General features: G+C 38.6%; 23 protein-coding genes, 3 long non-coding RNA genes and 2 pseudogenes across 36 annotated transcripts in view; 19 read left to right on the top strand and 9 right to left on the bottom strand.

Moving 5' to 3' along the window:
• The window catches only part of LOC144646486 (retinol dehydrogenase 7-like), a 5,774-nt gene extending 3,244 nt beyond the window's left edge, over window positions 1–2,530 (top strand). Inside the window, exons 3-4 of the mRNA XM_078506086.1 lie at window positions 102–344; window positions 2,220–2,530. Coding sequence (XP_078362212.1) covers window positions 102–344; window positions 2,220–2,401 — 425 coding nt within the window. The 3' untranslated portion in view covers window positions 2,402–2,530. The remainder of the gene's footprint in view (window positions 1–101; window positions 345–2,219) is intronic.
• Window positions 2,531–7,383: 4,853 nt separating this feature from the next.
• LOC144646523 (retinol dehydrogenase 7-like) lies at window positions 7,384–14,876 on the top strand. Its single transcript, XM_078506144.1, has 4 exons — window positions 7,384–7,755; window positions 11,020–11,202; window positions 12,600–12,839; window positions 14,161–14,876. Exons 1-4 carry the CDS (start codon window positions 7,422–7,424, stop codon window positions 14,358–14,360), a joined length of 957 nt encoding a protein of 318 aa, XP_078362270.1. The 5' UTR covers window positions 7,384–7,421; the 3' UTR covers window positions 14,361–14,876.
• A 2,293-nt stretch (window positions 14,877–17,169) lies between these two features.
• LOC144646560 (uncharacterized) lies at window positions 17,170–20,216 on the bottom strand. The gene is made up of 3 exons (XR_013569450.1): window positions 20,037–20,216; window positions 19,633–19,778; window positions 17,170–18,717 (listed from the first exon to the last, which is right to left on the bottom strand). It is a non-coding gene; the product is annotated as an uncharacterized LOC144646560 (long non-coding RNA).
• An 88-nt stretch (window positions 20,217–20,304) lies between these two features.
• Window positions 20,305–24,401, top strand: LOC144646526 (retinol dehydrogenase 7-like). Its single transcript, XM_078506149.1, has 4 exons — window positions 20,305–20,933; window positions 22,100–22,282; window positions 22,755–22,988; window positions 23,374–24,401. The coding sequence occupies exons 1-4, from the start codon at window positions 20,603–20,605 to the stop codon at window positions 23,559–23,561; spliced, it is 936 nt and encodes a 311-aa protein (XP_078362275.1). The 5' UTR covers window positions 20,305–20,602; the 3' UTR covers window positions 23,562–24,401.
• A 328-nt stretch (window positions 24,402–24,729) lies between these two features.
• Window positions 24,730–37,992, top strand: LOC144646525 (retinol dehydrogenase 7-like). Its single transcript, XM_078506148.1, has 4 exons — window positions 24,730–25,164; window positions 33,190–33,372; window positions 35,950–36,183; window positions 36,901–37,992. The coding sequence occupies exons 1-4, from the start codon at window positions 24,834–24,836 to the stop codon at window positions 37,095–37,097; spliced, it is 945 nt and encodes a 314-aa protein (XP_078362274.1). The 5' UTR covers window positions 24,730–24,833; the 3' UTR covers window positions 37,098–37,992.
• Window positions 37,993–38,265: 273 nt separating this feature from the next.
• On the bottom strand, window positions 38,266–42,444 carry LOC144645639 (complement factor B-like). The gene is made up of 3 exons (XM_078505199.1): window positions 42,054–42,444; window positions 39,500–39,902; window positions 38,266–38,958 (listed from the first exon to the last, which is right to left on the bottom strand). Exons 1-3 carry the CDS (start codon window positions 42,157–42,159, stop codon window positions 38,697–38,699), a joined length of 771 nt encoding a protein of 256 aa, XP_078361325.1. The 5' UTR covers window positions 42,160–42,444; the 3' UTR covers window positions 38,266–38,696.
• A 1,040-nt stretch (window positions 42,445–43,484) lies between these two features.
• LOC144645638 (histamine H2 receptor-like) lies at window positions 43,485–47,320 on the top strand. The gene has a single exon (XM_078505198.1). The coding sequence runs from the start codon at window positions 45,732–45,734 to the stop codon at window positions 46,641–46,643; it is 912 nt and encodes a 303-aa protein (XP_078361324.1). The 5' UTR covers window positions 43,485–45,731; the 3' UTR covers window positions 46,644–47,320.
• A 4,108-nt stretch (window positions 47,321–51,428) lies between these two features.
• Window positions 51,429–53,391, top strand: LOC144645637 (adenosine receptor A2a-like). The gene has a single exon (XM_078505197.1). It carries the CDS (start codon window positions 51,966–51,968, stop codon window positions 52,863–52,865), a length of 900 nt encoding a protein of 299 aa, XP_078361323.1. The 5' UTR covers window positions 51,429–51,965; the 3' UTR covers window positions 52,866–53,391.
• A 5,763-nt stretch (window positions 53,392–59,154) lies between these two features.
• LOC144646507 (AP-1 complex subunit beta-1-like) lies at window positions 59,155–78,951 on the top strand. The gene is made up of 28 exons (XM_078506119.1): window positions 59,155–59,224; window positions 59,767–59,808; window positions 61,444–61,549; window positions 61,724–61,859; window positions 62,655–62,900; window positions 63,463–63,587; window positions 63,693–63,761; window positions 64,145–64,211; window positions 65,857–65,938; window positions 66,316–66,388; window positions 67,039–67,179; window positions 67,676–67,751; window positions 68,026–68,115; window positions 68,511–68,599; window positions 68,754–68,856; window positions 69,342–69,518; window positions 70,204–70,393; window positions 70,907–71,086; window positions 71,904–71,956; window positions 72,505–72,624; window positions 73,160–73,202; window positions 73,997–74,099; window positions 74,591–74,679; window positions 76,121–76,246; window positions 76,719–76,805; window positions 76,896–76,963; window positions 78,113–78,199; window positions 78,760–78,951. Exons 2-28 carry the CDS (start codon window positions 59,772–59,774, stop codon window positions 78,832–78,834), a joined length of 2,838 nt encoding a protein of 945 aa, XP_078362245.1. The 5' UTR covers window positions 59,155–59,224; window positions 59,767–59,771; the 3' UTR covers window positions 78,835–78,951.
• Window positions 78,941–91,014, bottom strand: LOC144646514 (follistatin-related protein 5-like). The gene is made up of 5 exons (XM_078506136.1): window positions 90,860–91,014; window positions 83,270–83,438; window positions 82,597–82,702; window positions 81,770–81,935; window positions 78,941–80,406 (listed from the first exon to the last, which is right to left on the bottom strand). Exons 1-5 carry the CDS (start codon window positions 90,915–90,917, stop codon window positions 79,565–79,567), a joined length of 1,341 nt encoding a protein of 446 aa, XP_078362262.1. The 5' UTR covers window positions 90,918–91,014; the 3' UTR covers window positions 78,941–79,564.
• A 1,483-nt stretch (window positions 91,015–92,497) lies between these two features.
• LOC144646555 (uncharacterized) lies at window positions 92,498–99,866 on the bottom strand. 3 transcript variants are annotated; one of them, XR_013569445.1, is made up of 3 exons: window positions 99,792–99,866; window positions 94,232–94,306; window positions 92,498–93,126 (listed from the first exon to the last, which is right to left on the bottom strand). It is a non-coding gene; the product is annotated as an uncharacterized LOC144646555 (long non-coding RNA). The 3 variants fall into 3 exon arrangements; XR_013569444.1 differs by lacking the exon at window positions 99,792–99,866 and adding an exon at window positions 94,903–95,037; XR_013569443.1 differs by lacking the exon at window positions 99,792–99,866 and adding an exon at window positions 94,903–95,013 and having other exon boundaries at window positions 94,232–94,389.
• Window positions 95,652–101,682, bottom strand: LOC144646517 (dapdiamide synthesis protein DdaC-like). Of its 2 annotated transcripts, none has more exons than XM_078506139.1 (4): window positions 101,566–101,682; window positions 98,510–99,077; window positions 97,380–97,586; window positions 95,652–97,156 (listed from the first exon to the last, which is right to left on the bottom strand). In XM_078506139.1, exons 2-4 carry the CDS (start codon window positions 99,074–99,076, stop codon window positions 96,746–96,748), a joined length of 1,185 nt encoding a protein of 394 aa, XP_078362265.1. In that variant the 5' UTR covers window position 99,077; window positions 101,566–101,682; the 3' UTR covers window positions 95,652–96,745. The 2 variants fall into 2 exon arrangements, with proteins under 2 accessions (XP_078362265.1, XP_078362266.1); XM_078506140.1 differs by having other exon boundaries at window positions 98,510–99,099; window positions 101,566–101,668.
• Window positions 101,683–105,555: 3,873 nt separating this feature from the next.
• On the top strand, window positions 105,556–116,585 carry LOC144646531 (uncharacterized). Of its 3 annotated transcripts, none has more exons than XM_078506162.1 (12): window positions 105,556–105,612; window positions 106,511–106,593; window positions 108,317–108,387; window positions 109,280–109,332; window positions 109,872–109,924; window positions 110,728–110,765; window positions 111,472–111,565; window positions 112,508–112,570; window positions 113,099–113,186; window positions 113,859–113,944; window positions 114,451–114,566; window positions 116,201–116,585. In XM_078506162.1, exons 1-12 carry the CDS (start codon window positions 105,588–105,590, stop codon window positions 116,286–116,288), a joined length of 858 nt encoding a protein of 285 aa, XP_078362288.1. In that variant the 5' UTR covers window positions 105,556–105,587; the 3' UTR covers window positions 116,289–116,585. The 3 variants fall into 3 exon arrangements, with proteins under 3 accessions (XP_078362288.1, XP_078362289.1, XP_078362287.1); XM_078506163.1 differs by having other exon boundaries at window positions 111,469–111,565; window positions 113,862–113,944; XM_078506161.1 differs by having other exon boundaries at window positions 111,469–111,565.
• A 570-nt stretch (window positions 116,586–117,155) lies between these two features.
• On the top strand, window positions 117,156–118,533 carry LOC144645635 (uncharacterized). The gene has a single exon (XM_078505196.1). The coding sequence runs from the start codon at window positions 117,254–117,256 to the stop codon at window positions 117,905–117,907; it is 654 nt and encodes a 217-aa protein (XP_078361322.1). The 5' UTR covers window positions 117,156–117,253; the 3' UTR covers window positions 117,908–118,533.
• Window positions 118,534–120,901: 2,368 nt separating this feature from the next.
• LOC144645634 (uncharacterized) lies at window positions 120,902–122,080 on the top strand. The gene has a single exon (XM_078505195.1). It carries the CDS (start codon window positions 121,013–121,015, stop codon window positions 121,751–121,753), a length of 741 nt encoding a protein of 246 aa, XP_078361321.1. The 5' UTR covers window positions 120,902–121,012; the 3' UTR covers window positions 121,754–122,080.
• Window positions 122,081–122,905: 825 nt separating this feature from the next.
• Window positions 122,906–140,813, bottom strand: LOC144646506 (pre-rRNA 2'-O-ribose RNA methyltransferase FTSJ3-like). Its single transcript, XM_078506118.1, has 23 exons — window positions 140,677–140,813; window positions 140,413–140,518; window positions 139,780–139,826; window positions 138,692–138,771; window positions 136,667–136,766; window positions 136,423–136,493; window positions 136,206–136,328; window positions 135,431–135,538; window positions 134,753–134,872; window positions 133,838–133,938; window positions 133,621–133,686; window positions 132,732–132,774; window positions 132,338–132,396; window positions 131,548–131,683; window positions 130,880–131,088; window positions 129,752–129,827; window positions 129,384–129,477; window positions 127,619–127,870; window positions 127,204–127,306; window positions 126,061–126,238; window positions 124,693–124,787; window positions 124,493–124,563; window positions 122,906–123,673 (listed from the first exon to the last, which is right to left on the bottom strand). The coding sequence occupies exons 1-23, from the start codon at window positions 140,741–140,743 to the stop codon at window positions 123,540–123,542; spliced, it is 2,439 nt and encodes an 812-aa protein (XP_078362244.1). The 5' UTR covers window positions 140,744–140,813; the 3' UTR covers window positions 122,906–123,539.
• A 59-nt stretch (window positions 140,814–140,872) lies between these two features.
• Window positions 140,873–162,910, top strand: LOC144646505 (eukaryotic translation initiation factor 3 subunit C-like). The gene is made up of 29 exons (XM_078506117.1): window positions 140,873–141,012; window positions 141,749–141,814; window positions 142,101–142,177; window positions 142,630–142,742; window positions 143,505–143,555; window positions 144,408–144,482; window positions 144,862–144,901; window positions 145,522–145,622; window positions 146,931–147,070; window positions 147,978–148,110; window positions 148,667–148,762; window positions 149,028–149,097; window positions 149,494–149,593; window positions 150,228–150,327; window positions 153,440–153,558; window positions 153,737–153,860; window positions 154,337–154,379; window positions 155,534–155,796; window positions 157,127–157,252; window positions 157,642–157,707; window positions 158,051–158,138; window positions 158,530–158,613; window positions 159,598–159,695; window positions 159,945–159,994; window positions 160,256–160,321; window positions 160,501–160,588; window positions 161,443–161,535; window positions 161,969–162,047; window positions 162,497–162,910. Exons 1-29 carry the CDS (start codon window positions 140,909–140,911, stop codon window positions 162,643–162,645), a joined length of 2,802 nt encoding a protein of 933 aa, XP_078362243.1. The 5' UTR covers window positions 140,873–140,908; the 3' UTR covers window positions 162,646–162,910.
• On the bottom strand, window positions 162,820–178,270 carry LOC144647497 (nucleotide-binding oligomerization domain-containing protein 1-like). Its single transcript, XM_078507298.1, has 2 exons — window positions 178,186–178,270; window positions 162,820–165,643 (listed from the first exon to the last, which is right to left on the bottom strand). Exon 2 carries the CDS (start codon window positions 165,607–165,609, stop codon window positions 162,820–162,822), a length of 2,790 nt encoding a protein of 929 aa, XP_078363424.1. The 5' UTR covers window positions 165,610–165,643; window positions 178,186–178,270.
• A 1,115-nt stretch (window positions 178,271–179,385) lies between these two features.
• LOC144646549 (serine/threonine/tyrosine-interacting-like protein 1) lies at window positions 179,386–184,285 on the top strand. Its single transcript, XM_078506188.1, has 6 exons — window positions 179,386–179,565; window positions 180,889–180,937; window positions 182,045–182,106; window positions 182,678–182,777; window positions 183,371–183,439; window positions 184,156–184,285. Exons 1-5 carry the CDS (start codon window positions 179,506–179,508, stop codon window positions 183,436–183,438), a joined length of 339 nt encoding a protein of 112 aa, XP_078362314.1. The 5' UTR covers window positions 179,386–179,505; the 3' UTR covers window position 183,439; window positions 184,156–184,285.
• LOC144645846 (eukaryotic translation initiation factor 3 subunit C-like) lies at window positions 183,507–190,092 on the top strand (annotated as a pseudogene). The gene is made up of 10 exons (XR_013569341.1): window positions 183,507–183,627; window positions 184,099–184,358; window positions 184,816–184,858; window positions 185,681–185,943; window positions 187,273–187,398; window positions 187,810–187,875; window positions 188,217–188,304; window positions 188,696–188,779; window positions 189,444–189,541; window positions 189,840–190,092. The product of XR_013569341.1 is annotated as a eukaryotic translation initiation factor 3 subunit C-like (transcript).
• Window positions 190,093–191,537: 1,445 nt separating this feature from the next.
• Window positions 191,538–192,461, top strand: LOC144646553 (uncharacterized). The gene is made up of 2 exons (XR_013569441.1): window positions 191,538–191,618; window positions 192,063–192,461. It is a non-coding gene; the product is annotated as an uncharacterized LOC144646553 (long non-coding RNA).
• Window positions 192,462–194,240: 1,779 nt separating this feature from the next.
• On the bottom strand, window positions 194,241–203,381 carry LOC144646500 (protein NLRC5-like). Its single transcript, XM_078506111.1, has 2 exons — window positions 203,310–203,381; window positions 194,241–198,786 (listed from the first exon to the last, which is right to left on the bottom strand). Exon 2 carries the CDS (start codon window positions 198,753–198,755, stop codon window positions 195,585–195,587), a length of 3,171 nt encoding a protein of 1,056 aa, XP_078362237.1. The 5' UTR covers window positions 198,756–198,786; window positions 203,310–203,381; the 3' UTR covers window positions 194,241–195,584.
• An 11,144-nt stretch (window positions 203,382–214,525) lies between these two features.
• Window positions 214,526–277,724, top strand: LOC144646512 (eukaryotic translation initiation factor 3 subunit C-like). Of its 2 annotated transcripts, XM_078506131.1 has the most exons (20): window positions 214,527–214,870; window positions 215,952–216,055; window positions 218,635–218,705; window positions 219,436–219,575; window positions 220,655–220,787; window positions 221,320–221,415; window positions 223,056–223,125; window positions 223,650–223,749; window positions 224,321–224,420; window positions 225,917–226,035; window positions 226,700–226,823; window positions 227,299–227,341; window positions 228,448–228,710; window positions 230,873–230,998; window positions 231,335–231,400; window positions 231,744–231,831; window positions 232,223–232,306; window positions 232,939–233,036; window positions 233,340–233,389; window positions 233,654–233,726. In XM_078506131.1, the coding sequence occupies exons 4-20, from the start codon at window positions 219,562–219,564 to the stop codon at window positions 233,709–233,711; spliced, it is 1,632 nt and encodes a 543-aa protein (XP_078362257.1). In that variant the 5' UTR covers window positions 214,527–214,870; window positions 215,952–216,055; window positions 218,635–218,705; window positions 219,436–219,561; the 3' UTR covers window positions 233,712–233,726. The 2 variants fall into 2 exon arrangements, with proteins under 2 accessions (XP_078362258.1, XP_078362257.1); XM_078506132.1 differs by lacking the exons at window positions 230,873–230,998; window positions 231,335–231,400; window positions 231,744–231,831; ... (2 more) ...; window positions 233,340–233,389; window positions 233,654–233,726 and adding exons at window positions 276,267–276,392; window positions 276,800–276,865; window positions 277,215–277,302; window positions 277,678–277,724 and having other exon boundaries at window positions 214,526–214,870.
• On the top strand, window positions 234,487–237,630 carry LOC144646546 (eukaryotic translation initiation factor 3 subunit C-like). The gene is made up of 5 exons (XM_078506186.1): window positions 234,487–234,514; window positions 235,594–235,681; window positions 236,171–236,263; window positions 236,691–236,769; window positions 237,216–237,630. The coding sequence occupies exons 2-5, from the start codon at window positions 235,613–235,615 to the stop codon at window positions 237,362–237,364; spliced, it is 390 nt and encodes a 129-aa protein (XP_078362312.1). The 5' UTR covers window positions 234,487–234,514; window positions 235,594–235,612; the 3' UTR covers window positions 237,365–237,630.
• LOC144646502 (nucleotide-binding oligomerization domain-containing protein 1-like) lies at window positions 239,530–251,832 on the bottom strand. 3 transcript variants are annotated; one of them, XM_078506113.1, is made up of 2 exons: window positions 251,746–251,832; window positions 239,530–243,641 (listed from the first exon to the last, which is right to left on the bottom strand). In XM_078506113.1, exon 2 carries the CDS (start codon window positions 243,605–243,607, stop codon window positions 240,560–240,562), a length of 3,048 nt encoding a protein of 1,015 aa, XP_078362239.1. In that variant the 5' UTR covers window positions 243,608–243,641; window positions 251,746–251,832; the 3' UTR covers window positions 239,530–240,559. The 3 variants fall into 3 exon arrangements, with proteins under 3 accessions (XP_078362239.1, XP_078362241.1, XP_078362240.1); XM_078506115.1 differs by lacking the exon at window positions 251,746–251,832 and adding an exon at window positions 248,912–248,928; XM_078506114.1 differs by lacking the exon at window positions 251,746–251,832 and adding an exon at window positions 246,208–246,333.
• On the top strand, window positions 253,441–275,488 carry LOC144646559 (serine/threonine/tyrosine-interacting-like protein 1; annotated as a pseudogene). The gene is made up of 8 exons (XR_013569448.1): window positions 253,441–253,604; window positions 255,152–255,200; window positions 257,066–257,127; window positions 257,831–257,948; window positions 262,516–262,572; window positions 263,391–263,458; window positions 264,017–264,165; window positions 275,324–275,488. The product of XR_013569448.1 is annotated as a serine/threonine/tyrosine-interacting-like protein 1 (transcript).
• On the top strand, window positions 267,513–274,168 carry LOC144645845 (uncharacterized). The gene is made up of 2 exons (XM_078505383.1): window positions 267,513–273,820; window positions 274,090–274,168. Exon 1 carries the CDS (start codon window positions 267,513–267,515, stop codon window positions 273,546–273,548), a length of 6,036 nt encoding a protein of 2,011 aa, XP_078361509.1. The 3' UTR covers window positions 273,549–273,820; window positions 274,090–274,168.
• Window positions 277,725–279,794: 2,070 nt separating the features above from the next.
• On the top strand, window positions 279,795–282,644 carry LOC144646552 (eukaryotic translation initiation factor 3 subunit C-like). Its single transcript, XM_078506193.1, has 3 exons — window positions 279,795–280,046; window positions 280,856–280,934; window positions 281,364–282,644. The coding sequence occupies exons 1-3, from the start codon at window positions 279,987–279,989 to the stop codon at window positions 281,510–281,512; spliced, it is 288 nt and encodes a 95-aa protein (XP_078362319.1). The 5' UTR covers window positions 279,795–279,986; the 3' UTR covers window positions 281,513–282,644.
• The last annotated feature ends 637 nt before the right edge of the window (window positions 282,645–283,281 follow it).

Raw genomic sequence — 283,281 nt, 5'->3', positions numbered from 1 at the left:
CACGGCCTTATGTGCCTACTGGCGCGACGAGACGTGATGATGATGATGATGATGACAAGGAAGCACTCAAAAACTGAACGTTATCTTTTGCTTTCTCACAGGTCGCCTGTCGTATCCCAGCTTGTGTGCATATAGTATCACCAAATATGGAGTTGAAGCATTTTCTGATGCCCTTAGACGTGAAATGAGCCCGTGGGGAGTGCTGGTCAGCATGCTTGAACCTGGAGCGTTTAAGACTGGTATTTTAGCACCCACTGGCATTGTTGAATCAACAAAGCTCTTATGGAATGACCTGAGTCCGGAAGTGAAGAAAGAGTATGGAGATAATAATTCTTTTGATAAATGTAAGTCTCCAATATTTGTTGTAGAACCGTGTGCTTTCTTGGGGAAAAGGTACAGCCACATGACATGTCACATGCTAGCCTGCAGTGTAGTCGACCGCGGTCAAACGACAGAAAAATGCACAAAAACAAGAAAAGTACTTCAAAGATAAGGTTTTAACTTTCACAGTTCAAAGTTCGATACATTACCGGTATCCTGAGTGTTTACTAAGTTTTTTTGGGCTTTACTAAAAAAGTTCTGCGTGGTTAAAAATAACGATATGCAGACTTGTTGGCGCCATTTGTCAAAGCACTTTGGTTCGGATGTGGAACATTTAAAAGTATCAACACTCGTTTACATAGGGAAATGGGACTATGTTTACACTCAGCAACTATTTTATCTATCCTTGCTCATACTAACTTTTCAATGTAAACGAAATTCGCAAAAATAGAAAGAAAAGCTGCCTAAGACGTTTGACCGCGGTGAAGCAGTGTAAGCGTTTATTATGGGCGAGCGGTGGATGATATTGTTCGCGTATTTGACCTTGGAGTCGCTGAGACCTACAGAGGGCTGAGATGAGAGAGCGAGGTTCTTCATTCAGCCTCGCTCCTACTCTCTGGGACGCGTTTTCTCATCTCCCCAATCCTACCGAGTACAAATCCAAGATGGCGCTCGCCTGTTCAAAATGCACTCGTGGCAATAAAATACACGTGCATTGCAGGCTAGTCACGTGCGAGTTAAACCTGACTGGCCCTCGACCGCGGTCAAACGACAGAAATATGCAAAAAATAAGAAAAGTACTTCAAAGATAAGGTTTTAATTTTGACAGTTCAAAGTTCGATACATTACCGGTATCCCGAGGATTTACTAAGTATTTTGGAACTTTACTAAAAAAGTTCTGCGTGTTTGAAAATAGCGAGATGCGGACTAGTCGGCGCCATTTGTCAAAGCACACTGGCTTGTCTACCTTAAATGGAATATCTTTACACTCAGCCGACTATTTTATCTATCCTTGCTCATACTAACACTTCAATATGAACGAATTCGCCGAAATAGAAAAAAAAAAGCTGCCTGAGACGTTTGACCGCGGTGAAACTGGCCCACATGTCCGAAGCTTGTCACGGATTCCACGACATCAAGCGACTAGGAGTTTTTTTAGCTCCTCTGGGAGAAATGCTTGCCTGACGCCAGGTTTCGGGTTAAAACGTAAGCCAGACCCTTTACTCTGTGACCCTGTTTATGACAAGACTCCTCATTTTGTGGACCCGTGGTTATCACATTCTGTTTTCAAAACTTTAAAAACAACATTAATCATAAAACAACATATCAACCTAGTAAATGGGCCAGCTCACAACGAGTCTCTCGTAGCTCAGTTGTTTAGAGCGCCCAACCGGTATCTGGGAGGCCATGGGTTCGATTCCCGTCGGGGACTCAGAATTTTTCTTTGTCCCATGCTCGTGTCATGTTGAACATCTTATATTAATTATTTATTACCGAGCTTAAAATTTACCATCTTTATTATCAACTCATTTCATTTCGTTTATCAAAACGCTATCATCTAGTCTAAAGCATTAAACAAATTCAAAGAACTATTAACAAACTCTCACCACTGATAGGCAAAAGTAAAGGGAATTTTTTTTCGAAAATGACTGCATCGTTACCTTATTCACAGTTTCCGACAAAAAAACTCCAAATAAATAAATAGTGAAAATATTATAACTTTTTGCACGAAAGATCCTGAAAAGAATTCTCTCCCCAGCGACACGCCCTCGTTCACACATAGCCATGGTGCCCCCTACCACTCCTCCCCCAAATCACAATCATGTGAGCTGCGCGATTGCTTGCGATTCAGTTTTGCGACATTGATAAGAAAGTCTCTGTTTTCCTTTACTTTGCAGTCCTTAACGGAATCCTCAAGCTTGCGAAGGATGCCTCCCCTGACATTTACAAAGTTGTGGACGCCATCGTTGATGGGCTGACGTCACAGCGACCTCAAACACGTTATGTGGTTGGCCTGGATGCAAAACAGATCGTGTTCATGTCATACTTGCCAACATTTATTACTGATCGCTTATGCTGATCGCTTAAGTAATTTGACTCATTAGAGATTTAATTTACCTATTCTGGATACCATACCATCCGAGTGTCTTTCTCGGATGTGCACTATGGGCTGATAATGTCTCTCCGCGAATCAACACTATCTCGTTTAATTTTTGTGCCTAGGGCCTAGGCCGCCTAGCCCCTAGGCAATATGTGATCGAACCACTTTGTGATGGAAGATATTCTTGTTAACAATAGAATTGTCAATCGATCCAATCAGAACAGAGCATTTCGTCATTGCGTCAGCGATACGTCGACCCGCTCGTTCGATCTGGTAAAACTTGTAGAGGTGTATTGCTGTATTCTTCGAAAGGTGCTGTATTTTCGTTGAAGATAATTTCAGTTCGGGAAAAAGAAAGACGAAGGTTCGTGGAAGATCACCGCGAAATTCCTCTCAACTACTCATGAAGATTGGGGATAAGATGGTTACGTACACTGCTTTCAACGATGCTATTCAGAGCTTCTTAACCAATATCAAGTGTGACACCGCCGTAATCGTGGACTTTGTGCGGATTCTGAACACTTTACAAAGCAAAATGGTAATGTACAGTGTTGCTTCGAATTTTGATGGAATTTTTGGAAGAATCGGTTATTAAAAGCCGCCGCGAGCAGCCAAAATTCAAAACATTTGCTTGTGTAGCGGAATCTCACGTCTTTCAAGTTTTCGCTATTTTGTCGGTTTTAAATACATTCCTTATCTTGATATGAATGAAAATAAATCTGAAACAGAATTTCTTTCAAGTTTCTTTGATTTTTCTATATCTCTTAAACTTAAAAGTTCGAAATTTTAGGCAACATATATAAACTTATTAATAAGATTTAAGACAAAAGTTATAGCCGATAAGCATCTTTACGGCGAGCCGTACGTCTTGTGTTATTTACTTTCAGGTAAGCCGCTTTTTGTTTTGAATTGAGAATTATTACAGTGCTTCAAAAAGGAAATTGAGTTTTTTTTTATTGAAGGTTAAATGGAAGCAATTGAAAGTATCGTGAGTCGAGTTCAAGGGACGATTTTAAGCCAATTTTACGCTGCTTCACGCTGCTCAAACACACTGCTGTGTTTCGTAAATAATTTCATCTCGAATTACCTGAGTTACTGACTTTCTCCATCAAGGCCACAAAAGTCAGAAATTAACACTATTCGCGGTCAGAATGTCATTTTTAATAGGGTACATAAATAGATTGCATTCGCCATGTTGAATTTAATAAAATCGCGAAGTTTCGGGAGAACTGATTCAAATTCGATAAAATACAGCAATTCATTTTGAGATATTTGTAGGTGAAGAAATTTTGTTAACTGAGGGTGGGTGCGCTAAAAGTTTTGAGTTTTTTGTACCACGGTCTTCTGATCGTTTCTGTCACTGCTTTAAAATATCTTTATACCACTACCAGCATCCTCACGCAGTCTTCGACTGCCTGTTATTGTTACATGTACCATAGTTTTTATGTGTCTTGATTCACTGTTGTTTCGGCAGCATTAATTTACTTTGTTTGGTTACTGTTATTTTTGTTGTGTTCTTTAAGAAACATTCCTGTTATGATCATAATTTCTCAGTATCATACTCGTATTTTATTATTTTTATTGCCTAATTCTCAGTTTTTGCCATCAAAGACGTACATTATTTCAGCAGCATGTACTTATTTCATGCTGTTCCTGTCATTCTGTTCTGTTCTCGACTACATTTACATATACCATTGCTGTTATATGATCATTTATTTCATAAATAATCATTTGTTACCATTATACTAGGTTTATCATTCTTATTGCCTAATAAAGATATGGCACAACGTTGGGAAACAGTCTACTTTATTGAAATATTTGTTATTACAAATTACATATAATCATTACACTCAGTTCCACACTCCAGATACTTTAAGCTGACTGAGCAATTTTGTAGGATTGTTTAGGTAACAACCAAGGGCAATCATTAACCAATCATTTGTTATGCTTCTTAACCAAGCAATCCTGTACACGAACAAATATCCGCGCATATTTTAAAGCAAATTAGAGGTACGAGGGAGACTTCCAATTTCTACAATCACAAGTGGCTTTCAGCCCTAGGCACACGTACGCATTGCGGACCTATTTTTAAAAGTTAGTGGTGAACTATAAACTCTCGTGGACCATAACTTTCGACCAATGAGCGCGCGAGAATGTTCTTAGTTATGGAATAAAAAGAAATGTCTAAAAATATGGAACGGGTGTTATTGTTGTAAAAAAAATTGCGTGTAATCAACATTAAACTCAAAAAACGTAAATTTACCTCATTTGTTTATTTCATCAAAATGGCAAATTTGAACGATTTGAAGGGTTTTTGTATACAAAAGCATTTCCACGATTCGATAGCAAAAGATCAAGACACACGAGAATTCATTAAAAAGCTTCGGTAAAGAGACTGAAGAAATACACGAGTCTTCGAAAAACCAAGTCATAATTCATGTCCCGTGTTTTAGTCGTGTACTGAGTTTGCTTTTTGAGTTATTTTTTCAAAAATAGCTCTTAGTCGTCGTGTCCCTGTAATCAGTCAGTGGGTCAGTGAAGTATGTGTGCTTGTCACACCAATCAGATTTCAGGTACTATCAGAACCAATCAAATTGCAGTTTATAAAGGCGAAGCAATCTGACACAGTTGTTGTGAGCGATTTCGTTCGAAGATTTTAGATAATTAGAAGGAGGCGGAATCGGTGAGTTGTGAATTAACCCTGGATTAAAAACATTTTTCTTAACGCTCGCCTGCTTACAACGCACACGCCGTGAGCAAAAGGCCCAACACTAACTTGTTTTTCGTCTTATTCGAGCGTACGTTTGGGGAGGCTAGCTTTCCTGACCGTAGTAAAAATTACATAAAACATTTGCTCAAAGCAGATTTCAAGAATAATGCTGTCATTTCTTTTGCCGCCCGCTTTGCGAAGTTCGTTGGGAAATTGGATTAACATTTGAGCAAATTTCTACATGCATAAAATTTATTTATCGGCAAATCACTTGCGTGATCGCTGATGCAAAACGTCTTGCACTTCAAGCTACTTCAACTTTCCTTGACAAGTTCTAAAATCTTCGAGTTCAGGAATCGCCATGACTTTCGAGCAACATGTCTTGTTTCTCCTCAACTACCAAACTTGGAAAGTTCAGTTGAGCCGAAGTTCGAAACAAAGTTTCCAATTTCCCAACAAACTTCGCAAAGCGGGCGGCCAAAGTAAACTGAAATCAACTGTAAAACATCTCGTTCAAACATTTAATGAACCGGTACAAGTATGTACTTTGCTGTTCAAAGCAACTTCGATCGATAGCTAAAACAGAATAAGAGCTAGCGTACCATTCCGTGACAACTTGAAAACTCAATTAGTTCTTGTTTATTGAATAAAATTTACGTTGTGAATGAACCAAAATCTTTGTTGAACAGTTCTGACAGGAAACAAATTCTCTAGGTGTACTGCCCTTTAAAGAACTTTCCCGAAGAGATTGTTTTTTATTTGATTCGAATTACTTCGCTTTTTACAGTACTTTTCGTTCAATGACTTTATGGAGACGTGGCTTTTTCGAGAAAAACAAGGGTATCGTGTTACGTTCGTTTAAAAAAACAAAGGTATCATGTTACAAAAGTGAGAAAAACAACGGTATCATGTTACAGTGTTTGGCAAAAAGCCAAAAGTATTCCCTAACAAACAAAAGTAACACGTTACGGTTTCTACAAAGCTAGCAACAAAATGACCGCTTTAAACAGAATAAGAACGTGCCATTTTGTGACATTTTGATAATTGAATTAGTTTTTTGTTTTTCAATAAATAACGAAGAAATTTTTGTATTGAATAAAACAGTTCTGATGTATCAAAATGCACGTATTTTTTTTGTGCAAAAAAGTGACTCCGTGGGCCGCCATACACAAATAGCCCAACCCATGGCATCCCAACAGAACAATCACCCAATTTAACCCCAAACTACCCCATAAATCGAAAAAATAACTCCTGAACGCTTAGCGTGCCTATGTTTCATTCAAGTGCTTGCATGCTCGGTTTTGTTAGTGGAGAACTGGAGGTAGCTTTTTAAAAAGTGCTCGTTAATCGCAAGGCTAACTTTTGTCAATGCGGCGTGCTTGCATGAAAAAACACTGTGCTCGCATGCTCGCAAAGGCCATTCGATATCCCTCAATCTCGTGCCAATAGCTCTCTCTCCTCCGCGCAGAGGCTTCTTTAGTGGGGGGAAAGCGAAAAACACGAAAAATGAAAAATAGGGGGAGCGCGGGTCTACCGCGCGTTTTTGTTTCGATTTTCTCTAGGCTCCGCGCGCTTACTTTTCACCTCTCCCCATTTCCCAGCCCATACGGAACACGAAAGAGGCCTCTGCGGAGGAGAGAGTGCCAATAGTCTTCTTTTCAATTGGTAAGTTACAAGCCCGGGGGGGCGGGGCTACCCAAAATGTATGGGGTAGCGGACCCCCGGGTAGCAAGAGGGCGCCGGGAACATAACTGAGCTTTTTTTAAAAATTCGAAAGTCGTACAGTGGTACTCATACTTGATCTTGTATTCGTACTCTGATGCGATCTGAATGCCCGAAAAAAAGGAAGAGGCATGCTCCGCTTCTTCTTAGACCTCTTCTTAACCTAGAGCCGCCACTGGACTGGCTATTAACTATGGACTGGCGATTAGATCGAGCGTTACAACCCTTTGTCAGAATAATGATAACCGAATTCCAGGCTCGTGTGTGTTCTGATGTTGGTAGGTAGAAGACCTTTTGGATCCGGAAATTTCAGTGCTGTGGATGGACAGACGGCTGATTTCTTTTGACTCCTTTACCGTTGAGATTGCGCAATAACGATCGTCAAGACTCGAGGTACGAGATTGATTCTCGACAGTTTCTTTTGTGTCTACTCTTGTGCAAGACAAACGTCAGAGAAAGGTCAATTTTAAGATAGTATTATTTTCGTACAAAGTTCTGCGTGACCTTATGTCACGCATTTGTTCACAACTCGAACAGGCTACTGAGGTCCGAACCCGGAGTCCAAAGATGTATGACCCAACTTTATTTCTTGCCGGGGCAGTAACGCTCATCGTCTTATGGATAACTGTGATGAAGTTTATTGCAAGCCGAAAGGTGCAAAACTTGCACACGAAATATATTTTCATCACTGGTTGTGACTCGGGCTTCGGTCGTAAAACCGCCATTCGTTTGGACAAGATGGGAGTTAATGTATTAGCTACCTGTTTGACAAAACAAGGAGAACAGGAATTGAAATCGATGACGAGCGACAAACTGAAAACATTTCAGATGGATGTTACAGACTCACAGCAAATTAAGGATGTATTTGAACAAGTGAAGAATGTGCTACCCGCTGGACAAGGTAAGACATGTTTATCCCGGGGAACGTGACGGGGGCATTTTATGCTTGTTGCATATTTCAATAGAACTACAAGCCTGAAGTATCCCTAAATGACATTAGACTCTCCCTCAGTCATTTTTAATTCCAAGGGGTGATTACCCACCTTATACGCAGGTAGATTTCGAAATGCTTTTAATTTATTTCATTTTTAGGTTTCTTTTGAAGCTTTTAATAAACCGAATAGGAACGGGAAAAGGTACGGTAGGTGCGGGAATCTCCCACAAAGAGATACAAGTGACAAAGTCTCACCCTCGGGGGATTTATCTCGCTTTATGCAGTTGAACCCTTCCTAATTTAAACGGCGTTATAGTTATCAAAATTGTGAGGCAGGTATATGCTACTTTGTGTCACCCCGCCTCCTGTAACCCAACACTCAAAGGTGGATTCAACAACAACAACAACAACAAGCTTTATTTGCATGACTGTAAATTTGTTACAATATTGCAAAAGCGTAAACTTATTTAGTAGTAATAATAATAATAATAATAAAATGATAACATATAGTAAAAAACAAAAATGATTCATATAAAATAAATTACATTGATAGTATTTTGTTACGTAAATCAAAACAAGATGATATAAATTTAATGTGGATTTAATGTGGATTAGTTAAGGGCCAAGCTTGGGAGGATCCCGAATATTTTATTCACAATTATTCCGCTGGCGGTAATCCCTAGACATGGCAAGAACTTAGAAATAATGCTTGCAAAACCAGCTTTTGTTTTCTCTCCATTCTCTGATTTTGCTCGAAAAGAAAAAAAATACAGTAAACAGATCAAATTAAAATTTTTGAGTCACTTAGCAGACATCTGGATGATTTTTACCGAATGGTAATGAGGTTCTGTTATGGGCCGCATTTTCTCACTCGAACACTCACTCACTCAGTCACTCACTGGATTCTGATATCAAACCGCAATTAATTCATCATTAAACGAGAAACGTGCTGACAGAAAGGTCCTTTAAACGCATTCAGCACATGTCAATCAGAAACAAATTATTCTTCAACCTCGTTCCAGGGTCTCTCTCTTTCAGGCAACTGAATTGAATTTCACAAAACAAATCGAAAGAGGATCACTTACACTTATCCTCTGGTGATAAAAGAGAATAAAATTCGCTCAACGAAGCCTCAAAGCATAGGCTATCAATGACCCATTCACGTAAGAAAACATTCAAAGACGCGTTTTAGTAAACACAACATTCATGCACGTTTTTGTTTTGCGTCACATCATCTTCGTGTCACGTCATCCGTTCTTTATCTTTTTGAGTCGTGCAGAAACGTGCATCTTTCTCTCAAATTTTATTCGCTGCTAAAAATAACGCTATACGTGCTGGCAGAAAAGTAAACATATTCACAAAACAAATTTGCTTAATGCTAAAAAGGATCAAAGGTTACACTTAATTTGTGTGATGAAATAGAATTCGCGCTACAAAGCCTGAGAGCACGAACCATTAATGACGCAATTCCCATGGAAAAATAAAACATTCACAGGAAATAAAGTGAGATTGTGTTACATTATTAAACGCTTATTTGAAGAAAAAACTATCAATGATCCATTCACGCAAGAAAACATTCGAAGGCAAATTAAGTGAGATTGTGACATTACTGATAGCACCTATAAACTACATATAGTTACGCTTGAACCGTTATAAAAAATTATTACGCTCGTCATGTGACGTGTTTTAGTTAATACCACATCCACGGCACGTTTTTGTCTCGCGTCACGTCACCTCGTGTCACGTCATCCGTTTTTCATCTTTTTCAAGTCAAGCAGATACACGAAATGCTCGGGCGTATCTTTTCTCTCAAATTTTTCCGCTCTCAAAAATAACGCTATACGTGCTAACAGAAAAGTAAACATCAGGGGCGGATCCAGGGGGGTGGATTGGGTGGCTAGCCACCCCCCCTTGATCCACCAGAAAAATGAAAATAAACATACTAAAATCGAAAATAAGGACAATGTACATCCACCTTTCATAGTCAGACGGCCGTTCAAAGTTAAGAAAGGCCATTTTTCTAAAATAGGAGATTTTCGACAGCCTGTTTTACGAACTTCTGGCTTAATGTAACAAAACACGTGTGTATAATTTGAAAAAATTAGATTCCTCTTAAATTTCGAGAGTTGTTTTAGCCTTGCTGGAATGATTTTCTTCTCCATTTACATCTTTTTTAGCGAGTGTTCGTACCGTTTTTTCGCATTGAAGCGATTTCACAAACAAGCAAAGTCGCCAAAGTTGTCTCCAGGCCACTTTGCCAAGGGCTAAAATTTTTCACGCATGTGGGTAAGCAAAAAACGCATATCTGTTCTTTGCTGTAAGTTCGTGGCCTGTCAACTTAAAATTTCAATCACTATTCATTTCATAAGAACTAGACTTTTTCTCCGAAATATAACTCAAGGTAAGTTGAAGCTAACTATGGTTGAAGAAAGAATATTTTGCCAAATTATCAAGGAAAAACAGTGGTTTAATAACTTAATTGACAGCTGTATAAAGCTGCTCAGAATCGCGGAAATCACGTCTAAGAGGCTTCAACTTTTCAAAATTTTCTCGAGGGGGCATGCCCCCAAACCCCCCTAGGTGAATGGAGCCTTCGGCTCCATTAAATATGGGCCTCACATCCAAACTCATTTGCACTTCCACTTTCAAAAAAAGGCCTTAAAGCCCACCACCCCCCCCCCCCGAAAAAAATATTGGTAAACAGCCACCCCCCTTTGAAAAATCCTGGATCCGCCGCTGAACATATTCACAAAACAGATTTACTTAATGCTTAAAAGGATCAAAGGTAATACACTAACCGGTAAATATTTTGGTTGTGAAAACTAAATAGCGCTACGACCCCTGAGAGCACGAGCCATCAATGACGCAACTCACGTGGAAAAATAAAGCAAAGTGAGATTGCTTTACTTTATTGGACACTTATTTAGAAAAAAATGCGGAGGTCGGCACTTCATTCATCGAATTAGCATGAGGTTGCTCGAAGAGCCTTTGATTTGACTCGTCACGCAATCTTTGCGCAAAACGACTACATAACCCTAGTTGCCCTACCCGTTGTCCTCCAGCATCCCTCACCACTCCCCCTCTTATGCTCGCAGGCCTTACTTTTCTTGTTTCTCTTTGGTTCATTCACGAGTAAAGAGCCTTTTAATACACCACAACTGCTTCAAGTTAACAAAATTCAAATTTATTAACAAATTCTGAAAATGACTCAGTTCCTTCACTGAATTTCAGGCCTATGGGGACTGGTGAACAACGCCGGTATTGCCTTTTTTGCACCAATAGAATGGACACCGCTGGACCAAATGAAACGCATGGCAGACGTCAACTTGTGGGGAATGATTGACGTCACCAAGACCTTTCTGCCGTTGATTAAAAAGTCCCAGGGAAGAGTTGTTAACTTGGCAAGTATGGCAGGTAAGGTACAGAACACGAGGCCATGTATTTCATATAAAAAATATTGCAGTCGATGTATCACGAAGGTCCACTAATAGCGGCATCATTCCTTGAGCCAGCCTCGTTTCCAGGCCAATCTGCGCTATGCGAGTGAGCGGAGGAGGCCTGGAAGCGATCGCGAACTCTCCTGACCATTCTCGTCCCCATAGCCCTTTGGTTTCTATTAGCCGGCTTGGCACGAGAAAACGAAGGGCTCTGGGGACATAGGAGTTTTGAATTAATTCGAATTTTTTTTTGATTGGCTTTTTGGAACAAAGAATTCATTAACGGAAGTCGAAAACGTAACGACTCTCTCATACATTCTTTTGAAACGTCATATATATGGCTGCATACATGAAGACCGGAAGTCCTAGAATCTAGGACTGGAAATCCTGTGTCCCCAGAGCTCTTCGTTTTCTAGTGCCAAGGCCCAGCCGGCTAAGAGAAACGAAAGGGCTATGGGGACGAGAATGTCTCCTGACAAGCTTGGCGAGTGACATCACATCCCAACTCGCCGGGGACGACTGGGGATTAGGCTCTCTTTGAGCATTTTCCTTTCCTCCTGTTTTCATTCGACTACAAAATCTAAAGAATTTAGTCTGCACCCCTAGGCATTTGACTATATTGTTCATTAGTCACTTCATTCAGTGCTTACAAGCTAAAACCGTTTTGTAGCCCGTGAGATATTGTTCCGTGCGCTCTTTAACTTGTTTATATTTTAGTTTTTATTTTCCCTACGAACTGTAAGCTGACTGGATGTGTTTCTCGGAGAAACGCTGTATGTATCTGACTTCTGTATGTCTCGTACAAAGCCAGATAAAGTGATGACCGCTCCGACGTGTAAGTGGAGAATTTAAAACTCTACGGTGCATTTTTCGAACTTCTCTGAAGATTAACGAAGTTTTAGCTTACCAAAGATTTCCGAGAAAGTTCACAAGATTCTCGGATCATTCAGCATCAACCTCGTCAGCAAACATGACGCCATCGGTATCTTCAAGATTGTTGTAATTCAACAAATTTTGGCCTTAAAATGTTATTTTAAATAAATACTTCTGTTGCAGTTAAATTGCATGAAAATGCTTAGAAATCGTTCCGTCAAAGGGAAATTAGCATATATCTGAAGATTTTTATTTTTCAAAAGCAACGTTTTGGATCTTTTCGAGCAACTTTCGAGCAACTTTTTGGATTTTGGAGTAACTTTTGAGCAACTTTTTAAGAAATTTCAAGAACCTTTTTTGGAAATTTCGAGTATCTTTCAGACAGCCCTATCTAAGGTACGATTGCTTTTCTACCACATCGCACTTGATGTGCCACCAACTCAAATTAATTTTTTTAAACGAGTATTTGATATATCTTTTTTTTAATGTAATTTTTTATAGGTCGTTTGTCGTTTTCCAGTGGGTCTGCTTATTGTATTTCCAAATATGGTGTTGAAGCCTTCTCAGATGCTCTCAGACGTGAAATGAGCCCGTGGGGAGTGCTGGTCAGCATGATTGAGCCTGGAGCGTTTCAAACTGGCCTTTTAGCTCGCAACATAACTGAAACAATAAAGCGATTTTGGAATGATCTGAGTCCTAAGATAAAGAAAGATTATGGAGATAATGAATTCCTTGAAAAATGTAAGTCTTTAATTTTGCTGTAGAACCGCGTATTTCCTCAAGGTAAAGATGGACTATGAGTATTACTACCCCCCCCCCCCCAGGTGAAATACTAGTCTGACGCCAGGTTGCCCCAACCCCCACCCTACACCTCCCACATCCCCTCTCCAACATTATGGCCAATTTTTAATCCATGGGTGGAGAGAAAAAAAGGCTGACACAGTAACCCCAGCCAGCACTGGGACCCAGACTACCTGATCCGCGCTGTCCATTACTCCACCGCGTCTCCTGTGCCATGTTTGAATCCCTCCCCACCCCACCTTATTCATATAAAATAAGATAAGAATATAACCTGTGTGACTATGGTGAACATACACTTAGCTTTAAGGTTGCTGAGTTAAAGACACTGACTAGCTTTCAGTGCGGCTCCTTTCCACATGTTCCAGGCACGCCACTAATAAATAAGAAACCGTTCGAGAAACAAATAATTAAAATTGACCTAGCATGTAAAAATAATCCTAATTAGCAGCTTGTAGGCTAACGAGTTTACAGAGCGTAGTCGAGGAGTTAAAAACAAGACAACTAAGAACAAATCCAGTTGCGTTACTAACAGGACGGAAGGCTTGAATCCGGTATATTAGAAGAACACATTCCTCGACAATTCGGGATGAGGCACCTAACGGAAATCTGGGCAAGATGGTATACCTGAGGTAAAATCCGTTCGTTTCGCTTCCCCCTTAAACAATAAACTTCATTCTCTGACACTGTTTATGACGAACACACTCGTCAACAATCTGGTGTGAGGCATTAAACTGAAATTTGGGCTAGGTAGTATTAAAAACTGAGGCAAAATCCGTTCGTTTTGCTTCCCCCTTGACACCTTATTCTCTGACACTGTTTGAGCCAAGACCTATCATTTTGTGACCCAGTTTAAGACCGGACAATCCAGATATCACAATCAATTTTCAAGACATTTAAAATAGTGATATTTATTTCCTTTCCTTTCCTTTCGTTTCGCTTCATTTCGTTGTCTTCCTTTAAAAGCTTATATTACTGAAACGTCGAATGCCTTGTTACTGACGGTCCTTTATTAAAAGTGCAAAAAAAAAAACATTTAACAAGTTCAAAAGACTCTTGAATAAATATAACAAATTATACACGAATTCTAACCACTTTATGCAGAAGTAAAGGGAAACCGTTTTTCCGACAATTTCCAGGAGATCATGAAAACAAACCATTCCCTGTCAAGCGGCCCCTACCCTTCCAATGGTGATCTGTGTGACTGCTGTATGTTCGCGGTTGCAATAATGCGAAAACCCCTATGTCTTCGTTTATTTTTCAGATATCAAAAGAATCCTCAAGTTCGACAAAACTGCGTCCCCAGACACTTACAAAGTCGTGGACGCGATTGTAGATGGGCTGACGTCACAGCGACCTCAGACACGTTACTTGGTTGGCCTGGATGCAAAATGGGTCGTGTTCATGTCATATTTACCAACCTTCATTGCTGATCGCTTCTTCCGCATAAAATTAAACAAGTGATTTAACTTAACTGCGAAGTTATAAATGCACCTCTTCTTGAGGGCTGGAATGTGAAATAGGTTTAAATGACACAACGGCCAAATTTAAGCAGTCAAATCTGTTCTCTGAATTTTTGCTCAACGATAAACAACCAACGAACATTTTAGTCATAACTTAGAATCAGCGCATTTTTTTAAATAGCTTCAAACGATGATTACTCTCCCCTCCCCCCGTCCACATCTCTCCTTCTTGTCGACGACTAAATATATTAGCCAGTCATTTTGAATCCAAATGAAAATCACCGTGACGTGTAACATTGGAAAACTGACGGATTTTGTATCCTGTTTTCCAAACTAAACGTTTAGAAAGTCTGTGCTAACAGGGTACCCACTGTTAATTTCCGCCGCAGGCCGATGTCGGTTTTCTTTTGTTTGTTTTCATTGTTGATTGTTGTTAAAGTTCAACGGTGGCCATAGCTTACCCAAACTGTCCGTTAATGTAGTCAAATTAGAAGGGACAACAGTGATCAATTAAAGTGGTCTTAAAAACCTCATTAATAATTCATAAAGAAAATACAAAAGAAATGAATGTTTAATGAGTGTCTTTATATCTGATAAAGACACGGCTAAACTTTACGTCCAATTTTCTAGGCCAAAATAACCCCAAATCTAAATATTAGTGCAAAAATGAGTTGATCTACATCAGAAGATTTTTAAGCCGTTCAATAAAATTCGCAGTTCGTGTTTTATCAAGTCTAAAACACTCGGCTGCGCCTCGTGTTTTAAACTTGATAAAACACTGCTGCTCATTTATTAAACATTACCTCGTCCACTGTTGTACGATCTTATACAGTTGACTCTTGGTATAAAGCAGTCAGCAGTTTGAAGAGAATTTTTAAGACTATAATACTGTTTAGAGAATTGCTCAATTCAATCAAAAGAAAATTCATTTTTATCATTATTTGTAATAGTAGTAGATTTAAATTACATTTCAAGAAAAATAACGATAAAAGAGTTACTTGACGTTTTGATGACTTGATGTCATCATTATGAAGATTTATATACAAAAATAGAAGTGTGAAAAAGAAATTTATACATAATATAATGAGCTTCGAAACGTTCTAAACCTGTTTGTAAAAGGCCTTTATTTTTTCCCGTGAATAGTGAAATCCCTAATGTTTTTCTCGTGAAACGTGATTTCGTCGGATAGCCCTGAACCGAGAATCGACTTCTTTCCATGAGAATTACGAAATGTCTGTTGTTTCTTCTCGTGAAATGTGACCGTAAACCGTGATTTTTTTCTTCTTTTCCAAAAAAATTATTCAGTAATTGTTTGAAAACAAGACTACGTGTAATTTTTCGTGAAACGTGATCTAGACCCCCTAGCCCCTCCCCCCCCCCCCCTTACCACCCTCGTTTCTAAAATTTATGTTTTTAATACAAGGCAGTATTAGAGTGCTTTAAGTAGAACTCGAGCAGAAACGAGTGAAGAAAATAAAAATGTTCTTAGGTAATGTAGTGAATATGTTCTTAGCCTTTTTTATGGGGTCACGTTAAGATGTTAGTTAATTTTTGATTTAACGTTCTTATACTGAGGTTCTTAATATGGAGAGAGTGTACGCCACAAAATAATAAAGGCAAAAATTGAAAATTAAAATTAAAACTACATTGAAAATGCATAAAACTAGGTAATTACGTAATTCTACTCTAGGGTAAAAGTCTTTTATTGGCAAAATCACGGCTACATAACAAACAAGGATGACTTACGAGCACACGGTGGGCACAGAATGACTCAAAATCGCTCACGTTCGCCATTCATTTTGTTCAGCGGTTACGCGCGGTATTGGCGCCTTATTTCAAAATGGCGGCTCTCTCTGTGGATGAAGTTCGTGAAATGGATGATATTCCAAAAGTTTTTTCCCGTGATAATAAGAGTGGCTAAAGCTAAAAATGGGTTTTCTGTCCCTAGTTGTGTCCTTTGGTAAAACTCAAAAGGCAGAAACAATTTCTTTCACTACATTACGGCCAGTTTAGCAGCTTTTTTCTCTCCTTTCTGGTGTAACAGAGCGTTTATATGTTGTCAACAAATACCTCAAGCGGACTTTGACAGGAAAAAAAATCGGGCAGTAGAGTATCCGTCCTGGCATCCGAAAAGAAGAACTGGAATTTTCTGTACAAATTAAGCAAAGGCAAACTATCCCTAACTTTTCACTTTGGAGAGTATGTACTTAAGCTTAAGCTTATGCTGTGGACAACATTTTTTTTATGAGTTGCAGTTGTGCATAACCCCTTATCATCACGGTGTTCACCAAATCTTGTGTAAATAGCGGCATTTTGTTCGCATGGTTTTACTTTGTAGTGTTTTTCTGCAAACAAATAAATAATTACGAGTACGGAAGTGGGTAGTTTAGCTGAGATGACAATTATTAAAGTTATGAAAATACCATACTGTTTTGACAACTGTGGGAGTGAGGGGTCTCCCAAATGAAGGGGTCAAGAATGCTTGTCAGTTAAACAACATATATACCATAGTCAGAGAAATGAAAGCTCTGCCTTTAAATTCTAAAACGATGGCTAGAATAATTCTAACCATAGTTGTTATTGCAGTATCCCTAACAAATACCATAATCTAAAAATGTTTACACCCACATTTAGGGTTAACAAAATCAGAATAAAGAATTTTTTTGTATCTTTTTAATGTTTTTAGGGGGCTTTTGAGAACCCTTAAGCCTTCAGAAGCACTTCGTAATAGACATTGTGGGCCGGGGTATAACAAAATAGTCATACCCCATTTGGAACCCCATAATTATAAATAATCAATACAAGACAGATAAAATTCAATATATATTTGTTAACCATTTTTTCTTCAAGTGCTGAAACAGCTTTTAACCTTAAATATTATCTTTCACATACATCAATATGTTGTTGAGACATATATATATAACAAGCTCAAAATATCTGACCTGTGTTCATATTCACTGTATGTCATAAGAAATACTAAGCAATGGGCCACTTGGCTAGGACACAGACTTTACCTTTTTTACCATAAGAAATACTAAGCAAAAATTGAATTCAAAAAATCAAAAAAATAAATAGAGCCAAAAATGTCTAACTGGTCTTCAACAGAGTACCCATTCACTGTAGTTTGATGCTAATAAATTATGCTAAGTTAAAAAAATGGGAAAGAGCTGTTGTGTTAATAAATATATTGAGCTTAAATGACCGACCTGTGATCAACTGTATTAATACACAACCTCTGTATTCTAGAATGCTAAGTTGTTTAGTTGTTTTAAAATAATTCAAAGTTAAAAAGACATAAAAAACAGCTATAGTAAATTACAAATAGAGCTTTGCATTTATATCTTAAGCAAATGACTGACATGTGTTAAACAGTAGACACTGCATTCAATGTATTCTGTTATTAATTAAATTCTGCATGCTCAGTTAAAATATTTACAAAATATATATTCAATCAGCTTAAATTTTTTAAATAGAGCTGTTGCCTTAATAAATATGAAATCTACAGTACACACATCAACTGTATTCTATACTGCTAAGCTAAAAAAAATATTCAAAGTACATCAACGATTAAAAATAGAGTTGATGTCTTAATAATATCTTGAGCTAAACTAAGATTAAAATAATACAACTGTCTAAATAAATATCCTGAGCTAGGCTAAGATCCAAAAAGAACTTCTGTCTTAATAAATATCTTGAGCTTATTCAGCTAAGATTCAAATAGAGCTTCTGTCTAAACTAATATCTTGAGCTTATTAAGCTAAGATGCAAATAGAGCTGCTGTCTCGTTAACTATTTTGAGTTTATTAAGCTAAGATTCAACAGCCCCATTCCTGAGCCAAAAATATATGCCCTAGCTTGTTCTATACCATACACATTCACTGTAATCTATTTTTGTGCTAAGTGATTACCGGTAACAGCTTATATTTTTAACACAGCTGTTGTCTAATAAACCAAACCAAAAATATCTGATATGTTGACAGCTTAAACATTCACTATGTTGCTGTTAAAAAATACTTGCTCACTTGAAAGATAAGTGATGAGCCTCTTTATGGGTATTTCTGAAGAAATCAAAGATCTCAAGATTGAAGCGAAGAGCTGAAACTGACCAAAATTTGCTTGATCAAATTGAAAACTCTGATATAAAACCATCAAAGCTTGTAAACACTACAGAAAATATTTGCAATTTCTGAATTTTGGCATTTGACCACATTTCACGAGAAAAGCAAAGGGAAATATCATGGGTACCCATAGAGTGGCTCGTCAGTTAAATTATTTAAAAAAATATGCCGTTGCATGCTATTTGTATAAATAACAAGCTTCCAGTAGATGTAACCCTGGCTTGGTTCCCCAGTCAATTCCTAGATGCAGAAAAGTAAAAAAAAAGTAAGAATCAAAATGGCACATTTCTAATGTAGTGGGGTTAATCATACATGTATATCATCATATGCATGTGTTAAGCAATCACAATGGTGTAATTATAGAAGGCTATCAGTTAAGAGCAAAACATAACCTTTAAAAACTGATTAGGCCATATCTAGCTAACATAGAAGAGGTGCAACAATATGACAATCTATTGTTATTGATTGCCAACAGAAATCTAAACAATCAGTCTATGCCTGTTATTGAAAATGATTTATGGAATTTTGATTAACACAACTGAATGTTCTTTTGGTCCCTTTTGATATACTTAAGAGTATTAGTACTGACATAGTGAATATACGAAAGACATATATGTGAACTGTGGATAATGATGAAATAAATGATGTGATTCTCAGTGTGTGAGCAATTTAAGCAATTGCATTTTTTTAGCCTGCCGGAAAGAAATTTCAAGGCTACTACAGTACTATAGCCTTTATTGATTATTCTTAAACAGGAATTTACGGTATCGTGTGTGTACTGTTGTACTTGTGCTTATAAAAACAAAATTTCATAAACACAGCAAACAAGATATATTTAAAAAAAAATATTCACTATAACATGGCTGTGCGAAGATACAAAATTTATCTTTGAGTGCTGAAAAATATTTCACGAGTTAATTAGGGAAGCAAACAAGTGGAATATTTTTCAACACTCAACTCAAAGAGAAATTTCATATCTCTAAGCAGCCAAGTAATATTCTATTTATTATATAAACTTGGAAAGCGATTTATTATGTAACCATAGTAACGGTTATCTCCGCATGTTCACCTGTGAAGATATCAATTTTTTGCGCGAAAGCTCACCTGGTATTTCACTGGTGTTTATATAGTAAATAGACATTAGATTGAGCTTACCTGATAAACAAAATCAAGTTAAATTGTAGTAACGTACTGCCTTCGAACTTTGGATACTTGTCGTGTCATTTTCTCACTAGCAGAAACACCCAGAAAGCTGGAGGTAGGTAAGCGCCAGGCCAGTTGCTCTCTAGAACAGTTGATATCTGTTCGAAGGTAATCGCAAAATTACACCGTTAAACACGAGTAACCCTGAAGGCGCACGCTTCTTTCTTAAAAAACTAAAAACATACGATCGAAATTTAACCTACTCTTAATGCTATGATGGCAAAATCAAAAGGTTTTAGCAGAAACTGACGGAAATGAATGGAGCCGAAAAAAGGCACTTTTCATTTCATAAGCACTGGAACACGAAGCGGCTAAAATATCAAAGCCGTGATGTCTACAAAAACAGAGAAACCTACCTTAATTTGGTACCAAATAAAAGCTCTTTCCTTCTACTTCAAAGATGGCTTCCTTGCATTGAGCTTCCGACCTCATAGGGCCCTCTGGGAAGGGCTAAAAAACGTCATTTCCTGCTCCGCTAAATTCGTACCCAGTCTGCCGAAAATAGACCTCGTCCAATATGGCGACCAGTCACACGAATGGGTAGCGATTTTGAGTCATTCTGTGCCCACCGTGGCATTGTAAATAATGACACTTTCATACAAATTGAGGTAAACTTGAAAAAAGTCGAGCCGACGTTAAGGTTACCCGAACGCAATCAGTTTTAATCTTCTCGAATTTTGCCCATTCATGCCCCTTTTGGCCTTTCTGAGTTTCTTTTGAGATCTTCTACAGTTTTAAGCCGTCATTGTGATATCTCAGTGAATTCTAAAATTGCGTGACATAGCCCCTTCAACAAGGGAACACTAACGTGACTCCTTCTCATGAGCGGTATTGTGTTACTAGTAACGCGATCGGCTTATGAGCCTAAGATCACGCGTTCGTGTTCTTGCACGCAACCAACGCAACCAACTTCAGTGTAAACATGTCTCTAACTTTAGTTCTTGCCGGGGCCGTGACACTTATCGTCTTATGGATAACTGTGATGAAGTTTATTGCAAGCCGAAAGGTGCAAAACTTGCACACGAAATACGTCTTCATCACTGGTTGCGACTCGGGCTTCGGTCGTGAAACCGCCATTCGTTTGGACAAGATGGGAGTTAATGTATTAGCTGCCTGTTTGACAAAACAAGGTGAAGAAGATCTAAAATCGATGACGAGCAACAAACTGAAAACATTTCAGATGGATGTTACAGACTCACAGCAAATTAAGGATGTATTTGAACAAGTGAAGAATGTGCTACCCGCTGGACAAGGTAAGAACATATATCTAATAGTACAGCATAATCATTACGTTGAAGGTTCAAAGCAACTGCTTTTCCAATCGAAGGTAAGTGGGTTAATGCCTTTAAGGGCAGCCGTTGCATGCCAAAAAGAGGCAGGCTCAAGTTAAAATGGTAGAGTAGCTTTTGATTTCAAGTATAACTTTGCTAGACAACATCAAATTTATGTTAATGAGCAATGAGTACCAAAGCGATTATTCGATCGATCACGCGATCATTATAATCGCATGCTTGACAGTCCAGAGGGTTCTTGGAAGACGGGCCTGAAAGGGTAAAATGGGAACTGGGAATTACCTTTTTTTCACTTGGATAATAGGATTTGGGTCACTGGGACTGGAAATCACAAACAAAAAATTGGGAATGGGACTAGGAATTGGACAAAACATGGGTTGGGAAATGGGATTTATACCCTTCCCCCCCCCCCCCCCCGCCCAGTAATCAAAACTCCCTGACATATATGATTGAGTTGAGCCTTAGTTTGATTTCTTAAACTCTTTTTATCATCTAGCTTTATCTTAAACTCCTGTTGGCTGGATCTGTGATTCAGTAGCACTGCGGATATTGAACATTTTCTGAAGACATAGTGATATTAAATGAAACGCAAATAGTGTTTTCAGTTTTCTTACACAAAAAAAAAACGGATCAAAAAACGGATGATTGGTCAGCTGGCTTACCTTTAGGAGAACTTGAGTCCCTAAGCAGATTTTAGCTGCTGTCAATCAAATGGTTGGATGTGTAAAGTAAATCCCAAGGTGTGATAAAGTTAACAGTAGGGCTCCAATTAAAGGCAGACTGCACTGTTTGCAAAGTATAGCCCAAAGCGTTTTTTTCAATGAATTCCGTGTGCAGCAATGTATCTGAAATAATCCCGATGGTCAAAATGTTATCTAAAGAAGGTGTTTACAGAATGCCCTCAACCTAACCCCCATGTGAGTGACGGGAGATGACTAATGGACTCCTGCTGGTATTTCAGGTTACATGTTCAGCAGAGAATTTGATCAAATCTTAAATGTTTCTGGAGTGTGGGAATTGAAAAATTTTAAAGCATTTGAAGAAAGAAATATGTACTTAGGCTTCATACGCAATACATTAAACCTCCATTTGACTTGAGTTTTATGCACTGATAAATTAAACAACAGGCATGTGGGGACTGGTGAACAATGCTGGAATTGCCATTGTAGGACCAATAGAATGGGTACCGCTGAATCAGGTGAAACGAACTGCAGACGTCAACTTGTGGGGAATGATTGACGTCACCAAGACGTTTCTGCCGTTGATTAAAAAGTCCCGGGGAAGAGTTGTTAACTTGTCAAGTGCAGCAGGTAATCCTGTATGTTAATGAGCAAAATATTGAGAAAACAAGTTGATTGCACTCTTTTTCAGCCTGAAAACTCTCTTAACAGTCAAAGAAAACTGGCAGATGATATTTAGACAGGGTTGTCACAGGTCAGGGAAAAATAAAATTCTTTGAGGTCAGGGAAAGTCAAGGATTTTTATTTTTAGTCGAGGAAAATTTATGTGTAAATGTCAGGGAATTTTTAAAATTAACTTGATTTCTGTGACAACCATGGTAGATTATGATTGCTTACTGACTATTATAACATAGCAAGCAGAGCCGTGCAATCAAATTTGGTATATGAATGCATAGTTAGTAGAGGGTCCCCTCTACTAACTATGATGAATGCATGCACCATTAAGATGATGAATGCATACTGACTTTAAGCAGATCGCTCTTCATATTCCAAGCAACATAATGTATAATATTTGAAAACCAATTACTGTTTTCTCTATCAGGTCTAGTATCACCCGTTCAAAAGACTGCATATTCTATTTCCAAATACGGTGTTGAAGCCTTTTCAGATGCCCTAAGACGTGAAATGAGCCCGTGGGGAGTGCTGGTCAGCATAATTGAACCTGGACGATTTAAGACAAATGTATCAGACTCAATCATTGAATCGGTAAAGCGGTTATGGGATGACTTGAGCCCAGAGATGAAGAAAGATTATGGAGAAAAATATTTCCATAAATGTAAGTCTATTTACCGTTTGTCCCACTATCTAACCCAATTCGAGGAGGGGTGGGGATAAGTATTGTCTCTTTTATCCGTGTATTAAAACTGCAGATTTTTTATTACTTAAAATCGTTTCCAGGATCATCATGCCATGTCCTCAGCCTAACCCTGGGGCGTTTTCCCGCAAAGAACTTTGTATTCCTGAAATGTACTGCATTAAGGTAGTTTACTTGTTTATTTACTATAGCTATTGCTTAAAAATATTTTTCCTTCAAGTTCTTTTTGGTTAAAATCTCCATGTGAAGCATAAATTGACTATTGCAATCAATTTTACAATCAACTCAGTTTTACGACACATGCAGTCGTTACAAAAGTGCTCCTTATTTTACTTTTTTTTAACAGATCTTGACATACTGATTAAGCGCCGGAGTATTGCCTCTCCGGACACTTACAAAGTCGTGGACGCCATCGTAGATGGGGTGACGTCACAGCGACCTCAAACACGTTATGTGGTTGGCACGGATGCTAAAGTTGCCCCGTTCATGGTATATTTACCAACGTTTATTGCTGATCTCCTCTCGAGAGAGTGATGTGCCTATTCTACCTTAAGTTTATTAATTGGAGGAATAATACATACAGCTTATTTGGCATTTTAGTGTGTTGTATTGCTGTATATTTTCGCCTTATGTCATGAGGCGGTCGGCGGGATCTGTATAAAATTCTGTTGCGCTCGATCGACCGATCAATACTGAATGGGACTGGGAACTTGTCACAGGAAGAAATGTTACGCAAACAGAGACCATACTGCGAAAAACACGAAGCAAAATACTCCTGGAAAGTTAGAAAGGACTGATACAAAGTATAAACGAAAGAGACAAGTTATGTATTTGGTGCGTTCTATTGAATTAAGTGGACAGACATGATCGCATCTCTACATTTTCTAATACAAAAAATCTGTGTGGTTGCTCTGTTTAAACAATTACGAGTCGCTTGACCTTGCATGTCTCTCGCGAGAAGTATCGTATATCGGATATCGGATGTTACGCTACAAGATAACGAAACTTTTTGTTGATAATTCAACACAGAAGTTGTCAGCTACTTTAATTTAGTAAACGTTAGGTTTTTGACAAATTTCCTGAAATCCACCTTGGGAAACGTCATCGCCTCTGCATGCAATACATGCTGTTTATTTACTTACACAATGTATCTGTTAGAGTAGTCAAAATTCATTCTCTTGCCCAGCTCCTGTCGTCAACCAATTTGACTGGTAACGCCGCCCTTGATTGTCAATAACATACGTATATATTATTATTTTTTGTGTGGAAAGTAAAGTAACATTAGGTAGGTACTCGACCGCTATGTACCAAATATTAAGAAAGGGCAGTAACAAAAGTAGAAGAGAATAAACTCAATATTAATCAGAACAAGTTAACTAAGGCCCGAGAACTCCTCCACTTTATACACTAGAGTAACCAAAGAAAACGGATCTACTGGTGGATGCCATACGTTGTTGCTATGGTCGCACTACTAGCTACCAGTGATAAAGATATATTTCGTGGGCAAGGTTTGCAACTTTTGGTTTGCCAGAAAAGTTATCACAGTTTAACTCGCAAGATGATGAGTGTTACGGCCCCAAAAAGGAAGTAAACCTCTCGCACATGGTGTTTAGACTTGTCCAAAATTTTGCTTCCATGATCTAGATTTTAAGGCAGAAAGAAAAAATTCACGCTTCATTTACGAATTAAAAATATCAAAATATTCAGTCTTGCTCATTAGCATTTATGTTTTAATTTAACCTGCGATGCTTTGCACACGACAAAATAAACACGTCAACAGTTTCAAGGTCAAAACGTCGTGTAAACATGTGCGTAACTTTATTTCTTGCCGGGGCAGTAACTCTCGTCGTCTTGTGGATAACTGTGATAAAGTTTCTTGCAAGCCGAAAGGTGCAAAACTTGCACACGAAATATGTCTTCATTACTGGTTGCGACTCGGGTTTCGGTCGTGAAACCGCCATTCGTTTGGACAAGATGGGAGTTAATGTATTAGCTGCCTGTTTAACAAAACAAGGAGCACAAGAATTGAAATCGATGACGAGCGACAAACTGAAAACATTTCAGATGGACGTCACAGACTCACAGCAAATTAAGGATGTATTTAAGCAAGTGAAGAATGTGTTACCCTCGGAACAAGGTAAGATTTTTATACGCATAATGATTCTGTTAAACGAAACAACCTTTCCCGATACCGATGGCATGGGTCGGGGGTGGAAGCGGAATCATTGGACTTTAGATATTCATGATTCCTGTCTTATTTTACCTCAATAATCCACAATTCATTTATAATTTTTTTTTCGATATTCATGATTCTTATTTCATTGTTTGCATCCAGTTTTCAAAATAACTTCTTGCCAGTTTCCTTGTGCATTCTCTGCAGTGTTTGTGCTGGTTCCCTGCTAGCAAAGTCTACTTTTCCAAACTTGGAAAACTCTGCTAGCACGAATAATGACTATGCCACAAAACCGATATAAATATTTTCTTTGATTTTCTGTCGTCAATTATTTTAAAATATTCACGGTGTGAAACATACTTAATTTCACAGTCAAATTTGTAAGGGATGAAGATGTGAAGCCAAGGGTGTCGAGTGCATTCGCGTTTACAGTGTTTTTCTGTAGGGGGGTCTGGGGACATGCTCCGCCAGAAAATTTCGAAAATTAGATGCTCAGAAATGCTATTTCCAGCCATTTCTGTAATATATTTGTTAAGAAGTTTAGTAAAAATGACTCATGTAACGTTTTCTTGTTATATAATTTCAATATTCACACGCCCCAATATCAATGATAGCATTCATGTGTTTATGCATGATTCACGATTCCACTCCCGATAATGGGTGAAATGCTCGAAAATCTAGTCGTGGTAGGTCAAAATAATAATACTTATTGGCTCAATCACTCGATTGTATCGCGTCTAATTTCCGTCAGCTTTATGGAAATAAGACGAGGTAAATATTGAAGAGATAAAAGAACGTCGCCACAAATAAAGTCACGCAATCGTCATAAACTCTTGGATTTGCTTCTATTCGTATGCGTGACAGTGCAGGGGAATCTTGGAAATCGGCTCCAAAACGGCTTTTCCTTTATGTGGTACTCAGTGCTCTTTCATGGACTCAATAACGATTGGCTGGGCCTGCTGTCTTCGTGGCAGCGAATGTTTGATATTGTGGCATGCGCAAGTGCAGTTTCTATCACGTTCTCTTTGAAAAACAATCTCGAGCCCAGAGTGACCCCCGGCTCCGCGATCCGTCAGCGGTTGGTCAGCGGTAGGGTCGCCGGGACTCACTCTGGGAAACTGAATAATAATTCAGTGTCTTACTGGTCCTCACAGAACAATAGAAATCAACACGGAAGTCTGAAAATCTGCCCCGGAAGTAAACCAAACCGGAAACCCTGGAAACACATTTTTTGTTTTCCATGGTCAAATGTTCAGGTGTATCACCTCAATTATGTAAAACACCTAAGAACTCGTCATATGGCGCTACATAAATGAAGTATTTTCTAATTCTACCGTTCTTTTTGAACTCAAAAGATACCTTGAATAATCAAAGGCTCTTCGAGCAACCTTATGGTAATTTGGCAATTCGATGAAGTGCCGACCTTCGCATTTTTTTTCTACATAAGTGTCCAATAAAGTAATTCAATCTCATTTTATTTGCGTTTGAATGTTTTATTTTTCCACATGAGTTGCGTCATTGATGGTTCGTGCTCTCAGGTTTCGTAAATATTTACCGGTTAGTGTATTACCTTTGATCCTTTATAGCGTTAAGTAAATTTGTTTTGTGAATATCTATACTTTTCTGTCAGCACGTATAGCGTTATCTTTGAGCAGCGGATAAAATTCGAGAGAAAGATACGCCCGAGCACTTCGTGTTTCTGCTCGACTCAAAAAGATGAAAAACAGATGACGTGACACGAGGTGACGTCACGCGAAACAGAAACGTGCTGTGGATTCAAGCTGTGGATTTGGTGTTAACTACAACACGTCACATGGCGAGCGTAATAATTTTTTAACCGTAACTACGTGTAACTCACAGCTGCTATCAGTAATGTCACAATTTCACTTAATTTGCCTTTCAATGTTTTCTTGCGTGAATGGGTCATTGATAGTTTTTTTTCTTCAAATAAGCGTTCAATAATGTGCCTTTGAATGTTTTATTTTTCCATGGGAATTGTGTCATTGATGGTTCGTGCTCTCAGGCTTCGTAGTGCGAATTCTATTTCATCACAAAAGTGTAACCTTTGATCCATTTAGCATTAGGTAAATTTGATTTGTGGATATGTTTACTTTTCTGTCAGCACGTATAGCGTTATTTTGAGCAGCGAATAAAACTTGAGAAAGATGCGCGTTTCTGCACGACTCAAAAAGATGAAAAACGGATGACGTGACACGAAGATAATGTGACGCGAAACAAAATCGTGCAGCATGAATGTTGTGTTTACAATAAAGACGCGGTAACTGCATGTAGCTTATAGCTGCTATCAGTTATGTCACAATCTCACTTCGTTTGCGTTTGAATGTTTTCTTAGGTGAATGGGTCATTGATAGAGTATGCTCTACGGCTTCGTAGAGCGAATTCTATTCTCTTTTATCACCAGAGGATAAGTGTAATTATCCTCTTTCGATTTGTTTTGTAAAAATTCAACCTTGTTCCCTGAAAGAGAGAGACCCTGCGGAATGAGGTTATAGGATAATTTGTTTTTGATTGACATGTGCTGAATGGCGTTTTAAACAACCTTTCTGTCAGCACGTTAATGCATGAATTAATTGCGGTTTAATATCAGAATGGAGTGACGGAAACACGTCACTTCAAGTTCGCGAATCATCACTACACCTCATTACCATTCGGTAAAAAAGGACTTCCTTTAAGCGTCGATTCTGAGCGGAGTTTTATACCAACAACCACGGCGTCACCAAGGACAAGGTCGATTGAAAACTCAATTTATAGTTGACTTACAAATCTCGCTAGAACTACTGTTTTCTTTTACGGTTGAAAAACGGAATATCGCAGACAGTTCTCGATTCAAAATAATAACTAATAAAGCAGAATTTGAACATTACGCGTTGTTGTTTTGCTGAAAAAAGGAATTGTACAATTTTGTGCACGTGAATTGCGTGAATGTGTGCACGAGCTGAGTCGCCGAAATGCTAATTACACCTTTTGAATAGAGTTGACCGATGTGGCCTTTAACGTCCTTATTAATATTACCACTATTTGACGAGGAAAAAATTATTTGCTCGAAAACATGCAATCTATCATGAAAAGATGCGCTGTCAGCGAGAAGCCTTTGAAATATATGAAAGTCGCCAAACAAAAATTTTTATCAACAGAACAATAGCTTGTCTGTGCAAATTTATGTAAATTTATTCACTGTCGTCCGCAAAACAACAACGAACACATGCACACAGTCAGGCGAAATCTTGGAAGGCAAACAAGATCTTTGATTTAAAACCAATATAGCAGTATGCTCAAGAAAGAGTCTAACGGAAATCAAAACACCAGACGCTCTTTTGTTAACTCTCTCTTTTGTTAACTGCAGAACGTTTTTGTTACTTTTGTTGCTTCGATAATCACCAGTTGTGTCGATACTGTGTTAGAAATAGTTCAACTTTCTCGATTTACTTCCGTTCTGGGAAATTTACTTCCGCTTAGACCTGAGAGCATGCGCAATAAAACCGGAAGACCAGGGTTCTACCTGAAATCGACCTGAAATTGATCTGATCGATTCCAGTTTTCCAGAGTCCGTCCCGTACCGCTGACCGACTGGACGGACTCTGGGCTCGAGATTGTTTGAAAAAAGACCTTTGCACTCTCGCACTAGCAATTTATTCTTAGCTTTCAGGATGCAATTAGACCTAATAACAGCTGACAACAGCTCTACGGAGATTCATGTGGTATCTCTAATTGCAATCTCGTCCCCAGAGGCCGCGATCCTTCTGGTCTGCGCCAGGGATCGGGACCTCTGGGCTATTCTAATAACAGGTCCGCAATGCGAACATGTGTCTAGTGCAAGGTGGATACTGGTACTCGCGATCACACCTGTAACTATGGTTGATTTCCGTTGATCTCTCGAGTCCAGATGTGTTTGGTTTTTCCGGAGGATTAGGATCTTCGTTTTGGGGATGAGCGTGGGCTGATTTCCTGGCTGCTAATTGAGCCTAAGATGTATGCTTTAGCTCTTTTCCTTCACGCTCTTTTTTTATGGGTCGATTTGTACCCTTAAAAATAAATAATTTTGCAAAAATTTGTGTTACTCCCCCCTCCCAATTCAAAGTTGTTTTCTGGATTTTGGAAATATAATTGGGTGTCAGGAGTCGAATGCGTGTCATAAATCTTAATAAGGTATTTAATTAGTTCACCGCAAAAATAGCTCTTAAAATCGACGTGTTTGGCGATAATATCTCATATTCAGTAATCTTTCCCAAAAATTATTTCTCACAATGTGGATGTGCCTTCTAATGGCGAGCAATATAATAAACGGGACGCAGTCCATGCAGAGGGATGACGTTTCCTAACGGGATATTAAATAAGGAAATTTGTCAAAAAACTAACATACTAAATAAAACAAGAAGCTACTTAGTAGCTCGAAACCGGGTGGTTAATGTTTAACCACTCTTTTAGCCATAGTTAGTAGTCACCTCTACTAACTATGTTTTAGCTAACAAGAAAGCCTAAGGCTTTTAGACGTATACCCAGTAGCGTTTTTTTTCCTTTTGTTGCTGTTCAACAAGAAGTGCGTTATGTTGAAGCGTGACATGCGATATACGATACTCGGCCATCAGTGTTAAAGGTCAAAGGCACTTTGATCGCTTTTGAAGACTTTGAAGGTAGAGATATCAGAGTTGTTTTCGTTCTACTTTTAAAACGCATAATATATAACTTGACTCTTTCAATTATATGTCGTACTGGTCATTTCTAACTGAGCAGCAATTCTATTTTGCTCTGTGGTCTAAGCGATGATTTGTTGTTGAGTTAAACACACGGAAAACGCGTATAACGCACGTAATTTTAATCCCTCAAGTGGCAAGTAATTTAAAACATTTCCTCCGTCCCATTCTCCTTCCTCCACTGAGGCAATTTCAAGTGGGTGATGAAAGATGACCTGTTTTAAGCCAATCAACATGCGTGACCTTCAATGCCCTACCGACAAAAAAACTAAAAAAAAAAAAAAACCGAAGGTAGATTATGAACCGGGGGGGCACCAGACCCCCACCCGGTTAAATAGCTAGCAACTTCTGTATTGAATGACTGTTCAACAAGATCTAAACAAAAGTTGCGTTATCTTGTAGCGTGACATTTGGTAATACATGCGACAGAGGTCAAACGTGGTCTCGTAATTGTATTACACAGGCCAATTGTAGAAGTTGTCTTTTTACTGAATCTAATAGAAGTCATCAAATATAATTTGTCTCATCCGTTTACATTTTGTATAAGTCCTTTCTAACTTTCCAGAAGAATTTTACTCTGTGCTCTTCGTGGCGATTTCTTGTTGTGCTAAACTTAATCTCCATTCGACGTTCACGTGTAGTTAGTTCGCAGTCCTATTTGGTCGGTCGAATAGCTACAAAACCATTACTTAAGACGAAAGACTTCACATCATCGCCTAAAATACTGTGTGTTTTTATACATTGCAAATTAAGGCGACAACCTTATCGCCACGATCTTTTTTTTTTTTTTTTTTTTTTATCGCCACGATCTTGCCCTGTCGTCTTTTGAAAATGTTTGACGCACAAGCAACAGTGATAGTTTGACGCTTATTTTCAGTTCACACTGAAGGATCGCACTTCTTAGGCCTGTTTATACTTAAAACCCTGTTTTTCAATTGCTTCTTTAGACGTTAAAGCGGGTTTGCGAAATGCTTGTAAAACAGTAACGACCCTGATGTTAATTTTAAACAGCGTAAACACCAACAGCTTATCGCCTGGCCAACAAGGGATAACAAAAACTAACACTTTCGTGCCAATCGCGATCAAAAGGAGATAATGAAATTACTTCATTTATCTCGGAAGCACGTTTTTTCGCAATTCCGAAACAATACGTGCACGAACAAACTTTGCAAAACCTAAAACGTTTAAATTGACAGTAAATTGGAACAGGGCAAACATTAGCGAAGTCTAAATTTATAAAGCGTGAGTTAAGTCAGCGCGCGTGCATTCATGCGGCGAATCATTGATAATCACAGATAATCATCTTAAGCGGCTTTATCTATTAAAGGAAACGAATGACAGAAGCTAACCTAACCCCAGTTGGCGCATTTCGCACGTAGTAGCGGGAGCAATAGAGGCGGCTGTATTCGCTGAGTAATTAGAGTTTTGAGTGTCAAAAAATTTTGGGGAATTTGGAGGGCATTTGCACGCTTAATAAAGGCCATTGTTACCCCGAAATTGTGTGATTTTTTAAGTGGTAGATAAACTGAGTTTTTAAAAGTGTCTGCAATTTCTCGTGCTCTTAAAGGCAACAATCCCGTAAATATGGAAGCTCTCACTTTATATGCCGTAATCATTAGACGTGAAATGGTGAAATTGACCAACGCTTACATGATTTGCAAGTAGTTTACTACTTCTATTATTACTTTGTCCACATAAATACTCAGCAGCTTTTGCAGATGTTTGGTCAGTCACAGCTGTTTTCAGTCGGGCAGCTTCAGCTTTTTCTTGCTCTACAAAATACACTTCACAATAACTTCTCTGGGCTAGCTAGTTCCGCTGCAGTTCGCTACTAGAAGCAAATGCATTATCACTGACACAGAGCATCGCAAACGTCGCGGAATATTCGTTCTCAAATTCAATTGGTCCCGAATATCCCTTTTGTGATCATTCTCGAATTCAATTGGCTCCGAATATCCTCTTTGTGCTCGTACTTGATTTCAATTGGGTTCCGAATATCTCCTTGTACTCGAGTGATTGCGAAATCGTCACGATGATATATCGATAGTTACACTTTTCCTGAATGCGTTCTTATCCTCATGTAAATGGTCACGGAACGGGAAACCCAGTGAAACTCTATGCGCATTACTTGATATCTTAGCTTACATGAAGTATTTATCTGAGATTTTTACCCCTTCTGCATAGTGTCTAGATACACTAGACACAAAAAGCCGCCGAAACAATAAAAACACTTCTGATTGGTCGATCTGTAACGCGCCAAAATTTGAACGTGCGTCGGGATGGTTGTCCTGGCCCCTGGGGAGTTGAAAGTCTGTGCTTTATGCAAATCACAGATTGTGCACGCAATCGAAATATGTGCAGTTTTTGGATGTATTTCTGTTTGGAGACGACATCAACAGTCTCAGAGCAATTCGTTTTCACTTAAATAAGCATGTTTAATGTATAACGATGTTTAACAGTAGAGAATGATCCCAAAACAGCATTTATTACAATTACGTGACACGACCTGAATTTGCATAAAACCGCAGACATGTCTAGTCTCCTGTGAATGAATTAACGGTCGAATGACTTTTTAATTATTCAGTGGAACGTGGAGCGTGCGCAAAAGAGTCTTGTAATCTCTGGCGCACGCGCACAATCAAACCGGAACCAGGATTTCCTGGTTCCGGTTTGGATTCGTCCAGAGCCGTTGAGTTTCCCGACCGCTGGTCAAGGGGAACACAGGCTCTGGGGACGAGATTGCTCTAATTGGGTTGCTCAGTTTTCAATTTTCGCGCGCAAATTCTCAACCTCATCCCCAGGGCGCTTTTCCCTTCAGAGCAGGAGGGGCGGGCCTCTCTACATTTCAGATTTTGGGTCTCGCCTAGGATGTTCTGGGCAAAATGGCGATATTTTAAGCCATCAGGGTCTCGTTTTGGAGTTGCATATGAAGAAATATACAAATATAAATTCTATTTTTATAATTTTGGTACCTTTGAGTGGTCTAAAAAAGCTTGAGCCACGCCAAGATTGGTCTTTTTTAGGGTCCTTTCCAAAATTTCTGACGAGCATCCCCGCCCCATTTATATGAGAGTCCCCCCGGGGTTATGGTCACGCGTGCAAGCCTCTCGCCAAGTTTTTATTTTTTCAAAAAGCGTGTAATAACGACCTCGCTTTTGTTTCTAGTAAACAATAAAAATGTAAATATGACAACTCCTGACTACCCGTATTTGATTTTTAAAAGCTGTTCATATTCCAAGCAATTGAGTTGATATATACGTTAATCGATAAATTTCAGGCCTGTGGGGACTGGTGAACAATGCTGGAATTGCCATTGTAGGACCAATAGAATGGACACCGCTGGGCCATGTAAAACGCATCGCAGACGTCAACTTGTGGGGAATGATTGACGTCACCAAGACATTTCTGCCGTTGATTAAAAAGTCCCAGGGAAGAGTTGTTAACTTGTCAAGTGCAGCAGGTAATCCTGTATGTTTGTGAGCAAAATATTGAAAAAAAAGTTGATTGCACTCTTTTTAAGCCTGACTGAAAACTCTCTTAACAGCTCTCTCTCTCTCTCTCTCTCTCTCTCCTCTGCAGAGGCTTCTTAAGTGGGGGAAGGCAGAAAAACACGAAAAATGAAAAATAGGGGAAGTGCGATTCTCTCCAGGCTCTGCATGCCCCAGGGGGGTACTCGCATAAATTTCGGATAGGGGTGTGCCGCCAAGGTTCTTAAACCCTTGCCCTATTTTAAGATAAAAAAAGCGAAAATTGATACCCTTTTTAAGGCCCCAAACCGAAAAATGACACCCTATTCAAGGGAAGGAGAAGCGTTCCGTGACGACCCAAATAGCGGCTAACCTTGCACGGCCAAACACAAATCTTTACAAAATCGCTTTACTAATACTTGAACGGGTATTTCAGTTTTAAGATACCTTTTTTTGTTTATCTGGGCGTTTATTAAAGCTGATAGAATATAGGTACCCTATCTAAGGATCACACCAGGAACAAAATGTCAAAAGGACCAAAAATGATACCCTATTTAAGGACCGAGAACCTCAAAAACCATACCCTAACGGGCGGCACATACCTATATAGCCCATATATGGGATCCCCCCCCCAGGCTGCATGCTTACTTTTCACCTCTCTCCAGCCCGTACGAAACGCGAAAGAGGCCTCTTCGGAGGAAAGAGCTCTAAACTGCAGTAAAAAAAACTGGCAGATGATATTTAGACATGGTTGATAAATGTCAGGGGAAAATAAAATTCTTGAAGGTCAGGGAGTCAAGGATTTTAATTTTTAGTCAAGGAAAACTTATGTGGAAATGTGAAAATAAACCTGATTTCTGTGGCAACCATGATATGGTAGATTATGATTACTCACTGACTATTATTGCGTTCGACGAAGGAGAGCGCAAGCCTAATTCTGTTTTGCGTCCTGTGTCTTTTGAGTTGGTAGGCCTGTGCACTGTTATGCGGAATAAATCGAGCCGTAATGCGCGCGCAGGTAGGCCTTTCTCGATTATGCTAGTAAAACTGGCATTTAATGCTACTAGAAATTCTCGAATAAAGCCAAAAAAATGCTAAAAAAAATGCCTAATTTCCTTAAAAATGCCACTTAAATTCCAAAAAATGCTTTATTTTATTTCAAACAAAACGTACAAACTTTCACATTATATGCTCATATCAACAACAGGTGATACTTAATAATTGTTTGTTTATAAAAAAAATAAAAATATATATTTATTTTTTTTAAAAGAAATAAAAAATAAAAAACTGAAAAACACACACAAGTAACACAACTACACAAGTAACACAACGCACAAACAGTCGAAACAGACAGAAAACAATCAAATTATGTAATCAAAATTGTGAAACTTTAGGATTATTTATCCTTCTGAGTTCTGAGTGCTGAAAATCTGGATCACAGTCATGAAAAGTGACAGAAAATGCTAGCAATTCTTTTTTGAAGAAAAAACGAAAAAAATGCTCGTTTTCCCAAAAAATGCCGAAAAAAATGCTAGCATAATCGAGAAAGGCCTACGCGCAGGTGTATGGACTCCAAATTGGCCGCCCCGATTGATTTTTGCAGGGGCAAATCTCGGCCGGGAAACTGATAGCCACAGATGGCCTCGATTTCATGTAAAACAAGATGGCGTCCCAAACGCAGCTTAGAAACATTATTTTGCTTGAAAAAAAGGGTTAAAAACGTGTTTCCAAAATTGTAATTTTGGCAAAAATGTCATGGAGAACATTAGAAGGTTTATCATCCAAGGTAGCAGAGTTGTCTTCAGCCACCGAACGTCGTAAAAAGAGTGGAAATCGAGTAAGTCGATGCGTAGTTTCGTACGGAGTTCGTTCGTAGGTAAACCAGCGTATTTTTCTCCAATTATATGTTGCACAAAACTACAAATTGTTAGAATTGAATGCATCGAGAGTGGGTATAATACGGATCGAAATTGTTTTATCACTTCTTTGAATTTGTGATATACCGTTCTTCCTAGAAACACTAGACGTTTTGACGAGGAAATCGTTGTGTGAATGTAATATGCGTGTAGTGGATTACTGTGTGAATTGTCTGTATTTTTAAGTACTTTGTGGAATTTTAAATCAAAGTAAAACTATTTTCAGAATTCGAAGTTTGTGGAAGTTTAAATCTCGTTAGTGCCAAACGATAACAGGTCAAGTGAAATAAATAATTATTTTTGTGTAAATAATATTTCATTCATTTTGGCTCGTCGCACAATCTTTCTCACACTTATCCTCCTCGCGTTTAGTGAGGTATAAGCATGGAAACTAACTTTGACATAAGGCATACTACTAGTAGGCCGACCATGTCGGTTTTTTGCCACTGCCTGCTTACCTTACCTTACAGATACGTCGAACGCACTCCCCTAATCTCTGATTACTACTAGTATATAACATAACAAGCAGAGTATATGAATGCATTCACCATTAAGATGATGAATGCATACTGACTATTAGCAGATCGTTCTTCACGTTTCAAGCAACTTAATTTAATATTTAATTTGAAAACCAAGCACTGTTTTCTCTAACAGGTCTAGTATCACTTGTTCGGATGTCTGCATATTCTATCTCCAAATATGGTATTGAAGCCTTTTCAGATGCCCTCAGACGCGAAATGAGCCCGTGGGGAGTGCTGGTCAGCATGATTGAGCCTGGTTTTTTTAAGACAAACTTATTAATGCAACCTCTAGAATCACTTAAGCGGTTGTGGCATGAATTGGATCCAGTGATGAAAAAGCATTATGGAGAAAAATATTTCCAAAAAGGTATGTCAATGTTCAGGACATGTATTTGATGCTGGCTTTCAGGCCAGGGATATGAAATCGAAATTCACCAAACATCAGGCCTGGTTTTCAATTCTTATGCACCTATCAATGGTTTGCCCCCATTGGTATGATGTGATGTCTTTGTCTTTAATAAACATCGATACTACGTTATTTAAAGATTGTCAAGGAATAACGAACGAAAAGACAACGTTTTCGAGTTGATTCTGTAATAAGGCTTTCTTACTGAACAGCCCGGCCTTTTCTGGAATCCAGAACCCTTCAAGTGTTCATTTTTTTTTTTTTTTGCCCGACCGACCGACCCACCATCAAGGTGGGAAACGAAACATTTTTTGGGATGACCTTAGCCATCTTCTTATGTTTCTTGGTTGTCATTTTGCATACCTTTGGGTTCATTTTAATTTATTTCTCTTTTTACAAGCGTAGACACTGACTCTAAGCGCCGTTACTATCCTTGAGTTTCACGTCACGGTCTTTATAAAAAGACAGAGACAAGAAAAGCAAGGCTGACACTACGTAGAAATGAAAAAACCATTTCTACGTAGTGTCAGCCTTGCTTTTCTTGTCTCTGTATTTTTATTTTTGGCTGATTAGAGCTGTCGCCAGCTCCTACGTACACAGCAGCATTTTCGTCCGCGGTCCCTTGCTTTCTATTGTCACTTTTATAAAAAGTGCTCTGTATTCCTCTTTTCTTTACAGCTTTTGACGATTTAGTCAAGGTTCTGGGCGCTGCCTCCCCAGACACTTACAAAGTCGTGGACGCGATCGTAGATGGGCTGACGTCACAGCGACCTCGAACACGTTATGTGGTTGGCCGGGATGCTAAATTAGTCGAATTCATATCATATTTACCGACGTTCATTGCTGATCGCCTCTTTACCATTTTATATCCGTGACTTGAATGAAAAATAAGTAGATTACAAATGCTACGTTTATTATTTAACGGAGGGGAAATGGCAACCCGGTTCTGAATTTTTACAGTTTTTTTTTTACACCTTTGCCGGATGACGCTGTACAACTACTTTTGAAAGAATGCATTTTTAAAAAACATTACATTTTATTGTTACAGTGGTAAAAAAATGTTTCCCTGGTAGAGTGGGGGGGGGGGGGTGTCCTAAACAGCTGTACCTCCTACAAATAATAAATAATAGGCAGTCCCTTACAGTATCTCGAGATACTGCAAGGCAAAAAGCATGTTTAAATTGAATACATTTATACGATATCATGTATTAGTTTATACTCAAACAGTGGATAGTGTTGTTGGCGCGCGCACATTGGCTACCGTCTCAAACTCCGTATATCCTTTGCTAATCACCTCCGAGAAACTCGCGCTCGAAAACTGTACTCGTTGACAGGAATAAACAAGTCAAAAATGATCATCCTTTCGGGCTATATTATCTTCGCGGCTCGGTAAATATCCACCACTATCCACCTCCACATCGGCGAATTGTTGTTTAATATTCGTGTATATTTTGTGTATATTTTTTAATAATTATGTAAAATAAAGTTGTTGTATTTTTAAAAAAAATACAAGGCTAAATGCCTGGCCATGGCCCACTCTCGCGACTGATTTTATTTGTCATAAATGATATTTGTAATTAGAAGTAGTAAACAAATCATTTGTATTTAAAATCAATTATTGTAATTTTAGGGTTTTTAAATTTTTGTAATTAGATTATTTAGATTAATTAATTAGTTTTATATTTCTAGAAATTGTAATTTTTTTAAAAATAGAGGGCCACAGGTTTTTCAGAATTTCTGTTACGTGCTACCCTCTTTAAATAAAGTTGTCTATCTTGTCTATCTATCTATTCAAAAAACAATGGACCTGGGATTGGGATTTGAGCAAAATTTGGGCTGAGAAATGGGATTTATACGACACACAAAAAAATGACAGACTGGTCAGGAATTCTGCAGAAAGAAGTTGTGGAAAATATTGCAGCTTTTCTACGCCAAGTTCAGCCACACCTGTGGCCAAATTGCTAATAATGGTCCCAAATGGGAATGTTAGTGATTTCATATCCAACAAGCACAGCTCACTCAAAGAAACACACTCGCATATATTTTTTCAATGCTTTTTATTTATAAATGTTGTTATTGCTTAGTTCCGAGAGTTTTAAGAAAACAGAACATGCTCACTGAGCACTCGTAATTTCAAAATTCTGGATGTCCAAAGCAGTAACAGGACAATTAAAACTGGTGATATAAAATGACGTACTCGTAAACGAGCAACGTTTACCTTGCTGTATTTCCGAAACAAAGATGCGAATAGACATCAAACTTTGTTAGAAGATTGAAGTCGCTGATATAACTTGACGGACATTTAAAAATAACAAGCTTGTACGATTTTAATATACTTTACAATTCCGAAGGCGTAGATTCTCGCGCTAAAAATATCTTGGGGATAATTATCGGAAACAAAACTGCTTCTTTTGGGTAATATTCTCTTATGGAATGCTCTGTTGTGTAAGAATTATTTTGTGTCCTGTGTGCCTTTAGTGCCAGCCAGGGATAAGATTAGTAACTTCTATTAATCCTTCAAAATCTCGCACGCGATAAAGATGCCTGTCAGTTGATGAGGCCAGACCAATGATCTCTTGAATGCCAAACGCAAATCCCCCGACAGCCACAACAAATATCTCCACACCATCGTTCTTCAAACCAAATGCCTTGAACAGTGTCATATCTTTTCCCATGTTTGATAAACCATCCGTGACAAGCAGAACGTTTTTATAGCCATCTGGGTCAAAACCTGAACTGCGCACACAAATAAAAAGAAAATACGGTAGTCTATTTTAAAATAACATAAATAGGCGCGAGTGCTTAGTGCGGCTCCCAATTCTTTAGGGCTTCCGCCCAAGGTACCCTACACTTATAAAGGAGTTTAAATGCAACCTAATTTTAACCTTTTGAGGCAAATGACTTTGAAACTACGGTACCCGATAATGTTTGTGATTTTGACTTTATTTTTGCTAAGTTGACTAAAAGTTCATTTCTTCCAATGTCTAAAAAAATGGCGAAGGGGTCAAGACCCATAAGGGGGAGCTCAATGTCAAATACCGAGGATCTCGCAAGGGGTTTATGTTCCCTTTGTTCCCAAAAACATTTCCCCTGTTGTCTTGTTCCCTAAAAGTATTTTGTCAATTTTTATGATCCCTGTTCTCTAAAATATAAGAATCACAGCTTTTGTTTTCCAGCTTATCTCTATTTTTGTACCCTTGTTCCCTGTTTATACCCATGTTCTCTTGTTCCCTAAATCCCCTGGGGGAGCCTCAATCAATACTTAAACTGTGCATACCGTGAATTCTCAAACAGCCTATCCCTGCACACCTGCAGTGCCTCCTGGGTATTGGTGAGCCCAGCCTTTCGTTTTACAGTAGGCAGCAGAGCTATGGTCTCGTTATACGATATGAACTTGGGTGTTAGAAGAGTGGCCTCTGTGGCGAAATTAACGACAGCGTAAAGCGTTTTCGGGCTGGCTCTCTCGGTGAGATACACCAACGCCTCCAATCCCTTTCTGAAGTTTTCCGCGCGGATCGAGTTGGACGAGTCGATGACATAGATGACGTTGTTAGTGCGATTGTCCGGCACGCTGGAAGCCTGTCGCTTGGACCTTGTATTGATAAGGCTGTCGTCACGGCGAAGGAAGTATTTCATAATCTTCTCTGCTGTTACCTTAGGGGCTGGGATCTTGAGAGCTTCTGTAAGGAAACAATATGATTAGGAGACTTAACGGCTATACCAGTAGGAATAGGGAATTGCCAAGTAGGGAAACAAATGTTGGGTCGTTTTCGTTTCATGTCTTGTGTTTGTTTTTGTATCTTTTCTTTTCCTTAAGAGAGGAAAATCGTTTCACTTTGTTTGGTTTGGTTTGGTTTGGCAAGCTCCACCCATCCTTAGTAGACAATCTCCCAGGGGGATAATCTCTGGGTTGGGGTAAAGTTTATGACTGGGCAATGAATATCTGAGATGGTTTTACCGAGATAATAGGCTGCTTAGTTAACAAATCGATCTGCTCGCCACTGACAAATCACAATGTTTTGCTCAACCTCGTCCAAATTGTTGTCTTTCCATTGCATTATGTTGAAAGTCTTGTCTTAGAATCATACTAGGTGCCTCTCGTACAGATCATGTTACCAACGACGAAGTTTACGATAGAACAGGAACAGTCTCTCTTTCGCTTTCAGTTAAAACCCGCCAGCTTAGAATCCTGAGCAACTGTCTACGGCGCCCCCAAGAAGACCTTATTGCCAAATAGGCTCTGTACCAGCCGATCGCGACGCACGACAAACCAAAACGTGGTGGACGTAAAACTCTATTCCACGAGTATGCTGCCAAATTAATCAGCCCAGAAAATCCCCCTCTCCCTCACGAAATTCGCGCTCTGGCGCAGCACCGCACATTCTCGTCACGACAGACCAGAAGACCAGAAGGCTCTGTGGACGACAATTAGCCATGTTAAAAACGAGCAGGGGACTGGGTACGAATATTCAATATCGATTGGATTGAAAAATTGGGCCTGTCATCTGAAAGGGCATCCAAAAATTAGTAACTCCACCAAATTTGAACATGGCTAATGAGGACCGCAAAGCTTGGAAGCGCATGGAGGTCGACTGTTGGCAAAGCTGGGAACACCCAATAAGCGCCTCAGCCGAGCAAAGAGATTATGTTGAATAGGAACAGCTCTTTTTTACCGATGACCCGGAAGGTCGGGTAAGGTTCTTGTTTTACCAGACTGGCAGGTCTATAAACCGAGAGAGCTATAAGCGAGTGGCACCCGCATCATTCTCGTTCGTGTCCGGGAACGCGGGCTCTGGGAACGAGAGCGCAAGAATGGGCTGTTCTGCGCAGATTAGTTAGTAGGAATATTCTTGAAGGTCGAACTTTTATCTATCGGTCTTATCTAGTGTTGAACGAATTATTGTTGTCTATCACAACAAACTAAAAACCAATCATTTTTACTCTACTGGTGAATTAAAGCACAAAAGATGATGGACTGGTATCGTTTCCGCGTGAATTTCAGAACTTGTCAAAGTCATGTTTTTTACAAGGAAAACGACGCGGGAAAATTTTGAAAAGGATTTCAGCTTCTACTAAATATCTGAAGGCTGTCTGGTTATGATATAACCTGAGATCATGCCTTCCCTTCCTTACAGATACAGACAACAATCATTTGTTCATTATGTTCAAAAGGCTAATGGTTCGCTACAGGGTGTCTCGGATACCTTTGCACAAAAACGCCGTGAAAACGATCGCCTTGTCTGCCAAAATGCTAAGGTGTTAATTGAAGCCGTGAAAAGGACTAAACTAATTACCGTAACTCACGCAAAGGTTAGGATTTTCCAATGTTTCATTTTTGTTTTCATAACACCACGCCGTCAGGGCTTTTAAATCACCATCAGGTAACACGGTGGCACAATAGTGCCTTTATTAAAATACGCTGACCAAGACTACAAACAGCAAAATCTCCTTCTTGCTGCAATACAACTTGTATGATCGCATCCCAGCTTAATTCAACAGGATTAGCTGTTGTTATTAATTTGAACCGATTTGCTCCGTATAAAAAGAGCATTTTGTGACCGAGTATGTCTGGTCTTAGGCAATATCCTCTCACGAAAGCATCGAGAATGAAAACAAAACTCTCCAGTTAGTTCTCAAATTTATCGTTCAATTTTCTTCGGTACCTGAAAATTTGTGGATTTTTCAAAATCACAAAGGTCAAATAAATTAGATTGCGAAAGGATCTTATAGAAAATTAGCCACGCGACTGTTTTAAACTGGGTTTACTCCCAGGATTCGCGCGCTAGGCGCAAATCAATCTAAGCTGCATTTCAATGGCAACACTTACTTACCTGTCGTAATAGCCGAACGATATCGGCCTGAAGACCTTGCTACGGCCAAAACAGAACAAGTCAACCCAGCAAGCAGCAAAAAGCTGAGAAGCGCTTTTGAACACATTGTCGTAATGTACTATCAGCACGGTCGAAATTGCGACAAAGCTTCTCTTGTTATCACCCGGCAAAAATGACAAGGTCTCCAGCTTGAATTGTGGATATCACAATTTACAAGACAATATCGTATGTCATATCTATGCAATCGCCCGCAAACGAGCGATGATTGAGATCTTGAGGTTGGAGTACTAACTTATCAGTTTTTAAGCACATTGCTGCATAAATCCAACAGATAACGAATTAATTTATTTAAAATGAAGCTAAAACTATTTGACGTTGACGGGACGATCCTGATGATTGACAGCTAAATTTTAGCGCTCCTTTTCGAGATCCTTCTGTAGCCCGTGCTAGTGCATCACTCTCATTTCGCTGGTTGACGCCTTTATTTTTTATTCAATTGGCTCTTGACATTATAAAAGCTCATTATTTTTAGACCTGCCGTGACGGGAGAGAAATAAATTCCCTTAATTTTTCGGCCAAGGGACGCACCATTTAATATTTTACGGCGGGGGACGGGGGGGGGGGGGAAATTACGAAAAAAATTCTTGTACAAGAAACGTAGGTAGGACAAAAAAAAATCGTGCACAAGAAAGCATGGGAAAAAATTTAATGAAGCCCCCGCCTGCTAAACGTGGATGGTGCAAAAAAAATCTTGCAGAGGGTTATATATATGTTAGTAAATGCTGAAAAAAATCAATTCTTACTTAGAGAAAGTTGTCCAACCCCTTCCAACTCCCCCCTCCCCCTCCCCGCTCAAAATTTATATGGTCCAGTCCGAAAAATGTTTCCCCAACAGCGCGCGCTCTTATTGGCTAATTCAAGGTCACATGACATCAAACAATAAAACTGTTTCCCGCCAAAAGTCACTGAGCGGGCAACATTGCAAAATCTCTGACGTCAGAGGGTAACATTGCAGTGTTGCCCGCGAATGTTGACCGACGAGCGCCATTTTTCTAAGTCTTCGTCGTGCTGTAATACAAAACACTTAACGACTGATCCCTCTGGAAACCAGTTAATTTTGTTTCCCTCGAGTCTCAATGTTTCCCTCGGCTTCCCCTAGGGAAACATTGAGATTCTCAGGAAACAAAATTAAATTACTGTTCAGACTGTTTCCCTCGGGAACAGTCATTAAGTGTATAATACTTGTCGCCCTTCTCATGCGTCAATAGCTTTCAAATTCCATGGGCGAACATCACGTCGCATAATTAATGGAAAGACCTGGCGTGGCCATGCGCCACTGAGTTTTTCTCTAAGGAGAGACACGAGGCGCTTGGAGATTTTGAATTCAGTTGGCTTGGAGATTTCCTTCTTTAACATTTTGCTTGTCAAAACAGTAAATATGTCGAATTGTTGATCATTGTTCATGTGTTGTTATCGGTCCATAAACACTCAAAATAAACTTGAAAATTGAAGATCCATCCTTATTATCCAACTCTACCATGTCTACTCCGTGGAGTACAGGTCAGTACATAGCCTACAAATAACGTCTTGAATAACTCTACAAGACCGGTTTAACAGGTTCCGTTGAGGTCTCTCATTCCGTTCTGACCGCTTGAAAGATGAAAAAATACGATGGCAAGTCAGCTTTTCAGGAAAAGAAAACGTCGAATAAATCTTTTATTAGACATTTTAGTGTGTGGTATCGCTAAGGTAAGGTAAAGTAACTTAATTTAGAGTCGTAAACGAAGGGAGGCAATTTACATTTTCACTTGTCATTTAAATTTGGTCTCGCCAAAATAGACCAAACTACTGCAAGAATGGTAAAACTATACACTCGCGGCGATATTACTAAAATGTCAAATAAGATATAGATCTTGACTTTTGCCTGGTTAATAACCCATATATACATTTTCCCTTGCAACAGTAGATAACATTCTCTTGTAGATAACTTTTTTTTATTTAATGAGGGTAGGAGAAAGTAAAAAAATGATGAAAAAAATAATCCTGTGGCCTTCCAACACTGTTTAAAATATTATAAAAAAGGATATTAAAAGCTATGGTTTTTAATCAAGCAGTTTAATTTCCTAATGAACGGACGGGCACCATATAGCCGGTTGCAGGCTGTTTCCGCAAAGGACAAGATCAAAATTGAACAGAGTCTAATGCAGGTAGGGGATGATCACAGTCTTCCCACTAAATTGCCTTCAAACAGTCAAATGAAATAAATTAAAACAGCCGCAAGGTTACAGAATATTTTTGGCGATCACTACCTTTTCAGTGGAATCTTGATTTCACAGCTTTGAAGGAGCTACTATGTCACGGCATTTTAAGTCGTTTTTCCGATTAGTTTAAAATTGAAGAAAGTCTCAAAATAATAGTATTGTTACGTAGAACTGAACATCAACGAAGTAGTCAAAACCCGAAAATGAACAAAGATGGTTTCGACTGACAAAGAATAAGATGGAGTACGAGCGACAAACTTGAAAAATTTGCCAATTATTTCAAGCTGTGTTGTTCGTGATGTAGCCACTTTAAATGAAACGAAAATTGTTTCGATAAATGAGAGAGTTCGAGAAATCAGCCGTGGCAAAGTTAATTAAATGTAGTAGTGAAGGCCCTTCACTCAGCCAAGCACTGCAAATTAATCCCCGATTCCTTATATCCACGGGAAACGATCGCGACTTATTGTTCAATTATCATGAAATCGAGATTCCACTATAGTTTGCTATTTTGTTTATGAGCACTTAAGCGCTCTTCAAAGCTTTAACGCTCGTCAGCCAATTTCCCGAACAGAGCTAGGTGATAAATTGGATCCGGTGCGGTGCATACTGAGTCAATATTGCTTGCACAGGAAGGAGATAAGTAGGTCAAATAAACGAAAATCAATACGATGAAAAAAAGAGTTTTGAATTATCTTTCACCCAGCTTGAGAGGCAGCAAGAGACTTAGGGTGACTACAAATAACAAAAAAAACCGTTTCACCGAAAAGAAAGATTGGAGTAAAATTGTAAAAAAAAAATTAATATCGCTATTTTCCCAGTATTTTTTTAATTTCTAATTGAAATCAAATTTACATATTCAAGAGACCCTGAAGCACCTTGTTTTACACAGGAACTGAAACAAGCCAAAGAAAAAAATTCCTTCTAACGAAATATCTTGGATAAATACTTATTCAGTACATTTTTGTCTCTTAACGATTCTGCTGTCTCGTTACTTTTCCCTAGGCTGATCAACGCGTTTTTAAAATCGTCTTTTAAATGACAGCTGAGAATTGTCGGATGATTGGAGGCAAACAAAAACAGTAAACAAGTCTGCGAAACTTTGCTATTGCCTTATCATTCATTTGACTTTTTAAAACGAAGTTTAGCTGCTTGCAAACGGTGCCCTGTTGTTATGATCAAAGGAAAACAATTTTCACTGTAGTGACCAAAAACATTATTGAAAAAAAAAAAACACAAAAGCTAAAAAAGTAACAAAAAGAGGCAGCTGGATCATAATATTAGCAACAAAGCTGTTGAATTTTTAATTGGAGACAAGAAGGCTAATTGGTCTTGCCGGAATAAATTAAAACTAAATGCTGCAACTTGAACACGTTAAGGCGCCTCGTTTTTACGCGTTAGAAAAATTGACGTGTTTAAAATGGGAGTTACATTCGACCTGTGTCTGGAGGTTCTGAAGTTTTACGCCAAAGCCGAAGACGTGGACCCGCTCTATGTCATCATGTGTTTTCTGAACGGTTTACTGTCTTTAACGGCGATCGTGGGAAATGTGGCGATGATTTACGCACTTCAAAAAGCTTCATCTATTCCACCGACGTCAAGAATTCTGATGCAAAGTTTGGCTGCTACGGATCTAAGCGTTGGGGTACTTGGACACCCATTGTACATTGCAGTCATCGCCGGAATTCGGCAAAGTTATGGCTGCGAAAATATCCATGAGATTTTAATGGCGTTTTTTATATTGTCAGCTTCACTAGTTGTCGTTTCGTTCCAGATGGTGATATTTATCGGTGTGGATCGATTTCTCGCTATAACTCTACATCTTCGATACAATGAACTGGTTACTCCAAAGCGAGTTGTTATAATGGTTATTGCTGTGTGGGTGGTCACGCTGTCCACTGTGTTCATAGGAGTCTTCTATTACTTTCAAGCTGGAGAGATAGTTATGGTTGTTTGTGGTTACGTTTCTATGCTTTTACTCAGCATCGTTTACATGAAAGTTTATTTCGTGGCTCGTCGTCACCAGGCTAGTATAAACAGCCAAGCTCAGGTGTCAAGCAACCTTAATTTGGCTCGTAACAAGAACTTGGCATTCAAAACTTTGTACGTTTTCGTCGTATTTGAACTGTGTTATCTTCCGTACCTTATTGCCTTCACTGCGTTGCTAGTTTCAGGTCCGAGTGTCGTTTTACAAGGGACGGTACAATTTACCACCGTTTTAGTGATGCTAAATTCTTCGTTAAACCCGATAGTCTTTGGTTGGAAAATGACGGAAATCCGTCAAATTGTTAAAAATAAATTCAAAACGCTTTTTTGCTGCACAGAAAGTTAAAATTGAATTTGAAAGGTAAGCCTAAGTACGCCCAATATAATTTTTTAGTCTACGCCTGAAGGACGTATTTGAACAGAAATTCTAGAGATGCTGTATTCACTTCAGAAAGCTATTGATTAAAACTGCGTCTGATTTAGACGAGAACGCATTTTGGATTTCACATGGATTTGTACTGAGTGGTCCCTTTCATTATAAACTTCTTAACAGTAAGATCTGTTTAAGTAACGTTTATTTTAAGGTAGACATTAACCAAACCTTGGCCATGAATTCTTGAATAATATTGTTCATAAGTAGATACGGAGATTATTGCTGTCGAGCACCTGACAGACTTTTAGGGGCTGGCTTTACTCCAAACTGGCAGTTTAATTATGACATGATGTGCTTATGTCAAGAAATAAAGGACTAACAGTCGAACCCTTTTAAGCGGCCAGCTGTCCAAAGAATGATGGAGAACCATCCATAAGGGAGCCTATTTTAACGGACATAATTGATTTATCCGGGGGAGGCTCCCACATGAAGGGGACCTGGATGCTCGTCAGAAATTTTGAATTTAAATCATGAACTGGGCGTTGCTCGAGCTTTTTCTTTCACTCCTAAAAGATACCGTTTTCATGCCTGATCGTTTTAGACCATCGTGTGACGGCGTTTTTATTTCTTTATGTGCAACCCTAAATGAGAGTGACGCAAATCCCTAATTTACACCCTTAAGTTAAGCGAAACGACGAGCCACCCGTCCCCTCCATACGGGAGCCCCCCCCCCGGGTAGTTTGTCCCTCACTTGTTCAATAAAAGTGTCCTGCCCCATGCACAATACCAGTTCTGTATTGTAAGCGTGCACAATTCTGAAGATTTTTCACCATTCTCTTGGGTATACTTAAATATTTATGTCCGGTTGTTGAAGATCGAATTCTCCTTACTAGTTTTGACCTATTTTCTATACTTCTCCCCGGGAGAATTTAGCCGTGTTTTGAATCAAGTCGTCTTTCCGTGGATGATCAATTCTTTCTGAACCTTCGTTTTAAAACGATATGTGACCGATGCTGTTTTTGCGGTCTTACTAACTTTTTTTCCTAGGATAGAACTTATTTAGCATTTTATGCTAGTTATGCCATTATTGATCCTTACAGCTAGGAAAAAAATAGCGCACTTTAATTTTTTGCATTTATGATTGGTACGGCGAGGTAATATTCACAGGAAACTGACATATCTATCACTTTTCAACACAAACGTGCCTACATATGTTCAAAATAATGGACAAATGGCGAAATTTAAAAGTCTAATGCAATAAACACCGGGCCCAATTAATATACAGTCAAATAAACGCTGAAAAGGTATTAAGCGTATGGACGTGTTGTAAACGGCATAAAAGAACTTCAGTCCACTAATAAAGCTGCTAGCTGATTGGTTTTCTTTTCCTTACGCAGTAAGCTCACTACTAGCAGCATAGCATAGCATAATTCAGAGTAAATAAAAATACTGTTTTACTGTTCGGATCAAGTTAATGGACAATCGACGAATGAACAATGGACGACTGGCGTCTTTGGCCACATTTTTTTTAAAATAACCAAAAAGACCTTTCGACAACTTGCAGGCCTAGGGCTTATAATCGGGATAATAAACACAAATGGATTGTTAGGTATTACTATAAAAGATTTTAAAAATGGCAGAACCGAAATTCCTCCACTAGGTAGCCTGCGTAGCAGGCGCCGTAGTTTCGAGCGCGCGTATGGGAAACGCGAAAGGAGCGAGGGGGCCACGCGAGGAAAAATCGAGGAGTCTCCTTGATTTTTCCTCGCGCGGCCTTCTCGCGATCGCGCACTCTTTTCGTGCGCTAAAAACACAGACGCCTGTTACGCAGGCTATCCACTAGGACAAGGTCTTACTGCTCGCCAGGGTACTGGCACGTATGAATCGGTTCCAATGAAATCCAAGACCGAGCGATCAAAACTATAATTGTCACTTGAGATCGAGAAAGGAGAGTTTTTCTTTCCCACCTGAGAAATCTAAATGGCCTGGATCGCGATATTTTGGTTGAATTTGTAAACTGTTTTTAATAGACAATAAAGAATTACTCTTTGAGCTTTGAAATCTTTGAGCTTGCGAGAAGTACTCGTTTTTCGTGTACTATTCCAACCTCTTCCCAGGGCTATGAGAACGAAATCCCACCAGCGTCGCAGGCTAAGACGGAGACCTCCTAATGTTTGTTTGTTCTAATGTCCTCCTAATGTTTGGTATGATTGTTTTGATGCAGATTCAAAATATATTTGCTTTGACTCTCGGTTTCGTTCAAAAAGTCAATTTATTAAGATTATCAACAATCTCATTCCCGTTCCGCTGGATAAGGTTAACGCGGGCTCTGAGGCTCATACAACGTTGTCAATAAACCGGTTGATGTCAGTTTGCTATGGTTTATTAACTTTATATTCATTTTTCAGCTTGCAACTAACCAGTTTAATTTCCTAACCAACTGAAAGCATCCATAGCCGGCTGTCTCCGCAAAGGTAAATATCGAAAATAGAGTCTGGTCACAGGTTACCGGGACCAATTACACGTAATTACAGTTGTATGCTGAGATAAGATCCAGTAGGGCCATATGCTTCTGGTAGGGTACTTTTTCTTTTCAATAAGTAGTATTTTATAAACCACTTTGTATTTATGGTACTTTTAGATTGCATGTTTTTAGCTCCAAGTGTAACAAATTTTGTAATCCGCCTGTATCGCTTTTTATTCTACGTTTTTTTTTTGTTACTGAATTTCCAAGTTTTTACATGATATTAGATTAATGAATTCTATTCTAATTCTTAGTGTATATCAATTTATTAGATGGAGAAGATTAGATTCAGAGGACGCTCCTGAAAACCACTTCAAGTGATTGGAGGCTTCCTAGTTAAATATTTATTATTATTATTATTATTATTATTATTATTATTATTATTATTATTATTATTATTATTATTATTATTATTATTATTAATATTATTTTTAGTAGTAGTAGTAGTATTAAAGATTCACACAGCTATTGATTATTATTATTATTATTATTATTATCATTATTATTATTATATTTTTCACTATTATTATTATTGTTATTATATCAACTGAAAATATGTGAATAAGTTTTTTAAATCAGAATGTGTTTTAATTATTTTTATTTTGTGTTTAGAGATTGATTGTATTTTAGAGATTACGAAATAAAGATTATTCCATTATTTATTTGAAAATATTATTATTATTATTATTATTATTATTATTATTATTATTGTATTTTAGAGGTTACGAAATAAAAATTATATTTATTATTTATAATAATCATAACTTTATTTCACAATAATCATTAAAAAAATGTACACACATCAATTAAAAGATACAAATTTTAAAAGTCAGCTGTTAAAAAAGTCAATATTATTCCATTAATTATTTAAAACTATCATCATTATCATTATTATAATAATTATTAATATTATTATTTTTATTTTTATTATTATTACTATACAAATGTGTTACTTATCATTATAGTCGTCAGTATCATCATCATTGTCATTAACATCATTTAGCGACTACCTCGCCTGGCTGTTTTAAATTTGTGAGTTTTTAATAATTTTTCGTTCCTCAAAGCTTCAACGCTCTCTTCAGTCTCTTGAGCCAATAAGCTGGTAAGCGAGTGATGTGACTCCAATAAATACTATCGTTAAGTTAAAACACACTCCTAGTTCCTTTCAATTCGTTTAATTACTGATCACAAAGACACCGATAATTGATCACGAGGTAAAAATGTCAATCAAACGTTCAATCAATTGTCTCTCTTTCAAATGTCTTTCTCACGTGTGTAAATATTCGACATCGACAACGCGGATAAACAAAACTTTCGTGTCTGTTTTTTTTTTTTCTACTTGGAGTCACATTTACATATTTAAGAGACTCTCCAGCAAATTATTTCCCCCAAAAGAATTAATAAGAATCTTGAATTACCTTAGATTATTATCTGACATCGTATTAACAGTAATCGAACATTTTACCTCTTTACACGTGAGGTGGCCTAATGGTTAGCGCGCTCGCCTCCGAGTCGAACGGCCCGGGTTCGAGGCCTGGCCGGGGCGCTGCGTTGTGTTCTTGGGCAAGACACTTAACTCTCACAGTGCCTCTCTCCACCCAGGTATATAAATGGGTACCGGCGAATTTACTGCTGGGGGGTAACCCTGCGATGGACTAGCATCCCATCCAGGGGGGAGTAGCAATACTCCTAGTCGCTTAATGCTACGGAAACCGAGATAAGCTCCGGCCTGTATGGGCCACTAGGCTCGAAGCAGACTTTACACGTGAGGCGCTTTTTTCATGGCGCACTTTTAAAGACGTCACATTAATGTATTCACAGTTACGAACAGTTGCCAGATGAATGAAGGCAAACAAAGACTGAAACAAGTTATAATTAGCAGAACTTTTCAATCAATCATTTCAGTATTTATCCACGTAACGTCTAGTGAGCTAGAAGCTGAGGCCGCTGCCTGCAATATATCCAATAATATTGCTGTGAGCCGAAGTAATTATCTATTAATAGATAATTACTTCGGCTAATAATATATCCAATAATGCTGTGAGCCGAGGTATTAATTATCTATTAATAGATAATTACTTCGGCTAATAATATATCCAATAATGCTGTGAGCCGAGGTATTAATCATCTATTAATAGATAATTACTTCGGCTAATAATATATCCAATAATGCTGTGAGCCGAAGAAATTATCTATTAATAGATAATTACTTCGAGGCCGCTGCCTGCAATATATCCAATAATGCTGTGAGCAGAAGTAATTATCTATTATAATTATTGGCCCTCCTAAAACCCTATTTTTCTCTTTCTGCATCACATCGGCGATTTCAGTCGCTTTCACACTGATGTTTCGGTTCATGGCTGCAATATTCGATATATTGCAGAGAGAGAACAATAGGGTTTTTGTGGGTCAGTAATTATTAAGATAAATTATTTTCAGTTAAACTGCTATATCGTTCATGTGATTTCAACCATGAGTCTGCGAATTTTAGCCGTATGTGGATTCGACTTATTGCTGTTGCAAAAAAAAAGTAAGACGAATACAATGGGTTAATAATTGTAGTGACCAAATCATTTTTAAAAATTAGACGCAAAAAGCTGAAAAAATAAGATCCGGAGCAGGTGGGCTGCAATATTTACAACAGCCCTGTCGGAATACATTAAACACTAAATTCAATTATTTATCGGAAGTACTGCAGCTTAGCACGAAACGGTATCAACACGTCAAATCTAGACTGTTTTACCAATCCAGAGGCTGAACACGAGTTGAAAATGGGAGTAACAGTCGAGCTGTGTCTCGAAGCACTGAGGTTTTACGCCAAAGCGGAAGACGTGGACCCACTCTATGTCATCATGTGTGTTCTGAATGGTTTACTGTCTTTAACGGCGATCGTGGGAAATGTGATGATGATTTACGCACTTCAGAAAGCTTCTTCTATTCCAAAGACATCAAGAATTCTGATGCAAAGTTTGGCTGCTACGGATCTAAGCGTTGGGGTACTTGGACACCCATTGTACATTGCAGTCATCGCCGGAATTCGGCAAAGTTATGGCTGCGAAAATATCCATGAGATTTTAACGGTGTTTTTCATACTGTCAGTGTCACTGGTGATGGTCTCCTTCCATACGGTTATATTTATCGGTGTGGATCGACTTCTCGCTATAACTGTGCATCTTCGATACAATGAACTAGTTACTCCAAAACGAGTTGTTATATTGGTGGTTGCCGTGTGGGTTTTTACGCTTTCAACTGTGTTCATAGGAGTCATACGTTATTTCCAAGTTGGAGAAATACTTGCCCTGGTTCTTGGTTATACTTTTCTGCTTTTACTTAGCATCATTTACATGAAAGTTTATTTTGTGGCTCGTCGACACCAGGCGAGTATAAACAGCCAAGCTCAGGTGGCGAGCAACCTTCATTTGGCTCGTAACAAGAACTTGGCCATGAAAACTTTGTACGTTTTTGTCGTATTTGAACTGTGTTATCTTCCGTACTTTATTACCTTGACCGTATTTCTGGTTTCAGGTCCAAGTGTCGCTTTACAAGAGATTGTGCAATTTGCCACCGTTTTAATGATGCTAAACTCTTCGTTAAACCCGATAGTCTTCGGTTGGAAAATGACAGAAATCCGTCAAATTGTTAAAAGTAAAATCAGATCGCTTTTTTGCTAAACCGTTAGCTAAGTATGAGCAAACATAACTGTGTTTCTTTTTCTCTTTCCAAACCTGAAATTATGTGAACAAAAAATTCAATGTTGAATGCCGAGTATTTGCTGGAGAAAACTACCGATCAAAAACTGAATCTGATTCAGACTTGAATTGCGTGACAGTAGTGACATTTTACAAAGATTTATACTGCGAGTCCCTCTCTTCACTTCTTATCGGCAAAGTTTACTTTTATTAACATCTTTTTCTTTGGACCAAACGGGAGATTATTATTCGGGGGTTATTACTTGGCTTCACACTAGAGCTTAAAGTATAGTCTAAGTGCACTTGGAACCTACTTTGAGTGTGAAGGGGTAAAACGTACTTACTTGAACTTTTCTTGGTGACCATAGAAACTTTCATAGTTCAAAGAAGCCGAAGTACGCCGCCAAGAATGGTCTACACCACACTTGAGAACGCACTTGACCAATAGGAAATGGAAGCCAACTGAAAGCGCGGGCGTGCAGCGTTGTCACGATTCTGAAAAACAACTTGCCAGCTGAAATCAGAAGAAATTCAAAAAGGACGGCTGGTGTTCGGAGGAGCAAGAGTCTCTTATGTAAGTTAACAAAGAAAGAAAAGAAAAGTCGATGCATATGGTTAAACTTATAATAAACTTATAATCCTATTTTAACTTCCTTTTTTTCAGAGACGGCTTTAACCATCGGTTTTCATTTCTACCACGAAATGCGGTTCTTCAAAACCAGCCACACGTGCAGCCACTATTTCAACCTGGCCACTTCTTTGCGCCGCAACAAATACACTTTACCAACCGACTCCTCATGATTTCACAAGCGTACAATCGTGTTTGTGATAATTATGGGTGACTGATTTTACCCCGCGAAAGATGATTGACAGCTTGTACCTCAAGTAATATACTTAGTCATCAAGTGTGAAGCCAGATTTTGTAAAATACGACTTAAGATTTTTAAGTGTACTTGATTCAAGTGCTGACTTAAAACTTACTTAGCTTCTAGTGTGAAGCCAAGTATTATATTGTGACCAGCACTTGCAAGCTTAAGGAGGCTCGCTTTATATTCTAACAGCTTAATCATGACGTGCGTGCTTACGTCAAGATATCAAAAGGGCTAATACCAGCAGGCCAAGAACACGTTAGAAGTTTCTTTTATAAAAAAGTAGAGTATCACTCCATCAAAGCACAAGAACTGTCAGCTGTTGTGAGCCACCTTAATTGCTAAAATGACAAACCGTTTACAGTCATACAGTAAAAAGACTCTAAGAACGTTTAGAAAAGAAGCCTATTCTTTTGAAAAAAAATTAAAAACATTTGTGATGAACTTGCATTTAATGCTCGGATAGAATAGTCTCGTATCTCTAAATTAACTAAAGCCATCCTTTTTCGGTTTTTATCATTTTTTATATTTTTCTTGTACTTTCGTACCTATAATATTGTCGTTGTCTTCAGCTTTTTGTACATATTCACTTTCATATGCCTGGCTTTGCATATGTGCAAAAACTCTGCACGAAATTTTTTCTTTTTTCCTGCCTCGTCCCCAGGCGCCGATTAGCCGGACGTTGAGGCGGTAAGGCGGGAAAACAGGGAGCGCGGGGATTGATGGTTAGGGAGCGAGCCGCGTCCGCTTCCCCGTCCGCATCAGGCCCAGAACGCCAAGCGAACCGTGCACGTCAGTCCCACAACACCAAGCGAACCGTGCACGACCAAGGACGAGGACGCCTGCGGACGAGGCAGTCTTTTTTCCATAAGACATTTCAAATGAAAGCTACATTTAATTGAAGGCGAGGGTCTATTGTTTGTTTGTTTGATCTTTACCAAAAAGAACCCGAGCGTGCATTTTTCGTGTCAGAAGGCGCTCGTACCTCAACACGCTCGTCACATTTTGTCACGAGGACAGGGAAAACGCGCATGTCTTCATATGAAATGTGAGGTCGTCTTTTGAAATGTGCTTTACAATAAATTGTCACTTTCATCCATAGTTTTATATAATTTTATTTATTATTTTATTGTTATTGTAATTTTACGCAATTTTTAGAATTTTGTAAATTTTAACATTTTGTCACTAAAAAGCCTGTTTATAGGGTTACCCTCTCCCCCGAGCTATCTTTAAACGAGCGTTTATATGAAAAAGTTGTCCCTGTTGACCGAGCCAAATCTTGGCCCTCTCGGTTCAAAAGACTGGCGAGAGTTGTTTTGAAACATCTATTATGGTAGCTTTTTCTAAATCAGGAACGCTGAATCGTCGACCAAGACCATTTTTTGACTAATTTACCACCGACTTCGATTTTAATTTATCTGCAATTTTGTTTTTGCTGATTTTAGCGTTTGCGCATGCTCCGTATGTGTCAACTTGTCCCTGGTAGGCGAGGCAAAAATAACCAAACTGTTTATATGGAAAAAAGTTGGCTCGCTCCCCAGGGTCACCCTGCCTTCAAAGCGAGTGACCCTCCACCCAGGGTCACCCTGCCCCCCGAGCCAACTTTGCAATTTCTCATACAAACAGTTCGAAGCTATTTATAAAGAAACGTATGAAAAGCTCTCTCACCCGGGTTGGCTCGGTATGGAGGGTAACCCTCCTACCAGGGACAACTCTCCTCCATATAAACAGGCCCTAAAAAGCCCTTTTTTAGGGAGATGTCAATAAAGTTTGCATTGTTGTATAATAAGCCAATGTGAATATCGTCTGTTAATCAAAGCTGCACATGCGCATCGATGTTACACGCTTATTTGAAATCATCGACTGCCAGGATATTACAGTCGAAGCTCTCTTAACGGACACTCTCGTAAGCGGACAGCTCTACTTACGGCCGCTTTGTTTGAAACTCCGTTTTAACTCCCATACAAACTCTGTATTTTTACATTCTCGTAAGCGGACATTCCCGTAAGCGGCCGCGGACACCTTCAGAGATTACAACTTAGAATTTTCTTTGATTTTAAGCTCCCGTAAGCGGACATCCCAAAGAAAATCCTGTTAACAACCGTTGTATCTTGTTTTTATCAATCAACTTCACATCGCCGTTCGTCACAATGATTTCACACTAATTACAGTACCACATTTCAGCTGTTTCAGCGCTTGTTTTGTCGCCATCCACGTCCGTCTGGTTATTGTTAGCGGGACAAGCTCCCGTAAGCGGCCATATATCCCTTACACCTCTAGTGGCCGCTTACTAGAACCATTCTCGTAAGCGGCTAGCTCCAGTTACGGACACTTTTTTCGCGTCCCGAGGGTGTCCGCTTACGAGAGCTTCGACCGGCTGTATATGGGGAGGCTAAAGCTTCTGTTTCTCGGTTCTTTGCTACGATTCTTAGTCTTTCACATATGCTACATGGTCGTGAATGTTTTCATTTGCACTTGCAGTACGGGCACTCGTGGAGTCCACGCTGCTCACAGCAGGTACTATTGAACGAATTTCCCCCGTTGACAACATCAGGCGTTTGTTCGGGCTGCGTTGTTCTTCCCATTATTTTTGCGATCTGTTAGTAAAGAAAAAACAGAACAGTGTTTCCGTGATCGACGTCTAATTTCGCCTTAAAATACAAGGGCCAGGCATGCAGCCGGGGGAAGACACCACTTGAGATAACATGTGAGAGATATGTCCAGAAATGCACGTTAATGAGATTCATATTCGGATTCATAATAGGCATTACATAGTGTCTTCACTAATGAACTTACACCAAAACACACAGAATTATATCATATTTAACAATTATTCCACGAGCGCGCGTTGGATATGAGATGGTTGATAGCCAACGAGGCACGTAGAGCCGAGTTGGCTATAGCTATCTCATAGCTTCTCATATCCAACAAGCGAGAGTGGAATAATTGTTTTATTAAAAACACCCAAAGAATTGCAAAATTTGAGCTCCCCGTCTGTTTTCTCCGACGCGTACACCTACCAAATTTGTGGTCCATGTTATATGAGCTCATGTACCATTGCCTGTAAACTAATAAAAAATCAGGAATTGCAATAAACCATGGCTAGTTTTTAATAAATGAAGTATATGAAAATGTCTAAAAGCCCATTAGGAAATGAAGTACTCTGTAAACAAAATTTGCAATTGCGTGCATTTCTAAACATAAGTATCGGTGAGTTCCGGATATATTATAAATTACCAAAATATTAAGCCCCATATTCTCCAGCAGTACCTCATGTTACTCTCAATTTTCCGCCGCCCCCTCTTCTCCCGCTCCCCGCTCCTTTTCTCCCGGTCTCCCGCCCCCCTGTCCCCCTCCGCTAGACCATTTCACGTATCACATATTTTGTATACATTAAACTGATTCAGTAGTTAATTTGCGTAGCATTTACTTTTCAATAGCCTAGTAGCAACAGAGTTGATCTGTCAGGCAAGTTCACAGTACGAGACATATCCTAAAATGCACAAAATGAGCCGAAAGAACACGTCCTTCGGTTTTCACGAACGTGTTTTGTCGGAATGACGTATCACGGTCCGTCTTGCTAGACCCCTTGCTAGACTGGTAATTTCAGGACAACTCGGATTAATATTAATCCGCGGATTATAATAATAATAGATTATAATAGGATTATTATAATCCAGTAATAGATTATTATAATCCAGTAATAGATTATTATAATCCAGTAATATATTATTATAATCCAGTAATAGATTAAGGCACGGCAAAAAATTGGAAGGATTAGATTATTATTAATATTATAATCCGGATTAATATTAATCTCTATTATAATCCCAATAAAATTCCTTGAATGTTCGGATAACAGATATGTCTATTTGACTATCTGACAGATATGTATATGACAAACACACTGCAGACTTACAACACAGGACTGACAGAACATAAGTCACTTATTACATCCGTCAATTGTAAGTAAAGGTGACGGGCCTACACGACTCCTACGTTCGTGACATTTGTACCTTTGCCGTTTTATGTCAAGTTAGGTCTTTCGACCTTATTTGCTTCTGACTTCTTTCTGAGGGTACTGTTTTTATTTGGAGGCATTATGTATTGAATAGAGCCGTAAGATTGTGGCCAAGGAAGTGTCTAGAGGTCATTAGTCCGCGCTGCGTGGTTTCCGTTTACAAGTAGAGTTGAATGACACCTCTAAATCTGTACTTTGCCACATGTTGTGCGAGTTCAGTTTGTTTTGGCTCAATTCTATTTGCAAGATATGCTTTAGGCTCTCAAAATGTTCGCCCTTGAAGGACAAGATATGAAATGTTACGTGAAAATGTAAACTACTTGCATTTTATTGACGCCGGGCCCGGTATTTTAATCAATATTGTTGCAAGATTATCTTGGTCCGGCTTCGCCAGAGACTGTTTCAGCTTTACTATGAAAAAGCTGAAAGTTGGTTTCAGAGAGACACTCTGTGTTGTAAAGGCTATGCTTCTTGCATTATTTTGATCGAGCGCTCTGTCTTTTTAGCTCGTTGTTTAGGATTTTTTACCTCCCTTGTTGTTGCGTTGCGTTGGCACCACATGATTCAAATATAGATTTGAAATCTTTCACGCGCAAGTCTGTTGACTATTTTGCGTTTTGTATATGCCAGTATATGGTTCAGTTCGGAAGCTTTGGACTAGGATTGAGTTGTTGAGATTTATTATTAAGATTAATATTAATCCGATTAATATTAATCTTACATAAGATTAATATTAATCCTAATGGATTAAGGCACGGCTCAAACCTCAGTAATAGATTATAATAATCTATTACTGGATTATAATAATCTATAACTGGATTATAATAATCTATTACTGGATTATAATAATCATTAGGATTAATATTAATCCGATTAATATTAATCCGAGTTGTCCTGTAATTTACGAGTCATGGCAAGTTTCGAGTTGTTTTCGCATAAACCCTTAACCACCTTGACGCCACACTCAAAGAAACTCACTGCTGAACACTCTTTAGCTTGTTTTCTAGAGCTAAACTGCGTAGCTTTATGGAGAAATTCGGAGGAAAATCAACCGCGCTTCTTAGGGGTGGTGAATGGTCCTTCAAAAACTGCGTGTCTCGCAACATTTTAGCCAAATTTCAGGGGTCTCGTCGTCTCGAATTTTTCTTTGACGCCTTCTCGCAGTCTCGATTTCTTTTGCAAGGCTAAAAACGTCTCGGGCTCGTAGAAAAGATATCAGTCTCGCCGTCTCGCAAAGTCTCGCATTTACCATTCGACACCCCTCTTCTTGGTCGTTTGTAAGAAAGTGCAGTTGATGGGAGGTTGGTCACGCGTTGCGTTGTGTGACGAGGGAACAAGAAGAAGAGCAGAGATTGGGCCGAGCAACAATATCTGTAGAAGACGCCATCTTGGATTTTTGTCTTTCAGGATCAACTTCTTGACAGTAATCTGTTTCCATCGGGATCATCTAGGTGAGTTTTGCCTTGTTTTTAAGAGAATAAGGCCGATCGACAGTCATTTAAACTTTTGATCTCTTTTTTGTGTTTGCATGAGCCACGAAGGCGTTCAAATTCATGAAGCTCTCGTTCAAATTCATGAAGCTGTCGTGATTTAAAATCTAAAAAGCTACTTTTATGTTCTTCCACCCTTCTGGTGCAATAATTGTTTGCTTCATGTGCAGGTGGACTAAATAGTAAACTAACTGTTGGTCCCAACCTCATGCTGGTCGGCATATCGATAGTACATTCCCTCATGAAGCCGGGAACGAAGTTATGCCGACGTGCACTAAACTTGCGTTAACACCCCCTTTTGCTAATATGCAGCATATTTTTCGTTGTAGACGTATTGAGCACCTAACTAGACAGACGTACCAGATAGAAACAAAGTTTCAGTGAATCTTTAACTGATCTGCGATCTTGTTTCAACTGCAATCAGTGCAATCTAAAAGCTTTCATAATTTATTACAAATCATAAAGTAAATTACATTAGATTGAATCTTATATTTTTGTTACAGGCATCATGACTGATTCCAAATATTTTACCACAACCAAGAAAGGTAAGTAATTATTGAGTGCAATATAATCCAGTGAATTTTTTCATGGTAGGCCATTTTATATACCAAATAAATAGGAGAGGTGTTTATTTGACTTTTGTAACATCAAACTCCCGGCGTATCCAATCGAACAAAATCGAACCAAAAATCAATCGAACCTAATCGAACATCAATCGTTCAATTGGGTTTGGTAATTGAACAAAATCGAACATCTATTTTGCTATGAGTTCGATTTTCGAACCAATCGCACACAATCAAACTCAATCCGATTCGATTTTGTTCAGAGTCCGTCTCTTTATAAGTAAATCACGCAGGACTAATCAGGGGGACGGTGCACCGTACAAAATGTCCACAATATAAACAAACAGGAGTTCGGTAATCAAATGTTCGACTGAGTACGATTGTCGACTGTTTGGTAATCGGACGTTCAATTTGGTTTGATTGTCGACTTTTCGGTAATTGAACGTTCGATTTTGTTCGATTGACCAAATTTTATTGTGAGTTCGATTATGTTCGACTACCGAACCCAATCGAACGATTGGTGTTCGATTGGGTTTGATTACCGAACGTTCGATTGGATACGCCGGGTAAACTTCAACTGAAACGATACATATATATGTAACGTGTATGAAACATCAAAAGAGCACAAACAGGAGTGTACTCCATTAGTTTTTTCGATGTGTTCAAATGGTTGTCAATCTGGGGACCCAGTTGCTTCATCGATCAACGTCTGAATCTGTGATGTCCAAAACGGGTCAGGCAAGTGGACTGATCTTGCACAGAGAGCTGTGATTTTAATTGCTCTGGTCCTACAGTAGAATCCCAATTCCTTGAAACCCTGGGTTTCTCAAAACTCCCAATTTCTTTTCATCTTCTTTGGATATTACTTCTTTGTAATTTTACCCCTCGATTTCTTGAACCTGCTGATTTTTCTCGGAGCCATTTTTGTTTCCCCTGGAGGTTCAAGAAATCAGGATTCTACTGTATTACTTCCTGCTTTCTCAGAAATCCTGTTTCCCACTCTTTTCTCTTGCACTACCAGAAACCCATAAGGGTTTGAAACGTGTAACTCCCTATGATTCGCATTGTACAAAGCGTTTGCACATTCGTTTTGCACTAAGTACCATATTTGGAAAATCACGAGAAACATTTAACCAATCAAAATTGCAACATTTGGATTAAATTCACAGCGCACGCTAGCTCACGCTCGATGGCGTAATCTTGTTTTTGAACAAGCTGGGTTGAATAAAGTTAAATTTGATTAAATTCTCATGTTTCATCTTCTTGAAGTAATCCGGAGAACTTTGCTTCGATACACTTTATGTATTTCTTTAGTTTCTGTAAGAAATTTATGGCGTTTAGGTCGAAATTCAAGCAACTTACCGCAAAACCAAAAATGAGGTTGCGTGTGCCATTACGTGTATAAGGCATTCGCGAACAAATTCTTTGTGTTTCCAAATATGGTACTTAGCAAAATGAATATTCAAACGCTGTACGCGCGCGTTACACGTTTCAACCCTTATGGGTTTCTGGCACTACCCATAGCCTGAGTCCCATTCCACTTTATTGTGGTTTCTACCCCCTTTTACTCCCATCCTCCTTTCCATGGCAAGTTTTCAATATACTCTAATTTTTCAGGGGAGATCTTTGAGCTCAAGGCAGAGCTAAACAGCGATAAAAAGGATCGCAAGAAGGAAGCAGTGAAGAAAGTCATTGCCAGTATGACTGTTGGAAAGGATGTGAGGTGAGAAAGGCGTGGTCAAAGGTTTGCATTACAGCCGATTCTAGTGCAGCTCTGGCCTGATTGGCACACTAGGCTTGTATGCAGACTTTACCTTTTTCCTTTACCTTGCATGTACATTGTAAACATGGAAACACTTGACCACTACCTTAATGTTATATTTTTTCTTGTTTTCAGCTCATTGTTTCCAGATGTGGTAAACTGTATGCAAACTGACAACTTGGAGTTAAAGAAGTTGGTGTATTTGTACCTTATGAACTACGCTAAGTCGCAGCCAGACATGGCTATCATGGCAGTTAATACATTTGTGAAGGTATTATAGCTATGTAAAAAATTTTTACATCTTACCTAATTTTATGCAAAGCACTGTGCATGTACATACCAGTCCCTTGTTACAGTGCTTTTAGTATTATTTTGTTACAGGTAAGCTAAATCTTGTGATTATTATTTTTATCATTCTAATACACCTATCAGCGTCAAATCCCAGAGTGGGAGGCCAGCTACACACTATGTGCGGCATTTGAATTTTACATGTATTGACATCCCCACCCCCCATCCCTCAGTTATAGTGTGTACATATCTTTGACAATGAGGCAATAACATGACCAGGACTAGTACTAAAACCTGGAACGCCAGAACACCGGAATACTTAAACCCGGAATGCACAACCTTACAAATATAAAAAGCTAAACGTAAACAGGCCAACTGGAATAAGTAGTACAGCTAAGCGGAGTGAATAGTAAGCCTACTATGCACTGCGGTTAGCCTACTATTCACCTTGGTTAGCCTACTATGTACTTCGGTTAGCCTGTTCACGGTTAGCTCTTTATATTTGTAAGGATTACACAATATATTTTATGCATTCTGAGTTTTAGTATTCCGGCATTCCAGCTTTTTGTACTAGCCCATGACAAGGGCGGGGGATGTGTTCTGATTTGACCCAATTTTTGTGGACTCCAGGGTCAGGATTTTGATAAAAATTGTTCTGAAAATTCAAATGCCCCACTGTACATAAATTATGCCTGATATCTCCATCCCTTGGGCTAATCACTGAAAGGTGAACAATATTCCTCAAAAAGCAATTTAAGGTTTTGGTTTCACCACACAGGACTGTGAAGATCCCAACCCACTCATTCGTGCCTTAGCTGTACGAACCATGGGCTGTATCCGTGTTGACAAGATCACAGAATACTTGTGCGAGCCGCTCCGCAAGTGCCTGAAGGACGAGGATCCTTATGTGCGTAAGACAGCAGCAGTCTGTGTAGCCAAGCTCCATGACATCAACTCTCAACTGGTTGAAGATCAAGGTTTTCTTGACTCTTTAAAAGATCTTCTGTCTGATTCTAATCCCATGGTAAGTTTAAAACAATTAAATTCAACCAATTAGCCATGTTCAAAACGAGCAGGGGACTGGGTACGAATATTCAATATCGATTGCACTGAAAAACTGGGCCCGTCATCTGAAAGAGCATCCAAAAATTAGTAACTCAACCAAATTTGAGAGTTATTGGTTTAAACGCAAAGGCATGGAACTCTTTTAAAAATCGTTAAAATGAGAGAGCTCAGTATGGCTGGATGGACAGCTGTCCCTCCAATCCATACTAAGCTCTCTTATTTTAGCAATTTCTAAAAGTAAACCATACCTATGCGTTTAAACCAATAACTCTTAAATTTGGTTGAGTTACTAATTTTTTGATGCTCTTTAAGATGACCGGCCCAGTTTTTCAGTGCAATCGATATTGAATATTCGTACCCAGTCCCCTGCTCGTTTTGAACATGGCTAATTAATCGGTTTTGAGTAGATGTTCTTGCATGCCAAATAAACCTTTGTGTCTGTCCATTTTTCTCTTTTAACAAGGTTGGCAAGTCAGTTGTTGTTTATGTTTTGTTGTTTTTGTTTGTTTGTTGTTGTTCAGGTTGTAGCAAATGCTGTGGCTGCACTGTCTGAGATTGGTGATGTATCCCCAACTGCTGCTGCCATGATGGAAATCAACTCACAAACAATAAACAAACTACTGACAGCACTCAATGAATGCACCGAGTGAGTAGTACTTACTATTGTTCTTGATTTTGGTGTCAGTCACAGACGGAAGGAAGTTTGAAGTCAGTTTCAAATCAAATTTTGCTTTGTTTTGTTGTTTTGTAGGTGGGGACAGATCTTTATTCTTGATTCCCTGGCACAGTACACCCCCAAAGATGATCGAGAGGCTCAGAGGTACTGAACTTTTATAAGTAGGGATCAAGGGACCAGGGAGGGGGTCAAGTCACAAGGCGACGACTCTGAACCAATTGTAGAGTGCAATACTTTGTAAGCACATGTTTATTCAGAATGGAAACCTAAATTTATACATCACGTTCTGTAGAAAAGATTTTTTCTTTCATTGTCTTACATGTGGTGTTTTTCCTATTGTTACTAATGACTTATACAACAAGTTGTTCAAATATTGATCATTTGGTTTTGGTTTTACAACACTTAGTAGCTGCTCTTTTAAAAATCTTGTCCCTGTTCCACCATTTTAGATTTGCACTGTATCTGCATTTAGTGATGTGTAAGGTTCTCAGTTACAACTTTCTTTCTCTTCATTTGATATTTATTAGTATCTGTGAACGAGTCACTCCCAGGTTATCTCATGCCAATGCCGCTGTCGTTCTCTCAGCTGTTAAGGTAAGCTTACAGTACTAGTCAGGTACATGTACAGTTAAATGTAAATTCGCCTTCCTTGTTTGAGCAAAATAATGTCTTACAGTGTTGGTTGGGAGAATTTGGTCGTGTGTCAGGACAACCCCTGAGACTAGAAGGGATTGTTGATCAGTGGTTTTTAATCAGTGTATTGTTGTTTTACTTTGTTTTCATCTCCTTGATGTATGCCCTAACAAATACACTTATTGTTCCTCCCAGGGCTCTTTCCCTGTAATTTTACAATGCTTTGAAGTGGTATACCTTGAAAAAAAGTCTTGTGTCTTCATTATCTACTCTATATGTGGAATGCAATCAAATATTCAGTATCTTTAATTTCCAGCCGTACACATTCTCGTTCCCAGAGCCTCCGTTTCTTTTGGTCACGTGGTCGGCGAAACGAAGGGCTCTGGTAACACTGACTACCGGATGTCGTAAAATCCACGACATCCGGTAGCGCATGCCCTCTGCATAAATGTTCGTCTGCGCCTGCTCAGTAAAAGAAAGGGGAAGGCTGGGGCTGACTGAGACGAGAAGAAAGCGAATTTTGAAAGCTGGTTTTGGCAATTCAAGTTGTTGATATTTTAACTTACACAATTCGATTCGTTTGGAACTCATTGAATTGCATGGCTGATAGATGTGTTGATGATGTTGTGTCGTCTCTACACGCAATATTATCTGACGGCAGATAGAAAAGTTAGAATCCAGAGGAATTGGAGTTATAGTGTACATGGAGTCGTGGATATCATCAGCTGATAACATTCCGACGGTTGATGATACTGTGAAATTTATTTATGGCCATGCGGAGGTATTGTAGAAAATTCAGAACCAAAAAAGCCGCTGATCGACGAGGTATCATTCTATTGAGCAGCGGTAAGAAATATCACATTGAATTTCTAAGTCTTCATGTATTCATGAACTCCATTTAGTGTGTATATCTTGTATAAGCTAAGTTGATGGTGCAAATGTTAGCAATATTTTTAATGCAATAAAAAGTACAACTGAGTTACACCTTGCAAGAGATGTACTTGTCATTCGTTCATAAACGAAGGTCTGCTTCGTGAATACGTTATTCCAACAAACTCCCAGTGTTATTGGGTCTTTTTCCGGTAACATTTTCAAACTTTCCGCTGCATCTTCAATTGTTTCGATGACCGGAAGTATAGCCAAAATTGCGTAGAAGCGTTTCGTTTTTTTACCTAATTACGCATGCAGTTTTTATCAGCCAATCAAAAAAATCATATTTTTTACCGTTACCAGGGCCACTACGTCATGTCATTTTAAAAAAATACGCGTGGCCCTGGGGAAGAGGATGAGCCGTACATGGCATGCTCTAAATCCTTGTATCTTGACCAATTACAAAAATGTTTCATGTACATAGCGAGCAAAGAAGTTAGTGTCTGCTAGCCTGGGGCTGGTGGATTTTGCAGTTGGGCTTGTGGACTTAATCCTTTACTTGCCTGATGGGCCAGGACTTAATGCTTCACTTGCCTAATGGGCAAGTAAAGCATCATAATCATTATGCTTATGAGACTTTTTTCTTTGCATCCTGTGTCCATTGTGATAGAGACTGCATGATCAGTGTTATTTAAACTGCAAAGTACATAAATAAAAATATTCTCTGAAATTTCAGGTTCTTATGAAGTACATGGAAATTATGACTCCATCTTCACCGTATGTTCAAAATCTCATCAAGAAGCTATCACCTCCACTTGGTGAGTGAAACCTTTATAATGCCAGAGAAAGGACTTTGATCAAGAAGATACTACAGCTGTATTAGTAAAATCATAGTGCTCTTTATTATAAGACAGCATGAGTTCTGTGCACACACTGATTTTCTATGGTTTTTTGGACATAAACAGACATAAACCAGGTTTAGATGGTTTGGATAGGTTAAGTCTACAGTTATATCACAAAGTACATGTACATGTATCTAAAGAAGCCGAAGGGACATGCCATACTGTTGTAAAAGACTTCAGTTATTTGAGAACATTTGGAATGTAGCAAACCTTATGGCTTTGGCTTGTTAATAATTTGAAAAACTCACGTGCTGTTAACAGTACACTGTACCTTGCAATGTATTATTTTTTAGTGACCTTGTTGTCAAGTGAACCAGAAGTTCAGTATGTTGCTCTAAGGAACATAAACTTGATTGTACAAAAGAGGTATGTTTTGTACATGTAATATTCATGTATTGTAAAGATATTTGGGAAACACTCTACAAGAATGTACTATAACCCCAATTAGTAGAAACTCAGCTGTGTTCTATTGGAAATCCGTGAATCTGATTGGTTCTCCCACTGATTTCTATTCGCCGATAGAAAACAGTCGCGCGCGCGTAGCTCTTTAAGCGGTAAATTTTCTTGATTTTTGCCTTCAAAGTGCACAATATTGTAGATTTTGGACTGCAATCCTTAAGAGTTTCTACTAAAACAATTAGACTACTCGCCCTCGTTTTCTATGAGCGATAGTCAACTCAGCTGCGTCTCGTTGACTATTTACTCATAGAAAACTCGGGCTCGTAGTCTAATTGTTAAATAGAAACATGGAAGTGTTATAACACTGTTAAGGTTAAAATTAATGCAATTCTCATTATCGATTTGTCTTTCAATATTGGTTCTGATGAGCACATCTAAACAATGTTTTTCATTACTGTTTGAGACCAAAATTCATTTAAACCCATCTCTGTAATACAAACACCTCTAAAATACAAAAAGCCTTCCCTGTCCCATTGGCGTATTGAAGGGGTTCGACTGTATAGTGGATAATTATATATAGATATTCACTGTTGATTGATGTTGTTTGATCCTTATAGGGCTGACATTCTGAAGAATGAGATGAAAGTGTTCTTTGTCAAGTATAATGATCCGATTTATGTGAAACTTGAGAAGCTGGATATCATGATCAGACTGGCAAATCAACAGAACATTGCTCAAGTGCTGGCAGAGTTGAAAGAGTAAGAAGTTACATGTATTTTGCATATCTCTTTAGAACTTGAAGATGCGATTTTTTTCCCTGCTCGGAGTGTTTCTCTCTGGGTTGTCTGGTTTTCCTCCCACCCCAAAATCGAATACAGCTAAATTCCAATTGAATCGAGATCTGAAGGCAACAGTTTGTTACTCACAAGTAGGCCATTAGCCAGGTGGGAGTCCAGGAGTCCTATGGACGGCCACTTTTCAGAGAAAGTTAATTAATATGAATAACTGTATACAGAGGATTGCTTCATCAAATTTGGAAATCTTTAGATACCTTTGCACTCATAACTGCAGAAAAACACCTTGCATACTTCTCAGGCCCTCCTATGGGGACACAGTCAGGCCTTATAAAACATTTTGGACTCCCACTTTTTAAATCCTGGCTAAAAGCCTGCTCACATATCAAACAGGCAGGCAGCAGGCAGTTGATTTATTATTTAATGGCTTTTATAATGGATTAAAATTCTACAATGCTAGGTATGCTACTGAAGTTGATGTTGATTTTGTGAGAAAATCAGTGCGTGCTATTGGACGTTGTGCCATTAAAGTTGAGGTAAGTGGAGCGTTCCCTAGTTTTCCAAACTAATGTTGTCTGATGTACATTGAAAAATGGTATTATCCACTCAGAGCTTACAGTAGTCCAGGCAGGAATATTGCAACTACTGTCAATGACTCGACCAAGTTTTGCATGTGAGAAAAAAGTTTTCTGGCAAAGCGATTTGCTCACACCACCAGCGTGCTCTATTTGATTTTGTGTACGCTCATGTTTACTGAATTCGATTAAGCGGCTCTGCTAGCTATGTTATGATGTTGTCTTCTTTCACTAGCAATCCGCTGAACGCTGTGTAAGCACTCTCCTGGACTTGATTCAGACCAAAGTGAACTATGTGGTGCAAGAAGCTATTGTGGTGATCAAGGTAAGAAGCTTGTTTCTACTGGTGGTCCACAACAACAACAACAACACAAGCTATATCACCATACTGTATATCCGCAAAGACTACACTGTATACCTAATAATCATCTGAATCCTTAGTTCTCCTCTGGGAGAATATGGCCTTGTATACCCAATAAACAATTAGATTATTCACTACTGTAACTGCAGAGGATCCTTAAATCGTGCATGATGTTAGTGATTCCTCAAAATCAGGAATTTGTTGGAAGATTCAAAAAAGCTGCATCTAGTTTTGGAATCTTTACAGCATTCAGAACAATTCTCAGGGTTTTCTGGATGGAAACTTGTCACTCTAGGTTTACGTCCACATGAGAGACCACTAAGTTGAATTTGTTAAACAAAGGTATTTTTTTTGTTTAGGATATCTTCAGGAAGTACCCAAACAAGTATGAGAGCATCATCTCTACACTGTGTGAAAATCTGGATTCATTAGATGAACCAGAAGCAAGGTGAGAGTAAATTAAGTGTTGAAGGACATATGGTTACTAGGTTTTTGTTTCATAACAGAACAGTAACTCTTGACAATCATCGTTGAAAATGGTACTGTTTAACGTTTTAAACTCTGGAGCTACTTAGTAAAATAATATTTTTGTTTATTGTCAGAGCATCAATGATTTGGATCATTGGTGAATATGCTGAACGAATCGACAATGCAGCAGAACTGTTGGAGTCTTTCCTGGAGGGGTTCCAAGATGAGAATTCTCAGGTACACCTTTTGCTAAAAGTGTAAGATGGATGATATGCTTTGCATTCCACCTAACTTTCCCAGGTTGTGAAGATCGCATAGATTTTCATTTGTCAAAGACTAACAATGTTATCATATCTGCAGGCCATTTTCTATTTTCCATTTTCTATTCCAAGAACACTGTAATTTTCATGAAGTTTTTTAATAGTTTTCCCGCCTACCCTGTCTGGCCTTGTAGTTGAATTGTGCAATATAGCAGTGAAAAAAGGTTTTTCATTTAATGAGGGTAACATAAAACATAGGAAACTGTGCAATTGACTATTTCAAACATGTTATTGGACAGCACACCCTTGAGAAATAGAAAAGAAAACTTGCCTGCAGCTTATTTTCTAGATTACTGTGATGTCAAATTCAAATCGTACTTAGCTTTGACTGTTTTATTTGCTAACTACATAACAGGCAGGTGTAGTGATTACTAAGAACATTTCTGTGCTGCTTCAATTTAGGTTCAGCTACAGCTGCTAACATCCATTGTGAAGCTGTTCTTGAAGCGTCCAACAGACACACAAGAGCTGGTTCAACAGGTTTTAAGTCTAGCGACGCAGGATAGTGACAATCCAGATCTGAGAGACAGGGGGTACATCTACTGGCGATTGCTTTCAACTGACCCTGTCGCTGCAAAGGTGTGATGATCAAACTTTCAAGCTGCTTTAGTTTGTGCTGGTATATTTATGTACAATGTATTAATTTACTATTCTCACTGGTACGCGAGTGAACAAACAGCCTTATTTTCCATGGGCCTGACGGCTTTGGCAGCAACCATCAATCTCTCTAATATCGAGCTTCCCAGTTCATGGGTTGTCACAAATGTTTGGGATTCACAGCAGCAGTGTTAAGCAATGCTAAACATTATATCTGGCTACCCCCCAAAAAATATTGGCTATCTGAAGGTGGTGACCCCTTTGTACAGCTAAATCCAAACCCATCCATTTTCAATCCATTTTTGCAAAATATTAAGGGCTATTTTTGCTGGATAAGGGCATGACATTCTTGATTATTATTTTTGCACAGTGACTTTAGGCAATGGGTTATCATTATGGTGAATGAAACCAACCTCTTAACATACAGTGTAGGTGCAAGCACTTGCGAGCACAAGGTCAACTCCTGAAATCCGTAGCATAATACAGCCAACTCTCGCCTTGCGTACACTCGCTATAACGGACAAAATTCAGATTCCCGGCAAAAGAGGTTTGACTGGAAATGACTCCTGCTATTACGCACTCTCGCTATAACGGACTCTAAACGACGCACCGAGCGTGTCCGCTATAACGAGAGTTGACTGTAAGTTATTTCTGTTTGACTTATCAGGAAGTGGTGCTGGCTGAAAAACCTTTGATTTCGGAAGAAACAGACCTTCTGGAGCCCACCCTGCTAGATGAGCTGATCTGTAACATCTCCACACTGGCGTCTGTCTACCACAAGCCACCCAGTTCATTTGTAGAGGGACGCACAGCAGCAAGGAGGTTCACACTGCCGCCGAGAGCTGAGCCTTCCCCAGGTACAGGGTACATTGTTGTGTGTAAAAAAGACAGAAGGGAATATAAACATGTGTCTTTACATACTCATACTTGATACAAACAGGAAGGTGTAATTGGTACAAACCTTTCCGGTTGGTTGTTTCCCTTTAGGAAAGTTAAATTATGAAATAAAAAGGGGGGTCACCTTATTCGTTTAGGAGCAGGATGACTTTGTATTTACCACATAATTCCTTAATAATTCCTTTTCGAGTACTGGCAAAGTACATGTTTTCGTTGATTATGTATTATTCTGACATAGAAATTGATCTGTATTCATTTTACAGAAAGAATTTGATCGAAAATGATAGGTCACTGTATTTGTTTACGAGAAAACAATGATTTATCCCTCTCGCGAGCCATGCTGCATAGAAAAAAGTCGCCATTTTGTTTTTGTCTGCGCGCTAATTACGTGTAAAATTCTGTGCAGTAAGGATGCGCAATGCAATACTAGGGAATCACCTTAAGGATTCATTGACTGTGCACATCTTATTTAGGTGCAGAGACTGAGGAAGCTGCCCCGGCTTCTCAACCAGTGGCAGCACCAGTCGCAGCCCCGGTTGTGGCTCCTGTGACAGCCCACGCCCCACCCCAGCCAGCAGCTGATTCCCTTCTAGGTGATCTGTTGATGGACATGGGACCCGCTCAGCCTGCTCCTCCCCCTGTTCAACCAGCAGGTATGTGGTAATAATTTGATTTAGCACGGTAGACACTAATATTTTCAGAGCAGAATTTGCACATTTATATTATTTTGGAATGAGCACATGTTGGAATAGGCATTTAAAAGAGTGGGGACATTTTTGTAAAAAGGACACTTCCATGTATTGGGATACCGAAAACATTCTGTTATAAGCCCCCCCCCCCCCCTGCTTATAAGCTCCTATGGTTATAGGCCCATCTACCTGAAACAAAAAATACACCTGGTTAGAAGCTATGTTTCAGCAAAGTGTCCGAAATTTTTGTCCGAAATGAGATAAAAACTCAAGTGTCCGAAAAATAAGCGTCCAAATCTTTTTTGCAAATACAGTAGGAGTTCTACTTACGGCCGCCTTGTTAGAAACCCCGTTTTAACTTCCATACAAACTCTGTATTTTTACATTCTGGTAAGCGGACATTCCCGTTAGTGGCCGCAGACACTTTCACGGATTGTGAACACTTTCTTTGTTTTTAAGCTCCTGTAAGCGGACAACCTAAAGAAAATCCAATAAAAAACCTCTCTTGTTTTTATCAATCAACTTCACATCGCCGTTCGTCACAATGACTTTACGTTCTATATTTCAGTGTTTGTTTTGTCGTCACCCACATCCCTCCGATTACTGTTAGCTTGACAAGCTCAAGCGGCCATCTCTCCCCCACACCTCTACTGATCGCGTGCGAGAACCATTCTCGTAAGCGGCCAGCTCCAGTTACGGACACTTTTTTCTCGTCCCGAGGGTGTCCCCTTACGAGAGCTTTAACTGTAATGTTAACAGACATTTGTGTTGCTTTCTACAGCAACAGGTGGTGGCGTCATGGATCTCCTGGGAGAAGACCTCAGTGGTTTACAGGTAAAGGATTACATTTAACTCAATGGCAATGTTTTTGGAGGGGTTTTTCTTTTGTGATATCCAGAATAATTTAGGTCAGGGTAAGGCTGAGGCTGATAACACTTGCCTCAACATTATTCCAGATATCACAAAACTGAATCTAATTATTTATTGTTTTGTAGAAAATTCAAACTATTGTACTTTATGGAACAGTGATAATTATGTTGTTGTTGTGTAGCTCTGAAACATTAATTACTTTCAAAACCACGCAGGTGGGTGAAAGCTTTCTGCAGGTTGTAAAATTTTACAATTAAACACTTATTTGTTGTTGTGATGTTACGGACATTGAACACAAGAGCAGGTATTACAGTTGTGGCCAATGAACTATTTAAAGCATTAACTAGGCAAAACATTCTTATTTTCTATGTTTGATTTTCTTTGTTTTTCAACAGTGAAAGCTTGAAAACAAACAATACTCAAACATTGTATTTTTCCGCTCACAGACTACAATGGATAATAAGATTATAAATTACTTATTTTTTTCAATGTCACTCCTTCAACTTTTTCAGCTTGGTGGAGGGGGCCCAGGTCCTGCTCAGCCTGTAGGTCCCATGGGAGGACTGGGTGATCTTTTCAGCTTATCAGGAGGACCTGGTATTCCAGGAGGGATGTACTGCGCACCTAAGCAGGTCTGACAGGTCTTTCTTGTTTAGTTATTATACAGTCGACTCTATCTTAACGGACACCTCTATAAAAAAGACTCCTCTATAAGATGGACACCTTGTGTTGGTCCCGTCCCTGCCGTTTTTCAGTCATTTTACTGTAACTAAACTCCCAATAAGACGGACACCTCTCTAAGACGGATAGTTGGAGCCGGTCCGGAAGGTGTCCGTGTTAGAGAGAGTTGACTGTAATGGACTTTGTAGATTGTTTTTATCTCAAAAGCAGTTTAGTAGCAAGTTGCCTAATGCAGTCACGGTTACCATGCCTTAGAAGTGTGGTAAAATGATAATCAGTTTGCACCTTTCAAACTTTCAGTGTTCAAAATGAAGCATAACAAGGATCCCTTCTTAGTTTTTTCATGTTGTCAATCAGTATCCTAGTGAACTGTCAGTTGAGGAAATAAGCTGGTCTTCTTAGCTACACATGTTAAGTTCAGCCTGGCCAAATAGATTGACTGTGATTTTACTTGTGAAGTGATTTCTCTCTGGCTTCTGTTTTTAGATGTGGCTCACTGCTGCTAAAGGGAAAGGCCTTGAAATTTCAGGTATGGCAATTACAAATAATGGTTTACTTCACATTCTATCTGCAGTGAGTCACTATCTCTACTGAGTGTTGTACTGAGCACTGAATTCTGCAATACGGACTGCTAAGGTTCTCCTTAAAGAGGCCCTGCCAGTGGTGGGGGCCAGATCCCGTGTCGCTTGTCTAAATTTAAAAATGTCGCACTTCATGTCGCTGTCGTTAGTTAAATTGAAGGAAAATTGCTTGTCTTTGTTGGAATTTAAGTTTTTCAAAAGGGTTGTCGTTTATCGTGATTTTATTTTTTTGTGCTGTCGCCACTTTCTGGGCCGTGTTCCTTGTCGGAATTTACCCTTGCAGGGCCTCCTTAAAGGAGCAATTCCCTTACTTAATATTGTTCCTTTTAAAAATTATGTTATTTCTAAGAATTTGGAAAGTACAGTTGTCCGATAGTTAGTGTGCTGGATTGCACAGTCTGGGTTGTGTTCTTGTTGCTATTGTTTGTGATGCATGAAAGCAGTATAATCCTCCTGTTGATGTTTTTCTTTATTCTCCTCACCTTCCAGTTTGACATTGTCTTGATATTGTGAAGAGAAACTAGATCTTGATCAGCCGTAACAGACCATATTCATATTCTCCTTATTGGACTGGAACTAGCTTGCAATGGAGGCTAATGTGGGGAATCTTTTCAAATGCGAATGACATGAAGCTCATTTTAATGACATCCCCCAGCATTAGTCTCCATTGCAAGCTAGTTCCAGTTTAATACCGAGAATATGATTATGGTCTATTAACTGCGAAGTCACTTGTGTTTTGTAGGGACATTTTGTCGTCGTCAAGGACAACTTTACATGGACATGACATTCACTAACAAAGCCATGCAAGGCATGGGATCGTTTGCCGTTCAGTTTAACAAGAACAGGTGATCAATGGATTCATTTGTAGAAAGCGAAATTGTTATGGTGTGAATCATGATTAGCCTTGTATTACTTGGGCAGGCATACTTCATGTTGCACTGACCATAAGTTAGTGAACACTGGTAATTGCTTCACACTACAGGAATTGTAGTTAACGATGGCATTGTTGTGCCACCTGGTTATGCTATGATAAAACAACACACTGATGGTGGAGCCCCACACCTAAGAGACTTTGGTAAACCCCAAAGTTTAGCTCCATACCCTTGAAAAATCACGGGTAGATTAGAGTAGGGTATGGTTAAGTAAAGATACCTATAAACAAGGTGCTGTTGCTCCTAAACAAGCATTTTTTCAAAATTTAAGTTCCTATAACAGAAACATTCAATAGGCAAAGTTTGACAAAAATCTCAGTGCAGGTTCTATTTCAGTGGAATAACCTTACTCGATCTTTGGATCTGTTTTGGATGACAATGGTTTGTTTATTGTTTTGTTTTAGTTTTGGCCTGGCACCAGGTTCACAGTTGAACATTCCATCACCATTACTCGCGAACCAATCGGCTGAAACTTCACTTCCTGTCAACACAAGTACGTACCAACTTAGTTACTATACAATAACCTCGGAAGAGATACTTAATTCTGATTGGCTGACAGGGCTTGGGCCAGGAATACAGTGGACTTTCACTAAAATGGACCCTATCGGGACCAGCCCCAACTGTCGATCTTAGAGGTCCATCTTAGAGAGTTGTCCGTCATATTGAGAGTTTAATTAAATAAAAAAAAACTGTACAGTTCTTGTGTCTTACAGTAAAAAAAAAACTGAAAAATTGACAGAGACAGAACCAACACCAGGTTTCTGTTAAGACAGAGTTCACTGTAGGAGACTTTCCCTGTTTCCATAGCAACATCACATGCTTCTAGACAAGTGTGGGGAATTCAGTTGGGTTTTCCTTTTGTGTACAACAAGTCTTACCTTATAGTAACTCATAGGTCAGTAAGTAACTGTATTGAGTTTGACACAAAGAAAAATTTTTGAGTCCCCAACGGAAGTCGAACATGTGACCTTCCACAACATTGGTCAGATGCTCTAAGGGACGGACCATTAGAAATAAATTTTTTTTGGCATAACCGCTTCGGCTTGCAGGAATTTTTTTTGACACGTTTACCTTGCAGGATATTTTTTTTTTTTTTTTTGGGGGGGGGGGCAATCCCCTCCCCCCCACTGGCAATTTCTAATGGTCCATCCCCAACCATATTGCTACAAAATGCGGTCGAACCTTTAAGAAACAGACACCAAAGGGACGGAGCTGAGAGTCCCTATTATGGAGTATCATAGAAGTTGAGATGATGCGATTTCTGGATTCTCTGGGACCAGTTCAACTGCTTGTAATACAGAGGTTTACGTATAGTCAACTCTCGTTCTAGCGGACTCGCTCGGGGCGTCGTCTAGTGTCCATATTCCAGGAATCTTTTGAAGTGTATTTTGACAAATAACAAACAACAGACAACGATTTTACGTAATTATGCTATATGAGAAGTTCGTGGTGTCCGCTTTTATCGAGAGTCAATACAATACCACCACGATAGTGTCCGTAATTCCGTAATATCGGGAGTCATTTCGCCGGAGATCTGGATTTTGTCCGTAATAGCGGGGTGTCCGCAGGGCGAGAGTTGACTGTATTATGGAAGTGTCTGTTAGAGGATCGACTACCGTAAACTTGCGGTTATAAGCCCCCGGTAATAGGCCCATCTACCTGGAAACAAAAAAAATACATCCGAATATAAGCCCCCCTCTGCCGGATGACAGCACTGAACAGGGCTAAATATGGCTTATTACGCGTTTTTAACTTCAAAACGTATTTCGATCAACACTCCCGAGGCTCAATTCGAAACGGTTTTTTATTCCGCTTATGAGCCCTCCCGGATATAAGCCCCTCCACTTATAAGCCCACCCAAAACCCCTTACGAAGTTGTATAAGCCCAGGGCTTATAACCGGAATTTTACGGATTTACATTTGTGTGATTTCAGCTGGCCCTGTACAGAGGATGGATCCACTAACCAACCTTCAAGTGGCAGTCAAGAACAACGTGGATATATTCTACTTCAGTTGCTCAGTCCCTTATAACGTGCTGTTTTCAGAAGAGGGCCAGATGGGTAAACACTTATTCTCTTACTTGTTTGTGGCGCTTATCAGAAGCGCTGCAGCTCTACAGTGGGTATTATTCAAAGTGGCTTACGCCCAGATGCAGAAACTCGAATCCGAACGGTAAAAAGAGCGTGACATCAACCGTCCTCGAATAAGCGCCGCATAAAAAAGGTGTGGCAAATTTCAATAAGCACTACAGTGCTTTTTCGGGTAAACGGGGTAATTGGACCTCTTCTCTCAGAAAGGAAAAAATTCAAAGGCAGTTAACGTCCTTGTAAGATATTCTTTGCACACACAAACGAATGTCATTCGATGGCATTAGTTTGTGTGCGCAAAGAATATCTTATAAGGACGGCCTTTGAAATGTCCTGGATGCCTAATTACTTTTGACAAAAAGGTAACTGCTGTTCTCTCACTTACATCGATTTGCTTCGTTCTCTTTGTTGGCTGATTATGACTGTCTCTCTTTCTTTCATTCAGACCGCAAAGTGTTTCTAGCGACGTGGAAGGACATTCCTGCCGCGAATGAAGTTCAGAATCAAATCGCCAATGTGTCCCTCTCGTCAGGTATTGAGATTTTTCTTTGCCGGTGACCAGCCTAGTCGGTGTTGTTGGCGAGTGCTAAACTAATCCTGTTGTTAATTTTTTTCTTTTAAGACGGTGCGCAGCAAAAACTTTCTGCCAACAATATCTTCACTATCGCCAAACGAACTGTGGAAGGTCAGGTTAGTGCTGTGTGTAATTGCAGAGACGGCTCATAGAGGCTTAAAGGGGCTATGTCACGCAATTTTAGGCAATTTCGGCACTGACCAACTGTTCATAGAATTAACTGAAATATCACAATAACGGCTTAAAACTGTAGAAGAACTCAAAGGAAACACAAAAAGGCCAAAAAGGGCCATGGATGGGCAAAATTCGAGAAGATTAAAATGGATTGCGTTCGGGTAAACTTGAAAAAAGTCGGCCCGACTATTTTCAAGTTTATCTCAATGTGTATGAAAGTGTTATTTACAATGCTCGAAAACCATCCTTGTTTGTCACGTGGCCGTGATTTTGCCAATTTAAAGTTTAGAGCTCTAATTTAAGAAAATAAATAGAATTACCTAAAATACCGTGACATAGCCCCTTTAATCACTAGCATTACTTTTAAAATGGTTTTCACCTGGGCATCAAAGGTAATTCGCGTTTGCTTTGGTTTTGCATTACTACGTTTAGTAATTGGTTTTTAAACACTCGCGCCACTTTCTCGATCAACCAAAACCAATCGCGATTCACTCACGCACATTTTCTCTCGCTTCGTGCCGGCTACATGTATCTTCGAGTTTTTATTGGAACGCTGGATTGTTTGCGTCCTTTGTGGTTGGCCAGAGTGACTTTGATTTTGGTGTTAAGAGATTGAACTGGACTGGACTGCAAGTGTAGCCAAGAGAGATAGTTACATCAATGTTGAGCTAAAAACAAAAATCAAACAAAATGAACATACCAGCTACTGCACTGAAGCTATATGAGAGGTGTTCACATAATTTATGCATGCACCATGTATGGATCTCAAATCGAAAACAAAGGACAGACTTTTTCAAATTTTGCCCTCGTGTCTTGGAAAAATCACTTAAAACTAAGTACGATTGTTTTTTCCATACGCAAGTTTCCACTCAAAGCCTTCTTATAGTGCCTATGTATGGTAACCCTTTAAACCGTTCCTGGTGGCTTGTATGTTTACAACTTGTGATTCGCTAAAGATACATGTATGTATTGCAGACCTATTTTCTTTCTTTCTTTCTTTCTTTCTTTTTTTACCTAACACCTCACTATTTATCTCGCCGATTTCTCTCTTCAGTTGTTAATTAGTTTAGCACTGTTTTATTTTTTGCCAGGACATGCTGTATCAGTCAGTGAAGTTCACGAATAACATCTGGGTTCTAGCTGAGCTGAAAATGCAGCCTGGTAATCCTGTGGTACAGGTTAGTATCTTGTGATCAATAAAATTACCTTTTTATTTTTTAAACCAATTACCGTACGACCCAGCTGCATCCCAAGCTATCGTGAGCTGGTTGGGAAAAAGTCCGCCAGCCTACCAGAAAACCAGTCGGTCAGTAGTCAGTCAGTCAGTCAGTCAGACAGACAGGCAGCCAGCCAGCTAGCCAGTTAGGAAGGCAGCCAGCCAGTTAGGCAGGCAGCCAGCCAGCAAGCCAGTCAGTCAACCATCTAGCCAGCCTACCTGAAAACTAGTCGGGCCGTCTTTCAGCCAGCCAGCTAGCCAGTTAGCCAGCCAGTTAGTCAGTCAGTTAGTCAGACAGCTAGCCTGTCAGTCAGTCAGTCAGTCAGCTTTCAGCTAGCCGGTCAGTCGGACAGTCAGACAGTTAGCCTGTCAGTCAGTCAGTCAGTCAGTCAGACAGTCAGTCAGCTAGCCAATCAGTCAGCCAGGTAGGCAGTCGGTCAAGTAGACAGGCAGTCCGTTCGTCCCTTTGTCCGTCTGGCAGTCACTATAATAGCTAACATGGTGTATTCTCTGTTTCCCCAGTTGTCGCTGAAGACACGAGCGATGGATGTTGTGATGGGCGTACAAGCAATGTACGAGACCATTTTACACAACTGAGGTCCCACAACTGGTCCATCCGCGGAGAATTTGGAGATTGTTCATTACCAGAACAGAGGGCTTACAATAGAATTGTAGAATATAGAGTAAATTGAAGTAAAATAACTTTAGCTGCAATGTTGTTTATTATGCTTGGTTACACGAATACTCCACGCTTTACTACAAACAAACAGAGTCTAGTTATGGATTCAAATGCTACAGGCCTTTTCCAATCTCTCATGTTGTGATGGAACAGTCAGCAACGCGTGAACGAGAAAAATAAACTAACAAAGGAGTCTTCTTGCTGTGCGTGACTGGTGGTAAGATTGCGTGACAAGCGGATTGTTATCTCCCCCAGTCCTTACTGTCCTGGTATCTTTTCTCGTTCACAGGGTTATTTCGGCTGTTCCCCCACAATGTGAAAACCTAGAAAATTCTACACTCCTTCTAACTGATTTTCAAATCAAGCAAAGCGGAGGTTGCTACAGGTCAGTAAAAAAAAAGAAAAAAACTTGTTCCAAGGTCTGGAAATATCCGGCGGATATAATATACTATAAAAGGTGTTTTATCCAAAAGAACTAAAATTCAATGCGTAAAATGGCTCCTTTTCATTTGATCAGTCTTACTACGGTCAGGGAATTTTCGATTTTCTTCAAAATGGCAGCCATCGATGGCATTGTCAGACTACTTTATCAAACATCGCAGTCCTATACCTATCTGTAGATCATGAAGCACTTCTAAAGGTCGTTATCTACGCAGCGATCACACACAGAGCAGACAGCAAGGTTAAGACCAACATCTCCCTTGAATGATAGTGGTTTCCTGGGGCGGCTGAAGGTGGAGAGAGGGCTTTTGGATGCACTGCGACCAAGCCCCTGCCACCGGGGACGTCTGACACCATGCCATGCAACTCACGTGTGGCGGCGTCGATTATGGCAACTGAGTTGGTAGCTGTGGCTGGTGTTACAATCCAAGACCCTGCCATAATAAGAGGACGGCTGACGGCATGCATGCCAGGCTTGAACAACACAGTTCCGACGCCCTTGATGTAGGTGACTTGAAGGAGTTTGAGATCCAACACCGCAATCTTGTCGCTGTAAATGAGGCTGATGTAAGCAACCGCGCTGTTTTTCGGGTCGAACACCAAATCGCTGACACCTCCAGGGATATCAATTGGGGATTTTAGAACTGGAGCGCTCACCTTATCAGAAACGACAAGGACATACACTTTGCTGGCCAGCAGCACGTTTATGGATTCGTTGATGGATTTGTAAATTGACACGATGAAGCGACCGTCAGGAGAGGTGTACGGTACACCTGTAAAATTCCACTTTCGGACAATCTGATCCTTTGTGACATCTAGCTCTAACACTGCGTTTTGACCACGGCAATCAAAGAACGCGTGTTCGTTCACAGAGCTGTAAGCGAAATAAAAAGTTCCCGTACAGCCGTAGCTTGAAACGTTTACAAAGCCTTTGTAAGTTTTCGATGATAGGTCTAGTTGATGGAGGCCTGGGTTAAACATGTGAGTCACGTAGCCAACTTTGCCATCTTTCACTTTCTTGTTAGCGAACATGTAACCATGTGTCCAGCCTAAACGTGAAAATTGTACGTGTTATGTATTGTATCAGCGTCAAGCAATCATATCGTACGGGTTCTTATCAGAGCATAACCGTTTCTTGCAGAAGGTCAGACCCCCTTTAAACTCAATGCAAAATATAGAAAATAGCCTCGTGTTCTTGTTTCTTCCCCCATAAATCTCGTCCCCATAGGCCGCGATTCTTTTGTCGGCACCAAGAATCGAAACCTCTGGGCTAGTCTGAAAGCCCGCCAAATCTGAATGGCTGTTGAAGACTTGATAATTTCATCCACCATCTCCGGCGCACGCGCAGAATCAAACCGAAGCTAGGAGGCTTTTGTACATTATGCTTTTGTTTCCCCACTAAAATGCTCCACCTTAATGCTCCATTTTTCCCACTAAAATGCTCGGTCTCCCCCATAAAAGTCACTAAAATGCTCGGATAATGCTCATTATACAAACATTTTTTTAATTAATTTCAAAGTTTTAACATGGTGTTAACTGTTAACACTTACAAAAACGTTCAAGTGTTGTTAGTAACAACAACAACGTATACAAGCTCATAAATACAGCCAAAAAAAAAACATAATCCACGAAATCATCTACGAAGCTAAGTTAAGAAAGTAGGTGACTATCTCTAGAAAGTTATTTGTTGCTGAATTTTGAGTTTTAGTCTTCATTTTCTCTAAAAAAAATTAATTTATTTTTAATTTTCTCGGAAAAAAATAAATTTCCCGGGAATATGCCACTAAAATGCTCGAATAATACTCAATGCTTTTGCCTCACTAAAATGCTCGAATAATGCTCAATGCTTTTGCCTCACTATTAAAATGCTCGAAAAAATGCTAGCATAATGTACAAAAGCCTAGCTAGGACTTCCTGCGTTTCCGACCACTGGTCAAGGGGGACGCAGGCTCTAGTAACGAGATTGCATCCCCACTAACATTGTATGGCTGTGCCGTGTTTCCGTGCGAAAGGTACTGGCAGGTCGTGGGTAATCCGCGGGTTTGTGTCCGGGTGTGTCACTTAATTTAAGTGTTTCTCTTATCTTTAACTCATTCACAGCTTTGATTTCCGATTCTTAGTTTATCCAATCAAAAGCTTGCGCATTCTAGCGTGACGCATTAGGATTTTTGTTGCTTAGTATCACTTCTTCTAGCCTGCGCAGCGGGCGCCTTTGAAGTTTCGAGTGCGCGTTTGGGAATTGCGAAACGCGCGAGACTGCCACGCAAGGAAAAATAGTAAAAATGCGATCTTTCGTCCTTATAAAACGTGCGCTAAAAAAAACTACGCAGGCTACTTGTTTAAACTCGCTTCTGGATTAACGGGGCGGGGGGGGGGGGGGGATTCGTACTCAGATCTCTTTGGAGTGCTCACCTGGTTGCACATGCGCCTTGATAGCCTTGTGAGTCTTTTTCAGGTCCCCCGCGGTACTGATGACGTCAAAGGTAGAGTTGGTCCATGTGTGAACCCAGACCTCCTCCAGCCAGGGCAGGTAGTACAGATCAACTGGATATCCCTCTGTGGCAATTGTCTCAGTAACCTTGGAAACCGGGACACGAATATTATTGTTGCACACTCCCTTCGAATAGTTTATGCCAGGCCAAGCTAGTTTGAAATTAACTATTATAAGCACTAAGGGTGGAATGTAGTACCGGTAGGTTTGCTAATCAGCTATGGCGTAATAAAGACCTTTTTTGTTTCGAGAGCCTGTTACAGTGAACGTACCAAACACAATGAACGAAGAAGAAATAGAAGTTAATACTGCCTCGTACCCAGGCCGTGCTTCTTCTACGCAGGAACTTTCGGGGTATTTTGCGGGCTGGAATTCTTGGAGCCGCAAGGGAACTTGGGAAGAGTAAAAACTTGGACACTGTGCTTTTGGTAAAGAGGCAGAAACAAATAAGCATCTGATTCGTTGAGATGAGTAAGTGGTTGGCAGGGTCTTCGTTTTTCTTCAAATAATTCATAGGGTATAGTAAAGCAAAACTAAAGCAGTTCGGGGTTACTTTCGACACTCGATTGAAAACTGCTCTAATTTAAAAAATATAATATATCAATTTTTAATGGTTTTATTGTGTACTGTTTCTGTGCCAGAATCAAGTTTTTTCAAACCAGAGCGACTTTACTCAGTGCAATGCTGCTAAAAGCCCGTGGACTTGTTTATTTTACTAGCCTTGTGTCTTCCTTCGTGAAGAGCTTACCTTTTGTTCGTGCACATCGATTACATGAACTCTGTTCCCAGGCATGTCGCTGAAGAAGACGAGCTCATCTTTAACTGCTATCTCGCCTCCGAAGGAACATTTATCCCTATAAAAATATGTTTAGATGAAAATATTAGAGATAAAACGTCATTTCTGCAGACTATATATGCAGTAAATATCCCCTCCCGGCGGGTAACTACCCCCCCCCCCTGAGAGGGAGTAATCTATTTACGGCGCTGTCAGCCAGGGATGTAACTCATGTAGTTTTATAGAGGATGACAATCGCGTTTTGGTGTTGCTTGTTTCATTTTAAATGTTCACAGTTGCTACATAAGGTATGTTTTAAAGTCGCAAATAAATAGAAACAAGATGTCAATAAATATATTTTGTCCCTTACTCATCAAGAAAAGGGTCTCTTTTGGTACCCCTCAAAAATGAACTTGATATCACGACAACCCCCCTCCTTCCCCTCCCCCCTCCAAATAAGAGATCCCAGTGGGCAAGTCATGGTGACGCTGCAATGCAGTAAGCGTGCAGTACGCGTGCAAGACACGTGCAATAACGTGTGCAGTACGCGTACAAAACGCGTGCAATAACACGTGCAATAGGCTTGCAATTCGCAGGAAATACGCATGCAAAACACGTGCAATACGCAAGTTGCCCCAAAGATTACCTGGAAAACCGATTGTTTGACTTGGTACAAATACCATCGGCGGCAGTGATCTTTGACACAATCTTTTTGCTCTTTGGTTCTATAATGTAAACACCTTCAGACCCAAAGACGTAAACCAGAGTTTCTTGATCATTTGTAGCGTGCGCGGCTTCAGCGACTCTGAAAGAAACTGGAAAAAACAAGAAAGATGAGTTGATGAGCAAAACAAGAAGGCGGCAATGAAACGTGCCAATCAAGTCTTGGGAGTCGCCCATAATCTGCGATCAGTCGTTCTTTTTTTTTTGCGCCACGAAAAAAAGGACGCCTGATTGCAGTTTAGGTCGCCCACTACCAACCTCGTTCCCAGGGGCCTCTCCCCTCCCCACCCAGGGGGTGCGGGGAAAGAGAGAGACCCTGGGAACGAGGTTGGGCCACTACTTTCCGGAACGAGTTACTTCATTGTTTCTTAAAGAAATTGATAACAAGTCATAACAATACCCCTAGCCTTAGGAAACAGTGGAGGTAGTTTTTACAACGGGCGAATGAAAATAGAGGTTCCAGAGAAGTTAAGCGTGTAACGAAAGTTTTCATTAAATGTCGTCTCTTGTTAGGGTGAAGACCCCATAGGGCACTAAAATAAAGATATAATAGGATACTGGATAATCTCTGTTTACCTTGTACTAAAATAATATTTTCATTCCATTTTTGCGTTCGTTCGTTCCGTGCTTCACTTCTCTGACAGTGATTGCCTTTTTTCTTTTTTAAAATCACTTATTTTTCTAGTAATTGAATGTGCCCTTTTTGAGTTGTATCAGCCCCGCATGCCATGTATTTTTTCTTCACTCTATTATTATTTATATTGCTGATTTTGGTTTTGATTAGTTCCTACATTTCTCACATCCCATTTTATAAATAGTGTAAAACATCAAAAAACTGAGCTGAAGCTAAAAGAGACGGAGAGGACATGCAGCAGGCTTAATTTGGGGGAGGGGGGAGGGACAGACCAGGGTACGAATTTTTTCACAGGCATTTTGTGTAATTGCCAACGAGTCAGGCCTTCTGGAAGACCAGAAGGCCTGACGAGGCGGCAGATCATAGAGCCGCGAGAAGATTTGTATGTGCGAAAAAAATCTCACAAACGCTCCAAAATGAAAAGGTAATGTAAGTAATGTGTAGGGTGTTTACCATTTACAAAAAAATTTCGGAAAATTTCCGTTGGGAATTTCCGTTGGGAAGAGTGCGTTCCATTTAGACGGGTCTCATTCGTTCACAGGCTCCTCTCTGTTCAGTTTCTGTTGCTCCCTCGAATCGTCCGCGAAAGATGTTTATACTCAAATGCCGTGATGAATGAAATCATAAAGTTCGTAGTTGACAAGGAAAATCTGATAAATTCAAAAGATTATGGGGAAAAGTATCCTTGCCGCGGCTGCAACTTTCATGAGACGCTACCTGTGCCACAATAGTAACGCTATTTTGAATGTTTTTTGTCAGCATATTCGATCGATGAATTTAATATACTTGCTTTGCCCAAAGAAAGCTTGGCTTCAGGCACAAATTTTACCTACCATTTATCGTGATGCAGTATATTTTGTAGAACTGATGCAAATACTTGAGTAGAGCAATCGTTTACACCCTGAAAACTCAACCATGAAGAACTTTATTTATACATAAGACTGACCCGCCATTTTAGTTGAGGAGCCGTGAGACCCGGCTGTGAAAAAGGCTTGGGACTGGTGAGAAAGACGAGAAATCTGTAAATGGAACACGAATTTCCATTGGGAAGTTTCCACCGGGAAAACGGGACTACCTTTTCAGGTTGTCCGTTTTTTTCGGGAACTTTCCAGTGGAACGAACCGAAAAGTCGTGTTCCATTTACATTCCGCCCGGAATTTCCGGAAATTTTTTGTACACCCGGGGTGCTTACCATTTAGCCAAAAAATCCGGAAATTTCGGTTTGAAGTCAAATGGTAAGGTCATTTTCCGGAAATTCCATTCGGAAATTGTGGACTACCTCTAGAGGTACTCCACTTTTTCCGTTCGGAACGGAACATCGGAAATTTCCTTACCATTTGAACGAATCTTCCGTTTCCAGGCCCTTTTTAGCACTTTCGCGCGGTTTTAGAACGTGTATGTTCACCTCGACCATAGAAATGTCAGCACTTTTTTTATAACAGGAGATAAAAGCTGCCTGCCTCTGGTATTCCACGTTGGAATTGTTCATGTGTTCATATTTTTTCTCGGGACAGGATCTAGCTCGGCCGTGCCAATTTTCACTCGACTGCGAAATTCACTCGGTGCGTAGGTGGGAACAGTTACCTCTAAATAACCTTGTATTCTGTTTAAATCGCGTCTCATGGAACAGCTGACGGCAGTAAACAGCATCAGCCCATCTTATTCGTCGAAAAGTTTGTTTTCTACCTCAAAATATTCAGCTATATCGACAGAAAACAACACTGAATTTGGCGCTTGATCGAGTGAGCGGGATGGAACGCCTGGTAGAATAATGGTAAGCGAAATCTCATCCGGTTGGTCGGCATATTCGGAAAATCGCTTACCATTATGCAACGGTCGCACCAACCGGATTTTTTCGACTTTGTTTGCTTGTTTACAAGCAAAAAGAAGGAGAATAGCGTTTACTGGGCTAAAATCTGAACCGGAAGGGATTGCATTCTTGTTAACTCTCAAGGGACTGTTTTAATTTCTCAAGGGAATACTTTCCGCTGTGGGTGATCTAAGCGCGTGACTTGTAAAGTGTCACTCCATAGTTGTGCTTCAGCACTTCCGTTCTTGTAGAAAAAACGTGACTTGTCAAATTTACAAACATTATATAAGAATCAAAAACGTGAGTAGCCCAAATCTTGCGTCACATAACCAATTAAGAATGTAAGGGGTTCAGCGCTCGAAGGCAGCGAAGTTTAAAACGATTAAGAACGCAATTTTTACTAGTACAAGTCTTTAGGCGCTAATATTAATTTAACCTAAAATCACATAGCGAAAACACTGAAAGACCGCTTGGACATGTCCAAGCTATTTAAAACTACCACTACGTCAGACCCATGTCACGCGATCTCTCGCTTGTAGCTATAAATAATCATTCACCTATTTTCAGTTTGAATACTCTGCGCTCTGTTTGTGTGAAATATTTATTGTTGTGTTACTCAAGCGTTTGGCTCGGAGCGAGTACAAGTCGTACAATTTACCCGGAACGTGTTAAATATTGCAAAACAACGACTTATTTTCTGGATATCCCAATTTTTGTTTTAAGTTTACGGTATTTTGAGAATCGAAACGTTATCGAAACGTAAGTTGCAAGCTCAGCAAGAATGTGTCAAAGCACGGGATACACGTCATCGCGCCAGGGGAATTACCAAAAGCTTGTCGGAAGACGCTAAACGGAGAAACACAATGGGATAGCCTTTATAGTCTACTCTTTATTTTGGCGTGATTTGGCTTTCTTTTAAAAGAACTGGTTTGGGTTATTTTATTGAACATTCGGAACAAAATAAATATTTGCATGCGTAAGCAGGCATTTTTCCGGCTAGGCATGTGGTTTTAAAAAGCAAAAGATGATGTGGTAAAGGAAATTCATGTCACGTTCACTCCGTGACTAACGCAAACAACACTTGTGTGTTTCTAAAGTGACTGCTTTTCTAAAGATTTTACTGTGCGGCGCCGTGCCTTTAATTTAGCCAAAGCACTGAAAGAGGTCAGGAGGTCAAACATTACCCGCACGAACATACTAAAACGTTGCTAATAGTTAACCAAAGGGAACTCATTCCGTGACAATTGATTATTTCTGCTGAGTTGCACAATTTAGAATTGCAACATCATCTAGCAAAGCGCACTATTACTAAAAATAGATTTCGCCACATGATACCCCCCTGCGTGAGTCGGACAACAATTTTAGTTTTGGCAAAGGCTTTGTATGGAGGGGACGCATTCTTGACAAGAAAAAAAGGGCGAGAAAGGCACAATTTGAGGCCGAGATTCTCGAAAGGCTCGAAAAATGATAGATTTCAAACATTTTTGCTTTAGTAAGTGAAAAACAGATTGAAGGTATCCAAAAAATGGCCCAAAATTGAATTTATTAGTCGAAGATCCGGTAATGACACCTTGATTTCCACGGCGGATAGCGAATTACTATCGAATTATATAATTGCGAAGGATAGCACTTGTATGTTTGCTTCATTTAGGCACCGGAAAGATCGTCGGTTGCAAGAAGTTCAGAATTCTTTCCGAATTTGACGGCACTGATCGCCGGCCATCCGATCTGTTTCGACACATGATAGATAGAGGGCGAAAATATTATGCTATTCAAACGCCTTTCTAATGGAATTGACGGCGGGTTTGATTTAAATAAAGCTATTATTTATCCTCATTACTATTACAGACTGAAGCTACAGCTGCAGAGCTCGAACAGTGTATATTAAATAGTATCTGCCGTAACCTGCGATCAGGCGCCCTCCGCCGCGAAAAAAAGAAAGCCTGATCGCAGGTTATATCTGCCGCGACAATTGTGTAACGAAATTGACCTCTTTAAATATTCGGGTCAGGCAAGGGGACCGATCGGACGAGCGTTTCTTTGTGTAATTTTGTGGTGGCATAAATCTGAGGTTAGCTCTGTTGTGTTGCAAAATGTGCCACTAAGAACAGTGTAAACGTTTTGCATTTCTCATAACAATAAATGTTTTCTTTCAGCAAATCCCGGCAGCAAATCGGGCCTTTATAATCCATTCAATAACTGAGAGTAAAACATTTTACACATTTATTGAATAATCGCTCTGTTTGACAAACCTTTTGTTTCAAACCACGATTTGAGCTTTCTACGTTGCACAGGTAAGGCTTTCCGAATTCCGAGCCAATCTGGCCATGGTTTTGTGAAGCAATCGCTAAATATGCCTCCAAAGTGCCCGCCAACCATACATTGCTCTTACAGAGCGGTTTGTTTGTCCGAATTTTGACTCACACCGGGGGTCAAATTCTGTGACGTCATTAGTGCGCTTCGCTAATTGCAACATCATTAAATGTGTTAAGTGATATTTATAAGCGTTTTTGTGGCCTGTTGTGAAATTACTTCCGGTGGAAGCAGTAAACGTTAAACGTTTCTTCCGTTCAGCAGTTAATGCATCGCCATTAGAAAAATAAACAGCAACTGTTTTGCTGGAAATGTAGTCGTTAGAAATGGGATGTGTAGCCGTAAGGTAAAGAATAACGAGGAGAAGCGGCTTTTGGTAATATCCAAACGAAAATTTACTTTTCAATGTCGGGTTAAGATAGCGTGACGAGACAAAAGGTAACTCTGTCGTGCGTAACCTAACCTGCGATCAGGCGTTATTTTTCTGCATTAAGCCGAGTAGAAATCTTTCTAACTCGAAAGGAAACAACTATTTCGATTAAACATGTTGAAGGCAAACGTCAAAGTTTACCTTTTTTAACCAAGCCAAAGTATATGAGTCGCAAAGCACCCAGCCGTCGCGACTGACAAATACAGCATTTACTCCGCGAAAATAAAAAAATGCTTGAACTGAAAGACGTTTGAATTCTTCCATGATATGTTCGAACAACAATGCCCAGGATAAACCTTCTACTCATACTAACTTCATGCAAAAAAAGTCGATATCTCTAAGAGATCTTTGATTCTTACAAATGGTAAGCACCCCCGTAATCTAATGTAAGGTAGATCGTGACGACACAATGTCTGATGTTTTTAGCCAATCTGTTCAGCAGAATCTGTTCAGCACGTGCACACTTTGTTGTAGTTTGCCCAATCAGCGCGCTACTAATTTGTTCAGCGCGTGCATGATGCATTGGCTAAAATTCCCAGACCAGATGCGTCTCAGATAACAAAGAGATTTCAAATCTGTTCGATTGTAAAAGCCAAAATTACCGAACTAGACATTGAAATACGAAAGAAACTTGAATAAAACTTTGTTTAGAATTTAATTTCATTTAAGATAAATGAAAGAAATGCATTACAAAGCTTCAAAATTGCCAAAGCTTCGAAAATTTCGAAGTCATACAAATTTGCATGCGTAATTAAGTTAGGTCTGGCTAAGAAAACAACACGGATTTGGTTTCGTGGTGATTTTATGGATCAGAAGAGAGCTATTTAGAGTTTTTTTTTTCGTTTCTCGAATTTAGAAAATAAATGGCTTATACTTCATGTTTTTCCTGGATTGTCCGGCGTTTTTTTCTCGGGCAACCGGGCGTTTAATTTTCCAAAAAGCTGCAACAAAACAACGTGACATTAGAAACGTCACGCATTGTGCGTGATGAATTATTCTCGGAACGGTGGTAGTATAATAAAATAAACTTGTTCCATCTTTGGCCACGCAACTTGTCCGATCAGGGATTTACCTTTTAAAACCTCAAATTTTTTGGATACTTATGTGTTGAGTGGATTTTACTGCAGTGTGGGAAGTTTGAATTGATTTGTTTTGACAAATTTTGTAAATGTTTGCTTTTTGTTCGTAATTTATTTTCCGAGTTCAGTGGCTCATAGCCACTTCCAAAATAGCGGCATCGAACAACAGTGGCTTGAAAACTCTCAAATAACATGGATTTTACAAACTTTCTCACTAAATCTTCACTACTTTGGTATCATGTAGAACTCCTTTCTCATTTTATTTATAGCCTTCACAAAATCGCATTTTATTCCAGAAACATTCAAGGTTTTCAAAGAAAACGCGAAATGTTTATTGATCGAACCAAAATCATAAAGCGTACTTTCAGCCAAACATTTACAATTATCCTCCCTTCTTCTCTCCCATTGTACTCGTTGGCATTTCTACCGATAGGTACCACTAGTTTATAATACGATTACGTTTTCCATAATGTTATTTATGAGTTTTATGACATAGTGTGACTTTGTTTACCCACCAAACTGTCAAAGTTAGGATCGCGGTACGCGTATGCGTGAAGGAATGTGTGTGCATGTTTGTGGCCATTGTATGAGTGCATCTTGATCTGTCAAAAAAGCTCATCCTGGCTAGCAAAATGTTGTAAAACTACGATATTTGTTCATGCATGAAGTACGTCAGAGAATAGAGTAATATTTTAAATTTGGGTATTTCTCGTGTTTCCCCACGCGCAAAACTCTTTTGCGTGTGTGCTTCTCACGCGCTCTACGCGCTCGCCACGCGTACGCTTTATCAGCGCCGTATAAAACCGCGTATAGGCCCAGCGTGTTCGCGAGTAAGCAGAATTGTTTTCATGTGTAACCTTGATCTGTGTCAGTGTCGGGTTTTTGGAGAAGCGCTTCACGTGAGTGAGAGCGGAACGTGGCCAATGGGAATCGGATATTTTAGGTGGGTGTAACAAGACATTGAAACAAGAAAAGACATGTTCATTTATAAATTGCTTCGTATCCATAATCACGACTTGTTTGCTATTGAAACTATTTACTGGAGAGTTAGAAGTTAGATCAGTACTATTATGTTTTTTTCTCAGACAATTCTTGAATTTTTGGTGCCAGTAGACGGCAAAGAATACCTTAGTCCTGTTTAAACAACAGCGATTAAACGCACCCGATATACTTCCGAAATTGGCTAAGTATAATTAATAGTCTTCCGTACCTCTATTCAGTGTCATTAGATTAATATGGCGACCTACCTGTGGCGATCAATGTAAAACCAAGAACAGAAGCCAAAGAGGCTGAGAATGAACGCATTGTTCAACTTGTATCTCGATTAAGACACAGAGTTACGACTTGCTCCGTCTTTGAATATCGAATATTGCGACTACGTAATTTAGCTAAAGGTCAAGCTATATAAACATTTCTCTGTACCCCCAAGTATTGCAATATCTCAAGGTTGTACGCAGTCACGTCTGTGTCATATACTTGCAGATTGCGTGACAGTGGAACAAAACTAATTACTTCTTATTTATTTTCGCGGGTACCTAATTTCGCAAGATTTAATTTTCGCGATTTATAAGGAAAATTCGACCCAATTGCCATTAAATTCCCGAAATGATCGTCATTGCTGTAGTTACCATGAAATGAATACCGCACTAAAGCAACATAAAACTCTCAATGACCTCAATCAAGCAAGTTTATTTAGCCGCACTCGTTTATGATTTTACACCGCTCGTTCTAGAAAAACTGTCCCGAAAACTACCGACCGTTTGCTTGTTTCTATTTTAAGTAATTAAAATTAGCGCCTTTAATTTTTGCGGCACCTTTTATGTCCTTATTTTCGCGATTTCTCTCTAGTCGTAAAAATATTAAAGACTCGCGAAAATACGCAACAATGAAGGGGTAATATTGGAGAAACCACAAACGTCAGTCACCAGAGTGACGCGTGATTCAGTATGATAGCTCTCCTTGAAATGTAAGGAGTGAAGTATTAGTAAACGAGATATCGTATCCAAGTTCTGCGGATAACAACTCGCCAATCTTTACTGGAAACCATATCGTTCGAGTATCGTGGAGGTAAAACTCTAAGCCAATTAGGGACGGACCACTATTTTCCTGGAGGGGGATATGAAAAATTTTCCTCTGAAATTTTTTTTTTTTTAAATTTATGCACCTCTTCAAACCTTTTTTTTTTTCGAAATCCAAACTATTATTTTCTACATATCGTGTTTGCAAGCATTTTTTTTTGTCTTTTTAGGCCCTGCGTGCAAACAATTTTGCAATATTTTTCATACCCCCCCCCCCCCTCAGAAAAATAATGGTCCGTCCCTTAGCGTATTAGAGGGAAGAGGCCGTAAGGTACGGTAGAGGGTGGCAACAAACTCCTCAGCAGCAAGTAGGTCACCATGGCAACAGAGCCACAGCCCACCTCCTGGCACCTGTCCTGAGAATCCAGTGCGTGGAATGAATACTTGCCGAAGAATGTGGGAAGAAGGGATAGAGGGAGGGGAGGGAAGGGATAGAAGGATAGAGGGAGGGAGGGGAAAGAGGGAAGAAACGAGGGAAACGAAGCGAGCGAGTCAAGCTAAAGCACATGGTTGTACCCCTGCTAACTACACAAGAAAATGGTGAAACCGCTGTACTGGCTTGGTTTTAATTTTGCCTAAATTCCTCGCCTGCGTAGCAGGCACCTGTGTAGTTTTTTGGGCACGCATTTGGTAAACGCAAGACGGCAGCAAAAGAGTGAAGGCGTCGACGTCTCGCAACTTTGCATTTCCCAGATGCGCGCTCAAAAACTACAAGGCGCCTGCTACGCAGACTTATAAATTTCATGTGTGTAGCCTCGTCATATTTCTGAAGGTTAAAGTTGTAGCTGAAATCACGTTATTCGCGAGTTTTTTACCTCAGTGAAGGTCAAGGATTTTATTTCCACCTTCAATCGGTGGGCATTATCAATATCTAAACAAACTGTTAAAATACTAGTACCCAGTCACTGGCAGGCACGAAACCCAGTGAATATGGGACGGACCATTATTTTCTTGGAGGGGGGTATGAGAAATTTGCCTCTGTAAACTTTTTTTTAGTTTATGCACCCTTTGCAAACATTTTTTTTCGAAATTCAAACTATTTTTGTTATACATATCGTGTTTGCAAACAATTTATTTTGTCTTCCTAGGCCCTGCAAACAATTTTTTTGAATATTTTCATACTTGCCCCCCTCCCTTCCTCCAAAAAAATAATGGTCCGTCCCTAACGCCTAGCCTGGTTCCCTCTTGCGAATGGACATGAATAAAACATTTACAAACATTTCATTTCAAATAAAACATTTCGTTCTGTGATAAAAAAAGCAGCATCTTATGTCTTCTTTGTCGATTCGTTCATGGAAGCCTGCTTATTGTCAGCGGTCTTGCTTCTTTTTTCCTGCGCTGTCTGTTCCGCTTTGATGACGTCACCTTGTTCTCGATCGAGCCACCAGTCCCAGGCCCACGGAGACCAATTATTATACGCAGACGGAAGAGCAGACCTGGAATTTCAAAATGTTAACATAATGGTCCTTTATTTCTACCGTATGTGGCCTATTGTTATAGTACGTTGGACTCCGGAGCAAGCGGTCCGGGTTCGAGCCCTACCAACCTTAGTCAGTGTTGTATTCTAGAGCAAGACCCTTTTAAAACTCACATCGGTCCCTCCACCCGGTATGAGTTGTTACTGGCGAATTGTTCAAGAATTGTTGGGGCAACCTGGGGGGGGGGGGGGGGGAGGGGTGGGGACAACCTATGAGGGACTTGCATCCCATCCAGGGGGAGTATCAATACTCCTAGCCGTCGATTCCAAGCCCCGGGACTAAGCCTATGATAATATTTTCTCAAAAAGTGAAAATCTATTGTGTGGGAAATTATCAAAAACTATTTCACGTAAGGGGTTCCACAAAATCACTGTAAAGGATGCTGTTGAAACAGATATACTATTCTGACCATTATTTTAGGATAAAAAATCAAAAATTGATACACTTTTTAAGGTTCAAACCAAAAAATGGCACCCTATATTTCAGGAAAAACGCTAACTTAGAATTGTATGAACGGGTCGTTTTTATTTTTTTTTTTTTTGAAACATGGAAGGTTTAAACGTGTGGTTGCTTTCATCAGACCATATCTTTTTCGTTATCTGGACATTTACGCATTTTAATTTTAGCTGATGCGATTTAATGGAACCCTACCTAAGGATCCAGGGGCACCCAACGAGAAAATTTTACTATAGGTGTTGGAACACCGTTTTTACGTTATAAGTGTCCTTTTTGTGTGATTTAAAGCCTTATTCTTAAACGCTAAGAAAAGTGTATCTTTTCGGATACGCTAGCTGGACTTTCAAACTTCAGAAAATTTTAGGGAACGAAATATTATTACCCGAGTTTATGAACCGCTGTTGCCTTCTCGAAAATCGTAGCTGGCCTTTTTTCATACCCAAAACGACTAGCACCGGGCTAGCAATGCCAAAAAGGGTAAACTGAAAGGATGCCTTTTTTAATTACTGAAAAACTCAAAAACCATACCCTATCCCGCGACACATACCATATATATATATATAGCTCATATATAGGAGTACCCTCCCAGCCCCGCCCCCAGTCTTACCTGTGAGGTGCTGTCGTATTTGTTGATGTTAAAGTAGCCATGGCATCCATGAAAGTCGATTTCTTTCGAGTAATTCTAAAGAATTGGGCGAGAAAACTTCATAGTCAAAATAATGACCCATGCAAGTGCGGCAGTAAGATTGTTAAATAGTGTCGCCTCTGAGAAAACAATATTTGTTTCATTCATGAATTCTCGATATCTGAATAGTACTGATTTACTCACAACAAACCTTATTGAGTTCCTTGTCAAAGAGGAAAACTGTCTATGATAAATCTAAAAAACGAAAGCTCTTTTAACAAAACGCAATTTTACTAGAGGCGATCTATCTATCAGAGGAGAATAATTCTTCTCCAGTATAAATTGGGAAAAACCCTGACAAAGCGTTCAAGTCTGTAAAGGAGAAGCAGATTAAATATACAGAAATAAAGTGAAAAGGCAGACGGACGGCAGAGGCGAAAGTATAAGAGACGCGAAAAAAAAATAATTCGGCTAAAGCTAAACGAGACCAAAAAAAATACGATTTTATTTTGTCTTGACTAGACTAAAACATGAAGAGCAAATGTAATTTCGTTGAAATTACCTGTACAGGTTTTAAATATTTTTTTAAAGAGACATGTGTTTTACAGATTTTATCGTCATTATTTAGAGTTGCGACTTAATAAATTCCTTACCTTTTCTTTCTTGGGCTCTTGAATTGACTTGAATTGAATTGATCGAATCAAAAAAGATAATAGCAACTACAGTTAAATTGTTTCAGCTTCACTCTTCACAAACAGTGTGTTCGCGTTGTTTACAGACGCTGATTTATATCAGGGTAATTCCACCTGCTTGAAAAACCTCTTTGGAGGTAAACAATTTTCATATCAACCTGTGAATTCTCAAAAGCAATCAAAATCTATTTTCTCCAGTAAAATATCAAGACAGGTGAGGAGAATACACAGAATCGTCAGTTAGGAGTGTTACGTTGTCAGTTGATGTAACAGGAAATTCTCGGAACTAGCATTGAAGGAAGGTATGTTGATAAGTAAGGAGAATTAACATTTTCATCTTAGGGATCATAAAAGAGTAAAGATATTTCGTACGTGGTTTTTCATGTAACTGGGCCAAACTAGCTCAAGTTAAAATTGTAAGCTGTAAGTTTTAAACAAGAGATATTGTGATAGAAACTCGGGGAAAAGACTATCTAAAGACTATCTAAAAGGGCGGACTGAAGTATTCGTTATTCTTCAGTTTGAGGAATTTCAACAGGCTAGGAAATGCAGAACAACTGAGTAAAGGAGTAAGTCATTTTATATTCCCAAGAAAGCAGCTTTGAACAATAAGCGCGGGGTTTATATGTTCAGGATTTATGTATGGTATAAGTAAAACCACAAGTTCTAGAGTGATGTTGGAGTATTAAAGTTACCATAACAGAAGCGGGTGAAATTACAAATTTATTGCAAAAAATAGGAAGCGTTATCTTAGACTATCTTACAGTTCCTCTCGCAGTTATCTAGCCTGAGTTCTTTGTACGCTTAATTATACTACTGAGTTACAATTACTCGCCTCCATGGAACTACAAACGTCTACTTTCGTAGGAGCCTTTACTTCCTGAAACCTGTAGGCATATTGGAAAATATCGTGGCGCTCATTATAAAAGATGCGGACAGAATTGTTCGATCGTTCGCCGGCCAGCTTAGTTAGTTAGTTGCACATACACTGTAGTCACAAAGAAATGCTAGAATTGTTGGCGATAAATTGGCTGTGTATTTGGTCATACAAAAGCTTGGTTAAAACTTTGAATTCGATTTAATGTTTTTTTCTTTAAAATATGTACATCTTTTGACGAATATGTGTTTCCGAGTACTCTGAAAACAGCAGGACATTTCTTACATGCGCGATTCGTAAAGGCGACCAAATTGACTGGAGAAAAAGCACTCGCAAAAACGAAAATGCAAATTATGTACAACATGCAAACACATTTCATTTTTCAGCTTCACGAGCTAAAGCAAAGACGCACGAGGAAGAGGGCGTAGTGCAAAGCAAACTGTGAACGCAATCTAATTGTCGTGCACAGCGGTTGCCGACCTGGGTCACGGCACTGCCGCTACTAAGTACTAGATTGCCGCACTGAGCCGAACTAAAACCTAGTACCTAGAGTCAACGATTGATCTCCTCGGCCAAAAGTTAGTTGAACTCTGGAAAATTCAACTATTTCTTCGACTTACAATATAGTGGAACAACAAATCAAAATTGACCTGCAGATACTCCCAAGTGGAAGGGGTGAGGATGCTCGTTGTCTCGCTGTAATTACGGATTTTGGTATTTCTTGAGACAATAAAGCTTGAGCCACGCCCAGATTGGACTGCATTAAAAAATTGGTACCTCCTCCCCCTCCCTGGGAAAATTGGCACTTATCGTGTCAACATGCTGTGTGAGTGTGTTTTTGCCAAGAAATTAAACACTGATTGTCATTATATTCCGAGTCATCAAATGTTCGTATTTACAAGTCTCACATGCAGCTAAACACTGAACTTATTCAGCCGTCAAGTACGCCAAAATCAGCCTGTCTCCTTTAAAGCTCAGTCGGCCATGTTGAACAGCTAAGTTGTCCATTACCAACACATCTCGTTTCCGCCAAGGAAATCCAACTGCATTCCGCCAGCCGGTTGCCCGGATGTGCTCAATCACTTCCGGGTCGATCTCACTTCCGTCGCCGTACTGTGTGTGCGTTGGGTACATGTGGTCCGGAAGTGTAACGCCATCAAACATGGGTGATTCCTTGTAGTATGTGTTGTGATGTACGTTTGGTTGCGTGAACCAAATTTTGCGACCTGTGATTGGATGAGTCGCTAACGGCGGAAGTGTGTACCAGTAATAAAGATTTCCGGTGTCCGTCTCCCATTCATAATTGAATTTCTGTCGTTGTAAGAACTCTTCTACTTTCTACAAAACGATAAAAAATCATTCAGTATATCGACAGCAAAACAATGCTTATGCAAAATTTTGGAGGGACAACAAAGAGTATTTAGTATTTTTGAAAACGGCCTATTGAGCCCCGAATTCCTTACATATCGAGGCACGCGAACCTACAAAGTAAACAAGAGCGCACCGAAAAAAAATGAGGCTGATTGCGGGTTAAAAGCGAAGCCATAGAGCACTGCCATACCTTTCGGTCGTTGGTCATGAACGACTGTTGCCAGGATGCATAAGGTTTGTTTTTCTCGTCAGGTAAATACCGCGTGTAACGAATCTGTCTTTCCTCGAGTTTCTTTACAACCTCAGGATCAAGTTGAGCGAAAACTTCGCTATTTCTGACCAGTGGAGTAACACCTCCCCATTCTTCATTTGGTTCAGTCAGGCAAAAGAACATTATCTGTAAAAAGGAAACACACAACAACATTATGAAGAAGAACATGGAGTTATTACCATAGATTCGATTTGGCGCCCCCCGGGATTTGGCGCCCTTCTTCTAATTATAAATAAGCACCCCTTTACTGACAAGCGCTTTATGCACTTGTTTGCTTCTATTCTAATAAGCGCCACTAGGCCAATAAGGGCTCCTATTACATGGCTGAAAAATTGATATACAGAAAAAACCCGCGAGTAAGAACCTGCATTTTCTCAAGTTAGCCTAAGCAGGTTCTTACATAAATGGTAACTGGTACAAATTTAGGCTATTTAAGTTCTTAATTTGTTCTTCAGTTCCGAAGAAAAATTTACATTGTTGTTAATATAGTTTTTAGTGGTGTTCAGCCTTTTTCTTATGTGAAATTTGCATACTATTTTATTTATATTTTTGTGACTGTATCAATAATAATATTTTATGATTTTCAACATTGGCATTTACATTGCATCTGGAGTGATAAAACTTCTAGGAGTCTCCAAAAGGATCCAGAATGTCGACTTACCTTATTTCTCTAAAAGCAAACATTTTTAATCGATTTTTGAGATTAAGAACACATTTCCGAAATTTAGGCTAAGGTTCTTAGAAAGAGGGTGTCTAACTAGCAATATTAGGCCTAGCAGGTTCTTAAAAATTAGGTTCCTACTCACATGTACAGGTTTTTTACTGTATGTTTTAAGCTTTCTCGCGCATGTTCGACGAATTTAATTTAATTTATCTATCAGCAAAGTTTAAAAAGAGCAGTTAAAACAAAAACACGACATTCCTAGGTTGATCCGTTGGTACCCTAGTATTTTGCCTATGGCACGACGAGGAAGAGTGAGTGAGTGTAAACTTTAAAATAATAAAAACTATAACTCGAATGATATTTCGTGCATCTACTAAAACATCACCTTCTTAGGATGGACTGGCGAACAGGCCATCTCATTATGCAGCTCAATGTTGAAATCCGGGGGATCACTCGTAGATAAATACACTTCCGTTTCTCCTTCGGCCAGGTATCTATTTCCGGTTCCACCTTCGTACGTCGTTGGTTTGTACCCAAGTCTGGACGTGAACTTTGCAAAATCTCCCGCTTCAAACAAGGGTAAATTGCGAAAAAGGACCGCGTTGTATTCCGGGAGAGCCTTGTCGAGCTGTTCGCGGCAGAGCTGAGCCCATTTCTCAACGCTCACATGACTAACAGAGTCGGCGCGCAAGGCGTATGGAAACCCCTGTCGAGCGGATGCAAGGAACTCTGGGAAGCCTTTTCCTTGGGAGCCGGGCAAATATTTCCTCCCAGCCAAGCGATGTTTAAATTGTAATGCTATGTCTTCGGGAGGAATAGGCGTAAAATAGGAATGATTTTCAGCAACTTGGGGCTTTGAGGCAAGGGATCTTGTTTGCGTGACCCAACCTAAGATCCCACGTACTTCTCGGCGGGAGAGATTTCTCAGAAGAAACAAATTGCGCGTCGACATCCTGTAGAGATGTAAAATAAGAGCTGTAGTTAGGTCAATGCCCGGGGGGGGGGGGTACTCCCCTATATCAGGTATATAGGTATGGGCCGCCCCAAAGGGTATGGTTTTTCAGTCGTTTTGGTCTTAAAACGGGTATAGGTTTTGAGCATTTTGGTCTGAAATTGGGTATGGTTATCGGGGGAACGTTCACAAAAGCTTATAAATTTATTTTTCTTCCCAGCAACCGGGGCGAGTAACTGGTGAGAGAGAAAGAGAAATAGATAAAATATATCATTCCAGCTAAATTTTACCTATTCATCTTTGTTACATTGACTATCGTTCAGCACTGATGCATAAGGTCAGGTCTGAAAACGGGTGTGGAAAATGGCATTTTTTGGTCTGAAATTGGGTCTGGATTTGGAGATGCGAGCGGCACACCCCCACCAAAAATTCCAAGGAGTACCCCCCTTCGGGGTCGATGTCAGTAATTAACCTCAAAAGACCGAGATTGTCATTTCTGAGATATTATATTAATTACAAATTTGTCAGTGATGACCGATTTCTGTGATCTCTAAATATATTTGAACATCACGATGCTAAAAAATTGTGGACTCCTCATTACATTCCTGCACGAACCTATTAAATGTGTTTTCCTATTGTTTTCAATACAGCTTTTTCGAAGAGTAATTTGACAAAACAGCCATAACTGTTTTCGTTTGTTAAACGGTTAGCTTACCAGTTACTTTTTGGATTCTTGACTTAATAAACTTGAAGCAAAACGCTGATCAATTTAGAGTGGTTGCTTGAAAAACTAAGCAGGAAGAAATACATGGTAAAATGGTAAATTTGTCATAACAAGACTGAAAAGAGCTCTCCTGCTGTTTTGCTAAAATCTAACAAACAAAAACCTTGCAGGGACACCAGCGAAATTAGTAATAAATTTTCATTTAAAAAAATAAAAAAAATATTCAAGATAAGATAAAATACAAACAAACAGAGAAGGTGGGTATGTAACCGAACTGTTAGTCAAAAGTGCCGGTAAAATGCAAGCAGGTTCTTATTTTTTTTCCAAATCGGCTAAATAGAAAAGCACTGTTAAGCAGGCGTGGCTAAGCCGAAAGTCGTTTTAGAACTTGGCAGATTTCATGTGTGCTTTCATGCTTGCTGTTTTCCACGCATTAGTATTATAGTTCGCCTCGAAAAACATAAAGTGCGTTATTTTATAACGTTTGTTTGTTCAAAGTTTAAAAGGCGTCTCCTTATCTAATTTATCAAAAATGCAGGAAATGGTGTTATACCTAGAGGGTCTGATATCCGAGCAAGTACTCTTTCTGGCGCCCCTGATTGAAAACCGTCGCATATCTTTCTGGACTTGCATCATGTTTTGTTCGATAGAGGTATATCTAAATTTTTGAAAGGCTTCAGAAAAAAAATAGCGAGCTGAATGGCACGATTTTAGCTGACAGTCTTCAAACGTTCAGTGACAACAGTTACGGCCACTTTATTAGCTTTTGGCAAAAACAAACATACGTGTATAATAACACTTTTCTTCACTTTTGCCAAAGTGTAAGCGCTTGAAAGGTCATCTTGTTTAGTATTTTTTACCTTATCAAAGTTTGTTACGGTAGTTAATAACGGATCATTAACTAAACGAGAAGTTCGATTTAATTGGGAAATAAATCAACCGTAGCTTTTTAATAGCTCCTCAATCCTATTGGCATGCGTTTTTAATCAAGCAGATCTTGTAGCTACTCCGTTTGATCTTTGGTTTTCTCGCCAAGACAGATATTGAGATTAAGCTGTGATTGTGATTTATGCAAAAAAATCAGTGCGTTAGAAGTGTGAATTGCATTGTATTTTGCATATTCGTTGCATGTAGACAGTGTGTGGAGTTATTACAATAAGCTTCGCTAATTTTCTCATGATTTTTTTTCTGCATGTTTTCTGTTTTGATCTTAGTTTTATTTTCGCTGGGAAAATCTCTAAGTAGATCGGGAAACAAGAATTTCTTGGACGGAAACCACCCGAAAGTTAAAAAAAAAACACTTTATATTGGAAGACTATGGATGCTATGAAAATCGACATTTTAAGAGACAAAATACAAACATAGCGTTGCGAAGGTTAGCACTTGGAACAATTTGACTTCACACTCTGACGCTAAAAAAATTTTTCGCCCATAAAATTCTCAACAAGAGGTGAAAATTAGCGACCTGAAACTATGATTAAAAGCATACGCCCTTTCAAGTTCTTGCAATGCTCGTGTAATTTTTAAACGATATAATGTTTTTAAAAATTCATCTCTCTTGCGTGTCCAGTACTCGAGTCTTAAGTAAACCATTTTAAATCAAGTTTTGATAAGTTTGTATAATTGTAGTGAAGCCCTTTAAGTGCAACATATAAAGTACGAGAGATCGACTTAACAAATAGGAGGTACCGAAGCGTTTTTCATTTGTATAAATTCCAGTTACTCTAATAACTGACTGAATAGAAGTAAAAAAATTCGTAATTACCTTAGCTAGAAGATTTTTCCATGTAATTCTTGAAATGTTGTTGGATTCCGGGAAGAGACAGCCGAAACTTCGCAGCCGTTGAAGTGATTTGTAAACCAGTCAAGGCCTCGTTAACACTGTATTGTCATAAAAACTGTCGAAAGTACAAATATTTTCACTTTTACACTTAATTATATTAGACTCTGCGTAATTTCTTTTGATTTTGCTGATGAGAATGATTGCTTAAGCAAATGCACTTTTATGATGTCAGTATTCCGGAAACAAAGACTTAAGGTAAATATGAAGAAATTGAGATAATATAGTTATTCGCGTAGCTCGGTTTGTAATTAGCGATAGGAATTCACGTATTGTGCAAAAATGAACAAAAGCTGTTTTTCGAGACGTTTCCGGCATTTTTGAATCAATATCAAAAACACTTTCTTTGACATTTATAAGGTTCATTTTAAGTAAGTCATTTTTGATATAGGCTCACAGCATCTTTTATTTTTCTACCGACAGGAATTTTTCAAATATCTAAGAAGCAATAACACATCCTTCTTTATTATGTAGTACACACTTAATTAGCTTCAAAGTAGGCCTCAGGGAAAACACAAATTAGAATAATTCTTGCAATTTCACAGGAAAGGCACGGAAGCCAGCTGACCTGTAAGCGGCGTATTTTTCAATCTCTCTTCTCAACTGTTATTTCAAATCTGGCCAGTATTAAAGGAATTATAATATTACTCGATGGACACAATAAAAAGCACTGATTTTTACTTAGTCCATATTGTCGCCAAGATTAGTAAATATTATCTAGTGATTTTAATATGAGTGGTATACACATTCGGCATTTCCGAAGCCAACAATAGACTCAGAACCCTGGTATTCTAATCTGTGCATCAGACGTTGTCATGTTACACTGTAAAACAATTTAAGTGTTCTTTTTTTCTCTCTGAAGTTCGTGTGCCTTGGAATGCGAGCCACGGGCGAGGCAAGCTATTCCCAGGCTCCTTCAGGGCAGAACCGTCCCTTTCAGTTTAGTTTATCCTTCGCTAGCGAGTAATTCATATTTAACTACGATTTCATGATTGGTGCTGTTCTTCTGTAGTTCAGACTTTTATGAAAGGTCAAAATCTTCAGACAAGTTCGCTTTGGAACAGCCCTGACAGCCACCAACCGAAATTTGAATGTTAAGAAAAGCGTCAATTTTATCATTATCGAAGAACTGAGAAAACGGCAAGTCGCTGGATTCGGTGTCGCAGTGATCTTGGCATCCCCCAATTTTAGGCACCCCCGTCCCAAGATCCCTAGTGATCTTGGCATCCCCTCAGGGGATGCCAGGGGATGCCAAGATCCCTAACAGCGTTGAATGCAGCAGACTGGGGCAAGTGAAGCAAACAACAATTCCACTCAAAAACCATTTTGCTTTATCACAAAGCTTTGTTCATAAATTTAATCGTCCTTAGCAAACAATATTAGCGTCTTTGCAGATATTGGCAAAGGAAAACAAACCGTTTGTCGGTTTGATTCAAGTCCGCGCAATTATTCTTAAAGCCGAATAACGCGCCGGAATCCCTTATACTAGCACGCACATGGTGCTTATCGATAAACTTTTCAAGGCAGGTTAATATTTCAAACATAAAAAACGATTGTAAGAGATTCTAATTTGCTCGGTGGATGAAAATTTCACATGCGAACATGCTTGATCAAGAAACCGACAAAGGACTGTCACGCAATAGAAACTCGATATGAATGCAATCACCAGGCTGTGGAAATTGACCTCTCGAGTCTTAGACCAAAGATTTTGGGCTTTTTTTTATTAAATGCTCATTTATTCCATGTGAACTAATCCCTTTTATTTGTATCGTTATTAACAATATAGTTAAGTGACAAATAAAACAGGTATGTGTAAACAAAGAAGACGTAGTTTATTGGGATAACGTAATGACCTTTACTCCTGCACATAGTGATTTATAGGTATTTGATCATCGTCCCAAGAGTACAACGAACAGCTTAGGCACAAAGATGAAGAAAAAAAATCTCGAACGTTGAAAACGTGGTAAGGACAAGACATAATGATACATTATACATTATCTAATATCATAAGGACAAGACATATTAAAACGTCAGGAGAGAGAGATATATTGGGGATCAGGGGATACCGAAATCCCTAGGGGACTCCCTAGTGATATGGGTATCCCGTCCTACTACAATGTCTCTGATGAGTATGATGATTGTTGGAGGTGTCGTGTGTATTTTTTTACTCTCAGTTCTTGTTAACGTTTGCAGCCCTTTCGGCGTTTGAATGCTTTTAATCTACGTCCTGTTCCTTTTTGTTTTACGTCTTGTTATTTCTCATGATTTCTATATATAATTAAGTTAAGGGGGTACGCATATCGCTAGGGATTTTGGTATCCCCCTAAATTCCTCTCTCCTTACCTTTTCTACAGGTTAGAAAGCTTTTCGTCTAGGTAACACACATTTTTATCTTAAGTGTTGGTTACTTTTCTATTCAGAATTCTAACCACAGCAAATATTAGGATGGGATACGGAAATCACTAGGGATTTCGGTATCCCCCAAAATTCCTCGTCCTCACTTTTGTACCCGTTTGCAAGTCTTTCGTCTACGTAACTGCTTTTTATAGGTCAATTCTCAGAATACTCATCGGAGATAATATAGTAGGAAGGGATACCCATATCACTAGGGATTTCGGTATCCCCAATAAATCACTCTCCTTAGATGTCTTGTCCTTTCCACGTTTTCAACGTTTTTAAGTTTTTTTTTCTGTTTGTAAATGTTCTAACCTTGGGTCGATGCTCGAATACCTATATAGACTAAACCGAAATCACAAGGTAAAAGTCATTAAGTTAACCCAGTATTTACTAACTCTAACCTGCAATAAAACCTTTTGCTGATAACAATACAAACAAAAGAGATAAGTTCACAGACTCGAGAAGTCAGTTTTCACGCCTGGCGATTGCATTCATATCGAGTTGCAATATTGCGTGACAGTCCTTTGTCAGTTTCTTGATCATGTTCGCATTTTTTTAAATGTTCATTCACTGAGCAAATTGGAAGCTCTTACAATGCGCTTTTTATGTTTGAAATATTAAAGGTTTAGCGATAAGCACCATGTGCGTGTTAGTATAAGGGATTTCGGCGCGTGGTTCGGTGTTAACAGGTTTTAAGAATAATTACGCGGACTTGAATCAAACGGTTGTTTAGCTTTGCGAATATTTGCGAAGTCGTCAATACTGTTTGCTAAGAACGATTAAATTTATGAACAAAGCTTTGTGATAAAGCAAAATGGTTTTTGAGTGGAATTGTTGTTTGCTTCACTTGCCCCAGTCTGCTGCATTCAACGCTGTTAGGGATCTTGGCATCCCCTGAGGGGATGCCAAGATCACTAGGGATCTTGGGACGGGGGTGCCTAAAATTGGGGGATGCCAAGATCACTGCGACATCGGACTTGCCGCCAGCAACGATATGTCGCAGCAAGTCTGTTGTTCTATAGCGCAAGGAAACAAATAAACCAAAAATCTCGAAAATTTTAGCTGTCAGAGATTTTAAAAGGAACTAAAAATCTACAATCCTAGACAAATGTCTTGGGACACTTAACCAATTCGACGAAAAATTGACATTGCATTGACCTCCCCCGGCCTCCCCGCCCCCAATTCAATGTTGGTTTCTATCCATCATATCGTGGGACAATTGTTTGGGGGGGGGGGGAAGGGGGGCTCGGATAATTAAACAATGAGTTCTTCATGCAAAGGGAATGGTCACTGCGCACTATTTCTTTAAGTATCCCAAGGATTTTTGTCTAGGATTGTAGGTAGAACGGGTAAGAACGGGTTTTCTTTTTTTTTTTTTTAATATTAATTAATCTTCCAGTTTATGAGTTTTTGCCCCGGGCGCGCGACGATAGCTGTACACACCACCCCGTAAGGGATATTTCGTCACTACCACTACCACGTGGGGGTGAGGAAGGGTGAGGCAGTGAAAATGTATTCGTTCCCAGTTTCCCTCAATTCACAGTATTTTGATGGCGGCCATGATGCCTGTTCCAGGTAATTTGTATTTGTGATGTTTTGTTCTTATTTTGTCTTCGAAAACAACCTTATATAACGATATGTTTAAACAAATGTGTTAATTACGTCTTGCATGATATTGCTGATTCTGTTTTGCTTTGAAAATTAATGTTTTTTCGCTTCTCGTGCCAACAAACCGATGTAGCATCGAAAACGATTTTTAATATGACAGCGAAAATAATTCATTTTTATCAATAGAAAATAGTCAGTTGAAAGTATTTACAATTAGCCATGTATCTGTAGGAGAAAAAAATGTTGAATACATTTGTACACCATGAAAGCCAGATAACTTTTAGACATATAAGAGTTATATATACAGTAGACATGCACACACTGTGTAAATAAAATTGAATTGAATACTCACTTTTGTCTACACGCAATTATCAGAAATATCAGATTGTGCTATGTGTATTTAGTGAGTAAACCCGTTTGTGCGGTTGGTATATTGGAATATAATGAGAGGCTGAAAGATTATCTGAAAAATAAACATTTGGTTGAGAAGCAAAGTTTTGAGGGCAATCATGAATTTTTGAGGACAATCTTTCTGCCAAGGGCAAATGTTATCCTCCAATATACCAGCAAGCCAGAAAGGGCTTAATTTATTTTATTACCCACCAGTTAATTTCTTCAGTGCACTTTGTCTGGCTGTTGATTGGTTCACGTTGATTCATGCGTTTTTAACATGAGCCCCTGGCTTGGGAGATTGGGCAACCACTCCCAACTTTAACGATTTTAAATAATATACCTATACCTGTAACAGTTTTTTATACTGATTTGATTTGAACCTGCTGAGGCCCTGATTTTTTTCATGCTTGCGGCTTCTTTAAGGCAAGTTCCACAAGGGTCATTTCTTCACTTTGTATGTTTTATTTTTCAGAAACTAACAGTCACTGCACCGACAGCCCAAACTACAGAGACAAATACAAGACTCTAAAGAGAAAGCTAAAGTTTCTGCTTTATGTAAGTACACAGTTGAAATCTGCTGTTACAACCACAATGTTCACATGACTCTCTTGTAATTATAATATTTTAATTTTGGAGACAGCAGAACATTCTTCCAGGTGGGGGGCTGACTAGTGACTTGAAGTGGGGGGCTTAAGAGACTCTTCTCTAAGTAAGTCTTACTTTTTTCAGAAAAAGTGGGGGGGGGGGGGGCTTGTGTTTGTTTGTTGTTGTTTTTTTTTTTTTTTTTGCTGTTTTACAAGAACTGTACTTGGATCTATTCTATGATAAGTAACCTAAAGCTGATGTAAAATAACAGCTTTCCATTATAATGCCAATTTTAAGCACCCTCCCCTACCACCTTCTTATAAGCCCTCCTGGTAATAGGCTGATACTTCTGCTTGCAGTGCTTGGTAAAAAGTATTTGGATTAAAACTATAAATAAATCCCCATGGATGTAAGACCTCCCCAATCAAACTTTATCTAAAATAAGGTTAAAAATTAGCAATTCCCACTACACTACCGTAAAAACCCGCAGTTAAGCCGCACCTTTTTTCCAAAAATTTTCGCTCGAAAGCGTGGGTGCGGCTTATCTGCGGGAACATTCGGAAAAGGTGCCGTAAATTTTCGTTAACTGATGCTAATTTATGGACAATTATGTAAATTAAAAAACATAAAACTACAAGAGAGTACCGGTCATTGCTTTTGCAAGTTTGACAGCTCCTATAATACTGTTTGCAGTGTCGACAATGGCCTATAACTTTAACAGTAATATTGATACTTTTACGAGCGAGAAAATACCACAAGTATTCACGAGTAAGATGGCCAATTGTTTCTTTTTCATTTTGCACTTTGATGAAAAATTTGTCAAACTGATTACGAAATTCTCTTTATGCAACAAGTTTATCTCCAATAGATGGCTCCCAAATCTCTTTAATTAGTCAATATGATAGCCACGAAACCCGAACGCCTCCATCGCCATCTTGTTTTGCTTTACGTTCTCGCCCTAGTCTCATATTCGCGTCCGATTAAATGCCTGGTTACTAAGCTACGAACGTTCTTCAAACGCAAGTTCTTGTTGTTGTCACACAAAAATCTATGGAAAAACTGCGTTGAATGAAGAAATACCTGTCAACAAATGACAGAAAAAAATCACCCATAATATGTCAAAGTTGGTTTTCATTATATTAGAGAGTTCAAATTGTGGGTAAGACTGAAGTATTTTCTGTTTCAATGTTCATTGATTTTACGTTCGATGAAAAAGACTTCCTAAAGACTCAACTTTGGATTTTTGACTCGACTTTGGATTTTCTTTGATTTACTTTCAAAAAACTTTTTTTTCCAACATTTGAGTTGTTAAACTCAGGGTGCGGCTTATCTGCGGGTGCGGCTTATACGCGGGTGTTTACGGTAATTGTAATTAGTATCAACCAACTAGTGGACCAATGCAAATCCTGCATTTTGATTGGCTACGCCACTAGTCGGACTACTATTAATAGTCGTCAAATAGCGAAATTCAAAGTGTGACACTTTCATTTTATTCCCAAATAAATATTTTTTCAACTTGCATTTGCTAACTTTATTATTGCTTTTTCTGTCCGACTAGTTGGGTGATACTAAAACAATTAGACCCTTCACTCTTGCGGGCTACGGGTCTAATTGTCAATTATAGCATTTGTTATGCATGGTAAGATATTGGTTTAAAGTTGGTATTTTTTCATTGTATGGCTGATAACATCAGGAACAAGAATATTTCCAAGAGGAGCTCAGAAGAGTGCAGAAGAAACTTCTTCGGGTCTCCAGAGACAAAAGGTACACTTTTACATGCTATGCAATGCAAAATGATATGTTTATTATATAGTAAAACCTTTTTTTTAAACTTAACACAACACTTTTAACTTTTACAGACGTGTTTCGGCAAAAACCGATCTGCCATTGTTAGTGTGATTTGAACATAGTTACAAAAACATATAAATAGTAAGAAAAATTACAATAATAATAGTGATAATTAACACAGTAACGATAAGAAAAAAAATTAAACAGCAAGTTTTAAATTAATGTGATGAACTTGTGCGTTAAGTGTTGGTTTTTCCAAGTGGACACTTATTCATTATCCCAGCCATATACAAACACTGCATTGCATTACTCTGTAATGCATCATGACATTGAGAAAGATAACATTCACCATGTCATGAGTGTGGGACGAAGAAAAAGTCTGAGACCCTGATGGGAATCAAACCCATGACCTACCAAACACTAAGCAAGCATTCTATCCATTGGGCTATGAAGAGACTTGTGGCGTGCAAGGCCATTTACTAGGTCTATATTTGACAGGGTCCTGCATACCACCAGCTAGGATCAGCATTATTGACAGCGTACTATATGGTGATAAATAAAGAAAGATGTCGGATTTTACAAATTTAAGCATTGTTTATTTTAATAATTAAGGTCAAACCTCAGCTAACAGACAACTCTCACCAGTGGACACCCGGCATAAGCAGGCACTTAGCCACTTAGACCATAGCCAGACAATCACACCACCACAGTGGTGGAGAAAGGTTACCTACTGAGCTGTCCACACCCCACCACCCCACAGATCATGCCAGAAACCCATGCAGCTTAATTGCCACTTCTTTAGCAGCCATAATCCTGGTTGAAGAATTGACTACCAATTTTTTCTTTTTTTTTTCTTTCTTTTTTGTAGTTTTCTTCTTGACAGACTTCTCCAATATGAAAGTGTGGATCATTCATCATCTGGTACGACATGCACAGCTTCCATAACTAAATACAAATCATGTATTACGTAGTGAAATCCGGCATTGCTTCTCTTGAGATACCTGAACAGTTACTTGCTTATGTGCTAATGCCAAAAATTCTTTAGTGGTTGATGAGGCATACATGGGAGATTACAGCATGGTAAATTGAGAGCCTGTTGTTGGATTGCTTTTCTTAACATCAAAGCCATCTTTGAATGTCAATTCCAGTTTTGCCTAAATTCTAAAACATAAATGAATTGCTAAATATTATTAATATAAAATTCTTTTTGTTATCTTGTGGTTCCAAGCATTTTTCCCCATGATTAAATCTGTTTTGATTTGTTTTTAGTGCTCTGACCATTTTGTTGCTTTGCAAATTAGTGAAACAAATCACAACAAAAGAACCATTATTCAATGCAAATTAAGAAAAATAATACAATGTTTAATGAAAAAAAGTAAAAAGGGGGAAAAGCATCTGCTACATTCAGTTAATTTTCTGGATTAAGTCAACATTTACCAATATTTGTTGATTGTCTGTAGATGATGACGGTACAGCTTCATCCTCAGGAGTAAGCGATAGTGAAGGACCAAAGGTAACGAATAGTTTGTTGTTCAGTTAACAATAAATTAAATTATTATTGGAGCAAGATAGCCAGAGTTATCAAGGCTGATGTTTGTGTTACATGTATCTGCCGAAGCCAAAGGCTGACTGAGGTGGATAACACTCAACAAATTTGCTGTTATGTGAAAACCTAATCCAATGATGTTTTAATGATAATTTTAATAGTATATTTTATTTTTCAAATTTAATTGCTGATACTAGACTTGATGTTAGATGTCGACCCTTTTCATTGCTCATCGCAGTGTTCAAACCTGCCGGGGATGATAGTTATTGCACTAGCCAGCACACCTGCAAATTTAGCCAATCACTTCAACAATCTTTTAGAGTGATTGTCCTTCAACCATGAAACTGTTACTACTCAAATCTCCATAGATACTATTCCCATTGTCTTCTTTTTCTTAGTTTGATCATTTAGCACCAATATTATTATATATTGTTTCACAGGTTAAATAAAATGACTCTAACTGAATCACCTAGTGTGTTACTAGCTTAACTAAAAAACAAGCCCAGTGGCCCCCATTTTTTATTGAATAATGATCAGCATGTAAAGATGCATCTTTTTGCAAAGTTAAAAAATTTCTCCAGAGCAGTTTCAGAGACACCTTAAATTTCCAAAAAATTAAGGTGGCTCTGAAACCACTCTGGAGAAATTTTTTAACTTTACAAGAAGTTGTGTCTACTGACCCGTCAAAGTATGAGAGCTGGAAAGTTCTAGAAACCATTGTGAGCCTCCTTAACAAAAGTGATTTTAAAATTCTAAAATATATATTTTAGGTACTTATTGGAGAAACTCCTTTGCCACCCAGTAACAGGTGAGAAGCTTTGCTATTTTACATTAATTTATTTTGATTTAATATTTTCCTGCATTGGACTCCAGATCAAGTAGTCTGAGTTTAAGCCAACGTCAGGATCATATCATGTTGTTTTCTTAAACCACAAGACACCTTACTCCTCTTACAGTGCTTTTCTTCACCCCCAGGCGGGGGGGGGGGGGGGGGGGGGGTACTCAAAGTACACATGATGGGGGGGAGGGGGAGTCTGAAATTTTAGACCCAAAAAAATACCTGGCATCAAAATTTCCAACCCAGACATTCTAAAGTTCACTGGAGATAAGATCCAAAAAAATATGCATATTTTTTTAAGACCTTAAAAATACATGACAGATCTCTTGACCCAAAAAAATACTGAGTGGTTAAATTTTCAACCCAAGAAAATACGTTGAACCCCCCTGTCATGTAAACTTCAAGTAACCCCCCCCCCCCCCCGGTCTTCACCCAGGTGTACAAATGGCTACTGCCAAATGAAATGCTTAGTGGTGGGGGGGGGGGGGGGGGGGCATCCTGCAATAAATTAACATCCTGGCCCCATGGGGAATAGAGAACGCTCCTGTTGCTTCATAATACTGAAACAAGAGATTGGCACTATCCTGATGGGCCACTTGTCTCTAAGGTAAACCTTTTACTATAAAGAACATTGCAAATGAAAGCTTCAAATGTAAATGTATTTTCTCCATAGCAGTCGACCAAAGAAGACACAAGTTGTAAACCATGGAATTGCCGCAGAAAGTTTGGGCATGTTTCCATATCCTTCTTCAGATGGCACAAGCAGTGCTGTAAGTGTGTTTTTTTACAAGAGTGGCTTTGTTTTACACATAACTAAGTTACTGTAGCTATTATGAAGTTTGCTATAGACTTCTGTCAGTCATGCAGGGAAGAGTTTTTACTTAAACCAGAAACAAAAAGAAGTGAAACCACTGAAACAAAACAAACCGAAGACCAACGAAAACACTCCAGTTTGTCTAAATAACCCTCAGGTTAGCTTGTTTACGGTTAGCTCTCAATAATGATAGATCTTCTGTTTGTTTTGGTCATTTCATTTCACCATTTTGGGTTTTAGTACATGCTGCTTTTCCTCTCTTCTTATTAACTAAGTTTGAGGGCCATACTGGGAAAATATCACCCAAGGTCTTTCTGGTATGGACCTCGCATCACTAGGTCGGCGCAATAAGAAGGCTTAGGACAATATTCTTTCAATATGGTCTGGGCTGGTAATAGGTACCAGTAATAAGAATTATATTATGTGGCTCCTTTGCTGTGATGTTCCCATGTTTTGCCAGCCACACTTTTCCCAGCAATTCATGGCCCAAATTGGAAGAGTACAGGCTATAATATATTGACAGGAAAAAAACAAGGATCTGCACCTTGAAGTTTACAGACTGAGAAAATGTGGTTTATAAGACGTTTATCACTAATATCACATGCTTTGGAAATAGGAAACATTCATTTCTCAAGTCACTACTTACAGTACTATTTTTTTCAACTGCTTGCAACTTTGGGGTCAGGTGACAGCTCTCACAAGGTCTATCATGAATGGGTCACTACCCTTTGAGAGAACAATAGAACAAACAACAGGAACAATGCCCCTAGCTCCCAACACTGTAACAACTGATACAGTAGAGGACCAGTAGAATTACAAGCTTACAAAAGCTGCCACACTGCTGCAGCTTTGTAGACTTTGTTCAAATATTTCTGTGTGTATCATTCTTTTTATCCAGGGAGGTGAACCATCAGCTGCAGTTAACAACAAGAAAAGTATTCAGTGTAAATATGTAAATAATGTAAGTAGCAGTGCTTCTTTTTTTATTTTCTTTCTGTTTAACATGTCACTGTAAGTTAGAAAAGGAGTAACTTGACCAAAATTAGTAATAAGCCTCCACCCCCGAAAAAAAAAACTCAGATGCAAAAATTAATCCTTTTAAGATCTTAAAGAATGATGTAATCAAATTTTTCCAATTATAAGCCGCTACCTTAGAGTTTGTTTTGTATTTAGGTTGTCAGTGTAAGAGAATTCCCAGAACGACTGTAGGACTGGTTTTGGTTATCATATGTCAATATTTAGAGAGTTTTACTTGTGTTATTCTTGTATGCACCAAAACATTTTCAGACACAGTATCCTGTCCAAATATAAAACCAAAAATCGTTCATCCAGATTTTTTAAAAACTTACAAAAACTACTACTTCTAATATATGCTCTTCCATGTGACAGTTTTTTTTTTTTTTGTAATTTACCGGTATTGATCTCCACAATAATTTTGATTTGCTGGCAGGCTTTATAAATAAACTGATGTCTGTTCTTCGTCTTTCAGGGCAACCAGTGTCAGGAGAGAATTAGTAAGAGATCCAAGTCAGGATACTGTAATGCACACAGGACAGTAATACGCATCTCAAAACAAGGTTGGAAGGTCCTCTCCATATACATTATTGTTACTTATTTTCACGGGACTTAATTTTCGCGTGTTTTTGACTTATTTTTCTGCCTCATCGCGAAAATTAAGTCCCACGTCATATGCACATTTCATTTTCGCGAAATTAAGTGACCCCGAAAATAAGTAACAACAAGGTACCGTAGAATTCCGGTTATAAGCCCCCCCGCTTATAAGCCCTCCCGGTTATAGGCCCATCATCCTGGAAACAAAAAAATACAACCGGTTATAAGCCCCCCCCCCCCCGGGATATAAGCCCCCTCTACCAGATAACAGTACTGAATTGGGCTAAATGTTGCTTTATTATGTGTTTTTAACTTAAAAACGTATTTCCTTCAACCTCCCGTGGCTCGTTTCAAAACGTTTTTTTCATTCCGCTTATAAGCCCTCCCGAATATAAGCCCCTCCGCTTATAAGCTCACTCAAAACCCCCTACGAAGTTGTATAAGCCCAGGGCTTATAACCGGAATTCTACAGTATACAAATAGCTTGCTTCCCTTGCCGACTTGTTCCCGCGGACTTACCGCTCATGCATTTGACCCCAAATGGCCTCATATCAACCTTGTGAATAACTAGGGATGCCATGTAGCCGGTTAAAGACTAAACGGTTAACTTATGTGCTGCATTTCTTGTTTATTTCCAGCAGTGGCTTCTTCGCCCAAACAACCGCATGCAAACTCAAAACCCGTACCTGACCCACAGAGGGACAATTCTTCTATGGTGGACCAAGTAAGAGCATATCAATAGAATATCTTTATTTACTTCATCGTTGTTGCATGTTTTCAGTCAGTTTATTGTTGTCAGGTTATTTGGCCAGACCAAATCTGCTAGTGGATTTGGCCTCCCACCTGAGCAAATTTGCTTGCAAATATGGTTGGGGGTGGGGGGACCAAATTCGCTAACAGACTTGGTCCAGGTACACCAATTAGAGGGGGGACCAAAACCGCTAGGACACAGGCTCACGCACACCACTGGGGGGTGGGGGTACTTCCTATGGTGGCCTATACGGGGTGGCTCTGCCTGAAAGGGATGCATTTTTCAGGCTGAACCTCCCAAACGTTGTTCCCCTTGGTTTTGGTTCAGTAAGTGGAACAGTGCAATTTTACCCCCGATTTCTCAAACCAATTTTTGTTCACCCTGGAGATTCGAGAAATCAAGACTCCACTGTATTTAATCGTTGAGATACCCAGAAGGCGGCTTTGATTCCACTTTGCTGTCTTTTCTTTGTTGCCTAGCAACAGCTGGAGCGGCTTCAGCAACTGTCTGAATCAAGCAGCACTTCTCACATGCCACAGGCAACTGAAGAACTTCCACAGGAAATGTTCAATGTGGAGGATGATGACAGAGATAGGTATGTTTGGCATAAATGGCGAAATTGCTTTTTCTGCGCCGTGTTTGAGACAATAACAAAATTTCGACATTATTACCTTCGGAGCAGATAACTTCATAGCAACTTAGCCGTGTAGTGCCACCAAAAAAATTCGGATCAATTTAGGTTTCTGGGAAACTGCTCACCTACCCCTCCCCAAACCTAACATTTTGCCCAGAGCGATAAGTAAGGGTTAATGTTAGGTTTGGGGAGGGGTAGGTGAGCAGTTTCCCAGAAACCTAAATTGATCCAAAAATTCTATGTATTTATTTAGTTAACTGAAGCAATACGCAGTATTTTTATTATCAACTGATGTTGTCATTTCTGCCTTGGACTTCATAGTTGTCCTAAGTGGAGAGAGCAGCTAACACGGTAAACTGTATTTAACCTCTGTTTAGAAAGCGGGCTTCTCGTTTCCACCAAAGCCTTAATAAGTGACCATCTCGGAAACTTGGAAAAAGTGGTCGTGACATGTACAAGCGGAGAATGCTTACAAGAATAAAATCATTAGCGACCACTCACTGAAAAAGTTTCTTATGAGAGATTCCAACATACATGTACTTGCCTTCTACGCAGACGCTCTTTGGGCTCGTCACACGCTCGTCTCCCTTGTTGGGGAGGAACGCGTGACGGGCTCAAAGAGCGTCTGTGTAGAAGGCTTATACCAACACACTGGACTACAAATACAGTGGAACCCCGTTGATCCGGTCAGCAACAGGACATAAAATCTAACCGTTTTAAGGGTGACCGTATGAAAGAGGTTCTTTAAATAAGAAAATGAGTGACTGAGCTTTTGTTTAGGTTAAATTAAAGTAGCTGTAATAATGAGATGGCTGAATTGACAGGGCAGCCGTACGGTAGGATTTTACTGTACAGCCCAGGGGAGAAGGGGACACCATATGAATATGAAATGGACGAGGGTGTTAGTCTAAAAAATTGGAATTAACTCAATCTGGGCTTTCATGCCTGATCGGTCTTGACGTGATATTTCAAAAACGAGTGCGAGTGTGTTCAAGGATTATGATGTTCACCTCGCGTGCAAAGTCTTGAAGAGAAGTTGGAGGACCTGGATGGTCTGTCTGGGAATAAGAACGGTGGTCGATCGCTACGAGATGTTCAGGAATGTTTCTGAATTGCACTAGCACTGTAAACGTAAATTTTAGAGTGATTCTACTTAACCCGTGAAACAGAAGCTTGTCTATTCAGTCAGTGTTTGTGTCATTAATATTTAAATTAGGATAACCCCGCATCACAAGGGTTTGACGCTTTATCAAACTCTAGAGTTTGATATTTCATCAAACTATCGTGGAAAGGCCTCTGTCCAGTACAGTGCTTCATCGGGTTTTCAAACCACACGCACCTGACCACATTGGCGTATCCTGATTGGCTTGTCAAGTCATGAATTATTAATGAGTTTGAGAACGCCAAATCCAAAATTTACACCCATAAAGGGAGACGACCAGCTTTCCCGTCATCCGCGAAATTAAACTTCCGCGAAAATTTTCTTGATCAGCAAAATGGCATAACCACTCCCGGCCAGACTCCAAAACAAACTTCACAATCACACAAATTGTTCATACTTGTAATTGAACATCACTTTTTGATATCTTTTGCAGTGAAAATGAAGATTCCCCAGGATCGTCGAGTTTACATGGAAACATATATGAAGGAGATGACGACCTTGTGATCGACCTACAGGAGTAGGCAAAATCACGTGACCACAGAATAATTATTAGACGTTGACATTTGTCGTACACTTGCTTGCATGGGCATCGCCATGTTGCACGAATTGGCTCGACTTGTATACAAAAAAAAAACACTGAGTGTGGTCACTGAGTTGGACCTAATCTGAACTGTTCACTCGAGGACTTTTCTCTGGTAGTAAATATCAAGGATCGACAGACTACAGGTTGTTAGTCACTTCAGTGTCTGATTTGCCTCAAACTGTGTTGTAGTAAGACCTTCCCTGTATCCATATCGAGTAAAAGCCATTTCTTTTTTTATTGTTCGTGACTTTTGATTTTACTGTCATAGTGAGTGGCTCGGGGAAATCAGTTGTCCGTCCCCCCCCCCTAGAAACTTGTGACAAGGTTTTCGGCTTTCATCGTTGTTCCCATCACTCCCCGCTCTTCGCGCTAGTTCCCAGCTCTTACTCGTGTTTACGCTCTCGTTCCCAGCTCTCTTTTACACTTATCCCCCTTCCTTAGCAAAGCTAATGCGGGCGAATGTCATTAAAAAGAGCGCTACATTAGCCTCCATTGCAAGCTAGTTCCAGTACAATACCGATAATACGAAAATGAGAGTATTGGTGTTTTGTTTTTGTTTTTTTGCTTAGAATGTGCATATAATATGAGTTCCGTCAAAATACATTGTCTATATGTGATTGTAAGTAAGCTCAGTTGAAAATCGAAAGTTTGAAGTTTGCGAGTTTTCATGCCGCCACAATCTTGATTTATATATCTTCTTATTCGATCAGTTAAGGAAGAATATTAGAGTCACCCAAATCAATTACTATGGTGCTAATATTATTTTTGGTGCTAATATTGGGAATTAAATAGGTACCAAGCAAGTGTAAGTGACGCATTGTTTTCAACGTTGCTGAATTAAGCTTGCCTCCCTATGTATCGGTCAATGATGTAACTTCACTTTTGTCTGATCCGGGAAGTTTAATGGATCTGATACAGCAGCGAATAAAAGAAGCCAATCGAAGATACACTGATGCGACATGGCGTCTCAAGTTGGAAAACGAGCGGACGAGTGAAAATGTCAAATCGATCATTTCATACAGCCGACAGATTCAGGTGTATCAAGAGAGATTAAGGGAGACGAACGAGGCGTCAAGAGAAAAGGCCGAAAAACTGCACCTTGTTTACAAAAACATTGAGTTACACGGGCAAATCCTTGTTATTAGGGAAGGGCTAAAGAGAGCTAAAGAATTGACAGCCAGAGCTGAAGAGAGAGTTGAAAACGTGTCGAAAGAATTAGAGCGGATGGGCGAAGAAAGGTTAGAAATTGGACTAGAGGGCAAGGAGACAAGAAACAAACAATTCTCAATGAAAATTACGGAGCAACTTTTCCAAGATGCCAAATACCAAGAGTTTCTGATATTGAAAAGGAAACTCGAAGAGGCTAATATGCGACTCGAGATTTCTGGTGAAAAGCTCGCTGGTTTAGAGATGCGGAAACAAGATTTAATCCAAAAAATAGATAAATATAAAACTAAAAAACACGACATTTTAAACGGAAAAATAATGAAGGAAAATCTTCACTGTCTTCACAGCGCAAACTTGAAGCTCTATTGCGTGGAAATCGGTGCGATATGAGCATTGAAACTGTTGCCAAAATAACTTGTTTATATATAAGAATGCTATCAATATCGTAAGCTACGTTAGGTTCGAAAATAATTTACTATATCGTAAGCTATCGTGGTATTGGTTGTGCTAGTACTACAAAGAATTCTTAACATATATTTCGGTTTTAAAATGAATTGAAACGACAATCTCAAGGAGATCTTGTCTTTGCTTGTCAAGTTGATTGTTATATGTATAGCATTGTTTTGTTTTAATATAACCGTTTGTTAAAAGTAAAATCGAATACTTTACATGTTAGCTATGGATTCGAAAATAGAACACAGTGATTAATTTATTCAGTCCACACAACACCGGACATACCGTAAGTGCCATAAAGCCCGGGCCAAACGAGGATGAGAGTTGAAAAGAGTTCAAACTCTCGCTCTTGTTTTGCATAGAACTCTCGTACACTCTCATCGATTTTCATGCGCTCTCATCGACTTTGAATGCGCTCAAATTTTTTCGTGAAAGTCGATGTGAGTTGACGGACTCTTGTTCTCGTTTGGCCTGTGTTGATGATAGTCGATGAGAGTTGACGAAAACTCTCATGAGAGTCAACTCTCGCCAACTCTTATCCTCCGTTTGGCCCGGGCGTAAAACACATGCTATTTAGGGACCGGTCATTATTTATGAGAGGGGGGGGGGGGGAGGGGAAAAATATGTTGGAAGGATCAAAATTTCTGTAAGGCCCCCCCTCCAGGCCGTGTAAGTAGCAAGTGACCCCCCTTCTTTATTCAATATTTACGTGATGACCCCCCCCCCCCGCTCACCTCATATCTCCCTTTATATGCCTTAAGTAATTATTAAATGCATGTTACATACAATCTTAATTGCACACTTGTTCTGATGCACAAAGGCTGGATCAACACTTAGTCAGCCAAGGCTTCTTTGCTATGGATACTCTTCCAGCAATAGGGCAAATTTTGGATGAGTTATGTGTATAGTAAACATACCTAATTATTAACTCCTTAACTTTGGAAAAGTGATAGTTTTTACAAATTATGCTCTCGTGGCGAACACATATGTAATAACCATGCAAAATATAATTCTTTTCCAATGATTTTCCTAAAGTTGTAAAAGAACTTCTTTCTTGTTGTTATATCATGTTTTATTACTTCTTGGGCTATTGCAGTGATAATCATTTTGTAAAAAGAAATAATTTCAGTCAAACCAGATGTCAAAGCAGACAGGTCTGGATTCTTTATTTAACTAAAATTTGAGATAACAATGGAGTTTAGAGTGCAAACAGTATTTCTGTGAAATACAAATCACTAAAGTTGTACATAATAGTGGAGTTTAAACAAAAGAAAACAATAGAAATAACATAAAATTGTACAATTTAGCGTCACTGTTTCACTTATAGTGTTTGCACTCTTCTGTTTAACTGTTTTACCCACCTCAAACTGCTGATCCCCCCTAAACTTCTTTATAAAAAATTTTAGCCCCCCCCCCCCCTCTTGCCACTCTGAAATAGCCTTGACCCCCCCTTCTTTTTTTCCCTCCCCCCCTCTACATAAATAATGACCGGTCCCTTAATATTCCAAGACAGCATTTCGTCGGCGAAGTAGTCTTACAACAATGACTGACGTCTTCACGCCACAGGTGCTCGTGTATTCTACGAACTAGCCTACGACTCAGCACGAGACGTGGTCGTGCTCTACGAACTTAGTCGACTGCACACGATCGAGAACTGAAGTATGTTTCCGACTGCTCTACAATTACAGCAAGTAAACCAATTTTTGGTTTACAATGCGACCGTTTCAGTAAACACCAGGGCGTAGAATGACAGTGAAATTTACCGAGTTATGTTTTTTATTTACAACATATATCAGAAAAACGAAGAGTACCAATTTTGGCTTTACATTATTTGGCATATAAAAACAAAAATGAAAAAAAAAAAAAACTTTATCAGTAATCCAGCGACATCCCCGTAGTCATCAGTCACGGTAGAACCCAAACTCCCCGGTGCAGAGAACTCTGAGTTTGACCACAAGCTATACCAGCTGTCGTAACTGAGATCAACAACTGTGTTAAAAAGCGTCAGAACAGTATTCAATTCACGTAGTTTATCTACAATTTACATAGCCTGCGTGGCAGGCGCCGTACTAGTTTCGAGCGCGCGTATGGGAGACGCGAAGGGCGCGAGGGGCCCACGCGAGGAAAGTCTCCTCGATTCAGTTCCTCGCGCGGCCTTCTCGCCATCGCGCACTCTTTTAAACGCGCTAAAAACGTACAGACGCCTGCTACGCAGGCTAAAATTTACACCTGCCTTGTTACTACTACTGACAGTCTGTCATCAGTCGCAAGCTTGAAATACAAATTCTCCTCGTTGAGTGCAATATTTTTATCAAAATTTTTGTTTTGAGAATTTAGTGTTTCATGAAGACATTGTCGCCAAGTTGATGATTTCCTGTTTTCTCATAACCTGTCTACTTGAGAGTGTATTGATTCTGTTAAGCATGGATCTCATATAATCGCCCCAATCTTTTCCTCCGCCTCTGTCACTTCAAAAAGTTTTCTTCGATTGGGGCGATTATACCAGAACATTATAAATACGATCTTTAACGTCAGCGGCGATTGGGGCGATTACGATCTTTCTAGCAATAACTGAGAAGATAAGAGGCCACGAGTTTTACTGTTTGATTGAAGGCTGCCATTGTGTTGGATCTAGACCCGGGCATATGAGAACCCCCGATTGCTTCCAATAGCTTGCTACGACCGTCTCAGTATATTTACAAACGATCAATGAGATAGAACGTCATACGAGAACCAACCTTAAGGGGAAATTAGTTGATGATCACTGTTTTGGAAATTAAAGGCTAAAATAAACCGATAATGAGCTGTTTTTGTGTCACGTTCAATAGTCTTTATACCTACAGGTGTTCGAAAAACAATAATAATGACTCATTGGTCACCGAGATATTTGTTTCAACCGCTCATTAGCTCTCATTAGCGCTTCCTTTCGTGATTATAACATTTGTGCTTGTTTTGCCATCTCACGAGAGATTCTCATTGAGCTAAAAATATTTCAAATTTTAAAACGGCGATCGAATCGAGGGGTAACAGAAAATTTAAATTATGGGCGAGAATATACAGAGGTTAAAATCGTGCATTAAGGATTTGAGGAATAAAATCGAGATAGCAGAGGAAAAGAATCGAAGGGCCACCAAAGTTATGAAGATAAAACAACAGAGATTTGAAGTACTTTGGGAAGATGTAACATTAAAACGCCGGAAACTTGCGCTCAGAAAGGAAACGTTGCAGAAAACGTTTGAACTTTTGGAGTATAAGCATGAGAAGCTAGAAGAAGTCGACGAATTGCTTTACACGAATGCGATGATTTCGAAAGAGCTTACAGACATGGAAGCACACAATGTCCGAAATTTTACAACGCTGGAAGTTGCATTGAAGAAAACGCGAGCAAAAGCTCAAGAATTTGAAAACAAGACGAGAGATTTGAAAACACGAGCCCAAGTGTATACCAGAGAGATTCAAATGGCAAAAATCGCCGAGATGAAAGCGGAAAGGAAAAGAGCCGATCTTCAAAGCAAACTCATCACGAGCAAGGGTCTGCTGGAGAGATTACAAGCAAAACAGGAAGAATTTCACGAGCGCGAGAAAGATTGTATTGAGCATTTACACACGCTGGATGAAAAAGTTAAAGAGGCGACCACAAGAGCTGAAGCCGCCGAGAGAAGATCGCATTTGCTTGATAGCAAAGTTTCAAAACTCCTTGAAGAGATTAATCAACAGAAGAGTGAGGCCAAGAAAATATTTGTGTTGAAGAATGAATTAGAACACCTGTCCTTAGACTATTAAAGTTTTCACAATGAACAAACTAAACCAGCGCGCTATGATATTGTCTTTGAACACTACATGGAATCTATGTCGTATTAATAGGGCTGTATTTTGCACGTTAAATTTGTTTTTCTAAGCCGCTGTCATTTATATCAGTTTATTTTTTTTCTTTTGTTTTAATCAGCTGGGCTCGCTTTGAAAACCGTATCGTCTTCGACAAAAAAAAAAACTAAAAAAATACATGTACAATACGTGTAAAAAGGCCCGTATTTCCTGCTTGCCATAATCTTAAACCAACGCCATGCGGATTCTAATGTGTTCCGTCAAAAACTGAAATATAAAACTTGAAAAGAAAAGCTGCGAAAACTTGTTATTAATCGATATAATTTTAGTTTACAAGATCACAAACATGCCGACTAATTTTCCAAAACAGCTGCATTCCCCAGGATTCTCCCCAATCTTCATTTCCAGCAAGCTACCGTAAAATCCCGAGAAGCCCTGGGTCTAGCAATGATTAATAGGCGTTCAGGTGGGACTATTTTCGAGGAACTCATCATTATAGGGACGAAATCCAAAATGTTTCGATTTATATTTAGAAGTGATGTTGCATACAAGAATACCGCACAGTAAAACTCTGTATTCATAACGTTACGAAACATGGAATAAGATCTACAGCGGCCAGTCTCTGAACTAACAACATAAAATTCAAACAAGCTCTCCAATAGGAGATTAACAATCAGAAGTTATATCTCCAAGAGCTAAGGCATGGTTGGTTTGGGGAGGGGGAGGGGGGTTTACCTTCTATCAGAGGGAGGGAATAAGGGCCAAAAGCAGGACTTTTGACGGGTGGGTGCGAGCGCCGGAGGGGTGAGCGTCTTGGCGGTGGGGGTGGTGTTACAGGGCGTTTGCTCCCCTTGGAAATTTTGAAAAAGTTAGTGATTGACGTCCACATTTCCTGCATTCTTAGAGTCATCTTAACCCTCACTCCCCTATTAGGTGTACCTTTGTGGCCCACGGGGAGGTGCGGACGCCCCCCCCCCCCCGGGAATTTTGCGTCTGAGATAGGACTTATTTATTAAAGGATTGTTGTCTCTCCCCAGTCTCACCCATAGTTTTGACATTAGCTCCAGTCCTCTCGCTATCGTTCGAAGGGTCGAGCGCGTTCGCAAAAAATACGACTGTTTTGTAGTTTAATTGTTATCAGAATGTTACAGTTCTACATACGTACATTCAGTGAACCGTTTCATTTCATTTTCAACTGTACTCGGCTCAGTGTTGACTAATTCAATTTTCAAATAAACAATGAAGCGCGAATCTATGTCTGCTTAGTAGAGTAGAGCACAAGGAATGGACACTTTCACAAGCTCTATTGTTCATGTTTTCTGTATAGTACATAAGTAATTGTTTTAATTGCAACAAAAAAAAGGCTTTTCAGTTGATCTATAACAGGGTAGATTAAAAAGTTCGTGAAACATTTTGTTTCAATAAAAAACTGCTACAATATTAGAATACAGTCATAAACCTTTTTCTCGTGATGGAAATGAGAAACGACTATTTTTCCGTCTGCAGCCATCGGGTTACCTCACAAATATAATGAATTCTTGTTATCCAGAAATGTCAAATATGTTCCCTTGCACGGCAGTTCAAAACTTACAATCCCTTTCGTTTCACTCGGTATCAGTGAATCTGCTTTCTCTCTCCGCCTCTCGCGCTTTCAAGAAACGCTCTCAAAAGGCCTTCCGATCCACGACAAGCTTCACCAAATGATTACATTGTTCAATAAATAAAATTTTCTTTATTGTAGACATCATCTTCTTCTCTTTCCACTCTTTTTGTTTCTTTTCTCATTTGCTCGCTGGCTTCTTAAGTCCTTCTTCATCCGCTGATCAACAATTTTATAGGGACCTTTGACACCAGCGGGTCTCTTCATTCGTTTGGCGGCTGAAAAAGAAACGTTTCAAATTTTTTTTTACTAAAATGCATAAAAGCGATCTAAACGACTCTCATAAACGAGTAAAGGTCGGGACACACCGGGCGGCAAGTCGCAGCGACAGGTCGCTCAGTGTGTACATGGCGCCCTCTCATTGGTTAATTTATATTTTGTCACACGTTATCGCTCATTTTCTCGCTGCGATGTGTCGCACGAATTCAAACTGGTTTGAATTCGTGCGACACATCTCAGCGACAAAATTTTGTCGCAAGAATGCACCATGTCACACTAGGCGACATGTCGTAGCAACTTGTAGCCGCGACGTGTTGCAGCGACTTGTCGCCTGGTGTATCCCGACCTTAAAACAACAGTATTCATAAAGCCAGTGAAAAACAACTACCGGGTATTTACTTTTGCCGCATATAGCACAAAGAAGCAAAAACAACAACATGCAATCAACGCGAAAAAACATGCAACCGGTGAAAAGCGCGGGAACGCCACGTGCGCCAAGCACGATTGACGTTTGACTTGCATCTGATTGGTCGCAATGTCAGCACGTTTTCTCTGATTGGCTTGAACAAGTTGCAAAAAGTCATGTGCTAGCTTCTGTAAACAAGCTACTGTAAGCTCGAAATTTCTTTTCAAAGTCAGTGGAAATTCAAAGTTAATGGAAATTTCAAGATTAAATTGATCAGAACTTTCTTTCCAACAGAAATTTCCAGTTGTTTGTTTTGTGTTTTTGGCACAAAATGAAAAAGAAAAGTAAGTTACATGTATAGTGGGAATCTTTGCAGGGTAATCTAAATTAACATTAAAATAGATAAATTTACCTTGGCTTTTTTTAGCAACGACGTACTTGACTTCTTTAGGTTTCCCATTTAGAACTGCCTTTTTGTACAAACTGCGAGGATAGAAATGAAAATCATCAACAACTGCAACAGCATTATCCGCAGTAAAAAGAAAACGTATAGCGCAATTCCATTGTAACAGGGATGCCTGGTTACAAAACTTATGTTTGCTATTAACCTACCTTTTAATTTGATTCATTTTTTCTTTTTCGGAGACGTCGACGGTATCACAAATGGCCTCCGCTTTTTTACGGGCTTTTTCTAGTCGTTTCATTTCCTGAAAAGAAATTTAAAACAAACAAAGGGTAAGTGACAACTGTGAACCCTAAAAGCCCGAATCCACGTGTTTTCAGTGGTGATGGCCATTTAGTTCACTTCAAGCTATTAATACAAAGTCAAGAATGTGCAAGACAGGCAACATCATTATATAAACTGCAGTAGTTTAGCGAGTGGTACCAAATCGATAAAAATGGTATCACACATGTGTGGATAAAAATGGTATCCACACATGTGTGTTATCATTTTTGACCAATCAGCTCGCAGAGTTTGCCATGTTTCAATGCTCAATGAGCCAAAGTAAATCGATATTAAGTCGAAACATCTTCGGATCTTCCTCGGCAATCTTCAGAAAACTTCGGAATTTTTTTGGAAAATGTTCGGGATCATTCGTACAACCTTAGGACAACATTTTGAAAATTTTCGGAAATCTTTGGAAAATCGTCAAAAACATCGTAATTAGTAGGTTTATATAATAAACAGAATAATACATGGTTGCTTGAAGATATGAAATTTATCTTCTCGTGTTCAAATCCGATATCTCACTAGTTCCCTGCGCTCACTCGTGAGCTATCGATTTGAACACTCGAAGATAAATTTCATATCTCTGCGCAACCATGTATTATCCTCTATCTAATGACTAGGAAGTAACGGACGCAGCGCAGAAACTGCGGAAAAACAACTGATAACCTTGGCTAGAAGGAGAAATTATGGCAAGAAATAAATGAAAGCCTTGGCGGGTACGAGTTGTTTTGGCAGGAAAACAACTGAAAGCTGTGGCAGACGCGCCAAATAATGGCAGTAAAAGAACTGAAAGATGTGGCGGAGGCGAGACATAATGGCGGGAAACAACTGAAAGCTGTGACGTACATGGTGAATTATGGCAGGAAAACAATTGGTTCGGAGCTGTGACGGACACGACAGATCATGGCGGGAAAACAACTAACAGCTCTGTCAGACACGGGCAATATTATGGCGGGAAACAAGAGTATTGAAAACTTACGGAAACAGGAAATTGTGGCGGGAACTGAACAACTGAACAGTAAGACACTACCTCTCTGGAACCTCTATTTTCATTCGCCCGCTGTAAACACTTCCTCTATTGTTATTCAGGGCTAGGGGCATTGTTGTCACCTGTTATCTATTGTTTTAAGAACCAATGAATTAACTCGTTCCGAGAGGTAGTGGGCGACCCCAACTGAAAGCTGTAGGGAGACGCGAATTGTGGCGGGAAAAAAAGGAAACCTTTGTCAAAAGAGGCAAAATTTATTTACCTTTCGTTTTTTCCTGGCCTTGGCCTCTGCTACCTTTTTCACTGACCTGGCGTTGATTTCCTTCATTCTTGCTTTGTAATCGGCCACAATCTCTTTCGAGACTGGTAACTGCCGCTGGTAATGTTTCGCTTCATCTTCCACAAACCAGGCCGGGAGGCCATCATCGTTAAACGACCATCTGAGAGCAAATGTTTACAAAGGATTAACAAGTCTGTGGAAAAACTTCAGTGAGGAGAAAAGAAAAGAAAAGCTTACAACTGGACGATGGAATCTTATCGAGCTGGTCAATGCACGGACGCCTAAAGAATAGGAAAATCATGACATGAACTTACAAACGAAACGCCATGGGCTCGTGAAAAATACATGTAGCTTGAAAATAAATTAGATATATGGTAAAAATCTTCTGAATAATTGAACCAAAATTCCTTTCCCCTCATTGTCTTCAAAAAGTCGAACAATGCAACTTTCTTTATTACTTATCTAGGATATCTTTCTGCACCAATTATTATACATTATTATCAACTATTAACTATATTAAATATTAATTATTAGTAACTGCTGTTAATCAAACTGAACTATATGAAGTAGCTATCGCGTATAATATTTGTTAAAAAATAATAATAAAGAACTGATGTAACAATAGGCAAAAGGAAACCTTTTTAGGCAGAGGAATCGCCCTTTTATTTATTTATTTAATTTTTCTTTCTTGTATGTTGTTAATGTAAGTAATATTTAACTTTCATCATCGATACCATCAGTGTACAATCCCAGACAAAGGTAGTTGGGACACCTCTAATAAAACTGAACGTGACAATTCGTTACGAATGCTATGAAATAAAGACCCCATTCCCCTTACAATGTTGCGAAATATGCAGCAATGGGAGGCATTGTTTTTTTCAGGTTACAGAACATTGAAATGGGGAAAAGTGGGAATTTGTAGATATTTTCATGTTTCAAGTGGGGAAAAACATGCATGGTATTGTGGGTTGAACCTAGAGCTTCACTGCAATTTTACCCGAAAATCAGGATTCCACCGTTTGTGTAAAGCCATGGTAACCCTGAATATGTTCGGACAGAGTCGGATCAATCGTAAATCTTCGCGGATCTTCGTAAGACTTTAGAATTCGTGTGTTCGTCACTCACCTGTGATATCCAGAATCAATTATGTCCCGTTTATTTTTCTTTGAAAAAGCCATCTTGTGTCCCAGTGCTAACGTTTCAGGAGTAAGCTTCTTCAAATACTCGCCTGTTAAGACAAATAAGAACCACTTGCCTCCAAATCTTTGACAATTACAATTGAGAAACTTTTCGGTCGAAAAAGCCGCTCTCCAAGACAGTTTCGCTCTCCAAGAAATTGAATAGTCTGAGCCTGCAATCCTTCGAGGAGTTGACGTAATAACGTCCGGGATACTCGCGAATGTTCGCGCTACAATCTGACTGGGCGATTAGAATCGGAACTGTTCGGGTGCTTCTACGACGAATTGGGATAACTGTACGCGACTGGAAGGTCTAAAGTATAGCGAGCCACTTTAACTAATGTACCGGTATTTAAACTTACTATTATCTTCCACTGGGACAATCTCAAAATCATTTTCTTTAGGGCCGCCTTTTTTGCCATCAACATGTTGTTGTTGTTGTTTTGTTTTTTCTGGTGTAATTTCCTCCTCACTGTCAGTACTGCTGTCACTTTCCTCGCCACCACTATCCTCCTTATCATTCCAACGAACCTTTTTGGCCTGTGTAGGGGTTCTCTCCGTCCCTCGTTTGGTTCCCTGTTGTTGATCAGTCGCATTTGCTTCGGAATTTTTTTCTGTGATAAACAGATACAATAAATTAAGGCACCTTCACTCATTTTAGATCCCTGTGTAATCTGTTTTGATAATGAAAACGAGAACATAACGCTTTAAACACTACGAGCGAATACTGGATGAGTGATTTTTCTGCAAGATCAAAGGACCTCTGACATGAAGAGTTCAGATAGTCTAAAATTAAGTTATTTGAGGTTCTTGTAGTGGGCCATTGTCATAGCTTTGGTGTAAGGCGGTGTTACATGGGGCAACTTGCAACAACGATTTTTTGCGCAACAATCGCGAAAAATCGAACAACGTGTAACATCAGGTACCGGGGACGATTTTTCGCGCAACTTTTGACTCGGCAACACGTTGCCAGTTTTTGAACCAAGTCAAAAACTCCAAAGGGGTTCCCAACATTGTTGCGCGAAAAATCGTTGTTGCAAGTTGTCCCGCGTAACATCACTTTTAGGTTTTAGTACTATTTCAAAAACGAGTGCGAGTGTTTCATCACGATTTCCAAACACGAGAAAACAGATGAAAGCACGAGGCCGCTTCGGCCGAGTGCTTTCATCTGTTTTCTCGTGTTTGGAAATCGTGATGAAACACGATGCACGAGTTTTTGAAATGACTTCTCTAAAGAAACAATACAAAATTATGCAGTGTCGTATTTTTTCCCATTTTTCTTTAAAATGCCTTGTATGTGTGATTTGTTGTATTCAGTCGGCATTCATTGTATTTGTGAGCTTTTGTTTTTAATTATCCAATAGTTTCGCGTTGCACCAAATTTGTATTCTAAAAGCGTTGTGAACTTGAAGGGATTTACATATTGTTTTTGCCATGGCCGAAGGAAGGTTTCGCTCCCCGAAAACAATCGAGGAAGAAGAACTTTGCGTAGAGAGAGCAGTACCGAAGTCTACCAGATATAAAAATAAGTGGGCAAGAGGGATTTTTGAGGATTGGCAACGAGTGCGAAGTGTCAATGTTCCAATACTCGAGGTTGGTGGAGTTTTTAAAGAGTATGAATTGCACAAAGTTCAGCCTCTTACTACAGTAAGTGCGACAATTAGTGTCGATTCCAGCAGTGAGTCCGTGTCACGGAAGGTAGAAAAAGTTTCTCAGAATGTGGATATGGATACTATGCCAGTCTGTTTTGGCGACTTTAAGAAATGTACTGTAAACTTTAATTTCAAATGACTTAGGCTTGTCAGTTTGTAATTTGAAATGTTTTTCCTGGTCATTGTTTATTAAAAATTAATGATTCATGTAAAGCTGTGTTTGAGTAATATATGAATATGCAGATTAAGAACAATTTTTTCACTAGTGATGAAAACGTGATGAAACACTAGTGATGAAAACGTGATGAAACACTAGTGATTTTCAACTGGTGTTTCATTGAGTTTCCAACTCATCCACCTGACCCGAATGGGGCGCTCTGGTTGGCTTATAACGTCATGAATTATTAATGAGTTTGAGAACTACACTTGAAAACAGTTTTATTTTGTAGCACCTTAATTATCTATCTAAACTTACCTAAAATAGTTCCTCCTTGATTCTTATACTCTTCCACCATTTGAGAAATCTCGAAATCTTCATCGGCATCATCTTCCAAACCTTTAAACACATCCTACCAAAACGATGACAGATATCACTGCTATATAAAATAACTGAGAGGGTTCTATACGATTTGGTCATAATTTAGTCATTTTTTGTGGGAGACAGGGTGGCGTTTTGTGCGTTGGACTTCAAATCAAGTGGTCCGCGTTTGAGCCCTGGCTGGGTTCAGTGTTGTGTTCTTGGACAGAACACCTTACCAGTGCTTTTCTTCATCCATGGGTATATAAATGAGTTACGATGAAACATTAGGGCAAATGCTTGACGTGAAAAAATGATGTACGTACCTTTTCAAACCACATATTTGCTTTTGCCGTGAGAGGAACTTCTGGTTCCAAATCAACCAAGAGCGGGTTCTTATCACTGATCGTAGAAAAGAAACAAACAAAAAACAGCATTTTATACGTCGAAATCATTTATTTTAACCGATAGTATATTATTGCTGGTAGAGCGCCTGCCATCCGAAGGCCATGGGTTCGACTCCTGTTGCTTTGGAAGAACTCGGACTTTTCTTTCTGAGTGGCCTCTGTCACTCATTGCATCTTTTTCATGACGTAGTACTGCTTGGGAGAATATGGAAGTCGACCTCTCCTGGGGGGTGGAGTGCTGTGGGAGATGTGTTAACCTTATGGTGAGTGTATGTGTATGTGACTCGCAATCAAGTGATCTGGTTCCTAACATTGGTCGGAATCATTGCTGTGTTCTTAGGCAAGACACTTTACGCTCAAATTGCCTTTTTCCACCCAGGAGTATAAATGGGTACCGGTTAATTGTTAAGGCAACCTGACAAAATACTTGGGAAGGGGTAGCCTGGCATTGGACAAGCACTCTACCCCAGGGGAGTAGGGGGAAAGCAAAACTCCAAATTGCTACATGCTACAGAATCCAAGATAAGCTCCGGCCATGTGGGACAGGTTGTCTCGAGTGTGAATTTTCACGCACAAGGTTACTCGGGTTCTTTAACGTCCCCTGTTATAGGCCTGAAGATACAGAAGACGGGACCTACGGTTTAATGTCCTTGAGACAACGTGCGGACATCGAGTAAATGACTTACTTGAATTAACAGATGTTTGAAAAAGGAAATCCCCCTTCTAAAACTAAACGACGACAATTTCTTCCACAAACAGACAAAGCATATTTAAATTGTCGCAGTTTGTTATTTTACCATTCTAGAAGCACGATGTCCGAAATGCAGAGCCGCAGCACATCCGCTGGTTTTCACTAACCATTTGCAAAGTTGAAAGATGATGTAATTACTTTCAATATTTTTCCAAAATTACTGCAAAGTACTCAAAATCAATAAAACTGTGCTCAAAAACCGTAGAAGGATGAAAATAATTGCATTAAAATTATATTTTTCATTGGTTGAAATACACGAACAAAGGGAAATTGCTAATAAGTGAAAAATTACTAACCTCTGCTGTTTTTCACTGGTTGGCTCCACTCCTCCAACATTACTTTCAAATTCTAATTCCTCATCATCTTTTTCAGAATCATCGTCACTAGCATCATGACCCTCATCATCTGAACCAGATTCAATTTCCAGTTCTTCTTCACTTTCATTTTCCTTCTCATCTTCAAATTCCACATCATTCGTATCCACTTCATCTACTCTGTCAAGATGCTGCAATAAAATAGGACACAGCATGCTTACTGCGGAGCTTTTATTTGAAAAATGTTTTGGGTAATAATTATGTCAAGCAATAGATAAGACAGCGCATGTTTACAGCATCCAGACAACAGAAATTTGCAGAAACAACACTTCACTTTGATACTTTCGATGTACCAAATATTTGGAACTTAACAAAAAATAGTTCTAAGTGAAAAATAGTTCTAAGTGTTTGAAAACAAAGAAGTGCAGACTTATCAGCACCACTTGGCAAAAGCGTAAGGAGCATTACAAAAAAAAGAAACACATTTTTAGACAAATTAAAAGACATTAATTTTACACTAGAAATTATCGTTTCAGAAACCCAGACGTCTCAGTTTGTTTATGGCTGTTTCCGCAAATCAGGTCAAAATGAATTCTTACACCCTGTTAACACCAACAAAACAAGTTTATTTACACATGATTTTATATTACCTGTTTACTTTTGATGTTTGCGAGAGAAAAAATTTCCATGTCAGTTTCCATGTCTTTTGTGTCTCCTGGTAAAATCATTTTCAACCTCATTTTCTCCTGCAGTTTGTGTCTCTGTTGCTGAACTTTCCTCTTTTGTCTGGAGACAGAAAAAAATTACATTCATATGACTCCATATTTCTTCACATTGCCATACATTTCCTTAACAGCTTTTCAAGATGAAAGTAGAACTGAGTGTGCAAATATATTTGGGGTCCTTTATTATTAGTTTGTGGTATAGAAATGAAAACGAATCTTGCTTGGAACTATGCCTACTGACAAAAATTGGTGTCAGTGGCATGCACTAATAGGCCATTTCCGAGTTACCCTTTGTCTCTGTTTCAAAACAAGTTTACGTGCGAAACCATTCACATGAAAATGAGTTTCACATCCACATCCATTTTCATGTAAATTAAACTTATTTTCATTTGAATGGTTTTGCACTTAGACTCGTTTTTAAACAGAGTAAAAGGGTAACTCGGAAATGGCCTACCGGTATTTCTTTGTCTTAGGATCATGGTAATGAATCTGGAATAAGGGAAAACAGCAATCAATTTTATTGAAACCATTTTGAACTGAAATTCACATTGAACTACAACAAAGATAGGTCACTTGGTGTTTGTACTTATCACACATTGAAATGTAAATTATAAACACCCCATAGGCCTGCAAGCCATGCATGGAAAGGTTACAACCTTCTGACTTTTTGTTTGCCAATTGTTCTAAGTTAAACATTGTTATATTTTGTGCTTACCTCTTAATAAGAGCATTTTCTTCTTCTCTTAATCCTTCAATCGTCTTTTTAAGTGTTTCCTAAAGTAAAGCGTTGTGCAGATGAAAACCATTGCTTTATTAAAGAATCTTATTTTTTGTGTAGTATAGCAGGGATGAGCAGGGATGGCGCAGTGGTGAGAGCATTCGGTACAGCAGGTGTCTGTATTAAGGCCGATTTACACGGTACAATTTTGTCGCATGTGATAATCTTACGACACGCCTACAACAGTCATAAGTGAGTTGTAGGTTTGATTTACACGACACAATTCGTGTCGTAGGCCTGTTATAGGCATGTCGCAAGCATGTCGTATGCAACAAAATCATACAGTGTAATCAGCCTTTAGAGAGGTTCAACAGTATAAAAATCAGCTAACCTCTTCATTCTCTTCCAAATTGTTCTGTTCTTCTTCTTGGTTCCTGTCAGTGAAGAAAGCATCATTAAGAAGAATTAATAAAAGTCCCTTCCAAGTGAGTTAGTTTTCTAGAAGGGACTATTATGTGGGGGAGGGGGATTGTTGGGAACGTGGCTATTTTCAATAGAAATTTCAATTCCAAAATATTTGGGTAAATATTGGAAGGGATATTGCATCTGACAACAATAACACCACATGCATGGTGAAGTTCGCTTAAAGCATAATGATATGAAACCTAAACAAGTTTGACAGTCATTAAAATGAACATTGCAGTTCTGTTAGCATAACAAATACAAAGCAACAACCATTCAATCATTCAATCAAACATAGTTTATTTGGTAAAGCAGGTAAGAAAATAATGAAATAATTTGCAGCAAATGCTGATTTGTACCTGCCATATTTACAATGAAATAATATAAACTAAATGAATATATACCAAATTGAAATACTAATAAATAGAAAACCAAATAGAGAATTACAAGGCCCCTCTCTTTTTTTTGGAAGAAGGAGGGGGTGGGGGGGGGGGGGGTGGAAGGGGCGTCGTTGCTTATTTTTGGAATAATAACATAGCCAGCAGTGACAGAATGCTGTGGGGGGGGGGGGGAGGTGTAACTGCTTGCAAAGGACTACAGTAGCAACACATACAGGTCTTATGAGTCACCACCCTCCCCCCAATACCATATTGAGTTTTGTCCAGCAAATGCTGCGACAATGTTAACTTACACTTTTCTAGGGAGGGGGAGGCGGAAATTTGTTACCAGGTGTATTTTGATAAGTTTCCCAAGACGACTTCTGGCTGGTATCATACAATGTAGTCACAATCTAGGGATATTTTGAGAAAGCCTCAAACCTGTTACTTTTAGGGTCTTCTTCATAAAACTCTTTTCTCAATGCCTTGTGCCAGCTCAAAAGATTCCTGCATTTAAAGATCACGAATGAAAAGATCAGCAGTGCACAGACATAAGAATAATGGCTACATGAAACCAGTTGCCATCTTTTTAAGTATGGTGGATTGCAAACCCTGCATTTTGTATCAATTTCAATGTTGTTCAGTCTGTAAACCTTACTTTATGTCTGACTTTCCAAGAACTTTAACATCTTTGCAGGCTTCTTTAATCTCCTCTGTAGTCAGAATGTGTTTTGCATACTTAGTGTCATCAAAAACAATCTGAATGAAAAAAAGAACAAGGAACAAAATAATTAATTTAAAAAATATCACATTAGAACATCTTCGGGTAACAACAATCTGATTTTAACTGTCTTAATTTTCAAGATTCTTAAAGACCCGGGGGGTGGAGGGGGGGGGGTATTCCCTACAAATTATGGCCTATATGGGGAGGCTCCGCCCAAAAGCCCTTTGTCAGGCTTCAGGTATATAAAAGGGTAGGGATTTTACAAGTTTAGGTATACAAAAGGGTGTGGAAATTTGTCATTTAGGTTTTTCGATGGGCCTTTAATTAATATATATTCGAACAGATGCAATTTATGGCTGTATTACGGTATTTCAATTTATTAAGCGCTACATGAAAATGAGAAAAAAACGTCATGTTCTAAGTCTATACCATGTATTTCAGGTATGTGAAAGGGGTACCTTTTTTCATTAAAAAGTATACAAAAGGGGTACAATTTCTATCATAATGGTATTAAAATATAAAAGGGTAAGGGGTAAGAGCTCGAGGCGGAACCTCCCTGTACAAAACTAAAAGACTCTTTTGGATGTGTAAAATTTCAATTCATATTATCCTTCTGCAGTGTGAAAAACAGCCGTAAATTAACTTGCGTTTGCAGGCTTCCCTTTCAGAAGAACTTGATTTCTACAATGACAACAATCTTGAGCCTCGCCTTTTTTATTCTTTTTTACACCATTGGATGAAACTTCCAGCAAAGAGATACCAAAGATAATGTTTGTAGTCATTCCACAGTTTTCCAGGCTTTAATAATTAGATACATGTAAGAGCAACATAAAACATTTATTAACAAACCTCATTCACCACACTTAAGAGATCAAGTGGATGTTCTGCTTGAAGAAAGTCAGTAACTTTGGCTGATCGAAACAGAGTGTAGTCCCCTTCATCGTATCCTTCGGCACGCTTCTTCTGTTTCTGAAAAACAAGTAAATGCAATTTATAGCACAAGACTGCCAAAAACCTGCTAAATGCATCAAGCATGATCTTAGTAAATTAATTTTACACTGTAATTGCCTTTCTCTTTGCAACGGTTAAAAGTTTAAGTTCACTGCTATTTGTTGTAATTCACTTTGGATGTATCTTCACAATCCACTTTGAACTTCACAATTTTTCAATAACTGAGAGTCAGAATTCTTATAAGATCGTTGTTCGAGAGCTATGGTTGATAAGAGTGGAGACCATAAATTTAAACAGCACTTTTAACTATAGCTAAGAACATGTGATGGACAGACGTATGGGCAAATATAGATGGACAGACAGACAGATGGACCTGTAGGTGGAGGGGAAGAAGATGGGCAAACAGGCAGACAGATGGATGGGAAGGATGGAGTGAGAAAGAAAGGACGGAATGAACCAAATAACAAGTGAATGGAGGACAGGTGGATGGATAAAAGGAAGGAAAACAGAAAAGTAGAAACAAGCAAACAATCAATTTTTTTAGGATAACCCACACACACTGCATGATCTTTATACCTCTACTTGTAGAATACTGATTTTCTTCTTTCCTTCAGGCTCAACTTCTTTGAAGATGTGTTTTGGGTCCAAAAGTTTGGGGTCAATTTTAGCTGGTGCTATGTAACCCTGGGGGGATGAAACAAAATTTAAACAGTATACGTAGGTTGGTCATTTTGAGCAAACAGCTTGTACGTAGGGGCCAGACAGCAGGGGAGGGACCAGATGGGAGGGGAGGGACCATATAGGTGGGGTGGGACCAGGGAGGGGAAGGTGGAAGGTGTTCTCAAATAAAGGTATATGTTGCAGTATAGGGACTGTTCCGGTTTCTTGTGCTCTAAGGGCCCCCCGGGTGCCTCAGGCGACTAACTTTAATTTGTCTTTGGGCGACCAGATAATCTTATTTCTGCCATATATAAGCTTTATGCTGGGCACCCTGGATCTTATAGCTTGGAACCTGTGGGCTCCTTGTAATTTTTCTTAGAGCACAGCCTTACTTAGTTTGGAAGGGCTAACTTTTTGAGGACTTATAATTAGGGGTAGGGTGGGTGGGGGGCTTGGAATAATTATAGTATGGGGGAAAACATTTAAAGACCTGCGAGAGGGTAACAAATATAATTATTCGGTCAGAATTTGTTTAAGAAAATTATGCATTAATTATATAGTGGTGCATTTTAGATCTGAAAATGGGTAGAGTTTCACTATAAAAAGCAGGGTACTTGCACAAAAAATGAGGCGTAAACCTCTGTGGCAGAAAGAATCTATTCTTATTTAACTGCTTCACAAGGAAACTGACCTGGCAAACAACAAAAATCTCAGCAGACTCTGATCGTGATGCCTGGGGCTTTGTAGAATGAACCTTCTTGAAAAGTTGCTGAAAGACCCATAACAATGGCTGGTAATCTTTTGATCTGAACACCTGTAACAGCAAATCAAATTTTATTAACTTCCAGCTTGTATTTTATTCTTTATCGTGAAGATGATATCCCTGACTCTTGAACAACTGTACCTACCTTGGTTATAAACCATCCCCCTTCTTGTAAGAAATCACAAGCTAACTTTAGAGCACTAAGGGCCAGTTGCGCTAGTAAAGAAAACAAACAATAAAAATTATTATATATTATATTATATATTATTATAATAGTTATTCATGATAGCTTTTATGATAGCAAATTCATACAAGTTGCCAAAAAAGTTGTCTGTGGCACTCAGGTTCTGCTAGAGCACAACTCTGATTAAAAATCAAATATTGCAAACCTTGAGTAAAGGCATCCTGTATCCAGGCTGAACCAACATTGGGAGCTCCATCATTCAAAACACAGTCTGCTTTCCATGTATGGAGCTCTTTGTTTATGAGCTAAAATTAAACATGTACATGTATAAAATCCAGGAAATAAAAATTAATAGAAATCAGCACATGCTGTGTGGTTCCAATGGTTTTCTTGCCGGCTGAGCTTGCGAAAGAGGCAAGAAATTAAGTTCTCTCACACTGAACGGGGAACCCTGGGTCCTAGTCAGGATATCAGTTTTCATGCTCGGTCATGTGATTCAGTTTTTTGTTCTTGCCTTCGGTGCAACAGCTTTTCTAACGTGCTGTTGCATCGTTGTGTGGCAGACAAAAATGCATTTCAGTGTGAGAGAATTGAATATTCAAACCCTGTGGCCATATATGGAAGGTAATTAGAACTTTCAAGGAGTAGGAGGCTCAAAAGTTCAAGGAAGAACGAAGCTGAATGGATACTAAATATACTTGAAAGTCTCACACACAAGTCTCACACCTGGAGGTCCCATAATCATCATCATCGATCCTTTTCGCGCCATTGGACGCATAAGGCCTCTTTTTTCGGTTTCTGTAGTCACATGTTGAGTCTGAGGGGGTGTCTAGCCCCCTTCAGACTTGCCATAGCCCCTATTTGCCAGCTTGTTCAGGGTTCCTGCCAGGCCTTCACAGCTACCGTAGCGGCCCCGGGACCTAAGTCCCACTGTACTTCACCCTGACAGGCAGTCCCCTACTCCACCGTTGCCCACCTCCCACGAACGAAGGGAGGTCCCATAAGCTCATGCCTAACTAAAAACTTTGGAATGAATTACGATAGCCTTAACTAACACCTGCCGATGGCTGTAAAAAGGGAGGTCGCCCAAAAAAAAAAATTGGAGAAGGACGGAGGAAAGGGAAATGAGAGACAACGAATGGACATGGGGCCACCTTAAACGAGCAGCGGCCGACCATAGCCAATGGCGCAGTCTGGTTGAGGCCTTATGTGCACCCCTGCACGAAGAGGAGTAAGTAACTAAGTAACTAACACACTTCCTAAAAGTATGCAATCTTAATACCGAGACTTTGAGTCCCATAAGCTCATGCCTTACTAAAAATTTTGGAATGAGTTACTATAGCCTTAACTGACACACTTCCTAAAAGTATGCAATCTCCAAGCAATGTCCTAATTTGGGAGGGTATTTTTGTCAAATTCTACATTTTTAGAAGGAAAAAGTAATTGATATTTGTATATGTTGTGGTTGACCATATAGGTGAGGTGGGACCAGGGAGGGGAAGGTGGAAGATGTTCCCAAATAAAGGTATATGTTGCAGTATAGGGACTGTTTCTTGCGCTCTAAGGGCGCCCGGGTGCCTCAGGCGACTAACTTTAATTTGTCTTTGGGCGACCAGATAAATCTTATTTCTGCCATATAAGCTTTATGCTGGGGACCCTGGATCTTATAGTTTGGAACCTGTGGGCTCCTTGTAATTTTTCTTAGAGCACAGCCTTGCTTAGCTTGAAAGTGTCTGGCAAAATTAAACACATCTTAGGACTGGGACATGGAAATATCCAAAGCATCTTAATTAATTCTCAGAATGTCTTCCAAAATCGTCAGACAACTTTGGAAATAGTTGGCTTGTCTTCAAAAATCCTGATAAAAAATTTATGCCTTTAGAAAGGAATAACTTAACGTAATTTAACTTAATTTTTATCTGACTACACTGTCTAGCAATAGCTAGGAGAGTTTTCTAAAACATTTACAGTACAGTAGTTGATAGTTAGGTTAAATTAGTGATATTTGTGTATGTTGTGGTTGAATTTTACACTTGGTTTGAAATTTTTCAAACCAGTTTGATTTTTATTTTTCATCGTCTTATACCTATTCATTATCATAATCTGAAACAAAGGGAATTAAAAATCAAACTGGCTTGAAAAATTTCAAACCAAAGAAAAAATTAAACCAGAACATATACATTGTTGCAAGGTCACAGTGACTGTCTTTGTTTTGTGTTTGATGAGTTACCTGTCTACAGCGATCTGTAGTTATGTCTTCCTGAATAGTTATGACGTTATGAATGGCCTTGATAGGAACCAAGTCAACACCTGGAATAAAACAAATCACAAACAAAAAATAGGCAATTTAAATTAAACTAATAGATAAGTTTTTAAGTTGAGTGCAGATCACACGGTTGCCGGAGTCTCTTTTTTCATTACAATTTTCACTGTTCATCATAGCCTTTACAAGGCACTTCTAGTCAGCTCATAAAGTTATATCATTTGTCGATCTTCATGACTAAGCAAACTTTTTTAAAGTTATATTTTAGTTATTATTTTTATTTTTCTACCTTCTCCTACTTCATGCATTCATTCTGACTGTATTTTAAGGATAGGGGTGGGTTAATGTTTAAAATTTCAAGATTCCAATGGGAGTACTTGAAGGATGCAAACCTTATCTAGGATGGGTGTTACGAACGTTGATATTGCGTTACGCTTGTTTATTTTTATTTTTGTTCTAGTTAATTTTTCACTTATTGTAAACGTAACTTGATTGTACTTAGCCAGAACGCAGTTTACTCGGAGATAGGACGGAGATACATAGTTTTATAAGGAGATATTCACAATTTACTGGCAGGAGAAATTTGTTTTAATATTCACACAAGGGAGTCAGGAATTATACCATAAGTTTCGTCTTAGCTTTTACTATTCACTTTGTTCACTGTTTCTTTTCCTTTCGTTTTTTTATCCGTTTCTTCGTGTAACGCACATTTTTGTAATTTTTAGTTCTCACCGCATGCTTTAAACATCGGAACGTGTGGTTGATCACAGCGCACCCGAAACTACCGATTCGGAACCGCAACAGTGGGTGCATAATTAAGGAAATAATAGTATTAGACCAGAGCTGTGCTCTGGTGGAGCCCGGGTGCCACAGGCCACCTACTTTTGTCTTTGGGCAACTTGTATTATTTTGCTATCATAAAAGCTTGTATGGGCTGGCATCCAAGATTTCTTACATGAGAGCATTCGGGCAGTGACCCTGCAATTATTCTAAGAGCACAGCTTTGTTAGACTAGTATTAAAAATAAAAAATATTTTGTATCATCAGCTACTCACCAACTATTATACTTGACACAGGCATAAACTTTGATGCAACTTGAAGCCTTGATTCATTAAAGTAAAAACAATTTATATGAATTATGCTTACCAGTACATATTAATGAGGAAGGATCTCTGACTGATACTAACTTTATGACATCATCATCATCATCTGAATCCTAAATCTCCTCTAGAAGATTAAGGATTCCTCTCTATGACACCTGACTAGAATTACGTGTACAGTTCAATCCCGATAACTCAAACCCTCAATAACTCGAACCTTCTGCTAACTCAAACCTTTTTCATTTTCTTACTAATTTTACCCTCGATAATTCGAACTCCTGATATCTGGAATCTTTTTCGATTTCTCTTGAAGGTTCGAGTAATCAGGATTCAACTGTACTTTTAAAGGACAGTTTTTGTACTATGAAAATCTTTCCCTAAACAAACAACCCACCAAACACAGAGCAGACAATTTCTACTGCTTCTAGCCCCCAAAACAGTAGCAACTGCTACACTAGAGGACCAGTAGAATTAAAAGCTTATAAGAGCTGCTACACTACTGTATATCAGACTAATTTGTTCGAGCTGCTAGCCATTTGGTAAGGTAAGCTTTCAATAAAACAATTATATTAAACACATATTTATTACCAGCCTCCAGGGGCCGCACACAGGTCTATTAAGCATCTCGACGACTGCAAGAAGTTAAATTTTCTGTTCAACTGGATCAACTTGAAAGCTGACCGTGAGCGGTAACCTGATGGCAGAGTTAAAAGGAAGTAATAAGGTTATAAATATATCAGGTCTTTAGCTACATGAAGCTGTCTCCCGAATCATTGCTGTATGTTGCGAACGATTTCAGAGCATCTGTTTAAGCTACTATCAATTTACACTACATAAAAGTGAAATGAATACCTGTCTCTTTTGCAAGATGGTAAAATTTATCCTTTCTTTGCTTTCCAACTTTGGTTTTTTTGCCCATGGTTTCTAACAAATGTTTTGAAAATTTTGCTTCTGTGTATTGCAAAGTTTATCCACGTGAGGGAAAGTAGAGTAGAGACTGGCACTAATATTTTTCCCGCTGACCCATTGATGTGTGGGCTCTATTACAAGACACGTGGGCCGCCATCTTGTTCTTTTTGAGATCATGGCGGAGTCTAAATTTTTCGCCGCTGGTAGCTCGGAGAGCGAGTCTTCCGCCAGTGAAGATGAACAGCCAGTAGTTGCGAAACAAACTACTATTTCTACAAAGTAAGTGAAAAGTAAAAACAAGTAATATTTTCCAAAAAAATCCATTGACTTCATTGGTCTTCGTTAAAGATGATGATTCATAGTTTGCTTCGATAAGCTTTATGGAAGATCTAGAGCCACACGATTTTGGGTGGCTCTTTTAATTACGTTCCTTGTGTTTATGCATTGAACATTTTTTTTCTCTCCTCAACACAAGAAATCTTAATAGGATGATGATACCAAAGTGATCCATATAAAATAATTTGTTACAAAAGACAAAACTATTAGCTATTTATTTGGTACATCGAAGATTTAGTAATTTTTTTTCGTGTTTCCCTTTTAACTCCTTTCAAGAGGGAAGAATAAGGTTTTTTTATTACATTTCATAATAAAAGATATTGCAGAGCCAACGCATCAGTCAATTCTAGCAGTGCTACTTATTTGTCCCCACCCCCCAGAATTTGCTAATTTTTCCTTTAAAAAATGCATGTGCCCAGGGGTGATGGGCACTACTAGAATTGACTGACACATCATTACACCAGCAGGCTTTCTTGTTTGAAGCAGTCATACGGGCTAATTTCACCGGCTGAGAAAGAGCTTATTACTGGCTGAACTTTCACTAGAAAACAAAGAATTGGGGTAGTTTTGTAGGTGCCCAGGCATCGGCTCAGTTTTTACGTAGCTTCATTCCTGTACAGTCCTAAACGATTTTTGCAAATAAATGATAATAAATAATCAATGTTGTTTTGTTTTTTAGGGCTTTTGTTTTCAGTGATGATGAAGAAGAGACAAAGAGAGTTGTAAGAAGCCAAAAGGATAAACGGTACTTCTTGTTGAATTGTAATATTTGAGTAACTTTACGGCAAGCCAATCTTCAGTCATAACTGCACCTTTCAAAAACCCGCAAACTCTGAAGTTCAAAGCCTAACTAACTATTGTGTTTGTCACTGCTGCCAAAAAAAGGAACAAAAGAAAGAAACAATGGATCAAAATCTACCATCCTTGACTTTCAGAAGTGACCCTGTTCATTCAAAAAAGCATAACACTCTTGTATTACATTGTTGATAGTATTTTACAACTTTTCTAACACTTGCTATCTTAATTACCAGGTTTGAAGAGCTAACTAATTCTATCAAACAGCTAAAGAATCACAAGAAAATCAAAGATATTTCCAAAGTCCTCACAGGTTTGCTTGTTCATATACTATACATGTACATGTATAACTGGCTTAAGTATAATTTAGGATCGTTTACATTTGTACAGTGAATCTTAAACAATGCTATAACAATAGGCCACAGGCATCCACTGACTTAAAAGTTGTGTCTGTGACATTGCAAGGATTGTACAAGGGCAAATTCACACAAATCTCTGACCAGTAGTGTTGCTGTTCAGCTTGGTGGAATGTGTAAAGTGTATTTGCAGAAGGATTTTATGATAAATTCAGGTTGACAGGCTTTTAGCCAAGATTATAAAATGGGAGTCCAAGTCTATTTGAAGATATCAAATTTGCTTAAAACAACTCTCAATAAAGCAGTTTATATTAATTTTCAAGAAAAAGTGGGCATCCATAAGACACTTGGATGCCTATTTGGCTAAAGCCTGTAGGTCGTTAATAGTTTGCTATTTCCTTTTTTGTAGAATTTGAGAATCTTGGAAAAGCTTTCTCCAAAGCAAAAGCTGTAGTTGATAAAGAAGGCATTCCACAGTTTTATATCCGTTCTTTAACAGAGCTTGAAGACTTTGTCAAAGAGGTAATAAAGAAATCAAGAACAATCAAACACATAATTAAACCAAAGGTTTTGCTTACACGTTATTTCCTGCAACAATAGTATGCTGTTAATATGCAGAAAATCATCACACCATTTGTACAGTATGCTTTGTGTACTGTGTCACCATAATTATCATTAAAACTAGGATAACCAGGGATGGAGCAAAAAAACACTATGCCCAGCTGGTTTTTCTGGTCCTTAGCAGCTCTAAAAGTCTTACCTAAGTCAGTTTTCATGTAAAATTTCAGCCAAATTTGGCCTTAATTACCCAGCAGCCATCCTTAGCGACATCCCCGGGTAACAGATCTCAATCCTCCAAGTTAAGACCATTTTAGTCGCCATGGCTATAAGCCGAACCCCCAATTTTGTTGAGTTGCGACGAGTTTTCAGTAAGATTTAGTGAAAAGATCACTCGCCTTATAGCCGAATAAATACGGTAACATTTTGGAGCTGGCAACTTAATTGGAACAGAAGTTGCCAGCCTGGCGACTAAAATTGAGAAGAAGGATTGAAAGCGTGAGCTTAATTTGACAACTAAAATTTTTCACTTGCAACCAAACTTGAGGAGTCGGTGGACAAATGGCCACTAAAGAAAAAAATAAACTTGGAGGGTTGGATCTGAATAGAATTACATAAACTTGTGAGTGGTATTATCATCTTCAACATCATCATCATTATTATATTTTATATGCTTTTTATAAAAAAGCTCATTTGTTGGTATTCATTATTATCTTTTTCTGTCAGAACTGGGAAGATACTGAAGGCCGTAAGAAGCTTAGTAAAGTGAATGCTAGGGTGAGTAGAATATTCTATAAAAAAAGAATTTATCTTTCAGTAAAGCAAGCTACTTGGAAAAAAATCCCACTGTTCAACAAGGGTAAAACCTATATATGACCTTCCATATGAGCCCCCAGCCTCAGGTTCCTTCATAAATGTACCAGCGTGTTCAAGTGTGGCCCAGAGTTTTTAGCAGTTTACAGCACAGCTTGGTCCATTCTTCATCTCCTCTCCCCTCCCCCCCCCCCCCCCGGATGTCTATGTTGCAGTTAATTTTTTGTCTAAGTTAATTTTAAATTTTACCTAGTTATTTTTTTCTAACTAGTTAATTTTTTATACTAGGTGAATAATAAGGTTAGGGTATGGGTGGGAGTCATATATTTTTAAAAAATAGTGGTTCATCCAACATTTCCTACGTGGCAAAGTGGTAAGGGGTTGGACAGCAAATCCAGAATTCAGTGCAGGTTAGTAAAAAGGAAAAAAAATAGATGATAGTACTTAGAGGAGGGGGATAATATTAATAGCAGATAGTAAGGGGGGTGTTAGTAAAGATGGGGGGCAGGGTAATGAGACATCAAGGGAGGGGAGGTGTATTACTTTTTCTACTCATTAACCTAGAATATAAAAAAAAAACAGTTAGAAAAAATACTAACTAGTTAAAAAAAAATTAACTGAGATAACAAATTAACTGCAACATCTACATGAGAGCTCATGACTGGGTTGCAGGGATTTGCCAGCCATGGGAGCATTATACTGTCTAGGGGCTGGCTGGTCACAGTGGAGATCCCTAGATATCTCAGGCAGCCATCTTCCATTCAGCACATTGCAATTGTTAATAATTGTATGGCTTTCCTTTTTATTATCTAACAGGCTTTGGCAACCCTGAGGCAAAAGTTGAGAAAATATAATAAAGATTTTGAAGAGGATATTTTGAAATACAGAGAGGTTAGTTGGCAAATTTCTACATGATCTTAAAAAACTCATTAATAATTCATAAAGAAAATACAAAAGAAATTAATGTTTAATAAGTGTCTTTATATCTGATAAAGACACGGCTAAACTTTACATCCAATTTTCTAGGCCAAAATAACCCCAAATCTAAGTATTAGTGCAAGAATGAGTTGATCTACATCAGAAGATTTTTAAGCCGTTCAATAAATTCGCAGTTCGTGTTTTATCAAGTCTAAAACACTCGGCTGCGCCTTGTGTTTTAAACTTGATAAAACACTGCTGCTCATTTATTAAACATTACATAATTATTTTTACACTGTACAGGCTGCAGGTTCATCTTGTTTATTTGTATGCCATTATATATATTCAACAGAACCCTGTGGCTTCTGGAGAGTCGGGACAGGAGGAATCAGGTAAAAGATCTGTCACTATTTTTCTTCAGTACCTCTGAACTCTTGCTCTAAAAGATAGCTTTAAAAGCAATTATAATAATACTGTAGTCCCAAATGCAAATCACACAAAATCCATCTATTAACTAAAGTTGCATGCAAGTCAATACACACTTCACTTCACTTGTTCCCTGGCGCCAAGTTGGCGCATAGGGCCTCAAGTCAATACACACATTTAATCAAAAATAGATACGGTAACTGAGCCTCTCTATGGGTACCCACGGTCTTCGTTTTCTTCGCAATTTTTTTTGCAAATTTTCGTTTTTTTAAAGCAGATCTTCATTTTATGGATTAACACGGTTTGAACGTTTATTCAATGTAATCGGAGTTTTGACAGTTTTGTATCTGAGTGTTCAATTTGATCATGCGAATTTTGGTCATTTTCAGAACTTGTCTCCTCCTAGTTGATATTGATGCAAATTTAAGGTTTAACCATCCTAAGGCTAGTACTTCTATCTGTATTAGACATTTTTGTGTCAGACAGAATTTCATCTGAGAAGAGTTCACTTTCTCTTGATATTTATTCACTAACTGTCTTGTTACTGTTTCATTATTATTCATTTTTTTCCTTTTTGCTTTAACAGCTTCAGAGGATGAGGAAGAGAGAGATGATTTTCTCGGTGCAGAAGATTTTTCGAAAAAGAAAGTTTCACTGGACAAGAGCAAACCTGCCAAGACAACTGAAGTAAGTCTTTTGACACTTTCATAACAATTACAATTACCGGTAATGTTATTACTGAAGTTATTTGGTTATGAGGCGCCCCGTTTTTTTTTTTTTTTGAGAAAAATCTGTTTTTCTGTGGGAAGTTTATGCCAAAATTGGGGTGCGTCTTATAGCTGAGTATTTTGGCCCAACAAAATCTTATGACCGCCAATTTACCGAAACTTACAGTTGAAATAAGAAAAAAATGAAAACACCTAATGTTGGTTATTGACTCTTACAGTAAGATATAAGAAACAGCAGGTTTAAACGCAAAGTTTATGACTGAAGTTTACTATCGCGAAAAAACCAGTTTTAGTAGCAGCTGTATATGCCAGCATTTTGTTGAAATAGACAAAGAAAATCAAGCATACTCATTTGAAACAAACCTTTCAAGCGTGGAAAGTGGAAAATGACTTCAGAAGACAAGGAAAACACCAAAAAAGCTTAAGAATCTTTGAAATCCTATTTCTGACACTTTCACCTCTCATCTTAAGAAATTAAAATTGTTTACTGTTTTCCGGGATCTTTCCGAGGTTAAGAATATTTAAAAATCAACGTTTCAATCAGTTTCACTGATCTTCTTCAGGCTGTTGTTAAAAATGACAATATGGCGGATTGTTTCTCATGTTCAGCTTGGTAACCGCACCAATAAATCGTGACTATTACACGACGTATGTGAAATACATTTTCTCACCCTTTTTTCACCTACGTCGTGTAATAGTCACGATTTATTGGTGCGGTTACCAAGCTGAACATGAGAAACAATCCGCCATATTGTCATTTTTAACAACAGCCTGAAGAAGATCAGTGAAACTGATCGAAACGTCGATTTTTAAATATTCTTATCCTCGGAAAAGATCCCGGAAAACAGTAAACAAATTATTTTAATTTCTTTGAAATCCACTCGATAAACAAAGTACGAAGCGATAAGAAGTAAATGTTACCTTTTTACCCGAAGATTGTACCAAGGAGTATGAACAACATTCAGACATTCAAATTACACATATCTTTTCATTGACTGAAAGCCCACCACGTAAATCAGAAAGTAACTGCATACAAAGATGCATTAGCCTCTGACAGTGATTTTGCTGCAGATAGCCTTCTGCTCATGCATAGTTGTGTGCAATTCCAAGAAAAAAGGCATCTTGTTTTCCATAGTTGTCTAAGAAGGATTTGAAATTGATAAAATGATAAAACAATTACTAAACTTTGTTAGTGCTTAATATAATTGTGATTTGTTAATGTGTCACAAATCGATTTAATCAATAAATTTAACATTGCTGTTGTTAGGGTGCAGGTTATGAAGATGATGATGATGACGATGACAGTATTGATTGGGATAGCAGTGATGAGGAGTCGTCTTCAAGTGACAGTGATATCGGCGGTGAGGGAGGTACAACACAATTAAAAGCCTGGATGTTTTTAAAGAAGTGAGTGACTCAACATTGGTGCTTATACAGTTAACTCTCGTCTTGCAGACACCACCATTACGGACACCTGGTTATGACAGATAGGAGATGAAGTCCCAGTGAATAAGAATTTCTGAAAATAACTCTTGCTACTACAGATTTTCTGTATGGTGGTCCTGAAGGTGTCTGTATAAAGGGAGTTGACTGTACATACACACTCCATTGTTTTACTTCAAACATTCTTGATTTTCAAGAAGCAAATCATGTATAATTTTGGTGAGACTGCCCCTTTAAGAAGTAGATAAAATATGAGCAGAAGATCGTTATGGGCTAGCCAATAGGTGAGCCATTGAAAACGGCCATACAGATTGGACGCGAATATTTTATTCTACTTGTGATATGAAACAATTAATTGAATGCAAAGTAATGTAATTTGGTAGAGATCTGTATCAAAAGTTAATGAATACTAATTAGCTGAGCAGGAGTTTGTATCAAAAGTTGATTCTATTGTTTGATTTGTATTGGGGTTTACAGTTGTGTACATGTGATCTGAACACTGTGCTGGGATTGGTTTGCACCCCCCTAAATAGTTAATGAATTTACAAGTTTATATGTAGGAGGATTCCTCAATCCATAGCATATATGTAGACCCTGGAAGTGCATTGCCTTGCCTTTCAGGGGGGAAAGAAGTATGCGACAGAAACAACTGAAGTGCTCTTTGTCAGTGCTGAGAAAACATCTCTTGAGGCTGACTTCCGTGTTTCATACAGTTCATTTTACATAACTAGGTAGCTAAGCAAGCGGCCCACAGATTGTAAAATAAAGCAAGGTATATTTTTGTTGTAGTAACTATGTTTGGACAAAGAATAGGTACTAAGTCCTGGATGGTTTAATCATCTTGTGAAATACACTCTGTCTTTCTGTGTAGAGAAAAAGGCCCAGAGGACAAAGGAAAACAGAAAAAGAAAGTCAAAGAAAAAAAGACAACCAAACTTAAATTCAAAGAGGGTGATGATGAAGGCGGTTGGACAGAAGTGAAGGGCTCCTCTTTATCTTCTGCGGTATGTAGCTACATCAGCTGCTTGGGATGATTGTTCCAACCATTCTGCTAAAAAAAAAGCAACACAAGCTACTTTTGGTAAATTATTTGGTGGAACAGGTATTGTTCCTTCACAGATTTGCTTTGTCATCCATTGAAAGAAATGATGTCATTGATATTCTCATTAGTGAGAATACGGAAGATAATTTTGTATGGATTGTATCAGTTGTCTATTTTTAGTAAAATGCGGGCTGCATTTACAAAGAAATTAACAACTATTCACCAAAGTGGCGGTGGCTAGTGGTGGATATTTACTGAGCTGCGAGGTAAATATCCACCACTTACCACTTACCCCGAGGTGAATAGCTGTTTCAGTATATACTAAAACAGTGAGATAATATAGCCCAAAAGGATGATTTTTGACTAGTTTATTCCTGTCAAAGATTACAATTATCTTGCAGGCGTTACTCAGAGGTGAATAGCAAAGGATATTTGAAGTTTGAGTAGCCAATCAGCATATGCCAAAAATGCTATCCACTGTTTTAGTATATACTGATAAAAAGCTATTTATTCTTCAGGAAAAGGTCAAACAACTCTTTCCAAAGGACACTGAAATCACTCATGCAGTTGTATTAAAGAAACTGCACGAGATTCTCTCTGCAAGGGGCAAAAAGGTGAGTGAAATAAATAACTTAAAATTAAAAATTAAAAATTTTAATCAAAATTAACTTAAGATCATTTTGTTCAACCCTTATAAGGTTTTGCTTTACTTGGTATTTTTTTTATTAAATTAAATTAATTTTTTTAACCTTGGCTATTTTTTAAAACTAAGTTGTGGAAATTTAAAATCAATGCACCTCCCCTCCCTCACTGTCTCTGAACCCCCCTCCCCCATCCTTGTCATTCTCCCCTACCATCTTCTTTTATTCTGTTTTCTAGGGCACAGACCGTACAGATCAGATTGAATTCCTCAAGCAGTTGAGGGTTATCTCAGACAATGCCAAGTTAGGTAGGTAAACTTATGCCTTTTTTTCTGCCTCAGCAATGCAACAGCACTTAATTGACATGAAAAATGTATGCTTTAGTTGGCAGATGCTGTAATGTATAGAAACACAGCATTTATAACTGTAATATTTTCCTTTACTCAGGGCTTATAATAGGAAAAATGCTTGTATTTGGGAGGGCTTATTCTCAGAATTTTTGCATTTGTTGTTCCATAAATTATCCATACCTGATTTTTTTTGAGAGGGGGAAAGGTTATTTTTTCAGAATTTTACGAAATACAGTTCTTGTAAAAATATAGAGAGAAAAGAGATGTCAGTCACCTTGGGCTGTTATACAGTTTACTGAGGTATATGACATTGAAACGCACTGAATTGAGTTGGAATCAATTTTGATATTGTAGGAGCTGGCATGACAGTGAAGCTTCTATTTAACATCATCTCGTCCATTTTTGACTACAATCCGAATGTAGCAACATGTATGAAAGCAGAGATGTGGCAGGAGTAAGTATGACAAAAAGACAATAATTAGATGCGGGGGTTTCATTAAGGTCCAGGCACCTGGCAAATTGTCCGGCTGTGAACTCGACTTTACCCGGATGTTTTCAACTTCTGAATTTACTTCACTTACTTCACTTAGGGTTGGGCCTTGCTGATACTTTGCCAGGGTGCTCCAAAACTTAATAAATACCCTGCATCCAGGGATGTAGCTAATAAAATACTAAGCTGGCTCATTGACAAGCCTAGCTGGCTTTTCTGGCCTTTGCAGTTCTTAAAGTTTACCCAAGTTTTTGTTTTCATGTGAAATTTCAGCCAGGTTTAAGTTCTCTTTCAGCTGGCGCCAGCCTTTAGCAACATCCCTGGGTCATCAGTTTATAATATAGTGCAGTTACTGTACAGGATTATTTGTTAGATTCCATATTGGGTGGCCTAGGACTGGACTCAGTGGCTATGAGTCAGGGTCATTTCCTTCTGTTGTGTTCTTAAGCGGAAATGCTAATTATCAATTGATGCTACAGAAATAAGCTAATCCTTGCCCTAATGGGCAACTCACTAGGCTCCAACCCAGACTTGTTACTGTCTATATTGGCCCACTTGTAACCCTGAATAAATAAAACTCAACTGTTATGTTTTGCAGATGCTTGAAGCAGATTGATGAACTGATTGGCATTCTAATTGACAATCAAGAGACACTGACAATTGGAGAAAACATCTCTGAAGAATCCGAGAATGTAGATGTAAGATTAATTATGCATTATGCCTGCCAAAATAAACAACAATTTGGCTATCAACGCTTAGCTCCGTTTGCGAGGCAAAAATTCACTGCAAACCACAATATGGGAATAAATTTGGCTTTGTCACACAAAGCCACTTTAATTACAATCTGACCAAATGATAAAGTCAAATTTATTCTCATACTCATTCCTGTTGGTCAGGAATGAATGCTTTTGTTAGCTCTCTCTTAGATTTGATGCCCTCTCACTTACTCATCCCATCTTGTTTATTTCCACAAGTTCTTTGAGATTATTTTAAAGCCATCTCCGTAAGATTTGAGGAGTTCTTGCTATCTCTTTCTGTTTTGATATTGCTTGGTTGGTGCAAAACCGGCCTCCATGTAATTCTGAATGATGCTTCCCTAACAACCCACCATCAGTGTGAAATGACAGCAGTAAGGTATAAGAAGGGACATAAAATTATATGCCCCCTCCCATAATGAATAATTTCTGACCATATGTAAGTGGACTTTCTGGCAAATTTTGAATGATATTGAGTGACTCTTTTTTGGACATCCACAAGTGCCCTGGGGTGGGACACAGGGTTGTCAAAATGATTTGAAGTAGTAGGAGAAATGTTGAGAGTAGCCGGCACTGGGGGCCGGAGGCCCCCACAGTATGCGGGGGGTCTGGGGGCCGCACAGGCACCTAGCGGGGTACAGGGGCAGCGCCCCTGTTGGGGAGCCCAGGGGGCGAAGCCCCGGGAGCAAAATGGATTTGCAATTTTTATGATAGCTGAAATTGCCTCTCCTCAGAGCATTTTCTAACAAGTAAAAGTCAGACTTCTTCTTCTGAAGTGTCTGAGACTCTTGAGCTTCTTCTAAAATAAAAATGTTTGTGACGCGTGAAATCAAGAAGAGAGCAATACTCGCACTTGAAAATGTAATTTCAGATTATCGACTAACATACCTGTACGTGACAGTTTTGTATAGCGAAAAACTTCACAGAACTTACCTTCATCTTTACTTCTCTCGCTTCTTACTCTTTTGCTAAAAAAGTTCACCAAAGAAGACTGTCGCTTAGCCATTGCTTTCAAAGTTGCTCGAAACACGAATTTTCTCTCAAGAACCAGGCGAAATGTGTTTGTTTGATACGTCTGGTAGTTTAAACACTGTCGCGACAGTGGCGAGACATCGGATAGCGTAAAGATGTAATGCATTGTTTGTGAATGACTTTAAAAGGTTTTAAAAGGAATTTATTTTCAAAGTCAACATCTTTACAAATTTTACTGTTTACCTTTCGCAAGGATGCAAAAATATATTTCGAAACTGCACACTTCGGTGCTGATGAAAACGGTATCTTCACCAAGCGAACCGAGTATTTTTTCTCCCGTGAAATGATTACGTGACGTTGTTTGTGATTTAACCTGATAACACACGAAAGATAAAACCAAGTTGTCGATGGTATTCTTAAGAATACCGACAGATTTGAATTACACCTTGAACGCCAGCCAAGTAACTTAAAACAGAGTTGCGAAATGAATCAACATCACTTTCAAAACTGTGAAATGCAAAAACTTTGCGGACTATCAAATTTTGATAATTAGAAAAGAAACATTAACAGCGTCGTGTCCAACGAAAGACCGAATCTAAATATATAAGTTTGATCGCAAATTAGCACCGCTAACTAGAGGTTTGTCTTAAGAAAACATAACTGCAGACTCGGCTGAATTTAGCAAGCGGAAAAGAGAATATAAACAAACCAGATGTAAATTTATTTATAGCCGCCTTATTTGCATTACCGTAGTTATTCGGTTATAAGGCGCACGGTTTTTTCGAGAAAAATCAGTTTTTCTGTGCGAAGTTCATGCCAAAATTGGGGTGCGTCTTATAGCCGAGAATTTTTCGCCCAACAAAATCTTATGACCGCCATTTTACCAGAACTCACAGTTAAAACAAGAGAAATGAAAACACTTAATGTTGGCTATTGACTTTTACAGTATTAAAGATATAAGAAACAGTAAGTTTAAACGCAAAGTTTATTATCGCGGATATAAAACGAGTTTAAGTAACACCTGTATATGCCAGCATTTTGTTGAAATTAGACAAAGAAAACCAAGCAGACTCATTTGAAACAAACCTTTCTAAGCGTGGAAAGTGGAAAATGACTTTAGAAGACAAGGAAAACACCAAAAAAGCTTGTGAATCTTTGAAAAACACTCGATAAACAAAGTTCGTAGCGATACGAAGCATGCTTGAGGACTTGGTAACCAAGCTACAAACTCAGTGGTCACTGGTAACAACCCATCTGCCAGGTTACTAAGCAGCTAAGTTCGAAGCATGAACGATGGAAAGATGTTTTGCTCAGTGGATTTACGTCTTTTTTAGCAGGAAATGTTAGCTTTTTACTCGAAGATTGTGCCAAGGAGTAAGAACAACATTCAAACATTCTAATTTTGTAAGAAAAAACTATCCTTAAATTGATCACTACATCTTTTCAACTCTCCAACTCATGGTGCGTCTTATAACCGAGTGTTTTTGGAGAATTTTCAGTTTGTAAACTAAGCATAACAATGTTGCCAAGTTTGGGGTGCGTCTTATAACCGAGTGCGCCTTATAACCGAATAACTACGGTATTTTTGTACATCACGCGCGCGAGCGAAGTGAGCGGAAAGTTCTTCTGTAAATCGCGCATTTCAAAATACATCCAATTCATGAGCGAAACAATAAATTATTTTAACCCACTCTTTTCTTCCCCTATTATTAATCGTTATTGAAATCGGCCATTTTTCTTGCTTTTGCCCGCCGATTTGCAGCCGGCGAAAACCTCAAAGTAGCCGGCGATTTCGCCGGTCGCCGGCGCTTTTTGACAACCCTGGGGACATTTGAAAAGAAAATCTCAGGGTGGTTCAAATGCCCTGCTTATGCCCAAAGTTAAAGTTGTTGTATAATTTGCCAGATAGGCAATGTCAGCCTGTCTGACATATTTCTTTCAGGAGACATTTTGTCTGGACTTCTGCAATATGCTTCTCATGTCTTAATAATTAATTTGGCTAAATTTCTCTCTCATCATTTGGGGTTGGGAATGATTGATTGACATAAATTCACTAAGCATTTCAAAACTTGTCTCTTCTTAGAATTTAGATCAGCCTCTTAAAGTACGTGGCTGTCCTCTGGTCACTGTTGAGCGTATGGATGATGAATTCACTAAGATGCTTCAAGGATGTGATTGCCACTCCACTGAATACGTAACAAGGTTTGTCTTCTTTGCCCTTTCATTTTAAAGAGTTGTCGGCATCAATTTTTTTCTACAATACCCATAGTACAACTAGGTTAGGAACTTGACATTAGAAAGTTCTTTCTATATGAGTGAGGTTGTTTCAAAATTGCTTTTGGTGTGATCTAAAATTATAAAAATTTTGCTTTCCCTTCAGACTGAGGGATGAAGAAACAGTTTGCGAACTCATTACTAAATTACAAGGCTATCTGGAAGTGAATGGGTCAAGGTCAGAAGTCTGCAGAGTTTACTTGCGGCACATTGAGCATCTTTACTACAAGGTAGGTATTGTTAAGTTATTATGATAAAATCCTACATTTCAAGGGGATTGAAGGCTTGGTGGTCTAATGGTTAGTGCGCTGGACTCCAGATTGAGGTGTCTGGGCTCGAGCCCTGGCTGGGGTCACTGTGTTGTGTTCTTGGGCAAGACGCCCTACTCTCACATTGCCTTTTTCCACTCAGGTGTATAAATGGGTACTGGCATATTAGATACTTGGGGTAACCCTGTGATGGACTAGCATCCCATCCAGGGGGAGTAGGAAATTAAACACTCTTTGTTGCTTCATACCAAGGAAACTGAAGATAAGCACCAGCTTAATGGACCACCAGGCTCAATACAGACATAACCATTAATTACATACATGTACCTTTAATTTGATTCTATATTTTAGCTGGTCATCTTGACATGCAATAGAACAGGTGAATACCTACACATAGGCTGCTGTAGAATTAATTAGAACTGTGATTCCATTTCTAGATTGACGCAGAGCTGATGAATGAGGATGACACAAAGGAAACAGGTTAGTACAACAACTGAGATTATGATCAATACCATTACTATCATCACTGTGTGACCTCTAAAGACAAACCTCCAACTGCAAAGTCTGCAATAGAGTTGCACCAATCCAACATACCGTATTTACTCGAATAAGCGCCGCAGTGCTTATTAAATTTTTCTCGCCTCATGTGCGGCGCTTATTTAAAAATTGGACGCCACAAACAATGTCATCTAGACAAAACTTCTACAGGGACTAAAAGAAAGGCATTTTGATTGTCAGTATTCATCTCTTACGGAAGAAGGTAGTTGCGCTTGCTGTCCCAACAAAGTTCACGGCCTTCAAAACGTAAACTACGTATTGTAAGCATTTTGGATAGAAAAAAAGAATGTTCATAATACCTCGAACTGCAAAACATTGCTTTTGATGAAAAGGAATTTCCAAGGCTGTTTTAGAGTTGCATTGTAGTGCTATGTTTAGTTAAACAGAATTTTTCGAACAAGCGCCACATCGGGTCTGCGGCGCTTATTCGGGGGCGGCGCTTATTAACTTTTTTGTCCCAAATGCGGCGCTTATTCGGGGGCGGCGCTTTTTCGAGTAAATACGGTATCCTGCTGCATCAACAAAAACATCATGCATAAAACAAAAGGAAAAATCATGTTCACTGAATTCTACTATCCCATTCTTTGTTCTTGCGTACAACACCAACTACAACTACAGATTGACTTTGAACAACAATAAAATAACATACTTTTACTTTGCTGGGACTGTCCTGTTGAAAAAAAATGCGATTCTTCAAATGTAAGTTAATAAATATTACTTTGCATAGCTGTTTGTTTCTAAATAAAAATGTGGTGCTGTGTTGATGAGCATGAGAATAATTTAATGTAGCTAATAAGTGTGAAAACTGCATAATACTAAAAGGATAAGAATTAAAAATAACATGAACATGAACAACAACTTATGAGCAACAAAAAAGATTGAGACACTCAGCTCTTTTATAATTACCTTGAACCAATTTTAACTTTCACCGCACAGCTATTACACAGACTACACAAACAACAAAGTACAATGGATTTGAAGTGGAATAATACTTTTGGCACTCATTTAAGTTGAAAAAAATTGATACACCTTCACTTTGTTTTTATTTTTATATGTTAACATTATTGTTTTACCAGAGGGAGAAAAGGACTCAGCAGAGGTTGAGAAAACAGAGAAACCAGTTGAACAGCAAAAGAAAGAAGGACCCAGCTCATCAGAGAAGGTTGATAAAATGTGTAAGTTCATCTACTCACGGGACACGTCTGACCGTATCCGAACCAGAGCCATGCTCTGTCATGTTTATCACCATGCTCTACATGATCGCTGGTTTGAAGCTCGTGATCTGATGCTGATGTCACATCTGCAGGAGTCCATCCAACATTCTGACATTCCAACACAGGTTTGTTAAATATGTAGTCTGAGTTGTAGGTTCTCTTTTTAAATAGTTTTAGGGTTTTGAAAATGTTTTAAAGTTGGCATCAGCAACTACATGTAGCAGAGTAGGCGGCTGTGACACTTAGCTTGTTTCTCATGACCTGATTGCTATGACTACAGTAACTGGTGACACAAAATCAAGAAGGAAAAGGAACTCTGGCAGTCATCAGCTTGGTTTGAAAACCCTGAATGTTTGGCAGAGGAGAATTGGTTTTACATTGGTTACTTCTGGCTAGTATAAATTCTTGGCTTCATTACACTTGAAATCATTTTGTGAAATCAATGTTAGTCTGTCTAAGTGTTCACTATTGGGTTTAGATGTTGTGGTTCAATTTTATTCTAAGTACATTCTGGTATTTTCATTTGTATTTATTATCATATGCCACCATACACCAGAACAAAGGAAAAAATGAAATTGACTAAAGATAAAAACAAGCTGTCAACTGCCGTAGTTCCACCGACTACTTGATTATATGTCTGCTGGTTACTCTGGTTATAGCAACCAACTTGCAACAAACAACTCTGTCAGTGTTGTCACAGCCGCCTATTTTTTTTAGTTGCTGACGCCTTCTTCAAAACATTTTGAAACCCCTGCAACATAGATATTCTTCATGCATGTATGAGTATCCGCATGTTTCCCACAAGCTGAGTATGTGCAGTTACTGAGCCAGGGTTACACATGTGGTAGATAAAGCAGTAGAGCAAGTGACTCTGGTCTAGTCTCGTGTTGAGTCTGTCTGGTTGTCATTCTGCTGCATGTTCCATGAGAGTTGGCCACAGGCATTTATCTTGCCTTTAGCCTTAGTAAATGAAACATACAAAATCATGGTTAGCCAGGGTTGCAATACAGGTTGTACACTGTCATAGAAATGACTTATACACAGATGTGTGTTTTGCATGCCTTGTAAGGTTTGTCTTGACATTGGACAATTTGGTGAACAGTTAAAATTCTGCTCATAAGCACTCCCAAAAACAAGTCCCCGGAAAGTGGAGTGCCACATTAAATAAAGTTCTTATGTTCTCTTTATCTAAAGCTCTCCCAAGTGTTAGATGCGTGCTTTTACTTACTTTCAGCTCTACTGATGATAAGTCCTCTATTGAAGGCTAGGGCCTGTATCATATTTTATGTTCCTTTTGATAACCCCTAAAGTGAAATTAGAGATTGAACTTTAATTTTTGATCTTTGTCCAGTTCAGTGAAATTTTTAAATGCAACCCAAGAATTTGAAGAAGCAGTTTGTGATGCAAATAAGATAAAAAAAAATTATCATCTGTGTTCTTTTTTGTGCTGTCTAGATTCTCTACAATAGGACCATGGTACAGCTTGGCCTGTGTGCCTTTAGGCACGGCATGATCAAGGATGCCCACAATGCACTGCATGATGTGCAGTCAAGTGGAAGAGCTAAGGAACTTCTTGCACAGGTCTGTAGTGTTGTCATAAACGAAGTAAAATTAGCAAGTAAATAGCCATGACAATCACAGGATTATGGAAGTAACAGACATGTTTGGCTTTTCAACTGTCATTATTTGGGGTTAAAAATATAATTAATATCAAATTTTGCCAAGTGCCTTTTGTAGAATCCGTGCGTCACCATCATCATCGGCGTCGGCAGTGTCAACGTTGCTGTTGTTATCGTCATCATTTTCATCTGCATTATCATCATAATCATCATCATCATCTTTATCATTATCATGACAGACAGCTTTTAAATAATTTACCCAGCCTTCAGGTGTAAAAGAGAAGTACATGTATGGTACTGTCTCTAATTAAAGTATTATTTATCAAGATGCACTGTTTTAATTTTTGTTAGGGTTTAATGCAACAAAGACAGTATGAACGAACCCCAGAACAAGAGAAGATTGAGAAGAGAAGACAGGTATTGTAACTGAAATATTCTTTGTCATGAGACTGATGAACATACATTGGTTGTAGTTGGGAGGGGAGGGGGAGAGGGGTGTCAGGAAAGCACCCCTGGGGACATGGATGCAGTTGTAAGCAGATTACTTTTGTAGAGGGCTACACAAATTTGACGTCACATGCATCACAACCACTGAATAATACTGCAGTGACCCTTTTATGATAAATTGCAGGGGTTGTCTAGTCATGGCGCGAGCCTATAGACATCTAAGGCACCCATCCTCCATGTTAAGCCAAATGTGGCAGTTGTGTTAATAATCACAAATGATCCACCTCATAATGCTGTATTTTCTGAATTTCAGGTTCCATTCCACATGCATATTAATCTTGAACTGTTGGAGTGTGTTTACTTAACTTCAGCAATGTTGATGGAAATCCCTTGGATGGCTGGTATGTCTTAAAGTGCATTTTTACTTACCTAATTTTAATGCTAAATTTCCTGTTTTGTTGCCATTTTTTGATGGCTCTTCTCAGCCAGTTGAGGAACAAATGACTGCTTATACAGTAACCAGTGGTCAACCTGAACTCCTTTGCTTCTCAAACTTGTTTTTAGTGAGCAATTTGTGACAAATTGATCATTCACATAATTCAAATGGCAGTAGTGGCCAGTGCCATACTTTTTCAGTATTTTGGGCCCTTGAAAGATTAAAAAATTCAGTTGCAGTTAAATAAGGGTTTTCTTCAATACACTTGCGACTTTTTATTTGTTGGGTTAAAAGTGCTTAAACATTTTTTGACTGCATGTATTTAGTGTAAAACCTATCTGTCTTTTTTATTTCAGCCCACGCATATGACTACAGACCACGTATTTTTAGCAAGAGTTTTCATTATCAGTTACGACAAAGTGAAAAGCAAACCTTGGTTGGTGAGTATAGATAAATGTTTTTCCCTTGACTTGTGATCACGTAAGCCATGTGTTCATTCAATAGACAGTGTTAGGCGACAACAGGAAACAATAGAGCAGTTTCAATTAAGTGTCGTAAAACCAAAACCAAAGTAATTACTCTGGCCAATCACAAAGGACACAGACAATCCAGTGAACCAATCAAAACTCGAAGCAAATACATGTATCTGGCACGAAACGCGGGAAAACGTGCGCGCGCGAGTCATAATTGGTTTTAGTTTTACTTCTGATTGGCTAAGAAAGTGCGCAAGATTTTTAAGCCAATCACTAAGCGTAGTAATTCAAAACCAAAGCAAACGCAATTTACTTTCGACACTCAAGTGAAAACCGCTCTATACCATTATTAATAGCAGTGAATGAATAATTTTTCTTGATGTGACAGTAACAATCATCTCCATTTTAAAAAATATCGTAAATTGAGGTTGCGCTCATATAATTTATTATCGGGTCCGGATAATCAGCGAGCCATGAGAGCCATTTCGGTTGGCCTAAATAGCACTTCATTTAGTCTAAATAGCACTCCAGTTAGCCTAAATAGCACTCTGGTTAGCCTACAGTTGGCTTTGGTAGCTTGAGTTAGCCTTTTATTGGGGATTAGGGATTTCTGGCTCGCATTGCTTGCATGGCTTGCGAGTCATGCGAGCCATTCAGGTTAGCCTAAATAGGACATTGGTTAGCCTACATAGCACTTCGGTTAGCCTTAATAGCACTCTGGTTAGCCTACAGTTACTGTAATTTAGGGCTTGCAGTTAGCCTTTTATTGGGATTTGGGATTTCTGGCTCGCATGGCTCGCTGGCTCGCATATTATCCTATCTCCTTATATCTCTGGGTAAACAGACGAAAATACTTCTCAGTCTTTGTGTATTATTGTATTATTATTATGTACTATTATTGTATTTTACAGGCCGCTGATAATGATTTCTATACTTTTGCATCAATTTCAGGTCCACCAGAGAGCATGCGTGAACATGTAGTGGCTGCGTCTAAAGCTATGAAAAAAGGAGACTGGAAACAATGCAAGGACTACATATTAGCTGTCAAGGTAAACTTAAAATAATGGAATTATGTGTACTAACTGGCTTATGGAAAATGTTAATCCATCAATAAATTTATTTGTTGCCACGAGGATATGGCATGTTGTGCTGTTAGCTTTCTGAATGGACAAATTTTAATCGACCGACTGACAGACTGACTGACTGATGGACAGATGGTCGGACGGATGGACAGATTGATTGATTATTTGACTGATTGATTGATGTTTTATGATCTTTTTTTCTCTCTTACATGATAGGTATGGAAATTGTTTCGCCAAACGGAGCAGGTACAAGAAATGTTAACAAGGTAACAGCTATTTTGTTATTTTTTGCAGATTTCTTATGTGACTGTGGATAAAATGATAAAATAAAGATTGTCGTTTGAACGGAAGCTATGATGTACATGTAGCATAGATAATGCACATGAAAGCAGCTGCAAATTGAGCCTGCAGAATGCGATTTGGACCCATGATCTTGCCATGCAAGTTAAAATGTTCTTGTAAATTCTATTTTTTTTCTTTGTGGTAAGCATGATTGTCACTTATCTATTTTATCTTTTTTCTCACAGAAAAATTCAAGAGGAAAGCCTCAGGACATATTTGTTCACATATAACAGTGTATATGACTCGTTGAGGTACAGTTTTAGTAAAGCAACAAACTAAATGGATTAATCTAAAGTCATCCAACTATCTAAAAAATATCATATCTTTTAAAATGAACTTTCGCATAAATAATAATAAAAAACTTGGGAGCTCTGCTTTTAGGCTTGGCTAAATCTATTTAATAAGACTTTGTATATCTCTTTCCTTGTAGCCTGTACACGTTGGCTGAAATGTTTGATTTGCCTCCATCTGTGGTACACAGTACTATTAGCAAAATGATCATCAATGAGGAACTACAGGTTTGCAATGTTTCTTTTTCTTGCTGTACTCTTGGCAAATTGAGAGGAAATTGTTGAATGGATGTCACCTCTCAGGATTTCAGTTTTTGTGATGTTACTACTTTTGGGGCCATTTCACTTGTGGAGTGCTTCTCTCTCGCTAACAACATGTATACTGTATTCTTATGTACAGCTGGAATTTTCACACACAAAGTTTCATCCAAAAACAGACCTGAGGTTTTTTTAATTGAAAAATTCCCAGAATATCACATGTAAGTCCCTCGAAAAATCGGCCTACCAAAAAAGGCTTGAAATTAATAAAGCCAAGATTCTTCAGTATTGAAATGCACCTATAGAGCGTTTTCACTCACGTGGCCGACATCTATGCAAATTTATTGGAACAAAAGGAAGTGTTTACATAAGAAAAGACTTGAAATCCCACAGGATTGGCTTGGTACACCAACATGGCCGCCGTTTCATTGTTTTGGAACACCAATATGGCCGCCGTGACGTCATGTGAAAACGCTCTATTGTCTTAGTCTACCGTTCTTGCCAAGGATGTCTGTGGCCTGATCCTGATAGGGGTACGCTGGTAACACAACTGGTAGAGTGATTGAAGGCTCAATAGGAATTCAAATTTCAGTCAAGTGTACACAAAAGTATGTAATATATAAATGCACCAATCAGATCTGTTGAAAACCAACCAATCACAGCGCAGCCGTGTGCTTTATAAGCTAATGCACAACCAGTCGACCTTATCGCCTGATGAAGACTAGCAGTATGCAGTCGAAACGTTGCGATCTGCATCACACGTGACTACGTCGTGAGACAAACGAAATAATACTTTATTATTAATATAATTCTTCTTGCCCCAGGCCTCCTGGGATGAGCCAACACAGACAGTGGTAATGCACCGAGGAGCCGAGCCTTCTCTCCTCCAGAGCCTGGCACTACAATTGGCAGACAAGGTAAAACACTTTGTCACAGTCAAGTCAACTTGCTTTTTAACTTGAAGCTAATAAAAAATAAATGAAACAACTTCCGTAGTTTTTCCTTGTTTTGATTTCTTTTGTTCATTTTGTATCCATAAGAAGATGTTAATTTAGGAAGCACATATTAGAGTTCATATGTTTTCGTATTTATGCCGTCAATGTATTTGAATAGCCTAAGTTCACAGACAAAGGAATATTTGAAAATTTGCATTTTTAAATAGAAAGCCAAAAAGTCATGTTAGAATTTTGATATTAGGGATTGCATATTATCCTAGCATTGGTTTTCATTTGGTCACATGAGGAACAGATTGGTATTTAACACTGTCTTCACTAAACCTATTTGGAGATTCCTAGCTTTCACATGCTGGTTATCACAAGTACTGTTTTGTCGGTGTTTTCTGTTTTTCAGGTCAGCAATTTAGTAGAAAACAATGAACGTATCTATGACACAAGGCATGGAGGATTTGTCCAGTTCAAGGACAGACAGGGTAAGAACTGCTTAATTATTTTCTTCTCTGGACAACATTTACCTGCAAATAGATGAGTTTTGCACAAATGATACTCACAGTCACCTCTCACATTAAACCACTCTAAAGGTTTGAATTATTGTCAAACCAGTGAAAAGTTAACTAGTGTGGCAAGAGACTGAAAGCCATCCCCCTCAGTAAAATACAGACTTGTCAACACCATTTGTCAAAATAATTTTGTTCAAGTATCAAAAGTATGGCACATTAATTTACATTCAACAATTGAATTGATTGACCACGACCAAATCAGTGCACCGGTGTTATGTTACTGAACCAGCTAAATATAATTTTGGTGGAAATTTAACATGACCTGTAATCTAAATGGTTAATTTTTGGGAAGGCTTATATTTGCTTACTGAAGCTCTCAGTTATTTTACTGTTTTAGTCAACACTGTTTTTCTCCCTTTCAGGCCAAGGCCGTTATCGTCGACAAAATCAGCAACATTATGATCGACAAGACAGGCCAGAAAAACAGGACAGACAGGATCGATACAACTGGCAGGAGAGATATGGACGACAGCATGACAGGTCTTACCAAAAGTCACAGTCATCTTACTGAACTAGACACAACATGCACAACTAACCAAGGATTATCAGGGGGCATTTTATTGTCCTGTCTGTGATTCAAGTCAATTGTTGTTCTTGTAAGAAAATACCGTGAAGTTTCATTGATATATAAGCCGAGAAGAACTCCACTGGTGAACAAGAACTAGAAATAATATTGTAAAGTATATTATTTTATTGCTAGGTATTCAGTTTTGAAATCTTCAAATGTGTGAACATCTTGTAAGCGAATAAAACTAACAGAAGCCTGTGATAACCTGTACTTGATGGAAGTATTATTTCTCCCAATATTGCAACGAGTGTTATTATTGGACAAATTTATGAGCGAAATTTGTTTAACATGTTTAAACACATGCACTATTGCTGTACAGTCAGCAGGAGCGAGACTACAATAACGAAAATTTACAGCATTAAATCTTATGTTTTCTAACTTGCTTTTTAAAACTACGTTTGATTCACTGCCTTCGTGAAGACATTTAATAACTGTCAGTGCTAAATGTTTTTCGCTGTCAGTCGGCCAACAGGTAAATGTGCGTGGCTCTGACTTGAGTGATATATCACTCATCAGCACCGTTTCATAATTCTCTTCTGTTTCCTCGGGAAGCAGGTCAGTGAAGATCTTTATCAATCGCTCATCTCGTTCACCGAGAAGGCCAGCCACAAACTCCAACACGACATGCCACTCACCTTTATTGATGTGATCTTTAACAAATGTTCTCAATTCTGCTTCATTCATGGTATCGGTTATATGCTTCGCTGCGAGGAATTCTTGCATCGTCAGATGAATGAAACAGAATTGAGCGTCGTGCTTGAATGGGCCAATTTTACGATCTGGCATCTTATGAAATAGCGAGCTGTTTGCCAATCCCTGCGGTACTTCGCTTGATCCAAAGATAAGTCTTCGTTCTTTTATACCTTTGAATGCAAGTTCTCCTAAGACCTTGAATTTCTCTTCCACTTCATGAGGTAGCTCGTCTGATTCAATCTCTTCCCGGCTGCGAGGTTTATCGCGATACTGCTCGTTGTGCCTGAAGAAAAACAGTCTGGTGGCAATTTTGTAAATCTGAGTGAGTTTTACAGGAAGGCCACCAGTTAGACCGGTCTCCGGGGAGAACTTGAGCTTTTCGAGAAGGGATGAACAAATTATAAAGCAATTCACAGGAACGTAGCAAAATGAAAACAAGTTCATATTCGAAGTGATGTGATGCCTGATTTGTTCTCCTGCGCCGCTTACATTTTCCGCTGCTTCTTTCGTGAAATTCTCAACATATTCGTCAACTTGCTCACGTGCAAAGCCGAGAATTTCAAAAGTTCGATGAAATAGGCCATGAAGTTTTTCGATGCTTGACACGACGGTAGGTCTTGTAGTTGTTAAAACGGAGGCTCCACGAAGAAGTTTGCCGTTCATTAGTTTCGCATAGAGAGTAGCCAGAGTCATCTTCTGTTCAACATTGTCTCTGTATAAACTGTCGTTAACGGCCTCATTATTAATACTTTTTAGATCTTCATCTGCAAGTTCGTCCATGCCGTCTAACAAAATTAGGACTTTCTCCGGATTTTCTACAATGTTATTCCAGACATCATCAGGAAGATGTTCAGTCGGCAAGAATTCGGCACTTTCGAGTAGTTCACGAATACTGAGCGGTACCAGGCTGAGCCTTTCTTCCGAGTTTATAGAACTCTTGACGTTAAATCTCCTGAACTTTATTAGGAAAGCAATGTCAAAGTGGAGCTCAGTGTCTTGTGTGTCGTTAAATATTTTACCCGAAGCCCAGTCTCTAAGAAACTTTGTAGAAAATAATGATTTTCCAATTCCCGGGCGACCAATGATCAGTATTTTCTTGTTTTCAATGTCAACAATATCTTCAGGTCCTTTTGATTTCAAATTTTCAGCATCGAGATCTTTTGGCCTGGGGTATACTTTAAGTAGCTCTTCTCTATCTTCGGGAAAATCGTATTGCGCCCTCTTAGGATGAAGAACCAAATTAGTGTAGATTTTGTCAATGTTCAGATCTTTGGTTGATTCGCCTTCACCTGGATAAGCTGTAAACAGTGCCTTCAGATCTAGAGGTTTTTCTGTGTTCTCGATGATACTTCTCTTCATCATCTCCAGGAACGATGTGAGGGATAGCTCTTGTGGTGTTTCATTTCGCTCTTGTTGTGTGTTTTCCTGTTGTGCTTCTTGTTGTAATTCGACTCGCTGCGGATGAACATAGTTGACTTTTGTGAGATGATTTGCAAAAAACTGCCTGTCTTTCATTAACGTTCTCCGTTTTACAGCGCGAGATAAGATCCAGATGATCTCGATCAAAATAACAAGGGCAAAAAGTCCATTCACCACGCTCACAGCATTCGTCCAGAAGGTTTTCTTCGCTGCCTGTTGATTGTGACACTCGTATATAATTTTTGTTGTGTTCTGAATGTTCGCGTCTGACGCATTCGCTGCACTAGTGCTTTCGGCGAGTGTTAAATCACAAGAAAAGTCGGTAGGAAAGTTGCTTGGATAAAGCACTTGAGTTTGTACGACTATAAAGAGAATTCCCAAAGCGAATCTGGCGGTGAGTTGACAACAATACGCCGTAAACAGTTTGCGTGTTTCAGGTGGGCGCTGTCTCTCGGCATCTCTGTTTGAATTGGCTTCCAGAAGCTGTTCAACTCTTGACTTGACGAGTAGGGAGTAAATCACGCAAACAATTCCAATAAAGGAAAAATTGACGATCACGAAGGCAAAGACGGGAACACCGAATTTGTTGTGCCGCTTCTCATACTGCTGAAGACACTTTTCCGGTACAAGGTCCATGTTTTTACTTTTCGCACTGCAAGCGAACCTCGGCTCACTGTTATCCATCGCTGCAAAGATGCCGAGTAGTATTACTCCGCATAGCGTCCAAGTAACAACTACTACATGGCTGAGTCGATTAAATGTTTTTGGTGCCAGCCATTCTCTGAGATATTCCATTTTGTATGTCGTCTAGCCTTCCCGTTCAATGGATCTGTAAAAATATAAGCATTGATGAAATAAGTTGACAGGTCAATTGATCACTAGTTCGTCCTAGCTTGTTTTACTTTTATTTGTAAGAAATCAGATATCTATTGACAATCTACACATAAAGAATCTGGCATATTAAAGCGTTTTCTTCCGCAGATATGCAACTTTTTTAAACCGGTTGCAAAGACGCCGGTTTTAAAATGATCGTGTTTTCTTCGAAACTACGTTACGAAGTAACGTTGCGAGTTTAGAGTTCACAATCAAATTGCGAACTTCGGAACAAACTTCCCAAACTTTGCCGACTGAACTTCTGAACTTCCCAAGTTTGCAAGTTGAGGAGGAACGAGACACGTTACAAAGTGGTGGCAGAAATATTTCAGCGATTCTAGCTGGGCATATACTAAAACCCGAAACAACGAAACGAAACCACCGAAACGAAACGACCGAAACCACCGAAACGAGCGAAACGAAACCGCCGAAACAACCGAAACGGCCGAAACGAGCGAAACGAAACGAAATCACCGAAACAAGCAAAACTTCAAGATTTTCGCCACTTAGCGTACTATACACCCCGTTTAGCCTACTATACACTCTGATTAGCCTACTATAAACCCCGGTTAGCCTACTATACACTCCTGTTAGCCTACTACACACTCCGGTTAGCCTACGTTTCACTTAGGTTAGCCTACTATGCACTCCGGTTAGCCTGTTTACGGTTAGCTCTCAATAATTGTAATGGGTTTTGCTTGTTTCGGTGATTTCGTCTCGTTTCGCTCGTTTCGGCCGTTTCGGTTGTTTCGGCGGTTTCGTTTCGGTCGTTTCGGTGGTTTCGGTCGTTTCGTTTCGGTGGTTTCGTTTCGTTGTTTCGGGTTTTAGTACATGCCTTCTAGCTGTTCGAGTTTCAAAATAGTTGTTTGAACAAGCACGGCGTCGGTATCAACGTTCTGACCTACACTAAGTATAAGGATAAGGATTACATATACCATCCGTTGCATCACGTCCTGAAAAAAAAACATGTTCAAATTGGGTATCAAACATTGCATGATTTGCAATCAAGCTTTTAAGTTTGAAAAACAACGTTGCGCGCGAGCGATCATGAAGTTGAACCAAAGTATTCATGATTGAACGCGTACGGTTGATAAATATATTTTACTAGTATTCTGTGGCAAAAACTCTTTAAAATATTTTTAACTGGCGCAGATTTTAAAAACCCTTCTGTAGTTATGTTGACAGAAATGGTTTTGCTTGGCTAAACCATCGGAAGAAAACACGTACCATAAAAATAGAATTGAGCCGTAAACGTGTCAGTGTCGCGACTTTTAATTCAAATTTGTCTGACTCTTTCGCATTTGTATAAAATTAATTTCAGGTGAAGATCGGTAAAGCCGTCCAGTTTCATTCGGTTTACAAACGCAGAAGACTTGACATTGAAGTTAAAGCCTCACAAAAATTTTAAAGATGTATTTGCTGTATATAAAAAGTTAAATTTGACCAAATTTCAGCCGACGTAAAATTTATTTATCGGCAGATCGCTCATGCGAAACGACGTCAGGCTCTTCAACTTCACTGAACCAAATATTTTGTAACTCTAGCCACTGGAATCGCTGAAACATTACCACTGCTGCCATGTTTTCTTCACCTGAATTTCCGACATGAACATGACTTTCGAGCAACATGTCTTGTTCCTCCTCAACTTGCAAACTTGAGAAGTTTAGCCGGACCAAAGTTGGGGAGTTTGTTCCGAAGTTCATAATTTGATTGTTTAACCCGCAAAGTAATTGGCTACTTTGTAACGTAGTTCCCAAGAAAACGAGTTTAAATTTGTTTGAATGAATTTTACTAAGAAATAAATGGTTTCTATCGAAAACTCGCAACTTTTTAAAAACACGCGACTTTTTTCAAAACCCGCGACTTTTTCAAAACCCGCGACTTATTTAAAACCCGCGACACGCGACTTGAAACCCGCGACCCGCGACCATTAGGGAAACTCGTTCTTTTAAAGTTTTGCAAACGTCTAAATTAATAAAAAATAAAAAATTACATTTCACTTAAACGGCTAAAATTACGTTATATCTATAGATAAAATTAATGAAGAAATTTTTCAATATATCAACACCCAAATTTATAATGGTAGTAGGACTGAGTGGAGTCCAATTCGGTCTGTAATCATATACAAAAAAAAATTAACAAAATCGGACGACCGCGAAGCAAACGTCTAAATTTGATGAGTTATTGGATTGTTTTGCCTGTCTGCGCGCGTTATGGAATTTCGTGGCTTCATTGCGTGCTATGAAACTGATCAAGTTTGCCTGAAGGTTAAGGTGCACGGTTTAGTGCCAGTTGGACGCTTGACAGGATTAGCAGACTTGAGCCACATCACCGATTTTAATGGATTTTTGGACAGCCAAAATTTATATTTGTGTCACAGGAAACATAAATATAATAGTCTTTTTTTTATTAAAAATTGCTATATTAGAGTATTGAAACTGTTAACGAGCGTCTTTGGCTGCGGATGGCTTGGATGGAAATAGATTGCAACTTGAAATTAAAGTTTAACTTTTCGAGTCTTCAAAAAAATCGATATTTATAGCCATAGTTTGATTTCTGTCCGCAAAGTAAGGTTATATCTTCCTTTAGATGTTTAAAGATAATGTTTTACATCAGTTAAGATTTCCCACCACTAATTTCAGAACAGTGTAGACAAAAACGTTACGAAATCCCCGTGACATAGCCCCTTTAAATATATCTATCTGTTGAGGACAGAAGTAATTCAAGCAACGACGGCAGAATATGGCTTCAACAATCAACCCGAACATTTTTTAAAATGAAACTCCACGCCTCTTTTCCTCTCTGGGATAAATTGTAAATTCCACGTATTTTTCGGCTTCTTGGATGCTATAGACGCTGTAATAGATATCACTGCGTGGGATGGAACCGATCAGTTTTATTTGAAGGTTAAGGATGAACGTTTCATAATGGAATTGGCGCGCCAGATTGTCGCCTGGTGAGATTAAGCAGAGCTCACCCACATGCACTTTTGATTGATAAATCGAATAAACACATATCAAAAAAGCCAAAAACTAGGGACCTACTTGTCATTTCAGAATTGGCACATTTATCAATTTAGGGTTGATAATTAATACCAGCAGCCGACAAAAGAAGGTTTCATCCCGGGGGAGGGTGTCGTGGCTCAAAAACAGAGTTTGTGCAGAGTTTGTATATAGTTTGTGCAGTCTGGCCAGTTATATGAATAACTCCCACGAGAAACTGTCCTTATATTATATTGTTAGCACTCATCTCTTGTGAAGTGCGATTTTAAGACAAACATCGGGAATTAGAAGTCCTTTGCATGTAATTTCTCGCGCAAATCGAAGCATTTTTGTCTGAGATAGGGTATCACTTTTCGGGTTAAGAGGGAAAATGGCATGTTCTTGGTCGTCTCGGGCGGAGGGTATTGTAAGCTTGTTTTCGTGCTGTGAAATTTCGTGTCATGAGACATCCGCTAAATTGCTCGATTTAAAGCATTTCTCTTAATTAAAAAGGCTTAGCCGAAGCTGTCTAAGCTCCAAAGTACAGGACGCGAGTGGCACGTGATTAGAGCTCAAGCGGCGCAAGGGATTTTTCCCGCGCGGCGCATGCTAGCTCGACACAACATGTCGCTTTTCCCTCGCTTTTTTTGGAGAAAAAATCTTCGCGTCAGACGTTTGGCCGGATATATTCATACAATTCTTCGCTGTTTGGCTGCGTGTGTACCGGCAAATTTCAATTTGTTGCAAAATGTTATCATCTCGTAAAGAATGCATTTTTCCAGATATAAATCTACTTGTTTCAGCTGCCATACTGACACATCCCGACACATCTGCGAGATTAACTGGTCATAAAATTAATTTACTCAAGCACGAATGTACAATAAAATTAATGAAACCAATACATAGAAAGGAATTATGCAACATTCCACCGACTGTTATAATATACAGGAGAGCAGTTTCTTCCTTTAGCTTATAGACTGCGGGATGCGGGAGAAAACTAGCAAATCTCGGGATGCTTCGATCCCGCGAGAAGCGAGGTCAAACAGTTAAAGCGAGCTGCGCAAAACATTAGCTCATTCTTCATTTTCGTGAGTTTTGTATGTAACAATACAAAACCTCGGCCCAGCTGAGACGGCGCATACCAAGAGATATCGGTTTTATTGTTCGACTGTAAAATGCTATAGATTGTTTTGGAAATCCGTTCTTGTCAACCGATCGACAATGTATTAAAAGCTCATGAAAAGCTGGCTACTTTCGATCTGTAGGAAAATCACGTTTATAGCGATGGGCAAACATAGCGACTATGGCGAGAATGCTGGCTAGAAGACTTAACATTACTTGCGAGAAACTCCTAACCTATCCATAAAATAAATTCTATTGATGAAATTCGTAAATCTCTTGATGGGTTAAAAATTATCACAAAACATCTATATATCCATGTTAACCCTTAAAGTTTTTAAAATAGTAGGAAACAAACCTGCATTCAGGAATTTCAGAGAACAGTCTCCAGTTTACCGTGTTTGGATATAGAGAGTGAGGAGCTGAATGAGTTGTGTATCTGAGCGGATTTTTCATCTAAGGAATGATCTGCGATCTTCCATAATATAGAAGGCCTTGCGCAAACTCCTCCCCTAGGCCATAAGGGCACATTTTTGTTGGTAATCTATAATTTTTGTTTGGCGTCTCATGGGCAATTAGAGGCCTCACACAAAGATTCTGTCATTTCTCCTCCCCTAGGCCATAAGGGCACATTTTTGTCAAGAACGTCCTGTAAAGGAATGTTTCCTTGGGGCCTTATTCCTAAACAGTTGCAAGAATTTGTCAGTTTGCAATAAATGACAAAGATTGTAACTGAGACTTAGCCAGGGGGCAGATAAAACGCCATCCAGTGCAAGCGAGATTTTTGTACACAGATGATCACTCCGATCCGTTTTATAATTAAAAATATTTGTTTGTTTTTAATTTTTTGTGTTTATTTTAATTGTACAATTCTAACTACAAAAAATTCCATTCTTCTCGATTTGTAAGGTCTGTAACTGCTGAGATTAACCTTTTATACCTTGGCCGGTTTTAATTTATTTTGTTGCAGGGTTCCAATGATACTATTTTGACAGAAATGTTTGATAACCAAAACGTAAATTAGCAAGGGCCACCATGGAGAAACAAAAGTATAGGATCCTCGCCAGAATCAGCTAACCAGCTATAACTAATCATGAAGTATACCGAATTCCAATACTTTGGGAAAATATGAATGATTAGGATCAGTATCCTTCCAACACTGTTTTTGTTTTGTTGTTGTTGTTTGTTCGTCTGTTTCAGTAAAATTGCTTTAACTGAGTTCAGCGATGGTTGAAAAAATTAAAGATAGATACGTTTATTGTCTGTTTTGATTCCAAAATCTGTACCGATGTGTTGATAACTCTCACGAACTTTGCTGTTCTACTGTTGTACTATAAACCGATTTAGACAAATCCCTTCGGCTATGCACAAGAAATCATTTACATTGATGACTGGTAAAATTCATTGCAATCATATTTTCACGCCCAAGTACTGAAGTTGTCTGTGTTAAAAATACTTTATCAATTGTCCAAGTTTATTTATCGTAATATAGAGTTTACGGTGTTTTCCGCCAAAGTAATAACCACTGATGCTTTTACATCGATTCGATTCCCATTTATAACACATCTGAGAGAGCAGTTTTCCCTAATGATGATAATGTAAGCCAAATGAACAAATTACATTTCCACTCCCTTCTACGCGCAGGAATTTATAGTTAGATTGGGTAAAATTAAGATGATGATCGAGTGTTCGCATTGACTAATTCTTCTCTTTTTTTCGATTTCAAGTTAATAGAGTAGAATTGAAGTAGAAACGTAGTAGAAATGAGCAGTATTTCGCAACTGTGTACGCTTCACAAACTCAGTATTTTATTTTTAACTCATTTCAAGACAACAGAGATCACTGTTCCGTCGAATACGAAATTTCACACGTCCTCGCCACTAATTTGCTTATCTCTTGGGCTAATTCTACAAGAAATGTTTTGTGGCCGTTTGTCTATATACTGATGTACTATGAACAAAGTAACTTCAATGATGCCATAATCATTCAACGATATAGACATCTTGAGATGTCACTTACATTGCGAACATATTTTCACGACTTAAACCATTTCTGTTCACCACACTTTTAATTTTAATTTCACAAGTACTTTTAGCCACATTTTCTAGTACTTTATCGATAGTTTATGGCTTAGGAGCCAAGATTGATCATAAATAACCAACGTATGTAGTTTTGGCAGTTTTGCAAAGTTTAACAGTCGGCTTAAATGTGAAACGAAAATTAAAATGCAAAATGCGCCTGATGGTAGTATAATGTTTCCATACGTTTCGGGGCTACTGCTGATTTCCGTTAGATGGCATTTCACATTTTCCACTGAAGAAGGGGCAGTAGCCCCGAAACGTATGGAAACATTATACTACCATCAGGCGCATTTTTCATTTTAATTATCGTACTAGTTATATGCGCTACACAGTCACACGAAATTTCTTTAGAGATTTCTATGTTACTTAAATGTGAACACAGAGCAATATTATTCCGTCAAATGTCGAGCTCAGGAAAAGTTTTTGCAGTGATGAAATCATGCCACTAGCTTGAAAAAATAACGATTTTTGTGCGGTAGTTTCTTTTCCAGGCAAAGATGTTGATTACGCTAAATTGATTTGGATGAGTAAGTCGAATAACAAATACCGTATTTACTCGAATAAGCGCCGCCCCCAAATAAGCGCCGCCCTCGAATAAGCGCCGCATTTCGGACAAAAAAGTTAATAAGCGCCGCCCCCGAATAAGCGCCGCAGTCCCGATGCACTACAAAGCAACTCTAATGCAAACTTGGACATTTCGTTCCATCAAAAGCGATGTTTTGCAGTTTACAGTGATGGTTTTACTGCTCGCCCATTTTTTTCTTAGTCAAACATTCTTACAATACGTTAATGTTGTGAAGGCCGCGAACTTTGCTAGGACAGCTAGCGCCACTTCTCTCTTCAGAAGAGACGAATAATGACAATCAGAAGATGCTATTTTCGATAAATGTAAAATATAAGACTCTTTGTGGAGTCAAATTTTAAATAAGCGCCGCCCTCAAATAAGCGCCGCCCCCGAATAAGCGCCGCACTTGAGGTGGGAAAAATTTAATAAGCGCCGCGGCGCTTATTCGAGTAAATACGGTATGACGGTCAATGAATTAGGACAAACTGAATATACTAACACAAATGACCAGCGTCTGTGAATTTCGTCGCAGTCGCGGCTAATGGTTGTCGAATATAGGAGCCACTAGATCACACTAAGAGCTATCGCTTACTGATAATTTTGCATGACTCTTATAAATGTACTAAGGCATCTAAGAGCAAAACAGTCGACTAGTTGAAATATCAGTCTTTGGAAGCATTCCAAAGCGTTCGTCCATAATGTAAAGCTTTTTGCCTTCGCTTGATTCGTAAAATAACATGCAAAGCGAATGTGACTGATCGCTAGAAGAGAATGCTGGCTAGATATAGAAAATCCAACCTTTATACTCGAAAGAAACGGTATGACTGGAGTTGCGGTTTTGCCAATTTATGCGGCGAACAATTACTGTGCCATTGAAGCTAAAATAAGACACTAGCTAGTTAAATTCTGATTATAACCACACATATCCTTGTTAACTTGTTAACTCTTAGGACTTAATAAACAATGCCCAAATGTTGCAACCAGAAATGAACTTGGAAGACTTCCTCTAAAATTAGCCATTGAAACCTCCATAATAAAATTTTGGATTCATCTTCAAAACTTTAATACCAGAAAATAACATCGCTAAGCAATGTCTACAGCTTTCTAAGGAGATGGCTGATAAAAACCAGACAGGTCTAATGCTTAAAATTAATCAGTTATGCAATAAATACAACTCGGGCTCTATAACATTAAATGAAAACAACGGAAAACTCTTTACTTCTCACATTAAGCAAAACATTAGCAAAGCGTTAATAGCTCATCAATTAAAACTAATTAGCACAAACAGAAAATTACAATTTTATTATTCATTTAAAACAGATACCAAAAAATCTGGTTTTTTGGACGCAATAAACAATCCTCATCACAGAACTGCCATTAGCAAATTTCGACTAGGGAATCACAAATTACGTATCGAAACTGGTAGACAAACAATACCCAAGACTCCTATTAATTTAAGAATCTGTTCTTTCTGCCATTCGGATGAAATTGAAAACGAAATGCATTTCCTATTTTCATGCAAGTTATATGTTAACATACGTTTAAAATTCTTTAATGAAATAACCGCCAAATATAGTATTTTTAATGAGTTTGATATTAATGCAAAATCTTTATTTCTTTGTAACAGCATTGATCCTGCTGTTTGTCGATCAACTGCTGCTTTTGTTTTTCAAGCAATGTCTCTTAGACATGAAACTTTATTTTCCAAATGATAAAATCGCATTTTTGTTTTATTTCTGATTCTATGTTATATATCTTTATAATTTCTTAAGTGTAAGTAGGTAATGCCATGTACTTTTATGGAAATACCTCAATAAATTGTTGTTGTTGTTAAACTTTAATGTTTTTTAATAAAGAAACAGAAAACCAACCTGCATTCGCGGAAGTCCAAAGAAAAGGGGGCGAGCTCAAAATCAAAGAGTTTCGGATCGCTTTGGAGTAGAGACTAAAATTTGTGAATGGCGTATCAGGGCTGTATTTGAAGAATATATATCTCCTGCCTCCTTGACAGTTAAAGGTCAGTAGAGGCCTCACGCAAAAATTCTGTGATTTCCTCTCCGTTTAAGGGCACATATTTGTCAAGAATTAAAATTAATCCTAGTAATGTACGGCTTCACAGGGACGGTGCTCGATTGGTTCAGGTCCTACCTTAATGATCGTTCACAAAAGGTTGTCATTGGTAATACTGAGTCCAAACCGCAGCCTCTCACATCGGGTGTCCCACAGGGATCAGTTTTGGGTCCTCAGTTATTTTCCCTATACTTCGGACCCCTACAAGACGTCATCAAGGCTCACGGACTGGACTGTATGATGTACGCTGATGATTCACAACTCTACATTATTTTGAACCCTGCAGCAAGACAGCCTGCGCTTCTCAATTTGGAGCTGTGTATTAATGATATCCAAGCATTCTTTCTTACTAATAAGCTAGTCTGCAACCCGACTAAGACAGAAGTTCTTCATCTCACATCTCGCTTTACTCGGCATCCTCCATTATCGAATATTTCTATTGGCGTAAACATTGTATCCTGCGCAAACAAAGCTCGTAATCTGGGAAGTGTTTTGGATCGCCACCTCACCATGACCAGCCACGTTAACAACATCTGCCGTCACGCATCCCTGGCGCTTCGTAACATTGGTAGAGTAAGGAAATACATAAGCCAGAGCAGCACCGAGCGCTTAGTACATGCTTTCATAACATCCAAGTTGGACTATTGCAATAGTCTATTGTACGGCTTGCCCTCTACTGAACTTCAAAAGTTACAACGCATTCAGAACACTGCTGCGAGATTGGTGGTTAAGGCAAAGCGCACGGATCACATAAGCCCTATTCTACAACAATTACACTGGCTGCCTGTTAGCGAACGCATTTCGTTTAAGATCTTGTTGTTTACCTATAAAGCTATGAATGGCTATGCTCCGTCATACATTGTAGATCTTCTTGACCAATACGTGCCATCACGTTGTCTACGCTCGGCCTCGCAAAATTTGCTTAAATTTCCAAGATCGGCCACCTCTACATACGGAGATCGGGCCTTTTCCATTGCTGCGCCGAGACTTTGGAACACACTACCAACAACAGTAAAGAATGCCCCTTCAGTCTCCACTTTTAAAACACTTTTAAAGACATATTTATTTAGGTCGATATATTTTTAACAAGTTCGCCATGTTTTTATTGTCATTTTTATTTTTATTTTTTATCAATTGTAAATAAATTAGGTTATCCTTAGCGTATTTTTATCTGATTGTAATTTAAATCGGGTTTTTATATTTTTACTTTTAAATTTCAAATGTAAACGCACTGAGACGTATGTAAAGTGCGTGCTAAGAACTGTTATTATTATTATTATTATTAATGCAGTGTGGCTTGGCTCGGCATTTGTCACGAATCAAAGAGTTGTCTTCTTGCGAACGCACCATAACAAAATGTGCAAAACTGAAGGGTGGGGAATTAAGCCTTGTATCCAGGGATAGGAATGTTATCTTATTCCAATCCAGTTGCAAGAATTTGTCCGTTAACAACCAGGTTTGGTCAGGAGCCATAATCGGGGACGATTTGGTCTAATTAGAGAACATTTCAGTGACGGGTTTCAACTGAGTTGAACAGAAACGGACCACTGAAATTTGAATGGTAGAAGCACGTTACAGATGGAATTTCGTGGCTACATTGCGTGCCGCGCTATGAAACTGATCAAGTTTGTCTAAAGGTTAAAGGTGCATCCAGTTGGACGCTTGGCAGGATTAGCAGAGTTGGGCCACATAAACAGTCGGGTTCTTAAATAAATAAACCTATCATTGAGGACGAAAGTAATTCAAGCAACGCCCGCATAATTAGGTTTTACAATCACCCCGAAAATGTTTAGTTGGACTCCACTCTTCTTTCTTTACTCTCTGGGATAAATTGTAAATTCCACGACTTTTTCGACTTATTGTATGTTTAGACGCTGTAATAGATATCATTGCGTGGGATGAAACTGATCAGTTTTGTTTGAAGCCGGGTTAAGGGTGAACGTTTTAAAATGGAATCGGCGCGCCAGTTTGACGCCTAGATTAATCGAATAAACATATCATTCAGGATCAAAAACCAAAACTATTAAGAATAACTTGTCATTTCAGTAGGCATAAAAAGATTGTGCTCGGCAACTTTTGAGCAACTTTTAGCGTTTTGAGCAACTTTTTCTGGTACCAGCAACCTAGGGCAACTTTTGCCTTCCTTGGCAACTTTTGAGCAACAAATTGATATAAAACCGATCCAAACCATAAAAAGTCGTTTATGTCGAAGGATTTTATTTAAACTTTGGTTATAGTAAACATTATGATGCCCATTCAAGTAAACTTCGCAAGGTTGACTAGTTAGGAACTTTAACTAGAAAATACGTATCTATTATTGAAGTTATGTTGAGTTTAAAGAATATATTGATTACAACTCAAAGTATTTATATTTCTCATATAACAATGGCTTTTTGGCCTCTTTTAATGATTGTAAGAATATTTAACGAAAATGTTTAAATGGCAACAAACAAACAAACACGTTTTGAGTATTTATCTTAAACAAAACGACTCTAGAGCAAGCAAATTTTCTAAATTTTGGTGGCAACTTTTTGATATTTGAGCAACTTTAGAGCAACTTTTGGTTATCAAGCAATTTTTCCTGAATTTACTAGCACAATCTATTCATGACTACATTTTAGAATTGGCACGTCTATCAATTTAGGGTTGATATTAGATAAATACCAGCAGGGAATAGTGTGTGCAGTCTGGTCAGTAATTAGGTACATCTCCCTCGAGAAACTGTTCTTATACTGTTATCGCTCATCTTTTGAGAAGTGCGATTTTACAGCCTGGTCTGAGATAGGGTATCTTTTTTCGAAAGAGGGAAAAAATGGCAAGGGAGCATCACACTTATTTTCCTCGCGCGGCGCGTGCTAGCTCGACAAAGCATTTGTCGCTTGTTCACCGCTTTTTTTTGGAGTAAAAATCTTCGCGTCAGACGTTAGGCCGGGTATATTAATATAATTCTCCGCTCATGTTTGGTAGCTTGTTTACTGATATTTCGATTTGTTGTAAAATGTTATCGTCTCTTAAAGAATACATTTTTCCAGATTTGAATCTACTTGTTTCAGATGCCATATTTATTTATTGATTTTCATTTCTTGCCGGATAGATCTGCGAGATTAACTGGCCATAAAATTAATTTACTCTAGCTGGAAGGTACAATAAAATGGATGAAAACAATACATGGAAAAGAGTTATTCAACATTCCACCGACTGTTATGTACAGGAGAGCAGCTTTCTTTCTTTAGCTTATAGACTGCGGGATGCGGGAGAAAACTAGCAAATCTCGGGATGCTTCGATCGCGCGAGAAGCGAGGTTATAATTAAGCGAGCCGCGCAAAAAATTAGCGTGTTCTGCATATTCGTGAGAGAGATTTCATACTAAGAGATATCGGTATTGTTCGACTGTAAAATGCTATGGATTGTTTTGTTAATCGTTCTTGTCATGTATTAAAAGCTGGCTACTTTCGATCTGTAGAAAAATTACGTTTGTAGCGATGGGTAAACACAGCGACTATCGAGAGAATGATGGCTAGAAGACTTAACATTACTAGAAAGAAACTGCCAACCTATCCTATTTAAGCTTACTGTTCCATTGAATGAAACTCATAAATCTCTTACTGGATTAGAAATTATCACAAAACATCCATTTATCCATGTTAACCCTAAAAGTTTTTAAAAAAAGTAGGAAACTAACCTGCATTCAGGAATTTCAGAGAACAGTTTCCAATATGTAGCGTGTTTGGATATAGAGACTGAGGAGCTGAGTGATCTGATTTGTGTATCTGGGCGGATTTTTAATCTAAGGAATGATCTGCGATCTCCAGTAATATAAGAGGCCTTGCACAAACTCCTCCCCTAGGCCATAAGGGCACAATTTTATTTGTCATCTATATTTTTGTGAATGGCGTCTCATGGTTAGAGGCCTCACGCAAAGATTCTGTCATTTCTCCTCCCCTAGGCCATAAGGGCATATTTTTGTCAAAAGAAATATTACCTTGGGGCCTTATTTCTTAACAGTTGCAAGAATTTGTCAGTTAACAACGGGGTTTGGTTTATTTTGTTCCATTAAATGGCGTTATAACTATTTTCAAGAAAAACCGTTAGTTGAGTTCAGTGGTGGGTTGAAATTATTGTGCCTGAGAAATCAAACGACCTCTGAGACAGGGGACAGAGCCAGAAAAATCCAAAGTACGAATTGATAAGACGCCTTCCAGTGCAAGCGAGATTTTTGTACACAGATGATCACTCCGATCCGTTTTATAATTAAAAATATTTGTTTGCTTTTTATTTTTTGTGTTTATTTTAATTGTACAGTTCTTACAAAAATTCCATTCTTTTCGATTTGTAAGAGTTTAATCTTTGAAGGTTGTTGAGCTTACTTTAACATACCGTTACATGTATAAGCCGCCTGGTTTTCACTAGCGACGCAAGCACGAGCGCATAGATATCAGCTCTTATTTCACCGTGAAAATATGAAAACGGCTTCGACGCAAACATAATCACAAGCGCATTGCATTTTGATCCTTATTCTTGTCTTTACCGCAAGGATCAAAATTTTCCCTTTCTCCTGCTTGCGCGACTTGCATTGTGAAATCTAGGCTTCATTACAATTCAGTTTTATTTTATAGACTTCCGTGAGTTCCGTGTGGCTCTGTTTTGGATGACTCCGTTGATAATTTTATTTACTGTTACCGTTACCTTTAATTTAGGCAAAAGTGAAAATAAAGATGATTGATTGTTTGATTCATGCACTGAATTTACACAGCCACAGCCCCCGCCCGCCCCCCCCCCCCCCCCCCGCCCCTTCTTAAATGAATCACCCGCCCCGCCCCTACGATTATCGCCGTCCACTTTTTGATCCAGCGCGTCAACAACTAGTACAGCGGCTATTAAAACCAATGGCAAGGAAAACAAACATGGCGGATGGTGGACATTAGACTCTTGAGAATTTTTAAGTTTTTTGCCTGTTTTAGCAAAGCTTAAATCGCTTTAAATAACATTTCAAACAAAGTAGATGTCGTCAACAGGGACTATTCTATTAGAGTGCACAGAGGTGTATAATATTCTCAATCAGGTAAGAAATTCCACTCTGTTTTTCATGTAACTCAGTAACTGGTCGTCCGAATATTTCTTTATTGTGATGAATTTATTGTGATACCAGGGCTGGCAAACTTTATTTCGCCGAATTCCTAACTTAATGATGAATAAGTGTTTCGAATTGAAGTGAAACTGTTTTTATTTTCTGGAAACCAGAAAGGCTGACCATACGATTGTATTGAAATATAATTTGGAAATATGATAGTTCAATCCAACTGTAGGGTCAGCCTTTCTGTTTTGCAGTTACTTGAAAATTGTATCTCTACATTTTTGCTGATCAGATCCACCAGGATCTGGTTCCTTTGTTTTGTACGTTGACCTTTCTGAAGTTTAAAGTTTTGCTTATTTTGTAAGTCTTGTACTGTGTAGCGTTTTATTTATGGCAAACAGTCAACTTTAAGGAAATAGTAAAGTTTATGGATTGCATTTTTTGTGATATTAAAACATAGCTGAGTGGTTTGCTTTGCAACAGCCTTTGTTCACAAATATTTATTAAATAATAACCGCCAATCCCAGTGAATGACTTCTAGCTCAGTTGGTAAGGCAGCTTATTCCCGGGGGGGTGACTCGCATATGAAAGTGATGGGGATGCTCGTCGTCTCGCTTAGGGGTGTAAATTTCGGATTTTTGGTCTCGCTAAATGTGTTCCAGGCAAAACGCCAATATTTTTAGCCATAATGGTCTCGTTTAGGGTTACACGCAAAGAAATATACAAATATAAATTCTATTTTTAGTTTTTTGGTATCTTTTAGGGGTCAAGAAAAGCTTGAGTCACACCCAGATTGGTCTCTTTTAGGGGTTCTTTTCAAAATTTCCGACGAGCATCCCCATCCATTTCATATGGGAGTCCCCCCCCCCCCCGGGAGCTTATTACCGTACAGGAGGTTGAAGGTTTGAGTGTATCACTGTGTATGCACATGCAGGGGCGGATCCAGGAATTTTCCGAAAGGGTTTTTTTTACACTACTTTAACGCCAATGGTGTGGAAAGCGAGTTACGGCCACGTGCCTCTGCCACAAGCTCTTAATGGGTCCAAAGCCATGCCCCTCCCCCCCCCAAAATAATGTTTCTGATTTTCCCTCTAAAACGCTTTTTGCAGCATTTGCAACAAAATAACAAAAAAAGTGCTGCTCAAAGGGGGGTTGCAACCCTCTCAACCTCTCCCCTGGATCCGCCTCTGACATGCATTAAGTTTGTGCATTATAGCTTCATCAACTTTCCAACTATTAAATAATTCCAATGGACCTCAAAGTTTCTAAGTTCTTGTTACCTTGAATGTTTTTTTTTCTCCATGTCACCAGGCTGGGCAGTACCCAAGGCTGAGTGATCCCAATTATTTACTTCTTTTAGGTAAGTTGTAGAGGTTAATAATTTGTTACGAAAATCAATTAAACTGTTGAATATTCCAGAATTTTTATATTGCTGTCCCAGCCAGTTTTAACAAATTTCAGAAATTCCTGCAGCCCTGCATGCTGCATCTCCTTAACACAATTGTTGACAGTTGCACACTTCAAGTACACTGGAAAAATGATCTTGTTTCAATTCAATTCTTACCAGTGAAGAAAATAGAAAAAAAAAATTCATTTAAACAAACTTTGATTTGCTCTTCTACGTATTGTAAATGATATGCAAAAAAGCAATGATTGGAATTTTCCAGCGACAGTAGAACACTTTTAAAGTGGATAAGACAGTAATATAAAAATTTTGACCCATTACACAGTTCATCAAAGAAGTAGATTATAAAGTAAACCAAGAACAGTTACTATTCTACAAATGTTGGAATCTCTAAAAGTTTTCTAAGGGCCTCTTTGTATAATCCCAGTTGACCAGGCTGGCCCAGTTACCGAGATCTCTGCTCGCTCCTATTTTCTCTGTAAAATTTTCGATGTGTTCATATGAGAACGCGGGCCAGCCTGGTTACTGATATCTGGGTTTCTGCAACTGAGATATTGGCACCCGGGAAGAAAATTCCCCCAAATGAACCCTCCAGCCCGGTCGCCGGGACGCAACTTTAGTTGAGAAAATAGCTTCCCTTTCATAACTGGGTGGTCGATATGGCAGTACTTTGCCTTTTATCTATTTCCACTTTAGGAATGTGCAAATTAGCTGTATAAGTAAGGCTACAATGGTTGAAAAAGCTACAATTATAGTTGCGAAAGATGCAACTTTATGTGTCACCATTTTGGTTTTGTTTCTTGAATTTTATTCTCGTCAACCGGGCTATCTACCATCTCATATCCAATGCATGCTCTTGGAATAATTATTAAAAATTCTATTAGCAACAAAGTAAGTTTTTCTTCAGAAAATAAGATACTATTAAGATTAGAACCTATTAATAGCAAAAAACTGTGTTAATTACCTTTTGTCCTAAAGAACCTGTTTAGGCTAACCTGGAAAAATTACATGTAGGTTCTTACAAGTGTGTTTTTACTGTATTTGTTTTATTGTCTTTTGCAGATACAAGACAAAGACTTGACTACAATGAAAGTCATATTATAACAGCTAAATTTGCACCAAGGGTTAGTTAGCAGGGCTTAAGACTATCTTTTAAACTCACTGGTTTATTGGATAGTGACATAACAGATTTTACTTGCCAAATATAATTTTCACAAGTCATGTATGTTGATTTCTATCAAGAACAATTGACTTTTCCGAGTTTTTCACTAGCCAAATGGCTAAGTAGAAATGCTAAACCTGGTAGCCAAAATCTAAATTTTAGTAGCCTTTGGCTAGTTGGCTACTGTTAGTCTCGAGCCCTGGTTAATACATTGAGTAGTTGAATTTTATATAATATTTGAATTATTTTCAGAGGTCAATTTTGCACCATTTGCTTTAATTTGTCACACACAAAGGTTTTTAGTTTTTTTAGTAAGAACGTGCCATTAGCTATAAGCAACATGGAAGTTGTGTTGGATTATACTTCAAATAAAAAAAATACAGTATTCCAACAAATGTAAAGGATAGCTACCAGTACCTTTTTTGTTGAGTGTTTTTTCCTCAGTGAACAGTGGTAGAATTATAAGCAAATTGTTTTAATATTTTAATTTTTTATACTTAATTTATAAATACTTTGCTTGTAATGTATTCTAGAATGACATTGGTGCTTTCACAGTTCCTTTTGATGCCAAGCTGCAGACCAAGGAACATGTTATAGTTTACGACAGTAACACCAGTTCAATTAAAGACAAAAGTAAGTTGCCAAAAATGTTTAGGTGTTGCACTCAAATATAATGTAATGTTACAAAAGAAAAAATCAATAAGCAGCTAGTAGCCGCACAAAAACACTAAAATCACTGGTAAAAAAAAACATTGCAGGACCTCAAAGATGATGGGTATTTTTCAAAGATTGATGATGGCATTAGGATTTACTTGGTTTCTACAGTCCTTAAAAGCCCTTGAACTTTGGCTGTCATCATGAAAATTCTATGAATCTGCTCAATTTCTTAAAAAGTCCGTCAACTTTTTTAATGTCAGTCTTGAAAAGTTGTTGGAATTTGAAACACCATTCTACTTTTGTTGATCGATCCATATTTTTATTTTGGAGAACAATTTTTACTTCCCAACAAAAGGGAAGCAGGTGCAATAAGGCTTGTGTATTTGTTTGGGTTTGCAATATCCGGTAGATATAGCCTTATTCACCCATTGAACAACCGTATATTTTGGAGGTGTTCATAATGAGATCTTTGGCTGTCCTGACTTGTCTACTCAAATTAAATCTAGGTTAAATATTATGATGAAGGCATAAAATAATTGAATATTTGACAAATGAAATATTTTTTCCAGATAGTACTGCTCTGTCGTGTGCTAAGCTGATGTGGGAAATGGAAAGCAAGAACCCTGTAAAATCATAAAAGGTATTTTACAGTAGCATGTTGTGCAGCTCACTATTTTTCTTAATATTTATATTGTTAACTTTAAAATGCTGTATAAACCATTTGAACGTGAACAACAGATGGGAGTGGAGGAGGCCGGTGCCTGGGAGCTTGGTGATCTGAGTACAGTCGGTAACCATGACAACCCTGTGAGTGGCATCCACCCAGGTGTGCACTGTCACACTGCTTATCAGTTGAAAACTTACCATTCTTACCATAGGGAGGGCCGGGCAGGGGAGCAGGAAACTTGTAAGCATGTGCAACGGGAGGGCAACATGAACGGAATGACCTGACCTCAACAAGAAAGCTGTAAAACCACAGCACCCCTTTCAAAGTTAAGCAACTGCCCCAAATACTTAGTCACAGAAACTGCTGGCCAACATTGTCTTGAGTATAATTTTTTAAAAATTTCATTCAGCCACATATCTTTTCATTGACTGAGAGCCCACCACATAAATCAGAAAGTAACTGCATACAATGATGCATTAGCCTCTGACAGTGATTTTGCTGCAGATAGCCTTCTGCTCATGCATAGTTGTGTGCAATTCCAAGAAAAAAAGGCATCTTGTTTTCCATAGTTGTCTAAGAAGGATTTGAAATTGATAAAATGATAAAACAATTAAGTCTGAACTTTGTTAGTGCTTAATATTGCGATTTGTTTATGTGTCACAAATCGTTTTAACATTGCTGTTGCTAGGGCGTGGGTGATGAAGATGATGATGATGACAATGACAGTATCAATTGAGATAGCAGTGATGAGGAGTCGTCTTCAAGTGACAGTGATATCGGCGGTGAGGGAGGTTAACAACACAATTAAAAGCCTGGATGTTTTTAAAGAAGTGAGTGACTCAACATTAATTGGTGCTTATACAGTAAACTGTCGCCTTGCTTACTACAAGGTAGGTATGATAAAATCCTACATTTAAAGGGGATGGAAGGCTTGGTGGTCTAATGGTTAGTGCGCTGGACTCCAGATTTAGATGTCTGGGCTCGAGCCCTGACTGGCGTCACTGTGTTGTGTTCTTGGGCAAGACACTCTACTCTCACATTGCCTCTTTCCACTCGGGTGTATAAATGGGTACTGGCATATTAGATACTTGGGGTAACCCTGTGATGGACTAGCATCCCATCCAGGGGGAGTAGGAAACACTCCTTGTTGCTTCATACCAAGGAAACTGAAGATAAGCACCAGCGTAATGGACCACCAGGCTCAATACAGACATAACCATTGATTACATACGTGTATCTTTAATTTGATTCTATATTTTAGCTGGTCATCTTGACATGCAACAGAACAGGTGAATACCTAAACATAGGCTGCTGTAGAATTAATTAGAACTGTAATTCCATTTCTAGATTGATGCAGAACTGATGAATGAGGATGAAAATAAGGAAACTGGTAAGTACATCAACTGAGATTATGATCAATACCATTACTATCATCACTGTGTGACCTCTAAAGACAAACCTCCAACTGCAAAGTCTGCAATAGGGTTGCACCAATCCAACATATCCTGCTGCATCAACAAAAACATCATGCATAAAACAAAAGGAAAAATCATGTTCACTGAATTCTACTATCCAATGATAATGATAATGATAATGAATTTATATAGCGCATTTTTCATATATATATGTTCAAATACGCTGTACACATAATGTAATTTACTACACAAGGCCAGACCACAACACCGGGAGCTTCGTGCCCTACTCTTTGCGAAGAATTCTTTGTTCTTGCGTACAACACCAACTAGAACTACAGATTGACTTTGAACAACAATAAAATAACATGGTACTTTTACTTGCTGGGACTGTCCTGTTGAAAAAAAATGCGATTCTTCAAATGTAAGTTAATAAATATTACTTTGCATAGCTGTTTGTTTCTAAATAAAAATGTGGTGCTGTGTTGATGAGCATGAGAATAATTTAATGTAGCTAATAAGTGTGAAAACTGCATAATACTAAAAGGATAAGAATTAAAAATAACATGAACATGAACAACAACTTATGAGCAACAAAAGAGTCGAGACACTCAGCTCTTTTATAATTACCTTGAACCAATTTTAACTTTCACCGCACAGCTATTACACAGACTACACAAACAACAAAGTACAATGGATTTGAAGTGGAATAATACTTTTGGCACTCATTTAAGTTGAAAAAAATTGATACACCTTTACTTTGTTTTTATTTTTATATGTTAACATTATTGTTTTACCAGAGGGAGAAAAGGACTCAGCAGAGGTTGAGAAAACAGAGAAACCAGTTGAACAGCAAAAGAAAGAAGAACCCAGCTCATCAGAGAAGGTTGATAAAATGTGTTAGTTCATCTACTCACGGGACACGTCTGACCGTATCCGAACCAGAGCCATGCTCTGTCATGTTTATCACCATGCTCTACATGATCGCTGGTTTGAAGCTCGTGATCTGATGCTGATGTCACATCTACAGGAGTCCATCCAACATTCTGACATTCCAACACAGGTTTGTTAAATATGTAGTATGAGTTGTAGATTCTCTTTTTAAATAGTTTTAGAGTTTTGAAAATGTTTTAAAGTTGGCATCAGCAACTACATGTAGCAGAGTAGGCGGCTGTGACACTGAGCTTGTTTCTCATGACCTGATTGCTATGACTACAGTAACTGGTGACACAAAATCAAGAAGCAAAAGGAACTCTGGCAGTCATCAGCTTGGTTTGAAAACCCTGAATGTTTGGCAGAGGAGAATTGGTTTTACATGGGTTACTTCTGGCTAGTATAAATTCTTGGCTTCATTACACTTGAAATCATTTTGTGAAATCAATGTTAGTCTGTCTAAGTGTTCACTATTGGGTTTAGATGTTGTGGTTCAATTTTATTCTAAGTACATTCTGGTATTTTCATTTAATTTGTCTTTATTATCATATGCCACCATACACCAGAACAAAGGAAAAAATGAAATTGACTAAAGATAAAAACAAGCTGTCAACTGCCGTAGTTCCACCGACTACTTGATTATATGTCTGCTGGTTACTCTGGTTATAGCAACCAGCTTGCAACAAACAACTCTGTCAGTGTTGTCACAGCCGCCTATTTTTTCAGTTACTGACGCCTTCTTCAAAACATTTTGAAACCCCTGCAACATAGATATTCTTCATGCATGTTTGAGTATCCGCACGTTTCCCACAAGCTGAGTACGTGCAGTTACTGAGCCAGGGTTACACATGTGGTAGATAAAGCAGTAGAGCAAGTGACTCTGGTCTAGTCTCGTGTTGAGTCTGTCTGGTTGTCATACTGCTGCATGTTCCATGAGAGTTGGCCACAGGCATTTATCTTGCCTTTAGCCTTAGTAAATGAAACATACAAAATCATGGTTAGCCAGGGTTGCAATACAGGTTGTACAGCTGTCATAGAAATGACTTATACACAGATGTGTGTTTTGCGTGCCTTGTAAGGTTTGTCTTGACATTGGACAATTTTGTGAACAGTTAAAATTCTGCTCATAAGCACTCCCAAAAACAAGTCCCCTGAAAGTGGAGTGCCACATTAAATAAAGTTCTTATGTTATCTTTATCTAAAGCTCTCCCAAGTGTTAGATGTGTGCTTTTACCTACTTTCAGCTCTACTGATGATAAGTCCTCTATTGAAGGCTAGGGCCTGTATCATATTTTATGTTCCTTTTGATAACCCTAAAGTGAAATTAGAGATTGAACTTTAATTTTTGATCTTTGTCCAGTTCAGTGAAATTTTTAAATGCAACCCAAGAATTTGAAGAAGCAGTTTGTGATGCAAATAAGATATTTTTTTATCATCTGTGTTTTTTTGTGCTGTCTAGATTCTCTACAATAGGACCATGGTACAGCTTGGCCTGTGTGCCTTTAGGCACGGCATGATCAAGGATGCCCACAATGCACTGCATGATGTGCAGTCAAGTGGAAGAGCTAAGGAACTTCTTGCACAGGTCTGTAGTGTTGTCATCGTGGGAGCAAAATAAGCAAGTAAATAGCCATGACAATCACAGGATTATGGATGTAACAGACATGTTTGGCTTTTCAACTGTCATTATTTGGGGTGAAAAATGTAATTAATATCAAATTTTGCCAAGTGCCTTTTGTAGAATCCGTATGTCACCATCATCATCGGCGTCGGCAGTGTCAACGTTGCTGTTGTAATCGTCATCATTTTCATCTGCATTATCATCATAATCATCATCATCATCATTTATCATCATCATCATCATCTTTATCATTATCATGACAGACAGCTTTTAAATAATTTACCCAACCTTCAGATGTAAAAGAGAAGTACATGTATGGTACTGTCTCTAATCAAAGTATTATTTATCAAGATGCACTGTTGTAATTTTTGTTAGGGTTTAATGCAACAAAGACAGTATGAACGAACCCCAGAACAAGAGAAGATTGAGAAGAGGAGACAGGTATTGTAACTGAAATATTCTTTGTCATGAGACTGATGAACATACATCGGTTGTAGTTGGGAGGGGAGGGGGAGAGGGGTGTCAGGAAGGCACCCCTGGGGACATGGATGCAGTTGTAAGCAGATTACTTTTGTAGAGGGCTACACAAATTTGACGTCACATGCATCACAACCACTGAATAATACTGCAGTGACCCTTTTATGATAAATTGCAGGGGTTGCCCAGTCATGGCGCGAGCCTATAGACATCTGAGGCACCCATCCTCCATGTTAAGCCAAATGTGGCAGTTGTGTTAATAATCACAAATGATCCACCTCATTGCTGTATTTTCTGAATTTCAGGTTCCATTCCACATGCATATTAATCTTGAACTGTTGGAGTGTGTTTACTTAACTTCAGCAATGTTGATGGAAATCCCTTGGATGGCTGGTATGTCTTAAAGTGCACTTTTACTTACCTAATTTTAATGCTAAATTTCCTGTTTTGTTGCCATTTTTTGATGGCTCTTCTCAGCCAGTTGAGGAACAAATGACTGCTTATACAGTAACCAGTGGTCAACTTGAACTCCTTTGCTTCTCAAACTTGTTTTTAGTGAGCAATTTGTGACAAATTGATCATTCACATAATTCAAATGGCAGTAGTGGCCAGCCCCATACTTTTTCAGTATTTTGGGCCCTTGAAAGATTGAAAAAATGAGTTGCAGTTAAATGAGGGTTTTCTTCAATACACTTGCGACTTTTCATTTGTTGGGTTTAAAGTGCTTAAACATTTTTTGACTGCATGTATTTAGTGTAAAACCTATCTGTCTTTTTTATTTCAGCCCATGCATATGACTACAGACCACATATTTTTAGCAAGAGTTTTCATTATCAGTTACGACAAAGTGAAAAGCAAACCTTGGTTGGTGAGTATACATAAATGTTTTTCCCTTGACTTGTGATCACGTGAGCCATGTGTTCATTCAATAGACAGTGTAAGGCGACAACAGGAAACAATAGCAGTGAATGAATAATTTTTCTTGATGTGATAGTAACAGTCATCTTCATTTTGAAAAATATCATAAATTGAGGTTGCGCTCATATAATTTATTATCGGGTCCGGATAATCAGCGAGCCATGAGAGCCATTTCGGTTGGCCTAAATAGCACTTCATTTAGCCTAAATAGCACTCCAGTTAGCCTAAATAGCACTCTGGTTAGCCTACAGTTGGCTTTGGTAGCTTGAGTTAGCCTTTTATTGGGGATTAGGGATTTCTGGCTCACATTGCTCGCATGGCTTGCGAGTCATGCGAGCCATTCAGGTTAGCCTGAATAGGACATTGGTTAGCCTAAATAGCAGTGTACTCTGGTTAGCCTACAGTTAATTTAGGGCTTGCAGTTAGCCTTTTATTGGGATTTGGGATTTCTGGATTGCATGGCTTGCTGGCTTGCATATTATCCTATCTCCTTATATCTCTGGGTAAACAGACGAAAATACTTGTCAGTCTTTGGGTATTTTTCAGCCTATTATAAGATATTTGTATTTTACAGGCCGCTGATAATTATTTCTATACTTTTGCATCAATTCCAGGTCCACCAGTGAGCATGGGTGAACATGTAGTGGCTGCGTCTAAAGCTATGAAAAAAGGAGACTGGAAACAATGCAAGGACTACATATTAGCTGTCAAGGTAAACTTAAAATAATGGAATTATGTGTACTAACTGGCTTATGGAAAATGTTAATCCATCAATAAATTTATTTGTTGCCACGAGGATATGGCATTTTGTGCTGTCTTGCACCATTGCATTTTTTTGCCTCTTGTTTGTTTGCTGGATGCCTGTTAGCTTTCTGAATGGACAAATTTTAATCGACCGACCGACTGACTGACTGGCTGACTGATGGACAGATGGTCGGACGGATGGGCAGATTGATTGATTATTTGACTGATTGATGTTTTATGATCTTTTTTTCTCTCTTACATGATAGGTATGGAAATTGTTTCGCCAAACGGAGCAGGTACAAGAAATGTTAACAAGGTAACAGCTATTTTGTTATTTTTTGCAGATTTTTTTATTTGTTCACATATAACAGTGTATATGACTCATTGAGGTACAGTTTTAGTAAAGCAACAAACTAAATGGATTAATCTAAAGTCATCCAACTATCTAAAAAATATCATATCTTTTAAAATGTACTTTCGCATAAATAATAATAAAAACCTTGGGAGCTCCGCTTTTAGGCTTGGCTAAATCTATTTAATAAGACTTTGTATATCTCTTTACTTGTAGCCTGTACACATTGGCTGAAATGTTTGATTTGCCTCCATCTGTGGTACACAGTACTATTAGCAAAATGATCATCAATGAGGAACTACAGGTTTGCAATGTTTCTTTTTCTTGCTGTACTCGTAGCAAATTGAGAGGAAATTGTTGAATGGATGTCACCCCTCAGGATTTCACTTTTTGTGATGTTACTACTTTTGGGGGCATTTCACTTGTGGAGTGCTTCTCTCTCGTTAACAACATGTATACTGTATTCTTATATACAGCTGGAATTTTCACACACAAAGTTTCATCCAAAAACAGACCTGAGGTTTTTTTAATTGAAAAATTCCCAGAATATCACATGTAAGTCCCTCCAAAAATCAGCCTACCAAAAAAGGCTTAAAATTAATAAAGCCAAGATTCTTCAGTATTGAAATGCACCTATTGTCTTAGTCTACCGTTCTTGCCAAGGATGTCTGTGGTCTGATCCTGATAGGGGTACGCTGGTAACACAACTGGTAGAGTGATTGAAGGATCAATAGGAATTCAAATTTCAGTCAAGTGTAAACAAAAGTATGTAATGTAATTATTCTTGCCCCAGGCCTCCTGGGATGAGCCAACACAGACAGTGGTAATGCACCGAGGAGCCGAGCCTTCTCTCCTCCAGAGCCTGGCACTGCAATTGGCAGACAAGGTAAAACACTTTGTCACAGTCAAGTCAACTTGCTTTTTAACCTGAAGCTAATAAAAAATAAATGAAACAACTTCCATGGTTTTTCCTTGTTTTGATTTCTTTTGTTCATTTGTATCCATAAGAAGATGTTAATTTAGGAAGCAGAGTTCATATGTTTTCGTATTTATGCCGTCAATGTATTTGAATAGCCCAAGTTCACAGACAAAGGAATATTTGAAAATTTGCATTTTTAACTAGAAAGCCAAAAAGTCATGTTAGAATTTTGATATAAGGGATTGCATATTATCCTTTATACCATGCCATGAAAAATACAGCCAATCAGAATACAGGAAAGCCGTTGTATATTCGACGGTATTCAACCCAACCTTCCCATAGTGCGCTGCGACTGTATTCTTGACGAAATTTAGTAAGCGTATTTTCTATGGCATGGTATAAAATAGTTACACAACACTTTGTCGTGGTATACTATGGAATATCCCACTTGTCAGTTGTATTTTCTTGGCATACGCACTCGCCTAAAGGCTCGTGTGTATACCGAGAAAATACAAGTGACTCGTGGGATATTCCATAGTATACCACTCGAAAGCGTTGCATAACTAGTATAGCATTGGTTTTCATTTGGTCACATGAGGAACAGATTGATATTTAACACTGTCTTCACTAAACCTATTTGGAGATTCCTAGCTTTCACATGTTATCACAAGTACTGTTTTGTCGGTGTTTTTTAGGTCAGCAATTTAGTAGAAAACAATGAACGTATCTATGACACAAGGCATGGAGGCTTTGTCCAGTTCAAGGACAGGCAGGGTAAGAACTGCTTAATTATTTTCTTCTCTGGACAACATTTACCTGCAAATAGATGAGTTTTGCACAAGTGATACTCGCAGTCACCTCTCACATTAAACCACTCTAAAGGTTTGATTTATTGTCAAACCAGTGAAAAGTTAACTAGTGTGGCAAGAGACTGAAAGCCACTCCCCTCAGTCAAATGCAGACTTGTCAACACCATTTGTCAAAATAATTTTGTTCAAGTATCAGGGTATAGCACATTTACACTCAACAATTGAATTGATTGACCACGACCAAATCAGTGCACCGGTGTTATGTTACTGAACCAGCTAAAGATAATTTTGGTTGAAATTTAACATGACCTGTAATCTAAATGGTTAATTTTTGGGAAGGCTTATATTTGCTGACTGAAGCTTTCAGCTATTTTACTGTTTTAGTCAACACTGTTTTTCTCCCTTTCAGGCCAAGGCCGCTATCGTCGACAAAATCAGCAACATTATGATCGACAAGACAGGCCAGAAAAACAGGACAGACAGGATCGATACAACTGGCAGGAGAGATACGGACGACAGCATGACAGGTCTTACCAAAAGTCACAGTCATCTTACTGAACTAGACACAACCTGCACAACTAACCAAGGATTATCAGGGGGCATTTTATTGTCCTGTCTGTGATTCAAGTCAATGTTGTTCTTGTAAGAAAATACCGTGAAGTTTCATTGATATATAAGCCAAGAAGAACTCCACTGGTGAACAAGAACTAGAAATAATATTGTAAAGTATATTATTTTATTGTTGGGTATTCAGTTTTGAAATCTTCAAATGTGTGAACATCTTGTAAGCGAATAAAACTAACAGAAACCTGTGATAACCTGTACTTTGATGGAAGTATTATTTCTCCCAATATTGCAAGAGACTGTTGGTTTTGACTAGGTGGGCTTCCAATTTTTGAAGTTTTCGCACCCAAAATCTCCATTGGTGCACGATATATAAAAGGTTAAATCAAGGTTTTGTTTGTGACTCGTTACTCGTCACAACCACGCAGAAGACTGGGTTCACTAATTATAAGTAACTGTCACGGTGAAGCCTCGCCAGTTTTCACCAGCTTTTTCTGTTAAGAGTTTAATTTGTGGTGTGAGCTTAAAAATATTTCTGGCATTGTATTTAAATATCGAACCTTATCATTACAAAGTTGTTGCTATATTCACATATATTTAAAATATGAACAGAGGTTCAATTCCCTGCATACAAAGTTTTAGGCCTACCATATTTATTCGATTAGGCACCCAACCTCGAATAAGCGCCCACCTCAAATAAGCGCCCACCCTGAGGTAAGAAAAGTTAATAAGTGCCCCGCCTCAAATAAGTGCCCACCCCCACCCCGCTTTAAAAATACTGAAGTGCATAAGAGGAGTACTTTGATTATAATTGAAATTGAAATTGAAGTTGACTAAGTACTACTAAGAGACTTCCCTGAAGACCGAGTTTCCTTAGTAATTTATTGAAACTTTCAATGAACAGTTAAAATTCTGCTTTGGTAGATCTTCACGTTTTATTATTATTCATTGTTTTGTTGTAAAATAAACCTACACTTGCGAAAAATTTAATGAGCGCCCAGGGCGCATAATCCAATAAATACGGTTTACAGTTCCCCATTTTTAAGATGCGGGTACCAAAAAATGACTTTGCAGGCCAAAAAAGTTATTTCCACGGCTTTTGAGAAACCGCCCCTGAGCATGATTCCCTCTTTTCTTTTAGAAACAGCCAATTCCCAACACTCCAGCTGTTCAACAAATATCTAATGGTGTGCGAACAGGTCCATTATTGAGTTTCATTGTGTAGTTCCATAAAATATCCATGTCTCCCCATGCAAGGGATTTTTTATAAGAATCCCCCACCCCTCTGGAAATTCCAATTAAACTTCATACATGTCTAAAAATTTGTTGGTCAAAGAACCCCCCCCCCAACCCGCCAGGAATTTCCAATCCCTTCTGTGTGTCTGGGGGGGGGACATTTTCTGGAACTAAAGTCTGTACACATACTCGTGCAATCTCAATTTATCACCGTGGCAAACATTTTCCACAATCTTGTTGATTTGATACTAGTGTTTGTTGTCTGATAACATTGGGTGGGGGGGGGGAGACAGTTGTTTTGGTGGCTTCTTGGAGAATTGGCCATTTTTTTGGTCTGATGTGAATCCCGGAAGACCACCCCATGAATCACTAAAGAAGTATACTCAGCGAACATTTCGTTCGAAGAAATGTTTCTGTTTTGTGATTTGAATTCAAAATATTTACTGCAAGATCCCCCCCCCCACCTTCCTCTCAAAAACCGAATAAGCTTGTTGGCATGGAAACTACTAAGCCAACAAAGGTTAATATTATGTTGCGGGAGAATATATTGGTCAGCTAAATTTTGAGCCAGGATAGCCAAACAGCTAAAATTGAACATGACACAGAACTTTACACAAATATATTTATTCTGAACTGGACTGGAGCTTTGCTCTATTTACACGACAAGTTACTACTATGATGAGTTAAAGTCAGCTATAAATTATCCGAGATCAAAAAGTTCATATTCTACAGTTGCGTATTATTAATTTGATACAGTTCAAATGTTTGTATACAGGGAGGTCGCATTAACACCTCAATTGACTTTAAACTAAGCTGCAACATGGAGCAAATCAGCTCACACTAGGTTTTACGAATCTTTTTATAAATTCAAAACATAAATAACACCATACCTAGAGAGGGAATGAGGATTACACCTTTGCTCCACCCCCTCTCCCAACTACTATGGTTGACTCAAACGATCATTACTAAGATAATTTACTTGTCAGATGCACTAATGTAGTGTAAAAAGCAACTGTGCTGACCAGCTTTGTATTTACATGTAAAATCATTAAACTATAAGACAATTAACCAGCTCATTGAGAAGGTGGTGGACCTTTAGAAATCAAGGAAAGAGTGGCAATTCTGCCCAAAAAATCCTGCAAATAGTTTAATGTCAAATAATTATTCTTGCAAGCAAACTGAAACACATTAAGGTATTTCTTTCTTATAAAAATCCTGCAAAGCCTTTCATGGCTTGAAAAAAAAAATCCAGCAGTGAACGAAGGCTGGAAAATATTATACGCACTAAAAGTTTTTTACCCGAAGCTTGCCTTGATCTGCAATGGTCCAATTTTGGCGCCATTTTATTTTCAACTCGCAAGGAGGACCTCTCGGGAAACACAACATTTTTTTGATTGGTTAATTTCGATCCTACATCCCAACAAAATGTCGCCAAGCGTTGTTTTTCATTTCAGTTTGACAGTTTCACGCTTCTGGCGAAGGCTGGGTTTTCTGAGTGCTGCTGGCTACAAAATAATCTTCAGAGTTGAAAAGTTTCGTCTGCTAGAATTCCTTGGAGTTGAAAAGACAACTTCGTTTCAAAACGCTACATGAAGCAAACACAACTTTCAAACACAAGCAATGGATTTGCTACCGTCGATAAAACAGCTAAGAATGATGTTTTGTTTTGTCTTTCTTTCTGTGTACAATTTTCTTTGAATTGAGAAGCTTATTAAAGTGTTTTTGCCTGATATATTTGTGGTGTTTGCAACATGTCTGCTCCTAACACGATATTTTAACTGGTATTTAGCTGAGTGACCTTTGTTTTTCAAGAACTCCGTAAATATAAAACCACATCTTACACAAGATGTTTGAATCATTGTCAAATGATATAAAACACAAAAATTCATGTTACCTAGACACCTGTTGTTGTATTGAAGATGTAAAGCGACTTCAATCTTAACATGATTCATATCTTCACGCATCAGTCACTGACATGAAAACTTGTCTTCATTTATTTTAAGATTGTTTTTAGTTTTTTTTACGGAGTTTCTGTTTTGTCTTTTTCAGTCGGTCACCCAACAATAATATTCCTGACAATTTGTTTAGTTGATATTTTTTGAAAGACAATGACAATAGTTTTGAAATAATTTTAAAAGAAGATGAACTTGCAATTAGGATTAGCATCTCGGATGCGCTGTTTAGCTTCACTTGTTATGTTTGGATTGTTACTGAGGTCTAACGATTTTACATTTGTATTAACAAGTTTATCACTTAAATAATTTAATCCTTTATCTGTAATATTATTGCCACCGAGGTCTAACGATTTTACATTTGTATTAACAAGCTTATCACTTAAATAATTTAATCCTTTATCTGTAATATTATTGGCACTGAGGTCTAACGATTTTATCTTTGTATTAACAAGTTTATCACTTAAATAATTTAATCCTTTATCTGTAATATTATTCCTACTGAGGTTTAACAATTCTAAATTACTTTTTACAATTACTTTACTCAATTGTTTTACACCTTCATCTCCTATCCTATTGCTGTTGAGGTTTAAGTGCGTTAGTTGACTATTGTCATTGTCAAACAACTTTGCAATCTCTGCACAACCCAACGAGTCAATGTTATTATAGTGCAAATCTATGAGCGAAATTTGTTGCACATGTTTAAACACATGCACTATTGCTGTACAGTCAGCAGGAGCGAGACTACAACGACTAAAATCTACAGCATTACATCTAATGTTTTTTAACTTGCTTTGTACTACGTTTGATTCACTGCCTTCATGAATACATTTAATAATTCTAAGTGCTAAATGTTTTTCGCTGTCAGTCGGCCAACAGGTAAATGTGCGTCGCTCTGACTCGGTTGACATAAACATCAGCTGGCTTTCACTATTCTTTTCTGTTTTCTTGGGAAGCAGGTCAGTGAAGATCTTTATCAATTGCTCATCTCGTTCACCGAGCAGGCCAGCCACAAACTCCAACACGACATGCCACTCACCTTTCTTGATGTGATTTTTAACAAATGTTTTCAACTCTGCTTTATTCATGGTTTCGGTTATATGCTTCGCTGCGAGGAATTCTTGCATCGTCAGATGAATGAAACAGAATTGAGCTTCGTGCTTGAATGGGCCACGTTTACGATCCGGCATCTTGTGGAATAACGAGCTGTTTGCCAATCCCTGCGGTACTTCGCTTGATCCAAAGATAAGTTTTCTTTGTTTTATACCTTTGAATGCAAGTTCTTCTAGATTCTTGAACTGCTTTTTCACTTCGGGAGATAGTTCCTTTGCTTCAATAACTTCCCACGTAAGAGGTTTATCTCGATACTGCTCGTTGTGCCTGAAGTAGAACAGTCTCAGGGCCAACTTGTAAATTTGTGTGAGTTTCACAGGAAGGCCACCAGTTAAACGCTTTTCGGTCTCCTCCGAGCACTTGAGAACTTCTAGCAGCGACGAACAAACTATGAAACAGCTAACTGGAATGTAGCACAGTGAAAATATGTTCATATTCCCGCGGATGTGTTCCTTTATTTTTCCTCCTGCGTCGTTTAAATTTTCCGCTGCTTCTTTAGTAAAATTCTCCACATATTCTTCAACTTGTTCGGCTGCAAAGCCAAGAATTTCAAAGGTTTTTGCGAATTTAAGATTTGTGACGCTTGACACGGCAGTGGCTCTTGTAGTCGTTAAGACGGCGGCTCCGGGTAGAAGCTCTTCATTAATTACTTTGGCATAGAGAGAAGCTAGTGGCATCGCCTGTTCAACACTTGCTTTTCGGTTGTTATGAACGGCCTCGGTAGCGATACTTGAGTTTTCTACGTACTCGTCTAAGCCATCAAACAGGATTAGCACTTTGTCGGGATTTTCACAAATGTAATTCCATACCTCATCACGGAGATGTTCTGTCTGTGAATACTCAGACCATGTCAGTAAATCACGAAGACTAAGCTTTTCTACCTTATTAAATTGTCTGAACTTTATCAGGAACGCAATTTTGAAATTTAGTTCATGTGTTTTGTTAAACGTTCTACCCGATGCCCAGTCTCGGAGAAACTTGGTGGAAAACAGTGTTTTTCCAATTCCAGGACGACCAATGAGCAAAGTTTTCTTGTTTTTAGCGTCAAGAATTTCTTCTGGTCTTTTCAGTGCTTGCAGATTTTCTCTTGGCTTGGGGTACACTTTGAGTTGTTCCTGTCTATTTCCGCTAAAGTCGTATTGCGCCCTGTTGGGAATAAGAACCAAATTGGTATAAATACTGTCGAGCTTTAGATCTTCCATTCTTTCGCCTTCGCCATGCTTAGGCTGAAACAGTGGCTTGAAATCTGGCAGTGTCTCCGTGTGTTTAATGATACTTTCTTTCAGACTTTTGATGAATCCGGGGATGTTTGACGATGACAGTTCTCCTTGTGCCTTGACATCTGTACGTTTTTCTGTGATTTCAGTGATACTTCTCTTCGTTATCTCCAGGGACGATGATGTGTCTGGTTGCTCTTGTGGTACTGCGTTTTGTTCTTGTGTGTTTTCCTGTTCTGCTTCTTGTTGTAATTCGACTTGCAGCGGATGAACATAGTTGGCTTTTGCGAGATGATCCGCAAAAAAGTGCCTGTCTTTTATGAACGGTCTCCGTTTTATAGCGCGGGATAAGATCCAGATGATCTCGATCAAAATAACAAGGGCAAAAAGTCCATTCACCACACTCACAGCGTTCGTCCAGAAGGTTTTCTTCGTTGCCTGTTGATTGTGACACTCGTATATAATTTTTGTTGTGTTCTGAATGTTCGCGTCTGACGCATTCGCCACACTAGTGCTTTCTGCGAATGTTAAATTACAAGAAAAGTCGGATGGAAAGTTGCTTGGATAAAGCACTTGAGTTTGTACGACTATAAAAAGAATTCCTAAAGCGAATCTGGCGGTGAGTTGACAACAGTACGCCGCAAACAGTTTGCGTGTTTCAGGTGGGCGCTGTCTCTCGGCATCTCTGTTTAAATTGGCTTCCAGCAGTTGTTCAACTCTTGACTTTACCAGTTGGGAGTAAATCACGCACACAATTCCAATAAGACAGAAATTAACGATCACGAAGGCATAGACGGGAACACCCAGTTTGTTGTGCCGCTTCTCATACTGCTGGAGACACTTTTCTGGTACGAGGTCCATGTTTTTACTTTTCGCACTGCAAGCGAACCTCGGCTCACTGTTATCCATCGCTGCAAAGATGCTGAGTAGTATTACTCCGCATAGCGTCCAAACAATTACTGCAACATAGCTGAGTCGATTAAATGTTTTTGGTGCCAACAATTCTCTAAGATATTCCATTTTGTATGTGTAGTCGTCCCGCTCAATGGATCTGTAAAGATATAAGCATTGTTTGAAATAAGTTGACTGTTGACTGTTTGATTGATCACAACTTCGTCATTATTAGCTTTTACTTTTAATTGTTAGAAATCAGATATCTATTGACAATGTCAATCCACACGTAAAGAATCTGGCATATTAAACAGTTTGTTCCGCAGATACGTAACATGTCTAAACTGAGTGATTTTTAATGACGCTTAGCTGACGGCCGTGTCTAGTTCTTTTAAAGTTTTGCAAAGGTATAAATTTGATGGGTTATTGGATTTTCTTTTGCCTTTCTGTGCAAGTTACAGATGGAATTTCGTGGCTACAATGCGTGCAATGAAACTGATGAAGTTTGTCTGAAGGTTAAAGGTCGTTAAAGGTGCGCGGTTTGGTGCCAGTTGGACGCTTGGCAGGATTAGCAGAGTTGGGCCACACAAACAGTCCGGGCTTCTTAAATAAATATTCTTTTCTATTGAGGACAGAAGTAATTTAAACAACGCTCGCAGAATGAGGTTTCAACAGTCGCCCAGAATTTTTTTAATAGGACTCCACTCTTTTCCTCTGTGGGATAAATTAAATTGTAAATTCGATGAATTTTTGGACTTTTATTATGAGACGCTGTAATAGATATTGCGTGGGATGAAACCGATCAGTTTTGTTTGAAGGTTAAGGGTGAACGTTTTATAATGGAATCGGCGCGCCAGTTTGACGCCTAGATTAATCGAATAAACATATCATTCACGTTCAAAACCAAAACTAAAGAATTACTTCAGTGTCATTTCAGAATTGGCACGTCTATCAATTTAGGGTCGATAGTAAATACCAGCGGGGTATAGTATGTGCAGTCTGCAGGACAGTGGGCATCTTTTTTCGAATTAAGAGGGGGAAAAATAGCATAGTTTGGTCTGAAATAAAGCAAACTAGTTTATAAAAGCGCCCTGTACCCGCTCACTCAACTCTCGGGTACCCCCACCCCCATTCTCGCGGGGTGTTCGCTTGTTTTCGTGCTGTGAGAATTTCATGTCATGAGACCAAATTGCGCGATTATACCTTATTGTTACTTATTTTCGCGGGACTTAATTTTCGCGATTTTCGCGATTTTTAGAAAATCGCGAAATTAAAGACCCGCGAAAAAAGGTTCTCGCGAAAAAAAACGACGCGAACTTTAATACCCTTTTATATAGTTCGTTATAATTAATCAACGTTACGGTCAGTTTGCTACAGAATTATCTTGGTACAGTCGTCTATGGCGGCCTTTTACGGACTAAATAACGAATGACCATACATCAATGTTATGTTGCATGCATCGATGTTGTGTGAACTAAAAGATGTTTGATACAACTAAAAGATGTTTAATGCAACTAAAAGATGTTCGATACAGCTAAAAGATACAAGGTATTTAATACAACTAAAAGATGTTTGTTTCAAATAAAAGATGAGGAAGCGGAAATGAATTTTGAAAACAGGAAGTGACATTTTACCCAGGTTCCAAGCGATCCAACGCACATACAAAATGGCTTCTGGTGGAGCTGCGAGTTGGGTGCCAGATTCACTAGATACAGAAAGGGTTTTTTGGATTTAAGCAGGCAAATAACAAGCCGGCAGTCACTCAATTCGATTCTTCGGAGTTCTTCATTCGTAGACTGGACGGATAGGAAAGAACTAAAATGTTCTAACTGTAAGAATAGAAGAGTCATACGCACAGGAAGCTTGCTTAATCGGGTACTTACACCAGCTACTAGGTATTCCAGGCGAGCTACGACTGAAGTCACTTCGAGAGAATCGCCGAAGAATCCAAAAGGAATCTTGATCCATTTGAGGAGTCGGTTACTTACTTTTAATCAGTCTATTGTATTGGTAACAAGGAATGGTGAAGTTTGAAGACCATCCAATAGCAGTTGGAAACATTACATAGAGAAGCAGGGTAAGTAGCCGACTTCTCGAACAAATCAAGATCCCCTTCGGATTTTTCGGCGATTCTCTCGAAGTGACGTCATAGCTCGCCCAGGATATCTAGTAGTGAATAAGTTTCCTGTGCGTATGTTCATTCGTATTCGTCCTGTCTACGAATGAAGAACTTCAAAGAATCGAATTGAGTGGCTTTGGTGTTTCGTTGTTGCTGTGCACTTGTTATTAAATAAAAAAAAACTGTATCTGGCAGCCATCTTGCAGCTCCACCAGAAGCCATTTTGTATGTGCGATGAATCGCAGGGAACCTGGGTACAATATCACTTCCTGTTTTCAAAATTCATTTCCGCTTCCTCATCTTTTATTTGAAACAAACATCTTTTAGTTGATCGAATATCTTTTAGTTGTAACGAACATCTTTTAGTTGGTTCGAATATCTTTTAGTTGTAACAAACATCTTTTAGTTGTATCAAATGGCTTGTATCTTTTAGTTGTAGCGAACATCTTTTAGTTGTATCAAACATCTTTTAGTTGTATCGAACATCTTTTAGTTTTATCGAACATCTTTTAGTTGTATCAAAAATCTTTTAGTTCACACAACATTGATGTATGCAACATAACATTGATGTATAGTCATTCGTTATTTAGTCCGTAAAAGGCCGCCATAGTCGTCAAACTAGCTCTTTTTTGTTACAAAAGAACATGTCAAACTGTTTTAAGTTTCGTTTTGTTATATGGTCTTTTTCAGTGTCATTGGAAACTATTGCTGTGGAAAATTAAAATCAGTTGTGCCAATTTTGAGACTTACATTTTGTTTATGCAGACCAGTAGTTTGACAGTTTTCGCGAAATTTAGTTCCTTTATAAGTATTTTTTTGGCCAAATCGCGAAATTTAAGTCCCGCGAAAAATGCCCGTTCAATTTTCGCGTAATTAAGTTCCCGCGAAAATAAGTAACAATAAGGTAGCTCGCGCGGTGCAAGGAAGCATCACACGTATTTCCCTCGCGCGGCGCGTGCTAGCACGACAATAATAATAATAATAATAATAATAATAATAATAATAATAATAATAATAATAATAATAATAATAAATAATTTACTTATATTGCGCAATTATCAATTTAAATATTTTCAATTGCGCATTACAATATAGTTAAAAAAAACTAAAAATCTTAATTCACAAGCTAAAAAAAAAAGATTAAAATGTATATGACTATAAAAAGAAATGTACAATTAAAAAGCTTTTAAAAATAAAAAGGTCTTGATGGCTTTCTTGAAACTTTGCATAGATGACATGATTCTTATTTCACTTGGAAGATCGTTCCATAATTTAGGGGCGGCCACATGAAAAGAGCGATCCCCAAGCGTTGCGAGTGATTTACATTGGCTATAATTAAGGCGTAAACCATTGTTGGAACGCAGGTAATGTCTTCCAGCAGTTTCTCTAACGGAAATAAGTTCACTTATGTAGGCTGGAGCAAGACCATGTACGGCTTTAAAAGTAATCAACAAAATTTTAAAAACTATACGATATGTAACAGGCAACCAGTGCAATGACTTGAGCAGAGGTGTGATGTGGCAATATCTGCTCTCCTGGAAAATCAATCGCGCAGCTGCATTCTGAACCCTTTGTAATTTTTGAAGATGGCGTTCACTCCAAGTAGGAGACTGTTACAATAGTTAAGCCGGCTTGATATAAAAGCATGAATCAGTGTTTCTGTGCATTCTTTGGTTAAGAACCTTCTAATTCTTCTAATGTTGTAGAGATGATAGAACGCTGCGGAACTGGTCCGCTATATTTTGGAGTAAAAATCTTCGCGTAAGACGTTTGGCCGGGTATATTAATATAATTCTTCGCTCATGTTTGGTAGCGTGTTTACTGATATTTCGATTTGTTGCAAAATTTTATCGTCCCTTAAAGAATACATTTTTCCAGACATGAATCTACTTGTTTCAGATGCCATATTTATTCATGGATTTTCATTTCTTGCCGGATGCATCTGCGAGAACATGTGCGAGATTAACTGGCCATAAAATTAAATAACTCTAGCTGGAAGGTACAATAAAGTGGATGAAAACAATACATGGAAAAGAATTATGCAACATTCCACCGACTGTTATGTACAGGAGAGCAGTTTCTTCCTTTAGCTTATAGGACTTTTAGCCTGCGGCCGGGATGCGGGAGAAAACTAGCAAATCTCGGAATGCTTCAATCGCGCGAGAAGCGAGGTTAAGCGAGCTGCGCAAAAAATTAGCTCGTTCTGCATGTTTGTGAGTTTTGTATGTGACAATACAAAACCTCGGCCAGGTTTTATTGTTCGACTGTAAAATGCTACAGATTGTTTTGGAAATCGGTTCTTGTCAATCGCGATCGACAATGTATTAAAAGCTGGCTACTTTCGATCTGTAGGAAAATCACGTTTATAGCGATAGGCAAACACAGCGACTATGGCGAGAATGCTGGCTAGAAGACTTAACATTACTAGCGAGAAACTCCTAACCTATCCATAAAATAAATTCTATTGATGAAATTCGTAAATCTCTTGATGGGTTAAAAATTATCACAAAACATCTATATATCCATGTTAACCCTTAAAGTTTTTAAAATAGTAGGAAACAAACCTGCATTCAGGAATTTCAGAGAACAGTCTCCAGTTTACCGTGTTTGGATATAGAGAGTGAGGAGCTGAGTGAACTGTGTATCTGAGCGGATTTTTTATCTATGAAGGAATGATCTGCAATCTCCCGTAATATAAGAGGCCTTGCGCAAACTCCTCCCCTAGGCCATAAGGGCACATTTTTGTTGGTAATCTATAATTTTTGTTTGGCGTCTCATGGGCAATTGGAGGCCTCACACAAAGATTCTGTCATTTCTCCTCCCCTAGGCCATAAGGGCACATTTTTGTCAAGAACGTCCTGTAAAGGAATGTTTCCTTGAGGCCTTATTCCTAAACAGTTGCAAGAATTTGTCAGTTTGCAATAAATGACAAAGATTGTAACTGAGACTTGGCCTGGGGGCAGATAAAACGCCTTCCAGTACAAGCGAGATTTTTGTACACAGATGATCACTCCGATCTGTTTTATAATTGAAAATATTTGTTTGTTTTTAATTTTTTGTGTTTATTTTAATTGTACAATTCTGACTACAAAAAATTCCATTCTTCTCGATTTGTAAGGTCTGTAATTGCTGAGATTAACCTTTTATACCTTGGCCGGTTTTAATTTATTTTGTTGCAGGGTCCCAATGATACTATTTTGACAGAAATGTTTGATAACCAAAACGTAAATTAGCAAGGGCCACCATTGAGAAACAAAAGTATAGGATCCTCGCCAGGATCAGCTAACCAGCTATAACTAATCATGAAGTATACCGAATTTCAATACTTTGGGAAAATATAAATGATTAGGATCAGTATCCTTCCAACACTGTTTTTAAGCGATGGCGTTACATCGCTTTATGCTGGAGCCCTTCGATCGGTTCTGTCCGGGCCGATCGAATGACCGAATAGGACTGGAAACTAACTACAGGAAGAACAAAGATCAAGTTTAGCACAACAAGAAATGCGCCGCGAAAAACACAAACCAAAATACTCCTGGGGAGTTAGAAAGGACTAATAAAAGATATGAACGAAAGAGACAAATTATATTTGACAAATTCTATTAGATTCAGTAAACAGACATATATACAATTGACCTGTGTAAACGAGAATAATGCGCCAGATAGAAGAAATATGTTGCTTTTGTTTCGGGGTTACTGCCCCTTCTTCTGTGGAATAAATTGAAATGGCAGTTGATTTTTCTCCACCGAAGAAGGGACAGAAACCCCGAAACGTATGGAACATATTTCTTTTATCTGTCGCCATGTTCACCATTTAAAATCAGCATATAAAATCACTGTTTATATACGCTACGCAGTCGCCCGAAATCATACAATGGGTCTAGTCTGTGTGGTCCGGTCAGAGACAGAACTTGACCTTGCATATCCGGTCGTTCGCGAAAGGTATCGTGTATCGTAGATTAGATGTCACGCTATAAGGTAACGCAACTAGAATTAAACGCATAGCTTGAAGAAAGTTTTCATTTTTCTAACGAGGTGCAAAAAGGACAAAATCAATACAAATGGAAAAATGTATGGTGCAAAGATAATATAAGCAGTGACCGAAAAGTATCCGTAAAGCAAGGTAAACTTTGTACGAGAGCGTTTCACTTGGGTCACAGTAGAAAGTGTCTGTTGTCCGTTATTAAATTAATGTTAGAGAAAATGTATGGACAAACAAAACTGTTCGTGTTAAGCAGGTGCCCTAAAGCGGTGTTCCACTGAACTTTAATTTACGTTAATTTTTGACAAATTTCCTAAAAATATTTAAAACCCTTTGTAAAACGTCATCGCTTCTGCATGCATTGCGTGCCATTTATTTGTTGTTGTTGTTGTTGTTTGTTCGTCTGTTTTTGCTTAAACTGAGTTCAGCGATGGTTGAAAAAATTAAAGATAGATACGTTTATTGTCTGTTTTGATTCCAAAATCTGTACCGATGTGTTGATAACTCTCACAAACTTTGTTGTTCTACTGTTGTACAATGTACTATAAACTGATTTAGACAAATCCCTTCAGCTATGCACAAGATATCATTAACATTGATGACTGATAAAATTGCAATCATATTTTCACGCCCAAGTAGTGAAGTTGTCTGTGTTAAAAATACTTTATCAATTGTCCAAGTTTATTTATCGTTATATAGAGTTTTACAGTATTTTCCGCCAAAATAATAACCACTGATGCTTGTACATCAATTCGATTCCCATTTATAACACATCTGATAGAGCAGATTTCGCCATCAAGCAGTTTTCCCCAATAATGATAATGTAAGCCAAATGAACAAATTACATTTCCACTCCTTTCTACGCGCAGGAATTTATAGTTAGCTTGAGTAAAATTAAGATGATGATCGAGTGTTCGCATTGACTAATTCTTCTCTTTTTTTCGATACCAAGTTAATAGAGTAGAATTGAAGAAGAAACGTAGTAGAAATGAGCAGTATTTCGCAACTGTGTACGCTTCACAAACTCAGTATTTTATTTTTAACTAATTTCAAGACAACAGATATCACTGTTCCGTCGAATACGAAATTTCACACGTCCTCTCCACTAATTTGCTTATCTCTTGGGCTAATTCTACAAGAAATGTTTTGTGGCCGTTTGTCTATATACTGATGTACTATGAACAAAGTAACCTTAATGATGCCATAATCATTCAACGAAATAGACATCTTGAGATGTCACTTACATTGCGAACATATTTTCACGACTTAAACCATTTCTGTTCACCACACGTTTAATCAAGTTAATTTCACAAGTACTTTTAGCCACATTTTCTAGTACTTTATTGATAGTTTATGGCTTAGAAGCCAAGATTGATCATAAATAACCAACGTATGTAGTTTTGGCAGTTTTGCAAAGTTTAACAGTCGGCTTAAATGTGAAACGAAAATTAAAATGCAAAATGCACCTGATGGTAGTATAATGTTTCCATACGTTTCAGGACTACTGCTGATTTCCGTTAGATGGCATTTCACATTTTCCACTGAAGAAGGGGCAGTAGCCCCGAAACGTATGGAAACATTATACTACCATCAGGCGCATTTTTCATTTTAATTATCGTTTTCAATTCACTAGTTATATGCGCTACACAGTCACACGAAATTTCTTTAGAGATTTCTATGTTACTTAAATGTGAACACAGAGCAATATTATTCCGTCAAATGTCGAGCTCAGGAAAAGTTTTTGCAGTGATGAAATCATGCCACTAGCTTGAAAAAATAACGATTTTTGTGCGGTAGTTTCTTTTCCAGGCAAAGATGTTGATTACGCTACATTGATTTGGATGAGTAAGTCGAATAACAAATACCGTATTTACTCGAATAAGAGCCGCCCCCAAATAAGCGCCGCCCTCGAATAAGCGCCGCATTTCGGACAAAAAAGTTAATAAGCGCCGCAGTCCCGATGCACTACAAAGCAACTCTAATGCAAACTTGGACATTTCGTTTCATCAAAAGCGATGTTTTGCAGTTTACAGTGATGGTTTTACTGCTCGCCCATTTTTTTTCTTAGTCAAACATTCTTACAATACGTTAATGTTGTGAAGGCCGCGAACTTTGCTAGGACAGCTAGCGCCACTTCTCTCTTCAGAAGAGACGAATAATGACAATCAGAAGATGCTATTTTCGATAAATGTAAAATATAAGACTCTTTGTGGAGTCAAATTTTAAATAAGCGCCGCCCTCAAATAAGCGCCGCCCCCGAATAAGCGCCGCACTTGAGGTGGGAAAAATTTAATAAGCGCCGCGGCGCTTATTCGAGTAAATACGGTATGACGGTCAATGATTAGGACAAACTGAATATACTAACACAAATGACCAGCGTCTGTGAATTTCGTCGCAGTCGCGGCTAATGGTTGTCGAATATAGGAGCCACTAGATCACACTAAGAGCTATCGCTTACTGATAATTTTGCATGACTCTTATAAATGTACTAAGGCATCTAAGAGCAAAACAGTCTAGTTGAAATATCAGTCTTTGGAAGCATTCCAAAGCGTTCGTCCATAATGTAAAGCTTTTTCCCTTCGCTTGATTCGTAAAATAACATGCAAAGCGAATGTGACTGATCGCTAGAAGAGAATGCTGGCTAGATATAGAAAATCCAACCTTTATACTCGAAAGAAATGGTACGACTGGAGTTGCGGTTTTGCCAATTTATGCGGCGAACTAGCCTGCGAATACAGCCGCCTCTCATTCGCGTCCCGCAACGAAGAGCGAAACACGAAGAGAGACGTCGTCTTTCTTCGTGTTTCGCTCTTCGTTGCGGGACGCGAATGAGAGGCGGCTGTATTCGCAGGCTAGCGGCGAACAATTACTGTGCCATTGAAGCTAAAATAAGACACTAGCTAGTTAAATTCTGATTATAACCACACATATCCTTGTTAACTTGTTAACTCTTAGGAGTTAATAAACAATGCCCAAATGTTGCAACCAGAAATGAACTTGGAAGACTTCCTCTAAAATTAGCCATTGAAACCTCCATAATAAAATTTTGGATTCATCTTCAAAGCTTACCAGAAAATAACATCGCTAAGCAATGTCTACAGCTTTCTAAGGAGATGGCTGATAAAAACCAGACAGGTCTTTATAATCAGTTATGCAATAAATACAACTCGGGCTCTATAACATTAAATGAAAACAACGGAAAACTCTTTACTTCTCACATTAAGCAAAACATTAGCAAAGCGTTAATAGCTCATCAATTAAAACTAATTAGCACAAACAGAAAATTACAATTTTATTATTCATTTAAAACAGATACCAAAAAATCTGGTTTTCTGGACGCAATTAACAATCCTCATCACAGAACTGCCATTAGCAAATTTCGACTAGGGAATCACAAATTACGTATCGAAACTGGTAGACAAACAATACCCAAGACTCCTATTAATTTGAGAATCTGTTCTTTCTGCCATTCGGATGAAATTGAAAACGAAATGCATTTCCTATTTTCATGCAAGTTATATGTTAACATACGTTTAAAATTCTTTAATGAAATAACCGCCAAATATAGTATTTTTAATGAGTTTGATATTAATGCAAAATCTTTATTTCTTTGTAACAGCATTGATGCTGCTGTTTGTCGATCAACTGCTGCTTTTGTTTTTCAAGCAATGTCTCTTAGACATGAAACTTTATTTTCCAAATGATAAAATCGCATTTTTGTTTTATTTCTGATTCTATGTTATATATCTTTATAATTTCTTAAGTGTAAGTAGGTAATGCCATGTACTTTTATGGAAATACCTCAACAAATTGTTGTTGTTGTTAAACTTTAATGTTTTTTAAAAAAGAAACAGAAAACCAACCTGCATTGGCGGAAGTCCAAAGCAAAGGGTTCGAGCTCAAAATCAAAGAGTTTTGGATCGATTTGGAGTAGAGACTAAAATTTGTGAATGGCGTATCAGGGCGGATGCTGTATTTGAAGAATATATATCTCCTGCCTCCTTGACAGTTAAAGGTCAGTTGAGGCCTCACGCAAAAATTCTGTGATTTCCCCTCCCCTAGGCCTTAAGGGCACATATTATTTTTGTCAAGAATTAAAATTAATCCTAGTAATTAATGTTTTTTTAATGCAGCGTGGCTTGACACGGCATTTGTCACGAATCAAAGAGTTGTCTTCTTGCGAACGCACCATAACAAAATGTCGGCAAAACTGAAGGGTGGGGAATTAAGTCTTGTATCCAGGGATAGGAATGTTATCTTATTCCAAACCAGTTGCAAGAATTTGTCGGTTAACAACCAGGTTTGGTCAGGAGCCATAATCGGGGACGATTTGGTCTAATTAGAGGACATTTCAGTGGCGGGTTTCAACTGAGTTGAACAGAAACGAACCAAAATTTGAATGGTAGAAGCACGTTACAGATGGAATTTCGTGGCTACATTGCGGGCCGCGCTATGAAACTGATCAAGTTTGTCTGAAGGTTAAAGGTGCAGCCAGTTGGACGCTTGGCAGGATTATAAACAGTTGGCTTCTTAAATAAATAAACCTATCATTGAGGACGAAAGTAATTCAAGCAACGCCCGCATAATTAGGTTTCACAATCACCCCGAAAATGTTTAGTTGGACTCCACTCTTCTTTCTTTACTCTCTCGATTTTTTCGACTTTTTGTATGTTTAGACGCTGTAATAGATATCATTGCGTGGGATGAAACTGATCAGTTTTGTTTGAAGCCGGGTTAAGGGTGAACGTTTTAAAATGGAATCGGCGCGCCAGTTTGACGCCTAGATTAATCGAATAAACATATCATTCAGGATCAAAAACCAAAACTATTAAGAATAACTTGTCATTTCAGTAGGCATAAAAAGATTGTGCTCGGCAACTTTTGAGCAACTTTTAGCGTTTTGAGCAACTTTTTCTGGTACCAGCAACCTAGGGCAACTTTTGCCTTCCTTGGCAACTTTTGAGCAACAAATTGATATAAAACCGATCCAAACCATAAAAAGTCGTTTATGTCGAAGGATTTTATTTAAACTTTGGTTATAGTAAACATTATGATGCCCATCCAAGTAAACTTTGCAAGGTTGACTAGTTAGGAACTTTAACTAGAAAATACGTATCTATTATTGAAGTTATGTTGAGTTTAAAGAATATATTGATTACAACAAAGTAATCAGTTATATTTCTCATATAACAATGGCTTTTTGGCCTCTTTTAATGATTGTAAGAGTATTTAATTATAATGTTGAAATGGCAACAAACAAACAAACACGTTTTGAGTATTTATCTTAAACAAAACGACTCTAGAGCAAGCAAATTTTCTAAATTTTGGTGGCAACTTTTTGATATTTGAGCAACTTTAGAGCAACTTTTGGTTATCAAGCAATTTTTCCTGAATTTTACTAGCACAATCTATTCATGCCTACATTTCAGAATTGGCACGTCTATCAATTTAGGGTTGATATTAAATAAATACCAGCAGGGAATAGTGTGTGCAGTCTGGTCAGTAATTAGGTACATCTCCCTCGAGAAACTGTTCTTATACTGTTATCGCTCATCTTTTGAGAAGTGCGATTTTACCGCCTGGTCTGAGATAGGGTATCTTTTTTCGAAAGAAGGAAAAAATGGCAAGGGAGCATCACACGTATTTTCCTCGCGCGGCGTGTGCTAGCTCGACGAAACATTTGTCGCTTGTTCACCGCTTTTTTTGGAGTAAAAATCTTCGCGTCAGACGTTTGGCCGGGTATGTTCATATAGTTCTCCGCTCATGTTTGGCAGCGTGTGTACCGGTAAATTTCGCGATTTGTTGCAAAAATGTTATCGTCTCGTAAAGAATACATTTTTCCGGATATGAATCTACTTGTTTCAGATGCCATATTTATTTACTGATTTTCATTTCTTGCCCGATGCATCTGCGAAAATATGTGAAAATACAAAACCTTGGCCCAGCTGAGACGGCGCATACCAAGAGATATCGGTTTTATTGTTTGACTGTAAAATGCTATAGATTGTTTTGGAAATCTGTTCTTGTCAATCGCGATGGACAATGTATTAAAGAAGCTGGCTACTTTCGATCTGTAGGAAAATCACGTTTATAGCGATGGGCAAACACAGCGACTATTGCGAGAATGCTGGCTAGAAGACTTAACATTACTAGCGAGAAACTGCCAACCTATCCATAAAATAAAGCTTACTGTTCTATTGATGAAATTCGTAAATCTCTTGATGGGTTAAAAATTATCACAAAACATCCATATATACATGTTAACCCTAAAAGTTTTTAAAAAGTAGAAACTAACCTGCATCCAGGAATTTCAGAGAACAGTTCCCAATATGTAGCGTGTTTGGACCGGATATAGAGAGTGAGGAGCTGAGTGAACTGTGTATCTGAGCGGATTTTTTATCTATAAAGGAATGATCTGCAATCTCCCGTAATATAAGAGGCCTTGCGCAAACTCCTCCCCTAGGCTATAAGGGCACATTTTTGTTAGTAATCTATATTTTTTGTTTGGCGTCTCATGGGCAATTAGAGGCCTCACACAAAGATTCTGTCATTTCTCCTCCCCTAGGCCATAAGGGCATATTTTTGTCAAAAGGAATATTACCTTGGAGCCTTATTCCTAAACAGTTGCAAGAATTTGTCAGTTAACAACAGGTTTTGGTTTACTTTGTTGCAATAAATGGCGTTATGATTATTTTCAAGAAAAACTGTTAGTTGAGTTCAGTGCTGGGTTGAAATTATTGTGCCTGATAAATCAAACCGTGAAACGACCTCTGAGACAGGGAACAGATCCAGAAAAATCCAAAGTGCGAATTGATAAGACGCCTTCCAGTGCAAGCGAGATTTTTATACGCAGATGATCACTCCGGCCCGATTTAATTGAAATATTTGTTTATTTCTTATTTTGTTTTTATTTTAATCGTACAGTTCTTTAAAATAATTCCATTCTTCTCGTTTTGTAAGAGTTTAATCTTTGAAGTTTGTTATTGATTTCGCTTTCATGTTTTGATCAAACTTTTGTCTTGTTAAGCTTACTTTAATATACCGTTACATGTATAAGCTGCCTGGTTTTCACTAGCGACGCAAGCACGAGCGCATAGATAACAGCTCTTATTTCACCGTGAAAATATGAAAACGGCTTCGACGCAAACATAATCACAAGCGCATTGCATTTTGATCCTTGTGCTTGTCTTTACCGCAAGGATCAAAATTTTCCCTTTCTACTGCTTGCACGACTTGTGAAATCTAGGCTTCATTACACTTCAGTTTTATAGACTTTTGTGTGAGTTCCGCGTGGCTCTGTTTGGATGACTCCGTTGATAATTTTATTTGCTGTTACCGTTACCTTTAATTTAGGCAAAAGTGAAAATAAAGATGATTGATTGTTTGATTCATGCACTGAATTTACACAGCCACAACCCCCCCCCCCCCCGCCCCTTCTTAAATGAATCACCCGCCCCGCCCCTACGATTATCGCCGTCCACTTTTTGATCCAGCCCGTCGCAAGGAAAACAAACATGGCGGATGGTGGACATTAGACTCTTGAGAATTTTTAAGTTTTTTGCCTGTTTTAGCAAAGCTTAAATCACTTTAAATAACATTTTAAACAAAGTAGATGTCGTCAACAGGGACTATTCTATTAGAGTGCACAGAGGTGTATAATATTCTCAATCAGGTAAGAAATTCCACTCTGTTTTTCATGTAACTCAGTAACTGGTCGTCCGAATATTTCTTTATTGTGATAAATTTATTGTGATACCAGGGCTGGCAAACTTTATTTCGCCGAATTCCTAACTTAATGATGAATAAGTGTTTCGAATTGAAGTGAAACTGTTTTTATTTTCTGGAAACCAGAAAGGCTAACCATATACGATTGAATTGAAATATAATTTGGAAATATGATAGTTCAATCCAACTGTAGGGTCAGCCTTTCTGTTTTGCAGTTACTTGAAAATTGTATCTCTACATTTTTGCTGATCAGATCCACCAGGATCTGGTTCCTTTGTTTTGTACGTTGACCTTTCTAAAGTTTAAAGTTTTGCTTATTTTGTAAGTCTTGTACTGTGTAGCGTTTTATTTATGGCAAACAGTCAACTTTAAGGAAATAGTAAAGTTTATGGATTGCATTTTTTGTGATATTAAAACATAGCTAAGTGGTTTGCTTTGCAACAGCCTTTGTTCACAAATATTTATTAAATAATAACCGCCAATCCCAGTGAATGACTTCTAGCTCAGTTGGTAAGGCAGCTTATTCCCGGGGGGGTGACTCGCATATGAAAGTGATGGGGATGCTCGTCGTCTCGCTTAGGGGTGTCCGCTTACGAGAGCTTTGACTGTATTGCTGTCCCAGCCAGTTTTAACAAATTTCAGAAATTCCTGCAGCCCTGCATGCTGCATCTCCTTAACCGCCGCTGTTGTTGACAGTAATTCACACTTCAACTATGCTGAAAAAATGATCTTGTTTGAATTCATTTCTTACCAGTGAAGAAAATAGAAAAAAATTCTTTTAATCAAACTTTTATTTGCTCTTCTATATCTACTAATTATTTATTTAATGCCTTGATCATCAACAATCCCAATTTAATTACTGATTTGTAAACTGTATGCAAAAAAGCAATGATAGGAATTTTCCAGCGACAGTAGAACAATTTTAAAGTGGATAGGACAGCAATATGAAAATTTTGACCCATTACACAGTTCATCTGAGAAGTAGATTATAAAGTAAACCAAAAACAGTTACTATTCTACAAATTTGTAGAATAGTAACTGTTCTGTTCTCTCATTTATGCTGGAATCTCTAAAAGTTTTCTAAGGGCCTCTTTGTATGATCCCAGTTGACCGGGCTGGCCCAGTTACCGAGATCTCCGCTCGCTCCTATTTTCTCTGTAAAATTTTCGACGTGTTCATATTAGGACGCGGGCCAGCCTGGTTACTGATATCTCGGTTTCTGCAACTGAGATATCGGCATCCGGGAAGAAAATTTTCCCATATGAACACTCCAGCCCGGTCGCCAGGACGCAACCTTAGTTGAGAAAATAGCTTCCCTTTTGAACTGGGCGGTCAATATGGCATTATTTTGCCTTTTATCTATTTCCACTTTAGAAATGTGTGAATCAGCTGTGTAAGTAAAGTTACCATGGTAGAAAAAGCTATGATTGTAGTCGCGAAAGATGCATCTTTATGTGTCGCCATTTTGGTTTCGTTTCTTGAATTTTATCCCGTCAACCGGACTGTCTACCATCTCATATCCAATGCACGCTCTTGTGATAATTATTAAAAATTCTATTAGCAACAAAGTAAGTTTTTCTTCAGAAAATAAGATACTATTAAGAACCTATTAATAGCAAAAAATTGTGTTAATTACCCTTTGTCCTAAAGAACCTGTTCAGGCTAACCTGGAAAAATTACATGTACTGTAGGTTCTTACAAGTGTGTCTTTACTGTTAGTATTGTTTTTTTTTTGCAGATACAAGACAAAGACTTGACTACAATGAAAGTCATATTATAACAGCTAAATTTGCACCAAGGGTTAGTTAGTACATTGAGTTGTTAAATTTTATATGAAATTATTTTCAGAGGTCAATTTTGCACCATTCGCTTTGTCACACACAAAGGTTCTTAGTTTTTTTTAGTAAGAATGTGCCATTAGCTGTAAGCAACATGGAAGTTTTTTGTGTCCACTGCGAAGCACAGACACAATGCTATAATGCTAAAAATTTGGGTAAGTGCTTCATATACAGAAAATTATGTCGTCATACTAACGTCACACTGAGGTTTCTCATATGTGTCAGTGTACACAAAGTATGTTGCGGTATTCTTCTCTGGGTAATTGCCGCCGCAGTGAGTGAGCCTGAAGCGAACGAGCGAGGCAGCTCTCTAATCGGCAAAGGATTACTTTATAGGGCATGCAATCACTTTTTTTTAACAAACGCAAGGAATTGTGGTCGGCGGTAAGATCAAAGGCACAAGGAATTGTGGTTATGCGTGAATGGAAAATTCACGATACGCAGTGGAGTTCATGATGTGATCCTCGCAATCTTCGCGCTAATGCGGCCTCGTCTCCGGGCCTCGTCTATTTGCACTTTGCTAGTGACCAGGCGTGAGGCAGGATTGAAAACAAGTGACATCTTAAAGTTAACTGAAACAGTTAAGTACCGGTACTCTGCTTTTCAATGGAAAATTTGTTTAAAAGTTCACTCGAATCAACTCAAAACCCACTTCAGTTTAATTTTACTGCTGTGACTTCCAAATCTAACCTTTGGTTGTAACTGACTAGTATAGTTTTATTAAAGAGTTTCAGTTTCCATAAGTCTCCTTTAATTAAACTTCCTCAGTTGATATTACTACAAATATCTGAAATAATAATGATAATAAATTTTCTAATGTTAAATCTCAGTTCAATTTTACAGTACTTAACCGTTTCAAACATAAAAAGTATAAAGTTACTGCAAGCATCAGTTCTGCATCGTTCTTCCCCTTTGGCAGCATTTCTACCATTTTGGTACACTAGTAGTTATCGATAATCACTCGTTATTGCCTCGTAACCCGAAGTAAACAACCGATAACAACGTAGAAGAAATGGAACAAGTCTAATTTTGAAATAATTAAGACATTTTAACTACGTCAACAAACGTCAACACAATGTGCTCTTGTGCTGTCTGTTAACTCTCGCGCGCTCAATTGAAGGTAGTCGTTAGCGTCTACCTTGGGCAAATAGGAGATGCTTAATCAACTAATCAGAGCGCATTCTTTATTTAGCTAGGTTGTGCTACAAAAAAAATATATACTACGTCTACTCCAGATAGCCTTCCTAGATCACCTTGCACCTGTTTATTATTTCAAGGCGTACTTCTCTGCTACACTGTTGAAGCTTGATTAATTTTGACCCTTTCTCCACACCTCTAGTCTATGCCAACAAAATTCTAATAAATGTGCTACCATGACCGAGCAATACAATAATGCACAAAGCTTAATAAAGTTCAGCACTAGACACATGTACACAGCGCGGACATACTTTTTTCTGTGTTGGACTATACTTTAAATTAAAAAATATAGTATTCCAACAAATAAAGGACAGCTACTGGTACCTTTTTGATTAAGTGTTTTTTCTTCAGTCAGAATGAAAACTTGCTGGAACAGTGTACGTAGAATTATAAGCAAATTGTTTTAATTATTTACTTTTTTATTCTTTATTTATAAATACTTTAATTTGCTTGTTGTCTTTTAGAACGACATTGGTGCTTTCACGGTTCCTCCTGATGCCGAGCTGCAGACCAAGGAACATGTACGTTATAGTTTACGACAGTAACACCAGTTCAATTGAAGACAAAAGTAAGTTGCTAGAAATGGGTGTTGCAATCAAATACAACGTATTTTTATTAAATGCTAGCAATGGTATATTGCAATTACTGAGTTTTGATTGAGCTCATATATGAGCTCATATACCATTGACCACAAATATCGTAGCCAATAAGCATCAACAAAGCTGAACATTTGGGGTGTTTTTGATAAAACAATAATTATTCCTTTCATGCTTGTTGGATATGAGATATTTGTTATAGCCTGCAACTTGGTGCTATGCGCCACGTTGGCTATCTACCATCTCATATCCAATGTGTGCTCATAAATTAAAATAACTGTTTAATATTACGAAAGAAAAAAAAAAAAATAAGCAGTACATAAGCAACACCAAAACACTAAAATCCTTGGTTAAAAAAAAAAAACAAGATGATGGGTATTTTTCAAAGATTGATGATGGCATTAGGATTTACTTGGTTTCTACAGTCCTTAAAAGCCCTTGAACTTTGGCTGTCATCATGAAAATTCTATGAATCTGCTCAATTTCTTCAAAAGTCCGTCAACTTTTTTAATGTCAGTCTTGAAAAGTTCTTGGAATTTGAAACACCATTCTACTTTTTTTTTATACTGCTGTATAGTCTGGGGTAACACCTATGAACATAATATTAAACCACTTGAAAGAATGCAAAAGAAAGCAATCCGTCTAATTACCTTTTCTGATTTTGATGCCCATACCAGTCCTTTGTTTTCTCAACTCAAACTTCTAAAACTTCAAGATCATATCAAACTTCAAACCCTTTACTTCATGCACCAATTTTTCCATGACAAATTACCTAAGGTTTTTGACTACTTTTTTATTAAAACTTCTGATAAACATAATGTTAGCACACGCTTTGCATCTAGGTCAACTTTTTATGTTCCAAAAATTCGAACTAACTATGGCAAATTCAATATAAGATACAACGGACCTATATTATGGAATGAAATTGATGAGAGATTTAAGATTCTATCTCCTTATTCATTTAAAAGAGAATTATCATTGCATTTCATTAACTTCTATTAAATAAGTTTTTCTACTAATAATTTAATTTTGGTATTTCTGCCATTTTTCATTTTTTTTTTCTTTCCTTTTTAGTGCAGAATGCACTATTGTGATGCTTTGTTGGGGCTGTCGTCCGCTAACCCGCTAGTGCGCTAACGTGTAAACTTTAATAGTCAATTAATTAATTAATATCAATTAATTAATTATTCCTGTGGAGGGGGTTGGGGTGGGAGCACCTGACCATACCCCCCAAGTAAAACGTGAAGCACATCTACGTTACTTTTATATGAGGATCTCCAAGGTATATATTTGTTTCAGTAAAACCTTTGCTCTCCTTGTGGTACTACTCAACGTAATTTACACCAAACGCATGCGCAGATTAGTCTACGTTGTTTTCTGGAACTATCATGAACATCGCTTGTACTGCGTGTTTGCGGTAGGCTGCAGACTTCTTGGCGCCAAGTAAAAACCGCAAATTAATTAAATTAGATTTTAAGACTTTCACAGCGCTTTCGTAATTAGGTATGCAAAAACTTGCACCGGGATTTTCGGCGTGAACACCTGACAACCAGGAAACAAATATCCTAGCTGTACTGCGTTTTAAAAAACCTGTCGCAAAATATGTTTTGATTAGATTTGTTTCTTTAGTTTTTGAGAATCGTTTTTCGTGCAGTCTAAACCGTAACTTAATTAAATTAAACAAATGTCATCGATGCCGCCGTAAAACACACAAAAAACAAAAGTTTCATGTTATCGCATTTTCAAGGAAGACAAAAGTATTTTGTTACAAACGAACAAAAGTGTCGTGTTACGGTTGCAAAGATTAGCGTAAGGAACACCTGGGAAAGTAGCCTGTGAAAAGTTTTTTCCGAAAGTAAAATAAAGCAAATAAACACGAACATATATAAAACATCATACTTTCAATTGTTCCATATTGCATTCTGCACTTACCAAATCATCGAGATTTTTCTTTTTACTATTATCTTTTTGCTGTTGTCGTTGTACATACGTGTTTAAGAATTATTTCTTCTGTAATCTACCACCTTAATTAATTGTGTAAAATTGTAAAATGTAAAATGCCTCTTTTCTGACGATATATTTATTTTAAATTAATAAATGGTGGTCACCCAACTAGTTTAGCTTTTTAGTTATTTTGGGTGACCAGCAACTGTATGTATTTTTAATTTATTTATTGTTTAAACATTTCTTTTTGTAATTTTACAGTTCAAATAAACTTTTGTTGTTGTTGTTGTTGTTGTTTGTTGATCGATCCATATTTTTATTTTGGAGTACAATTTTCACTTCCTAACAAAAGGCAATAAGGCTTGTGTATTTGTTTGGGTTTGCAATATCCGGTAGATATAGCCTTATTCACCCATTGAACAACCGTATATTTTGGAGGTGTTCATAATGAGATTGAGGTTCAACTGTTTCAACCGTAATGAGTACTGATATTTGTATTTCCTTTGGCTGTCCTGACTTGTCCACTCAAATTAAATCTAGGTTAAATATTATGATGAAGGCATAAAATAATTGAATATTTGACAAATGAAATAATTATTTTTTCCAGATAGTACTGCTCTGTCGTGTGCTAAGCTGATGTGGGAAATGGAAAGCAAGAACCATGTAAAATCATAAAAGGTATTTTACAGTAGCATGTTGTGCAGCTCACTATTTTTCTTAATATTTATATTGTTAACTTTAAAATGCTGTATGAACCATTTTGAACGTGAACAATAGATGGGAGTGGAGGTAGCCGGTGCCTGGGAGCTTGGTGATCTGAGTACAGTCGGTAACCATGACAACCCTGTGAGTGGCATCCACCCAGGTGTGCACTGTCACACTGCTTATCAGTTGAAAACTTACCATTCTTATCTGCTCCGGGCAGGGGAGCAGGAAACTTGTAAGCATGTGCAACGGGAGGCAACATGAACGGAATGACCTGACCTCAACAAGAAAGCTGTAAAATCCCCAGCACCCCTTCCAAAGTTAAGCAACTGCCCCAAATACTTAGTCACAGAAACTGCTGGCCAACATTGTCTTGAGTATAATTTTTTCAAAATTTCATTCAGCCACATATCTTTTCATTGACTGAGAGCCCACCACTGATAAATCAGAAAGTAACTGCATACAATGATGCTTTAGCCTCTGACAGTGATTTTGCTGCAAATAGCCTTCTGCTCATGCATAGTTGTGTGCAATTCCAAGAAAAAAAGGCATCTTGTTTTCCATAGTAATGTTGTCTAAGAAGGATTTGAAATTGATAAAATGATAAAACAATTAAGTCTGAACTTTGTTAGTGCTTAATATTGTGATTTGTTTATGTGTCACAAATCGATCTAATCAATAAATTTAACATTGCTGTTGTTAGGGTGCAGGTGATGAAGATGATGATGATGACGATGACAGTATCGATTGGGATAGCAGTGATGAGGAGTCGTCTTCAAGTGACAGTGATATCGGCGGTGAGGGAGGTACAACACAATTAAAAGCCTGGATGTTTTTAAAGAAGTGAGTGACTCAACATTGTTGCTTATATATACAGTTAACTCTCGCCTTGCAGACATCACCATTACGGACACCTGGTTATGACAGATACGAGATGAAGTCCCAGTGAATAATAATTTCTGAAAATAACTCTTGCTACTTTACAGATTTCCTGTATGGTGGTCCTGAAGGTGTCTGTATAAAGGGAGTTGACTGTACATACACACTCCATTGTTTTACTTCAAACATTCTTGATTTTCAAGAAGCAAATCATGTATAATTTTGGTGAGACTGCCCCTTTAAGTAGTAGATAAAATATGAGCAGAAGATCGTTATGGGCTAGCCGATAGGCAAGCCATTGAAAACGGCCATACAGATTGGACGCAAATATTTTATTCTACTTGTGATATGAAACAATTGAATGCAAAGTAATGTAATTTGGTAGAGATCTGTATCAAAAGTTATTGAATACTAATTAGCTGAGAAGGAGTTTGAATCAAAAGTTGATTCTATTGTTTGATTTGTATTGGGGTTTACAGTTGTGTACATGTGATCTGAACACTGCTAGGATTGGTTTGCACCCTCATGAATAGTTAATGAATTTACAAGTTTATATGTAGGAGGATTCCTCAATCCATAGCATACATGTAGACCCTGGAAGTGCATTGCCTTGCCTTTCAGGGGGGAAAGAAGTATGCGACAGAAACAACTGAAGCGCTCTTTGTCAGTGCTGAGAAAACATCTCTTGACGCTGACTTCCGTGTTTCATACAGTTCATTTTACATAACTAGGTAGCTAAGCAAACAGCCCCAACCCTCCAAGTTAAGACCATTGTGGTCTGAACTGGCGACTAAATAAGAACTGAAGTCGTCAGCCTGGCAACTAAAATTGAGAAGAAGGATTGAGCAGTCCGTAGCCTAATATAATGGCCACTTAAGAAAAAAAAATAAACTTGGAGGGTTGAGTCCAGTAAAATAAAGCAAGGTATATTTTTGTTGTCGTGACCGTGTTTGGTTTTTCGTGAGTATGGGACAAAGAATAGCTGGTACTAAGTCCCGGATGGTTTAATCATCCTGTGAAATACACTCTGTCTTTCTGTGTAGAGAGAAAGGCCCAGAGGACAAAGGGAAACAGAAAAAGAAAGTCAAAGAAAAAAAGACAACAAAACTGAAATTCAAAGAAGGTGATGATGTAGGCGGATGGACAGAAGTGAAGGGGTCCTCTTTGTCTTCTGCGGTATGTAGTTGCATGTATACATCAGCTAAGGATGATTGTTTAAACCATTCTGCTTAAAAAAGGAACACATGCTGCTATTGGTAAATTATTTGGTGGAACAGGTATTGTTCCTTCACAGACTCGCTTTGTCATTCATTGAAAAAAATGGTGTCATTGATATTCTCATTAGTGAGGATACGGAAGATAATTTTGTATGGATTGTATCAGTTGTCTATTTTTAGTAAAACACAGGCTGCATCTACAAAGTATATTAACAACTATTCACCAATGTGGCAGTGGCTAGTGGTGGATATTTACTGAGCTGCGAGGTAAATATCCACCACTAACTATATACTAAACAATGTGAGATAATATAGCCCAAAAGAATGATTTTTGACTAGTTTATTCCTGTCAAAGATTACAATTTTTTTGCAGGCGTTACTCAGAGGTGAATAGCAAAGGGTATTTGAAGTTTGAGTAGCCAATCAGCATATGCCAAAAACGCTATCCACTGTTTTAGTATATACTGATAAAAAAACTATTTATTCTTCAGGAAAAGGTCAAACAACTCTTTCCAAAGGACACTGAAATCACTCATGCAGTTGTATTAAAGAAACTGCACGAGATTCTCTCTGCAAGGGGCAAAAAGGTGAGTGAAATAGTAAATGTATTGTATGTACTAGTTTTACCTATCGGTAAGTGCCAACGAGCGAAATACTCATGTTTGTTCATAAGAACAGATATTGAATGGTTTTTGATAGAACTATATTTGAAATGACCAAAATATGGTAAATTGTATTTTAGGTAATATGCGAAAAAAGTGCTATTTCTCTGGTGTTCATAAATGACACAGGCTTGATAGCCTGCGTAGCAGGCGCCGTTGTTTCCAGCGCGCGTATTCTTTCGATCGCGCACTCTTTTAAACACACTAAAAACGTACACAGATGTCTGCTACGTAGGCTACGGGATTGACAGATTGATAACTCTTGACAAATCTTTAAATTCTTTTCAATGTTAAAATGTCACAAAATGTAGGCAATAAATGAGGTTTAATCACTGTTTTGTTAATACAACACGCGATGGTTAAAATTCCCAAAAGGGATAGTTGCATTTCAAGAACTTCTTATATTCAAATCCCAAAATCAAAACTGCTAAGATGCTTTTTAAAAAATAATTTTCAGTAATCAGAAACAGTAATGCACGGGTCAGATTTCAGTCTCGCATGCGAAGTGTCATGTTCAATTACGCAAAACTTGAAAAATTTGAACAGAAAACAAAACTTGAACGGTCAAGGATTATTTGGAGACAAAATTTTTATTCAAGTTAAAATTACATTTGCCGTTAGAAGCAAAAAAACTTTTGACTTTCTTGTGTGTTTGCCATGCAGTAATTTTAGTGAGCGTCGCTTTGTATTGATGTTATTCCTACGCGGAGCGAAAATGCGTGCCAAGTAAAATATAAACGGTACTTGTTTTGGAATAAATCATCGGTCAAACAATTACTATAAACACAATCAACACTAAAAAGAAAGCATTTACCCGACTTTGGCATTCTCATAAGTCAAGAAAACTCTATTTGAAGTCAACAGTCCGCTTTTGATTTTCATGTCTCTCTTCGATCGTAAATCAAAGGACTCCAAAGTCGAAAGATTATTTCATCGCTTTAAAGACCTTGATGTTCATTTTTTCGACGGTCGAATATTCTGTAGGGTATTCTCTTTCGATTTATAATTCCCTAAAGTTGTATTTATCGGTAAAGGGATGAATGACCACATTGAAAATTTTAACAGCGAGCCGCGTGGACGCCATTTTGGTCATTTGCTCTCTAGCAAGGAGTGAGAGACTGGGAACCAGTTGGGAAGAACAATACAACCCAAATATGGGGTTTACTTACACCCAAATATGGTCAAAAAAAGAGTCCCTTACGCAGAACTTAAGATTTTCTCTGCCTATATACTCATACGCACACGGCTCTATGATTCTGCCGCCTCGACAGCCTCACCTCTTGGCTCGGCTGTCTCGTTGGCAATTAGTATCACTGCATATGTTACAGGTCAAAGTTAACTTTAGATCATTTTATTTTGTTCAACCTATATTAGGGTTTTTTTTTCAACCGTGGTAATTTTTTATTAACCTTGGTTATTTTGTTCACCTAGGTTATTTTTTATAACTAGGTTGTAGAAAATTAAAATCAAGTCACCTCCTCCCCTCCCTCGCTGTCTCTGAACCCCCCTCCCCCATCCTTATCATTCTCCCCTGTACCATCTTCTTTTATCCTTTTGTTTTCTAGGGCACAGACCGTACAGATCAGATTGAATTCCTCAAACAGTTGAGGGTTATCTCAGACAATGCCAAGTTAGGTAGGTAAACTTATGCCTTTTTTTCTGCCACAGCAATAAAAAAACAGCACTTAATTGACATGTAGAACTGTATGCTTTAGTTGGCAGATGCTGTAATGTATAGGAACACAGCATTTATAACTGTAATATTTTCCTTTACTCAGGGCTTATAATAGGGAAAATTGTCTCTCTCTTTAAGGGCTATAACTCTATTTGGGCTTGTATTTGGGAGGGCTTATTTTCAGAATTTTTGCATTTGTTGTTCCTTAAATTATCTATACCTCCCCCACAGAAGGGTTTTTATTAAACCCCCTCCCCCCCAACCCCTCTGGTTTCAGAACTTTTGCTTTTGAGATTTGGGGGACTGATTTTTTTTGAGAGGGGGAAGGGTTACTTTTTCAGAATTTTATGTAATACAGTTGTTGTAAAAATATAGAGAGAAAAGAGATGTCAATCACCTTGGGCTGTTATACATTTAATTACTAAGGTATAAAATATTGAAATGCATTGAATTGAGTTGGATTTAATTTAATTTGTTATTGTAGGTGCTGGGATGACAGTGAAGCTTCTGTTTAATATCATCTCGTCCATCTTCGACTACAATCCGAATGTAGCAACATGTATGAAAGCAGAGATGTGGCAGGAGTAAGTATGACAAAAGGACACTAAGATCATCCAGAGATGTGGCTAAGAAAACAGTAAACCGGCTCATTGACAAGCCCAGCTTGCTTTCCTGGCCTTTGCAGTTCTACAAGTTTACCCAAGTTTTTGTTTTCACGTGAAATTTCAGCCAGATTTAAGTTCTCTTTCAGCTGGCGCCAGCCTTTAGCAACATCCCTGGGTCATCAGTTTATAATATAGTACAGTTACTGTACAGGATTATTTGTTAGATTCCATATTGGGTGGCCTAGGACTGGACTGGCTATGAGTCAGGGTCATTTTCTTCTGTTGTGTTCTTGGGCAGACCACTTACTCTCACAGCCTCTTTCCACCCAGGAAATGGGTACCAGCAAGTTCAAAGCTAGGGGTTACCCTGCGATGGACTAGCATCCCATCCAGGAGTAAGTGGAAATACTCATAATCACTTGATGCTACAGAAATAAGGTAATCCTTGCCCTGATGGGCAACTCACTAGGCTCTAACCCAGACTTGTTACTGTCTATATTGGCCCACTTGTAACCCTGAATAAATAAAACTCAACTGTTATGTTTTGCAGGTGCTTGAAGCAGATTGATGAACTGATTAGCATTCTAATTGACAATCAAGAGACACTGACAATTGGAGAAAACATCTCTGAAGAATCCGAGAATGTAGATGTAAGATTAATTACCGTACGCATTATGCCTGTCAAAATAAACAACAATTTGGCTATCAACGCTGAGCTCTGTTTGCGAGGCAAAAATTCACTGCAAACCACAATATGGAAATAAATTTGGCTTTGTCACACAAAGCCACTTTAATTTCAATCTGACCAAATGATAAAGTTATACACAAATTTAAGCCTGCCTCGAGCTCGCAAAGGTGAGGGCAGGGAATCGCCATATGAACCAAAACTTAAAGTTCATAATGTCCATATAATAAGCAAGGTACTGCTGCCTTGCAATCGTAATGCCAAAAAACAGGCAATAAAAAATTACAAAATACACCTTAACTTAAATTACCCAAGGAAGTGCATTGTGGTGGAGGTGGGCAAAAATGCCACTGGCAAAATTATAGCTTACAAAAACAATCTGCTCAAAAAACCGTTTGTTTACGACATTACACACGCCATGTATGCGACATCTAATATAATATAATAGGGGGTAAGCACAATTGATAAATAATAGACCCCAAACACATGGCGAAAGCTCTGACCTAATCCCTTATCCCTTAATCCCTTTTTTATGTCGCAAAACAAATACAAACAAGTAAAATATTGGGCTCGCCAAGCTCCAGGTAAGAGCAATAGGCAGGCAAATGCATAAAATCCTTTATTCGTAACACAAATAAATTTTTTTATGCATTATACCTGCCAGAATAAACAACAATTTGGCTATCAATGCTGAGCTCTGTTTGCGTGGCAAAAATTCACTGCAAATCACAATATGGGAATAAATTTGGCTTTGTTACACAAAGCCACTTTAATTACAATCTGACCAAATGATGAAGTCAAATTTATTCCCATACTCATTCCTGTTGGTCAGGAATGAATGCTTTTGTTAGCTCCCTCTTAGATTTGATGCCCTCTCACTTACTCATCCCATCTTGTTTATTTTCACAAGTTCTTTGAGATTATTTTAAAGCCATCTCCTGCCATTTCCGTAAGATTTAAGGAGTTCTTGCTATCTCTTTCTGTTTTGATATTGCTTTGTTGGTGCAAAACCGGCCTCCATGTAATTCTGAATGATGCTTTCCTAACAACCCACTCATCAGTGTGAAATGACAGCAGTAAGGTATAAGAAGGGACATAAAATTATATGCCCCCTCCTATAATGGATATTTCTGACCATATAAGAGGACTTTCTGACAAATTTTGAATGATATTGAGAAACTCTGTTTTGGACATCCACAAGTGCCCTGGGGTGGGACATTTGAAAAGAAAATCTCAGGGTGGTTCAAATGCCCTGCTTATGCCCAATGTTGTATAATTTGCCAGATAGGCAATGTCAGCCTGTCTGACATACGGTATTTCTTTTAGGAGACATTTTGTCTGGACTTCCGCAATATGCTTCTCATGTCTTAATAATTATTTTGGCTAAATTTCTCTTTCGTCATTTGGGGTTGATTGATTGACATAAATTCACTAAGCATTTCAAAACTTGTCTCTCCTTAGAATTTAGATCAGCCTCTTAAAGTACGTGGCTGTCCTCTGGTCACTGTTGAGCGTATGGATGATGAATTCACTAAGATGCTTCAAGGATGTGATTGCCACTCCACTGAATACGTAACAAGGTATGTCTTCTTTGACCTTTCATTTTGAAGAGTTGTCGGCATCAAATTTTTTCTACAATACCCATAGTACAACTACCTTATTATAGGAAATTAACGTGTCATGAAATTAACGCGAATTTCAAACATTCGCGTTAATTTAAGTCGCGTTAATTTTTGTTAACGTTAATTTTCGCATCGTTGATTAAGTGGAGCGTTAATTTCCATGACGTTAATTTCCATTATTTTGGCCCCAATTTCTCGTTACAGTCTAGAAGTTCTTGACTCCAAGGAAAAAGCATTATTTTATCTGCCACTATCATTGATACTGAGAAGAACGCTCAAAGTGAAAAAGTACCATGAACATTGTTTCCGTTTAAGATTATACGCCTACAAGTGTTAAAAACAAACTTGTTCCTGTTGTATATGTCGCGTTAATTTCCTTCATTTTGAAATGTCACCCTCTCTTTCGCGTTAATTTCCTTTATTGGGAAGTAATTTTTCCTTCATTTCGCGTTAATTTAAGTCGTGTTAATTTCAAATACCTTAATTAACACAAGCGTTAATTTCCTATAATAAGGTAGGTTAGAACCTTGACATGAGAAATTTATTCTATCTGAGTGAGGTTGCTCTCAAAATTGCTCTCGGAGTGATCTTAAATAAAATATATATATTGCTTTCCCTTCAGACTGAGGGATGAAGAAACAGTTTGCGAACTCATTACTAAATTACAAGGCTATCTGGAAGTGAATGGTTCAAGGTCAGAAATTTGCAGAGTTTACTTGCGGCACATTGAGCATCTTTACTACAAGGTAGGTATTGTAAAGTTATTATGATAAAATCCTACATTTCAAGGGGATGGAAGGCTTGCTTGGTGGTCTAATGGTTAGTGCACTGGACTCCGGATTGAGATGTCTGGGCTTGAGCCCTGACTGGTGTCACTGTGTTGTGTTCTTGGGCAAGACACTCTACTCTCACATTGCCTCTTTCCACTCAGGTGTATAAATGGGTACTGGCATATTAGATACTTGGGGTAACCCTGTGATGGACTAGCATCCCATCCAGGGGGAGTAGGAAACACTCCTAGTTGCTTCATACCAAGAAAACTGAAGATAAGCACCAGCTTAATGGACCACCAAGCTCAATACAGACATAACCATTAATTACATACATGTACCTTTAATTTGATTCTATATTTTAGCTGGTCATCTTGACATGCAACAGAACAGGTGAATACCTACACATAGGCTGCTGTAGAATTAATTAGAACTGTAATTCCATTTCTAGATTGACGCAGAGCTGATGAATGAGGATGAAAATAAGGAAACTGGTTAGTACATCAACTGAGATTATGATCAATACCATTACTATCATCACCGTGTGACCTCTAAAGACAAACCTCCAACTGCAAAGTCTGCAATAGTGTTGCACCAATCCAACATGCCGTATTTACTCGAATAAGCGCTGCGGCGCTTATTAAATTTTTCTCGCCTCATGTGCGGCGCTTATTCGAGGGCGGCGCTTATTTAAAAATTGGACGCCACAAACAATGTCATCTAGACAAAACTTCTACAGTGACTAAAAGAAAGGCATTTTGATTGTCAGTATTCGTCTCTTACGGAAGAAGGTAGTTGCGCTTGCTGTCCCGACAAAGTTCACAGCCTTCAAAACGTAAACAGAACTACGTATTGTAAGAATTTTGGATCGAAAAAAAAGAATGTTCAAGCGGTAAAACATAATACCTCGAACTGCAAAACATTGCTTTTGATGAAAAGGAATTTCCAAGGCTGTTTTAGAGTTGCATTGTAGTGCTATGTTTTTCGCTTATTCGGGGGCGGCGCTTTTTCGAGTAAATACGGTATCCTGCTGCATCAACAAAAACTTCATGCATAAAACAAAAGAAAAATCATGTTCACTAAATTCTACTATCCCATTCTTTGTTCTTGCGTACAACACCAACTAGAACTACAGATTGACTTTGAACAACAATAAAATAACATACTTTACTTTGCTGGGACTGTCCTGTTGAAAAAATATGCGATTCTTCAAATGTAAGTTAATCAATATTACTTTGCATAGCTGTAAGTTTCTAAAAAAAATGTGGTGCTGTGTTGATGAGCATGATAATTATTTAATGTAGCTAATAAGTGTGAAAACTGCATAATACTAAAAGGATAAGAATTTAAAAAAACAATAACATGAAAATGAACAACACCTTATGAGCAACAAAAGAGTTGAGACACTCAGCTCTTTATAATTTCCTTGAACCAATTTTAACCCTCACAGCTCAGCTATTACGAAGACTACACAAACAACAAACTGCAATGAATTTGAAGTGGAATAATATAACACGTCTTAACTACTTTTGGCACTTGAAACACCTTTACGTTGTCTTAATTTTTCATATTTTTCATGTTAACATTATTGTTTTACCAGAGGGAGAAAAGGACTCAGCAGAGGTTGAGAAACCAGAGAAACCAGTTGAACAGCAAAAGAAAGAAGGACCCAGCTCATCAGAGAAGGTTGATAAAATGTGCAAGTTCATCTACTCACGAGACACATCTGACCGTATCCGAACCAGAGCCATGCTCTGTCATGTTTATCACCACGCTCTTCATGATCGCTGGTTTGAAGCTCGTGATCTGATGCTGATGTCACATCTGCAGGAGTCCATCCAACATTCCGATATTCCAACACAGGTTTGTTAAATATGTAGTCTGAGTTAGTTGTGGGTTCTCTTTTTAAATAATTTTAGGGGTTTCAAAATGTTTTGAAGTAGGCGTAAGCAATTGGAAGAGTAGGTAGCTGTGACACTGAGCTTGTTTGTTGCGAGCTGATTGCTTTAACCATAGCAACTGGTGACATGTAATCAAGAAGCCAGTGGAACTCCGGCAGTCACCAGCTTGTGTTAAAATCCTTAATTTTTGGCAAATGAGAATTGTTTTTTCTTCCCCCAGAATCAGTTCTTGGCTTCATCAGACTTAAAATCATTTTTTTTTTAAATATCACTGTTAGTCTGTCTAAGTGTTCACCATTGGGTATAGATGTTGTGGTTCACTTTTATTTTAAGTAAGACAGTATTCATTTGTTTTCATTATCATATGCCACCATACACCAAAACAAAGGAAAATATCAAATTGACCAAGGATAAAAACATGCTGTTAATTATAACTGCTGGAGTTCCACCGACTACTTGATTATAGGTCTGCTGGTTACTCTGGTTATAGAAACCAGCTTGCAACAAACAACTCTGTCAGTGTTGTCACAGCCGCCTACTTTTTAGTGCAGAATGCACTATTGTGATGGTTTGTTGTTGGGGCTGTCGTCCGCTAACCCGCTAGTGCGCTAACGTGTAAACTTTAATAGTCAATTAATTAATTAATATCAATTAATTAATTATTCCTGTGGAGGGGGTTGGAGTGGGAGCACCTGACCATACCCCCAAGTAAAACTTGAAGCACATCTACGTTACTTTTATATGAGGATCTCCAAGGTATATATTTGTTTCAGTAAAACCTTTGCTCTCCTTGTGGTACTACTCAACGTAATTTACACCAAACGCATGCGCAGATTAGTCTACGTTGTTTTCTGGAACTATCATGAACATCGCTTGTACTGCGTGTTTGCGGTAGGCTGCAGACTTCTTGGCGCCAAGTAAAAACCGCAAATTAATTAAATTAGATTTTGAGACTTTCACAGCGCTTTCGTAATTAGGTATGCAAAAACTTGCACCGGGATTTTCGGCGTGAACACCTGACAACCAGGAAACAAATATCCTAGCTGTACTGCGTTTTAAAAAACCTGTCGAAAAATATGTTTTTTGATTAGATTTGTTTCTTTAGTTTTTGAGAATCGTCTTTCGTGCAGTCTAAATCGTAACTTATAATTAAATTAAACAAATGTCATCGATGCCGCCGTAAAACAAACAAAAAACAAAAGTTTCATGTTATCGCATTTTCAAGGAAGACAAAAGTATTTTGTTACAAACGAACAAAAGTGTCGTGTTACGGTTGCAAAGATTAGCGTAAGGAACACCTGGGAAAGTAGCCTGTGAACAGTTTTTTCCGAAAGTAAAATAAAGCAAATAAACACAAACATATATAAAACATCATACTTTCAATTGTTCCATATTGCATTCTGCACTTACCAAATCATCGAGATTTTTTAGTTGCTGATGCCTTCTTCAAAACATTTTGAAACCCCTGCAACATAGATATTCTTCATGCATGTATGAATATCCGCACGTTTCCTACAAGCTGAGTATGTGCAGTTACTGAGCCAGGGTTACACATGTGGTAGATAAAGCAGTAGAGCAAGTGACGCTGGTCTAGTCTCGTGTTGAGTCTGCTGGTTGTCATACTGCTGCATGTTCCATGAGAGTTGGCCACAGGCATTCATCTTGCCTTTAGCCTTAGTAAATGAAACATACAAAATCATGGTAAGCCAGGGTTGCAATACAGGTTGTACACTGTCATAGAAATGACTTATACACAGATGTGTGTTTTGCTTGCCTTGTAAGGTTTGTCTTGACATTGGACAATTTGGTGAACAGTTAAAATTCTGCTCATAAGCTCTTATGTTATCTTTATCTAAAGCTCTCCAAAGTGTTTGATGTGTGCTTTTACCGGTACTTACTTTCAGCTCTACTGATGATAAGTCCTCTGTTGAAGGCTAGGGCCTGTATCATATTTTATGTTCCTTTTGATAATCCCTAAAGTGAAATTAGAGATTGAACTTTAATTTTTGATCTTTGTCCAGTTCAGTGAAATTTTTAAATGCAACCCAAGAATTTGAAAAAGCAGTTTGTGATGCAAATAAGATAAAAAAATTTATCATCTGTGTTCTTTTTTGTGCTGTCTAGATTCTCTACAATAGGACCATGGTACAGCTTGGCCTGTGTGCCTTTAGGCACGGCATGATCAAGGATGCCCACAATGCACTGCATGATGTGCAGTCAAGTGGAAGAGCTAAGGAACTTCTTGCACAGGTCTGTAGTGTTGTCATAGTGGGAGCAAAATTAGCAAGTAAACAGCCATGACAATCACAGGATTATGGAAGTAACAGACATGTTTGGCTTTTTAACTGGCATTATTTGGGGTTAAAAATATAATTAATATCAAATTTTGCCAAGTGCCTTTTGTAGAATCCGTGCATCACCATCATCATTGGCGTCGGCAGTGTCAACGTTGCTGTTGTTATTGTCATCATTTTCATCTGCATTATCATCATAATCATCATCATCATTTATCATATTTTATCATTTATGGTACTGTCTCTAATCAAAGTATTATTAATCAAGATGCACTGTTTTAATTTTTGTTAGGGTTTAATGCAACAAAGACAGTATGAACGAACCCCAGAACAAGAGAAGATTGAGAAGAGGAGACAGGTATTGTAACTGAAATATTCTTTGTCATGAGACTGATGAACATACATTGGTTGTAGTTGGGAGGGGAGGGGGAGAGGGGTGTCAGAAAGGCACCCCTGGGGACATGGATGCAGTTGTAAGCAGATTACTTTTGTAGAGGGCTACACAAATTTGACGTCACATGCATCACAACCACTGAATAATACTGCAGTGACCCTTTTATGATAAATTGCAGGGGTTGGCTAGTCATGGCGCGAGCCTATAGACATCTGAGGCACCCATCCTCCATGTTAAGCCAAATGTGGCAGTTGTGTTAATAATCACAAATGATCCACCTCATAATGCTGTATTTTCTGAATTTCAGGTTCCATTCCACATGCATATTAATCTTGAACTGTTGGAGTGTGTTTACTTAACTTCAGCAATGTTGATGGAAATCCCTTGGATGGCTGGTATGTCTTAAAGTGCATTTTTACTTACCTAATTTTAATGCTAAATTTCCTGTTTTGTTGCCATTTTTTGATGGCTCTTCTCAGCCAGTTGAGGAACAAATGACTGCTTATACAGTAACCAGTGGTCAACTTGAACTCCTTTGCTTCTCAAACTTGTTGTTAGTGAGCAATTTGTGACAAAGTGATCATTCGCATAATTCAAATGGCAGTAGTGACCAGTGCCATACTTTTTCAGTATTTTGGGCCCTTGAAAGATTGAAAAATTGAGTTGCAGTTAAATAAGGGTTTTCTTCAATACACTTGCGACTTTTCATTTGTTGGGTTTAAAGTGCTTAAACATTTTTTGACTGCATGTATTTAGTGTAAAACCTATCTGTCTTTTTTATTTCAGCCCATGCATATGACTACAGACCACGTATTTTTAGCAAGAGTTTTCATTATCAGTTACGACAAAGTGAAAAGCAAACCATGGTTGGTGAGTATAGATACCGGTAAATGTTTTTCCCTTGACTTGTGATCACGTAAGCCATGTGTTCATTCAATAGACAGTGTTAGGCGACAACAGGAAACAATAGCAGTGAATGAATAATTTTTCTTGATGTGATAGTAACAGTCATCTTCATTTCAAAAAATATCATAAATTGAGGTCGCGCTCATATAATTTATTATCGGGTCCAGATAATCTGCGAGCCAGCGAGCCATGAGAGCCATTTCGGTTGGCCTAAATAGCACTTCATTTAGCCTAAATAGCACTCTGGTTAGCCTACAGTTGGCTTCGGTAGCTTGAGTTAGCCTTTTATTGGGGATTAGGGATTTCTGGCTCGCATGTCTTGCGAGTCATGCGAGCCATTCAGGTTAGCCTAAATAGGACATTGGTTAGCCTACATAGCAATTCAGTTAGCCTTAATAGCACTCTGGTTAGCCTACAGTTAATTTAGGGCTTGCAGTTAGCCTTTTATTGGGATTTGGGATTTCTGGCTCGCATGGCTCCTTATATCTCTTGGGTAAACAGACGAAAATACTTGTCAGTCTTTGGGTATTTTTCAGCCTATTATTGTATTTTACAGGGCGCTGATAATGATTTCTATCCTTTTGCATCAATTTCAGGTCCACCAGAGAGCATGCGTGAACATGTAGTGGCTGCGTCTAAAGCTATGAAAAAAGGAGACTGGAAACAATGCAAGGACTACATATTTGCTGTCAAGGTAAACTTAAAATAATGGAATTATGTGTACTAACTGGCTTATGGAAAATGTTAAACCATCAATAAATTTATTTGTTGCCACGAGGATATGGCATGTTGTGCTGTCTTGCACCATTGCATTTTTTTTGCCTCTTGTTTGTTTGCTGGATGCCTGTTAGCTTTCTGAATGGACAAATTTTAATCGACCGACTGACTGACTGGCTGACTGACTGATAGACAGATGGTCGGACGGATGGACAGATTGATTGATTATTTGACTGATTGACTGATGTTTTATAATCTTTTTTTCTCTCTTACATGATAGGTATGGAAATTGTTTCGCCAAACGGAGCAGGTACAAGAAATGTTAACAAGGTAACAGCTATTTTGTTATTTTTTGCAGATTTCTTATGTGACTGTGGATAAAATGATAAAATAAAGATAATTTGTCGTTTGAACTGAAGCTATGATGTACATGTAGCATAGATAATGCACATGAAAGCAACTGCAAATTGAGCCTGCAGAATGCAATTTGGACCCATGATCTTGCCATGCAAGTTAAAATGTTCTTGTAAATTCTATTTTTTTCTTTGTGGTAAGCATGATTGTCACTTATCTATTTTATCTTTTTTCTCACAGAAAAATTCAAGAGGAAAGCCTCAGGACATATTTGTTCACATATAACAGTGTGAAGTGAAGTTCTATTGGTAAACAAACAAGGGCAAACAAGCACGGTTTCGAAACACTGACACGGTGGTTGTTGCAATGTTTAATATAAATTAAGTCTTACGAAAGCTAAATTTCACTTGTCATACCTCCTTTTTAGTTTGAGTTCACAATATCTTAAACTTGGATGCTCTCTTGATATCATTTTTTCGGGATTATCACTTCTAAACACTCCTGAAACAATTGTAATTCGTTCGAATCGTTCGCGAATGATGAATGCTTAGTAGCCAAGCTCTGAATTGAGAGAGGAGTCTGGGCATTAAAAACAAACATGGCGGCATTTTCTTCAGAAGAAACCACGTTTTTATTTCAAGATTCTTGGAAACTGCTACCCGCAACAGGATAAAAACTTACTGCAGAATAAGAGTTTGTTAATCCAGCAGATGTATTTGCTGTGAAGGTCAATAAAAAACCGAAGCGGTCGGCCATTTGCCTTGTACATGTGAGTATTTGCGTTTATCTTGGTGCCTTCTCGCACGCGGCGGAAAGACATGATTCGAAGTGACTGGCACGCTTCACTGCAAACAGCTTTGCAGAGGAACTAAAAAGTAGTGAACAACAACAAAGTTTTCAGGTTGTTATATGTTTATTCAATGACGTCTTGAGAAGTTTTTTATGAATATTAATTAGGCCTTTGAGAACTCCAACCAGAGATGTTTCCGTAGATAAGCCGCACCCCCGATTTTAGACTTGAATTTAGAGGAAAAAGGTGCGGCTTATACACGGAACTTTACGGTATTTGTTCACATATAACAGTGTATATGACTCGTTGAGGTACAGTTTTAGTAAAGCAACAAACTAAATGGATTTGATGATTATTATAATTATAATTAATTGTTTTATTGCTTCCTCTTTCTTGTTAATCTAAAGTCGTCCAACTATCTTCAGAGGCGGATTCAGGGGGGTGGATTGGGTGGCTAGCCACCCCGCTTCATCCACCAGAAAAAAACATGTTTGTTCTGGCTTAATGTAACAAAACATGTGTGTATAATTTTAAGAGCTTTCAAGAGTTGTTTTAGCCTTGCTGGAATGATTTTCTTCTCAATTTACATCTTTTTAGCGAGTTTTCTTACCATTTTTTTTTTTTTTCGCATCAAAGTGATTTCACAAGCAAGCTGAAAGTCGCCAAAGTTGTACCAAGGCCATTTTGTTAAGGGCTAAAAATTTCCATGCACGTGGGTGAGCAAAAAAACGTATATCTGTTCTTTCCTGTAAGTTTGTTGCCTGTCAACTTTAAATTTTAATTACTGTTCATTTCATAAGAACTAGAGTTTTTCTCCAAAATATAATTCAAATTGAGGAAAGAATATTTTGCCAAATTATCAAGGAAAGCAGCGGTTAAATAACTTAATTGACAGCTGTTTAAGCTGCTCAGAATCGCAGAAATCACGTCTAAGAGGCTTCAACTTTTCAAAAAATTTTGAGGGGGCATGCCCCCAGACCCCCCAGGGGGATGGAGCCTACGCCTCCATAAAATATGGGCCTCAAGCCCAAAATTATTTTTTCAAAATATTGCCTAAAAGCCCGAAACCCCCTCTAGATATTTCCCTATAAAAAACTGGGGCTTGAACAATATAGTAAACAAAAAGATTGGTAAACAGCCACCCCCCTTTGAAAAATCCTGGATCCGCCCCTGTATCTTAACATTCAGCCGTGTGCAATTAATTGGTGTAGCATTATTGGCTAATAGTACCTGACTGAATTTTTTTGCTGTTTCTGCATCGTTAACATAAAAAAATATCATATCTTTTAAAATGTACTTTTGCATAAATAATAATAAAAAACTTGGGAGCTCCGCTTTCAGGCTTGGCTAAATCTATTTAATAAGACTTTGTATATCTCTTTACTTGTAGCCTGTACACGTTGGCTGAAATGTTTGATTTGCCTCCATCTGTGGTACACAGTACTATTAGCAAAATGATCATCAATGAGGAACTACAGGTTTGCAATGTTTCTTTTTCTTGCTGTACTCGTAGCAAATTGAGAGGAAATTGTTGAATGGATGTCACCTCTCAGGATTTCTCTTTTTGTGATGTTACTACTTTTGGGGCCATTTCACTTGTGGAGTGCTTCTCTCTCATTAACAACATGTATACTGTATTCTTATGTACAGCTGGAATTTTCACACACAAAGTTTCATCCAAAAACAGACCTGAGGTTTTTTTAATTGAAAAATTCCCAGAATATCACATGTAAGTCCCTCGAAAAATCAGCCTACCAAAAAAGGCTTGATATTAATAAAGCCAAGATTCTTCAGTATTGAAATGCACCTATTGTCTTAGTCTACCGTTCTTGCCAAGGATGTCTGTGGCCTGATCCTGATAGGGGTACGCTGGTAACACAACTGGTAGAGTGATTGAAGGCTCAATAGGAATTCAAATTACAGTCAAGTGTAAACAAAAGTATGTAATGTAATTCTTCTTGCCCCAGGCCTCCTGGGATGAGCCAACACAGACAGTGGTAATGCACCGAGGAGCCGAGCCTTCTCTCCTCCAGAGCCTGGCACTACAATTGGCAGACAAGGTAAAACACCTTTGTCACAGTCAAGTCAACTTGCTTTTTAACCTGAAGCTAATAAAAAATAAATGAAACAACTTCCGTAGTTTTTCCTTGTTTTAATTTCTTTTGTTCATTTTGTATCCATAAGAAGATGTTAATTTAGGAAGCACATATTAGAGTTCATATGTTTTCGTATTTATGCCGTCAATGTATTTGAATAGCCCAAGTTCACAGACAAAGGAATATTTGAAAATTTGCATTTTTAACTAGAAAGCCAAAAAAACATGTTAGAAGTTTGATATTAGGGATTGCATACTATCCTAGCATTGGTTTTCATTTGGTCACATGAGGAACAGATTGGTATTAAACACTGTCTTCACTAAACCTATTTGGAGATTCCTAGCTTTCACATGCTGGTTATCACAAGTACTGTTTTGTCGGTGTTTTTCAGGTCAGCAATTTAGTAGAAAACAATGAACGTATCTATGACACAAGGCATGGAGGATTTGTCCAGTTCAAGGACAGGCAGGGTAAGAACTGCTTAATTATTTTCTTCTCTGGACAACATTTACCTGCAAATAGATGAGTTTTGCACAAGTGATACTCGCAGTCACCTCTCACATTAAACCACTCTAAAGGTTTGATTTATTGTCGAACCAGTGAAAAGTTAACTAGTGTGGCAAGAGACTGAAAGCCACCCCCCTCAGTAAAAATGCAGACTTGTCAACACCATTTGTCAAAATAATTTTGTTCAAGTATCAGAAGTATGGCACATTTACACTCAACAATTGAATTGATTGACCACGACCAAATCAGTGCACCGGTGTTATGTTACTGAACCAGCTAAATATAATTTCAGTTGAAATTTAACATGACCTGTAATCTAAATAGTTAATTTTTGGGAAGGCTTATATTTGCTAACTGAAGCTCTCGGCTATTTTACTGTTTTAGTCAACACTGTTTTTCTCCCTTTCAGGCCAAGGCCGCTATCGTCGACAAAATCAGCAACATTATGATCGACAAGACAGGCCAGAAAAACAGGACAGACAGGATCGATACAACTGGCAGGAGAGATACGGACGACAGCATGACAGGTCTTACCAAAAGTCACAGTCATCTTACTGAACTAGACACAACATGCACAACTAACCAAGGATTATCAGGGGGCATTTTATGGTCCTGTCTGTGATTCAAGTCAATGTTGTTCTTGTGAGAAAATACCGTGAAGTTTCATTGATATATAAGCCGAGAAGAACTCCACTGGTGAACAAGAACTAGAAATAATATTGTAAAGTATATTATTTTATTGCTGGGTATTCAGTTTTGAAATCTTCAAATGTGTGAACATCTTGTAAGCGAATAAAACTAACAGAAGCCTGTGATAACCTGTACTTGATGGAAGTATTGTTTCTCCCAATATTGCAAGAGACTGTTGGTTTAGACTAGGTGGGCTTCCAATTTTTGAAGTTTTCGCCCCCAAAATCTCCATTGGTGCACGATATGGTAAAGGTTAAATCAAGGTTTTGTTTGTGACCTGTTACTCATCACAACCGCGCAGATTACTGGGTTCACTAATTATAAGTAACTGTCATGGTGAAGCCTCGCCACTTTTAACCAGCTTTTTCTGTTAAGACTTTAATTTGTGGTGTGAGCATAAAAATATTTCTGGCATTGTATTCAAATATCGAACCTTATCATTACAAAGCTGTTGCTATATTCACATATACCCCTTTAAAATATGAACAGAGGTTCAATTCCCTGCATACAAAGTTTCAGGCGTACCGTATTTATTTGATTAAGCGCCCAACCTCGAATAAGCACCCACCCTGTAGGTAAGAAAAGTTTATAAGTGCCCAGCCTCAGATAAGTGCCCACCCCCACCCCACTTTAAAAATACTGAAGTGCATTAGAGAAGTACTTTGATTATGATTGAAATTGAAATTGAAGTTGACTAAGTACTACTAAGAGACTTCCCCGAAGACCGAGTTTCCTTAGTAATTTATAGAAACTTTCAATGAACAGTTAAAATTCTGCTTTGGTAGATCTTCACGTTTTATTATTATTCATTGTTTTGTTGTAAAATAAACTTACACTTGCGAAAAATTTAATAAGCGCCCAGCCTTGAACAAGCACCCACTCTCAAGGTCCAAAAATTTAATTAGCGCCCAGTGCGCATAATCCAATAAATACGGTTTATAGTTCCCCATTTTTAAGATGCGGGTACCAAAAAAAGACTTTGCAGGCCAAAAAAGTATTTCCACGGCTTTTGAGAAACCGCCCCTGAGCATGATTCCCTCTTTTCTTTTAGAAGCAGCCAATTCCCCCACGTTTTATTATTATTCATTGTTTCCTGGACATTTTCTGGAACTAAAGTCTGTTCACATACTTGTGCAATCTCAATTTATCACCCTGGCAAACAATTTCCACAATCTTGTTGATTTGGTACTAGTGTTTGTTGTCTGATAAAATTGGGTGGGGGGGGGGGAGACACTTGTTTTGGTGGCTTCGTGGAGAGTTGGCCATTTTTTTTTTTGGTCTGATGTGAATCCCGGAAGACCACCCCATGAATTACTAAAGAAGTATACTCAGCGAACATTTCGTTCGAAGAAATGTTTCTGTTTTGAGATTTGAATTCAAAATATTTACTGCAAGATCCCCCCCCCCCAACACACACCTTCCTCTCAAAAACCGAATAAGCTTGTTGGCATGGAAACTACTAAGCCAAAATAGCTTTACATTATGTTGCAGGAGAATATATTGGTCAGCTAAATTTTGAGCCAGGATAGCCAAGCATAGGTCTGCCTAAACCCCAATAGTATATCTAGCTAAAATTGAACATGACACAGAACTGTGCACAAACAAGTTTATTCCGAACTGGACAAGAGGTTTGCTCTATTTACATACTTGAGCAGTTACTACTAAGATAAGTTAAAAAATTTCTGCAGTTGTGTATTTGATACAGTTCAAATGTTTGTGTACAGAGGTCACATTAACACCTCAATTAACTATAAATTAAGCTGCAAAATGGAGCAAATCAGCTCACACTAGGTTATATGAATATTTTTATAAATGCATAACATAAACAAAACCATGGCTAGAGAGGGAATGAGTAGGACAGCTTTGCCCCACCCCCTCTCCCACCTACTATGGTTGAATCGAACGATCATTAAAAAGAGAATTTATTAGTCAGATGCTTTTATTTTGTGTAAAAAGAACTGCGCTGACCGGCTTTGTATTTACATGTAAAATCATTAAACTATAAGACAATTAACCAGCTCATTGAAAAGGTGGTGGACCTTTAGAAATCAAGGGAAGAGTGGCAACTCTGCCCAAAAATCCTGCATAGTTTAATGTCAAATAATTATTATTGCAAGCAAACTGATTCACATTTAGATATTTCTTTACTATAAAAATCCTGCAAAGCCTTTCATGGCTTCAGAAAAATCCAGCAGTGAACGAAGGCTGGAAAATATTATACGCACTGGAAGTTTTTTACGCGAAGCTTGCCTTGATTTGTAAAGGACTAAAGGTCCAATTTTGGCGCCATTTCCTTTTCAACCCGCAAGGAGGACCTCTCGGGAAACACAACATTTTTTTGATTGGATAATTTCGATCCTACATCCCAGCAAAATGTCGCCAAGCGTTGTTTTTCATTTCAGTTTGACAGTTTCACGCTTCTGGTGAAGGCTGGGTTTTCTGAGTGCTGCTGGCTACAAAATAATCTTCAGAGTTGAAAAGTTTCGTCTGCTAGAATTCCTTGGAGTTGAAAAGACAAAAAACAAACATGCTACATGAAGCAAACACAACTTTCAAACACAAGCAATGGATTTGCTACCGTCGATAAAACAGCTAAGAATGATGTTCTGTTTTTTTCTTTCTGTGTACAATTTTCTTTGAATTGAGTAGCTTAATAAAGTGTTTTTGCCTGATATATTTGTGGTGTTTGCTACATGTCTTCTCCTAACACGATATTTTAACTGGTATTTAGCTGAGTGACCTTTGATTTTCAAAAACTCCGTAAATATAAAACCACATCTTGCACAAGATGTTTAATGTCAAATGATATAAAACACAAAAATTCATGTTAGACACCTGTTGTTGTATTGAAGATGTAAAGCGACTTCAATCTTAACATGATTCATATCTTCACGCATCATTCACTGACATGAAAACTTGTCTTCATTTATTTTAAGATTGTTTTGAGTTTTTTTTACGGAGTTCCTGTTTTGTCTTTTTAGTCGGTCACCCAACAACAAAAATCCTTACAATTTGTTTAGTTGATATTTTTGGAAAGACAATGACAATAGTTTTGAAATAATTTTAAAAGAGGAACTTGCAATTAGGATTAGCATCTTGGATGCGCTGTTTAGCTTCACGTGTTATGTTTGGATTGTTACGGAGGTTTAACAATTTTAGATTTGTATTAACAAGTTTATCACTTAAATAATTTAATCCTTTATCTGTAATATTATTGCTACTGAGGTTTAACGATTTTACATTTGTATTAACAAGTTTATCACTTAAATAATTTAATCCTTTATCTGTAATGCTATTGTACCTGAGGTTTAACAATTCTAAATTACTTTTTACAATTACTTTACTCAATTGTTTTACACCTTCATCTCCTATCTCATTGTCCTCGAGGTTTAAGTGCGTTAGTTGACTATTGTCATTGTCAAACAACTTTGTAATCTCTGCACAACCCAACGAGCCAAAGTTATTATTACCGGACAAATTTATGAGCGAAATTTGTTGCACATGTTTAAACACATGCACTATTGCTGTACAGTCAGCAGGAGAGAGACTACACAAACTAAAATCTACTGCATTACAACTAATGCTTTCTAACTTGCTTTTTAAAACTACGTTTGATTCACTGCCTTCGTGAATACATTTAATAACTGTCAGTGCTAAATGTTTTTCGCTCTTATTCGGCCAACAGGTAAATGTGCGTCGCTCTGACTCGGGTAGCACAGACATCAGCACCGCTTCATTTTCCTCTTCTGTTTCCTCGGGAAGCAGATCAGTGAAGATCTTTATCAATTGCTCATCTCGTTCACCGAGAAGGCCAGCCACAAACTCCAACACGACATGCCACTCACCTTTATCTATGTGATCTTTAACAAATGTTCTCAATTCTGCTTCATCCATGGTATCGGTTATATGCTTCGCTGCGAGGAATTCTTGCATTGTCAGATGGATGAAACAGAATTGAGCTTCGTGCTTGAAAGGGCCACTTTTACGATCCGGCATCTTATGGAATAACGAGCTGTTTGCCAATCCCTGTGGTACTTCGCTTGATCCAAAGATAAGTTTTCTTTGTTTTATACCTTTGAAAGCAAGTTCTCCTAAGACCTTGAATTTCTCTTCCACTTCAGGAGGTAGTTCGTCTGATTCAATCTCTTCCCGGCTGAGAGGTTTATCGCGATACTGCTCGTTGTGCCTGAAGAAAAACAGTCTGGTGGCAATCTTGTAAATCTGAGTGAGTTTTACAGGAAGGCCACCAGTTAGACCGGTCTCCGGGGAGAACTTGAGCTTTTCGAGAAGGGATGAACAAATTATAAAGCAATTCACAGGAACGTAGCAAAATGAAAACAAGTTCATATTCGAAGTGATGTGATGCCTGATTTGTTCTCCTGCGCCGCTCAAATTTTCCGCTGCTTCTTTCGTGAAATTCTCAACATATTCGTCAACTTGCTCAGGCGCGAAGCCGAGAATTTCAAAAGTTCGATGGAATTGGCCATGAAGTTTTTCGATGATTGACACGGCGGTAGGTCTTGTAGTTGTTAAAACGGAGGCTCCACGGAGAAGTTTGCCGTTCATAAGTTTCGCATAGAGAGTAGCCAGAGGCATCTTCTGTTCAACACTGTCTCTGTAGCTGTCGTTAACGGCCTCGTTATTAATACTTGTTAGATCTTCATCTGCAAGTTTGTCCATGTCGTCGAACAAAATTAGGACTTTCTCCGGATTTTCTACAATGTTACTCCAGACATCATCAGGAAGATGTTCTGTCGGCAAGAATTCGGCACGTTCGAGTAGTTCACGAAGACTGAGCGGTACCAGGCTGAGCCTTTCTTCCGAATTAGAACTCTTGACGTTAAATCTTCTTAACTTAATTAGGAAAGCAATATTAAAGTGGAGCTCAATGTCTTGTGTGTCGTTAAATATTTTACCCGAAGCCCAGTCTCTAAGAAACTTTGTAGAAAATAATGATTTTCCAATCCCCGGGCGACCGATGATCAGTATTTTCTTGTTTTCAGTGTCAACAATATCTTCAGGTCCTTTTGATTTCAAATTTTCAGCATCGAGATCTTTTGGCCTGGGGTATACTTTGAGTTGCTCTTCTCTATCTTCGGGAAAATCGTATTGCGCCCTCATAGGATGAAGAACCAAATTAGTGTAAATTTTGTCAATGTTCAGATCTTTGGTTGATTCGCCATAACCTGGATAAGCTGTAAACAGTGCCTTCAGATCTGGAGGTTTCTCTGTGTTCTCGATGATACTTCGTTTCATCATCTCCAGGAACGATGTGAGGGGAAGCCCTTGTGGTATTTCATTTCGCTCTTGTCGTGTGGTTTCCTGTTCTACTTCTTGTTGTAATTCGACTTGGAGCGGATGAACATAGTTTGTTTTTGTGAGATGATTTCCAAAAAAGTGCATGTCTTTCATGAACGTTCTCCGTTTTACAGCGCGGGATAAGATCCAGATGATCTCGATCAAAATAACAAGGGCAAAAATTCCATTCACCACACTCACAGCGTTCGTCCAGAAGGTTTTCTTCGTTGCCTGTTCATTGTGACACTCGTATATAATTTTTGTTGTGTTCTGAATGTTCGCGTCTGACGCATTCGCTGCACTAGTGCTTTCGGCGAGTGTTAAATCACAAGAAAAGTCGGAAGGAAAGTTGCGTGGATAAAGCACTTGAGTTTGTACGACTATAAAGAGAATTCCCAAGGCGAATCTGGCGGTGAGTTGACAACAGTACGCCGCAAACAGTTTGCGTCTTTCAGGTGGGCGCTGTCTCTCGGCATCTCTGTTTAAATTGGCTTCCAGCAGCTGTTCAACTCTTGACTTTACGAGTAGGGAGTAAATCACGCAAACAATTCCAATAAAGGAAAAATTAACGATCACGAAGGCATAGACAGGAAAACCCAATTTGTTGTGCCGCTTCTCATACTGCTCGAGACACTTTTCTGGTACGAGGTCCATGTTTTTACTTTTCGCACTGCAAGCGAACCTCGGCTCACTGTTATCCATCGCTGCAAAGATGCCGAGTAGTATTACTCCGCATAGCGTCCAAGTAACAACTACTACATGGCTGAGTCGATTAAATGTTTTTGGTGCCAGCCATTCTCTGAGATATTCCATTTTGTATGTCGTCTAGCCTTCCGGTTCAATGGATCTGTAAAAATATAAGCATTGATGAAATAAGTTGACAGGTCAATTGATCACTAGTTCGTCGTAGCTTTTTTTTACTTTTAATTGTTAGAAATCAGATATCTATTGACAATTCACACATAAAGAATCTGGCATATTAAAGCGTTTTCTTTCGCAGATATGCAACTTGTCTTAACTGTTTTATAAACGGACACTAAGCCCGCGACCTCGTCAAGTTCTTTTAAAGTTTTGCAAACGTCAAACAAAAAATTTATAATGGTAGTAGGACTGAGTGGAGTCCAATTCGGTCTGTAATCATATACAAAACAAAATTAACAAAATCGGACGACCGCGAAGTAAACGTCTAAATTTAATGAGTTATTGGATGTTTTTTTCCTGTCTGCGCACGTTATGGAATTTCGTGGCTACATTGCGTGCAATGAAACTGATGCACGGTTTGGTGCCAGTTGGAGGCTTGACAGGATTAGCAGACTTGGGCCACATAAACAGACGGCTTCTTAAAGGGGCTTTGTCACTGATTTTAACGGATTTTTGAACAGCCAAAATTTATATTTGTGTCGCAGGAAACCTAAATATAATAGTCTTTTTTTATTATTAAAAATTGCTATATTAGAGCACTGAAACTGTTAACGAGCGTCATTGGCTGCGGATGGCTTGGATGGAAATGGATTGCAACTTGAAAAATTAAGGCTTAACTTTACAAGTCTTCAAAAAAAATCGATATTTATAGCCATAGTTTGATTTCTGTCCGCAAAGTAAGGTTATATCTTCCTTTAGATAATTAAAGATAATGTTTTACATCAGTAAAGATTTCCTACCACTAATTTCAGAACAGTACTAGTGTAGATCAAAACGTTACGAAATCCCCGTGACATAGCCCCTTTAAATATATCTATCTGTTGAGGACAGAAGTAATTCAAGCTTCAACAATCAACCCGAACATTTTTTTAAATCAAACTCCACTCCTCTTTTCCTTTTTGGGATAAATTGTACATTTCATGTATTTTTCGGCTTCTTGGATGCTTAGACGCTGTAATAGATATCACTGCGTGGGATGGAACTGATCAGTTTTGTTTGAAGGTTAAGGGTCAACGTTTCATAATGGAATTGGCGCGCCAGATTGTCGCTTGGCGAGATTAAGCAGAGCTGACCCACATCAGTGCACTTAGATAAATCGAATAAACACATATCATTAAGAAAAGCCAAACGTAGGGAGCTACTTGTCATTTCAGAATTGGCACATTTATCAATTTAGGGTTTATAATTAATACCAGCAGCCGACAAAAGAAGGTTTCATCCCGCGGGAGGGTGTCGTGGCTCAAAACAGAGTTTGTGCGGTGTCACAGTTTTTTCAAGCCGTTTTTTTTTTCAAATGCGGCATGAGGTGTGGCCGTTTTGATCAGAAATTAAATAGGGTATATATAGTTTGTGCAGTCTGGCCAGTTATTACTTTTCGGGTTAAGGGGGAAAATGGCATGTTTTTGGTCGTCTCGGGCGGAGGTTATTGTAGGCTTGTTTTCGTGCTGTGAAATTTCGTGTCATGAGACATCCGCTAAGGAGATACCAAATTGCGCGATTTAAAGCATTTCTCTTAATTATAAAAGGCTTAGCCTAAGCTGTCTAAGCTGCAAAGTACAGGACGCGAATGGCACGTGATTAGAGCTCGCGCGGCGCGAGGGATTTTTCCCGCGCGGCGCATGCTAGCTAGCTCGACACAACATATGTCGCTTTTCCCTCGCTGTTTTTGGAGTAAAAATCTTCGCGTCAGACGTTTGGCCGGATATATTCATACAATTCTTTGCTGTTTGGCTGCGTGTGAACCGGCAAATTTCAATTTGTTGCAAAATGTTATCATCTCGTAAAGAATGCATTTTTCCAGATATGAATCTACTTGTTTCAGCTGCAATATTTATTTACTGATTTTCATTTCTTTCCCGATACATCTGCGAGATTAACTGGCCATAAAATTAATTTACTCAAGCACGAATGTACAAAAAAATTGATGAAAACAATACATAGAAAGGAATTATGCAACATTCCACCGACTGTTATAATGTACAGGAGAGCATATAGCCTGCGGGATGCGGGAGAAAACTAGCAAATCCTGGGATGCTTCGATCGCGCGAGAAGCGAAGTTAGGCAGGTTAAGCGAGCTGCGCAACAAATTAGCTCGTTCTGCATATTCGTGAGTTTTGTATGTGACAATACAAACCCTCGGTCCAGCGGCGCATACCAAGAGATATCGGTTTTATTGTTCGACTGTAAAATGCTATAGATTGTTTTGGAAATCCGTTCTTGTCAATCGCGATCGACAATGTATTAAAAGCTCATGAAAAGCTGGCTACTTTCGATCTGTAGGAAAATCACGTTTATAGCGATGGGCAAACACAGCGACTATGGCGAGAATGCTGGCTAGAAGACTTAACATTACTAGCGAGAAACTCCTAACCTATCCATAAAATAAATTCTATTGATGAAATTCGTAAATCTCTTGATGGGTAAAAAATTATCACAAAACATCTATATATCCATGTTAACCCTTAAAGTTTTTAAAATAGTAGGAAACAAACCTGCATTCAGGAATTTTAGAGAACAGTCTCCAGTGTACCGTGTTTGGATATAGAGAGTGAGGAGCTGAATGAGTTGTGTATCTGAGCGGATTTTTCATCTAAGGAATGATCTGCGATCTTCCATAATATAGAAGGCCTTGCGCAAACTCCTCCCCTAGGCCATAAGGGCACATTTTTGTTGGTAATCTATAATTTTTGTTTGGCGTCTCATGGGCAATAAGAGGCCTCACACAAAGATTCTGTCATTTCTCCTCCCCTAGGCCATAAGGGCACATTTTTGTCAAGAACGTCATGCAAAGGAATGTTTCCTTGGGGCCTTATTCCAATCCTAAACAGCTGCAAGAATTTGTCAGTTTGCAATAAATGGCTTTATGATTGTTTTCAAGAAAAACCGTTCAGCTGAGTTCAGTGGTGGGTTGAAACTGAGTCGGACAGCCATAGCGACCGAAAATATTTTTTTCTCATTTTCTAAAACAACTAACCAACAAAAACGGGCTGATTTTAAAAAAAGAACACCATTGTGTCTCATCAAAAATGCTTTCGAAATTGATTAAAGTTGCTTTTAAAATGCAATCCGCGGAGCAGTGACCGGACAAAGATTGTAACTGAGACTTGGCCTGGGGGCAGATAAAACGCCTTCCAGTACAAGCGAGATTTTTGTACACAGATGATCACTCCGATCCGTTTTATAATTGAAAATATTTGTTTGTTTTTTATTTTTTGTGTTTATATTAATTGTACAATTCTAACCAGTACAAAAAATTCCATTCTTCTCGATTTGTAAGGTCTGTAATTGCTGAGATTCACCTTTTATACCTTGGCCGTTTTTTTTATTTTATTTTGTTGCAGGGTTCCAATGATACTATTTTGACAGAAATGTTTGATAACCAAAACGTAAATTAGCAAGGGCCACCATGGAGAAACAAAAGTATAGGATCCTCGCCAGGATCAGCTAACCAGCTATAACTAATCATGAAGTATATCGAATTCCAATACTTTGGGAAAATATGAATGATTAGGATCAGTATCCTTCCAATACTGACTGTTTTTTTTTGGTTGTTGTTTGTTCGTCTGTTTAAAATTGCTTTAACTGAGTTCAGCGATGGTTGAAAAAATTAAAGATAGATACGTTTATTGTCTGTTTTGATTCCAAAATCTGTACCGATGTGTTGATAACTCTCACGAACTTCGCTGTTCTACTGTTGTACTGTAAACCGATTTAGACAAATCTCTTCGGCTATGCACAAGATATCATTTACATTGATGACTGATAAAATTCATTGCAATCATATTTTCACGCCCAAGTACTGAAGTGGTCTGCGTTTAAAAATACTTTATCAATTGTCCAAGTCTAAGCAATTACCGTAACATGCAGTTTTACAGTATTTTCCGCCAAAATAACAACCACTGATGCTTGTACATCGATTTGCTTCGCGATTCGATTCGCTGTGGATTAGCGAAGGGAAAAAGCTTTACATTATGGCCGAACGCTTTGGAATGCTTCCAAAGACTGATATTTCAACTAGTCGACTGTTTTGCTCTTAGATGCCTGAGTACATTTATAAGAGTCATGCAAAATTATCAGTAAGCGACAGCTTTTGGTATGTGATCTAGTGACTTCTTTATTCCACAATCATTAGCCGCCACTGCGACGAAATTCACAGACGCTGTTCATTTGTGTTAGTATATTCAGTTTGTCCTAATCATTGACCGTCATATTTGTTATTCGACTTTCTCATCCAAATCAATTAAGCGTAATCAACATCTTTGCCTAGAAAAGAAACTATCGCACAAAAATCGTTATTTTTTCAAGCTAGTGGCATGATTTCATTTCATCACTGCAAAAACTTTTCCTGAGCTCGACATTTGACGGAATAATATTGCTCTGTGTTTCACATTTAAGCCGACTGTTAAACTTTGCAAAACTGCCAAAACTACATACGTTGGTTATTTATGATCAATCTTGGCTTCATAAACTATCGATAAAGTACTAGAAAATGTGGCTAAAAGTACTTGTGAAATTAAAATTAAACGTGTGGTGAACAGAAATGGTTTAAGTCGTGAAAATATGTTCGCAATGTAAGTGACATCTCAAGATGTCTATATCGTTGAATGATTATGGCATCATTGAAGTTACTTTGTTCATAGTACATCAGTATATAGACAAACGGCCACAAAACATTTCTTGTAGAATTAGCCCAAGAGATAAGCAAATTAGTGGAGAGGACGTGTGAAATTTCGTATTCGACGGAACAGTGATATCTGTTGTCTTGAAATTAGTTAAAAATAAAATACTGAGTTTGTGAAGCGTACACAGTTGCGAAATACTGCTCATTTCTACTACGTTTCTTTTTCAATTCTACTCTATTAACTTGGTATCGAAAAAAAGAGAAGAATTAGTCAATGCAAACACTCGATCATCATCTTAATTTAAATATATTAATTCCCGCTTTATTCGTAAAATAACATGCAAAGCGAATGTGACTGATCGCTAGAAGAGAATGCTGGCTAGATATAGAAAATCCAACCTTTATACTCGAAAGAAACGGTATGACTGGAGTTGCGGTTTTGCCATTTTTTGCGGCGAACAATTACTGTGCCATTGAAGCTAAAATAAGACATTAGCTAGATTAGCTGAGATTATAACTACCGTATATCCTTGTTAAAACCTAATGTTAAAAAAAAAAAGAAACAGAAAACCAACCTACATTCGCGAAAGTCCAAAGCAAAGGGGGCGAGCTCAAAATCAAAGAGTTTTGGATCGATTTGGAGTAGAGACTAAAATTTTTGAATGGCGTATCAGGGCTGTATTTGAAGAATATATATCTCCTTCCTCCTTGACAGTTAAGGGTCAGTAGAGGCCTCACGCAAAAATTCTGTGATTTCCCCTCCCCTAAGCCTTAAGGGCACATATTTGTTCGATATTTGTCAAAAATTAAAATTAATCCTAGTAATGTTTTTTTAATGCAGCGTGGCTTGGCTCGGCATTTGTCACGAATCAAAGAGTTGTCTTCTTGCGAACGCACCATAACAAAATGTGCAAAACTGAAGGGTGGAGAATTAAGTCTTGTATCCAGGGATAGAAATGTTATCTTATTCCAAACCAGTTGCAAGAATTTGTCGGTTAACAACCAGGTTTGGTCAGGAGCCATAATCGGGGACGATTTGTTCTAATTAGAGAACATTTCAGTGGCGGGTTTCAACTGAGTTGAACAGCAACCGACCAAAATTTGAATGGTAGAAGCACGTTACACATAGAGATTACTCCATGGAAAATGCGCGCGTACGATTTTTATTCACGAGTTGAGTAGTATCAGAAAACGAACGAGTGAGCGTAGCGAACGAGTGAGTTTTCTGATACAACTCTACGAGTGAATAAAAATTGTACAAAGCATTTTCCATGGTGTAATTTGTTTATTTTATAGATACTGAGGTTTTTGAAAATCAAATTAAATCGCTCGACTTTTTATCAGTTAACGCGTGTTTAGGAAACCCATTCATCTGCCACTGAAACTAAATAGCTAAAACATGTTTGTCTTTCAAAATCACATCTTTAATGAAGTAGCACAAGAAATGAGACGTCAGTTTTACACTCTCACAACATTTACAGAAACACCTTTTGATAGAAAACCTGACTTAGACTTGTACAAAACTTGCAAGTTCCAGTTCAATGTTTTAACAGAACAAAACAGCGCTAAACGTTGAATAACTCAACGCGAACTCGAGCGAACTTTTACCAAATTAAATCTAGAAAACAGTCTGCTAAAACCAAGGACAAACCTGTAGTGTCTTAGTCATCATCTGAATCAAAACTCACTACAATCCCTCGGAGTGAAGACGGCCCGTATTCTTGTCCTTCCTTTGTGCGAATTTACTCAAAGGTTTAAATTTATTCAACTCGGCAGGAGGAATTTCGGTTATCTCGCTTCGTGTTTCTCTTTTTGTTTGAAGAAACGTTGTGACAACATGGCCGTCTTGTTTCGTTTTCTTTTTAGTGTTTTGGTTTTCCTGTTCTGCAATATAAACGACTCAGTGGAGCCGTTAAAGACACAAACAAACCTTGAACTTGTCTCCGCCATGTCGCCGGTGTTTACGACGAGAATCAAAATGGCGATACGGTGTTGTTCACAAGTTGTTTTTCGTCGTTCGCGATTGTGATTGGACGAACGACGTTTTTTCACTAGTGAGTTTTCATCGTTCGCCTTTCCTATTGGCTAATGCATTTTACGTATCATTTGTACGCAATCGTTTTTTAGTGAGAAAATCTCAGTATCTATGATATAAATGGAATTTCGTAACTACATTGCGTGCCGTGCTATGAAACTGATGAAGTTTGTCTGAAGGTTAAAGGTGCAGCCAGTTGGACGCTTGGTGGCAACTTTTTGATATTTGAGCAACTTTAGAGCAACTTTTGGTTATCAAGCAATTTTTCCTGAATTTACTAGCACAATCTATTCATGACTACATTTTAGAATTGGCACGTCTATCAATTTAGGGTTGATATTAAATTAAATACCAGCAGGGAATAGTGTGTGCAGTCTGGTCAGTAATTAGGTACATCTCCCTCGAGAAACTGTTCTTATACTGTTATCGCTCATCTTTTGAGAAGTGCGATTTTATAGCCTGGTCTGAGATAGGGTATCTTTTTTCGAAAGAGGGAAAAAATGGCAAGGGAGCATCACACTTATTTTCCTCGCGCGGCGCGTGCTAGCTCGACAAAGCATTTGTCGCTTGTTCACCGCTTTTTTTGGCCAAAAATCTTCGCGTCAGACGTTAGGCCGGGTATATTAAAATAATTCTCCGCTCATGTTTGGTAGCTTGTTTACTGATATTTCGATTTGTTGTAAAATGTTAGCGTCTCTTAAAGAATACATTTTTCCAGATTTGAATCTACTTGTTTCAGATGCCATATTTATTTATTGATTTTCATTTCTTGCCGGATAGATCTGCGAGATTAACTGGCCATAAAATTAATTTACTCTAGCTGGAAGGTACAATAAAATGGATGAAAACAATACATGGAAAAGAGTTATACAACATTCCACCGACTGTTATGTACAGGAGAGCAGCTTTCTTTCTTTAGCTTATAGACTGCGGGATGCGGGAGAAAACTAGCAAATCTCGGGATGCTTCGATCGCACGAGAAGCGAGGTTATAATTAAGCGAGCCGCGCAAAAAATTAGCGTGTTCTGCATATTCGTGAGAGAGATTTCATACTAAGAGATATCGGTATTGTTCGACTGTAAAATGCTATGGATTGTTTTGTTAATCGTTCTTGTCATGTATTAAAAGCTGGCTACTTTCGATCTGTAGAAAAATTACGTTTGTAGCGATGGGTAAACACAGCGACTATCGAGAGAATGATGGCTAGAAGACTTAACATTACTAGAAAGAAACTGCCAACCTATCCATAAAATTAAGCTTACTGTTCCATTGAATGAAATTCGTTTAAATCACTTTTTGGATTAAAAAATTATCACAAAACATCCATTTATCCATGTTAACCCTAAAAGTTTTTTAAAAAAGTAGGAAACTAACCTGCATTCAGGAATTTCAGAGAACAGTTTCCAATATGTAGCGTGTTTGGATAGAGAGTGAGGAGCTGAGTGATCTGATCTGTGTATCTGGGCGGATTTTTAATCTAAGGAATGATCTGCGATCTCCAGTAATATAAGAGGCCTTGCACAAACTCCTCCCCTAGGCCATAAGGGCACAATTTTATTTGTCATCTATATTTTTGTGAATGGCGTCTCATGGTTAGAGGCCTCACGCAAAGATTCTGTCATTTCTCCTCCCCTAGGCCATAAGGGCATATTTTTGTCAAAAGGAATATTACCTTGGGGCCTTATTTCTTAACAGTTGCAAGAATTTGTCAGTTAACAACGGGGTTTGGTTTATTTTGTTCCATTAAATGGCGTTATAACTATTTTCAAGAAAAACCGTTAGTTGAGTTCAGTGGTGGGTTGAAATTATTGTGCCTGAGAAATCAAACGACCTCTGAGACAGGGGACAGAGCCAGAAAAATCCAAAGTACGAATTGATAAGACGCCTTCCAGTGCAAGCGAGATTTTTGTACACAGATGATCACTCCGATCCGTTTTATAATTGAAAATATTTGTTTGCTTTTTATTTTTTGTGTTTATTTTAATTGTACAGTTCTTACAAAAATTCCATTATTTTCGATTTGTAAGAGTTTAATCTTTGAAGGTTGTTATTGATTTCGCTTTCATGTTTTGATAAAACTTTTGTCTTGTTAAGCTTACTTTAATATACCGTTACATGTATAGGCCGCCTGGTGTTCACTAGCGACGCAAGCACGAGCGCAAAGATAACAGCTCTTATTTCACCGTGAAAATATGAAAACGGCTTCGACGCAAACATAATCACAAGCGCATTGCATTTTGATCCTTGTGCTTGTCTTTACCGCAAGGATCAAAATTTTCCCTTTCTCCTGCTTGCGCGACTTGTGAAATCTAGGCTTCATTGCACTTCAGTTTTATAGACTTTTGTGTGAGTTCCGGTCATGGTTAGTTTGGAGGACTCTGTTGATAATTTTATTTGCTGTTACCGTTACCTTTAATTTAGGCAAAAGTGAAAATAAAGATGATTGATTGTTTGATTCATGCACTGAATTTACACAGCCACAACCCCCGCCCCCCCCCCCGCCCCTTCTTAAATGAATCACCCGCCCCGCCCCTACGATTATCGCCGTCCATTTTTTGTCCAGCGCGTCAACAACTAGTACAGTAGCCTACGTGTAGCCGTACCCACCCCCCCCGAGGAAAAGCGGGAGGGGAAGAATTCCTTCCCCTCCCGCTTTTCCTCGGGGGGGGGGGGGGATGGGTACGGCTACACGTAGGCTACTAGTACAGCGGCTAAACCATAGGAGACCCAAGCGTGAATGTAGGGACTGGTACTGAAAATTGAAACTAATCAAAAGCATATGTATTTTACTGAATAAAGTTTATTAAACATTGCCTGGTGTTATTTTTTGTCATTCTACCGAGTTTCAGCGAGATTTGAGCTTGTCACTTATTATAACGCTGTAGGGTTAAAAAACCTAAAATCGCTCAAATCTCGCTGAAACTCTGTAGAATGACAAAAAATAACACCAGGCAATGTTTAATAAACTTTATTCAGTAAAATACATATGCTTTTGATTAGTTTCAATTTTCAGTACCAGTCCCTACATTCACGCTTGGGTCTCCTATGGCTAAACCAATGGCAAGGAAAACAAACATGGCGGATGGTGGACATTAGACTCTTGAGAATTTTTAAGTTTTTTGCCTGTTTTACCAAAGCTTAAATCACTTTGAATAACATTTCAAACAAAGTAGATGTCGTCAACAGGGACTATTCTATTAGAGTGCACAGAGGTGTAAAATATTCTAAATCAGGTAAGAAATGTCACTCTCTGTTTTGTATAAACTAGTCTGTCGGCCGAAATTCTTTATTGTGATACTCTGGCCACCTTCATTTCGCCGAATTCCTAACTTTATGATGAACAGTTTGTTGTAATTACCATTAAAGAAAAATAGATGGCAAAGTTGACAAAATATGAATATAGGCTGTGTCTGGCCTGAATAAGAATACAGTTGGGCCCCGATGGGTCCATGAGTTCTCAGAGTTCTGCTCGTAAACTGTAACGTTTGCAAGTTATAGATGAATTAGTGTTTCTGAATTAAAGTGAAACTGTTTTTATTTTCTGAAAACCAGAAAGGCTGACCGTACGATTGAATTGAAATATAATTTGGAAATTTATGATAGTTCAATCCAACTGTAGGGTCAGCCTTTCTGTTTTACAGTTGCTTGCAGTTGTATCCCTACATTTTTGCTGATCAGATCCACCAGGATCTGGTTCCTTTGTTTTGTGCGTTGACCTTTCTAAGGTTTAAAGTTTGCTTATTTTGTAAGTCTTCTACTCTGTAGAATTTTATTTTATGGCAAACAGAAGTCAACTTTAAAGATGAATTCCAGTCCGTACTGCGCAATCTCGGCTGCAATGTTTATGTGAGCCCACACGAAGGAATGTTTACAAGCAAAACTAAAAATTCCGCGACAAACTTACCTTTTTCTTCATAATTAACGCCAGATATCCTTGCAGAACAAATAATAACGAGTAGAGGAACCTTGACGCTATTTCAAACCGACGTTTCAGCTCATCGGAAATTCTTGAACGAAACGAACTGTAATGGCGGACTAAAAAACTTCATGTATGCTGTCACCGAAGTGTAACGTTTCAATGAATTCAAAACAAAAACGAAAACAAACCCCGAGTCTGCGCAGTACGGACTGGAAATCAGCTTTAAGAAAATAGTAAAGTTTATGGATGACATTTTTTGTGGTATTAAAACATAGTTGAGTAGCCTGCTTTGCGACAGCCTTTGTTCACAAATATTTATTTAAATAATCGCCAATCCCAGTGAATGAATTCTAGCTCAGTAGGTAAGGTAACAGCTTATTACCATGCAGGAGGTTGAAGGTTCAAGCGTATGCACGTGCATTAAGTATCCCGGGTGGGTACTTGACCTACGTTTAGGTATAGGGGATGTCGCTAGGGTTTTGTTTAGGACTATAAAAACTTAAAATACCTATTACACCCCTATTTTAAGACCCTATTTAGGACAAAGGACAACATTGACAATCATCATCCCTTACGCGATGTTCGACGAATTGAAATGCGAACAAATAAAATAATGCTTTTGATTGAAGTGAAAGCAAAAACAATGTAAAACTCTACGACATTCTTGCAGCCATACCCTGTCTAGGACAGGCTCAGGCACCTCCCCGTATAGGCCATTTTGGGGAGTGCCCCCCCTCCCCTGGGGTAAAGTACGTGCATTATAGCTTCATCATTTTCCAACTATTAAATAATTCCAATGGACCTCAAAGTTTCTAAGTTCTTGTTACCTTGAATGTTTTTTTTTTTTCTTCATGTCGCCAGGCTGGGCAGTACCCAAGGCTGAGTGATCCCAATTATTTACTTCTTTTAGGTAAGTGGTAGAGGTAAATTATTATGAAAATCAATTAAACTGTTGAATATTCCAGAATTTTAATATTGCTGTCCCAGCCAGTTTTATTTTTACAAATTTCAGAAATTCCTGCAGCCCTGCATGCTGCATCTCCTTAACCACCACTGTTGTTGACAGTAATGCACACTTCAACTATGCTGAAAAAATGATCTTGTTTGAATTCATTTCTTACCGGTGAAGAAAATAGATAAAAATTCTTTTAACTAAACTTTTATTTGCTGTTCTACTAATTATTTATTTAATGCCTTAATCATCAACAATCCTAATTTTATTACTGAGTTGTAAGTTATACGCAAAAAAAGCAATGATTAGAATTTTCCAGCGAAAAGAAAACAAAGTGGATGGGGCAGCAAATTGAAAATTGACCCATCACACAGTTAATTATCTGAGAAGTATATTTTCATAAAATAAACCAAGAACAGTTACTGTTCGAGATCCAAATGCTGGAATCTCTAACAGTTCTCTAATAAATGTGCTTAAAAACAGAAATATGATAATGATAATAAAATTATTATGGTATATTAGTGAATTACCAGGAAGTGTACATGTATACTTTCATATAAACCATGTATGTTACTATACTTGTATATGGTAAAAATGTGCAAGTAAGAACCTAACATTTAAGAACCTGTCAGGCTAAAATTTGCCAATTAAACCGCCTTTTTTAACCCTCCAAGTTTATTTTTTCCTTAGTGGCCATTTGGCCACCGCCTGCTCAAGTTTGGTTGCCAGTGAAAAATTTTAGTCGCTAAATTAAGCCCACGCTTTCAATCCTTCTCAATTTTAGTCGCCAGGCTGGTGACTTTGGTTTCAATTTGGTCGCCAGCTCCAAAATTTTAGTTGCCATGGTGACTAAAATGGTCCTAACTTGGAGGGTTGTTTTTATAAGAATGAATTTAGCCTTAAATTTAGAAACAGTTACTTATTTTCTTAAATTGATTATTTAAACATGTTAACTTTACTAATTTGGGAAAATAAGATAAGTCAACATTCTGGATCCTCTTTGGGGATACCACCTAGCCTAGGAGCCTTTTATCACTCCAGTTGCATTTGTAAATGACAAAGTTGAAAATCACAAAGTACTTACAGTCACAAAATATATCACATTCATGAATATATTTTATATGTGTGATCAAGAGGTAATGCTGTCCTCTATGGTGTTTCATTTTTACATACACTTATGTGGTATGCAAGTTTTATACATGGACTAGGTCAAATACTGTATTTATTCGATTAAGCGCCCAACCTCAAATAAGCGCACACCTCGAATTAGCGCCCACCCTGTAGGTAAGAAAATTTAATAAGTGCCCAGCCTTGAATAACTGCCCACCCCCACCCTCCTAAAATGAGGGCACAAGAGGAATTTTGATCATTGTTAAGTTGAGATTAAAATTGACTAAGTACTACTAAGAAACTATCCCGAACACCGAGTTTTTTTTAGTTTTCAGTACTGAAACTTTCAATGAACATTTAAAATTCAGCTTTCGTACACCTTCACATTTAGTTATAATACATTGTTTCCTTGCAAAATAAGCGTACTACTTGCTAAAAATGGTGAAAATTTAATAAGCCCCCAGCCTCGAATAAGCGCCCACCTCGAATAAGCGCCAACCCGCAAGGTCCAAAACTTTAATAAGCGCCAGGGCGCTTAATCGAGTAAATACGGTACCATAAGAAATTCTATAAGCAACAATGTAACTGTTTTCTCAGGAAATAAGAAACCTTAAGAACCTAAAAAGCCAGAAAAAGAACCTGTTTCAGCTAACCTGGAAAAATTAGGTTGTTACTTGTGGGTTTTTACTGTATTGTTTTATTGTCTTTTGCAGATACAAGACAAAGGCTAGACTACAATGAAAGTCATATTATAACAGCTAAATTTGCACCAAGGGTTAGTTAATACATTGAGTTGTTAAATTTTATGTTAAAGTACTTTGAATTCAGATGTCAATTTTGCACCATTCGCTAAAAAAAGAAAAAGAAATTCTTGATGTCAAATTGATAATTTTTTTCATTACTATGTATCCAAAGGTTCTTCTGTAGTTATTTAATTTGTAGTAGGATTGTGTCATTTGCCGTTACAAGCAATATGGATGTTTTTTTTTTCTGTGTTGGACTATACTTCAAATAAACAAATATTGCAATAAATTAAAGTAAAGCAAAGTTACCTTTTTTTACAAAATGGCTATATTTAGATAGGATGCCACATCAGCGCTAGCTGGTTTTCATGCGGGTCCTAGCTCTATCCAGGTCGAATTGGAATTAGGAAATGTTGATTTTCTGCAAATGAAAACTTGCTGGAACAGCAGGGGTGTTGAATGGTAAATGCGAGACTTTGTGAGAAGGCGAGACTTATATCTTTTCTGCGAGCCCGAGACCTTTTTAGCCTTGCAAAAGAAATGGAGACTGCGAGAAGGCGCCAAGAAAAATTAGAGACGACGAGACCCCTCAAATTTGGCTAAAATTTTGCAAGATCTACTTTTTTTGAAGGACCATTCACCACCCCTAACAGTGGTAGAATTATAAGCAATTTTTTTTGTCTTTTTTATACAGGTGCTTAATAATTTATAAATACTTTGCTTGTTATATTCTAGAATGACATTGGTGCTTTCACAGTTCCTCCTGATGCTGAGCTGCAGACCAAGGAACATGTTATAGTTTACGACAGTAACACCAGTTCAATTAAAGACAAAAGTAAGTTGCCAAAAATGTTTGGGTGTTGCAATCAAATATAATATAAAACAAAAGATAAAAAACAAAAATAAAGCAGTCACACCAAAACCAACCAGCCACACCAAAACACGAAATCCCTGATAAAAAACATTGTAGGACATCAAAGATAACATTTGAATTCAACTATTCAAAGATCGATCTAGTCCGGCGGCTTAGCTCGAAATTTTAGTTGAATTGTGCACTTTTTGATACAAGCATGAAACTTGGCACAATGAAAGTGGTCACCAACAGAAGTTTTTTCAGATATAGTGCCAAGTCCGAAAACCACCGGTTTCCATGGAAACCGTAATTTATTAAAATCAATTAAATTTCGTGAAATATTTGTTTGTCTATTGACTTTATTGGTCTCAAAATTTACCAAAATAATTTTAAAGAAAGAAAAGAACCAAAAAGGAATTGCGCGAACGGGAAAATGTTACCCATGCGAGGCGCAACGCTAAAATCGAGTAAGAATGGTGATAAAAATCTTAAGTTTTAAAAAAAATACAATAAATCTAATTAATTACTTATATAGTAAATGGTTTGAACCCAGGAGTATCAGTAGGTCGTGAAGTATGATCGTCCGGGTGAGAGTAGTTCTGAGAAGAACTGTTGTTGGTGACTGACGTTTCGACAACCTGAGCGGAAGTCATCTTCAGAGTCAAGTGAAAAGTTGTTGTCAGTCGATGTTGTTATAAGTCTGGTCCGTTGATGTTGATTGGTCAGTTTAGCCGTGATGTTATTGGCTGTAAGACTCGTGTAAAGTTTGTCAACAGTAATTGGTCAGTTTCGATCCGTCTATTGTTAGTGTAATTAAGTTGTTCTGTTCCGTCTATTGTTAGTCAAATTAAGTCGTTCTGTTGGCGGTCCGTTTGTCGGTTCTGTTTAAGTCGTGAACAAGTCGTTTGTAAGGTGCCGGTAGTTGTTGACATCTGTTTATAGGCGTTTGTTCTAAGTTTGTGTACCAGCTTTCCAGAGTCAGTCGTTGAAAATAGTACTATTTTTTCCAACAAGTTGCAGATAATGTTAGACACAAAAATTAAGAGCGGTGGCAAGGGCAGTTACGGAAGAGGAATCAGGTGCAGGGCATGTCAATATCATGGGTAGTGTCCAGTAAAGTAAAATAAGTGGCGCGCAGAAAATATTTGAATAAACTTATAATTAGGCTGGAAAATTTGTCGTGAGGGGCGAGATCACAGATAGTGTTCCAAGCTTTTACAATTCTATTTAAAAAAGAAGCTTGAAAAGTTGCGGTTTTACAGTAAGCAGGTTTAAGTACGAGGGTGGGGTTCTTAGAGTGGGACCGGCCATGCGTGACGAAAGTAACATATCAATCAATATTTAGGTCAGTGTATCCAGAAATACAGTTATAGAAAAATAAAAGATCTCTCAAGTTCCCTGTGATATGTAAGTGGTAGCAAGCGAAGAGTCAGCAGTCGTTGTTTGTAGGGCATCTTGCCGATTCTAGTTCTTAGTATCCAGCGAGTGGCACGCCTCTGGACTCTGTCTAGGATCGTTCTCAAATTGACACTAGCAGGAGCAGCTGGTTTATAGACAAATACTATTATGTCAGGTAGTGATACCAAGTCGCACGTACAAAATTTAGAACGAAATGCTGTAATTTAGACTGTTCACAGCCCTATATTTTCCTATTTTTCTTCTGTTAGCGAACGGTTCACCGATCGCGAGAGACCTGGACGCTAGCGCAAAAAGAAAGACGCAAGGGAGCAGAGGGCGGGGAACGAAAAATCTTTTCCCATGCAATAATTTCCAACTAATTTATTGGTATAAAACAGATGGTAAAAAATAACAGTTGTAAGCCTAATTTAAAGCATTCATATCTGTATTTATGAATAAAAATCTACAATAAAAGGTTTATAAAAGTACAGAAGAAGTACTTCGTGGGGGAGGGGCCTCTCGGCTGAAAATTTCATTGCTGTTTACTAGCTGAAAATGGGAAATTGGCGTTGGCACTATATCAAGAATTGATTAGTATGCGAATGCTTGTAATCCTGCAAAGTTTGGTGCTTGTATCAAAAATCGCACAATTCAGGAGCTAAGCCGCCGGACTAATCATGGCATTTAAGAATTAGCTTCTTGGTTACTAGGTACAGTCTACCGTAATTTAAAAAGCACTTGAACTTTGGCTGTTACCTTAAAAAGTTTATAAACCTGCCCAATTTCTTGAAAAGTCTTTGAATTTTTTAAATGAGTCTTGAAAAGTCCTTCAAATATATAATCACCATTCTGTCTTAAAGTTTGTTTATGCATATTTTTTGTTTTTGGAGTGTAATTTCCATGCCCGACAAAAGGGAAACTTGTACACTTTCGTAAAGTCAGTGTTACAAATTTTATACTAGAGTAGGTATTGCCTGTAACTTTTAATATATTATTATCGTTATTATATAATAAGTACCTGAAAATGTTTGTTTGAGCTAGGACTGACAGACTGTCTTTGAAATTCTGAACTCTTACAGTGAAATCAAGTGCTTGAAAATAAATTCTGTGTTGTAATTTCCTTGAAAAGCCCTTAAACTTTTAAGGGCTAAAATGGGTCTAGAAAATGGATCCATCAAGCTCATCAAAGATTTAAAGAGGACCTTAACAAGATCTAGACCTACATTTGTAGGTCTTGTTAAGGTCTAGGTCTAAGATCTTGCTAGACCTAGTGGATTGGTCCTCTTAACTACATTATCCCTTTAAATTAACCCTTACACCCATTTAAATCATGTCTGACTGTTCTTATACAAATACCTTAGTGCTGTTCAATATATTTGTCAGTGATGTACAGTTGAACCTCGATCTTTAATATGAACACCAAAGGGACAGGGAAGAGCGGCTGTATTATGGACTACCGAGGTGTCCATGTTATAGAGGTGTCCATGTTATGGAGGTGTCCATGTTATGGAGGTGTCCATGTTATAGAGGTGTCCATGTTATAGAGGTGTCCATGTTATAGATGTGACCATGTTATGGAGGTGTCCATGTTATAGAGGTGTCCATGTTATAGAGGTGTCCATGTTATATAGTTGTCCTGTGATTTTTTGGTGTCTTGGACCAAGTGAACTGTGTCCGTAATAGCTTAGGGAGGTACATCTGGCCCCGATTGTTCAACTGATGTATAGTGCTATCCACTGGATAAATCACTATCCAGTGCATAGCATACTTTGTTTTGTCAACACTTCTCCACTGGATAGCGATTTATCCAGTAGATTTAAAGCCTTATCTACTCATTGAACAATCGTATACTGTAAAATTCCGGTTATAAGCCCTGGGCTTATACAACTTTGTAAGGGGTTTTGTGTGGGCTTATAAGCGGAGGAGCATATATTCCGGAGGGCTTATAAGCGAGATAAAAAAAAAAATGTTTCGAAACGAGCCACAGGATTGTTGAATGAAATACGTTTTTAGGTTAAAAATGCATAAAAAACAAAATTTAATTAGCCCTGTTCAGTACTGTCATCCGGCAGAGGGGGGCTTAAATCTGGGGGGGGACCTTATAATCGGATGTATTTTTTTTGTTTCCAGGTAGATGGGCCTATAACCGGGGGGGGAAACGGATAATAATCGGAATTTTTAGGTATGTGCCGCGGGATAGGGTATGGTTTTTGAGGTTCTCGGTTTGCTCCTTTTGGCAATGTGTTCCCATTGTGATCCTTATATATGGTACCTAAATTCTATCAGCTAAAATGAACGCCAAGAAAAATGACTGATTTATCTGTTCAAGTATTAATAAAGCGGTTTTATAAAGATTTGTGTTTTGCTGTACACGGTTAGCCGTTATTTGGGTTGTCACGGAACACTTCTCCCAATTTTCGCTTTCTTATCCTTAAAATAGGTCAGGGTTTAAGAACCTTCGCGGCACACCCCTATCCAAAATTTATGGGACTACCCCCGGGATATTCTGGAGGTGTCCATAATGAGGTTGAGGTTCAACTGTATCGACAGTACAAGTAATGAGTACCTGTATCCGTATTTCCTTTGGCTGTTCTGACTTGTCTACTCAAATTAAATAGACTGAATATTGTGATCAAGGCATAAAGAGGGGGACGTAAGGGTTTGCGGTGATGCGGTTTTGCGTTATTTTTCGTGCGGTTTTGCGGTAATCTTAATTTTAATCTGCGGTATTGCGGTTTTACAAGACTACGCGGTGTGCGGTTATTACAAATTTTAGGTCGCGGTAATCGGTGAGAAAATTGTCTGCGGTAATATGATTCTCCCGTGTTTCCACTAGATCCTTTCACATTCGGTTGTTTTTCTTCAGTTAAACAAGCTTGAGCAAGTGTTTTGCTTTAAATCAGGGTTCTTTGGTTTGTAATTGCAGTCTCTTCCAGTTAATACTTGATGTGTTTAACTGTTTCGTTTATCCAATGTTACGTTGACTTGATGATCCAGTCTTGTCTACCGTTGTTGTTGTTTTGAAACTGCGGTTTCGGTATCTTGGTAAAATTTGATGCGGTTTGCGGTTTTGTAGCGTTTCTCTGTGCGGTTTTGCGGTTTTCGGACCCCCCTTACGCCCCCCTCCATAAAATATTAATTGAATATTTGAAAAATGAAATATTTTTTCCGTGTGCTTAGCTGATGTGGGAAATGGAAAGCAAGAACCCTGTAAAAATCATAAAAGGTATTTTACAGTTGCATGTTGTGCAGAGCTTAATTTCTTAATATTGTTAACTTTAAAATGCTGTATGAACCATTTTGAACGTGAACCATTTAAGTTCATTTCATAACAGCTGAAAAACTAAGAGCACTATTTGAGCAGGAAAGCCCGGGGGGGGGGGGGGGCACTCCCATACATGAGCTATATAGGTATGTGCCGCTGTGAAGGGTATGGTTTTCAAGCAGTTAAGTCTGGGATAGGGTATAGAAATCAGAGAGTTTTGGTCTAGAAAAGGGTAGCATTTGCCGGGAAACTGATCGACGGTATGTCAAATATAGTCCAGAAACTCGGAAGAGAAAAAGGCTTTCCTAAACGTAAATAAAATCATCACAGCATCGTTGTTCACAGATGGTTTTTCATAAAACACTGATAATGATACAGTTCTAACAAAATGCAAGTCTGGGATAGGGACGTAGGGATTTACGGTGTCTAGTCTAGTATAGGGTTGCAAAAATCAACTGAACATGGTCTGGTATAGGGTAAGGGCTTCAAATTCCCAGCGGCACACCCCCACCCAAAAATATACCGGGTACCCCCCCCCCCCCCCCTGGGCAGGAAAGTTCCTACACTTCTGTATGTTTTACAAGCTCAAAAATAACGTTTCAGTTCATACATGTATGCATGATGGGTTTGACATTTGACTTAACCATGTCCTTCATAGACGATAATATATTACAGTGTTCATTTGACTCCCTTGTTTGAGATATGGGTTTCATCTACAGCAGTTTAGAGGGTGCCGGGTAAAAAAGGGTTTTGTTATAAATTCTTTTATTCGTATTTAGGTGGATATGAGGAATTTTCTGCATTGTACCCATTTCTTCGTACTCAAAAGATCATATATATGCCCAGGGTGAGTTTGTATTTCTGTAAAATGTGACTGCATATCATCATTCTCACTTTTAAGTACTCAGAGCTTTTACATGTACATTATTGATGTTCATATGCATATAAATTCAACACTTGAGGATTCTTTTAGGCTGTTAGTGGAATGCACAGTGGCCTATGGTTATAGCCGGCTGACCTCTAAAAAGACACTTTACCATGCATGCATCCTAAATTTTGCGTCATGATGTGAACGTGTTTTACAATGGAGACGTGGATCCCAATGTTTTGAGCACTTTAGTTTCTGCTTAAGTTAAAATTTGTATACTTACATAAACTGAGCAGTGATCACCTCAATTTGGCTGCTATCAGACCTTGGGCCAGGGTATCCAACATCTCTTAATTTGCTCTAGTTTAACCTATATTAAAAATAATTTACTGGTAATTTAATTCGTATGAGTAATTTCACGTACAAGCTTGCAGTACCTATCAATTGATCTGTGACTACAGGTACCCTCCCTTAAATACATGTAAACATCATGAGTTATTACACTATCCACCATTGTATTAATTCTTTTATTAACAGGAGCTAGATGTCATTAATACGTATCCAGTGGAGATCATACCAGGTTTCTTGTATGTTGCAACAATATTCCAACAATCTCAGGACCACAGAATTATCAAGGATCTTAAAGTCAAGGCAAATGTGATTGTTGCAAAAGAAAATGACACAGTGTAAGTACAGTCTTGCATACATTATAGTCTTATTTTCACTGCAGTTTAAAGTGGTGTTGTGTGACAATAACAGCGCGCGCATAGATACAAAGGGGTGGCGAATGGTAAAATCCGAGACTCGCCGAGACGCCGAGACCCTTGTTTCAAAATCCGAGACCGAGACTTAAATGATTTAAGAAAATCCGAGCCCGAGACTCTGTGAGCCTCTGAGCAGTAAAAAACCGAGCCCGAGACTCTGTACAGTAAAAAATTTAGCCCGAGATTAGTATTTTTTTAGTGAGACGTAAAGAATTGGCGAAATGTACTCACAGTAAGACGCCAGCTGCTAGTTATGGATTAACTTCGCAACCTTGTTACGACCTATCACGACCCCACATTTAACTATCCAAGGTCACACGCTCTGTCATACTATGCGAGCGTTTGCGTCACGACATCTTCCCGATTCCGGTCGGAAAGTATCAGTCTCTTGTAAAAGCTTTTTGAAGGTCGCCAGATCGATCTGATCCCTTGAATCTTGAAGGTTTTGGTCAGCTTTTTCCAACGTTTGAGAACTGGTTCATAGATAAATATGGACGAAGAAGGGGAGAAGGAAAAGCATCGGCAAAAAAGAAAACGTAAGTAGCGTAGTATGAGATAGTATAAAGCTTAAGAATAACGAGTAAGTGGTAGACTGTCCACAGCCTCTCAATTTTTCAACGCAAAAAACGTCCAGTTCTCTTGCCGTTCTCACTGCGCGCTCATCGATCGAGAAACACGAAAATAGAGGGCTGTGGACAGTCTAAGTAAGTGGTTACATGATCGCATGGTCTCCACGTGTTTTGGCATTGCCCTTGAATTTTACCAAAGCTTTGGCTAGCTTTAACAATCGATTATGCATAACTGCTTACTTGCGTGTTCTAGCTAAACAATTTGTAAATAGGTCAACGTTTCTTATATGCGCGCAATTCATTGTTTTTGCGACCACGTTGGAAATATAGCTAAATCTGGAAACATTCCAAGACTAATCCAGAGAACCAGGAATTTTACCTAACAGGTGTAACGGTATCCCATTCATGTGATGCATTAACCTATGAGAGTTTATCAGCTTTCATTAGCGTTTATTCCGTAATGATATTAGATTCACGCTGCACATACACTCTTGTTTTTTCCTATTTGAATATTTTTTCCGGCCTAGGCTGTGTATTTCACATTTTTCCGCCGCTGTTAGGCTGAAAATACTCTTGTGTACATTCTTAAACTGGTTTAGCATATTACATCTCCGTTCATGTCGTATACTGTGCATATCGTCGTATTGCATCGTCCATTCATCGAACTGTCATAAGCATCGGAGCATTTGGCTAGTAACGGTTTTTTACTCTCATTTTCAATTTTTCTCGTTTGGAGAAACAAAGAGCTTTACATGTATACGGTCCATTTTAAAACATATAATTATATGGTATTTGCAATTTTAACATAAAATTTATACTCTGTTCAAAATCTCAGGCTTTGGATCATTCTTAAAAATTTTCCAAATATTCATATCAAAGAAATTGTTATGGTATTGTTACGGAGAGTTTTATATGAAACGGGTCAGAGATTCTGCTATTTCAGTACAGCTACTTGCACCCTGAATTGAATATCAGTCCATCGCATCTTTCTCAGTTCCTGTCCTATGCTGAATTTCCTTGAGAGTTCACCGCTACCGTGACTTATATATACTCCAGTGTAAGTAATGCACAGGAGAGCAAGGTGTCTTAATCTTGAATGCAGTACAGCACAAGACTAACCACTCAAGGTACTACAGAGTTCGAAAAGCACGAAACATCGGATTAACAGGGTAAGACAAAACCTATTTATTTAAAGTTATATGGTTAGCTATAATTAGAGTAGCGATACGGATAAAGTTTCCAATTCTGAACCATGAGTAATCGGTGTAATCCGTACATTCCGTGTACGTAATCTTTGACTGAATATACTGGCTGGTCACGCCATTATACTCGAAAGACCACGATCGTACACATATATAAATCGTATTCAAGCGATTTCAATACGGGCGTCTGAAACTTAATGTAGAGTTCATTGGTATTGCCTGGGAACGAGAATGCCTTCTGACCAGAAGGATCGCGGCCTCTGGGCGAGGAGAATGAGCGGACTTTCCTCGTTAGCTCTCGTAGCTTTTCGTTAACAACGATTCGTTTTGTCCGAGATTCTGGCTGAAATAATATAAAATCCGAGACTCCGAGACCTTGCGGCCAAAAATTCGAGACTCCGAGACACAAAAAAATCCCCAAAAAACGAGACTCCGAGACTCATCACAAAATCGTCCGAGATTTCGAGATTTGACCGGAATTTTCCGAGACCCTGGATTTTCTGGGTACCATTCGCCACCCCTATACAAAGAAATTTAAAACGTATTCATACGCGCGCGCGCTTCTATCGTTGCAAAAGTTTCCGTTTATCACGAAAGCGCACACGAAAGTGTCGCGCCACTTGCTGGTTATAAGGTTGCGTTTTTTGCCTCCTGAGATCAGTTGGCGTAATAACTATAACTCAAGAAGCACAAATCTTGCTCAGTGATCAAAGGCAGCACAAGGTAAATATTTTCGCTTTTTACGCTATCTTAGTTTGTTTACCTTTTCGCTTTAATTGCCTTGCATCCTTTATTCGCTTAGTTTTATTTTATCGCTTATGTTTGTAATTTTAGACTTAAGTTTCTAGACAAGGAAAACGTTGCACACGACACTGTTAACCGTTATTTGTAATCTTTAATTTTACTTTTCGTTGTGTAACCTTTAAGCGCATAAACGTATTTCTTTCTAATTTTTTACGACCGTTTGTAATTTTCTTACCTTTGTATTTTAGTTCTCACGTTATTTATGGAATTAAATATCAGTTTGTGAACGCTGTTGTCAAGTTACTCTGGATCACTGTGGCAATAGTGAGAACTTGCTGAACCACAACAAGAACCGAAGAACGAAGACACCAGCAAGTCAAGCGGATAAACAACTGAAGGTCAAGCCCGTAACAACCCAAGGTCAAGTCAAGCGTGAAGTTCAAGTTGCAAATCACGAAGTCACAAGTCACAAAGTCAGTCACAAGTCACAAGTCAAGCGACGGAAACCATAAGTAAAGTTAATTTAAGAGTTTTTAGTTGCAAGAACACTACAAGAGACATTGTCTAAGAGATTCTGCAACATTGCAGAAATAAGTTTAAGTGATTGCATTTAAGTTAAGTTCACGCTTCATAAATAATTACTTGTCGCGTTACGCGGCCTCTAAGGAATACTTTACAGTTGTGTAGTCTAATCTTAAAGTTAAGAAGAAACTATTTAAGCATAATTAAGATTTACTTAGTCAGAATAGTCAGAATGACTAGTTCAGAAAGTCAAGTTGAAGTACAAAGTGAACAAGTAGATTCAATTTATAGTGTAGATAGTTTAAGCGCAGTTTCTATCCAAGAGCAAACGCGAATTACTCGGGCTAGAACACTTACCGAAAAGGGCCAAGCCTATCAAGAAAAATTCCAAAGAGATCGACAGAGAGAAGAAGATCAGCTCGTAAGGAAATTCCACGAAACCCATGAAGCATGGAAAAGGCAAGCGGAAGACATCGAGTCGTCCATAGTCAATCAGCTACCCTCGTCAGAAACAGAAAGAAAAGAAGCCATTCTACGCTTAAAGGAGCTACGCGAGAATACTCAGAAGAATTACGAGAAATTACGAAAGGTTCGACCTCCGAGTCAAGAAATTCGCCAAAAAATGGACGCCTGCGACGCTCTGACGCAAACCCTGGAACATGAACTAGAACGACAATTAATCGAGAGTGGACTAGCGCTGCGCAACGAGCAAGATAGAGGTTCTGTCCGAAGTAGAATATCCAGCAAAGCATCAACAAAGTCAAGTCGGTCAAGACTCAGTAGGTCCTCAAAGGCTTCTTCCCTCATCGACGTAAAGAAAGCCGATGCTGCTGCAGAACTAGCCGCAAAGGAAGCCGAATTTAATGCCCTGCAAGAACAAGCAAAACACAAGGAATACATCGCCAAAATGGAAGCGCAGCTCCGGGCCGAAACAACAAGGATTGAAGCAGAACTGGCGCGAAGAAAACTGGAATTGGAACAGAGCGAAGTAAAGAAGCAAATGGAAATAGCAAGAGCAAAGCTTAAGGCTTACCAAGAAGCTGAAGAGTTTGCAGACGACATAGTTTCGGTCGAAGAGGATATCCAGCGCATTTCTCCAATTCAGCCACAATATGAGGCAGCTTCAGAATCCCTAGTACTACTGCCGCAAGAACAAAGGCACTTAACAAAGGATGCAAACACCTCAAATTCTGCGACGCAGCGCACTCAACAGCATCGCAACATTGATCAGTCTCCTATCACACCCGAAAACACTGGTCTTTCATATGATCAAGTGCAACCGCAAGAATCATCAAACACCGATTCCACCGCCGCGATTATCACCGCAATTACCGAATCATTCAGCATGAGTCGCCTCCCAACGCCCGAACCTACCATCTTCAGCGGTGAGCCTGTCCAGTATCCAGATTGGAAGTCATCTTTTCACGCGATCATACACCGAAAGAACTTATCGGCAAGTGACAAAATGTACTATTTGAAAAGATATTTGAGAGGACCTGCCAAGGAAGCCATCAGCGGTCTCTTTCTGCAAAATTCATCGGAAGCCTATGAACGAGCGTGGAACATCCTAGACGAGAGGTTTGGTCACCCATTTGTAGTAGCTAAAGCGTACAGAGACAAGCTACAAAGATGGCCAAAGATCGGTATTAAAGACCACCAAGGCCTCAGAAGATTTGCCGACTTCTTAGCAAGTGTAAAAACTGCAATGCAAACAATCGAGGATCTAAAAGTCTTAAATGACTACATGGAAAACCAAAAGCTTCTCTCCAAGTTACCGGACAGCCTTGTCTCGAGGTGGAACAGAGAAGCCACAAGAGGAATAAAAGAAGAGAAGAAATACCCAGATTTCAAGGCCTTCACGTCTTTCGTCAATGCTGAAGCGGATATCGTATGCAATCCTATTTCTTCCTGCTACGCTGTAAAGGAGGCAGAAACGACATCAGACAGCACGCATCAAGTACCGCCAAGGTCGAAGGACTTAAAAAGCAAGACTGTTCACTCCGCCAAGACTACGGAAGAGAATTCTAAACAGCCGAATGAAACGCCAAAGCAGCAACCGCAATGTACCTTCTGCAAGAAAACGAATCATCAGTTGGATGCCTGCTTAAGGTTTAAGACTGAGACACTCGAGAACAGAAAGAATTTTGTTAAAGAAAACAGGCTTTGTTTCGGATGTTTAAAGAAGGGTCACATGTCCAGCGATTGTAAGAGGAAGTTAACTTGTTCAACATGCAACAAAAAGCATCCCACATGTCTTCACGAAGAAAAAAGAGAAACGAAAAAGAAAGAAGAAAGAAGTGAGGAAGAGGAACCCACAGATGTTCGCAAGTCAACCTCGTGTGCATCACAAGGGACCTCAAGTGCAACTACGTCAATGATAGTTCCTGTGTGGCTATCATCGTCTACGAAGCCCGATAAGGAAGTACTGGTTTATGCAGTATTAGACACTCAAAGTGATGCAACCTTTATTCTTAAGGAAAAGTGCGACGAGCTCGACGCAGAAGCACAACCGATAAAGCTTCGGCTGAGTACTATCACTAGCCAAGAGTCAGTCATCGACAGCGAAAGAGTTACAAATCTTCAAGTAAGAGGATACAATTCCGACCTTAAGATCTCAATACCAGTCGCCTACACTAGTGCGTCGATCCCCGCCGATGAAGACCACATTCCGACTAAAACCACCGCTAAGAACTGGGATCACTTGCAAACGATTGAAGACAAAATGCATAACTTATTGGACTGCGATGTTGGTTTGCTAATTGGATACGACTGCTCTCAAGCTTTAGCCCCAAGAGAAGTTATCACCGGCGAGAGTAATGAGCCATATGGTATAAAGACAGATCTCGGATGGAGCATCGTAGGTGGTAACGACGTAAAGAGTGAAACTTCCTTTTGCCACAAAGTTGCCGTAAAGGAGCTACCTGCTGTGCTTATGAGCGATGTCGTACGAGTCCTTGAGTCAGACTTTAAGGAAAACAAAGATGATAAGAAGACTTCTCAAGAAGACTTGCAATTCCTCAAAATTATGGAAGAAGGGATCGGAAAGACCGAAAACGAACACTATGAAATGCCACTACCATTCAAAGACCGGCCTCTATTGCCTGACAACCGCAAGATGGCGCTAGCTCGCCTTGAATACCTCAAGCGCAAATTCCTGAAGGATTCCAAGTATAAAGAAGATTACATCAAGTTTATGAACGAAGTATTCAGCAGAGGAGATGCCGAAGAAGCACCGACGCTTGTGCAAGAAGAAGGAGTGAAGTGGTATATACCTCATCATGGTGTCTATCATCCGAAGAAAAACAAGATTAGAGTCGTGTTTGATTGCTCTGCGAGGTTTAAAGGAACTTCCTTGAACGATCATCTACTCAGTGGACCAGACCTCACTAACAATTTGACAGGCGTGCTGTGCAGGTTCAGGAGATATCCTTACGCTATCACTTGCGACGTGGAGAAGATGTTCCACCAATTCATGGTTTGTCCAAACGATCGAGATTATTTGCGATTTCTGTGGTGGCCTAATGGTGACTTTAAGCAAGAACCCAAGGAGTACAGAATGAAAGTCCACTTGTTCGGAGCAACATCATCGCCTGGTTGTGCCAGCTACGGCTTCAAACATATGGCAAGTCAAGAGAAAGAAGCGTACCCTTCAGCGGCTCAGTTTATCACGCACGATTTCTACGTAGATGACGGACTGTCAAGCGTCGAATCCGCAGAACAAGCAAAGGAACTCATTCAGGGAGCTCGTGAAATCTGCAAGAAGGGTGGCCTTCGTCTCCATAAGTTCATTTCAAATGACCGTCAAGTACTCGAATCGGTACCGAAGAGCGAAAGAGCAGCGGATGCCATGATGGACCTGCCATCCGAACAACTTCAAATAGAGAGAGTTCTTGGGGTTCAATGGTCAGTGGAGTTAGACTCCTTCAGCTTCTCCATTGTTCTTAAGGATCAACCCTTAACTAGAAGAGGAGTACTAGCGTCAGTAGCCTCCGTCTACGATCCCCTTGGATTTCTGGCCCCCTTGGTTCTAAGAGCTAAAAAGATACTGCAAGAAGTATGCAAAAAGGGCGTCAGCTGGGATGAACCTCTGCCTGAAGAAGTCCGGCCAAAGTGGGAGCGATGGAAGCGGGATCTTCTATGTCTCAAAGAATTGCAAATTCCAAGATGTTTCGCACCAGTCACGATGAGCCAAGAGAGGAAGTACGAGTTACACAATTTTGCTGATGCAAGTACGTTCGGATACGGACAGTGTTCTTATCTCAGAGTAAAGGACGACAAAGAAAATGTGAATGTCTCTCTGGTAATGGGGAAGTCCCGCGTCGCTCCATCGAAGATCGCCACAATACCAAGGTTGGAACTCACCGCTGCAGTTGTTTCAGCGAAGGTCGGCTCAATGTTGCAAGATGAATTAAACCTTGCCAATCTGAAACAGTACTTTTGGACTGACTCTAAAGTTGTACTTGGCTACATTAACAACGACGCCAAGCGATTTCACACGTTCGTTGCCAACAGAGTTCAGTTAATCAGATCCAACACCGATACCAAGGGATGGCGATACATCGACACCAAGAACAATCCTGCAGATCACGCCTCCAGAGGCTTGAACGCCGAAGAACTCATGAAATCCAACTGGTTCAGTGGACCTGCATTTCTCTGGGAAAAAGAAATCTCGTCTGACAAGCAAGAGATCCATGAAATTAAAATTGGAGACCCCGAGGTTAAAGCTACGGTACGAGCAACTTGTGCGGTCAAGAAATCCTTCAGCCTAGTCGACACTGTGTCAAAATTCTCGAGTTGGACGAAAGCAGTTGGCGTGGTTTCGTACCTGAAGAGACCCTTCAAGAAGAACAAGCCAAAAACGATCGCCACAACAGTAAGTGAAAGACAAGAAGCTGAAATGCTTATTTTCAAGGAGCTACAGCACAATACCTTCAAGAATGAAGTTCTCAGCCTTATTCGCAAGGAACAGCTTCCAAGACAAAGTTCCCTCGTTAAGTTGGATCCGTTTATTGATGAACGAGGACTAATAAGAGTTGGTGGGAGACTGGAAAACTCTACCTTGCCATTCGATGTTAAACACCCGATAATCCTGCCAAGACATTCCCACGTGACAGAGATGATCATCGACCACTTTCACAAGAAGGTCAAACATTCAGGAAAGGGAATGACTATGAATGAAATTCGTTCTCATGGAATATGGATTCTTGGCCTTAATGCCGCAGTAACGTCCCACATATACAAATGTGTGAAATGCAGACGTCAAAGACGACCAACAGAAGGCCAGAAGATGGCAAACCTTCCCGAAGATAGAGTGGAGTCAACTCCGCCCTTCACGTACTGCGGAATGGATTGTTTTGGGCCATTTACGATAAAAGAAGGAAGGAAAGAGTTGAAGAGATATGGGTTACTATTCACATGCATGAGTTCTCGAGCGGTACACATTGAAACTCTGGATGACATGACGACCGATGCTTTCATCAACGCTTTAAGGTGCTTCACTGCAATTCGAGGACCCGTCCAACAGCTAAGGTCCGACCAAGGCTCCAATTTTGTAGGAGCAAGAAACGAGCTTGCAACTGCCATGAACGAGTTGGACAACGACAGGATTCAGACATATTTGACGAACAATCGCTGTGAATTTGTCATGAATGCCCCACATTCCAGTCACTGGGGAGGAGTATGGGAAAGACAAATTAGAACCACGAGAAGCGTCCTGAACACTGTTCTCGACGATTTCAAAGGAAGACTCGATACGTCTTCGCTTCGTACATTCTTGTACGAGGTCATGGCCATAATCAACAGTCGACCATTGACCTGCCAATGCCTGAACGACCCGAAGAGTTTAGAGCCTCTAACTCCGAATCATCTGCTAACAATGAAGAGTAAGACACTTTTTCCACCTCCTGGAAATTTCGTCAGAGAAGATGTTTACGCTCGGAAACGGTGGCGACGAGTTCAATTTCTGGCGCAGCAATTTTGGAGTAGGTGGCGAAAGGAGTACCTCATCAATCTGAATTCAAGACAGAAATGGTTCGCGCCGAAGAGAAACCTGAAAATCGGAGACACAGTAATTGTGAAAGAAGATGTTCCAAGGAACGAGTGGCCACTTGGAAAGGTCATACAGACCCGGTCAGATAAACAAGGACTGGTTCGATCAGTAAGGATCCAACTAGGATCTAGGGACTCCCAAAGGAACGGACATGACGCCATCGAAAGACCAATACAACAAGTAGTCCTTCTCATGGAAGCAGACAAAAATTATTCATGATTTCCCAATTTTTTTCATTGTAAAACTATAAATAATTTGGTGGGAGTGTGACAATAACAGCGCGCGCATAGATACAAAGAAATTTAAAACGTATTCATACGCGCGCGCGCTTCTATCGTTGCAAAAGTTTCCGTTTATCACGAAAGCGCACACGAAAGTGTCGCGCCACTTGCTGGTTATAAGGTTGCGTTTTTTGCCTCCTGAGATCAGTTGGCGTAATAACTATAACTCAAGAAGCACAAATCTTGCTCAGTGATCAAAGGCAGCACAAGGTAAATATTTTCGCTTTTTACGCTATCTTAGTTTGTTTACCTTTTCGCTTTAATTGCCTTGCATCCTTTATTCGCTTAGTTTTATTTTATCGCTTATGTTTGTAATTTTAGACTTAAGTTTCTAGACAAGGAAAACGTTGCACACGACACTGTTAACCGTTATTTGTAATCTTTAATTTTACTTTTCGTTGTGTAACCTTTAAGCGCATAAACGTATTTCTTTCTAATTTTTTACGACCGTTTGTAATTTTCTTACCTTTGTATTTTAGTTCTCACGTTATTTATGGAATTAAATATCAGTTTGTGAACGCTGTTGTCAAGTTACTCTGGATCACTGTGGCAATATGTTGTGAATCTTGTTTGCTTTGGTCTTACTCTATTTAAAGTCTACACTTAGTTATTGGTTTAGAACAGTTTTCATTTGAGTGTCGTAAAACCAAAACCCGGCGAAAGTACCATAAATGATCTAATAAATGCTTGGGGCGTCTATTAAATTTTAGGCTAGGGGCATTAAATAGATATGAGGCGTTTATCAGAAAGAGGCGTTTATTTCACTTTAACTGAAACAACGTCAACAAAACAATAATTAGGACATGAAGTTTGTTCGCAGAGTAAGACAAAAAGCAGAGTTTGTGAGTTAGGAGTCTAATCTATTCTGCGCAAATGCAAAGCCTGGAGATGTTGTTCACAGTTCTATATCAATGTTTACATTGACTTCGGGTTCAACCATGTTGGTGTCGTTGGCCTCTTCGGTGTTCGAAACTAAATAAATTGTGTGATTTTGCTCTAGGGAGCGTTACCTTGGTTTTTGAGGCGATCCTAAGAGGGGGCGTCTATAAGACACAGGGCGTTTCTTAGAGAGGGGCGTCTAATACAAACTTTACACCTCAGGGACCTCAGGGGGAGGCCGTCCAAGCGCTCTCCGGAAATCTCCGGAAAGCCTGTTCGCAGGCTAACCAATCCAATCCAACATCCTGCTGCATCTAAACGCTGTGTTAAACAAAAACATCATTCTTTGTTCTTGGGTAAAGCACCTACATTAAAACTGCAGATTGATTTTGAGCAACAATAAATTAACATACTTTGCTGGTACTGTCCCATTAAAAAATTATGTGTGATTCTTTAAATGTAAGTAAATCAATATTTCTTTGCATAGCTGTTAGTTTTTACAATAAAATGTGGTGCTGTTTCTCTGTATGAAACTGTAAGAAAACTGCATAATACTGAAAGGATAAGAATGAAAAATAAACAGTAACATGAACATGAACAACAACTGATGAGTAACAAAAGAGTCAAGAAACTATGCTCTTTTATAATTACCTTGAACAAAATTAACCCTCACAGCTCAGCTATTATACAGACTACACAAACAACAAACTACAACGGATTTGAAGTGGAATGAAAGAACAACTGTCTGAAGTACTTTTGGCACTAAATAAAGTTGAAAAAAATAATACACCTTTACTTTGTTTTTATTTTTATATGTTAACATTATTGTTTTAGCAGAAGGAGAAAAGGACTCAGCAGAGGTTGAGAAAACAGAGAAACCAGTTGAACAGCAAAAGAAAGAAGGACCCAGCTCATTAGAGAAGGTTGATAAAATGTGCAAGTTCATCAACTCACGGGACACGTCTGACCGTATCCGAACCAGAGCCATGCTCTGTCATGTTTATCACCATGCTCTACATGATTGCTGGTTTGAAGCTCGTGATCTGATGTTGATGTCACATCTACAGGAGTCCATCCAACATTCTGATATTCCAACACAGGTTCGTTAAATATGTACATTGTAGTCTGAGTTGTGGGTCCTCTTTTTGAATAATTTCAGGGGTTTCAAAATAAAGCAGTAGAGCAAGTGGCGCTGGTCTAGTCTCGTGTTGAGACTGTCTGGTTGTTATACTGCTGCATGTTCCATGAGAGTTGGCCACAGGCATTTATCTTGCCTTTAGCCTTAGTTAATGAAACATACAAAATCATGGCTAGCCAGGGTTGCAATACAGGTTGCACACTGTCATAGAAATGACTTGTACTTAGATGTGCGTTTTGCTTGTTATGTAAGTTTTATCTTGACATTGGACAATTTGGTGAAAAGTTAAAATTCTGCTTATAAGCACTCCCTAAAGCAAGTCCCCTGAAAGATCTCCCAAGTGTGAGATGTGTGCTTTTACTTACTTTCAGCTCTACCGATTATAAGTCCTCTATTGTAGGCTAGGGCCTGTCTCGTATTATGTTCTTTTGACATGGAAACTACTTTTGATAACCCCTCCACCGCCCCCCCCCCCAAAAAAAAAAAAAACCTAAAGTTAAATTAGAGATTGATCTTTAATTTTTTATCTTTGTCCAGTTCAGTGAAATTTTTAAATGCAACCCAAGAATATGAAGCAGTTTGTGATGCAAATAAGATAAAATTGTTTTTTAACATCTGTGTTCTCTTTGTGCTGTCTAGATTCTCTACAACAGGACCATGGTACAGCTTGGCCTGTGTGCCTTTAGGCACGGCATGATCAAGGATGCCCACAATGCACTGCATGATGTGCAGTCAAGTGGAAGAGCAAAGGAACTTCTTGCACAGGTTTGTAGTGTTGTCATAAATAAAGTAAAATTAGCAAGTAAATAGCCATGAAAATCACAGGATTTAATGGAAGTAACAGACATGTTTGGCTTTTCAACTGTCATTATTTGGGGTTAAAAATATAATTAATATCAAATTTTGCCAAGTGCCTTTTGTAGAATCCGTGCGTCACCATCATCATCGGCGTCGGCAGTGTCAACGTTACTGTTGTTATCATCATCATTATCATCTGTATTATCATCATAATTGTCATCATCATTTATCATCATCGTCATCTTTATCATTATCAGGACAGACAGTGGCTTTTAAATAATTTACCCAGCCTTCAGTTGTAAAAGAGAAGTATGGTGCTGTCTGTAATCATTTAAGTATTATTTATCAAGATGCATTGTTTTAATTTTTGTTAGGGTTTAATGCAACAAAGACAGTATGAAAGAACCCCAGAACAAGAGAAGATTGAGAAAAGAAGACAGGTATTGTAACTGAAATATTCTTTCACATGAGACTGATGAACATACCCGGTACATGTGTAACATTGGTTGTGGGTGGAAGGGGAGGGGGGAGGGGTGACAGGAGGGAACCTGTGGGGACATGGATGCAATTGTAAACAGATTACTTTTGTAGAGGGCTGCACAAATTTGATGTCACATGCAACACAACCTCTAAATAATACTTCTGTCCTTTTATGATAAATTGTAGGGATTAGCTAGTCATGGCGGGAGCCTATAGACATCTGAGGCACCCATCCTCAAACTCAAAGAGGGCTTGGTTGGTTAAATTATCATCAATGATCCACCATTTTGCTTTTTTTCTAAATTTCAGGTTCCATTTCACATGCACATAAACCTTGAACTGTTGGAGTGTGTCTACTTGACTTCAGCAATGTTGATGGAAATCCCTTAGATGGCTGGTATGTCTTAAAATAAAAAGTACATTTTTTAATTTTAAACTAAATTTTCTGTACCATTGCCGCTTTTTGACAGTGCAACAAATGACAGCTCACAGAATTACCAGTTATCAATTTGGGCTTCTTTGCTTCTCAGACTGTTTATTAGTGAACAAGCATAGATTCGAAAAGTTAATCATACACATATTTCAAGTGTCAGTAGTGGCCAGGGCCATACATCTCCAGTATTTTCAACTCTTGAAAAGCATACAATTAAATCAAGAAGCTTAAAAAAAGAAGAGTTTCATTTTAAGGGTTCTCTTGTTGGTTTTGAAATGCTTAATCATTTTTTCACAGCATGCAACTAGTGTAACCTACATGTCTTTTTTTTTATTTCAGCCCATGCATATGACTACAGACCACGTATTTTTAGCAAGAGTTTTCATTATCAGTTACGACAAAGTGAAAATCAAACCTTAGTTGGTTAGTATATGTAATTTTTTTCCTTGAATTGTAAACATGTAAGCCACGTGTTTGCAGTGAGGACAGTGTTTAGTGACAATAGGAAATAATTACTGCAAGTGATTCTCATTGACATGACAGTGTACCATCTCTATTTTGAAAATAAACTGATCACAGCCTCTCTATTTTTCAATGCAAAAGAATGTGCGCGAGGGAAAACTGTGAGCGAAGCACGTGCAGTGCGAAGCAAGTGCAGTGGAAAGCAGAAGGGGGTAGGGCAGGAAGCAAGTGAAGCAAGCTCGGAAGAAAAAATGAGATTTCTCTTTGTCATGCCTCCTGTTTTGTGCTGGCATTCAGTTCACTCACTGTTCTTTCATTGCATTCAACGATCGAAAAACAAAATATGAAAAAGAAGAGGGCTGTGAACAGTTTGTTTTGAAAAATCTTATGACTTGTTGGCAAGGTTGTTGCCATGTGCTTATATCTCTGGGGAAACAATCAAAAATCCTATTAATAACTTTCTTGCTGTGTATTTCTGTAAGTCTTCAGGGTTTTTTTAGCCAACTATTGTATTTTACAGCCCACTGATTTCTATGCGTTTGCATCTATTTCAGGTCCACCAGAGAGCATGCGTGAACATGTAGTAGCTGCCTCCAAAGCTATGAAAAAGGGAGACTGGAAACAATGCAAGGACTACATATTAGCTGTTAAGGTAAACTTAAAATAATGGAATTATGTGTACTAACTAGCTTATGGAAAATATTAATCCAACAATAATTTATTTGTTGCCCTTAGGATATGACATGTTGTGCTGTCTTGCACCATTGTATTTTTTGCCCTTTGCTTGTTTGTTGGATGCCTGTTAGCTGTCTGAATGGACAAATTTTAACTAACTGACTTACTGACTGACTGACTGACTGATGGACAGATGGTCGGATGGATGGACAGATTGATTGATTTTTTGACTGATTGATTGATGTTTTATGATCGTTTTTTTCCTCTCTCTCTCTCTTACATGATAGGTATGGAAATTGTTTCGCCAAACGGAGCAGGTACAAGAAATGTTAACAAGGTAACAGCTATTTTGTTATTTTGTTGCAGATTTCTTATGTTACTGTGGATAAAATGATCAAAGAAAGATTGTTGTTTAAAGTTATAATGTACATGAAGTAAATGCATGTGAAGGCACCTGCAAATTTAGCATGCAGAATGAGATTTGGACTCATGATCATGCCATGCAAGTTAAAATGTTATTGTTAATTCTATTTCTCTTGTAAGCGTGATTGTCACTTTTCTATTTTGTCTTTTTTTTTTTTTCTCACAGAAAAATTCAAGAGGAAAGCCTCAGGACATATTTGTTCACATATAACAGTGTATATGACTCTTTGAGGTACAGTCTTAGTAAAGTGACAAGCTAAATGGATTTGATGATTATTATAATTATAATTAATTGTTTTATTGCTTTCTCTCTCTTGTTAATCTAAAGTCATCCAACTATCTTTATTCAGTCGTATGCAATTAATTCGTGTAGCACTATTGGCTAATAGTACCTGACTGAATTTTTTTGCTGTTGTTTCTGCATCGTTAACATAAAAAATATCATATCTTTTAAAATGTACTTTTGCATAAAATAATAATAAAAAAACTTGGGAGCTCCGCTTTTAGGCTTGCAGGCTACGGTAAATCTATAATTTTAATAAGACTCAGTATATCTCTTTATGACTTGTAGCCTGTACACGTTGGCTGAAATGTTTGATTTGCCTCCATCTGTGGTACACAGTACTATTAGCAAAATGATCATCAATGAGGAACTACAGGTTTGCAATGTTTCTTTTTCCTGCTGTACTCATAGTAACTTGAGAGGAAATTGTTGAATGGATGTCACCTCTCAGGATTTCATTTTTTGTGATGTTACTACTTTTGGGGCCATTTCACTTGTTGAAATAAACCCTGGCAATGCCTCCTCCATAGGATAAGGTAGCAACATGGGGTGCTTCTCTCTCATTAACAACATGTATACTTTATTCTTAGATTCTTCAGTATTGAAATGCACCTATTGTCTTCATCTACCGTTCTTGCCAAGGATGTCTGTGGCCTGATCCTGATAGGGGTACGCTGGTAACACAACTGGTAGAGTGATTGAAGGCTCAATAGGAATTCAAATTTCAGTCAAGTGTAAACAAAAGTATGTAATGTAATTCTTCTTGCCCCAGGCCTCCTGGGATGAGCCAACACAGACAGTGGTAATGCACCGAGGAGCCGAGCCTTCTCTCCTCCAGAGCCTGGCACTACAATTGGCAGACAAGGTAAAACACTTCGTCACAGTCAAGTCAACTTGCTTTTTAACCCGAAGCTAATAAAAAATAAATGAAACAACTTCTGTAGTTTGTGGAGGGGGACAGGGGGGCGGGAGCCCGGGAGAAAAGGGGCGGGAAGCGGGAGGAGAGAGGGCGGGAAGCGGGATTCTTTAGGTGGCGGGAACCGGGAGAAAACGAGTAAGATTTTGCAACATTTCGTTATATTTCGCAATGGACATGGAACACATAGGAGAGAACAGCTACAGAAAGGGACGGGAGGCGGGAGTAAAAGGTACGGGAAGCGGGAGTAAAAAGTACGGGAGGCGGGAGGTTCAGACCCCCCTGCCCCCCCCCCCCCTAGTTTTTCCTTGGTTTTGATTTCTTTTGTTCATTTTGTATCCATAAGAAGATGTTAATTTAGGAAGCACATATTAGAGTTCATATGTTTTCGTATTTATGCAGTCAATGTATTTGAATAGCCCAAGTTCAATATGTCAAAATTCAAACATGGCACCAACGCTTTCTGTCAACTTCTATATTTGGTTTTGTTTTCTTTGTGTCAAATCTTTTGTTGGATATTAACAGACATAGCAATATTTGAAAATTTGCATTTTTAACTAGAAAGCCAAAAAGTCATGTTAGAATTTTGATATGTCAAAGATGGGCTATAAGGGATTGCATATTATCCTAGCATTGGTTTTCATTTGGTCACATGAGGAACAGATTGGTATTTAACACTGTCTTCACTAAACCTATTTTAGGATTCCTAGCTTTCACATGCTGGTTATCACAAGTGCTGTTTTGTCGGTGTTTTTCAGGTCAGCACTTTAGTAGAAAACAATGAACGTATCTATGACACAAGGCATGGAGGATTTGTCCAGTTCAAGGACAGGCAAGGTAAGAACTGCTTAATTATTTTCTTCTCTGGACAACATTTACCCGCAAACAGATGAGTTTTCATCCAGAGATACTTGCAGGCACCTCTCACATTAAACCACTCTAAAGGTTTGATTTATTGTCGAACCAGTGAAAAGTTTACTAGTGTGGCAAGAGACTGAAAGCCATCCCCCTCAGTAAAATGCAGACCTGTCAATACCATTTTTCAAAGTAATTTTGTTCAAGTATCAGAAGTATGGCACATTTACACTCAACACCGATCAAATCAGTGCACCGGTGTTATGTTACTGAACCAGCTAAATAGGATTTTGGTGGAAACTTAACATGACCTGTAATCTAAATGGTTAATTTCTGGGAAGGCTTATATTTGCTCACTGAAGCTCTCAGCTATTTTACTGTTTTAGTCGACACTGTTTTTCTCCCTTTCAGGCCAAGGCCGCTATCGTCGACAAAATCAGCAACATTATGATCGACAAGACAGGCCAGAAAATCAGGACAGACAGGATCGATACAACTGGCAGGAAAGATACGGACGACAGCATGACAGGTCTTACCAACAGACACAGTCATCTTACTGAACTAGACACAACATGCATCACTAACCAAGGATTATCAGGGGGCATTTTATTGTCCTGTCTATGATTCAAGTCAATGTTGTTCTTGTAAGAAAATACCGTGAAGTTTCATTGATATATAAGCCGAGAAGAACTCCACTGGTGAATAAGAACTAGAAATAATATTGTAAAGTATATTATTTTATTGCTGGGCATTCAGTTTAGAAATCTTCAAATGTGTAAACATCTCGATCTTGTGAGCAAATAAAACTGACAGAAGCCCGTGATAGCCTGTACTTGATGGAGGTATTATTTCTCCCAATATTGCAAGAGACTGTTGGTTTAGACTAGGTGGGCTTCAAATTTTTGAAGTTTTCGCACCCAAAATCTCCATTGGTGCACAACATATTCAAGGTAAAATCAAGGTTTTGTTTGTGACCCGTTACTCGTTACAACCGCGCAGAAGACTGGGTTCACTAATTATAAGTAACTGTCATGGTGAAGCCTCGCAAGTCATCACCAGCTTTTTCTGTTAAGAGTTTAATTTGTGGTGTGAGCATAAAAATATTTCTGGCATTGTATTCAAATATCGAACCTTGTCATTACAAAGCTGTTGCTATATTCACATATATTTAAAATATGAACAGAGGTTCAATTCCCTGCATATAAAGTTTCAGGCCTACCGTATTTATTTGATTAAGCACACAACCTCGAATAAGCACCCACCCTGTAGGTAAGAAAAGTTAATAAGTGCCCAGCCTCGAATAAGTGCCCACCCCCACCCCGCTTCAAAAATACTGAAGTGCATAAGAGGAGTACTTTGATTAATTGAAATCGAAGTTGACTAAGTACTACTAAGAGACTTCCCCGAAGACCGAGTTTCCTTAGTAATTTATAGAAACTTTCAATGAACAGTTAAAATTCTGCTCTGGTAGATCTTCACGTTTTATAATATTATTCATTGTTTTGTTGTAAAATAAACTTATACTTGCGAAAAATTTAATTAGCGCCCAGCCTTGAACAAGCACCCACTCTCTAGGTCCAAAAATTAAATCAGCGCCCAGGGCGCATAATCAAATAAATATGGTTTACAGTTCCCTATTTTTAAGATGGGGGGCAACGAAAAATGACTTTGCAGGCCAAAAAAGTATTTCCATGGCTTTTGAGAAACCGTCCCTGAGCATGATACCCTCTTCTTTTAGAAGCAGCTAATTCCCAACACTCCAGCTGCTCAACAAATATCTAATGGTGTGCGAACAGGTCCATTATTGAGTTTCATTGTGTAGTTCCATAAAATATCCATATCTCCCCCATGCAAGGGATTTTTTATAAGAATCCCCCACCCCTCTGGAAATTCCAATTAAACTTCATACATGTCTAAAAATTTGTTGGTCAAAGAAACCCCCCCCCCAACCCGCCAGGAATTTCCAATCCCTTCTGTGTGTGTGTGTGGGGGGGGGGGGGAGTATGAACATTTTCTGGAACTAAAGTCTGTACACATACTCGTGCAATCTTAATTTATCACCGCCGCAAACATTTTCCACAATCTTGTTGATTTGGTACTAGTGTTTGTTGTCTGATAAAATTGGGTGGGGGGGGGGGGGGGAGAGACACTTGTTTTGGTGGCTTCTTGGAGAGTTGGCCATTTTTTTTGGTCTGATGTGAATCCCGGAAGACCACCCCATGAATTACTAAAGAAGTATACTCAGCGAACATTTCATTCGAAGAAATGTTTTTGTTTTGTGATTTGAATTCAAAATATTTACTGCAAGATTCCCCACCTTCCTCTCAAA

The sequence above is a fragment of the Oculina patagonica genome, chromosome 3, assembly GCF_052425735.1.
Source record: "Oculina patagonica isolate OP01 chromosome 3, crgOcupat, whole genome shotgun sequence".
NCBI classification, from domain to species: domain Eukaryota; kingdom Metazoa; phylum Cnidaria; class Anthozoa; order Scleractinia; family Oculinidae; genus Oculina; species Oculina patagonica.
This window is presented reverse-complemented; position numbering and strand designations above follow the sequence as displayed.

Coding starts and splice junctions, on each gene's coding strand:
- LOC144646523 (XM_078506144.1), top strand. CDS start 7,422: ATGTATGACCCAACTTTATTTCTTGCCGGGGCAGTAACGCTCATCGTC. Junction 7,756..11,019: donor TGTGCTACCCGCTGGACAAG/GTAAGACATGTT, acceptor ACTGAATTTCAG/GCCTATGGGGACTGGTGAAC. Junction 12,840..14,160: donor TAATGAATTCCTTGAAAAAT/GTAAGTCTTTAA, acceptor TTTATTTTTCAG/ATATCAAAAGAATCCTCAAG.
- LOC144646526 (XM_078506149.1), top strand. CDS start 20,603: ATGTCTCTAACTTTAGTTCTTGCCGGGGCCGTGACACTTATCGTCTTA. Junction 20,934..22,099: donor TGTGCTACCCGCTGGACAAG/GTAAGAACATAT, acceptor ATTAAACAACAG/GCATGTGGGGACTGGTGAAC. Junction 22,989..23,373: donor AGAAAAATATTTCCATAAAT/GTAAGTCTATTT, acceptor TTTTTTTAACAG/ATCTTGACATACTGATTAAG.
- LOC144646525 (XM_078506148.1), top strand. CDS start 24,834: ATGTGCGTAACTTTATTTCTTGCCGGGGCAGTAACTCTCGTCGTCTTG. Junction 25,165..33,189: donor TGTGTTACCCTCGGAACAAG/GTAAGATTTTTA, acceptor GATAAATTTCAG/GCCTGTGGGGACTGGTGAAC. Junction 36,184..36,900: donor AGAAAAATATTTCCAAAAAG/GTATGTCAATGT, acceptor TTTTCTTTACAG/CTTTTGACGATTTAGTCAAG.
- LOC144645639 (XM_078505199.1), bottom strand. CDS start 42,159: ATGTGTTCAAAAGCGCTTCTCAGCTTTTTGCTGCTTGCTGGGTTGACT. Junction 39,903..42,053: donor TCGTTCGGCTATTACGACAG/GTAAGTAAGTGT, acceptor GTTTCCTTACAG/AAGCTCTCAAGATCCCAGCC. Junction 38,959..39,499: donor AGGCTGTTTGAGAATTCACG/GTATGCACAGTT, acceptor TTGTGTGCGCAG/TTCAGGTTTTGACCCAGATG.
- LOC144645638 (XM_078505198.1), top strand. CDS start 45,732: ATGGGAGTTACATTCGACCTGTGTCTGGAGGTTCTGAAGTTTTACGCC.
- LOC144645637 (XM_078505197.1), top strand. CDS start 51,966: ATGGGAGTAACAGTCGAGCTGTGTCTCGAAGCACTGAGGTTTTACGCC.
- LOC144646507 (XM_078506119.1), top strand. CDS start 59,772: ATGACTGATTCCAAATATTTTACCACAACCAAGAAAG. Junction 63,762..64,144: donor GATGATCGAGAGGCTCAGAG/GTACTGAACTTT, acceptor GATATTTATTAG/TATCTGTGAACGAGTCACTC. Junction 72,625..73,159: donor TGTACTGCGCACCTAAGCAG/GTCTGACAGGTC, acceptor TTCTGTTTTTAG/ATGTGGCTCACTGCTGCTAA.
- LOC144646514 (XM_078506136.1), bottom strand. CDS start 90,917: ATGCGTTCATTCTCAGCCTCTTTGGCTTCTGTTCTTGGTTTTACATTG. Junction 82,703..83,269: donor TCAAACAATCGGTTTTCCAG/GTAATCTTTGGG, acceptor ATATTTTTATAG/GGATAAATGTTCCTTCGGAG. Junction 81,936..82,596: donor TCGATGTGCACGAACAAAAG/GTAAGCTCTTCA, acceptor CCGGTTTCCAAG/GTTACTGAGACAATTGCCAC.
- LOC144646517 (XM_078506139.1), bottom strand. CDS start 99,076: ATGTCGACGCGCAATTTGTTTCTTCTGAGAAATCTCTCCCGCCGAGAA. Junction 97,587..98,509: donor CGCCAGTCCATCCTAAGAAG/GTGATGTTTTAG, acceptor TCCTTTTTACAG/ATAATGTTCTTTTGCCTGAC. Junction 97,157..97,379: donor TCATGACCAACGACCGAAAG/GTATGGCAGTGC, acceptor ATCGTTTTGTAG/AAAGTAGAAGAGTTCTTACA.
- LOC144646531 (XM_078506161.1), top strand. CDS start 105,588: ATGGCGGCCATGATGCCTGTTCCAG. Junction 109,925..110,727: donor GCGATAGTGAAGGACCAAAG/GTAACGAATAGT, acceptor TATATATTTTAG/GTACTTATTGGAGAAACTCC. Junction 114,567..116,200: donor GAGGATGATGACAGAGATAG/GTATGTTTGGCA, acceptor TATCTTTTGCAG/TGAAAATGAAGATTCCCCAG.
- LOC144645635 (XM_078505196.1), top strand. CDS start 117,254: ATGGATCTGATACAGCAGCGAATAAAAGAAGCCAATCGAAGATACACT.
- LOC144645634 (XM_078505195.1), top strand. CDS start 121,013: ATGGGCGAGAATATACAGAGGTTAAAATCGTGCATTAAGGATTTGAGG.
- LOC144646506 (XM_078506118.1), bottom strand. CDS start 140,743: ATGGGCAAAAAAACCAAAGTTGGAAAGCAAAGAAAGGATAAATTTTAC. Junction 132,775..133,620: donor GAAGACCCTAAAAGTAACAG/GTTTGAGGCTTT, acceptor CTTCACTGACAG/GAACCAAGAAGAAGAACAGA. Junction 131,684..132,337: donor GAAAATGCTCTTATTAAGAG/GTAAGCACAAAA, acceptor TTCTGTCTCCAG/ACAAAAGAGGAAAGTTCAGC.
- LOC144646505 (XM_078506117.1), top strand. CDS start 140,909: ATGGCGGAGTCTAAATTTTTCGCCGCTGGTAGCTCGGAGAGCGAGTCT. Junction 150,328..153,439: donor AAGAATCCGAGAATGTAGAT/GTAAGATTAATT, acceptor GTCTCTTCTTAG/AATTTAGATCAGCCTCTTAA. Junction 154,380..155,533: donor GGATGACACAAAGGAAACAG/GTTAGTACAACA, acceptor TTGTTTTACCAG/AGGGAGAAAAGGACTCAGCA.
- LOC144647497 (XM_078507298.1), bottom strand. CDS start 165,609: ATGGAATATCTCAGAGAATGGCTGGCACCAAAAACATTTAATCGACTC.
- LOC144646549 (XM_078506188.1), top strand. CDS start 179,506: ATGTCGTCAACAGGGACTATTCTATTAGAGTGCACAGAGGTGTATAAT. Junction 180,938..182,044: donor CAATTATTTACTTCTTTTAG/GTAAGTTGTAGA, acceptor TGTCTTTTGCAG/ATACAAGACAAAGACTTGAC. Junction 182,107..182,677: donor CAGCTAAATTTGCACCAAGG/GTTAGTTAGCAG, acceptor AATGTATTCTAG/AATGACATTGGTGCTTTCAC.
- LOC144646500 (XM_078506111.1), bottom strand. CDS start 198,755: ATGGAATATCTTAGAGAATTGTTGGCACCAAAAACATTTAATCGACTC.
- LOC144646512 (XM_078506131.1), top strand. Junction 224,421..225,916: donor AAGAATCCGAGAATGTAGAT/GTAAGATTAATT, acceptor GTCTCTCCTTAG/AATTTAGATCAGCCTCTTAA. Junction 231,401..231,743: donor AGATTGAGAAGAGGAGACAG/GTATTGTAACTG, acceptor TCTGAATTTCAG/GTTCCATTCCACATGCATAT.
- LOC144646546 (XM_078506186.1), top strand. CDS start 235,613: ATGTTTGATTTGCCTCCATCTGTGGTACACAGTACTATTAGCAAAATG. Junction 236,264..236,690: donor CACTACAATTGGCAGACAAG/GTAAAACACCTT, acceptor GGTGTTTTTCAG/GTCAGCAATTTAGTAGAAAA. Junction 236,770..237,215: donor CCAGTTCAAGGACAGGCAGG/GTAAGAACTGCT, acceptor TCTCCCTTTCAG/GCCAAGGCCGCTATCGTCGA.
- LOC144646502 (XM_078506113.1), bottom strand. CDS start 243,607: ATGGAATATCTCAGAGAATGGCTGGCACCAAAAACATTTAATCGACTC.
- LOC144645845 (XM_078505383.1), top strand. CDS start 267,513: ATGACTAGTTCAGAAAGTCAAGTTGAAGTACAAAGTGAACAAGTAGAT.
- LOC144646552 (XM_078506193.1), top strand. CDS start 279,987: ATGCACCGAGGAGCCGAGCCTTCTCTCCTCCAGAGCCTGGCACTACAA. Junction 280,047..280,855: donor CACTACAATTGGCAGACAAG/GTAAAACACTTC, acceptor GGTGTTTTTCAG/GTCAGCACTTTAGTAGAAAA. Junction 280,935..281,363: donor CCAGTTCAAGGACAGGCAAG/GTAAGAACTGCT, acceptor TCTCCCTTTCAG/GCCAAGGCCGCTATCGTCGA.